The 288358-nt window shown below is 46.2% G+C and overlaps 6 protein-coding genes and 1 long non-coding RNA gene across 13 annotated transcripts in view; 2 read left to right on the top strand and 5 right to left on the bottom strand.

The window, feature by feature from the left end:
• The window catches only part of LOC126541764 (neurotrimin-like), a 175371-nt gene extending 155963 nt beyond the window's left edge, over window positions 1–19408 (bottom strand). For 2 of the 4 annotated variants that reach the window (XM_050188694.3, XM_050188696.3), the window contains exon 1: window positions 17749–19408. In XM_050188694.3, coding sequence (XP_050044651.1) covers window positions 17749–17887 — 139 coding nt within the window. In that variant the 5' untranslated portion in view covers window positions 17888–19408. The remainder of the gene's footprint in view (window positions 1–17748) is intronic. The other 2 variants (XM_055076897.2, XM_050188695.3) reach the window with 2 other exon arrangements.
• Window positions 19409–74662: 55254 nt separating this feature from the next.
• On the bottom strand, window positions 74663–77020 carry LOC129387674 (uncharacterized). The gene is made up of 3 exons (XR_008614864.1): window positions 76867–77020; window positions 75978–76176; window positions 74663–75900 (listed from the first exon to the last, which is right to left on the bottom strand). It is a non-coding gene; the product is annotated as an uncharacterized lncRNA (long non-coding RNA).
• Window positions 77021–99733: 22713 nt separating this feature from the next.
• On the bottom strand, window positions 99734–142213 carry LOC126541753 (zinc finger protein 532-like). 2 transcript variants are annotated; one of them, XM_050188682.2, is made up of 8 exons: window positions 141721–142213; window positions 139754–140083; window positions 133648–133782; window positions 126949–127158; window positions 119289–119394; window positions 108852–109240; window positions 104305–104523; window positions 99734–100215 (listed from the first exon to the last, which is right to left on the bottom strand). In XM_050188682.2, exons 1-8 carry the CDS (start codon window positions 141826–141828, stop codon window positions 99826–99828), a joined length of 1887 nt encoding a protein of 628 aa, XP_050044639.1. In that variant the 5' UTR covers window positions 141829–142213; the 3' UTR covers window positions 99734–99825. The 2 variants fall into 2 exon arrangements, with proteins under 2 accessions (XP_050044639.1, XP_054932873.1); XM_055076898.1 differs by having other exon boundaries at window positions 99734–100212.
• A 295-nt stretch (window positions 142214–142508) lies between these two features.
• On the top strand, window positions 142509–154460 carry Xpac (DNA repair protein complementing XP-A cells homolog Xpac). Of its 2 annotated transcripts, none has more exons than XM_055076902.1 (6): window positions 142509–142626; window positions 143943–144076; window positions 145105–145317; window positions 149849–150011; window positions 153233–153350; window positions 154270–154460. In XM_055076902.1, the coding sequence occupies exons 2-6, from the start codon at window positions 143946–143948 to the stop codon at window positions 154419–154421; spliced, it is 777 nt and encodes a 258-aa protein (XP_054932877.1). In that variant the 5' UTR covers window positions 142509–142626; window positions 143943–143945; the 3' UTR covers window positions 154422–154460. The 2 variants fall into 2 exon arrangements, with proteins under 2 accessions (XP_054932877.1, XP_054932876.1); XM_055076901.1 differs by lacking the exon at window positions 142509–142626 and adding an exon at window positions 142769–142859.
• Window positions 154461–158129: 3669 nt separating this feature from the next.
• On the bottom strand, window positions 158130–174301 carry LOC126541756 (polyubiquitin-C). The gene is given in 6 exon segments (XM_055076906.1): window positions 158130–158362; window positions 158364–158428; window positions 158431–158526; window positions 158529–159841; window positions 172009–173616; window positions 174192–174301. Coding segments are annotated over 5 exon segments (3177 nt in total). The 5' UTR covers window positions 173607–173616; window positions 174192–174301; the 3' UTR covers window positions 158130–158257.
• Window positions 174302–175857: 1556 nt separating this feature from the next.
• Window positions 175858–236996, top strand: LOC126541759 (major facilitator superfamily domain-containing protein 12-like). Of its 2 annotated transcripts, XM_055076899.2 has the most exons (14): window positions 175858–175962; window positions 177048–177212; window positions 188649–188804; window positions 190187–190335; window positions 203363–203604; window positions 209608–209815; window positions 210553–210688; window positions 213489–213665; window positions 218938–219030; window positions 221111–221203; window positions 222395–222577; window positions 225304–225398; window positions 228249–228403; window positions 230731–236996. In XM_055076899.2, the coding sequence occupies exons 4-14, from the start codon at window positions 190271–190273 to the stop codon at window positions 230853–230855; spliced, it is 1572 nt and encodes a 523-aa protein (XP_054932874.1). In that variant the 5' UTR covers window positions 175858–175962; window positions 177048–177212; window positions 188649–188804; window positions 190187–190270; the 3' UTR covers window positions 230856–236996. The 2 variants fall into 2 exon arrangements, with proteins under 2 accessions (XP_054932874.1, XP_054932875.1); XM_055076900.1 differs by lacking the exons at window positions 175858–175962; window positions 177048–177212 and adding an exon at window positions 187859–187930.
• LOC126541766 (uncharacterized) lies at window positions 182127–187762 on the bottom strand. Its single transcript, XM_050188698.3, has 4 exons — window positions 187228–187762; window positions 185739–186125; window positions 184871–185331; window positions 182127–182513 (listed from the first exon to the last, which is right to left on the bottom strand). Exons 1-3 carry the CDS (start codon window positions 187462–187464, stop codon window positions 184927–184929), a joined length of 1029 nt encoding a protein of 342 aa, XP_050044655.1. The 5' UTR covers window positions 187465–187762; the 3' UTR covers window positions 182127–182513; window positions 184871–184926.
• Window positions 236997–288358: the final 51362 nt, after the last annotated feature.

Here is a 288358-nt window from a genome sequence, read left to right as displayed (position 1 = left end):
GCTTTCTCTGACGGCGCAGCACGGCGCGCTTGTCTGTGCGCGCGTATTACGCGCCCTGCGCTCAAATGCGCGTCGTTCCCGTTAAGGGCCGCTTTCGCGATAACCTTATCTCGGCCGCTACTGCCGCTTGAGAGAGGCGCTATTAATTTCCCTCTTCGAAGGTAGCGGGCGACAAGTCGTGATTTCCGGTGCTGCCGCAGCAAGCTCGGCGGCGCTGCATTCGCATTTTCTGGTGCGCATTTTTTTGTTTCATTCTTTCTCTTCCTCCAGTGTTACTTCCGGTGTGACTCGCCGATCTTTCGGCGCATCAGAACTTGATTATAAGCGAAGGCTTTGAAAAGTGTTTCGCGCTGACTGAACTTCCTTTACATGTAATTCTACCTTATGGGCGAGCGAAAGCAAGCCCATTATTATGCCAATTCCAGCAATTTCTTTCTGCTCTACCACTTTCCGGAAGATGCTGAATGCGGATTTAATGAAGAGGAAACGTGAATACGCCTATCTCCGCGCACAAGCACACCGTATATTTTCTCATTTCCCCGTTGGCGAACCAGAGGAAACGGAATATGGGAACGCTGATTAAACGCAAGCTTTCCATATTGTCGAGGTGAAAGTGTGTACCATGTGCGCGGTTGTGGTTCCCCAGCAAAGGCAGTCGAAGCGCCTGCGGCAACACCAGAGGCATCCTCGCATAGACCGCGAGACAATAACTGCGTCATTCGTGTTCTGGTTGTTTGTCTTCCCCGATGCTGGGAAGTCCTCGCGCAATAAAGGTGTGTATTTCGTGATTCACTTTATCGAAGATCAGACATATACTTGCACTCGCATATTTCAGCGAGAGGAATAAGCCAGATTTCAACGTTCCCACATTTATGTTAGGCACCGTCGCAATGGGCAAAGGACAAAATCGCGGCATAGTAGCTTCGGTTGCGGGAACACTCAAATATTGTATTCGAAGCCAAGTAGAGCTACAGTTAAGACCGCGTCGTAGAGAGCGGAAGACACCATGGACGCCATGCCTTGCAGCTCATTTGCCGATTAACACCTCTTGCCGCACCAGAGCTGTTTGCTCCTGTCTACATACCTGTCGTCTACTCCCCCCCCCCCCCTATTTTTGGTGCTTCTAGTTTGTCCGTAGCATTGTTCGCCTGTGAAGTGTCCATGGAGAGGTGACCACAGCTGCAAAACTTATGTGCACGTTCTATCGGCTTGTGCCGGTACTCGCGATGGAGCATGGCGGGATGGTATCCATAAAATCAGATAACAAAATGTAAACAAGCGACAACATGCACGTGTCTTCACGCGCTTGCGCATGGGACAAAAAAAGAAATGCTACGCAAAAAAAGAAACGAAATCCGTTCCGAAAATTTTTTCAAGCCGCGTCTCAAATCTAATGTTTTCACCTTCCGACTGGTCTTTGCCTGCACCGTTCACCAGTCGCGAGCCACTACAGGCAAGTGCATACACCTTCCGGAGCGTAGATGACATGACTGTGGGCTTGCCGAGTTAAAGACCAATCACCTTTTACCCATCTAGCCGTCGTCGCGTCGCCTCGCGGCACATGGACCGTCATCGTCGTACGCGACTCACTGGTATACCGAAAGCGAATGAGGTTATTCCAATGGTTGCTGCTGGCGCTTACCACTCGATGACTACATGGGAAGAACTGACATCCGAGAAGAGTCAATAGCTTTGCGGCGGCACCGATGCGTCTGGACTTCGGTTCAAACGTGCAGAAACGCTTTGTACTGTTAGAAGCTTAGGATCACAGTCGGGAAGGGCATGGGACGATACTCAGCGCGTATACCCAATACAGGAAGCTTTCGCGCTGTATGGCAGAACCGCGCATGTCTCATGACCGGCGGCTGCCACGGTGTCTTGATGTCCTTCTCGCCCGCCGCTCCGTTCAGAGTGGAGGCAACCGCGGCGTCCACTACGGCGTTGGCCACGTGAATCGCGATACCGGCACTCGTGTGTCTTGAAAGCAATCTGGGACGTGGCCAAAGTGCGTGCCCGCGCGGGCCTCATTTTTAAAGCCATCTGCGATGTGTGCAGAGTGCACGTAGTGCCAGTAGCTTCGTATGCGCTGCGCTTTCGAGGTTTAGTTCGCGATGAAGCGACAGATGCACGTAGGTCAATTGGCTCGCGGCTGCTACCGCGATTCCTAACTCCAGCGTTTCCACGCACAGTTTCCGCTGTCATCGAGCGAGATGTCTTCATGTTTACCTGTGCGCGCGTGACACCGTGCTGGTTACTTTAGTTAAAACACGTTGACGGTCTGGTTTGTTTGAATCCATGATAGAATGGCCAAGCGCTACCGAACAAGGACGTAGAAAGAAGCAGACACGCAAAGACAGCACTGTTTCTGAGTGTCTGTTTCTTTCTAGGTCCTCGTTGAGTCACGCTTACACATTTTATCATTGATAACTTAGTAAGCGAATGTTTACAAGGGTTTAAATTTGATAAAACTACTATGCTTACTTCATACAGCTATCTACTGATTTGCTATCACAGTCGGTGCTTTGCCTTTCGGGCGGAACGACCTCGCTCTCTGTCGCGCAACGCCATAACCACTAAAATACTCCGGAGTGTACCCTGGTACTCGTATACCTTAATTTTATATTAGGCGTAAGCTGGACCTGACTCCACCTTCCTGAAACCCGAAGGCAGCTCCGGGCCATAATCGCTTTTCAAGTTGGTTCCTACTACCGACTGGTATGCAACGAATGCGAGAAAAAAAAAACGTTTTTGTTTAAATAATTTTTTAAAAAATGCGGTTTTCTTGGCATAAGCACAGAGATGAAAGCGCAACATCGCTTGTTAAGGGTGCATGTTGACGTTGCGTCCTGTCTTTTCACTTCAACTCGAAGCATCCGAAATGCACTTCAAGGGTGCACATGCTTTTCATCGTGTGTAACCACACGATTGTGTAGTTCAAATCAGCGTCAGTTTTCACGAATGCTGACCGCGGGGATATGCTTAAACCACTTCAGTACATTTCTGCAAGCATCCCACATGTTATGCGCGACGAATCGCTTCAGAGTTATTGTTGCAAAGGATTCACGGCAATATGCATCTTAACCTACAAAGAGCCGAGCAAGCTTATGCATTTATCCATCGCTGTATTTTGTTATCTCGACTCTACATACTCACATTAGCGTTCATGCCTAGCTTTGTGTCAAGGGCAAAAGAAAGCTAACCCCTTCTCAAAATGCCTTTGTTTTGCATCCCCAACAGGATGCGTCATATATACGCAAGGTGTCACAGGTGAGCGTACAGTACATAGGTAATGTATAGAAAGAACAAAAAAAGGAAAGGAAAACACTTCCCGAACCAATTGTTCCATCGTCGTTTTGTAATGCATCCCGCTAGGTGACACACGTATACGCGCAGCGCGGTGGAACGATTTATCAAGCGCGAATGGCAGGGGACTCGCGGTCTCGCCAGCCGGCCATAGCTCGCTGTCGACAAGTGCTGCTGCCTGCGCACAGCGAACCAACAGTTTTGCGAACGCATAGAACGCGCCGTCGGGCCGCTCCATCCAGTGGTCGTTAAGCGAGCGGGAGAAGCAAAAGGGGTCGCGCTGGCGTCGAGGCCCGTTTCACGCGCGAGTGGCGCCGCGATAACGACCTCCGAAAAACGTGAGCCCGCGGGTGGCCCGCGACGTCTAGCTATACGACGTCGTCCGCTGACCGCGCTGGGCTTCTCCTACGGGTCGCGCCGAAAAGGGCCCGCCCACGTTTTCGTGTCTCCGTTGTTGCCAGACAAGCGTGTGCGCGAGACGAGGGGGAGCCGGCCTCTGAAAATTAGCCGACGAGATGCCACTCGGCGATGCCGTTACTGCCCTCGCACGGTTTCGTGTTTCATGTTACTGTATAGAAATCTGTGGCTTTGTTATGTAAAGATCCATAAAATTATTTCATTTTCGGAGTTCGTCATTGGCTGGGACGTCACAGAGCGGCCGTTACCGTGTGGGGCTTAGAACCGCAGAAAGTTGAGCTAGTTGGCGGGGATTGATTGTGAAGGAAGGCAAGGCGTGCAGACACGGACGCAAGAAAAGTGGACCAGACAAAACACAGACGCCGGTGTCTGTGTTCTCTGGTTCTCTTCTGTCCGTGCCTGCACACCTTACATCTTTTCACAGTGTGGGGATCGGGCACTCGGCAACACGGCTGATAACGAAAAGAAATCGCGCGCTGTTGCCACTTCTGCCTGCTGTGTATAGAAACATTTTTGCCCCGTGTGCGACGCATTTATTGAGTTATCGCCGCTCGGTTTTCTAAGAACAAGGCCGGAAGACAACGACTGCTAATTGCGCATAAGAACGAATCGGATGTGAAAACGAAACGCCGCACGCTAATTGTGAGAAGGACAGCCGCCCTCTTTCTTCCGCGCGTGTCAAATGCGTGGCGATTTGCTACAGTGCGTTCGCATCTGGCGCAATGAAGGCCTCTTGTTCCGTTCGCTTTAACTCATTCAGAGGGGAGGGGCGTACCCCGTTACCCGCCGGCGCGTTTTATAAGACGCGCTACAAAGCGCGGCTGTTTGCTTTCTCGCGACGAAGAGGCGTCGACGTGGGTTGTTTCTGCCGCTTAATTACGGCGCCTCTCGTGGGCCCCCTCTTCAAAGTTCGTTTAAGAAAAAGCAGTTCCTTTTTGCAACCGGAGGCAATTAACAATTATTTTCCGCCTCCGGTGCTCCCGTAACCCCACAGCCCTCTTTTCGCCGTCCTTCTTTCAGCGGCCATCTCGCCTTTCGTCGCTGCTGTCGCTACATATAGTTGCGCTCTGTCGCATTGTGCCACGTTTTCTCTTAAGGAGAGGGGTGGGGAAGAGGCAGGGGGAGGTGGAGATCTTTTTTTTTCTCTACAGAATCGGTAAGAATAAAACCATCAGAGAAGCGATTCATTCACATCCTTTATTTAGGGAAGATAAAAGAACGAAAGAACTTCGTTGATCCGTGGCAAAGGAGAGAGAGAGAGAGAGAGAGAGATCACGCTTATAGAAAAACAGGGAGAACGGGAAGAGAGGTAGCGTGCCTGAGCATCCACGCTTCAGGCTGTCACGAAAACGCCTTCGGGACATAATTAGGGGAACAACAGGACCCGCAGTTCTCCGGAAACACCTCACCCCCCTGCGCCCCCCCCCCTTTCCTGTCCCCGAGCTACTTGCTGCTTTTGGTTTGAAAAAACATCATGAGTACGCTGCCGGCCATTGCGTATTGTAAAATGCGCGAAGGCGAAAAAGGATAACTGGAAACGTCCAGCCCGCCCTATGCTTCATTGTGTTTTTGTTTTGTGTCGTTGCTTGAGTGCCCACTTATTTTATTCTGTCTGTCATCTTTCATCAGGTTCATAAGCATACAATCAATGCACGCATGTGTCACTTTCGTTGCCTTTCTTTTTTTTTCCTTTTGTTCCGCTACGTTAACAAAAGCGGACAGTGAGGCTTGTGACGCTGTAATACTCTTGTTACAAACGCAGTCTGCACATTTGCGCATATATCTTGCTTGTACGCAGAGGTAAAAGCACGTTCTTTCTTGGCGCAAATATAACGCAGTGCAACGTTGATGCTAGTAGCTTTAACTGTTCAGCGCGGCATTACGGGCAAGCGAACAGGATCACTCACGCGTGCGCGAAAGGCGGTCTTGGGAGGGCACGACACAAGAGGTGCCATCGAGATTTGCTTCAGCAGTATATAGAGATAACCTTCCAGTCTTATAAAAGGCACGTATTTATCTTCCTACTCCTTCTCCCATGCAGAATAGCCAAGCGAAACTACCTCTGGTAAACCTCCCTGCCTTTGTATACAACCTCTCTCTCTCTCTCTCTCTCTGTCTTTCTACGAGCCCCCTGCGTCTCGCATTGAAGTTCTCAAGCTTTTTGAATGTACGCGTTTTATTGTCCCCTCCTATCGCACAAACCTAGGCAAGCTTTAAGACACCATGCATACATCCTTGCCGTTACACCGCACTGTCCTACGAGTGTTTAACGCATTTTGAACTTCCTTATGTCCGTCAAGTCCTGGGTACATTAAACCTGCATTAACTTAGGACCTTTAATGCTTTTCTGGATGTCTCGTCGTTTATAATAAACTCAAGAGCTATACTTGCGTTCTATAAATGCGTTCTACTCGTAGCTAGTTGTTTATCAGGTTTCAGGGTAGAAAATGACTAAAAATGTTCGCAGTTCCGCCCGAACTTCAAAGCATAGACAGTAATTGCGCCATACAGAGACCGGCCACTTGTACATACTTCCACTCGATTCGCGCCTGGTGCGAATAGGCGAGCACGCAGTGTTCGGGAGCGAATGGTCTCCCTCCGGGTGCAGTGCACTGACGATGAGTTTCACTGATACTTCACTCTGGTTGGCATACTGCCTTTCATCGGTGCTTTAAATAAAAATCACATAATATATTTATTAGCAGTAAATTATTACAAGGACAATTATATACAGTCATCACCCCTGACCTCGTTTCGAAGTCGTGTGACGCGCCCATGGATTAAGAAAAAGAAAAATGTCAGGGTATCACACACTACCACATAATAAGTGCAAAAATAAAATGGTCGTTGAAAGAGAACAGAATAAGAAATAACCGTTGCGAAAAACAGTGAAGAATCAATAAGCACTAAAAGCTTTAGATGACTCATCTTCATTAACAGCCTATTTTTATGTCTCCACCAGCACGAAGGCCTCTACCTGCGATTTCCAATTACCGTTGTCTTGCGCTGGTTGATTCCGCACAGGACCTTTGAAGACGTCGTATTCCCCGGAGGGCCCACAGCAATCAGGAAGAGAGTGCAACGACTGCTGATTGTCTTCATGCGAGACACGGCGCTCTTCGACACTTGGAGACACACCTCTGATCCTACTCACAGGAGGCTGAGGCAGAACGATTGCCGGATTTGAATTCCAGCCTAACCCCGCCTGCTGCAATACTGCCACCACCACCACCACCTAGCTGATCCCGATTAGCGCCGGCAAACTTACTCGTTTCATCACCTCACCTAGTTTTCTGCGGTCCTGGCCTGTGCTTCCTTTCCCCTTGGTAGCCATTTTGAAACACTAACGGTCCACCGATTACCTACCTTGCGCAGTCAGCGTCTGTGATCCGGACTGAGTGACCGAACGATAACCCCAGTGGACTTTCTCTTCTTCTTTTAATTTTTCCACCCCCTTTTCCCTTTCCCCAGTGTAGGGTAGCCAACCGGGCTCAGTACTGGTTAACCTCCATAGCTTTCATTTGTCACTTCTCTCTCTCTCTCTCTCTCTCTCTCTCTCTCTCTCTACCCTGCGCATTACGTGGCCTGCCCAGCTCCATTTTTTTCCCTCTCTTAATGTCGTCTAGAATAACGGCTATCCCCGTTTGCTCTGTGACTCACACGGCTCTCTTCCTGTCTGTTAACGCTAGGCTTAAAATTTTTCGTTCCGTCTCTCCTTGCGCGGTCCTTAACTTGTTCTCGAGCTTTTTTTGTTAAGCTCCAAATTCCTGTCCCTTATGTTAGCACCAGCAGAGTAAAATTATTGTACACTTCTCTTTTCAACGATAGTGGTAGGCTCCCAGTCTGGATTTCGTAATGCCTGCCGCACGCACTCCATTCCATCTTTATTTTTCTGTAAATTTCCTTCGCATGGTCAGAGTCCCCTGTGAGTAATTGACCTAGATAAACGTACTCCTGTACAGACTCTAGAGGCTGAGTGGCGATCACGAATTCATTTTTTCTTGCCAGGCTATTGAACATTACCTTTGTCTTCTGACAAAGTGCCAGTTGTACACATCACTGCCTTGGCCTCTCTGGAATATTATAAAGTTTCACCGGTTTCTGCTGGAAGACGCCGCTCTTTTTTTCGTCGATGGAAGTGGAATCGGTCGCGAACCGTCCGGACCTGCCAGCGTCTGCGGGAGCTACTTCAAGGAAGGGGAACTGCCCTCGGAGCGAAGCTGACAGCGATGACACCGAGCTGTACTCTCCCTCGAGCGTCGTCACTTCTGACGATGAAGGTTTCGAGGTCTACACACACCGGAAAGCGAAGAGACGAAGTGTCAGCGGGTGCTCCGCTACAAGTAACTCGACTGTGACTTCTACGCCAAGAGCTCAGGAGCATACAATTCTCTTTGTTCCCGAGACGGCCACGGACAATCTCAACCGACACAATAGACAGGCCATCCCTGTTTATCTGGAGGCTCTCTCTGCTGGGGACATAAAAGACGTCAGAATTAATAACCACAAGAATGTCCTCGCTATCGATGTTACTAACGGAAGCGCCTTGGATTCTTTGATGAAAATTACGCAGCTAGATGACATAAAAGTGCGCTGCGACATTCCACAGAACTTGGAAACCACTGCAGGCGTCGTTTAGGACATCGATGCCTCAATCTGTGACACTAACATGCCTATTTTGATCAAAGCATTGCCATAGTACAAGCTCGTCGTATAGGCAAATAAACTTGCGTGAAGCTCCTCTTCAAAGGTGATTGCCTTTCATCGCACGTGACGGTCGGCCATTCTCGTCATACTATGCGTCCTTTCGTGCCCAAGCCCCTACAGTGTCGGAATCGTCAGAGAATTGGACACGTGAGTGCTGTCTGTAGAAACCCAAGCATATGCTCACGCTGTTCCAAGTCACACAGATCTGACACTTTTCGTGCAGCGGGCTTCAAGTGCTCCAACTGCAAGGGTGCACACGATGTGACTTCGAAAGATTGCCCGTTCCATAAACATGAACGGAGGATCTTGAGGCAGATGGTTAGAGACCATTCGACACATAAAGAAGCCGCAACCGAAGTGAGACGCCGACGTTTCCGGCACCGCAAGTCAAGAAAACACACTGATAGTCCTTAGGCAGTGCACAATCCGGCGAAGACTTGTCGTCAACCACTGACGTCATGCGTTATCGGAGCAGACGAAAGAGGGACGCCCACCATCGCTCTGTCAAGGGAAGCATGGTCACCTCCACCGAAGCCACGCCAACTTGAAGAACCACGAGACACGACTCGTCCACCAACTACGATCGCCTCCGCAACAGTGCCACCCTTTTAAATATCTTTCCCTGCATCAAGGACAAGGTGAGATCGACGTTGCTGGGGACTTCTGCGCAAGGATTGCTGGCTTGCCGTCACTGCCTGTATCAACATCACATGATGTTGCGGCATCCCAGGACTCCCGCATGGATATCATGTTCTCTATGGAGGAGCTTGAAGCTGCGCTGGCGACTTGTAGGAAGGCATCATCTCCATGGCCCGACGGGATCACGTGCAAGACACTTGGAAACCTTGGCCAAGAAATCCGCAGCGTACTCTTGAAGAGATACAACGAATCCTGGTGCGAATCATTGATTCCTTGTGAGTGGAAGGTCAGTCGCCCAGTTCCTTTACTTAAATGTTCCAAATCTCCATTAGATTTGGCATCGCACCATCCCATCGCTCTTGCCAGTTGCGTTGGGAAACTACTGGAAAGAATGGTGTTGATGCGCCTTGAATGGTACTTAGAGCACAATGAGGCATATCTGAATGCAATGGCGGGCTTCCAGTGCGGTCGATCATCCATCGATAACGTGCTTGGTTTGGTAACATATATTCAACGTCAAAAGAGCATGAAACGATTAACGGTGGCGATGTTTCTTGATGTCAAACGATAATGTAGCACACTGTGCAATCATTGATGCTTTGACTGATGTGGGAATTGGTGGCCATGCACTGTGCTGAACTCACAGCTATTTGGAGGATAGATCCTTCGTGCTTACAGATGATGGAATGACATCCCGCCATCTAACCAGCAAAGGTGTGCCGCGAGGCGGAGTGTTAAGCTCCACGCTCTTCAACGTAGCACTGTTGGGCCTTGTTGGGTCGTGACCTAGGATGGCCCCGATAGCCATCTATGCAGAGGATATCTGCATCTGGGCGTCCGGCGTCACACGTCCGCAGATACCAGCGAGGCTGCAGAAGGCGGTCACACAAACGTCTTCTTACCTGCATACTAAAGGCCTAGAACTCTCCTCATAAAAGTGCCGATTAGTCGCATTTCAACGCAAAACAATGACTCCATATGTTGTACGTGTAGATGGACAAGTAATTGCTTCCGGAACAAAGCACTGTTTTCTTGGAGCCATCATCAAATGATTTGTTCAATATCAGAAACTGTTGAGTTTAGCCACGTTTCAGTAAGAAGAGCAAGTTTACGTCCAGTAGATTCAATAATGCTTCTAACTTGGTCGCGCTTGGCTATCACGCTCCTTACGTTTGTGTAGATGACGGAAATGGGGTTGGGATTCAACTGGGCGCTGACAGGACGGCAAGGTGATGGCTATCGCGGAGAAGAAACGACTTTTTGTGAGCAGTGATCGTACACATATGAGGCTTTATCGGTTGTTAATATGTTGGGACGTAGTCTAAACGGCTTGCTCTGAGCTCTTGCGAATTCGAAGAGCTTTTTTCCGCACAAGGCGTGTGTTCGGTGAAAAGTCTTCGCTAACGCGGAAGTTCGTTCCTTTTAGCTATCCCGCGTTTAACAAAATGGGCTTTTTGTCTTTGAAATGTGAAAAACTAACGATGATAGGTGTGGAGGTTTGCGTTAGGTTTGGACCGGCCTAGACGATGTGCTCTTCCGATTTTTTTAGGTTTGATTGGTACGTTCATGTATTCCTGACAAACGTCAATTACACTTTTTTTCTGAGTCTGCCCACGACTCAGTGACGCAGTCCTTTAGGCCGAAGAATAACAGATTTGATCGGCGAGCTCGATCTTCCGCATTGTCTATACTGGCCGTAAGCGAAGAGATTAGCTGTGAATATTGCGACGCTAATGCACGCAGGTTTCCTACTTCGCTTTGAAGCGGAATGAGAGTCGAGCGATCGGTTTCTATTTTAGTTAGCCTTCTTGTGATGTCATCTAAGGCTTTGTCGTTTTGACTTAGCTTATTATGCATAGACTTTAGTTCATTCAAAAGTGTCGCCTGGCCGGCTTGCAGTTCGTGTAGGACGGTTAAAATTTTTGGTGATGATTCGGCTGCTTCTGGGCTAGATCGAGTAGAAGGGCCAGTATTCTCAACATCGCTTGCGAGAAGCAATATCTCAAGTAGTACAGAGGGACAGTCGCGTAATATAGTAGCACAACAGCTAGTATAATGTTGGCATTCTTCCAGCTCTCTGGTATACTTGAAGTCGTGAGGCAATGCGTATAAAGGGCCGCAAGCTTTTCAAGCAGTAATATACCCTTCCTTTCCGGTCACTTTCCCCATGCACATGGTCAGTAATATTCTAAATAATATTCGGATTATTATTCAAGTGTCCGAAGAGCTTGCGTACGTGCAGCGATGTTATTCAGCTGACGCTGTATGGCAGTATTTATCAGTTGAACCAGCATAATTCCTGCGCTTAGTGTAAGTGACACGTGTAAGACACATCCTTTAAGCGCACACTATGATGCTTTTGGCGTGACTAGTCGTTATCCATGCGTGAGACTCACGTCAAGTTCTACAGCTTACCAACAAGGTGGTAGTTTTCCAGTAGGCACTCTACGTATACGTACGTATATACCGGTGCGAAATCATATAAATATTGTGCGCGTTATAACAAGCGCCGCCTACGCCTGTGGCGACTCCGGACAAGTTCAACCGATTCATAAGCTCATAACAATTACTGCTGTATAATTAAAGGAAGTGGCGGTCACCACTACCCAACGTCGCCGTTTCTCTCAGTGTCCGCCGGCCATTTGGACAACTTGTGCCGCTGCGATTGCTTTCAGAACGTCAGAAGTCGTGCTCTAAAATTTCTCGCCTGATCGCTCCGCCACTTCTTGTTTTCCAAACGGTTGTATCGACGTCACAGGAATGCGCTGTCTACCGGCGCCTATATATACGAAGGTGCCGACTTGCAGCGTTTCTGGGCAAAAAAAAAAAAGAAGTCGCAACATTTTCCTCGTCTTTCGCATCATTTGGCGTAAATGAAAAAAGAAAGGCAGAGAGAGAGAAAGAGAGAGAATGAATTAATGGATGTCCTGATGGTGACAGTAAAGCAGTCTTAGCAAGAAATACATGCGGCGAGAAGCTGAAAAGACGTCAGCGTAATGAGATGAAGTTTTGTGCGGTGTGCGCATGCGCCATCGTGCGGATCAGGTTACTGAGCTTTTGTTTACAAACATGGTGGCGGTATACAGACATTTTCTTTCTCATAGCACCGGACACAGCTGCTTTCTTAGACAGTGGCAGCCGCATGCCGGCGGCCCCGTACACCTTGCAGCTTATTTCCGTACAACTAGCCGGTACCTACGGCACTCCATTCTTCAACATGGCAACGCCAACGGAGCTTCTTGTTAAAAAGGTCTGTATGTATGGCCTCATTGTTTCTTTCGCGATTAGACGCAGTTTTTCAGCTTACAGGGCTCAGGAGTAGGAGTCATATACAACAAACAGACACAAGGTTAATCGGAATAAATTAGTGGCTTGTCCTGTTCGCCTTTCTTTCCCTTTTTTTCCTGCTTTGGTGATCATAAACGTCAACCAACTTGCCCAACCAAGTTTACATCTTATTGCGAATCGAAAATAGAAGCAGTCTTAGTATTCAGGCGTGTATCTTGTGCAGCTCTAGCAAACGAATAAGGGAGTGCGAGAAACCTGTATAAACGTCTTAGCTGCGGCGCTTTGTTGTCGTTCACTGAACGGCAGCGGCCGCTAATAGCACCCGATGAGCTCTCTCCCCTATTTGCCGCTACCTCCTTTCTTGGTAGCTGGCATGCGACGCCGTTTGTATCATTCTTCGAGCTGGATCTCAACTGTCTCCGTGTCTACCTGCCAACGCGTGCTTGGTCATCTGCTTCCGAAACAAGGGAAAGGTGTGCTCGGCACCGGGCAAACCCTGTGGGAGAAAGATGGCCGGCAAGGTGCCCCCATCCTTGCCGGGGAATCGCCTGGCCAGTAAGGTAGGCCAAGAGAGAAAAAAAAATGCTGAAAGTAGTGCATTCGCGATGAAACGTGCACGCAGTCCTGGAATTGAATTAGCGAGCAACCTTCTTCTTTTACTTCTTGTGCTTCTTGCGATGTTGCGCTAAGAAAAGGAAGAAACGCCCTCTATAAGAGGAGGTCCAGCCATTTGTCAGCCTGCAGACTGCTAAGACTTTCCTCCTTCCCTCAACCCCTGCTCTTCCTTTTTTTTCTCCTTTTTTTCTTTCGGCCCTCAACACACGGATTTCTTTCCTGCCCGCGGTCTGGCCCGGACAAATTAGCGCCCGTTGGGCTCTCTTGGGTGAACTCCACGTAAGTAAGAAAGGAAAAAGCATAAACACAAAAGGCAGAACTGAAGAGTGCAGGCAGTGCTTTCGTCTCGTATACACCGCGCCGCGTTCTTCTGGACGCGCATGCGCGTTGTTTTTTTTTTTTTTTTTTTTTTCTTGAAAGAACTGGGTTTTGCGAAAGCTTCAAGACAATACTATGGGATAGGTTCTTCAACGGAACGTGAAGCCGAGATGAAAAAGTTGCAGCAGTTTTGGCGAGGAAAGTACACGAAGGAATTACCCGTGAGAATGAGCCGCACGAAATGTAAAGAAAAGAAGCTAGATCAAGAAACGCCACGTGGGTTGAGCAATAGATCTGTGAAGAAAGAGATGAGAAAAAGAAAACTTGTGTCTGACTGAAAGTTTACCAAGAAAGCGCGAGTGTATTTTTCCAGAGATAGGCCAAAGGAAAACAGGAAACCCTTCCATGGAGTTTCGTTGGCTGGCGTAAGGCCACTGAAAGGCGGCCGCTGATCGCTCGGCGCAAAATTTCGGGTCAGAAACTTACTAACTTGAGCGTAAATTCAAAGAGCAAGTGACATCAGATGCAAATGAAAGGTGGACAGATTAACCAGTACTTGGGTTTCCTGCTCGAGACGAATATGGTAGAAGTGCTGAAACATGAATAAACCGACGGACACTAAAAGAAAAAGAAAAGGTAATCTTTAAGGCACACTCTCTCTGTCGTACGAAGTGAAACTTCAAACCTAAATGTCCCGTTAACTAGCGCAGACAAGACATTCGTGCATCTCGAAATGTCGGTAATTACTTAACGTCTTCCTCGTAAAGCGGCGAGTAAGCTGTTTATTCTTTGTAGTAAATAACTGACGACTTCGAGCAAATGCCGACAGCAGTCGGGAGCGCGCGGGTCAAGGTTCGTGCGCTGTTTCCCTCACCCCTTCACTAATTGCGTTTGCGCCGCTACGTAGCTGGCGATCGCAAGCGACCGCAACCATCGCGCGTTTTCCAAGCACATACTCCGAACCCGCCGCAGCATCTTAAACAGTTTTCCCTTCTTGCTTATCGCGCGTCTTCTTAATCTTTTTTTTTTTTTTTCTGAAACAGTCTAGCAAGCCGGAATAAGTGCAAGAATAAAAAGTCGCGAAAACGACGACGATGTCCGGACCAAATTAACCCAGAAGGGTTCCGCGCAATATAGCCAAACAAGAAAAATGGCCAGACGAGTGAGGCGAGGATTAGAACTGCGAAAAGAAAGAAACGAGACACAACAGTTTCAGAGCCAGCGCAAGAAGAAACACCAAAGAAAGAGAGAAAATCCTCGAATAAGAGTTGGACTGAATCTTAAAAGGCAAGAAGAAAAGGAGAACTCGGGGTGTAAGTCGGGGCCGGTGGGGAGGGGGCCGGGTACAGGGAAGGGGTGCAGGCGTCTTTAATCACAAGCTCCGCGGCTCCACAACTCATTTGCGTTGGGATCGCGCTCCTTCTGGCGAGAGACTGTGTCTCCCGTAGGTTGAAACAGAGGCGCAAGAAAGTGGACTAAAGCCAACACGAGACAGATAAAAAAGGGAGAAAAAGTAAGAAGAAAATAAAGGCGGACGCTCACGCAAATGAAGGAGGCTGACTGCTACTGGGGAAGCTCGTGGGAAAGGGTGTCGCAGTCAGGCGTGGAGAAGAATGAATAAACGCGGCAAGTCGCGAGAGGGTGAGAGGGATTTGGTGTAAAGGGAGTATTTCGACGAAGGGGCGAGACACGCTGGGTTGAAGCAGAGACGAGAAAGAGAGAGGTGGGAGGGAAGAGACTGTAGTAGTCAGTTTCATTAAGTGCGTTTACGTGTTTTTCGGGAGAAACGAGACACTTTTTTTTTTCATCCTCCTCTGCATTCCTTTCATTTTCCCGCTCCGCTTTGTTTACTGCGGCTTATACCGATATATTTGTTCTAAATTATTCGCTCTTGCGTTCTACCGCATCATTATTTGCCTTTTTTCCCGCTCTCTGTCCGCACTCAACCGCTCAGAATTCGTTAGAAGAGTGCACTTCGTAGCGCTGCTAGGACTTGTTTTACATTCCTCGCTTTTCTGTTTGCCAGTCTCTCGATTCTTCTCCTTGCTTTTCTTCACCTTCACGCATACTCTCATTGTCTGCACTTCTCCCTTCGTGCGCAGCCTCTGCACACTAGCGTCAGTAGTGTATATGTTGTGTCTGCCTGTCTCTCTGTCATTTTATCTATCTATCTATCTATCTATCTATCTATCTATCTATCTATCTATCTATCTATCTATCTATCTATCTATCTATCTATCTATCTATCTATCTATCTATCTATCTATCTATCTATCTATCTATCTATCTATCTATCTATCAGACAGATAGAAGTCCGTCCGTCCTTCTGTCTGTCTGTCTGTCTGTGTGTATGTATGTATGTATGTATGTATGTATGTATGTATGTATGTATGTATGTATGTATGTATGTATGTATGTATGTATGTATGTATGTATGTATGTATGTATGTATGTAAGCAACAAAGCACGAGCATGCGCGAGATGTCACAATTTCTGTCTCGTCTTTGTCCCTCTGCCATCGTCACTTACACTCCATTCCTCTGCTTCGAGCGCTCTCTTGCTTTTCTCGTATACCTACACGCTTTGTGACGTCAACTTATTCCCGCTTCACCCTCCCGACTTGCTTATCCCTTACTTTATTTTTTTTACCTCACTCTTCTTCCCTCTTCCATGTCTTTGTTTCGCGCTCACCAAGTTCCAGTTGAGATAAGCCCGACACGGCCAAGGTTGGGCGTGGCCTGGACACACGCACGGTCGCGCGCGAGCAGCCGCCGCAGAAAAGCGAAGTTAGTGGTGCTTGAGAGGGGGGGGGGGGGGGGGGTGCGATGGTAGCCAGCAAACAACGCGTCGCAGACACGCACGATACACTCTAGTTTGATTACTCTCATTTATTCGTTCTCTTCGCGATTCTCGCTTCGTGGGACACCGTCGTTGTCAAACATTCTGGCAGGTATCTTGTCGGGGTGGCCTGAAAGCTAGCTGTTTGCTTCCCTCCTTTTCACACGGCGTTAGCCACGGAGTGCGTGGACGCTACAGTTGCCTTGTCATGTCGCCTGCTTTTGCTGTTTTCTTTTACTGTTTGCGCTCTTTCTGAAGGGGTGCGTGAATCTACCTTTGTTTGTTTGCTTTTAGTGCAAGATGAAACTTCGCGCTTCTTACAGCAGCTTCCAGCCGCGCATGTTTTCAGGTGGGTGCGGTTTTCAAGTGTTACTGTAACACACTTCAGCCCGTTAAGGTAAGTGGTGTTTTACGTGGCCTCAAAGACTGTTGCCATTGTTTTATCCTGGAACACGTTTCCGGTGTATACATTTCTTGAAAACCAGCCGCAGACGATATTTTGTATTTTACTATAGCATACGTGGTTTGTTAAGAATTAGGCTTATTGATCACTACGTGTATTTCTAGTTGCGTTCTTATTAAAGAGGCCGTGATACGTTAGTTACGTACCGTCACATAACATAGATAATTTGGTACTGGTATTTTGAATAACAGTTGTTGCTTGCATTGCAAGATGTGTAGAAATTCGATTTCGTTAGATTTCGCGCTTTCGAGTGGAACCCATGCATATAGCATTCACGTCAATTAAACAGCAGTTTACTGTACTAGCTCAATGCTAGCATACAGTGAAGTATAGATTATCAGATGGCGCTCAACGCTGTTCTCATCCGCTTCAGATGAAAATGTGCCCACGAAATATTACTAACAGCCACAAAAACAATATTAGTGAGGATGCATCGCGCGTGAGCTTTCCGTTAGGCAACTGGTTTCAGATTGCAGCAGCTAATTAAATTTTGTTTTGCCAATGAGGTCTGCACATAAGTTTTTAGCAATGCAGTAAATTTCCAAGTTATGACCAAGTGTTGCCCGAGTGAAGGAGCATGTGAAGAATGTCAGGTCATGATGAACAACTCCTTATTGCAATGAAAGGCCACATTGTTCTGTCAGGCACAGCCTTGTAATTCTGATTACTTCGTCGTTCTGCTGCGGCATAAATCGTGCGATGCAGACCAGCGTTGATGTTTCTTCAATATAGGTGAACATTGAGGTTCATATTTACACAATTTTACTTAAATAAGCGCGTTTTCTCATTTCCCAGTGTTCTGTCGCCCACCACTCACGATTCTATGAGCGTGAGAGCGACACAATCGGCGCTACGATGACCAGTCCTGGATTGCACTTTCGTAAGGAAAGGTTTGTGAGTACGGGTCAAGTGCCTATGGTAGTAAACGCACGAACGAAGACGTTTATTCAAACAAACAACTTACCAGCGACTGGTATGACCACTTCACGATTAGAAAAGTAGAATACGGTGAGTAAAAGGTTTCATTTCGGCCCCATCGACTTCCGTGTCATTGTCTATAGATGAGAAGATTTCTCGAAATGTACCCATTCCCGGCAGTAGTGCACTTAAAAGCGAGGAACAGACAGAGAGACAGAAAGACAGAGAGAGAGCAGACTTACCGTAGACGGCGTGCGAAGCGGCTGCAATCCAGAGCGCGCCAAGAAGCCAACTTTCCCGGGGCGCGTCACACCGGCAACGACGGGAGGACGCCCCATAGCACCGCTGGACCGTCATTGTGCGCCGCGTGGTGTCAGGCATCGTGTCCACACCGTTTCATTCGTGCGCGTTCTCTAGAACTCAGTGGAATGCTTCACCGCAAGCACGCCGTTGTGAGAGAGTCGACGTGTGGCTTAGTCATCATTGCGATGCTCCAAATTGACCAGCGTCACCTCACTCGACGGTCACGTTTGCTGCAAGCTTCTGACACTGGCGCGTGTTCGTGTTTTAAAGAACAGCGGCAGCGTTGCAGTCTCTTGATTCTCTCCAAGTTTGTGGCAGTAGACCACTGGGCGTTCTAGGGTTGCACCAGTACTATTCCTGCGCCTAGGCGAGAAACAAAAGAAGGTTCAAATAAACCGTGAATCCTCTACAAGTTGAAATGGCCCTCTAACTTTATTAGTAAACTAGAGATGTGTCTTACAGCCGGTGCCGAATACAGCTGAAGACGCACGCGAGAAACTTCTGTAAACGCTTTTGCTTCATAAGCAAAACTAATAACCTTCTGGTTGTTCTCCAAAATATTCTACGTTTTGTTCATCCCGAGGCGTTTATACCCTAGGGGAAAGACGTAACATCTGAGCAGACTTAGATAAAATCTTGTTCAAAGCACTTCTCTTAGTAAGAAAGTTATATTAACAAAGAACCAGCTTCACGCGTTTGTAAACGGTTGACTCTTCGTTCTTTTAGCAGTTTTATGGAGTACCGACGAACTGTCCCATTGAGCGCATGGTGGTGTTGCCTTTGTTTCCAAGTCTGAGTAAAGTGTTAGGCTTACCACTTCAATAAAATGAATCGCTAGTGAGTTTCAGTGTCGCATCCAGCAATGACCAGCAAGCTATACTTGTCGTGCCAGCAAGCGTTCTTTCAGGAAGACTAAAACTTCGAGAAGCGGTCGAGCGTTTATGAGCAACAGTAGGCGCGCACAACACGTTGCCAAAATCGTTTACGGCCACGAAGACAGGTGGTTCCCGTGATGCCAACGTTACTAGTCAGTCGGAACGTTTCAAGGCAATATCATGTAGAGTGACAACATACGGAATGCTTCGTGGGACTGATCTTTGTCGAGAAGACGCGGAGACACCAAACGATACGCCACCGGAGAACACGTGCTGCCGGCTCTGAAGAGTGGAGACCAACAAGTTGCCCCACCGCAAGATCTCCTGGGGCGTGTCTGTGACACAATCGGCAATCACGCACTAGTTAGGAGGCCGTCCACGCAGCGCGGTTGAGCGAGCCTCGTCTAGCCGCCCCACGCAGCCAGACACCAGCAGAGAACGGCACAGAGAGCACGTGCGTCGACGTCCGGTGCCCACACAGCGTAGCAGTCAGCCCCGCCAATGCGCGTCGGCCACCGCTGGCATCGCTGGGCTCCTGCTTGGGAGCGGCGGCGGCGGAGGCGAACGTCCCGGTACGGGACTCCGGGAGGCGCGTGGGCGAAGGGGGGGAAGAAGAGAGGCGCGCACACACGGGCCAGTGGGCGAGAGGGTCGCAGCGCCCCAGCGGCGCACAAAACTCCCGCCGGAGAGAGCAGCGCTCGCTCGAGCGCCGGGGCTCGCTCCAAACGAGATTCTCGTTTCGGCTTTCCAGGGGCTCGGACATTTATTAGATTGTGGGAGGGGCGAACCGAGGAAACGATCGGAGCGCCACCGACGCCTCGCGTCGGGTCCCGGCCTCCTCCCTTTCCTCATTCCTCCTCCTCCTCATTCCCTAGACTCTTCCCCCTACGCTCTTCCTATGCACTCTACACTCCCCTTACCCTACGCGGACTCCCTCCTCTTCCCGATTCTCCTCCACTATCAGACATATCCCTCTTTTTTGCCCGCTTCCTAGACTGCGTCTGTTCCTTACTTTTCCTTTTTTTATTTCAATGAACGATTTATTTTTCTACAATTGTTTCTTCTGCTTTCCCTCTCTACATCAAAGTGTTTTTTCTACGCGAGGTCTCTGTTAAATCGCTGAGCTGACATTTCTGCTCGGGGGTCGGGGTGGGTTTTCGCTCCACGAGTTCGTTGTCTCCTTGATGCCTTGCTCTGAGGGGAAGACGAAGACGATGCCGCACTTTGCGGAACCGCCCACCAGCGCACATACGCGCGCAAGCAGACTGTTTCCTAATGTCACGGGTTGTTCCCTAGAGCACATCACACTTTTTGCACCGTACCCCGTATAAACTCGGCGAAGTAATTTCAAACTGACTCGTGCTATATTTAGCTACTCCCAGGGCCCAGCATCGAAAACGATTACGAATGCGCCACAATAACTTGATTTATGCAACCGCTGTGGCCTCCGCAAGTAACTTTATTTCTTTATTTCGCTGCATTTAATCACGTCAAGCGGCTGTGTGTAAAAGTATGCCTCCCCGTTGGTGCCTGAAAAGGAGAATCCTAGCGCGGTGCACAGCCATGGGCATAATTTTGATGCGATCAGAAGTAAGAACACAGGGCAAGGCCCATTTGCAAGATTCAGCATCACGCAGCTTGCCAAAGTGTCATAAATGAAGTGGTCATGTTTCGCCAAAACGAAAAAAAAAGGACAGGAAAAAACTCGCACGCATCTTTGACGAATTGCGGATAACGTGACTATCCGCCATCATCCGTGAAAGTGATGCGATTACTGTCCCTCCTTTAATACTGTCAATGAAATTTTACTATCACTCAAGTACTCGTTCAAAAGCGCCCTCTCGCATTCGATGAAACGTTGCCCAAGGATCCCCCGCTACGCCCCTTTGTTAAATAACGCGTTATTGTGTGAATTTCTCTCACTTTATTATTTTTTTTCGTCTATCACCTCTTATTCCATTTACCCCTTTCCTCAGCACAGGCTAGCCAGCCGGTACTTACACTGGCTAACCTCCCTGTCCTTGCTTCCCTTTTTTTTTCTCTCTCTCTCTTTGCATAACAACTATTTTGATTTCTTACAAGCAATTTTCGGGCTGCTGACGTTTGTACGAGTGCTGCCTTTGAACATCCGTTCACGAGCCGCTCCCTCTCCAGCTTTGATGACACGCGTGATTGAAACTTAATGACCAATCAGTCACCCTATTGACTATTTGTTCAGCATTTAGCTTGTTTTGTATCTCATCAGCAAAAGAAAGAGAAAGAGAGAAAAAACTTCATTGGGCAGGAAAGGTGGGTAGGGTGTCGGGGACAGTCCAGGGTGTCGCTTGCAGCGTTCTCGAGCGCGTCGCCGAGAACATTGTTATGAAAAGTCTGTGGTCAGCCACTCGGCCATGGATTTAGAGCTGAGAAATGTGGAGGCGGGTAGGGGCTTTAGTGTGAAAAAGCTGTACCACAACATGAGGGGCGTATTGGGGTAGCCGCCACAGCGGAGGAACAAGCGGTGTGTCTTCCCTGCGGACACCAGTTAAAAGATGCATCCAGGGATTGGGTAAAGAGTGCCGGTTTGTGCCTAGCAGATTAGCATGCCTCGTTGGACATTATCTGGATGCAGGTTGGAGTAGAGGTTGAAACAAGTGATAGGGAGACAACGTCATACTGTATGTCTACAAAGCTTCTGTCACCAACAAAGCCATGAAAATGCGGTCATGGTGATGGTGAACTTACAAGCAATGACACCAATCCACTGTAGGGGAATGGACAAGAATCGAGTAACACAAAGAGAATATTAGTTTATCAGGAAAAAAAACTTATGAACGACCACCTAAAAGTGCCAGTCAGAAGTAAGAACAATGGTAGCTGACTCGACGAAAAATAAAATGATTACGATGACAATGGCGTGTCAACTATGATGACTCGACGACGGCAAGATTGCCCACAGGTCTAAATGACGAGATTGTATCCTAAATGGGATATGGATGGATGGATGCAGAACTTTAATAAGGTCCAAATGGGATAAATTAAGCTTTATTTTCTGATGTGTTCTGTCATGCTGATATTGTCATAACAAGCACGACAATGGCACCTGCGGCAGACGATTCGGAACCTGAATGAAGTGCTAGCTATCAATGTAAAAACAAGCCGAATTTCTGTACAAGCAACCTAGCTTTGAATGTAGAATAATTCGTACTTAAGTCCTTCTCCACCTTTTAATTACAAGTTTTCGTCTTTCGCTTATTCTTTGGTTCCGTACAAACGGCGACGGCCGATTTTGGTTTCGTGTTAGTAAATCACAGCTTCCAAAATTTGCTGGTCTCCTAGAGTGAACGCTAGACGTAAGTTAGTTTTCCATTCAAGCGTACGCAGATACGGCATATACAATGATGGCCACTGCGGACAAAATATAATAAGACTGAGATCTGAGCGAGTTGTTGTGAATTGAATTAATGATCCTACTTTCTGCGCCGGGGTTGTTGTTTTTTTTTTCCTTGTGTTTAAAGCACGGGTCTTTTCCGGCGAGGTAGCGCCTTGACGTTCATGGTGAACAACACCGCTGAAATGATCGCGACTGTACTGTGACGCATTGATACCTTGGGCGTGGAAAAAGCATTCTTCGTAGATGTTAAAAAGTGGTCTTTGATGACGCCAAATCAGTGGTAAGCCTTTATTTTCTAATGTTCTTTTTTATTTGTCCTTAGCTACCGGTTGATCACCTATATGCGCCCACTGCAAGACGAGTAGCCCCGCTCGGCCACTTCCTTTTACACATGGTCCCTGACCTGCCTCAGCCAACTCTGTGCTATGCTTGGTGCTTGGGCACAACGCAAGACACAAGACGCACATAGACGCGGCCATCGCATCTATCTGTGTCCTGCGTTTTGCCTTTGCGTTCTAAGCAAGCATCATGGCCCCAAATGGCCCAGTCTGTCACGCTTCCATGTTGTACTTGCACGTTTCCTATGCTCATCGCTATACTCAATCCTCAATCCGACAGAAAAAAAAAACGTTTCAAACAGTAAAGTTAGAAAGTCGAGCCTTTCACCAGGTTTGTTTCTCGCGTAAAGCGAACACCCTCCTGGCGCAACACTTCTCGTAAGCGTTCATCGTATCCATGAACAAAGTTGACTGCTTCTTCATTATGCGTCACCATCCACGTCACGCTGAATACGGACGTTTCCAACAAATTGCGAAACTTAGAAGCATTGCGCTTAGTCACTACACAGCAGGCAAACCATATTGAAACTCTGTGAGCTAATGGCAGCCCTTCTGCAGCAAAACGGTTCATGAGTCCTCCTTGAAATATACAGTTATGGCCTTGTCGTTAGCCTCGCGCCACATAGTAATGTTCCACCATCCTCGTAGCTTTGACTTTGCACTATTTGGTGAATGCGAGACCATTTTCGTAGGTTTCGTAGACCTGTCTCGCATCGTTTCGGACCTATCTAATAATAAAAGATAATAGATAACAGTAAGTAAGATGATTGGCGCGTATGTCACGTCACAGTAGAACAAGCGAGATCACGTGCCCGGAAAGCACGTTCCCTTGAGTCAGTTCCCATTAGGCCACAGATTTACCAGTCGGTTTCAGGTACATCACGTCGCATAAAAGTTGCTTATAAAACCGAGAGCCCGCCGGTTCCTCCCAGTCTTCCGCCGGGGCAGCTAGCGCGTTGAGACGCTGTGTAAAAGAGTGCACCGCCTTCCGGAGCGGCTGACATTCTCCAGTCTTTTCTTCGTGGCTGGCAGCTAACGCTACGTAGACGTTGTGAGACATTGTGGCGCCTTCTGGATCGGCCTAGGTCGTAACAAAACGGATTACAAGCTTTTCTTCCCCACAGTACAAAAAAAAGATATGTCGTCATGCCGCCACTGTCACACTATGATTGTCGCCCCGTCGTCACCCATTCTGTCATCACACACACACACACACACACACACACACACACACACACACACACACACACACACACACACACACACACACACACACACACACACACACACACACACACACACACACACACGCACACGCGCGCGCACACACACACACACACACACACACACACACACACACACACACACACACACACACACACACACACACACACACACACACACACACACACACACACGCACACACACACACACACACAATTTCTCGCTTTACACAAACACGTTAGTGCATCTGGTAGCGCTTTTCGTAACCCCCAAACTACGCTGGATAGCCAGTTACCCGCAAAATGCTTCGCATAGCATCGATTACCACAGCAAGGGGGGGGGGGGGGGTGATCTGCGTTTATTTATTCCTTCTTTAAGCTATAGGTGTGTGTTCTGACACCGAAACGCTACCCTGCTCCTATAGCTATGCCTCTGCTGGTTTGCGTTTTTCAGCGAAGTGTTCTTCGCGTATACTTACGTAACATTGTTCTTCACCGAGAATGGGGATGCGTAGCTTTCATTACGGTAGGGTTACGCCCTGCGCCAGCGCGCGTCTACCACCCGAAGGTTTACTGGCCATAAAACAATTTAATCCAGAAAGTAATTTTGTCGTACGTGACAAAACTGTTTCCAGATTGAAGCTCAAGAAGAAGACTTTTATTGGCGACATGCCCAAGTCGAAAACTTTGGTGCGATTTTTCCGTGAAGACAACACCTCGTTTGCCCCTCAATACAGTCGAGACCACGCTCGCGTTTTCTCTCGGTGATTTCCGGAGCGCATAGTATATAAAGGGTGATTACTTTTAAGTGTTATGGAATTTTCAAAGATAGGCTATTGCAGATAACAATATTTCAGTCCTTGAGCTGGATTATTCAGAAAGGCGGGCATTACTTGCAGGAGAAATCGAAACACAAATTCAACAAACGCACTAATTATATCCTGAAATAATTAATTTACGGCACATATTGTAATTTACGAATTGCAGCCAGTGAGTTTTCAAGGTGTATCCACCTGGAATGAATTCCCAGAGTGATGCCAGCTTGGCGATACGCGCCATCAAACTTGCTGTAAAAAGGCCTTGTTGTTCCACTTGTTTACCAAAACGCCCTTTTATACACTGAAGCACAAAAGTAACTGGAACGCCCATATATGTTGTTCCACTCTCTGGGAAATAATGCCTCGATATATTAACCATATATTACCTGACGAGAAAGCCGGCCGTGAAAGAGCCTTTTTTGTGGAATTGTAGTACCAACTGTCGCACAATAATCTGCTGCATGCGAACGACCGATTAAGTAAAATCCCGAAGGAAGCAATAGTATGCAATAGGTGAACGGCGCCTTTCATGACAGTCGCGTCTATTTCTTTATTCTGCTTTTAGAGTTCAAGGCATTAATCCTCCTGCACACTGCATGGCTTTTGCTTGACTCCCATTTCCTCATTAACTTCCGTATTAACTTGCGCCAGAAAAACGCCACACATGCCAATGAAAACGTACTCTCGCTTTCAGCCGACTAGTTCTAGCTCATTAGAATATATATATATATATATATATATATATATATATATATATATATATATATATATATATATTACGCTTCTAGCAAGCAAAAACAACTTGCTGTATTTGAGCGAATGCAGACTAATGCATTTTACAGACACCGTAAGCTATATGCGAAGTCATTGTCGCTGTGAATAGGTGCTTTACTGTGTCAAAATAGCAGGCAACAGCATCTAATAACAAGAAGCATAAAACGCGGCTGAAGGTGTGGCACCACTCATTATAAATCACTTAAGACGAAAGAAAGTGTAAATAAAACTTGCAGTGAGTTTCAAGGAAACGAAGAGTGCGATGGTATGTGCCGTGAACCTCAGAAAGGCGACAAAAACAAAATTAACACTATTGAACATTGATCAACAGTGTCAGATACAATAGTGCAAAGCGCAACAATGCTTATGCTTTGAAACTGCTGCTTCGTGTTGGATCTGAGCAACGTGTCAGCCATGTTGTTCTTATTAGCAACGCATACTAGCAACCAGTGACACTGATTTCGTGACTTTTATCATCCTGCCCCCCCCCCCTACAACATATTTATTGTATACAAGCTTTGTTTATTTTGCTATCATTTTCGGTCATGTCATATTTTCTTCTTGTCGTGGGCCGAATTCACAAACCTTCTCGTAGAACTGCTTGTCATAAGAACTGCTTACCCCTGGTCGGCTGTCTTCACTAATTATATGATCTCTGTCTCAGTTGCCCGGCGCCTGTTTTTCTTTTTTTTTTCGAATGGCCTTGGCGTGCTAACTGTTTTGTAAATATGCGTCGTGAAGTTTTAAAAAATGTTTAAGGCTCCTGAAGGGACGGCACATTTATATACCATCTAACTGCTGCTGCTGTTGTTTCTTTCAACATAGGGCGTGTGCCCACGAAAGATTGGTCGAGGTTTCCAATGGAAACATAGTGCAACGCCTTGCTTCCCACAGACTTAATAATCTATTTCACCTATTTTTGAATAATAATAATAATAATAATAATAATAATAATAATAATAATAATAATAATCTAGCCCTCCACGTTGTACTTTTGCCTTTACTTTATCGGTCTTCCGGTCTTCCACCGTTCCACGAAATATAACTTAACACAGGAAGTCAACAACGAGCGATAACGCGTCACTGCTCAATCGCAAACTTAACGTCGTGCAACCAAGACCGCATTCGGCCGTATTTCTGTCGTTCCCTATAGCGCCCGAGCCGGGCTCGCGCGTTGGTCCAGACGGGCGCGCCTCGCTCGGCGCAAAAGTGGGATAGCGTCCCGAACTCCGCCACTTCGGGAAGAGCGCGGACGGGAAAGGGAAAAGACGGGAGGAACGGGAAGCGTCGGGTCGCGGCGCGCGGGAGAGGATCCCGCCATAAAAACGCGATTGTCTCTCTCGGCGCCCACTCTCCTCCCCCGCCTCGCTACTCACTTGTCTTGTCTCGTGTGCCTCGGAATCTGTTCCCTTTCCTCGCGCTTCGTTCCCAGTTTTCGCAGTCTCTTCCCTGCCGTCCCCGACTCGTCCCTCGTTTCGCCGGCCGCTGTGCTGGAGATGAGTCACGGGCTTGAATCGGAGGAGGATGGAAGGATGCGGGCCAAGAAGACGAAAAGGATGCGACTGAGAGAGAGCGAGAGAAAAAAATGTGGAGGAGTGGAACGGGAAAAGGAAGAGAGTTGGGCAGACGGGGAGCGAAGTGCATCGAAACAGCGCCGGCGAAGGATAAACGCGCGGCGAGATCGAGCTTGACGTCCTACCGGAGGCTTCGGAGGATAACTGAGAAATGAGGAATAACTCGACAAAAGAAAGGAAGAAAAGAAACGGACAGCGTAGGACGCGACTGGGTGGGCAGGGAGAACGAGAGCGAATTGTTTGCCGCCCCGAACCAGATGGGGAGAGGCGCCAGAAGAGACGCCGGGAGTTTACGCCATGGGGAACGACGCGAGTGACGTTAGTTCGGGGAACAGGGGTGCAAAGAGGGAGAGAGAACGCACGGAGAAGCACAATAATAAAAAATTGCGTTGGTAGAGCGAGGGGGACCCTGGAAGACACTACAGGCCAGAGCGACCAAGCCGGAAACGGCGCAAGGCAACTGTGATTTAGGGTTTTCATCGCGAAAGAGACCGAAAAGGAAGGAACAAGTGTAAGTGCGCGCGGGAAGCAATGAAAGAGTGGGGAATAGAAAGAAGGAATAGAGTAAGAACAAGAGTTAATAAAGAGAACAAGCAAAAGAAAAACAATTGGCGATAGTCTCTTCGGCTGGGATTGCCTATGGAGTCTGCGGGAGGAGGCCCGAGCAGAGCCCGTCGTCAACAGCGTCGACCGTACACAAAGACGGGGCTCGTCCTCTCAGGCGCAACAATGGGAGACGCTTCCCCGCCGCTGTCGCGCGCGCGAGACGGCAGAACAGCGCGAAGACCCGACCCGAGCGTGCGTGGCTGCGCCCAAGAGAGAGGAAGATCCGCTCCGGCGTGTGGCTCCCGACGGAGGAAACAGTGTCGCTCGCAGCTCGTCCGATGAGTCACGTTGCATGCGGCAAGCCCTCGCTCGTCGCCGACGAACTTGCCCCTCGAGCGGCGGCGCCCAACCTTGGCGCGCCTCTTTCTGCGCTGTTCTTTGACCGTCCGACAAGATTACCACGTTTCCTCGGGTATAGGCAACCAAGCAATGCTGAACCCCGTTCTTCTGAACGGTACTAAATAGTGCGTCAGGGGTGTCTTGGCTTGAGAATCCGCAGTCCGTAAAGCTAGCAGCGTCTACAGTTTTTATGTGTACCCACGTGTGAGAAGAAAGTGTGGAGTGCATCGATATCAGTCCTACATGTCGCACGTTAAATTCACTTTTATGTTTCCAGTCTCATGCGCACTTGATATGTCACCTCGAAACGCTTGAGATAAGTACCTGCAAATCTAGCTTGCTTGTGTTAAAAATCTGCGTTGACAACATTGCAGAACTACCATCTCTCTCTCTATCTCTCTCTCTCTCTCTATTTGCCTTACGACCATTAGTCATGTTCTTGTGGTAAGTAAGCACTGCAACGAGCCTCCTCAAGACCCACAGCGCCGCCGAGAGAAGGAAGGTTGTCTCATATAATCCAAGCGCAGCCAGAAAAAAAAAGAAAGAAAAATGGCAGCATGCCTTTTTTAGCGCTCCCTTTTTTTTTTTTTTTTTTCGCTCGGCTGTTTGTATGCTTGGCTTGGCGCCAACGGTTCGCAAAAATTGCTCCGGCTTTACGCGGAATGCAGAAACGCCAGAAGTTACGGCACGATGGCAAGTTATGTACACACGCGTCCCTGCTGTGACTCATTCTTTACCGCGTTGTTCCTTCCGGAACATATCCCTAACGGACCACCACGAGAAGAGTGGGACGCGTACGAGAGATTTGGCAGCGTGGAGAACATTGAAGTGCATTCTTTCTTTTTAACGCGATAACGTTAAAGAGCCCGTGTCGCAGAAAATCCGGTGTCGGCGTCCCGTGTAGGTGTCCATCGTCAAAGAATTATTTTCAAAATACCCATACCTAAAACCTCCATGTGACGCAAGTAATTGATTGAAATAATTGAATTTCTCAAGCTAAAATACGTGGAAAGATCATAAAACTACGACTTACACGCAACCTACAGGCATGATAGCTCTCGGATTGTAATTTGCTTATACGAGAAAACATAATTCTGTTACGCGAGAACTCAGAGAAACCTCTTCACACACACAGACCGACCGCGGCGTCCGCCATTTGTTCGCGCCGGCGCGATGGGTGTCCTGGGGGCCACGGAGCGGCGCGCCCGCTTCCTTGCAATACCTCCAGCTGGCGCTCGCCTCCGTCGCATCGCGGCCCACCAAGAGGCCGCGTTTCTACCACAAAGCCCGCCTTCGTGCATAGCGTTCGCGGCCGGCAACGTTTCCCGGAAAACATTACTAGAGACTTCTAGCTCAGCGGGTTTACGTTTCGCTCCGCTCGCGCTCTCCACCGTTGCGCCAGCGGAGCGGCTCGCGAAAAAGGAATTTTAGCCCGGCGGATCACTCACCCGCTCGATCGGGGTAAAGAACGGGGCGCTCTGCTGCCCCACCTAGTGGTCCGAATAGGAGTTACTGAGAAATGAATTTGGATTACGCTTGCTTTTATAATGCAAGAAATGTTAAATAAAGATATATTACATGTTCTCAGTACATTATTTATTAATAATGTACTGAGTACTAATGTACGGGTCAGCGCCGCAGTCGCCGTCGTCGATGCAGAACTGCCGGCGTTCATGTTCGCGGCTGCCATCTTGCATTTCCCTTACACGCCCGCGCGCGCTTACGCCCGCTCGCGCGCTGCGTATACCCTCCGCTGGGGAGTGCTTTCCAGCGGGCGTAAACGCTGCTCCGTAAAACCGCTGGCCGCCTCAGCGTTGTGCGCATGCGCAGTCGCGTCTCCGCTCACCCGCTCCGCTCCGCTGGCCGTAAACCGGCTGGGCTAAAACTCTCTACTGTTACATGCGCTCCAGTTGCCGAGAAGCGTGAGAAACAGTCAGAGATCTTTGAACGCTAGCTCAGGCCCAACTCTGACGCGACCTACTCAAATACATGTAAAACGCAAAAACGCTTTTCTGAGGTAATCCCTGGACAGACTTTAACGAAATTTGTGAAATCTAGTGACTGCTGAAACGGAATTTTGAGTTAAGGCTTGAGTTTTGTTTAAAGAATCTTTAGAAATTTCAAAGTCCGAAAAAAATAGAAGCACGAAGTTTACAAATTAGTAGCTCTGCTTCAAGAACAGATATCGCTATTCTGTAAACGGCATCCATTAGATCACTGCAAGCGGACAAATTCTAAATGTCAGTTTTTATCTTACGAGAATTTGTTACGTTGTGTACAAGGGTTCTGCAAAAATCTGTATTTCCATACTTCTACATTTTTTAAAGATTCATGTGTGACATATCAATTTTGTCCGCTTTAGAAGTGCTATTAGACGCAATTCACAGAATTGTGATCTCATTTTTCATGGTTGAGTTACATATTTATAAACTTGAGAATTTCGTTCTCTGAAAATTTTTGATATTTACAAATTTGTTTATAAAATATTGTGAATCTAAATCAAAAATTCGAAACCAACAGTCACTCGATGTTAAGTTTTTCTTTCAAATGCAACAAATCTCGTCAAATTTAGTGCAGTTGTTGCTGAGAAAGACGAATTCTCCTTTTACATGTATTTAGATAGGAGCACCCGAACTAATGCGTCATCCAATTTTTTGCTTTTCAAGTTTTGCACGCACACTAATTGAAACGGGCATGCGCGCTAGCGCATGCACGCATGGACACGTGAATGTGCGTCCACATTGTCGACGGCAACAAAAGCCCGTCAGCTGACTTGACTCGCATGTTATAAAACTCCATGACGTCACAAGAAAGCTCTGAAGCTACGTTCTTACGGTTATCTCAAAACTGTGCATCAAAACAATTTCCGAATAACAAAGTACCTTCTCGCCCTGACATAAGCTCCCTCAGCTCACCCGGCTCACCTACAAAACGGTAACGTGACGAGGTTATTTTCGTAACAAGGAATGCAAAGGGCTCAACATATGCCGCCGTGGCTTCTTTTTCGACTTTCCTTAATTTATTTGTGCTGTTCCCCACGAGAATGCGAGCAGCTCACTGCATGGCTGCAAGGCAGGACGTCAGAATGATGTCTGTCTGCGGAAGGCAAACCATTATGGCGATCACGTCCTTTTACTCATTGCACCTTTGCGAAAGGGGGGTATATGCGCTTGCTTCAGGCAGCATACGCCAGCATACGCTCTCATTCGCTCTTGGCAGCTAGCACGGTTCGCACCTTGAAACAACTGAAACACTCATTGACCCACACGAACGCGTCAAAACACTTCTATAAATCTTCCTCGACTCCCAGTGGTGAGTGGAAAACGGGAATCGCGGAATCGCTCTGACAGAGAAGCCATCGTGGAAAGCTGACGCCCCTTTTGAAAAGTATACCAGCGTTTGAATGTTCGCTCGCACACCCCACTGCAACAAGCCTAGAAATTTCCTGCCTACGTAGTGAGCTAGCGACGCACATGAAGCAACTCTAGGGACAGGCCGAAGTTTTGTGATTAGAATACACGCGCCTGTTATCTATAGAACTCAAGCTTTCATTGCAAAACCTACGTGTACATAAATTACTTAACCGTGATGATTATGACCTGTAGAGATACTGAAACATAAACCTATTGATTTGACAAATATAAGTGGCTTCCTTTAGTGGTGGCGTTTCCGCCTGACCAAGCGGCCATTTCGTCTCATTCTGCACTACGTTTCGATAGCGACATTTTACATTGTTACTTGAACTAGCTCAACGATAACAGAGCCTCAGCCAGAGCGAGCCAAGAGCTTCACATCGTCGATAAAGCTCGTGCTCAGTACTATTTGTTTTCCCTGTTTACCACAAACGTATTCTAAATAACTAAGTTCATTTAGTATGCGTGAATGAGCAACAAGGAAGCCAATTACTACAGCAATTCTTGAATAATTGGCAATTAGCATTCATTTCTTTTCTTTCCTGCATCGATATGCCCAAAAGCAAGCAGACCTTTTCTTACCAGTGTGTCGTCAGACAACTTTGGAACAGCTTACGGACTATTATGTACGTTTACCACAAGCAGTTTGCATAACGTTGCGGATTGCACGACTTGAATACTTTTATTTTAATGTATGAAAACACAAAAGGCAAAGACGCTATAAGCAGTCGTTGCTTCACCTGGTGCATGACATCAAACCTCTCTAAGGCAGGACAATGCATTAATGCAAACGTGTCGTTTTCTATGCCGACATGTCTCTTCAGATATGTACGAACGCCGGACTTGCTGAACGATCACAAGAAATCTATTCATTGGCGATCAACAATGTCGAGAGAGCGGCAGTTCACATACGAGTGGCAGCCAAGGATGCCGCCATGTTAGACGTCGCCATTTAAGTAAAGAGCATGCGCTGTCACTAGGCCGCTATTTATTCACATACTATCGGGAGCAATATGAAAGGGAACACGGGAGCGCATGTCAGATAGCCTCGGGCTTATCTTGGAGTGTTGCGCAACAGCCGCCGTCAAGAGCAAAGTGAATGTAAAGGCGCTATTATGCTCACCGAATGCACTCCCATCACACTTTTGATCCACAATGCAGGTAGCATCAAGCTGGCCTCTTAGAGACCCGATCATTACTGTCTCAATTCCTGTCTACGCTCTCATATATCGTTATGGGCAATGGCCGTTTCTACAGCAGTGATAGTTATCGCTACACTCGAGTGCATTGCCAATCTTTCTGAAATCTAAACGCGTCGTCATTGCGATTTGTCGACAAGGGTTGCGATCTTGTAGTGATGCCTTCCGCTCGTTTCTATGCAACTCTTATCATCCACCGTTCATGTCCGGCTGATACCACTGATAACGCGAGTGGAGCGTCACTATGAACACTACGAACTCGAAAAGGACTAACATAGGGGCATAGGAAAAGGCATCCCTACAATATAGCGGCCAAGATGTCCCCGTGTTCTAGAAATATAGACGGGGTGGTAGTGTTATTAGTTAACAGACCAGCACCTCCCTTTCCACTTTATTTTATTCGGGGAAATTGCCGCAGCGTGCATTGTTAAACTGGGGTTGAGGCAATCTGTCACGCGCTCCCATGTTACCTTTTCGTATTGCTCATGATAGTTTGCTCACGTACGTTATTCTAAAGATATTTTTTATTACGCTTAACTGGCTAATGAAAGTTCATAGATCTTTTTTATCGTATTTGTGTTATGAGCAAAGCGAAGTCTAGGAAAGGAGCTGCCATTTTACAACGAAAAGCGCTTGTTCCCGTTTCCTAACTAAGTCGTTCGTATTTACGCTGCAATATATATTCTCTTCGACGCAGGTGTTACTGCCTTCAGAACTTAGGGTAACTAGCCCCAAGCGACCCGTCATGCTAGCTTCTTCGTACAATAACTGTACATAAAGAAAACGTTACTCCGTTAAACCTGTGCTAACAACAGCCATTTTCACGGACTTGTGCTTACGATTCGTTATATTTACAACGTGAAGGCTTGTTGCAGTGGGCTGTGCGAGCGAACATTCGGGCGCTTCACTGTCTCCCTTTCTTCTGTCCCTTTTCAAGGAATGTATTTTGCGCCACAAAGTATACCTAGGAATACTTATTTTTACTGAAGTGGCGGCCTCTCGCAGACGGCGTTAATTGGTTGTCGCTTCCAGCACTTTAATTAAACAAGTTTGGGAAACATTCAGCAATTGAGAGACTGTAATGAAACAAGTTAATTAGCGTTTCCCACATTCTTTACGCTGCAACGAGTCGCTGTCGCGGGTTTTTTTTCCTTGTTCCTTTCTTTTTATTATTTTCTTCCTTCTGAAAGGCAAACAGGTCACTTCTCTCTCTTTGCCTTTCTTTTTCTTTTATTTGGGCGAAATCACTCCATTCATGCACGCAGGTGCAAAAACATGAGTGTTTCACGTTTGCCGTATCCACTCTACTTAAGCGGAGAGAAAGCGCTTCTCGCACATACGGGGCTGTGTAAACAACGCTGCATATCTATTTACAATTCGGCGAAAATGATCCCTACTGTGCCCTCACGTGCAACGTACGAGAAGACACCTGCTACACTGTGCTTTCGAAGCCCGATCGGGATCGGATTTATCGGATTTCTCGATCACGATTGCTTCCCTTGCGCAATCTGCTGAAGGGAGACAGTCGCGGTCGTTAAATTATATCCAGTCAAGCCAGATAACACTCGAAACTGTACCGTATGAATAGGATATAAATAAATCATGCGGCCGGTTCGCCCTCTGTGCATTGAATTTAAGCCGTTAACCACGGCCCTATGCTGAGGGAACCGCTAGGAAAGTGTATGGCAACGCTCTGTGCGATGCACGCTACGATGACGCCTGCCTTAACCAAACAGTGTGACTAGCTTCGAGAGTAAACGCTCGCATATACGCTGTTCAAATGAAGACGCCTTTTCTTGCGTGTATATATACATAATATATACATATACATATACATATATATATATATATATATATATATATATATATATATATATATATATATATATATATATATATATATATATATATATATATATATATATATATATATATATATATATATATATATATATATATATATCGTTTTTTAGTTCATGCAGCTTTTATTTGAAGATCGTTTCTTTCTGTGTGTCTCAACGTATATAACCTGCTGTTGTGAATGCTTCTCCTATAAAAATGCGGTAGCATTTATTACGCTAATTAGAGATGTTTTGTTTGCCACGATATCTCTGTGAAAGTAGTTGCGATACTTCTGCGAGAAAACCTGTGAGATCGCTTGCAGGGGAGGTATCAGTGTTGAGGCCGTGAAATGTACCATGCACTCACGACAACACATTCGAGCTGACGTGATATCTGCCGTAAAAACTACTTCACTGCAGTGGCGGCAAAGTTCAACTAATTAAATATTTCTCTAAGCCAGTTATAAGGTATCTCTCGCAACTAATTCCAGAACAGTAGAGTAAGTCACGGTAAATGAATTTTTATTCAATGGCAACAGAGAACACATTTCGTTCATATAATTGTATCATACCTTCGAATGGGCGTGGTCACGCGACCTTCGGTTTTCATCAATTTAAGGAGGACAAAATATAAAATTGAGGTGCAAGAGATCACTGTGGTGTTCGTTCATTTCTCAATTTTCTTTCACAGCTTGCAAAAAAAATACAGGAAGAGAGAGAGATAGAGTGAGCATTTCACTGTCATGACCGGCGAGTTGACGTACGATGATGCATACAACCGCGTGCGTGCGGAAGACTGAATTCACGCTGCCGCCAAGCATAAACCGAAAGCTTTGTCGCAATCCAAGCAATTCAGATAATATTGTGTCAAGGTAGTGATGTAAAAGACACTTAATAAATGCTAAGCACCCAAGCAGCGCCCCACAGTATAGCTTGTTTGGGTATGCAAACTTTGATATTTGATAAATTACTCGCAGTCATTTCGGCGACCGGTCCTAGAAAGGGAATTCAAAGTCGGTTTTACATAACGTCTAAGAAAGAAAGAAAGAAAGAAAGAAAGAAAGAAAGAAAGAAAGAAAGAAAGAAAGAAGCGACGTCGATTCATAGTAGCTGACAATGTGAACTCGGAGGCAGCGTCCAGAAGTAAGTCGAAGTTAAACCTGCATGTGAAGACAGAGACAACAAATAATGACGCAGCCGTATTAACCACTGCTTGTTAACAATACCAAGGTGACTAGCAGTTTTCTTCGTTTCCTTTCACTCAGGGCGGAACAGCTGCACTGCGCTGAGAAAAACGCTCAGTCGACGACACGACGCTCTCCCAATGCTTTCAACAAACACCACCACCGAAAATTGTGATCGCTTCTCCTCTAAACCAACCACATTGCAGCAAGGCACACTTTACAAAACAAACAACAAGCGTTACAGTATGTATTGCAGGAGGCCCAATCTTGCTAAAACGCCGAAAATCTAGGGGATGCCAATGACCGCCGCAACATGATTGTTTTACTCATCTACAGAAGTACCCCCCCAAAAAAAGGATGGAATGAGCACGCCATGTGTTCTTTGTCTGCAGTGTCAACAAAACCGTTAACGTTTTTCTTTTCAAGTTTCCTTCGTATTTGTATTCTAAGGAACCTTTAAAAAATCTTTTCTTTCTCAGGCAGCTTACGTAACGTGCACTTATCAACTGTCTGGACGTTGACACCATTTTATTGCTTTGTTTTATTTCTTTAAGTCATATGTCTTCGAAAGCAGCGCGAAACTGTAAGCTTAAATGGGAAAGTTTTGGTTGTCCTTGAAATCCGGCAATGAGCTTGATATCCTACTCTGCCGTTATGAAACAAAAGCAATCCTTTAATGCACATGCGCTCATGACACTGTGTGCCGCAGGCGTGCTTTAAAAACGTTACGGTATCTAAGTAAACGGAAAAACACCGCAGCGGCCGTTATAAAACGCTACATCTAACGTTGTGAATTGCGATCCAGAAGAACTAAAAGATACGATGGACTCGATATTGAAGCGAATAGCTTTCTGTGGACTTTTTCTTCCATGTCCGTGGTCGGTGGTTGGACTTTCAACACCGATACAAAGGCACCGATACAAAGGGCTCGTACTCTCGTCGACCGAATCCTGGAGCGCTTTCTTCAGTGAACGCTAACTATTATAGCTATTCGAGACGTACATGCCGTCTACCTATACTAACACTGCAGATGTACTGATTAACGGCGCTGTTTTCTACTGGGTATTATGCAACGAAACGACAAACGCTACCTTAATATCCTCAGTACAACGAATAACGCCGTTAAACGTACCACTGCTTTAATAAAGCGAATATCTTTCTAGAAGCTTTTGGCTATTCGTTCACATTCGCTCGTTGTCAATGACTTCCGCACAACTATTTCGAGCGCAGCTCTAAAGACCGCCCCACATTCGGCGTTTTTCCGGCGTTTTCCGGCGTTTCGTCACCCGGCGTCGCTCGGCGTAACCGCGCGAACGCGCTCGTGCCGTGGCTCGTGCGTTCGTCGTCGTCTTCTTCCACAGCTGGCCCCGATGGCGCTCATCGTGCCAGCGTTTCCATAGTACCCGCCCCTCTGTGAAAGCGCTGATGGCACTGGCCCACTGCCAGTCGGTGCGGTGACTTCAGTCTCAAGTTCTCTGCCTCAGTAAACCGCGAAATGAAAACACATATCGAGCCGCGTTCAAATTTCGCATTACTGAACATCGTAATCGTTGGACACTTGCCTTTTTTTTTCTTTTTTTTTTTCACAAGCATACGAATTAACCGACGCCGAATCCAACAAACGCGGACATAGAAAACCGTGGTGGCTTTCCCTCCTAAACTGTCATATTGCAGTGAAGCACGCTTTACAAAGAAACTAACGAGCCGTACAGTGTTTATTGCATGAGGCCCAATCTTGCGGTTAAACCATTAGAAAGTTTAGGTAGGGGCCCCAAAAATTTGGGGCCCCAAAGAGCTTTTCGGGTGTCAACGTTCAGGCTCGCAAAAGCGAAGAGTTTTAGAATAGGGCTTCGCGTTTGCGGATACTCTTTTGTGCTTGCAGCGCCACAACGGCGTCAAAGAAAAGCTATTACAATTATTTAAATAAAATATACCATTTTATGATAAGAGTAATTTTGACATTCGTGTTTCCTCGTTTAATTACAATTTAGAGGTTACTCTACTAACAGCAAGCAATTAGTTGCGCTTACTTTTGAGCAACCTATTTAACGTGCCTTCGCTCAACACTACCTTCACCAGCCAAGTTAAACCGTGTTAGGCTTACGAGCGATGAAATCGACAATAGAATTCGGAATGAGCGGTGACTAATGAATCAATATTTATAACCCACGCTAATTGAGAGAAAGCGATAACCGCAGCCACTTCTCCTAGCTTTTGAACCTCACGCGTTACCACGAATCGAGCCCAGTTTGGTGTTAGGTTAGAGCCGTCGCTTCGATGGGTGCCGCCATGTTTGTTGACGCAAAGCATTGGGGGCAGCTTTCGGAGCTCCTGCTAAATCAGTGAAATAGCGTGCCCGACGTAAAACCCAAATGTACTTTGCATCTTGCGCATTCGCACTGGCTTCGGCGCTATTTGGGGCCCCAAACGTTTGGAGCCTCTATTCTAAAACTCTCTATTAATTTTGCAGAGATTCTTATTGATTTCGGAATCATCTCAAGTGAACACATAGGATGGAATGGGAATAAACGTTATTTGCCCAACGGTTATTGCTGTTGGTGCCCGGGGCTAGGCTGCCAGGGGTCCATCGCCCGAGGAAACTCTTCCGAGATCCTCGCCAACGGCCCTGGCCCGACATAAGCTGCTTCCTTGATGAGCACATTCGGTGTTGCTACTCGTCTTTGTTTTACTTTTTGCCTGTTCCACCAAATTATCACTGTTATCAAGTTGTCGCTCGGAGCAAAACGCGCCCAGGCTATCCAAAATTACTTGGATGTCGTCGCCAATGCTACAGTGGAGAAAGCATGTCTAATCAAATTGCGTGAGCGTCACGAATAGTGTTGGACATTCTCGAATGTAAGCGAGCACGAGTAAGTAATCTTAAATGCATGGTGAGACATGTAGAAATAGCGACAAACTCAGTCTGTGAGATTAGATTCGATGACTGACGACTGTTCAATGACCACCATCGTTGTCATTTTAGTGTTCCTTATCTTCCTTCGCACAATTTTACCCAACAAACGATTGGATTCTTAACTCACATATGTAACAGTGCTTGGTTCTTCACCATCCCCGCGACGTGACAATACACATAATGGTACTTGGATGGTTTCAAGCGGACAGAGTACGACTGAAACGTGCCTGAGTGGTGGTACAAATTACGTTACAGATCCTGTCAGGTAGTTCGTGGAAGACGTAAAAAACTAACACAACTGTGTTAAATATGCCCACGCGCGCGTAGTTTTATTTCTGGCCGATGCTCGCTTTCAATTAGTTACCTTGTGACCTAATTGTTATTGCTTTAGCACAAAATTCGCTTGGTGTGTCCTAACAATGGTGAATGTTACCGCCAATTCGACAGCTAGACTGGTGAACCGTAAACAGGTCGTACGCAAGTCGCGAACTTTGCAGCACATTTTCGAACCGATGCGAGCACCACTGCCTTCTCTGTGATGTACCATGACGAATGTGCAACGAAGCAACCAGTAACAAGCGACAGGGTATGATTCGATGATCGCCAACTATATTCGACACTATCATGTCGTAGTTACAGAGAAATTGATTTGCCTCCGGGAGACAAGTTCACCCTCAATAAGCGATTACGTTGTTCTTATTCGCCACTTTTGGCTTGTGTGTTTGTCTATAACCATGAAAATATATCAAACACGCGAGGCCTCACTTAGAGAAACGGTAATTAAAAAGAAGTTTACGGGCATAAGAAAGATGTACATGAAAGGAAAGGAAACACAGGGTGGCACAAGGCTGGCAGAATTTTACCTAGCGTCACGCGGCAGATGCTGACGAACTCGTGCGGGACTGAAGATATCTTAATGTAATACCCCTTTCTCTACTTCTTTCTCGGCGATTACACTGTGTTCCAGCTATGACTCAAGTTGCGTTACATTGTCAGAGGAACATGGTAAAAATCGTGATAAAGGATTCTGGTTGAAAAATGACTGCTCATGGAAATTTAACACTGGGCCTGGCAGAATACGCTTAGCGTTCTTCAAGCAGAGTCAGAAACACTCATCAACCAAAATATCAGAGTCCCCTCTCTATTAATACTTCTCCAAACGTGTCGCCGGCACATTGCACGCTAACGATGCACGTCTGTTGCAGCCACAAGTCGCAGCCGCGCTAGAGCTGGCAGCCGAGTACTATACAATTTCCGGTTGAAGAAGATTCGCGCCACAGCGACTGCGTTTCCCTAATCCTCCGCTAAACATCGCAGGCTGTGACGCAATTCATTGCGCAATGAAAGAAAATGCACACAGCTGACCTTCTGCGCGTACCTTAAGCGTACAACTTAAAATTACTTGTACCATTTCTGAGTTTAGCTTCTTACGCGGAAATTAAGCCAAGAGATTTCCGGATCTCCAAGGAGAAGCAGCAGGACGGCGAAAGGTTCGAGGAGGGTAGGAGGGAGGGCAGCAGGGAAGTCAAGGGGCGGTGGTGAGCGTAGGGATCGCAACACAAATTGGAGCCACACGTGCATGAGACTTAACTCCCGGTCTCCTTCTCGCTTCTATCACAGCCGGCAGTAGGAAACAACCACAGTCGCCGAGCTCGATTGCTGGGGCAACGCTAACAATGGTAAACACCAACGCGTAGAAAGAGGGAAAGAGCGAATAGGGAGGAAGAGACGTCGCCAAGGACATCAGCCGATATCTTGCGAAATCCAGCGCAGGGGAGGAAAGGTTAGAGCCAGAGAGGGGTACCTATTCCGTGACCCGTGGTGCAGCAGCAGAAGGAAAAGGGCGCCCGGGCTGAACGCCCGGATAAGGCGACCAAAGCATCTGGAAAATGCCGCGCTCGGAACAAGAAGTTTTTCGGGGCTCCTTACCCAGCGGCGCGAAGAGCGGCGTTTCTGTCCAACTCGCGGTGCGCTGGAACGAACAGCGAACGCTTCGCTCGGTGCGGTCGGTGGGAGAGGGGGAGGAAGCTAGGAAGAGAAAGGCGAGTTCGGCAGGGCGAGCCCGAATAACGGATTTCCGACTCGGGATTATTGGGATTGCGACGGGGATTACGGCCGCTGCTCCGTGTGGTTCGTCTTCCTTGCCGGGGGGGGATATAAGGCGGCGGCGGCGCTCTCCTATACTCCGACGGTTGCTTCGTGCAACCCCTCCCCACCTCCCTGCGGCCTCCTCCTGTTATACCACACGCTGCGCCTTCCTCGAAGCTTCGAGTTCCATGCACGCTTCCTTTTTCCACCTTTTCCTCAGCAGCCCACAAATTCTCGCGCACAACCAACTGTTCCTGCTGCTTTCGATTCTGGGCCAACGCAACCGACTCCCTTTCCCCGCGCCAAGGCAACTCTTCCCCTCTCTGCTCCCGTGAAAATAGAGTCGTTACAATGGAGTTGGACTGCGGCTGTGAGGGGTAGCACCTCGGAAGGCTTAGCACGTAACTGCTTGTTATCGTGCGGAGCACACTGCGTCACTCCGGGAAAGCGTCACCGGGGAGAGCTCAGCTGAACTTCGCCGCAGCAACGGGACGCTGTTTGCTCGAGCCCGTACGAGCTCAGCGAGTTGCTTGGGAACAACACTCGCTCACCTGCGTGGATTGCTAGTTTAATAGTTGTTTATGTAGTACATAAACGTATGAGTAGTATCAAAATAAAAATAAATAGTAAATAGTTGTTTATGACGCTTTCCTGGAATATCAAAAGAAAGGCGCGAACAGAGGGCAACACTGGTGTGAAGAAGTACACACAAAGTACCGAGTGCAGGAGCAGACGACATTGCGGCCGGCCTCAACAAGAGGAAAAGAAAGACGAGGGAGGCTCGTGCAGCGCATGAAAAATGGGCTCGCGCAACGGGGATCGTTGGAACGCCGGCACGACTAGGGCCGCCGGGCCTACGGAACCCACATCTACCGGTGAGGTTCACCTGACCGAGCGTCCGTCTTCGGGACAGGGAACGCCTCGGGTCGTTGCACGGCACGAGACCCCGGAACGGCCTGCTGCAGCCTCGAACCCGCATCTACGCGCGAGGTTCGGGAGAGCGAGCGTCCGTCGTCGAGACGAGGAGCGCCTCGGGTCGTTGCCTTGCACGAGGCCTCAGGTCGGCCTGCCGGCATCGTGGAACCCGCTTCTACGCGCGAGGTTCGGGTGGCCGGGCGACCGAGTGGCCTGTTCTCGTCTACGGAGCTGTGGGCCGTCCACCTTTCCCTGCCCCGTGCTGCTGCGTCTGCTATTCCGCGCCGGTCATCACTCGACGAACAAGTGTTCCACCTCAAGGACTCTACGTGTCACCACACTCCGGACTTAACCGCAACCTCGTGAGACTACATTTTTTTTTTTCTATTTACGAACAACCTTGTATGTGTGGGTCTAGCTTAAGATATTTTACTTGTCTACGTGCCGTCTAATATAATTGTGTGTGTGCTCATCTTGCACCGTCGCCTCCATCTTCCTCCCGTCACACGCTTTGCAACGTGACGGTCCTAACAACATCACAACTGGAAAGGAGGCAAAAGTGTTGTTACTTTAAGCAATGTTCTCTTTAAAAAGAAATTATCACTAACTCTTTCAATTAATGGCGCTCTTCCTACTAGACGTTGCGTTACACGCCAAGCACGCCTGCGTGCATGTGTGTACTTGCGCTTGCACGACATAAATAATACATTATTCGAATAGCATTCTTAGCACCACTTTATTTGAAGTCCCTGAAGATAAACTTCCGCGTTAAATCGAAGCACAGCATTAAATTACTTTGAAAGCTTTCTCCGTTCGATGGGCTTCGCCACGAGTCTGAGGCGGAATTATTGGCTTATTGGCAAATTGTCTTAGCTTTACGCAAATTACCACCATCTATGTTATCAGCCATAATCTTAACTGATTGTCTCTCTTTCTGTTCTTTCTATTCTCTTCTTTTCTGCTTTCTATTCTCTTCTCCCAAGACACTTACGTCTCGTTCGTCTAGTGTGGGTGCCAGGCCGCAAAGTTCTAGCCTTAAACGAATATTCAGATACACTGGCAGCAGCATCCCACGATGTTCCTATAATCTCCATTTTACCTTAGTCAGCTTTCATCACTGCGGCGCGATTCAAAAACCATACTACTACAAGTAAGTTCGCCCAATCATCATTGGCAACATTTGATTTTCCGCATCTCAGTTTTCTTTGGAACAACAAATAGTGCTCCTCTAGAAAAATTGAAGTAACGATTACAAGACTACGGTGCTCAGTAGCCCCACTGAACGTTTACCTCCACAGGTTTGGTCTGGCTAGGTCGCCCTCATGCCCTTTATGCAATGAGAGTGAATCTTTGGAAGACTTCTTTTGACATGCTGTCGTTTCATTATTCAACGGATATATCTTTAGAAGAACCCTTGCAATAGCTTGGCTTGAATTTGACTCTTCCTGTAACTCTTTCTTTGGGGCTACCGTATTGGGTTACAGCCGCAGGAACGTTTGTGAAGCCCTCTGCATTTTTCTGCGTGAGACAAAACGAACTGCATGTTAGAATTCTTCTAACTACTTATAATGTTCACAAGATTCACTAGATATCTAGATAATTGATTATTCATACCTCTAATAGCAGAAACTTTGATTCCCATTTGCAAGATACTTACTTCATTTCACCCCAACTTATTCAAAAAAATGCGAACAGTTCCTTTACCGCCCGATTCATGGCCGATCCCTCAGAGCGGGTTGCGCCATTTCTCCAGGGAACAAGAACAAGTTTACCATTAATAATTCTGGGGTTTTACGTGCCAAAACCGCAATCCGATTATGAAGAACGCCGTAGTGGGAGGCTCCGGATTAATTTCGACCACCTGGGTTTTTGTTTTTTTTTAACACGCACCAAATACACGGTCCACGAGCGTTTTTGCATCCCGCCTCTATTGGAAGGCGGCCGCCGCAGCCGGGATTGAACCCGCGACCTTCGAGCTCAACAGTGCAACGCCATAGCCACTGGACTGCCGCGACGGGCTAATTTACAACTTTCAGGAAAGTGTTACAGGGCCCCTTTAATAAGGCCGAATCGCTGATCAAAAGAAAAGAAAATGGAGAGGTGGCGCGTGGCGTAGCTATGTTATAGGAATTGGGGACCAATCAGAAATATATCCAAGAGTTTAAAAAAAGAAACACGCACGCGGAGGAGGTATAACCACAACTGAACGACTAGGGGCACTCGACTTTACTCCGCATGACGTCAGATGCTGGGTGTCTCAGTCGACCTCAAAGCCTAACAGCACTTACGCTGCATAATTAAATGCAGTATTGTTCTTAAACGACCAGTCGTCTAGACTAGTTTGCGCTGGTGACCTCGTGTTCAAAGCAGCTGTGCTGGTCAGCGTGATAACACGTTTCGCTGAAACATTCAACATAAGCCCATCATTCTTATTGAGTAACATCCCAGAACGCTCCCCGACGCCACGGCAACGAAGAAAAGTCGTGGATTACTGAAGCGCCGAAGGCGGTGGGCAGGTGTTTTGCTGAGCTCCTTGAATATGGGCAGCGACGAATCTTGCGAGTTGCAGAAAGAAGTTACGTAAAGATAAGCACATGTGGATGCATAAGAGGAGAGGCAGGCGAACTTCGGGCATTCTGCATTCACGTGAAAACGTTTTGTGATGTCAAGCAATGCAGCTCAATTTCAAAAAAGCGCACATTATCACTTGTTGGCCGTGCAATAAAGCCGTGGAAGTCTCTCTCTCTCTCTCTCTCTCTCTCTCTCTCTCTCTCTCTCTCTCTCTCTCTCTCTATTGCTTTTGTTTTATCTCTGTTAGTACAACAATAAGATGAATAAATGTAAAAGGCAGCGTTTCTGGATAAGGAAACGAAAACAAAATCAATCAAGGCACTGGCCCGTGCGTGGCACACGCCACGTTTGCTCACGCCAGATTGCTTGGACCATTAGCTTCGTGGCGCTGTAACAACACGAGCTCACGCAGACCTGTACATATGTAGTCGAGAGCTCGACGAAAGTTCGTCTGGTCAGGTAACATGATGAAGTAGTTGCGGTCACTGACCAAACCAAGGTGAAAAAAAGCATGCAAAAGCGTTTCGGAACGCCACTGTGTGCCTTATTTCTCCTTGGGTTGGTCAGTGGTCTCAGCTTGCCCTTCAGACCCATATATAGCGGTCTACGCACATTGGCACGAAGCGTTGTCATCAGTTGTCGTATCGACTACTAGATGAGACTAGCGCGCAAATAAATCCAACGTTCAATCCCGCAAGCCTAATTATAATCACGTAATTCACGTATATATAGCTGGAGAATAGTTAAATCAAAATTGTGTGGTTTAATATCGTAACGCTGAGTGTGTGCTACGGGGGTGAAGAGCTCTAGATTAATTTAAATCAGCTGGGTTTCCTTAACGTGAACCTAAATCTAAGTATATCGGCGTTTTTGCATTTTGCACGAATACGACATTCAAGAGGGGCAACAATTACTATTATAAAAGCTAGATTAAAGATGTTCAAGTGATACGCGGCGACGGAACAGGCGAATTAAACGCGATGTCCCAAGTTACTAGGCAAGCTTCTCCAACGAACTCCCTAGTGAAATTGAATCAAATTACGAAATTTCAACTTCCCGAAAGAACATAGTTGGGTCATTAAGGACGCCGTATACTGAAGTGCTTCGGAATCGTCTTGACCACCTGGAGTTCTCTATGTGTACCCCGCATGCATATATATATATATATATATATATATATATATATATATATATATATATATATGTCTCATTCCTAACAAAACAAAGCCAGCTCTTGTATTGCTTGGCTAGTGAAAATGTCTTCGCAATATGTAGGCGCCGCTTCATGCGCTGACGAACGGTCTACAAATAAATTTTGGTAATAAATTAGCAACGTCGACATAGTAATATATACTAACTGTATTTAGTGCCTCGTGAATGAAGAAAAGTTTTCATGTTTACCAATTAACTGATGTTTGAAGTGTACGGCAGGGCGATTTTATTGTCCCCATTGAAACGTAAGTCCGCCATACGCGGTACATATACACCTCATACGGCGAGACAAATGACACACAAGACAAACCACTAACCCTGAACGTGATTCGCTCGCACACTCCGAATCTCTAAAGTGTTCAACCTTCATCACTGTCTAATTTTGCCTTCGGAGGCATCTCAATGTCAAATCGTATGCATCTCCTGCACGACGTCAGTGTGTCTTCAAGGAAAGCTTTCGGATGAGCGTCTGCGACAAGAGCGTATAGTATAAAGGAGCAGCTTCGCTGCCCGTGTCGCCATCTGATTTCGGGGAAGCTAACACGAGCTCAAAAGTCCGGCGCGTTTTACGAATCCCGAAGCGGGACGATAGGATCGAAAGCGGAGCGTGACGCAGCTAATTGCACCCGTTCTGTTCAAAATTGCTGTCGTTTGACCCCAAAGAATCAGTATTCATCGAGTATTCTGGTCGCTGTGCTTCGCTACTAAGAACAGGTAGACAGTGAGAAAGCAAACACGCAGGCGTACAAGAGAGGCGAGGTATTCAAACAGTGTCGACTCTACGTTCGTCCTTCGGCCACATATAATAGTTTCGAGTAAGAGTTTTGTTATCCACGCTTTTTGCACTTATACAAGCACAAAGCTTGCACAGAATACACCGTGCTAAGGGAGAGGCAAGAAAATAGTTTAAATAACATGCATAAACGTAACACGCAACGCGTTTTCTGTCGCAGTCAGTGGCTGCTGCGAGAGGGAACACGCATGGCGCGCTGAAATGCGCTTTCCAATGGCTGTCTGCTATCAATAAATCTTTCTCGCAAGCCTCTGCAAGGCATCCTTTTTATAGGTCGTCACGACTAATTCCGCGGAACATATACCCCATCAGAAGTTTTCCACTTTGAGCCCGTTGATGCGCTAAGTTTCAAAACAGTCTCCAGTTTGTAGAGCGAATTCAATCGATCAAACGCGACGGCCTCGTGCTTCCCGTGCGAGGCGACGGAGAAACCATGAAGCCCGTGACGCCGCTCGGTCGCGTCTTCTGGACGCTCACGACGGCGGCGTCGACTCGCGGACGCCGAGCTTCCGTGGAGATGGCGGACGCCGAGGCCACCAGGCCGGCGGTTTGGGCCTTTAATCCAGGGCGCCGCCACAGTGTCGTGATGACCACCAGGAGCACCAAGATGCTCATCGTCAAGCCCACCAGCGCCACGCACTCGGTATACGAGGGCCATCTGCTGTGACACAGTGAAGAACAGCCAGAGTTCATTTAGTATAAGTAAGGCTCGGAATGGCCAACTAATACCGGTGTGACACGGCCGCTTTCGATCGCGATTGAGCCTGATGCAGATCGAAATTCTCGACCGCGATTGGCTTCCCTCCCGCATGCCGCTCGCGCAAAGGAACCAATCGGGACCAAGAAATTCGATCCCGATCGGGCTCGATCGCGATCGAAGGTGTGCCGTGTGACACCAGTATAAGACGAGGGCACACGAAAGACGAAGACCAGGCATGCGGCGCGCTTGTGCATCTGGTGCTCGTCTTTGCGTCCTCGCAGAGTAAAGCAGTTCGCGTTATGCATTGACGCTCTTGCCCACTCTCTCTCTCTCTCTCTCGCTCGCTCGCTCATTCATATATTCACCTCACTCGGCTATCTTCGTGCTGTGTTCCGCAAGACGATGTTTCATCAGCTCCCCTATGCCGCTCTCAGTTCTGTTTTGGTGCTTCATTAACACGGAAAAAATTGTGTAATCGCGCATTTCGTCCCGATGATGTACAGCGGACAAATGCAGCAAATACCTAGGAGTATTTAGAACAGCGGACCCTTCAATACCACAATGTCCACCAACACAGCCCTTTAGCATAGAATCTAATGAGTATCAAAGGACTGCCGGTTCTCAGAGATGGCTGCGGCGGACCCTTGGATGACCGTCTAGTGATGATCGCATGGCAGGAAAGAGCTGATGAAGAAAAGAGCTGATAATAAATACCAGTGTTCCTTGTACTTTGCCTGAAAAAAACACGTAGCCGGCAAGACAGCCTTAAGTCGCAGTTTTCAATGTATTTTCGCGTGTTTGGGCCATTCCTGCGTGTCGAAGGTCAAAACCCGCCAGGTTTAGTCGCTGGTTTCTTTACTATGCAGTGCGAACTTTTCTTTACCAACAAAACGTTATTTAGTCCTAAACTCACGCTGTACAAATAAATGACGTCATGGGCATGCTAGTGCAAGAACTAGAAGGTGACGTGGCCATCCGTCCTTCCTTGTTGCTTCTTTTCTGAGTTACTAACTGTCTGAGGGCACTAAGATTGACGTTTTTGGTGTGAGAAGAGCAATTTGCGAATCTGGCTTACTTAGCGTTCCGCTTTAGCGTCCCTTAACATTGCCGAAAAAATCCAATGAGTCGCTGGTCCTACTTATGGCGAGTCAATCATTCAGCTTTCTGGCGCGAAAATTTTGAATTACAGTGCCGCTCAAAGTTAGGACGGCCAGAAACTTTGTGTTTTCGATCAAACAATATTATGTTTATAGACTAGCCTGAAAGCGTACAGTTTGTCTTTCAGTTTCAGTTTATTTTTCGTTACTGTACAGTCAATGCGTTACAATATACAGACGTAGGTCCAAACGTCAGAGACTACAACGGTACCCTCGGTTAATAATACAAATGTAGAGACATGTGAGAAGAGCAACAAGCAGGAAACAATAATAATATCATAACATTGCGACATTATTGATAACTTTCTCCTGTACTCTACTGAAGTGACTTCTATGTATTTGTATTCTTCTGTGCAAATGGCCGTTTCTTAAATGCGTTGTACAGTTTCTATGAACTATGTTATGTTGCAATGCTGCTGCGAATAATCATATTTCGTTGACGGGTTTCCACTAGCTTCTGCAATTGTCCCTACAATTGTTGTGTAAAAATAAATTGCTAACACTAGGAACTTCCTTGTTGCTTCTTTTCTGAGTTACTAACTGTCTGAGGGCACTAAGATTGACGTTTTTGGTGTGAGAAGAGCAATTTGCGAATCTGGCTTACTTAGCGTTCCGCTTTAGCGTCCCTTAACATTGCCGAAAAAATCCAATGAGTCGCTGGTCCTACTTATGGCGAGTCAATCATTCAGCTTTCTGGCGCGAAAATTTTGAATTACAGTGCCGCTCAAAGTTAGGACGGCCAGAAACTTTGTGTTTTCGATCAAACAATATTATGTTTATAGACTAGCCTGAAAGCGTACAGTTTGTCTTTCAGTTTCAGTTTATTTTTCGTTACTGTACAGTCAATGCGTTACAATATACAGACGTAGGTCCAAACGTCAGAGACTACAACGGTACCCTCGGTTAATAATACAAATGTAGAGACATGTGAGAAGAGCAACAAGCAGGAAACAATAATAATATCATAACATTGCGACATTATTGATAACTTTCTCCTGTACTCTACTGAAGTGACTTCTATGTATTTGTATTCTTCTGTGCAAATGGCCGTTTCTTAAATGCGTTGTACAGTTTCTATGAACTATGTTATGTTGCAATGCTGCTGCGAATAATCATATTTCGTTGACGGGTTTCCACTAGCTTCTGCAATTGTCCCTACAATTGTTGTGTAAAAATAAATTGCTAACACTAGGAATTGATTGATTGATTGATTGATTGATTGATTGATTGATTGATTGATTGATTGATTGATTGATTGATTGATTGATTGATTGATTGATTGATTGATTGATTGATTGATTGATTGATTGATTGATTGCAGCACCGCGAGTCCCCTGCGAAGCCAGCCTTCGAGACGTGCAGGCGTACCGCATGCGTGTCTGTCGAGCACTTTTTTCCCTCTTGTACACGGGCCTCAGCCGCGCGGCCAGGTTGCTGGCTTTGGTCTCACTGTAGTGGCGCAGGGGCACCGTAGAAGACAGGCTTACAGCTTCCGTGGTGGACAGCTGAAGCTGGTCGGCGACCCCGCCGCCAACTGCGCCCGACCTGAGGGGGGCGCCGAACAGTTGCCCCGCGACCGCCGGCGACCGCCGAAACCCGCTCGAAGGCAGCGGCACCCTCTCGTCTGCGCGAGCGGCCGAACAACAGCGCAACAATAAAGGGTAGATTGTTGCTTGGCTGTTTTGTGCTCCCTTGAACAAAAGTATACTGACCAGAGGTTCCGTGATAAAGCCGATTTTGTTCTGCGCCTGGGAATGGAACTTGAAATAGAGGACTGTAGTCCAAACCTGGCATAACGAGCCTTCCAATGCACTCGTCGATTTCGCCTTGTGCGTCTGAATCACAAAGCATTTAGCATTATCTGTGTGTCTGTGGTCCGTATACTTTTGCTCACGGGTGTATACGTATGTCTGTACAACAATTAGGCTTGTATGTGCGCTAAGTCACTAAACAAAACGAAGAATTGGCTGAAGGCTTAGCATGGTTAAGCCTGGAAGATTGCGAAAGCAATACCCTTGGCTGCGCCTTGATTCGGCTGATGGTGTGGACATGGTTGCCCTTTGTTAAAATTATGGCTATACATCATCCGACATAGCGCAAGGCAGCGCGCCGACCACTGCGAGGAGCCGAGCTGTAGCGCCATTTATCCTCCTAGCGTGACGTCACACCAGCGAGCGCCCTCTCTCGGTAGCGCCGCAGCAGCGGCGCGCAAGGCTTCGCCTCCACCATCGATGCCGCGAGCTGGGGCCCCGTCTCTCGGTCTGGCGTGACGTCACACCAGCGAGCGCCCTCTCTCGGTAGCGCCGCAGCAGCGGCCACGTAACGCGCAGCTGTGTAAGGAGGCGCCACGACCACCGATGGGCCTGAAAGTGCGAGCAGTATTGCTTTCGCAATAAAAATCAGCCAAGACAAACCTGTGTGTTCCTTTCGTGTGCACCGTCTTTCGACTCAGTGACTGGAAAGAGGGACAGCATATGGGCGGCGCGAAATCGTCCACCCTTCCATTGAAGAGGGCGTTTCCTCCTGTTGCCACAAAGGCTCGCACGGACAATCCTAGATAGGTCAACTGCGACTACATGAAAAGGCTGATGGGGGGACACTTGATTTATTCATTGAAGAAAAAGAAGTGGTTTCGGAGGATGGGGGAAGGGGCTATTTCCTGCCGCGGGAGTTATATTTGACCCGCTCAAGGCAGACACACATTACCTATTCCGTGGTTGGCACTCCAAATTAAATTGTGGGGTTTTACGTGCCAAAACCACTTTCTGATTATGAGGCACGCCGTAGTGGAGGACTCCGGAAATTTCGACCACCTGGGGTTCTTTAACATGCACCTAAATCTAAGCACATGGGTGTTTTCGCATTTCGCCCCCATCGAAATGCGGCCACCGTGGCCGGGATTCGATCCCGCGACCTCGTGCTCAGCAGCCCAACACCATAGCCACTAAGCAACCACAGCGGGTGATTGGCATTCCAGTGGGGAACAGCGGTGCTGTGCGACGCTGTACGTATCACACTTATCGCTTCAACGGACGCAACACTCTGCGCACATCTGATGACGTGCTGTTTTCTTGTTTCAATATCGTTACTATCACTGTAATAGTGCACCAGATAACTCATCACTATTTTCCCTTAAAGACCCCTTTCAGTGTACTACATGGGGGGGAGGGGGAGGGGGCAAATGCATCAATAAAGACTATGGTCCATATTATACAATGGTTAACTTAATTATACAACGGTGAACAAAACTTAGTACACATGCTAGAAGACGATGGGCGCGAAAAAGCAAAAACAGAACACACACACACACACACACGCGCGCGCGCGCGCACGCACGCACGCACGCACACGCACGCACGCACGCGCACACACACGCACACACACGCGCACGCACACACACACACACACACACACACACACACACACACACACATATATATATATATATATATATATATATATATATATATATATATATATATATATATCGCATCAACACGAATCGATACTTTGTATTCGATTTTGACCCCTAACTATTCGAACGTCTGTAATATAAAGATTTTGTCGAACAAATGTGCAAGCCAGTGTTCGACGGCTTCTGCTTACCACTGTTAGTGAGGTGCTTCAGAGACGCATCGTTGGACGGCATGTACTCGACGGGTTGAGCGCACGAATCCTTCCGTGCGGCATCCGGTTCTTGTTTCGTCTCGGCTGCGAGATACGAAGCAGTAGGACTGGCTGATTGATCGATGAATCTTCCCATTAATCGATGTAATGCTTCAACCACGTTTATACGCTTGAGGTCACGAGCGAAATAAGGCAAGTGTCGGCGACGACGCCTCTGCTTCACTTGCTAAACATCAGAGGAAGAGAACGGCAGATTCAGCTCCATTGTTCAGACTAAGGCGGCTCCAGTGATTTTTTTCAGGACAAAAGCCACCCAGGTGTGCTGTGCTTCCAGCCAGTGGAGGGAAAATCCAACGCCATGGGGACGCCATTTTACGCAGCTGATTACTGGCTATTATTGTCGTTCTATTGTGTTCTTGTTGTATGGCACTGTATTTCTCTGTTGTATTTCGTATACTTTTACTGTATTGAAGCGACAATGCTTTATTTTTTTTTTAATTAATTTCCGGAAGTGCTATTGTATAAATGTTATTGTTATGTAGTTATTTATTGATTTTTCTGTTCACCACTACTATCTAGGTCCAGTGTGGGACTGATAGTATCTTCAAATAAAAATGACCCTTTGCGAAACTTAATTGTTTGCCTTCGCACCAGAACCATCGATTTTGTCCGAGTGAACTTGCTACTTGATATGTTTGGTATATCCACTCACTCAAAGTGTCACTGATAGACAATTGCAAATTCGAATAGCACGGTTTGATTTTTCTGCAGTTTACATACATAAAGACAATAGAATAAGATTGTAGGTAATAGAATAGATAAGATTTGGACCTTCACAAAAATTTCTAAGGGCACAGGGACTAAAGGCGCTGCCTGAAGATGTCCCGGGCGCCTGAGACTATTTTGTTTACCTCTAGCTAACATACATAAACATAAATATGTTGAATTGATTAATTAATCGAATAAAGCACCCGATTAGTTGGGCTAAAGTTTTTTGTCGATACCCAACCCTGTTATGCAGTGTCGATCACACGCCTCGCTTCCACTGCGTTGCTTGCGATATTTACCAGAATACGCGCGCACCGCGCGAGTTTATCTGTACGCATCAACGCTACAACAGCTAAACTCGGAGGTGTGCCATCTCTGTGAAATACTTACTCAACTTGGAATAACCTTTCTGTGGAGATGCATCGGAGCAGCCTTGAAGTGAGGCACTCGAGCACCCGCGCGTACTTTTCGTGAGGCAGCGGCCTCCCGCCGTGGTGAGCAAGTTGGTCGGTTGGACCCAGTTATAGGGTGGCTAACCTAGTGGAACGTGATCGTACGAGCAGGAGGCGAACTAACGCAACCGCAAAGGAGTACATCGCATGGAATGCATGTCGAACTCGACAGACAGTGCTGGAATCGTTTCTCGACCGCATTTCTCTGCTTGAACAATAGTTTGGGACAATGGCTGTGCCCCCGCCCCACTCCACCCTTTTCTCTCTCTCTTTCTTTCTCTCTCTCTCTCTATCTATCTATCTATCTATCTATCTATCTATCTATCTATCTATCTATCTATCTATCTATCTATCTATCTATCTCTCTTCTGACTTCGGACTTGATCGGAGTAGCCACTCTGGGCAGTGCCTAATAACTTCCTACATTTGGCCGACTTACAAATTTATCATTTAGTCTACTTTAATTCGACAATGCGGCAGATGTTGACACTATACTGTCTGTGACAGCTTAAGAATGCAGTGACAAATAGACAGTCGTTCAACTAGGGGGGAAATTTGTATTGACGCGCCCGCCAATCACGTTCGCTCAAATACGGTGACGTCATGGCTTAGGCGCACTTTCTTTCAATACCGGCGTCTCTCAGGAACAGCGTTGTGAAGCGCGAATGCACACAGAGCAGGCGTAATGCGGTCTTGAGGGCGGTGCTTGTGTTGGATTCTTAGACTTTTACTGAGTATAGAGTAGTAGTAGTACGTGGCTTTCAAAGGGAGGAAATTGGAGAGAAACGTGCAGCACCGTAACCCTACCTCGCTGAGAGGACACCTCAACAGCACTGCACAGGGAAGCGAACCCACTATTGCCGAGATCGCATACGTGCGCGCACGGCTACTCACGGATGCCAGCGGCGTCCGCTCCCTGGGTTCCTGCGAGCGGTGACAGCGTCGGTGAGGACGAAGCATCGAGAGCGTCGCCCTTCTGCGGGAGCGTTTCGGCGCCGCCAATGGTGTCGGAGCGGGTGTCGTCGCTCGCTCTGTCGATGGTCACGAAGCTAGGCGAGCGAGTGAGGTTCGACAGGACAACGGTGTCGCTGCCCATGCTCAGGTAACGAGAGAATATCTTCCCCATGGCCCTCGGCGGCGATCTGACGAAGCGTGTAGTCTCTCTACTTCTGCTTCTTCTTTTCGTGCTCCCTGAAATGGCGCGTCTCCTTGACACTTATTACGTGGCACATTCACGCAGGCGGGCAAGTTCACCGAGAAATTTGATACCTGAGAGGGAAAATCGCCTTTGCAGTGGCCGTAATGTTTACCCGGCCAAAGATAGCTGCATTGGCGATGACTCTGACATATGGTGCGTCAACGATAAAACACTTCGCCGTGAATGTTTTCTTCAAGCAAGGGGCATAAAGGACAGAAAGAGAAAAAAAAAAGAAGAAGAAAATGCGGGGAGGTTAACTAGATTCTGTCCAGTTTGTTATACTCTACACGTGAGGAAGGGATGAGAGGAACAGTGTAAGAGTCAGTCAGGAACTCATCTCTGTCACTTTCAGGTACTGTAGAAGAGCTCTGGTGGCTCTCTGGGACGATGAGCTGTACGTGAGTCCAAGTTCCCAGGATCTTTGATTTGCATAGAGTGCATAAAATAGAGTGAAGTTTGAAAATTTGCATAGGGTACATAGAATGCATAAAAAACGAAGATCGCAACGCCATCATTTCGAAGAAGTAAACTTTTCCTTATCGTGTACACTGTAACTGTTTCTTAGAGCATCTGAAATGTTCCGTGGGAGAACTCGGCGTTCTCAGGAGGGCACGTGGCCAGTGGCGTAGCCAACAATGTTTCTCGGCGGGGGGTGGGGAGCTCGCATTTGACCAAGATAGGGGGGAAGGGGGCGGTGCAGGCGGATGGTCACTTTATTTCAGCACCAAGTGAGAAAGGCAACTACAAGGCTGATGCTGGGGGATGCAAGCAAGAAAGCCATCTCCGGCTTGACCCTCGTTTACAATGCAACAGCAGCACAAACAATATATCCCACACAGCATATATATAATACTAGTATTAAAATAAAATAATCTAAATAAAACAATAATAGCACATAATTTGAATGTGTTACGCAGTTTAGGGCCTGTGGAAGTGTTGCATCATTCGACGATCGTAATTAGTATGGCTAATGTGTATTGTATGTATGCACGTGTGTATGTAGTTAATTCACCTAGTTTCTCAAGGAAAGAAGCCATTTGCTTCGAAAAGTGACGACGCCACTTTCTGGACTATCCCTTCGTACAGCCAGCGCCCAGCGAATTCACCCCATAGCGGCGTGCACCGCTCGTTCTATGCGCCGTCGAATTAATCATAATTTCCTCATGTTCGAATGACCTCATCTTAGGCTGGGATTTTCTCTCCTCCCACAATACCGTGATTTATTGCGCACACCCCGAAATAGAACTCTCGCCGTTCTCAGACTTGATGCTGGCCGACAGTCCTTTGACATCGAACAAGCTGCCCGTCGAAGACGACACCACAGTCCCCCCGAACTCTTGAACGGTTGTGTCCGTCCATTGCAGCAGCCTGTCCAACGCCGCTGTACTACTTTCTCCATCCAACCGCTTTTGCACCCGAAGAGGTCTGCTGCTACCTTTTGCGACCGTAGAAGTCACTGAGGGATCCAGCGCTACCTTTGTTAGCAACCCGTCCCATTGTAATGGTTGGGGTCGGGCATGAAATAGATGGTAGCTGGCTCATGCCGTCGTCCTACTTATCCACACTGAGGACGTTGTTGAAGGGAAAGACTTGTTCTCATCGAAAACGAGGAATATGGGATTTATTTACAATATGTACATGAGAACGTTACAGTTCATCAGTCTAATATGACTGAAAGAGGAATGCACACTGAGGAGCCGCCAACGACTACTTAAATACACTCTGTCCTCCCTAGATCCCTAGGTGAGGGAAAACGGCCGTTCAACCTTCGACCAGGGGGAGCGTCCAAAGTCATCGTCGTCGACCCGCCTTTGAGGGGGAGGGTTTACACACTCACTTCTGCACAGGTTTCACTGAACACCCCGGGGTGAGAGGGTTTCTTGCAGACAGGGGTCTTGACCCGAGCAGGCGCCTCTTGATCCAAGAACTGACCCCGCAGTGAGTGGCCGCCGCGTCTGTCCATTGGCCGACGACTTCTGGCGACTGTGAGACCGCAGCTGCAAAATATCTCTTTCCAGGAATTCCCCGCTCCAAGCAACCCATCGCGGTCACGGCGAATCCACTAACAATACTTGGTCCGCCGACCTCGTTTAGTCATAGCGGTGCCGAGAGGTGTTGATGCGGCACATCGTCGTCCCTACAAAACTAGTCGCTGCAGCAGGTGGGGAAGAGTTCCAAGGTCGCTTCTGGGAAGCGCGCCACCCTCGCAGCTGCGGCTGGCTGGGGAAATTTTATGGGTCGCTATCCTTGCAGGTCGTTCGTAAGATCATGCACTGTTATGCTGCTGCGAGGGGAATGTCTTGGCAGCGTGGAAGCCATTGAAGCTGCGCTATGGACGGGCCTGATGAAACACACTGCGCAACTTACAACATGCTCAGTGCTATTTTTACGTCTGCTCAGTCACCCTACGATGTATTTGGTTCCTCCATCACTGATAACCTTACGCCGGTCCAACGTTCCCAGCTTGTGTGTATGTTAGAAGAATTTCGTTCTTTCGACGTCGGGCAACCTTCCCTGGGCCGGACGTCCACTGTTACGCATCGCATCGACACTGGCTTTCTACCGCCACTGCGGCAACGCCCATATCGCTTGTCTCCCACAGAACGCCGTGTAATTAACGTGGAAGCCGATGACATTCTTCGACGCAAAGCGATTCGATCTTCGAACAGTCATGGGCATCACCTGTCGTCCTTGTTGCGAAAAAAGACGGTTATGTGCGGTTCTGTGTGGACTTTCGGCGCCTCAAAAAGATTATTCGCGAGGACATTTACCCGATACCACGAATTGACGACGCCATTGACAGCCTGCAAGGAGCAGAATTCTTCTCTCGATCTACGTTTAAGGCAGGTACCCATGACAGACGACGATCGGCCGAAGACAGCTTTTATCACGCCCAACGGCTTGTACGAATTTAACGTCGTGCCATTTGGACTTTGTAATGCGCCCGCAACTTTTGAGCGCATGATGGATACCGTTCTGCGCAACTTTAGATGGCGTACATGCTTGTGCTACCTTGACGACGTCGTTGTTCTCGCTCCGGACTTCTCCACGCACCTTCCACGCCTACGGCGTGTTCTGACGTGCTTGCAAAACGCCGGCCTACAATTAAATTTAAAGAAGTGCCGATTTTCAGCGCGGCAACTGATCATACTCGTTTACATCGTCTCCAAGGATGGAATTCTCCCCGATCCAGCCAAACTTCGGGCCGTTGCCGAATTCCCTAAACCTACATCCGTCAAAGACCTGCACAGTCTTGTAAGTCTGTGTTCCTACTTTAGATGCTTCATCGAAAACTTCGCCGCCATTATATCGCCCCTGACAAGGCTCCTTGGAAGCAGCGGGCCCCTCACTTCCTGGTTGTCTGAGTGCGACGAGGCGTTCGCAATCCTGCGCCGTTTGCTGCCGTCACCTCCAATTTTGCGTCAATACAACCCGACGGCCCCTATAGAGGTGCACACTGATGCCAGCGGTGTTGGCCTCGGCGCAGTCCTTGCGCAGCGCAAACACGGGTTTTCTGAATACGTTGTGGCTTATGCAAGTCGCACGCTCACGAAAAAGAATGTTTGGCGATCATCTGGGCTCTTACTAAGTTCCGGCCATATTTGTATGGCCGCCCATTTGAAGTCATCCCGGACCACCACGTACTTTGTTCGTTGACACTGAAGGACGCCTCAGGCCGCCTTGCCCGTTGGGCACTTCGCCTGCAGGACTACGATATTCGCGTGCTCTGCCGTAGCGACCGCCAGCACTCTGACGCCCAGGCCCTCTCGCGTTCTCCCTTACCCGACGACAATGCCCGCTTCTCCGTATCCCAGCTTGCCGTTTCTTCCATCGAACTTCGCACTATCGCTTCCGAACAGCGCAAGGACCACTGGATCGCATCGCTGATAGACTTGCACTCTGATCCATCGGCACAACCAACCACTCGCGCGTTACGTCGTCAAGCCCACCATTTCGCCATTCGCGATGAACTAGTCCGCCGACGCAATTACACCACCGATGGCCGCCAATGGTTGCTAGTAGTACCCCGCAGTCTGCGTCCTCAAATATTCGCGTCATTCCACTCTGATCCACACAGTGTGCACACCCGGGAGTATTCAAAACTTACCAGCGCATTCGACAGTGACACTGCTGGCGCGGGATGTACAGCTATGTTCAGAAGTTCGTTCGCTCGTGCCCCGATTGTCAGCGCCGGAAATCTTCGCAGCGCCTCTCGCCAGCCAGTCTGCAGCCGGTCTGCAGCCGTTACCTTGCCCTACCCGGCCGTTCGGGCGCTCCGGCATCGATTTGTATGGGCCACTTCTCCTGACATCTGCTGGTAACCACTAGGCAATGGTGGCTGCTGACCACCTCACACGATACGCCGAAACTGCCGTCCTACCAGTGGCTACGGCGCGCGATGTTGGCTCATTTCTGCTTCGCCGATTCATACTGTGTCATGGTCCACCACAGGAGTTGCTCAGCGATCGCGCACGTGTCTTCTTGTCGGATATCGTCGAAGCCATTCTCGAAGAGTGCCACGTTGTGCACCGCACAACTATTGATTACCATCTGCAGACCAACGGCCTCACAAAACGCTTTAACCGTACGCTTGGCGACATGCTCGCAATGTTCGTAGCCTCCGACCACATAAATTGGGATACCATTCTGCCCTTCGCAAACTACGTCTACAATACCGCCACTCAGAGCACCACTGGCTTTTCACCCTTTTTCTTATTGTACGGCCGGCACCCGTCGCACACAATCGACATAATCCTTCCGTACAAGCCGGGCGCATATGAGTGTGCGCCTATTTCTGACACAGCCAGACATGCCGAAGAGTGTCGCGATCTCGCGCGGGCCTTTACTTCAAATGACCAAGAGCGCCAGAAGAGCGTTCGCGATGACACTACTTCTGCACCCACGTTCTTCCCCGGGGCGCTTGTGTGGCTCTCGGTCGCTTCTACTGCACCTGTTATCTTTAGATGAAGCTGTGACGCTACACTTAACCTTCTTAATCAATTTTGCACAAGCCACTGCTATCACCAGCTGTATTTAGTCTAACTACTACTCTGTTCTACTACTCTGTTCTACTCTGTTCAACGCTCTAAGCTACTGTGTGGGCGCAAGATTTCAGTAGAGCAGCACCAATGCTGGGCACAACAATGTCGTTTTCGACTGTTTTTAGTGACCTGAAGAAAAACCTCAGGGTGTTTCCATGGATCTGGGATGAAATAACCAGCAGGTGTGGGCCACTTCAAAACGCAGGTGAATATCCAAATATTGTAGCTCGTTCTCATGAGGGTGTTCAACAGTAAAGTTAAGTCCTAGCCCCAATCCCGATTTTTAAATAAACCTTCCGAGTGTCAAGAACCCGGTCCTCCAGCCCTCCTCTGTCCACAATAAACAGGTAGTTGCCCACATAGCGAAAAACGCGAACAGCTATTATATCCAAGTCGTCCCTATGGCCCTATCAACCTTTCACAGAAAGATGTCGCTAATGACGGGTGCTACACTGTAGCCAATACAGACCTCAGACTTCTCAATGAATAGCTGTTCTCGGCAAGAAACGTAGGTGGACGACAAATACATAGAGAGCAGTTCCAGGACCACAGTAGTGGTACGGTATTTACAGGGCAGTAACGGAGGAGGAGGGTGCAACGCGTTCATAATCGATGTTGAGGATTTGTTTTGTGCAATATCCCAGCCGGAACTTATGATTGCCGTAAAGGAGTACATTACGGAACGTGACGACGAACAGAAGTTTATTGTGCAGTGTGGTATCCCCATGGAAGCTTTTTTGAACTGTTCACTCACGGCCGCGAATACTCGCAAAGTGCCTCGAGCGGCCAGTCGCGCGAGTATCTTGCGTGTATTGGCGGGCTTCTTTCGCGCTCGGAAAAACACATGTATTACGTATTGAGCAACAAAGCTGTACTGGGAGTTTTTCATGCTGCTCTACAATTTTCTCATTGACACTTTTCATCTAAATTTATTAAGTAAGAAGTTGATTAATTATTAAAGACTAATTATCTAACTATAGGAAGAATGCAAAAAATAATCTGAGTATTTCCAAGCGACGGCAAACGTCACCTTGGTTCGGTCCAGCTAGGTGGCATTTGCATATATTTGAAGCTTGGCTCAAGTTACGTAGGACACCAAATGCACGTGCCCAATACACAATTAAGCTTCGGCAGGTGCCCTACGATAAGGAATTTCTTTCTCGCCTTTTTTTCATGCCATATAATATCGATGCAACTACATATAATATTTATGCCGAGTGAAGCCAATCACTCAAGAACGAGTGTCAGAGCGGTATTGCCGGTGAAGTGGAAACTGAAAGCGAACCACACGGCAGAAATTGCCATTGTGGAAGTGCGCGGAATGCGAGATGAGGAACATAAGCGAGACTTGGTTTGAAACACGTGCTCTACCGCTTGTCCTTCTTGAGCGAGATTTTGTTCTACTCAAAAGTTTGCATAATCAGGCAAAAGGAGCAATTAAGCGTGGCAATTTTGTTCAATTTGTCTATCGAGGTGTTTTTAACACATGGTCATTACTAGCGATCGATGTTTAACTGTACAATATTTTACACTCTTAGTAGGCTAGGACAGAATAGGTGGAGCTCGATCACTTCGCAAGTGATATGTACGCAGGCTTAATCGAAAAAAAAAAGATATTCCACTGAAAAAAAAAATGTGCGGAGTTATCGAGAATGTGCGAGTAAGAACAAATATCAGAGATAGCATATGTTACACAGCCCTTCAAGAATTTCTCTAAGATGCAAGACGTGCTTTTTGACACCTTATCTGAGGGAGTTACTTTGAGAACTGTTGTGCGCTACATCGCGCTAATGGGCAGTAACTAGTCTTTTTTTCGGCCACCCGATTCCTTCACCATTTTTACTCCAGCGCCGCGTAGCCGGTCGGTCTATACACTGGCTGCCTTTTCTGCTTTTTCCTACTTCCTCCCCTGAACAATTTTTGTAAAGATAAATCGCAACTGCACATTTGTGCGAGAAGCCGAAAAATTGAAATGCAGTTATCACCATCATTTTGAGAAAGAACTTACCCTTTCATTCTCTGTGCATTTCTACTTCCTCTTCCTACTTCCTACTTCCTACTTCCTATTTCCTCTTCTCAAACTTGTGAAAGCATGCACGAGACTGTAATACTATAATTTCCCAGTTCACTGCGAACGGGACTCCCATTCGTAATTTCCAGCTTTGTAACGTGACAGTGTTGTGCAATGTTAAGCGTAATATTTCTTTTTGCTCCCATTTCTGTTCCTGATTGTTAAGTACGAGGTCAGAATTTCGACTTAAGTGACTGCTTCAATGTTCTTCGCATACGTAACTACCAACGCACGTGCTGACGGCGATTTACGTGATAAGTAAACAAATAAACTCGGATTAGTTTTCTCGGGAAAATGAAAACGGCAAACTGCACAACAGACCCCCCCCCCCCCCTTTTTTTTTTTTTTTGCAGTGAAGTGACTGGATCTTGCTAAGCAGATTTTTTTCCGTCATACTAACCGGTCTGCACATATCCTTTAACTCACCTCGTCAAAGCATGCAATGGCCGTGGAGGTCAAATTTACGCCGAACTAACGCTTTTCAGTGAAGTGATTGGATCTGGCTGGTCCGACATTTTAATGGGCTATAGGCTTACCTTTTTTTCATTCCGTGATAACCAATCCACACATGCGCTGACGCCATGAATGTTCTAAAGAAGGGCTGGCCGACTGTGCTTTACTAACCCGTCCTTGAAACTCCCATTCAGTCGGTGTCGCGCGATCAGTTGCAGACAGGATGCATCCTTGTGGCTGGCTGGCCGACACGACACAGTCTTTGCACTAAATGCAGTTAGTGAGACGACGAACAGGAATAAGGTTTCCTTTTTTATTTTGACAGGTCTGTAAGGTGAAATTTATTGCAATGCATGTTCAGTACAATCAGCGGAAAACACGATCGTGAAGTAAACAAAACTGAAAGCGACTCAATTCCACGTGACTCGACTTCATCACCCGTGCTGCTGACAACAGTATACAGTGCATTGAATAACACACAGAGAATGAGAATACACACTTGTGCATTCGTATGCGAATAGCTATCGAATACATAGCGGGATTTACCTAGGACATAAAATTTATCAGCTTCAAGATACATTGACGTAAAAATCCTAGAACATACATATGTTTATCGTGCAACACAATAAAAGTGAGCATAACAGCATAACCCGAGGCACGAGTAATATCAGGCTTCCTGCAGCTTGATTTGTATGAATGAATGTATGAATGGTTTGAACCTTGAAGTTATTTGACCTATCTGAAATGAGTAAGCGCTGTACATGGACGCAAGGAGATGGAAAAGGCCTCCCACCCTGACGAACGGAGGGAACCAGCAGCAGCGAGGAAACAGGCCGCAGCAAAAGAAACCAAGATCTGCCCAAGAGCGCGGCAGCAAGGGAAGGTGGAATGCATTTGCTTCCGACAATGCTCCGCACTTGGGCAATAATAGCACAAACAACGGCAATAACTGCGCTCTTGAACAGAGGGACGCGGAGAAAGAGGCACTCAGGCGCGAACTAGAATTTGCCCCCGTCATGCAAAGCGAGCTAGAGCGCAGAATTGAAGAGCTCACGAACACAGTCCGAGAGCAGCAGCGAGAGCTTGAGGCCCCTTAGCCCTCCGTGACAGAACACGCCAAAATTTGACCCATCGCCGCAAATGAGCTAGGAGAAGAGTTCGAATCTCAAGCAAGCAATACAACAGCAAATGCAGCAGATAATGCGGCGAATGATGCAACAGATGATGCAGTGAATACACCAGACGCAAACGATTCTAGATACAGCTCATTGAAATCAAGAGCACCATACGAAAAAAGAAAAGAAACACCAAAAACATCCGGAAGATGGCGTACAACCGGGGGCCTGTGGTCGCCGAGGTGCGCGAACGTGTGTACATCGGGTCCGTCTTCTACAAATGATTTCGCAGCGATTTCAACCGTGTTTCACCGGCAATCTTTCACCAACGGATCCGTGAAGTCGAGAGGCATCGATGGATACCCGATTTTGAGGCGGACCACCATTCTTCGCAGAGATATCGAACTTTCTGCGCTCCGACGACGCCGTAGCCTCGCTAGGTCTATAATAGCCGGCGCAACAGCTGCGTGCCGCCCGACGGACGCGGTGCCAGGTGTACGGACTCTTTCCAATGAAGTGGCACAACCCGAAGAACGTGACTCAGGAATTAACGTGCAAGTGATGGGGGAAGACATTTCCACCGACGAAATTACCGAAGAAGCCGGATGGAAGACCGCCGGAGCGCGGCGTTCGAGACCCCGAGACCGCGGTGCGAACTCGACGCACGAAATCGATGCAAGAACGAACGCGCCCGGCACCGGCCACCAAGGTACGAAACCCAAGCATGTCAAAGGAAAGGTTATCAAGGAGGCACACGCATGCTCAAACTACCGCAGAAGGAAATCGTGGTTCGACCGCAGGGCGGCCTCGACATCGTTAAGGTCGCCGCCCCGACGGTCACCGCAGCAATCTTCGAGGCCGCCGGCATAACGGGAGAAGTGCGGAAGACATGGTCTGTCCGAACTCGCACCAGAACATTGCCGTCGTCAGCACTCCGAAACGAACGAGCGCGGACCGCTACACCAAAATGCGGCAAGTTCACATCCAAGTCAACGCACGAAGTCAACGCGTACGAGACAGCACCCGATAATACAACCAAGGGAGTGATTCGAAGCATCCCCATTGAGGACGGACCCCGAGCGCTGGACGAGAACATCGTAAGCCCGAGAAACCCACTGGCACGGGCGACCAAACGCATAGACACTACGTGGCCATTGCGTTCGACAGACTCAAGGTGCCCAACCTCGTCAGGTACGGCGCAACACTCGTCCCTTACACGTTGTATCGCAAAAAAAAAAATTTGACATCTGTTACCAGAGCGGACTCCTCGGCCACCGCATGGGCGTTTGTCCAAATCCCGCCAGCCGCATTTGTCGGGGTTGCGGCCTCCGCAACCCCGTCCAAGGACACCAATGCTCGTCTAAGTGTAACCTGTGCGGCGGCGCTCACATGACCACCGACAAGGCCTGTCAAGCAAGGTACAAGACTCCGTGTGTGATTCGCAGACGACGATGGGAGCGCCAAAACTCATAACCAACTGAGACAGCAAGACTTCCCCGCCCATCCAGCTGCCCAGACCCACATCCAGGTCGCGATAGCGTGGCCGGTCCCGGTCCCGCAGCCGGCAAAGGCACAGCCGCGCTCCGACGAGATCCAGATCCAGGACACCATCTCCCGGAGACAAGGTGAGCTGGGCGGACATTGTCCGGGGCACCGCGCGGGAGGGGTCGCAAAAGCACCTGAAGTCCCAGAGCAGAATCAAAAGGCCGATCATAGCATCTTAGAGGCGCTAAGGAAAGAACGCGGTGATGCGCGAACTAGTCCAATAGCTAATGCAAGAGATGCGAGAACTCAGACGCGAGCGCACCGTGGCGGAACAAAGCAAACAGAACAAAAGCCGATGCCGGCGAGCGTTCCTGACGCAGACGTGCCGGCCCCGAAAAAAAACGGGCGATACAACAACAGCACGAGGGCGGTTTCGAGAGCCAAGTACGAGCGGAAATTACAGACATCAAGAAAATGCTATGCACCATGCAAAGCACCATTGAGACCCTATACGCAACACTCCTCGGGCTCGCAAACAGGACCACTAACCTCGAAGAAAACATGCAGAGAATGAATCAGCCCGTGTTCACGCAACACGGACACGTACCGGCGAGCAGCGACGCGGGACCGAGCAACCATCAAGGGCAGCCGGGTAACTCACATCCGCATCAACATGGCCAACGATTATCAAGGGATAGTAATATGAGCGTGGAACTGCCGCGGCTTCGCCGGCAAAACGGCGGTTCTACAGCAACACATCAGGCACGCAATACGTAAACCGGACGTAATAATACTCCAAGAAGCACTCACCAACGCGGCTACCTTAACAGGCTACAAAACGCACGACAGCAAAATCGAGGGGAGGGGTGTATGCGCGCTCGTTAGGAAGCGCCTCACATTCGTTGACCACGAGCTAAGTGGCGTCCAGATGGAACACGCTCTCATCGAACTGATACCCACCAAACAGAGGAAACATAGCATATTCATACTGAACGTATACAGCAGCCCGTCGAAACACCGCCAACGCTTCCGGGTGCTGTTTCAGAAGACGCTCAGGATTGCCGGGTCCCGGACGCTGACTGCAGGGGGCGATTTCAACGCGGCAGACACGGCGTGGGGTTACGGGTACAGCACGGCCAAGGGAAGACAACTCGGGCAAGACGCGCAGGAACTAATTACGGATCCCGCGCACCCGACGAGAATCGGCAACTCCACCACCAGGGACACGACCCCGGACCTGACGTTCGTCAGAAATGCCGGGGCGACGGCCACCACGTAGAAAAACACGTCGACCGACCAAAGGAGCCACCACATGATAGTCAAAATACACGTCTCGACGCCGGACAAGGCGCAGGGTAGTAAGAGCTAATTCAAATGGACCGACTCGGAAGATTTTAAAAAGAAACGGGACCAACAACAGTCTTCAGGAGATACGATCACGGACATCGAAGCCTGGACCCGCTCGCTGGTCGCGGACGCCAAAGCGTCAACCAAGACCGTAGAAACCGCGGTCGAACGGACAAGATCTCATCGAGGCGAAGAACTCAGTCCTGGCCAGTTGGAACGGACAGACACTCAATCGGAGACAAAGAAAATAGCGGAGGTCAACCACAACATCGAGGAACACTGCCGAACGCTCAACCGCCAGCAATAGGACGGGTTAGGCAATGCAGTTGACAGGCAACTACACAACGGGAAATCGTGGAAGCTGCTCAGGTAGATTGGACTAAACGAAGACCAAGTCCCACCAAAGAAACTGCCTCGCACGACTGTTGCACAGGGAGCTCGATAAGCACGGTGAAGATGCAATGACCATCCGGTTACGACCGAACTACCTGCCGCACACTTCTACCGCACAACACGGCCCATATGAGGAGGATCCAAACGAAGAATTGGATATGGACTTTAGCGCAGAAGAGATCAGGACGGCGCTGTACGACCTCCACAGCAGATCGGCGCCGGGCCCCGACGGGGTGTCGAATCGCGCCCTGAAGAACCTCGACGACCGATCCGTGGAACAGTTGACGGCATTCAACAATGACGGCTGGCGGCGCGGCAGCCTCCCACAACAGTGGAAAACTGCGAGAACGGTACTAATCGGAAAACCCTGGAAAGAGCCGAGCCTCAACAACCCCACGTCGGCTCTCTTTCGCGAGTGATTCTTGGCGGAAAATCGCCGAATTCATCGGAAAACCCACCACGGATCGACGCAGCAAGTCACCGTGATCATGGGAGGACCGATTTTTGACCAAATTACGCCTGCACGGCAGCCGTCGGCGGCTTCGCCGACGACGGCTGCCGTGCAGGCGTCGGCAACGTGGCTTCCCGCGCGCTTAGCGGGCAGGAATTTTAGCAAGATGGAAGTTAAATTAAAATTAAATTATGGGCTTTTACGTGCCAAAACCACTTTCTGATTATGAGGCACGCCGTAGTGGAGGATTCCGGAAATTTTTACCACCTGGGGTTCTTTAGCGTGCACCTAAATCTAAGTAGACGGGTGTTTTCGCATTTCGCCCCCATCGAAATGCGGCAGCCGTGGCCGGGATTCGATCACGCGACCTCGTGCTCAGCAGCCCAACACCATAGCCACTGAGCAACCACGGCGGGTCAAGATGGAAGTATCGGTCGAAGGAGAAGACGTCACGCAGGAAGACTACGAGGATAGCACAGGCTGGCGTTCGGTTATACAACGTAAAGCCAAGGAATCAACGCCACAGCGACACCACGTGCCACCCCAGTCGACGGGACAACGCAAGAAACAGATAGAGCGGCGTATACGACAGGTCAGCAAGGCGAGCAGAATGCCCTATCTACCCAAGGAGGAATACAAGATAATAGTAAGGCCAAGAGGGGTTTTCGAGTCTCCGACTACACGAGCACCCATATTGTCCAAAGCATCGTCAAGGCGGCCAGCATAACCGAAGAGGCTCAAGAGCAAGACACGATATGTATCAACTATCAACAGAACATAATAGTGATCAGTACTCCTACAGAAGAACACGCCGACAAGTACAAGAAGATCGTCTGCATCAGGACAAATACACAGGAATATGAAGCCAGGCCCCGGACAATACATCCAAAGGAGGGATCCGAGGAATAGGACTGGAAGACAGCGCACAAGAGATCGCGAGAAAAGTAATACCTCCAAGAAATCCTGCAACAATCGCCGCCCAGAGAATAGGCAACGCAACAAACGTGATTGTACTGTTCGACGGGTAGAAGGTCCCAAGCTACGTGAGATACGGTGCGGCCTTGTTGCGGTGTATGCTATACAAGAAACAACTGGACATGTGCTACCAATGTGTACGATTAGGACACAGAGCGGACGTGTGTCCTAACCCCGACGACAATATTTGCCGAAGATTCGGTTTGGGGACGCTCCCGAACGCCATGAATGCAAGGCTCAGTGTCAGCTATGCTACATAGATCACCTTACAGCAGATCGAGAATGCAAGGCAAGATACAAGATCCCCTTCCTGGTGAAAAAACGTCGCTGGGAAAGAATTAAAGAGACAAAGAAGAAAAAAACTACACGACGCAAGATGAGCCGCATGGCCTAAGCGTCCTGAAGAGTCGGTCGGCACCCCCTTTGAAACCTTCGAAAGAAGGACGTAGCAGATCCAGGTCCAGGAGCAGAGGCAAATCGAGGTCCAGAGCCAGGTCGAGCAGATCCAGGCCTAGGAGCAGAGCCAGGTCCAAGGAGAAGTAACCCCTGAGTTCTGGAGGCACCACGCCAACACCTACGGTGAGCTGGGCAAGCGCGGTCAAGAGGAAGCGCGCCGAGGCGGACGCTGTAGCTAATCATAAATTAGAGGAAGAGCTGGCACAGATAAAACAAGTCGCTGCAGCAATGAAACAACAAATGGCAGTATTAAGTGAGAAGAATAAGATGAAAAGAAGAAGTTCACAAACACCATTGAAAAACGAAACAGAGCGAAGGTACAACAAACACAATGGAGAACGAGAATGAACATGGAAGAAAACAACGATACTCCACAACTTAAACGCAAGACTGCAGAGATTATTGAGGACAACGGGACCAAACCGAAGAAAACTAAAACCGCAAACATAACAAAGGAACGCCTAGAAGAATTTGAATCCAGACTTGAGAAAAAGAAGAGCTCATGAGCCAAATGGAAGAATCAATTAAGGCGGCCACGCTCAGCATAGTCGCACAACTACAACCCGTACAGAAACATCGTGAGAATATAAACGCAAGAATAACGAGGTTAGAAGAAATAATGGACGCTGTAGGCCCTGCAAAGGAAATAGAAAAAGTCCAGGCAACTCCCAAGTCTTCCTTACTGCTCAAGCCGTCGATACCAGACCCCACGGCCTCTAAAATCACACCATACTCATTGCCAGGCAAACAAAAAGATATACCATAAGGCAACGGAATTGCAGAAGTTACCGAAATAAAAAGTCGAATCTAACAATACCTAAAAACGAAAGACAAGCCAGACGTAATTCTACAAGAAACGGATGGTCTCGCCAGACTACCAGTGTACCAACCCATAGGCAACGCCGTAGGAGAAACCAAGGCCCTTTCCACTCTAGTCAGAAGAGACTATACGGTTGTACAGCATCATACACGAGTCAGACATAGATAACATACTAAGTGAAATTATACCATCGAGGAAGACAAATAATAGTATATTTATTCTAAACGTATACAGCAGTCCAAAGTTCAAGAGACAGATTCTGAACACTATTCAAACGCACGCTCAACATAGCAGGTGACCGGAAGGTGAGAATAGGTGGACACTTTAACGCCGCCCACACCACGTGGGGGTACAAGTACGTCCACACCAAAGGAAAAAATCTATGGCTCGACTCCCAAGAGGAAGGTCTAACCCTCGTCACGGACCCAGCAACGCCCAGAAGGCAAGGCAACATCATCTGTGACGACTCCACACCACACCTCACCTTCGCTAAGAATATACAATCCATAAGATGGTTAAATATACAAGAAGACCTGGGAAGCGACCACTCCATAATCGAAATCCAGCTCAATGGAGGCCCCGAGAAAGGCACGGGTAATTAACTCAAATTAGTTGATTGGGTGAAATTCAGGAAAATAACGCAAGAGAGGAACATATAAACCATTACAGACATTGACCAGTGGACAGCCAACCTAAAGGAAGACATCTCCAAATCAACGCAGCTGATCCCGCAGGAGGCTCAGCTAGAAGCGATAGACAGCAGGCTCTCGCACATGTGGTAGGCCTAACAAGGGCTCCAGAAATGATGGAAAACGCAGAAACCTAACAGGAGATTAAGGAAGAAGATAGCCTTACTAAACAAAGAAATACAACAATATGAACAACAGCTTTAAAGACGACAGTGTGAGGAACTATGCACGGAGATGGATCAGCAACTTAGCACGAGAAAAACGTGGAGGTTACTCAGATATCTCCTTAACCCAGAAGAAACAAAAACGGTGCACAGACAAAACATGCACAAGATCCTATACGCGTATAAAGGAACAGAGCAAGTCTTGAAAGAGGTTGAACTCAAATACATATCACAGGCATCGCCGTGTATTCATCCCGAATACGAGGGGGAACAGAACTCCGACCTCGATGAAGAGTTTAGCGAAGCAGAAATAACAGCAGTCCTGCACAAACTCAACACCAAATCGGCACCGGGCCCAGACGCCCTTACAAACAAGACGCTCAGAAACCTGGACGACGAGTACATTGGCAAACTAACAGAATCGTCAGAAAGTCGAGCCCGAAGATTAGGTCATGAGGGAAACTAGTCAGCACGGTGAACAGGACTGGAACTTGGCGGTCAGCAATTCCTATGCGAGCAGTGCACATACCCTGACGGCAACAGTGGCGCCATTGGCGACGCGTACGGCTCGAGAGATGGCAGGCGTAAGAACTTTTTTGAGGTGACGACATAGGGAGCGCTGATTATGGACACTTGGGCTCCAGTATCAATTAATGCCCTCAACGGAACACCATCTATGTCTACTTCAATTAGGTTCGTGTTGGTGAGGAGCGTCAATGGAGGATTTGAACAGGACGAACGTGATGCAGCACTATCAACGAGTGCTGAAAACAAGGAAAGATACCGCAGCAGTGGAAGACGGCACAAGTCATCTTAATACCAAAGTCTGGCAAACATCAACGCGGGAATCTAAGACCCATATATTTAACTTCCTGCGTGGGCAAAGTTTGGAGCATGCCTTCCTCGCGAGGCTCACCAACTACATAGAAGACAACGACTTACTCCCAAACACGATGATAGGATTCCGAAGAAACCTGTCTACACAAGACACCACGCTGCAACTGAAGCACCAAGTAATAGACGAACCAGAGAGATCGACTCGAGCCATCCTCGGGCTAGAACTCAAGAAGGCAGCCGACAATGTGGCACACCAAACAATACTGAACCAAATCAGCAACCTTGGCTTGGGCGAGCGGACGTACAACTATACACGAAACTTAACGGATCATCATCATCATCAACAGCCTGTTTTATGTCCACTGCAGGACATAAAACAGAAGCCAAAATCACGGTAGGAGATCTTACGTCCGAGAAGGTGCCTTTTGGAAGTGCAGGCACCCCGCAGGGATCGGTTATATCGCCTATGCTCTTTAAGCTGGCTCCGATTAGTATTCCTAAGAAATTACAAAGAATCGAAGGACTTAACCACACAATCTATGCAGACGACATAACGCTGTGGATAAACGATTACAGTGATGGATCGATTGAACAGAGACTACAAGAAGCAGTTGAAACGGTCGAGAAATACCTAGAAGGCACCGGTCTAACATGTTCGGCCGAAAAATCTGAGCTGTTGCTGCACAGCCCAACGCTGAAGGGGAGACCTCCCAAGAACCACACTACACAAACCTACAAAGACATACAACTCATGGCCCAAGATGTACAACCCGTACCCAAAGTCGAGAAGATAAAGGTGTTGGGAATGATCATAGAAGCCAAGGGCACCAACGGAGAAACAATTCGCAAAATCGAAGCCAACGTTTTTCAGACGACGCGATTGAGCAACAGAAACACCAACAGGCACGAGGGGATGAAAGACGCAAGCGTCACGAGGATCATCCAGGCGTTCGTCATAAGTCAGATCACGTATCGGGCTGGCACGAATACTAGGGGAAATTGGCGGCATACAACATCTAACTTATGCCGATGACATCACCATATGGACCAACACGGGCTCACTCGGCGAAAAAGAAGAGAAGCTATAGAAAGCGTCCACCTGTGTAGAAAACTACGTTAAAGAAAGGACAAGCGTGCTCGATCGAAAAATCAAAACTCGTACGAGTGTGGAGAGGAGAAAACCGAACGGTCCCGACCAATGATGAACTGCGGCTTAAAGTCTACCCGAAGGAACACGGACACCCGAAAGACAATCATACGAACCTTAGAGATGTGGCTACAGTCAAACCAGTGCTGTTCCCACACCTTTACGCTACTAAAGGCATCAACACTCCGAGTCACACACATGATCACGTGAGTCTCGAACAGACGTCATGGCTTGCGAGAAGACACATTCAAGCTAGTTAGAAGTCTGGTGGTCAGCCGAATGACATACAGCCTCCCGTACCACAGCCAGATTAAGACAGAAATCCAACAGGCGGATTCGATAATACGCAAAGCGTACGATAATCCGCTCCGACTACCCCAAAACACCTCAACCGAGAAGCTCCTAGCCCTGGGACTGCAGAACACGTTCGCAGAACTAAGAGAAGCACTAATCATGGCCCAAATGTGTTGACTACAGCAGACAGCCACAGGCCGACCTCTATTCCAGAGATTGTTACGTTGAGCAGATACGCGAAAGCTCGAGGACCGAAGCTATCCCCGACGAGTACCGCAGCACGCTTAAAATAGCACCACTCCCAAGGAACAAGGACCCCAACTTCCATAAAGGTCGCAGGGAGGCAAGGGCCGAACACCTCCAGAAAACTTACGCTCCCCCAAAAGACAACGATGCATGTGGACGCAGCCATATACACCATACAAAGGGGAACCACGAATGCAGTGGCAACGATGGTCGACCCTGCCCTACGAGAGAACCAGCGTTTCCCTACAAGACTGCACGGTAGTCGAGGCTGAAGTGGCCATTGCTCAAGCGGCAGCGGAAGACTACTGGCTCGGATAGTCGCTACCAATACTCTCGGACTCGTAAACAGCCTGCCACAATTACTTGCATGGCAGAATCACTCACCGAGCACTCCGCATACTCTGCTCAGTAGAATGAAACAACAAACAGGCATAAAACCACGTGAAGCGATTACATACAAGATCGTATGGGTACCGGGGAACACGGGAGTGGCAGGGAACCAAGAGGCGAACAGGACAGCTGGAGAATACACTAATTACCGAGCGTCCAACGTCGACAGCCTCAAGGAACCCACGCCTGTACCCCGAGAGTATTCGGCCATTTCACACAAAGCAGCAGCACGGAGCGGTACCTCCCGCCGCACAAGTCCCTTAGGGAAGAAGCTGTCGCATGGAAACTATAAACAGAGTCGTACCCTAACCTTAACGTGCTAAGTAAAATGCACCCCACAACTATATAAGGACAAATGCCCATAGTGTAATGAGAAACACATACCACATAACATGGGCATGTCAACAAACTGACGTAGTCCCAATCATATCACCCCGAAGTGCGGAGCAACGGGAGGAACTACTGTCCAGCGACCGCTCCGAAGACCAGCTAGGTCTAGCGCGGCGTGCATGACGGGAAACAGAAGCCAGCGGAGCCCTGGACCTAGGGCAGCCGACCATTGCGATAGAGGACGGACGAAGCAGCGGGTGAAGACCTCCGGGGAAGACACAAGGAGGAAGACTCCCCTGAATCCACCCCTGCCGCAGAAGAACACAATTACTAGAGCTCAATAAAGTTTTCACTCACTAACTCACTCACTCACTCACTCACTCACTCACTCACTCACTCACTCACTCACTCACTCACTCACTCACTCACTCACTCACTCACTCACCGATTTTTGTTTTCAGTAAACGAGAAAGGATGTAAATATTCGAACTTGCCTTGTTGGGTTGCGAAACGCCAAGAAGGGACAAAAGCACCTATTTCTACACGACGATGTTACATACCCCGTCAAAACGTGCCATATGGGCCTCCCAATGTGTGTTTATTTCGTATTTCGTGGCTGTCGTATTGTGAACTAGAGTACTCTGGTGGTGTGTCTTGTTCTTTCTCTGCGTCCATATACCAATACCGTTGCACAGAAAGAAAGAGTCTTCAAGATGACACACAGCAATAAGTCCAAATCTCCAAAGTGGTAGTATTGTAAACTGGTTGCGAATATTGTGACATAATTGCAGGACTGCCGTCGGAACTAAAGATGAAAGTAACCATTCCCTACGAAAAGGTTCCGTAGTGCTGTGTTCATGTTGGTGGTTAAGAAAATGCGTTTGACTTTTTGAACAGCATTTTTGAACAGCGAATGAAATCAGCGGAAAAAAGGCAGAGTAATGCGGTACAGGTAACCATTTACATACGACAGTGCTCACCTTTTATTGAGTTTTCAAGCAACGTGGAGACAAGGTTATTAAGGGTTATTGAGACCACTGAAAGTGATTGGTAATAACTCAAGGTTTGCGTCCTCATATCAATATTAGGACAACAGCGGAAGCATGAGCAAATTTAAACACCATTCAAAGCAAATGCATTCAAATGCATTTGAGGTGCAACACAAGGAAAAAGTACAAGATGAACTCTGGTAAACTAGTTTGTTCAACACAAAAGAATAACTAAAGCGCACATTCTCTTAAATTTCTATGCGCGTGCACTTCACATGTTTAGACGTGCTTACACATGATTGGGCACAAGGGGAATATAAGCAGCCCCTTTGAAGCAGCCGCTTTACAATGGCTCAAGCGGTGTACTTCAAGTGCGAAACTAGAAACTGTGCGTAATCTCAACTGCCGTCAGAAGGCAATGACGTCAGTGCCGCATCATGGGTTCCCTGTTTATGACCTTGCGCAGAACGTGATAATTATATATGCAAATTCCAATCAAGCCACCGCGCCAATGCGGCACAGTATACGCGGTGAGCAAGCGGTGACAGTGGGTAGCATTATCCGATGAACAAACGACGGGTAATGCAAAAGTTCCACCATGTAGAGATACATGCTGCTCTGCCTCGTCGTACAGCAGTACGCTGCTCTGATGGCTCCGTTTAGGATGACAAATTTCTGGCTGGTTCCACGGTCCACAGATCTTACGAACCGCAGTTTTGCGGGCCGTTAAGCAACTCAGACGACGTACGGCTTCAGAAAAACACTACTTCGAAGAGAACGCTCATATCTATATACAATCGCCCATCCATAAAAGCATTGAATGATTCAGGCCCATCCAAAAACTGGAAACTGCGAGCATGGCGACATTTACCAGCAACCAGTTTTACAAAGGACGTCGTTGCCATCATGAGCTGATCAGAAAATTTTTCTTGCCGAGAGTAGCAACCCTGCCCTTTTTTATTCATTCACATTGCGTGCTTTTGTAGTGGCATGTTGATATCTAGAGCCGCTGATGAGCGACGTGGAAGAACCGAGAATGTTGGAAACTAAGAATGTACACGAAGCCTTCGTTTCCGATACGAGAAAGACTATAAATTCAAACAGCGCTAAACGACAGGACCAGAATGAGGAGGAGACAAACACGGCGCTGATGCGCCGTGTTTGTCTCTTCCTCATTCTGGTCCTGTCGTTTAGCGCTGTTTGAATTTATAGTTACCATGCAACACCAACTCGCCCATTCCGCTGCCCTTCTGCACGAGAAAGACGCCTGAACAAATCAGCTGAATGCTGAAACGAGCACTGAGATCAACACACGGACGAAAACCGAAGAAACGAGTGGTTCAACCAATCCAAAAGCTGATACCTAGAAGATAGTAAACTGTCAAACCAAGCGCATTTCAACCGGGATGAACTAGGAAAAAAATGAACCGTTAGCGGGTTTTGCAGACGCAACGGTAACGCCGGAAATGTTACACAAAAAAAAAACGAATTCGAGGTGCAAGAACAGCAGCGAGGCTTGGTCATACATGTGTTCTCAACCAAAAAAGGAGCACAGAATAGGTATGTACACACTAAATCAACCAAAACGCGCGCATGGATGGATAACACACGCACAAACACTATTAATCTACTACTACGATAGTGCACAATGTGAATGAATGTATATTACTCTCGCCTCCAAATATATAAACTCATGCAGACATCAACAAACCTCATGAATAAGTGCGTTGTCTCCACGTAACTAGACATTTTTACTGCTCTGCTTCGTATTATCTTAACTGCTAGAATCGCCACTTATTCGCTGTGCAACGTAACACTCTTTCAAAGCAGAAAAGGCTGCTATACTAATCTTATACATTGTGCCTGCTTAAAAAGGCAACAGTGAAAAACTGTAGTGGTACATCCAATGGACGGTTGCGGGATGGCGATGACACGCAGTCCTTCAGAATTTAACACGCCGCTAACACACTGCAGGATACAGCCAAGACGTAGATGTACGACACATTTCACAGATCGGTAGGAGTGCGCTGAAAGAGTGAGGCCTGGCGATCGAGCTGAAGACAGTCACTTTTGAGGTCACGACAAGAAGGTTCTTCTAAATGATCATGTGGGAACATTTGGTGCTCTTGCCCCACACAATGGTGCTCTTGCCCTACAAGCGATACAAACACTGGCAATCTGAAATGACACAAGGCCTCTTGGTCAGTCGTAAACAGTCGCAGTACTGTCGTGTGCATGTCATACCAAAATTAAGTGCAAGAGCGCTAGGCGAAGTCCAATATACCAGCAGGACGCCATCAACGAGATGATGAAGTGATGACAGCCGCTTATGGAACGGGTGGTGCTCGCACTCAAAGTAATTTCTAGAGCGTAGACCAAAGAATCAGTGTGCAGGAGGTGGCTAGGTATCCTTCTAGGCCGCAATCGGGAACAGCAGTTCAGAACCTGGAACGACACATTGCTTATTTGTTAACCACTGGAGGACATAGCCGTAATACAAGTCGTCCGTACACTACACTTACCAGTACTGGTGCAGGGTGAGGAGGGACGTAGTCTGCCAGCAGGACGCCATCGGCGAGAGGATGTAGAAGTGATGACAGTCGCTCATAGAACGGGTGGTGTTCGCGCTCGAACTATCCCCTCTGGAGCGTAGATAGAGTCAATGTGTAGGAGGGGGCTAGGTATCCTTGCGGACCGCAATCGGAAACGGGGGTTCAGAACCTGGAATGAAAAAAGAACTTATTGCAGCGAAGCTGTTTATGCGGACCCTGTGTCGTCTTTGTCGGACTTCGCTAAAGAGGGGCCACGTGACCTAGCGGGAGAGGAAAAGAGCTCAACAGGGGGAAAAGGGTTGCAGCGACCCCTTTCCCCCTGTGAGAATGCTAGCTCACACGCGAATTTTATACGGTTGTCATACGGTAGCTTTTCGGTGATCGAGCCAGATCGGCATCGAATTTATCGACGATTGATTCCACCCTGCTGGCGGTTTGCGGCCAACGAACAGTGCCCAGCAATTCAAGCGCGTTACCAGGAGCGCGTGGCTGCCGGCACAATCGTCAAAACGATTGCACAGCCCACATCTCCAATGGTGCGCCTTGCGCCTAATATACGGAGCTTCGGATTAGTGGTTCCGCAAATTCCATTCCAGCTACCACTATGAAAAGGCCATGACTAGTGCGTACCCCTGAGGAAGGAGCTGCCTACCGCAAAAGCGAAAACGAGGTGAAAGAATGGTGAAACTAAACATTTGCAATATAGACAGCTTGCGAAATTTGACTTCCATGAAGCAACGCTCAGTGTAACCAACACAGCTGTTCAACCATCTTCACGGAATGGAAGGGGCGGTGATTTTTTTTTTAACCACTGGAAGACACTGCCGTATTACACGAGTCGCCTGTACACGACACTTACCAATAGCAGTGCAGGGTGAGGAGGAAAGTCCAGTCTGCCAGCAGGACCACAGTGGCGAGAAAATGCATATTAACACGGTGGACCATATGACAGTAAAGCTCAAATCCATCTGCAGCGTAGGCAGGAGGGTGGGTGTGTAGAAGTACGCCGTATATCCTTGTTGATGGCGCTGTGGAAACAAGAACACAGAAGATGAACAGCCTTCCTCAGAACAGCTCCATGTTCCTTTTATGTGGAACAATAAAAGGATCATTTTGACGTTTATTCGCAAACATTTTCTAATCTGAAAAAGAACATTTGCAACACCGTTACTACTTCTTTGATTAGATTTAAGAGTAAGTTAAATCGGAAAATGAAGTAGCAATCGGAAGACTATCCGAGGACTCCAGACAAATTCTGTTCCGGGAGAAAAGTACAACTGGGCAATGCAAGATATTTCATGCCTGTAATGAGAACGAACGCTGTCGGAAGAATGGACACGTTAAATAACATGCCACATCCCGCAATTCGAGAAGACCGACTAGCAACAACAAAAAAATAAGCATCGTATTTGACGCCACGTGGTCAACAGCAGGAATGTTCCGAATGGTAACCTTCAGACAGGAGTAAACTAATAGTGCAGATGTACCAATACTAATGAATTTTCTAAGACACTCAGTTGCGATGACAGTACACGTAATTAGATTTGGATTGACGAAGTTATGCTTGAATCAGAAGAAAACCAAGCAAAAAGCCTGTACATAGAAACAAGAAATTCCGCCGAGCTGCAATGAATTACGAAATGGACATCAAACAGTGAAGAAATTAGAATTTTAATCCGCATCAAGGTGCTGTTCCTACGGGATCAAGCGAGATCGCTATTCTAGGAATGAAATGGGACATGGCCGACGATATTCTGCTACACTATCAATATGGTGACTTGAGTGAAATACGAAACGCAGAGTACTTCAAGCCAGAGAAAAAATACTTGGTACGCTGTAATTTCTAGCGTCCTTCACTGTAACAGCTAGCATCGGTATTCGATGACTGAGAAAAACCGAAATATCTTGGGGCAACGCTCTTTCATACGAAGATACTACTACTACTACTACTAAATTATCTATGGATGAATGCATCGAGGAAGATAAAATCAGAATAAATTCCTTGAGAGTACATCGACAACAAGAAACGGAACGTAAGCACTGACACTTATTTTCTCATATGAAAACCTGGCGGTGTATGTAAGTGCAGCATTGATGGTACTGTTTACTCAGGAGGGTTTGGGTGCGAGCTAGTTGGTACGGATCATTCATATTTAAAACAGCGCCAAAAAACACGGACAAGGGATGACACAGGACAGCGCTCGTCCTGTGTCCTCCCTTGTCCGTGTTGTTTGGCGCTGTTTTAAATATGAATGGTAGTGTTATACGAGAGCGGAGACAGTGCTGATCCTGGCAAAGAACAGAGCAGCTCTAACGAAGACCGTCGTCATTCTCACAAAATTAGAACTAGCGAGCGACAATGTGTAATGTGGGGTGACATCAAGAATGATCTAAAACGAGAAAGCGATTAAGTTTTGGACCGCTGCTGCAATTGGCCTGCATTGGTGAAACGTCCGTTGAACACCGAAAGCAATAAATAAGCGACTAGTAAGTGGAAAACAATGGAGATACGTCAGTCCAGGAGATATAACCAGAAGTGTCACTGTAGGTTCAGATTTCCTCGTCAAAAATTTTGTGGAAGGGGTCCGAGTTGGTATACAGGCCAAAGAATAACCGTGCTACAACAAGCTAGGTAATTACGAAAGAACTGAAGGAGATGAATTACGTACTATATATATGCCGAGAAGGATAGCAAGAAGTATTGAAGTTGACAGATTAGGAAGTTACTTGAACATTTGCAGATGAACTGCGTGAATGTCGTTGCGCGCATTAAATTAGAAGACAAGGTCAACGGTTCACTAAAAGCAGAAGAAATAAATAGCGCTGAGGCCGGTATTTGAGTTAACCTGCATTTGGCTAGAAAAAATGTGGATATTGCAAAAGAATAAGAAATTTAGCAAGCAAGCAAATGTGCAGACAATACGAAAATGCCAGATGCTTTAGGGCAAAAAATAAAAAAGGCCCATTGCGCTTTCAAGGGCGCCTTGGGTAGGGCCCATATGAGGTGAGCAGCACCCCATCACGCTAGATGGAATTCTCCTGACATATACCGACACGTATATGGACAAAATTTTCACGGCCGAGTACGTAACACACTGGCTTGTATAATAACCAGATTTCGCGTAATCAGAGGACGAAAAGTGAAATAATACGACAGTGCGTTCCGTGGCGACGATACATTTCCAGACCGTTTTAAGAGGACGTACCTCTGCCTGACGATAGAGTAACGAAGGCCACCGTTGAAACGTAAGCCAGCTATTTCAAATGGTGTGCTTTGGGAGCTATTACAATAAAAGGAGACATTTTCAAACTTTATATAGCAACTTTTACATGTGCCGTGACAAGAGGTGTGCACTGGGAAACTGTTGGAGACGCTTCGCCTCGGTTTTCTACAATCTTTCCAGCGCTTCTCAGCTCCAAAATAAATGTTCTCAGCGACAACGCAATACTTTCAGGAAGACTAATAAGGAATCGACTGCGGTCAGGATATAATTACGTCGCCAAACAAGTCAGGATTTCATCGCCAATTACCAAGTGGAAACTCCTTCCGGAAAACGCACCGTGCTGGGGCGGTTTCTATGTAAACCGTAGTTTTCAAATCAACGGCGAAAAGCGATCGGCCGGTGTGTACTGCAATCGTTAACATAAATTTACGAAGGACCTGGAGAACCTACTCCTGTAACTCCTGCGGAGCTGATGGACGGAAACATTGAAGAATAGAACGGTAACCTTCGACAAAAGTGGAAGACTACGTGAAGTTACAAAAGCATGACGAAAAATACAGCACCCCGAGTAGACGAAAGAAATTAGGGGTGCGGAAACAAAATCGGGTAATTAAGAAACATCGCCAGAATCTGAAGAAATGCGACATCGTTTTACTTGGAGAACGACACTGAAGGGCCTTTCGGGAAATCTGCGTGGCCAAGGAGGTTTTCTCAAGCATAAACCAAACCTCCAGAGTCTGCGCTTTAAATACATCAGACAGCAAATTTCTTCGGAAGCCCAAAAAGTTGGTTTACTTGCGGAACCGGGAATATGTAGCAATAGCTAGGATAAAGGAGAAGAGCACCGAGCAAACACGAACAGCCGTCATTGCAGAAGTGCTATCTTCTGACAACGCTTTCAAAAGCAGCAGTTTGGAACCTGAAATGCCGTAGGGCTTATAAATCGCAAAAGAGCACATCCGTAGTATGATTGGCGTGTACATGGTACTTGCCAGGACTAGTGCCGAACGAGGACCAAAGTCCAGTCCACCAGCAAAGCTCCACCGGCGAAGGAATGCGGAGCTCACACGGTCGGTGACGGCACGAGTGATGTTCAAGGTCATCCTCTGCAACGCAAGGAGGAGAGTAAACACCAAAAAACGAACAGCTGCAATCGCAAAGAAATGGACCACTTACTGTAGCTGATGCACGGCCGAGCTACGCTCCAGACCGAAGGCGACGTATGGTCACCGCAATAGCTGAAGCTGGCGAGGTGATTTCCGAATGCCGTTTGCTTCCGCGATTCCACATTTCGCTCGATAGCACTGACGCGCCCGGGCTACCTTGTTACGAAATAGTGGGGTCGGGTCGCAAGGCAATTCGGAAGGGCCCATGTCCCTGACGCAGTCGAAAGAGGACGGCTATCAGCTAGCCTGCCTAGTGTGAGCTAAGCCTTGTGTCAGCTAAGCCTGAAGCTACGCACGCCGCCACCCCGCACACGCGGCCCGTCCTCTTCGATTCCGGCACGGCGAAGACCCATGTGACCGCAAGCCATGCCCACGAAACCTCGGGCTTACAGCTAAGCAACAAAACTAACGACGTAATTTTCTAATGAAGCTTTACAATCGTAGTGAGTGCTAACTATAGTTGAATTAAACAGTTAACTTCCCGAAGGCGTGCGCCACCCTTGCCAGCTTGGGAACCATCTACAAGGCTTTTATGGCTTGACAAGGCTGTGGACCTTGTCAAGCCATAAAAGGCTTTTTGTTCGCGGTCCTCAACATTGTGGTGTTGAAAATAAAGTGAATTTAATTGAATTGAATTGAATCTAGGAACTAACTTGGTGAGCGTTGACGCTCGATGCGTGGAAGCTCTCCGTGAAGAGGTGTTGCTGCGCAGGTCCTCCGTTAACAGTCACGGTCAGAGTTCCTCATCCATAGCTCATTGTCCAGGCGTCGCCGACGAGTCGGAGCGCGCACATACAAAAAGAGTACTCGGCAGGCACGACTTGCGACTTATATATGCGCTGCGCCGGCTCGACCGGAGTGTCGTTGGCGTATATTAACGTTGCATACGCCCCAAGGGGGAAAATGCCGGCTGGCCGTCACACAGACTCCGGGAGGGCGAGAAATTGCCGAGACGGAGACGGCAGGCGGGTCGGGTACCAAGTCTCTCGAAGCGCGCCTCACATTTTGCAGGCCCGGGGCATGAAGCCAATTCTTCCAGTGTCGGCCTAAAGCGGGAACACGCGTAGGATGCAACGTCCGCAAGCGCCGCCACTGTTAGCGCGTAATTAGGACCAGCAGGACCGCGGGTATATGGTGCGACGCAGAGGGCAGCCGAGACGAGGCACATCGAAGTAGATAGAAAATGCAAAATGGCGTCCCGCGACCGCAGATGCTATGTGCCCACGACGACCGCGATGTTAATTTGGCGCATGCGTTGATGAGCCCGGGCATTTCTTTTCTCGGATTGGTCTAACGTTGAACTACCTCACTAGTTCGCTAGCCGCCGCGCCACCATTATCACCGCCATCGGCGCGACTGGTGAAGTAAAACAAAAGAATAAAATGAAAAGAAAAAGAGAGGTCGTAGCCGGCATACAGTTGCCGAACTCGGAATGTTCTAGAAGCTTCCACATGCTTCCACTGTGTGCTTGGACAGCAATGACGTTAGCGTTGTCGCCGTCGTTTTATCGGTATAGGTACGAACCGCCGACGGAACCTTCGCGGTTCCGTGGCCGCCTTCGCATTCTCGTTGGGCTCCGGCCGCGAGCATGACTTGCAACCGACGAGCGCGCGTCGCAACACGTTTCTGTACACGTCGTCGGCTGCTCCTTCCGCACCGTTTCACTTCGAACAAAAATTTAAATTCCAAGCGCTTGCGCGCCAGAACCACGACCTGATTAGGAGAAACGCCGTAGCCTGGGACTTCGGGTTAATTTTGATCACCTGAGGTTCTTTAACGCGCATCTAAATACATGAACGTTTTTGCATTTCGGCCGTTATCGAAATGCGGCTGCCTCGGACGGGATCGAACCCCCGACCTGGAGCTCAGCAGTGGAACCCCACAGCCACTCGGCTGCTGCGGCAAGTTGCTTCAGACTGCTATAGTGACATGCATTTGCCGTCCATTAAATGAAACCGCATTCGAAACGCTTCGCTCTCTGTACGATTTGCGCCACTTGAGTTTTTCTCCGGATGTCGGTGTCCTGAAACGTTACTCTCTGAAAGCAGTTGTACCGTTTGGGGTGTATATTGTTACGTTTCGCCTACAACGCGCGGTAATGCCGGCGCGGATGCAACGGACGCCGGGGCTTCGTTCAAAGCGGCGGACATTTTGGCCCGTTCGACGCCGCCGCAACGCCTCCCCGCCAAGCGTGTCCAGGCGTGTTTCAGTGCCACGTGTCTTCGTATGTGCGTGTGTGTGTGTGTGCCCACGCTTGTCAAAGCGCGGCAGCCGGGGAGCGGAGCTCCCCAAGTGAGGAGCCAGCAGGTCTGTCCGTCGGCGGGTTGGCGATGCGTCACTACACTCGGCTCAACATGTCTCTCGGCTCGACCGTGCGCGCCGTCGTGGGCTCATGCTCCGCCGTCGCGTGGGCTCATCCCGTGACCTTCCTTCTGGCCCGCGACGCCGAGAGTATAAGAGCAGCTGCCCCCGGACGCCAGGAGAGAGGCTCCGATTTCTTCTGTTGAGTTACGTGCTCTCCCGTCTCTCCACTTCGGTCGACCTGACCGGCCGCTCTTTTGCTATGTTAGAATAAACAAGTTGTTCTGTTACCAGTCTTCTCTTGCTTTGCCGGGACCTTCGGATGCTTCCAGTGCCCCAGGCCGCCAGGCCAACGCTACCCTTGGGGCTTGCGACCCATTCGCAATAACGGGCGCCAGCACCGAGACCCCAACAACTGGTGGCAGCGGTGGGATCGCGACAACGGAGGCCAGCAGCGAAGAGATGCGGTTGAATGTATGCTGAGCAGCACAACGACCATCCGGGAGCAGTGCAACGAGCCCTGTGTGATGACTGGTTGCCTGCAGCGGAACGACTGCGCGGAATTCTTGGCTGCGAGGTTTGGTGAGTGCGGGACTTTCTTCTTCTGAGTTTTGCCAGGCTTTTGTTAGTGTCAGAAACAGAGCTGGTAATTGTGGTTGTCGTTGCTGCCGAGTTAGTTTGCGGCAAGACAATAGTAGGCAGTAGAGAAAGCAGCATTCAGAGCAGCCATGGATTTGAAGTCGTTGCGCAAACCGAAATTGCTGGAGCTTGCAAGAGAGTTGGGTCTGGATGTCTCAGACAAACTCAGAAAACCAGAACTGCTAAGGGCTATTCTTGAGTTAGAAGCTGAGGATGACGAGCTGTCGGAATGCCTTGAGACCATTGAGGAGAGGGAGACGGCAAAAAGACAGGAGCGCGAACTTAAAGAGCAAAAAGAGAAACAGGAGCGCGAACTTAAAGAGCAAAAAGAGAAACAGGAGCGCGAACTAAAAGAACAAAAAGAGAAAGAAAAAGAAGAGCGCGACCGTCAACACGCTTTGGAAATGAAGCGTCTCGAGCTAGAGATGGAACGCGCTCGTAATGGAAGTCAGGCACACGGTGCAGGAGAACGAGTATTGTTCAAAATGACTGACCTGATGCGGCCGTTTAAGCTTGGAGAGGACATTGGTTTGTTCCTGGTTAACTTTGAGCGAACGTGCGAGAAGCAGGGGTTCTCTCGGGAAACGTGGCCACAGCGCTTGCTCACTTTGCTACCCGGCGAGGCGGCCGACGTAGTCGCTCGCTTGGAGAGAGAGGAGGCAGAGGATTTCGACAAAGTGAAATCGAGTCTGCTAAAAAAGTACCGGCTGTCAGCGGAGGCGTTCCGTCGGAAGTTTCGGGAAAATGAGAAAGGCAAAAGTGAGTCATATACAGAGTTTGCGTACAGGCTTATGTCAAACATGCAGGAGTGGCTCAAAGAAGAGAAAGCGTTTGGTGACCACGAGAAAGTTCTGCAGTGTTTCGGGCTAGAACAGTTTTATAGTCGGTTACCTGAGAACGTGCGGTACTGGGTCTTGGATAGGCCAGACGTTAGTACGGTGGCTCGAGCCGCTGAGCTAGCCGAGGAGTTTGTGACGCGTCGGGCTCGCGGAGCTAAGGACGGTCAAAAGGGTGAATTTGGCTCCAAGTTTGAGAGGCCGAAGTTCACGCCCATGAGAAAGCGGTTCGAGACGAGGCGAGCGCGCGTGTGTTATACGTGCCAGAAGCCGGGTCACTTTTCGGCGCAGTGTCCGACCGAACGTGAGGAGACGGCGGCAGCCGAAGCCGAACGCAGAAAGCGGTTCGAGATGAGGCAAGTGCGCGTGTGTTATACGTGTCAGAAACCGGGTCACTTTTCGGCGCAGTGTCCAGAAACAAAACCAAAAGTCGTGTTTTTGTCATTATGCAGCACTGACGAGAACATCAAGCTTCTCGAGCCTTACATGCGAGACCTCCTCGTGAACGGGAAAGAGTGCCGAGTGCTTCGCGATACCGCAGCTACGATGGATGTAGTTCACCCCTCTTACGTAGAACCCGATATGTTCACAGGCGAGTGCGCATGGATCAAGCAAGCAGTGGAAGCTCATAGCGTGTGTCTGCCGGTAGCAAAAGTGCTTATTGAAGGACCTTTCGGAGCACTTGAGACGGAGGCCGCAGTGTCATCTATGCTGCCCCCCCCAGTACCCGTACCTATTTTCGAACAGGTCCGATCACCTCCTGCGCGAGAAGGGGCTTTTGTTTGGTGAGGCTAGCGTTCAGGCCTTAACCAGATCGAAGGTTCGGGAGCTCGCTGCAAAGGCGGTAGTTGCGGGGCCGACGTTGTTGAACGATGAAAAAGGGTCAGAGGCGCAGCAAGCTGGTATTCAGAGCACGCCCGAACTGCATAAAATTGAGCCTGTAGCGTTAAAGGCACCAGATACTGGAGAGGAAATTCCCGATGCGGGAAAGATAGAAGAGCTTCCGGTCGAGCTTCCGGGACTAGGCTCAGTGACGAACAGGAAAGACACCGATCAAGTCATTAGTGACTTAATAAGTAAAGCATCGCTGTCGCCTGAGCAGAAAACCGAACTACACCAGCTCTTACAAGAGTTTCAAGGTCTGTTCTCTGAGAGGCCTGGTAGGACTTCTGTCCTTACTCATGACATAGAACTTACCTCCCCAGAGCCAGTACGATCCAAGGCGTACCGGGTGTCACCCCGCCAGAGCGATATTATGGAGGCTGAGGTAAAGAAAATGCTACAGCTCGGTGTTATTGACGCAGGTGAGAGTGATTATACCTCCCCTTTGATTTTAGTTGAGGTACCGGGCGAGGAACCTCGTCCTTGCGTCGACTACCGCAGGCTTAATTCCATCACTAAGGATCAAATTTATCCGATCCCTAACATCGAGGAGCGCCTTGAGAGAGTGAGTAGCGCTCAGTTTATTTCCACCCTAGATCTTGTCAGGGGTTATTGGCAGGTTCCACTTACAGAAGAGGCTAGTAGGTATGCGGCGTTCATTTCACCAATGGGGACATTCCGTCCTAAAGTTTTGAGTTTTGGTTTGAAGAACGCGCCATACTGCTTTTCAAGCCTCATGGATAAAGTGTTGCGGGGACAGCAAGAATTCGCTTTACCGTATCTAGACGACGTAGCGATATTCTCCGCATCCTGGCCTGAGCATATGGCGCACTTGCGGGCAGTGCTAACCCGCCTGCGCGATGCGGGCTTGACAGTCAAGGCTCCCAAGTGCCAGTTAGCACAGGCCGAGGTTGTCTACCTCGGTCACGTGATTGGTCGGGGTCGTCGCCGCCCCTCGGAAATAAAGGTGGCCGCTGTGCGAGACTTCCCGCAACCGCGCACGAAGACCGATATTCGGTCGTTCTTAGGTGTCGCCGGCTACTATCAGAGGTACATCCCCAGGTACTCTGATATCGCGGCTCCCCTAACGGATGCTCTAAGAAAGACAGAGCCGCAAACAGTCGTCTGGGATGAGACAAAGGAAAGAGCTTTTAGCGCCCTAAAGAGCGCCCTAACAAGCCAGCCTGTGCTACGATCACCCGTCTACACAAAAGGGTTCGTTGTTCAGTGTGATGCTAGTGAGCGAGGCATGGGCGTTGTACTGTGCCAACGGGAAAATGGAGAAGTAGAACACCCCGTCCTGTATGCTAGTCGTAAGCTGACGAGTCGTGAGCAGGCGTACAGCGCCACCGAGAAAGAGTGTGCGTGTATCGTGTGGGCCGTTCAGAAATTGTCATGTTACCTAGCTGGCTCGAGGTTTATCATTGAGACGGATCACTGCCCTCTCCAATGGCTGCAGACCATCTCTCCCAAAAATGGCCGCCTCCTGCGCTGGAGCCTCGCTTTGCAACAATATTCCTTTGAGGTGCGTTACAAAAAGGGGAGTCTCAACGGTAACGCCGATGGCTTAAGTCGAAGCCCCTAACGTGGGAATCTGCCTCAAAATTGCTTGTTACTGATGTTTTTCTTCCTGAGGCAGGATTTTTAACCTATTGCTTTCGTGTAGTGTTTCAAAGTGATGATGTGCTTTCTAGTGCAATTTTCCGATTTGTGGACGCATTCTGAGTGCTGCTAAACTACTGTAAGGAACTAGGCAGCAGTATAAAAGGGGAAAGAGCCTGGCAGGGCTTAGTGAGGGTTGTGCCGTGCTTGCTGACTGAGCGGTTGACTTTCGGCGTAGTTCTAACGCTTGCCGGAAACGAGAACAAAAATGTCAACTCTCCCGAAGTCACTTTGCAGTGTCCTGTGTGCACCTGAACGTGAGAACGAGGCCTTCTCTGTGCGCTGCGCTCAAGAAACGCCAAAGGACGCCCGACTTCGGTTATGAGCATCATCGAGCGACATCCCTCCGGACAGCGGATGCAGTCCCCTGACCATCGGGATCTCCTTCCCCCGGCGGGGCGGTCTGTTACGTTTCGCCTACAACGCGCGGTAATGCCGGCGCGGATGCAACGGACGCCGGGGCTTCGTTCAAAGCGGCGGACATTTTGGCCCGTTCGACGCCGCCGCAACGCCTCCCCGCCAAGCGTGTCCAGGCGTGTTTCAGTGCCACGTGTCTTCGTATGTGCGTGTGTGTGTGTGTGCCCACGCTTGTCAAAGCGCGGCAGCCAGGGAGCGGAGCTCCCCAAGTGAGGAGCCAGCAGGTCTGTCCGTCGGCGGGTTGGCGATGCGTCACTACACTCGGCTCAACATGTCTCTCGGCTCGACCGTGCGCGCCGTCGTGGGCTCATGCTCCGCCGTCGCGTGGGCTCATCCCGTGACCTTCCTTCTGGCCCGCGACGCCGAGAGTATAAGAGCAGCTGCCCCCGGACGCCAGGAGAGAGGCTCCGATTTCTTCTGTTGAGTTACGTGCTCTCCCGTCTCTCCGCTTCGGTCGACCTGACCGGCCGCTCTTTTGCTATGTTAGAATAAACAAGTTGTTCTGTTACCAGTCTTCTCTTGCTTTGCCGGGACCTTCGGATGCTTCCAGTGCCCCAGGCCGCCAGGCCAACGCTACCCTTGGGGCTTGCGACCCATTCGCAATAACGGGCGCCAGCACCGAGACCCCAACAATATCTGTCCCAGAGGGATAATCGTCAACTGCCTTTCTTGCGCTTCCTTTCTAGAAAACGCCGCGCTCGCTAATTTCCAGTCGAGAGTGCTGGGTCTCGCTGATGAGGCACAAGCCGCTCGTGACTTGGAAGTACCGGGTTCGCCGCGTTAAAGGAAGGAAGTGCGGGCGAGACAGATGACGATTATTGTTGTGGGACAAAATACGACCCAAAGGGCGTAACCTTTTCTAAGAGTGTAGGTTGAAAACAATACGCCCGACAGTAAACATGCAGTTAATGAAGTAGCGGCGTGTTTATTAACAAAACATCTATAGCCATGACGATTTCAATGAATACAGCACGATTCCCCCAGAAATTGTGCACGCGCTTATTATTTTTTTCATACATCTCCGAAACGCCAAGGGACATCTTTACTTGTCTACTAAGAAAACAATTACACGCATGTCCAATAATCATTGAAGAGAGCAGAATTGCAAAGAAAATAAATTCAGGAGCCATTTCACTCTATGAAGGTGGATGACCATGCAGCGAAGCTGTAGCACATCACACAGGGTTAGACAAGGGTGCATGTATTTAGTTTCATCATTCCGTAAGGGTAGTGACTATAGCTTTGTGATTACAGTGATTTCAAATACTACAAATATTCCTGCGCTTTTTCTCACCAGCAGAGCGCTATCCGGTGTACGCTTGTCATAATGTAAAGCCAATGCGTGAATGCATGTATTTCCAGCAGTTCTTTAATTCGTTGATATTCTGATTATATTAATTATATGCATTTAAGTCACTGGCGAGGGCGTGAGGCTAATTCATTTCGTCCAGCATCTGCACAGCCGCTATCTCAATCATTTATCGGTAATGGGGTTCGCTTTTTATAGTAACTGTGAGGAAGTAGCAAATTTTATCAGAGATTGCACACGTGCTCTGGGAGTGTAGAAACGCTCCGCCCGACTCTACCTCGGACAAGTGGGAGAAGAGCCTACGAAACCCGCTACTCCCAAGACCAGCAATGGGGCCGTCCAGCAGGCGCGCGCAGCGGCCGCCAGTGTTACGTTTCGCCTCCGACGTGCGGTATAGCCGGAGCGGATGCAACGGACGCCGGGGCTTCGTTCACAGCGGCGGACATTTTGGCCAGTTCAGCGCTGCCGCAACGCTTCCTGCCAAGCGCGTCCAGGCATGTTTCAATGCCACGTGTCTTCGTGTGTGTGCATGTTGGTGCCCACGCTTGTCAAAGCGCGGCAGCCGGGTAGAGGAGCTCCCCAACTGTGAAGCGAGGAGGTCTGACCGGCGCCGGCCCGGCGGATACGTCACTTCTTGTCACAACGTGTCCGTGCGCCGCCGTCACGTGCGCCTCTTTCAAGCCGTTCCTTCTTGCCCTCGACTCCGAGAGTATAAAAGCAGCTGCCCCCGGACGCCAGGAGAGGCTTCGATTTCTTCCGTCGAGTAACGTGGTCTCCCGTTTCTCCACTTCGGTCGACCTGACCGGCTGCTCTTTTGCGATGCTAAAATAAACAAGTTGTTCTGTTAGCAGTCGACTCTTCCTTTGCCAGGACCTTCGGATGCTTCCAGCTGTGCCCCAGGCCGCCAGGCCAACGCTACCCTTGGGGCTTGCGACCCAGGTGCAACACCAGGTACTCCCTGTCGGTCCCTGCATCCGTGGGAGACGCCAAACTGCGCGCTGAGGTGCGTCCTGCAGGACCTTTAATAAAGTTTATCCAATCCAATTGCAATCTTATTATCTGGAGCAGTCTATGTGAAGTCTCTGTGCTCCCACCACTTTCCTTTTTTCGCTTCTGTCCTGTCATATTTGTCATCTCACATTCTACCCTGATAAACGCGATTAGCAACCGAATAATGACTTGCCCATCTTACATGCTTACAGCGTGAGGTTGCAAACCTAACCACTACTTTTGATAAAATGCATTTGCTTCTTCTTAGAGGAGTGAGCACTGCCGAGAAACCTAGGCATATTTTTTTCTGTTGTTTCTTTTTCGTCCACCCAGTCGTGACATCGCGTTGTCCAAAAGACAGCGCGTGAAATAATTTGCAAAGAACACGGATAAACCGTTGGTAAGAGAAAAACAAAAACAAAAGTCGCAGTGTCGCCCGAAAGGCGAACCATCGATTGCGATGGCAATTAGTAGACAGCTATACGAAGTAAGGATAGTAGCTTTATCGACCGTGTAAACTTGTGAACGTTCGCTCATTAACTAAATTAACAAGCAAGGTGTCACGCGCACACAAGCAAACATGAGCACATCTCACTCAATGACCGCAGAAGCTCCCTGTCAAAACGCTGGAGTGAGGAATCGCGGCAGCAGCAGCGAGCGAATTGACTTCTTATAATAAGGGGGGTACTGCGCTATAAACACACGGACAACAGAAGTAGAAGTGGACAGGACGCGCGGACTCGGCTGAATTTTGTTGGGTGAAAGATTACATATATACAATGATCAAAAACTCAGTGCTCTTCCACTCTATGAAGAAGGATGACCAGCAAAGCTAAGGATGTGGGCTCTTTAATGGCGAACTGCACCTCCACCGCGGGTTGGTCCGGCATTGCACTATCTTCGGGATCTGCCTACGTATAGAGAGTGCTTAATACCTGCTTCACCTCCGCCGCGTGTCGGCGCGGTATTGCACTATCTTCGGCATCGGCCGACCTATGGGGAGTGCTTAATGCCTTAATGCTTCACCTCCGCCTCGTGTCGGCCCGGTATTGCAGTATCTTCGGGGTCTGTCCACGTATGGGACGTGCTTAACACCTGCTTCACCTCCGCCGCGGGTTGGTCCGGCATTGCACTATTTTCGGGATATGTCCACGTATGGAGAGTGCTTAATGCCTGCTTCACCTCCGCCGCGTGTCAGCCCGGCATTGCACTATCTTCGGCATCGGCCCACCTATGGGGAGTGCTTAATGCCTTAATGCTTCACCTCCGCCTCGTGTCGGCCCGGTATTGCAGTATCTTCGGGATCTGTCCACGTATGGGACGTGCTTAACACCTGCTTCACCTCCGCCGCGGGTTGGTCCGGCATTGCACTATTTTCGGGATATGTCCACGTATGGAGAGTGCTTAATGCCTGCTTCACCTCCGCCGCGTGTCAGCCCGGCATTGCGCCATCTTCGGCATCGGCCCACGTATGGGAAGTGCTTAATGCATTAATGCTTCACCTCCGCCGCGTGTCGGCCCGGTATTGCACTATCTTCGGGATATGTCCCCGTATGGAAACTGCTTGATGTCTGCTTCACCTTCGCCGCGTGTCGTCCTGGCATTGCACTATCTTCGGGATCGGCCCACGTATGGGAAGTGCTTAATGCATTAATGCTTCACCTCCGCCGCGTGTCGGCCCGGTATTGCACTATCTTCGGGATATGTCCCGTATGGAAACTGCTTGATGTCTGCTTCACCTTCGCCGCGTGTCGTCCTGGCATTGCACTATCTTCGGGATCTGACCACGTATGGGGAGTGCTTAATGCCTTAATGCTTCACCTCCACCGCGTGTCGGCCCGGCATTGCACTATCTTCGGGATCTGTCCACGTATGGGGAGTGCTTAATGCCTGCTTCACCTCCGCCGCGTGTCAGCCCGGCATTGCACTATCTTCGGGATCGGCCCACGTATGGGAAGTGCTTAATGCATTAATGCTTCACCTCCGCCGCGTGTCGGCCCGGTATTACACTATCTTCGGAATCTGCCCACGTATGGAAACTGCTTGACGCCTGCTCCACCTCCGCCGCTTGTCGTCCTGGCATTGCACTATCTTCGGGATATGTCCACGTATGGAGAGTGCTTAATGCCTGCTTCACCTCCGCCGCGTGTCGTCCTGGCATTGCACTATCTTCGGGATATGTCCACGTATGGAGAGTGCTTAATGCCTGCTTCACCTCCGCCGCGTGTCAGCCCGGCATTGCACTATCTTCGGGATCGGCCCACGTATGGGGAGTGCTTAATGCCTGCTTCACCTCCGCCGCGTGTCGGCCCAGTATTGCACATCTTCGGGATCGGCCCATGTATGGAGGGTGTTAACGCCTGCTTCACATCCGCCACGGGTCGGCCTGGTATTGCACTATCTTCGAAATCGGCCCACGTATGTGGAGTGCTTAATGCCTGCTTCACCTCCGCCGCGTGTCGGCCCGGTATTGCACTACCTTTGGGATCGGCTCACGTATTGGACGTTTTGTGTCTACACACGAACACGATCCCGGGTGAACTAGCTCTTAACAGCTTCGGTGTAAAATTGGTTACGTCCTTGTGTTTCTTAATTAATTAAGTAATGACGACAACGAACGCGGAAGTAATGGCACGAGCGCGTTCACGCGGTAGCTCCAAGGGGCGCCAACGAGCCAGCCGTGGAAGACGACGACGACGCTGGAGTCAATCCTGATGATGATAGTTTGGTGCCTACACATGGACACGTTCCTGGGGGAAATAAACCTTAAAGGGACACTAAAGTGGAAAATGATTTCTTCTGCATCAGTAAATTACCTTTCTACAACACCAAAAACACCACTCTTACAACGATAAGATGTTTGGTAAGCCAGAAAAAGCGCAAGAATGAAATACGGGTGGCGACGCCTACTTGAGTTCTCGCACCTGCTGGCTGTGGCGTCTTGGATTTTGATGGAGTCTTCTAGCGCCTACTAACTATATATAGCGGTACAGATTGAGTACATTGTGTTCTAAAGGAACCAAATATTAAACATGGCAAGTTTCGGGAACCTATACTCAGCCAACGCGGCCCAAATGGGAAAACATACTTTGGAATCCCTGACGTCACGCTGACGTACCGGCGCTGGGGTATCGGTGCGAAATTCAAATACTGATACTTGGACCTTCATTTTCTCATCTAATAATCAAACTATTATTTTTCTTTAAATGACTGCCTGCAGAATTCTCAAACAATGCTTCATTAGACTAAACTGATTTATTGTTTCGCTTTAGTGTCCCTTTAACAGCTTCGCTATAAAAGACTTCATCATGCCTATAGGTCATCCAAAGCGCAGCCGTCCCAACCTTGCGTCCAGAAATTGCCCCTCACAATCAGTTATTACAACGGAAGGGTCGCTAACACCTACACGTGTTTTCTTCTTCGTAACATACGCCTCAAACAGCTCCAATGTACGACGGTCGATCCCTAGGACGCTATGAAATTTTAGTTTTTACCAGAAGCGGTAGGCCCACCTTTGTATATTTTTCACAAGCCCTGCAATGTTTCGCTACGTGGGGATACACATCAGATCACCAATCTTTAAAATTTTCCTTCGAACGAATATTAATGCAACGTCCGGTCTGACCGACATAAACACAGCCGCGGGAGAAAGGGAATGCATAAACCACAGCGCATGCGCAGGGAACAAACTGTGACCTGTGGCTTACATGGGAAACAAAAGGGCTATGGGTGTCTTCTCAATCTTTCTGAGGACCTGTCTGTGCACACAAACGGGCCACGTTTTAAAAGAGTAGAAAACACTACATTCACCTCCATAACGTTGCGCCGCGTTCTTTAAATTCTGACACCTTATGTTGGTAAGGGATCACAGGATTCACAGCATGTCTCTTAAGCTCTCTCGTCGAAACTACTGCCTAAGTATGAAGGCCCCTACCGTGTTGTCGAACGCACATCTTCGGTCAACTACATGATCGAGCCCATTGAACCGTCTTCGGACATGTGCCGTCGAGGACGAGACATTGTCGACGTCAACCGCTTCAAGACCTACCATGACTCACTCATAATGACAAGCTGTTAGGTCGCAGGGTGGCTCCCTTTCCGTTCCCGGCGGTAAATGCAGAGAATTAAGGATTGGAACGATATAGTGGGTCGTATTCCACAGCGCTTTCGCTCGTGAATGCTGCTCGCGCTCCATCTCTGCCTAGGCTGTCGCCACTGCGCTGCTCCTATAGTCCGGTCAAACAAACACTTTAGCAATTTTCAATAAAGTTTTTACTCACTCGCCGACAACGGGAGCGAGAAGCATTTCATGCTTAAAGTGCGGGAATGACTCCGACGGGCCTCTACTTGCTTCTACGATGATGATCATAGCGTGCTATTGGTTTTGATTTCACTTTTGCTAGCTGCGACGCATCGACGGAAGGAGGGATTCGCTCGTAGGCTTGCTTCGGCGCAGGCTCAGCACAATTTTCCAGTAAAGTGCCGTTTTCGCGCAGGATGCATGGCGCAAGGCGCCCGTCTCGGCTATATAAGGTCCCCGATTCAGGGACCTTAGTCTCGGAGCAGTTATGCGCAACTGGTGCAGCGGTTCCACCACTTTTGCTATGAGTGTGGACCTGGGCCGCTATCTTAATTGTATACACGTTCGAAAAGCCGACGTTCAATTTCGCGTCACGCGATTGGACCAGATTAGCCTAGGCCGCGATATCGGCGCAGCCTGGACAATCGCGCGTCACGAAACCGAACGTTGGCTTTTCGAACGTGTACAAGATAGCGGCCCTGCAGTCGGTTATTTCTACTCTTTGTTGGCGATAAGAAAGGAGGATAGTATAACATCAAGAAAATTTCCACGAAACTCATAAGGTTCTAGTTTTTTTTTACTAGTGTAATGTGGTTAATTGTATCAAAAGCCCTTGGCGTAATCAATAAAAATTCCAAGGGCATATAGTTCGCTTTCCGATGCTCCCAGAATAGCTTCTTTTTGCAAGAGAAAACTTTCTGATGAGCTTCTTTATTTTTTTTTTTGCGAAGCCAAATTGACAAGGCGTCATAATATTGTGCTTAGTAATAAATGACGGTATTCGCTTGTGTAATCATTTGTAAATTATTTTAGTTGATGTCAGGTATCCCTAGTACACAGAAATTTGGAACGAAAGGGGGGGAGGGCGAACACATGCATGATGTCACCCCCCACCCCCACCCTTCGCAGCTACGCTACTTCGAGTGGCCATGTACAGTCGCGTTCAATATAAGCTGCAACACGGTGCTCACCTGTCGTCGAAGGGACTACAGACTGCACTGCGGAACCGATACAGGAAAAACTCAAAAACTGAACACTGTTCCGATCACTTGTATTTATTCAACCACTTTTGCGTATGTCGACGCCGCCGTGCAGTCTTGGAGCCCCTTCGACCACGGTCACTGTGCTGGAGCTCATATTGAACGCGACTGTGCCAGTCGGTCCAACCGAATTTTGCTTAGCTTCGTTGATCTGACGAAAAACAATGGCTATGGCGGGTAGCTGGACGCACCGTTTATTCCACCTCTTTTGCCGCGAACAATAAATACATGCAGAAAGTTTCCAAATGACCAGGGGGAGAAATGGCATATATCTCCCCTTTTGCCCGCATCAGGGTTTCCTTCCTACACCCCGAACGCTCCCGATTTGATCGAATATGCTGAAACATAAGACCCGCCGTGGCACACTTTCTTGCTCCTCTCTGCCCCCGTCGGCAAGTTGGTGGGAGGCCAATCAGGTGCATAATGCAGTTAGCGCCTGTCTCGCGCACACACGATCTCTCTGCTAGCTCGCCTGCTTACGAGCGTTGCCGTTTAAGCGCACCCGAGATGTAGGTTGCTTTCTTTTTATTTATTTTTTTTATTTTCCCGCATTGTTGCTTTCGCATCAGGCTCTGTAGTGCGCAAGCGTGGCGGCGGCTTGGCGTTGTTTGAACCAGCAGCAGCGCGATCGAGCCGGGAGGAAGCATGTACAAAGACAACCGCCAGGTCGTGGGCTAAGATGGATGGCCTCGACGGCCTCCTCCCCCTCGAGCGTGCGACACGTGAACGTGACAGATGTTTGTTGGCCGCGCAGAGCCAACACAGGCCTGCTGCTGCTGCTGCTCTGCGTGCGTTTGCGTACACACTTTTAGCTCGCGGCATCGAGTTCTCGGATGCGAGCTTGCCGGCGACATGCGACGACGACGACGCCTTCTCGCCGCCAACCGCACGCGCCCTAGACAACCGCGCAATTTCTTGCCCGTGCAGTAGTACTCTTTCCCTTTTGTTTTCAAGTGGCAAACGGGGGCCGGTGGACGGGAACGCAAGCAGCCACGGTAATTCCCGGGTGTTCTAACCTGCAGACGAAATGAACTTATATAAGCTTAACAATAAAGCAGTCGAAACCAGGAGAAAGAACATTTGCGCGGAAACCGTCGACTATTATTGTCTCGACGATATTCGTTGCAGTGAGAATAACGAGGTAGCGTGTGTTCTTTCGTTGTGCGATTCCGCAGAGAATAGAGCCGTCAATCAGCACATCCTTGCGTTCGGCAAGCTACGCGCCATGCAGCGCGCGCGCGGGCGCCCTTGGCGTCGGCGCTGCTGTTCCAACCTCGCGCCAGCGCCATCCGGCCACTAACTGACCGCTAATCACCAACCGCGAAAATGGGAGAAAAAAAAGCTATTCGCTAAATAAAGCTATTTGCTAAACAACAACAAAAAAAAAAGAAGGAAGAAAACGGCGAATGAGGAGAGAAGGTAACATTCACGTTGCTGTTGGTTGTGTCCTCTGCGCACGCACACACACACAACCAGCGCTTAGTACCGACAACAAAAGCTGTAAGCTGGTATGCGGCCTTCCCATAGCTTCCATCCCCATGCCGTGCAGAAACTAAATCGTAACCCAGGGGTGTATTCTGCAAGTGTCCACCTAGTGGACATGTCCATTTCGTATCCTGTGAAGTGCTGATTGGCTGGGGAGGCCTGTCTCCTTCTGACACGTACCCCAGCCCAGCCAATCAGAACACCCCCTTGGACCTGTATTCCGCAAATATACTTTTCGTCCGATTCTATCCATTTTCCACTATCCGATTCGCCGAGTGGCTGATCCCGGCCACAGCAGGGGGCGCGGCTCTGTGCAAGTAAAAAATAATTTACAAAATACGGTCGGTCCGAATACGCAAATCGACAGCGTAGCGAGCTGCACACAGATCTGTCGGTCGCGTGTTTGTAGGCCATGCACCTCTCATGAGTGATGCAGGGCATCTGCTAAGAGGTAGCTTTAGCTAGGGCACCAACTCTGGTGCAGCCTATTCAAATACGTGTAAAACGCCTAAATTCTTTTGTCAGAAAGATCAATTCTAGCGACTATAGGAAGCCGAATTTTCAATTGAGGGCCTGGAATTTTTTACAATAATTTTTTTAAATTGCTACGTTAAAATAAATATATGGAAGGCCGGAGTTTGAAAATTCATGCCACTACATCAGAGACAGGTATTGCAGTTCTGTAAAGCGCATTCATTAGAACATCTGAAGTGGACAAATTTGGTATATAATTTTAAAGCTTACGTGAATTTGTTGCAAAGCTTACAAGGGCTTTGCAAAAGTCCTGCTACCAAATTATTAGCATACTTCAAAACGGTGTGTGATGCATCAATTTAATCCACTTTAGATGTATTACGAGGTGCAGCTTACAAAATTGTGATACTGTTTTTCATTGCCGAGTTAAAGAATTGTAAACTTTACAGTTTCATTTGCCATAATCTTGCAAACTTCAAAAACTTTTATTAAAATATTGACAGCCTAAACCTAAAATCCACTTCTCTCACAGTCGCTATATTTAAACTTTTTCTTTCAAGTGCATCATACCACATCAAAATTGATGTATCGGTTGCGGAGAAAAAAAGATTTCTCCGTTCCCATGCATTTAGATAGAAGTGCTCGTGGGCTAGCCCTGTATACGCACCCCATAAACACATGTGTGCGGAGGCTCCCTAATGTGCCTGTTATTACAGTCCGCACGAGTGTATACTGTGAACACATGTAGTACCTCCCTCTGAGTAGTGCCCAAAGGATGCGTTTCGCTTGTGATAGATGTCTCATTTCGTCGCCTCAGGGGGCCTAGCACAGGTGACACAGCAATTGTGAGCTGTTTGTGCCAATGATTACACCAGTGAATAGCCACCATCCACAGTAAACTTCATGTCACACAAGAAAAGTACCGCCTCTTGTCCTTTTGAAAATAGCCTACCACATAGATAGCGCTAGCCAATAACTGGCTATTCGGCTGGTGCTGTCCACTAGCCACGCACATAACACGCTTGCACACTCCAACTAAAAGCTGTTACACTAATAACGTGAGGACATCAGCCGTGTCCAGCAATAGCCCAAAGCTGTTGATGTACCCATGAAAGCAGAAGTTGTCATCTACTTACCGTAAGAACCCACGTATAATACGAACCAGCATATAGTACGTACGAGGTGAAATTTTTGGGACGTGAAATGGAAAAAACAAAGTTCTATCCACGTATAATACGAGTTAAGAGAACTCGAGGAAAACATATTTAAATTGCACTCCACACTTCAATCGCTGTCTTCCTCAGCTGCGCTCTCTTCGGATAGTTTCTTGTCGGACATATACTCCCAGAGGTACTCGTACTCTGTGCCATCGAGCGCGTTCGAGATGCCGCACTTTTTGAATGCGTGACACAAGGTCCTCTGGTATGCTGGCCCATGCATTCACAATCACACTTGCATAGAGCGGCTGGCGAAGCCCACTTCAGCCGCCCGGTTGGCGTCACTGCAGGCTCAGCTGAGTGCATCCAATCTGCGTAACACCACTTGACCGCGTCCTTGAACGGCTTGTTCACGCAAACATCTAAAGGCTGCAGCTGAGATGTCATCTCACCCGGGATAACGATGAGTTCAGTGCCGGATTTGCACAACAGCCTCTTCACTGAGTTGGCCAAATGGCAACGAAATGCGTCCAGCACGAGGATGGACAGGAACGACAACAGTGCGCCAGGCCGCCTACACCAGGCGGACTTTATCCAGTCGAGCACAAGATTCTCGTTCATCCAGCCTTTCTCATGGCATCTCACGACCACATTTTTTGGCAGCTCCTCACCTTTAGGCACTGTCTTGCGCCTGAACACAACATAGGGCGTCCGTCTGCAGTGCACGACAACATGACGATAACTCGCATTTTCTCGTTGCCAGTGGACCGGACATAAACTGTTTAGAGCCCTTTTCGTGCACGGTGAGGGGTGATGGCATGCCCAGATAAACCAGCATTTGGTCAGCATTGCCGATTTGCCCTAGCTGGAAGTTCTTGGACTTGCGCAGCGAAATAACGTGCCCTGGAGAGCCACATGCAGCTCTTCAAATAATTCGGGCAGCTTTTGCAAAATCGAAGTTCGGTGGCGTAAGGAAAATTCAGCACGGCACATGTAGCGATAAATCCAGTGCCTGCTTGCTTCAAAGGCGGAGCTCGGTAGCCCTTTTTCGCTTGCAAGCTCCTTAGCTTTTGCCTGCATAAGCTCCACGCTCACAGCTAGATGCACGGCTCGCTGTCGGCGTACGAACTCCGGCAGGGCGATTTCGATTTCCAGGAAAGTCCCACTCTTCGGGCCGCGAAAGCTTCTTTGTGTTCTGCTGCACGCGAAAAGGGCTTCCTTCTGTCAACGCCACCCGCGACTGCTTCCCTTGTTGACGCCAAACTGCTTCCCAGCCGCACTGTTGCCCATGTCCTGTGTGGCTAAAATAACCTTTTTCTTGAAAGCAGCCGAGTACTGTTTTCGTGGTCCGGACATCTTGGTCCTTCAATGCGGAATAAAAAAGATGCACTTCGCGAAGCGTGGTTTGCACGTGTGCTGCCAACGTGCGCACTCAACAATAAAGAAACGATGCTGTAGTCACGCAGCAATAACGAAACCAAGCTGTAGCCACGCAGCAAGAAGGAAGCCAAGCCGTAACCAAACAGCAATAATGAAGTCAAGCCACAGCCACGTAGCAATAACGAAACCAAAACTTCTAGCCCAAATTTCTGACTGAAATTTTCGTTCGGATCCGCATATAGTATGAGGCGAAAATTTGGGACACTAATAATGGGGAAAAAAAAACTCGTATTATACGTGAGTTTTTACGGTAATGCAAAGGAAATTCACAAAGTTTTTTGGAAGACCCCACTGCCACAGGGGGAAAAAAGGCTGTGCCATGCACTTGCATGTTCACTCTAATAGTGTATTTAGTCTCACTTTCACTTTACAGCTTATGAAAAATAGAGAGAAAGAAGCCAAGGTAAATGTAAAAACTTGCTTTTCAGTAATTTATTCACCCATCCTCATGCTCGAGGCACATAAAACACACATACGCACACATACATACCACAGATCAAATAGTGCCGTCTTTGGCCTTCACTTTCTTCAGGAATGCCATGCCATGGCTACGTGTATGGCTTTTAAGTTCTCGTTCCGTGTCGAAAGTTGCCAAACACACAGAGCAACGAAGCCCGCTGACGGTGGCACCATTCGGGCCTGTGCCCGTGAGCTTGTTGCTGGCTTGAGTTTCCTCCAACCGATGAACTCCTCGTAGGTGCTTCCTTAAAGAGGGCTCAACCACATAACACAGACCACACTCGAGGCACTGGAATGTTTCTTGGTTCAGTGGCCGGTGCACTTTGATGTGTTCCCGGAAAACAGACAAGTCACTGCTCTGGAAGTCACATTTGGCACACATGTGGGTGCTGTTTGGTGGCTTTTCATCCTGTCTGACAGTTGCCTGCTGATTGAAACCAAGCAGAGAGAGTGAAGTTTCACACCAAGTACTCAAACAAGACAATGTGGTTGAAGGAAAATGGAAAACTGAACTAATCAACTTTAAACGAATGATAAGAGAAGCAAGCTTCAGCCAAGAGCCAACATTTCGAAAAGGGGACTGGTCACCCTAAGGAAGACAAGTCCCCTTGCTGAAATTAATACGAGGGTGACAGGCACGTACCTCGGCCAAAATGTTGGCTCTGCTTCCCTTGTTCGCCCACTGTGCATCACGCCAAATATGTCACTTTGGGTCATGACAGCAAAGTCAAATCTGCTCACAATGATTTCACATATAACAATTTAGACTTGACGACCGAGAAATACACATCATAACAATCCATTTCGTTACTCTTTTTTTTTTCACCCTTTATCATAGGCTTGGACGATGACGCCCGACCATTATCAGCCACTGGGTACAATCGAAGATATGAAGAGAGGGAAATTAAATGAACTGCTACAAAATAGGACACCATATTTCAGTTATTGTGCAAATATGACACCCTACACAGCATAAGGTTGTGTGTTCAGAAGGTTGCGTGTTTGAATAATGTCTGGGTCACCAGTTGTGGTAAGGCATGAGGTGATCTGTTTCCCACATAGGTATTTACTTTACTTGTTGCTCAAGTGTAGGCAACCACAAGCTGGTGCGCTGGTGCCCAGATGCAATATGTTCTCCTCGTGGGCCACCTGGCTCGAGCGCGGAGCGCGTGCGGAAGTGCAACTTCATCTTCCTTAGTCTGCAGTTGCTGACTCGCCATAAGTGCATTGAAATTAGTGGGCATTTTTTAATGCCTATATAGACCAACAATTAAAACTACCCTGTTACAAGTAAAGAGGCTGGAGTGAATTGGAATAGGAAAAGCATGAGGAGCTTGCTCCGTAGCTCCAGAAACACTCATTCAGTTCAAGGTAATCTGCTTTATGGGTGTGTTTCACGGACATGCTTCCCTAAGTATGCATGTACTATGTAGTAAGAGCAAGTCAAAAGCTTGTTTCCCATGAGATTACAGAACAAGCGATATCAGAATGAAGGGCCATGAAATGTAGTTTGAATAAACACGGGAGAAGATACAAAGCAGGACACAGAAAAATTCTCTCTTGTGCGTGAAAATAGTGTGAACTGCTAGAGTTGTCATTCGATTGAACACCGGTTTGGTTAAGTATGAATGCTTGGGCAAGTTGGTAGTTCACTGCAGTGGTATCCACAATGGATACAGGTGTAGGAAAATATAGGACAAGTAGAGAATGTATGATTCGGTGCTCTTTCCACTCAATGCTCATTTGATCTCTGCCTGTCCCTTATTTTCTTAAACCATTCATGATCTGTCAATACCACTATATTGATTTGGATACCTTAGATAAAACACAAATTCTAGCCTTGAAATTAAGCAGAGGATTGTTGGTATATTAGCTTTAGATGCACATGACAGAATAACAAATGAAACAGTCTATGAAGACCTGGAGTGATCGATATTTAAAGTGGGAGAAGTGAACAGCAAGCTTCAGAATTCGGCTGAGGCAAATTTAATTAAATTATGGGGTTTTACGTGCCAAAACCACTTTCTGATTATGAGGCACGCCGTAGTGGAGGACTCCGGAAATTTTGACCACCTGAGGTTCTTTAACGTGCACGTAAATCTAAGTACACGGGTGTTTTCGCATTTCGTCCCCATCGAAATGCGGCCGCCGTGGCCGGGATCTGAGGCAAATTGAGGATAAGTGATGAGAGGCAAATTTTCAAGTAGCTGTATCACTACAGCCTAGAGACTGAATGAAGAATGCAGTGGCTTGCAACTGAATGCCAATCTCAAAGTAGAGCAGAATATATGCAAGTTACCTTGAAACAGAATGCAAGAAAGAGATAGAAGAATCACTGAAGATCTAGAATATGGTGTAACTGGGCATTAAGGTTCTACAGGCTTTTTAACAAGTGCAAGCTAAAGCGCTTTACTTCTTGGGAGTATGGCTTGGTGCTTGAGGAATAAATGCTGCAGGCATAAGTTTTCACAGTGTAGATGATATTTGCCACTGCTGTATGCAAGCAAGGGAAATAATGATGATTGATTGGCGCTCTTTGGCCATCAATGGCTCTTGCGCCATAAAACCCCACATATCATCATCATCAAATAATGGAGCGTATATTAATAAACTATAACCCCCTTTAAGCTACAAGTGGACAAGGCATGGTCAATTTTTTTTTAAATTCGATTAACGATTAATCATTCATCATATTAGCCTTTAATCAATTAATCACTTTCGATGCAGAGTTTTTCCTTGAGTAAATGATTAATCAAAATTTTTGCTGGGCACTTCAAAAGGTTGAAACACAGTTACCTACTTTTGTAGAACCCTATTTTAATGCTTGAGAGGTGGAACCAAGTTAGAAATACAAATGCATAAAGTTTCATAAAGAATAATCCTTAATTTGTTAAAGACTAAATAGAGATGGCACTAGTGGCATTTGAAAACAAACAATACATGTTCTAAGATGGCACTTAGAGCAGAATTAAACAAGATATAGGGGACTAGTGAATGCCTGTACAGCACAGTTAAACAAGAAATAAGAAAAATGGCAAGAGTGAAAGGTGAAATCCAACTGAAGTATGCATGAAATTGCAATATGCACAGGGGAAAGAAAATTACTGGTTTAGGATTTCAAACCACATGCTCTTTTCTAGAGAGCAGAGAAATGTCAATTGGCTGGGATGTTTGGTTGAAACTGACACCTTTTTTTAATAGCCACAGAACCAGCATGCAAGAACAGACGCCCGGAAGCTATAGATTTGCTGGAATCGACATTAACTCCAACGCTATGTCAAATACATGCCTCCAACCAGCGTGAATGCTGTGTCGCGCCTGTAGTGGACTGGGAATGACACGACAATCTACGACAGGGTTGCCATAGTATGCCTTGAATTGCGAGGACATTTCAAGCCTCCGGCTTTGGGCGGCGTGGCGGTGTGTGCGGTGTGGGGAAAGAGAGGGGTAGCGCTCAGCTCAGCATCACTCGGGACTCGCAAAAGCAGTCGACAGTTGCTCTACCATAGTAGCACAGCCACTGCTCGCCATTCTAGTACGATTTCAAAATTTTCACGCTACTCTTGTCAAACTTTCGAAAATTGTTAATTGAACATGTCTAATCGATTAAATCAATTAAATGAAAGGTAGACATCGCTGAAGATTATTAATCTTCTTGCAAGAGACTTTTGATCGATTAAGCATTCATCGATATTACAGACCCTAAAGTGGACAAGGCAAGCACAGAGACGCAAGAGGAACTGAGACTTAAACGCCACTACATTTGGGAATAGAACTTGTAACTTTGTGCCCGGCAGCAGATCTCAATGGCCACCAATATGGCTGCATTCCGGTGCAAGCAAAATGCTCAAAAGTACAGCGTTCAAATGGGAAGTAGAGTTACTGTGAGGTGGTCAAGAGTAATTCTACTCAAGCAACCCACCCATGCCATCATTGTTGAATTCACCTGCGCAGGTCTATGTGTTTATGAAGCAGAGAAATGTCTGAAATGTATGAAGCAGAGAAATTATTAGAGGCATTTCTCCTGAGACCATGGCAAAGAGACTGTTCCAAGGGTTCGCACGAAAAATTCCTCAAAAGGAAGTTTTTAGGAGGGATTACACAACCACTGCAAGCAGCCCAAGCCAACCGTCATGAAGACCCAGCTAATCACCACCCTATTAACTCTTTCAGCGTCGCTGACATACCGGTACGTTACGGCATTTCTGTCTCGCCGTGTTTCTTTTGACGTTCCTTCTGTCAGATAGGAATGTCAGGATCATAACAAGAACATGTTTGCCATTATTCATGTCGTTACTTCATTTCCGTACAACAAAAAAAAACGGTGCTTGTGCTCGTTTTAGAATATTCAAGAAAAAAAACCTGATGGTGGGGGTGTGTCACATACGAAAAAATGCAAAACTGAAAGGGTTAAACGAGCTGAGGTGCATCAACTGGGAAAAGTTCGCAACTATTCGTTATTTGCACAGCCCTAGTATCAGTCACTCTGCTACTTAATGAGCAGTTGGTGGCTTACCTGCTCACTTTCACTTGTAGGATGCGGATTAACTTTTTTAGGTGCACCTTGGTTCTCCTTTCGTGCTTGGTCAGAGGGTGCATTTGATGCAGGTGCTGGCTTTTCTGGGCTTCCTTTCTCCAACTTCTGTGCTTGTGGGGCAGAAGTGTCCATCACCTTGTCACCAGAATCAGGTGGCTCATCATCATCCAGGTTGATGACTTCGTTCGACACATCTGCCTGCAAGGACAGTCAATGAACAGGTAGAAAAGACTAAACCACTTGCTACAGCATAACCCACTTTCATTTTAACCTCCACACAACTAGAATTAATTTACATGAACAATATTTCAAGTGCACTTAAAATCATTAACAAAAGTGCAGTAAGCGCACAAGGTTACATTCACGCTGCTTGCTACCTCAAGGTGAAATTAGTGGGCTTGTCACAAAAAAGAAATCACAGTTTCGCCATAAGGGCAAAGCAATGAATACGATAGCAACATGTTGTAATATTACACAAAGTGTAACGCTCATAGCTGTAGTGGCAGTATGAATTGCAGCAAACATAAGGTGACTAAATAAACGCGTCTAGTGCCGCATGTGTACGCACACAAACAGAAAAACTTGATGACCCCTTGCAGCATCGGTTAGAACCACAGGGTCTCGTCGGCATTGTCGCCTTGTCATAACTTTGCATTCCCATACCACAGCATGCTCACGGCAGGCACGATCTGTGCGTCTGCCTTGCGCTTCAAACTGCAGGGTTTTGTCGATGTTGTCGCTTATCCTCGACCTCCTTTTCCTGCAGCGTCACATCTGGGTGCCTCTAGCATTGAGCTGCAGCATGCGTCGTGCACAAAGCAGCACATTGTTTCTGCATTTGAACTAATGGAGTGGTCTTCGCGCGTATACAGGCCTGTCTTGCTTCATTGCAATTAGCGTTTTGCTGGAGCTCCTCAGCCAACGTTCTGAAAACATGCAGAGGAGTGTTTATGCAAAGCGAAGAACGTAGTGCTTCGAAGATAGTGCAGCCTTAGAAGGGCAAAGCACCAACTGCAATGGCAAGGTTTAGCATTGCTTTAGAACTTCTTGGACATTGTTCTAACGTGGCCGCGATATACGTGGGCGCACCAAAATTTCTGGCACCATCAAAAGCATTAACACACCACGTAGGGCCTGTAATAACATCGTACAGGCACCACTAAACTGCCCGTAAGGAGCCACACCAGTAAAATTACGTCACTCTCAGGTTTGAGCGCTGCTATCATTTCACACTTTAATTATTTAACAATAGACTGAGACAATTTAAGATAAAAGGGATGCTCTGTGAGTATTATGTTTCATGACAATTGTTTGTGGGCTGCCATTCTCAAAATTCAGAGGAATAAATTGTGTAAGACTTGGTATGAGCAACTTTACTGACAGAATGGTGTAGTAATATAACCTGCATATACAGCATGGCATTTAGCATGGCATGGCATATAGTATACACACTATACCTAAATATATGTGGAGCCTCACGGTAATGCCAAGCGCGATGACGATAGTGGAAATTTGCTTGGAGTGTTCGTATCATAGTTATCGCAATAAAACTGACAGTGATATCTAACCTAATCTAACCCAACCCAATCTGTTATATCCTCATATTCCCTCGCTGAGTCTCTTTCAACTTGAAAATCAAGCCGCATCACATTCTGTGGCATCTTGTAAAACATTGGGCATTAGCCTTTAAAAGACATTTCATTTGAGATGCATGTTGGCAGGTTAGGAGATCGCATGCGTGGGTAAAAACTGCGGTGATGTCACCTGATGCACAAGTGACCACACCATGTGACTAAGCGAATAACGAGCAGGTTTTTACCCTTTTAAAGACATTTCATTTGATGTGCACGTCAGTAAGTTATGAGAGCACAGCTTGGGTAGGGCAGTGGTGACGTCGAGTGAGTCACTAATGACTTAATCATGTGACTCAATAATATTGAGCATGCAGTTACTCTCTCATTACTATTTCGTTTGACATGCATGTTGGGACCACAGGAGTGCATGCTAAGGTACAAGCTCAGTGACCTATCATGAGTTGCTTAGTGATAATGTCAAGTGGCTGAGTATTGAACAAGTTTTTGCGCTTGCAAACCATTTAGATCAATATGCATGACGATAGGGAAGGAAATTGAATGTCATGATACAACCCAAGTCGCGTAATAGGCATCACCATTGTGACTAACTTATGTATGTCACTCTTGTCACTTGGAAACGCGACTCAAGAAGAAGGAAATTAGCGATATACCCCACAGAAACGTTTGTGAAGCGGCCATGACGACGCTGGTAGTCTGGAAACTGTGCTTCTATAGTGCTTATACAGCCAACTCTAGTTACAACGAACCCCGATAATCTGCCAAAAAATGTCCGTTTCATCTGAAGTCCATAATATCCGAGACACCTCACGTCTGAAACTTTCGTCGCGATGTCTAACAACTTGTGAGTGACGAGCGTCCAAAGTAAAAAACAAGCAAAAAATGTCGTAGTTTCCCTCGAAAGGCAAAGCATCGATTGCGACAGCAAATTAAGCAAGATAAGTGCGGCAGCAGCAGCAAGCGAATTGACCTTCGTGCCGTCTCTCGTCTCAATGCGAACCAAATGTCGAAAGCACAGCACATACAAAGCTACCGGCACTGGGCGCACTTTTTCCACACCGCAGATCGCACTGAAGATGAGGCCTACGCGGGCGCGCGCTTTGTCCGCATCACAGATCGTTTTCAAGATACGGGGGCCACGCGGCCGCGCCGTTAGCAGCAGCTACCAGAGTGTAACTCCCTTCTTTTCCTTGCCTCTTACCCGCCCCCCCCCCCCCCCTCCCATGCCTCGCGCGCGAAAGAAGGAGCGCTTCCAGCCCGCTTTCCTTTCACCCTCGCATGCAAGGTAATGATCAGTGATCGTCAGCTGACCTTCGCAAGCCGGTTGCCAGCCCGGGTCGACAAGCAAAGGTCCGTTTTATACGCCCAATTTTGACAAAAATTGCCACTAATTTCGTCCGCTGTAGCTGATAGTTCACTTCAGTGCGGTCTGTTGCATTAATGAAATAGGTGGAACAAACTAAGGCTGAAATGTGGTCCGTTAGATCCGAAAGTCTGTTGTACGCAGGTCCGTTGTAACAAGCGTAGACGGTACCAATACGGTGATGATGTCAATGAATAGGTGGAGTTCATGACACCTGTTAAGACCTCTTGTTGCAATATTTCAATACGAATGCATTATATGCCCTGTTACACAAAAATCCGTCGTAGCTGGTGGCGCGGCTGAATGATGGTACCAAGAATGGTCAATGGCGCAAAGAGTAAGAACACAAAAAACATACTCGGATAGATGCCAAATTTTTCAGGGAGGTGTAAACAAAGTAAAGTAATGCCTTTTGAAAGAAAGTCTGGTAAATTTCGGTCTGGGTCAGAATCGAACTGAGGCCTCCGGGGTGCTAGACGAGCATGCCTCCCCAACGCCACAGCAGTTCTGCAGTTCTGGCTGACTAAAGGTGTGCCTAGCGCATTCGTCATTCCACACGTCACATTGCAGCCATCTGGCTGACTAATCGTGTGGCCTAGCGCGTGCATCGTTGGGCACGTGACGACGCAGCCAGTGGGGAGGAGGTGGCACTACACGTCATGAGTGCATAACACCTGTATAAAATAAAAAGCATTACTGTACAATGGAAAGCCGCTGAGCGGTCCTTCGAGTTATGAACTCCTCGCAGGAAAGCGACCGTGTTGAGATACTTTGCACATTTTCATTTGGCCTTGCCGAGGCGCAGTTAGAATGAGTGCGTTCATGATGTTCCAAAGTCTACAAACAGTAGAATCCTTTCGCATTCCCACACATAAGCATTCTTAAGTGTCTCTGCTGAATTTTTATTCGTTCCTCAATCAATTTCCAAGAGGATTAAGTTGACTGGCACTGGGATTAAAATGAATGGCACTTGGATTAAAGTGGCTGGCACAAGAATGAAATCAGTTGGCACATGGATTAATTCATATGGTGCTGGGATTAAATGTGGTGATGCCTGTATTAATTTATTGCCACTTGGATTAAAAATGCTGGTGCTCAGATTAAATTGGTTGGCACCTGGATTATCTTCAATGGCACTTGGATTAAACTGAGTGGGAAAACCTGTAGAACAATCTGCACCGTCAAGCATAAGGCAAAAAGCGATGGCAAATGTCTTATCTGCATCCAAAATGACAGATGTACTTTACTGCAATACACAAAATGTGTATTGCGTGCAATAAAAATGCTCGAACTTTCCCATTTTTATTTAGAAGCTTAGAAACAATACATAGTAAAACTGCGACGATCCGTTAGAACAAGTCATGGCAAGGCAAACATAAATGCTTACATACACATGATCAGGTAGCAGTAGCACATGCTACACAACTCCAGAATTTCTGCAAAACTCCATTTCCCATTTCATCTGTCCAAGGTACAAAACAACATAATTTTGCTAGTGTCTTGCAACCCTTTAACTGACTGTACATGTGTGTGAATACTGGTGAACATTCAAAAACTAGCTTGCACAATACCGTTTCTTTCTTTCCAGTGAGAAAAGCAAGAATTGGGTCCTCTTCTTTGCCCCACAGCGTTGCTTGGTGCATGTCGGGGTGGAGCTTCCGCACATGAGCCACCAGGTCCGTGCGTGTAGGATGAAGCGAGTCACACGTAGAGCACTTGAATAAAGAACGGCCGCACTGGTCCAAGTGGCTCGTCGTGTGATTGGTAAGCAGCTCGGCCGAGGCAAAGACGGCCTCGCACAGCGGGCACTTCAGGATCAGCCAGCACTGAGAGCGCAGCTTGGGATGCGCTGCCTGCCGGTGTATGTGGAAGCCTTCCAAATTTATGAAGGCCATCGGACACGCCTGGCATTTGTGCAGAGCACTGCTGTGCGTGTCCACAATGTGGCCAGCCAGTTCAGCTGCAGCGAAGGGAAACAAGGCAAACAAGCAGTTTCGCCCTAAGCGGAAAGCAGTAATGAGTGATACCTAGTGCAATACTGCCATGCGTACATTGCTCTTCTTTTGCCGGTGATCATTTTTCACCAAGTTATCACTTATCAAGTTATCGCTTATGAAGTTATCCCTTGGCATATGACGTGCCAACAGCACCCAAAATTTCTTGAATGTTGTTGTCAGTTCTACAGCAAGAGATTTGCCTAATCAATTGCACACACTGTCCAAATATAGTGTAGCACATTCTCGAATGCATACATTATTCTGCAATGTACGGTGAAACATGTATAAATATTAGAAGGATTTGAAACATAAGTTGAGATGGAACGACCTTCAACAGTGCTAGCCACTATCATTGTCGCTTAAGTATTCTTTTGCTTGGTCAGCACAAGGTTGTGCGAGTGAAGTGTTAAGATTCATGATTCACAATTTTTAGTGGCGTTTCCAGCTTCAACACCATCATTACATTGTGACAATGTCACTAGAATGTAACTTGAAATGAACATTCGTAGTGGCATGTCAACAAGCTGCACATACCTATTAAAGTCAGCCTATAAATGTATCCAGAATACCTAAAATGAAGGTGTTCTAGTTTGAGCCTAGCTGAAGCATGGCTCGAGCATGTGACAAATGAATGTTAGGTCACCACATAAAACAGTGCTCGCACCTAATATCAGGTTAATGCCAGCACAACTTTGTTGAGTTTGTTAATAAAGCAAACTACCATGTTGGTTACTTGTAGCAACATATTTCTCCCTTAGTAACTTTAGTGACATGTAGGCTGCTTATAACGTAAGTCATTAGTCACAAATATCTGCACTATAAGTGAAACCGCACTATAGCCAAAACAACATTTTTCAAAGGCTGCACACGTGCAAAAAAGGTAGACCAAGCAGCTGTGTGTGTCCAGTAAACAAAACATGTTACTGGATGTTTCTGCTTAAATTTACGAACGTTGATAGGTTAATGTCTGAGTACCTGTGGTTATCGCATGAAGACTGAAATTTCCTACACTGTAAAGTGTCTCGCTTGATTTTTCAGATCTATACGAGTGTGCAATGTCAAAAACATGGCGGTCATGAACAAAACTGTCACCACGGTTACCACCCGTGCCTTGTCATTGTAGAGGTGGTTTCTTTGCTTTTCCAGTGCCATATGGCCATTGCGAAGAGTTTTGTCAACTCAGCACCAAACAGCAACTTTGGTAATCAATTCCCGACAAAGTGGCACTGGTTAGGCCTAGTCGGCACAGGTTCGGATGGCAGCATGCATGAAGCCAAGTTTGGATTCATGAGCTATCACCTGGCAACTACCACGAACACCTACTAAATTTATATGTGCTCGTACTGGTAGAAATCGTGAAAGCTTCTCAGTGGACCTAAAGTGCCGAATCGAGTTAGTGGATCACAGTTGATACTGACAGCGTCAAGGAGTCAAAGTCACAGACATGATATTTACATGCATTGTGACAGGTGCATGTGAAATGCACCTGCAGCCTCCAACGTCACGAAATGTCAAATAGGTGTTGCAATAAAGTACAGCATGGGCAAAAAATCCTGTGACCAGTTTTTCCACTATTCTTTTTAACATTGAAATCTGTCTTATCGGCCTGCCAGATTATTTGGACGTTTTTGTGACCCCATCCGTGTCCTAAAAGATCAGTTGGCGACTGTATTAACTTTGCATACATACGAGTGGCCGAAGCGGAATGGCCAGATAATATAAAATAAGAAAAAGCATGCAAAGCGTCTTCCACATAACACACAGCACACTACCATCGCCCTTTCTTTATTTATTTTTATTTATTTATTTATTTATTTATTTATTTATTTATTTCGTTTCTTGTTCATTCGCCCCTCCTCCTCAGATTGCCTAAGCATTGCCCTCGTCAGTCTCACGTCGTTGAGAAGCACCCTCATGGCCTTGCTCGTCTCTGGCAGACGCATTATAACCGGTATGTACAAGACCAAGGCAGCTGTCAGACCAGTAACGCAGCGGAGGGTGCCAAGAATCTCTGGACCTGGACAGGCCGCCAATGGAAACTGACCCTTGCAACATTTAACACCTGAATGCTCTCAAGTGAAGCTAGCCTAGCAGGACTCTTTAAGAAACTATCAAGCATTGTTTGGGATATCATTGGCCTTAGTGAGGTTAGAAGAACTGGTGAGGCTCTTACAGTGCTATCAAATAGCCATGTATGTACTCTGCTATAGAGGACTACCAGATAAGAAGCAGTTTGGCATAGGATTCATAATCCATAAGGACATAGCGGGCAACACTGATGAATTCTACAGCTTTAATGAGAGGGTGGCAGTAATCATAATGAAGCATAGGAGGTATAGAATAAAGGTAGTACCAACCTAATCTCCCCTAATCTCCCACCTACAGTCACGATGATGAAGAAATAGAACAGTCTTATGAAGATGTTGACTTAGTGATGATAAAAGTGCAAACTCAGTATACTGTGGTCATGGGTGACTTCAATGCAAAAGTGGGGAAAAAGCAGGCTGGTGAACAAGCAATTGGCAACTATGGCGTCGATTCTAGGAACACTAGAGGAGAGATGCTGGTAGAATTCGCAGAAAGGAATAAGCTGCGAATAATGAACACCTTCTTCAGGAAGCGTAACAACAGAAAGTGGACCTGGAAAAGCCCTAATGGTGAAACAAGAAATTAAATTAATTTCATACTTTCTGCCGACCCCAGCATAGTGCAAGATGTAAAGGTGTTAGGTAGGGTAAAGTGCAATGATCATAGGTTAGTGAGGGCTAAGATTTACCTCAATTTGAAGAGAGAAAGAGTAAAATTGGTCAAGAAGAAACAGGCCAACCTAGACGCAGTAAGGGTAAAAGCAGACCAATTCAGGTTGGCTCTTGCAAACAAATATGCAGCATTAGAACAGAGAGATGAAGATGACATAGAGGCAATGAATGAAACAGTAACTAGGCTGGCTTAGAAGCAGCAACTGAAGTGGGAGGTAAGGCACCAAGGCAACTAGTAGGTAAGCTCTCCCAAGTAACAAAGGACCTAATAAAGAAACTACAAAGAATGAAAGCATCCAACTCAAGAGATCAGATAGAATTCGCGGAAATGTCAAAACTAACCAACAAGGAGAAAATAAGGGATATTCAAAATTATAACATGAGAAAGACTGAGGAAGCAGTAAAAAATGGACACAGTCTGAAATCAGTGAGAAAGAAACTTGGCATCGGACAAACCAAGATGTATGCACTGAAAGATGAGCAGGGTAATATCATCAGCAATCTCGATGATATAGTAAAAGCAGCAGAAGAATTCTATACTGGCCTGTACAGTACCCAAAGAAGCCAGTATACCTCCGTTCAAAGTAGTAGTGAACAGGTTACAGAGGCTCCTTCTATAACTAACAATGAAGTTAGAAAGGCCTTGCAAGATATAAAACTGAGAAAAGTGGCAGAAGATGGCCTACCAGTCGATTTAACCAAAGATGGAGGAGACATAATGCTTGAAAAACTAGCGGCCCTTTATACCAACTGTCTATAAACTTCAAGGGTCCCAGAGAACTGAAAGAATGCCAACATTATACTAATCCACAAAAAGGGAGATGTCAAAGAATTGAAAAATCATAGGCCCATTAGCTTACTTCCAGTATTACTATATAAAATACTCACCAAGATAATCTCCAATAATAAGGGCAACACTGGACTTTAGCCAACCAAGGGAACAGGCAGGTTTCAGGAAGGGATACCGTACGATGGATCACATCCATGTCATCAATCAGGTAATCGAGAAATCCGCAGAGTAAAATCTGCCTATATGGCTTTGATAGATTACGTAAAAGCATTTGATTCAGTAGAGATACCAGCAGTCATAGAGGCATTACGTAATCAAGGAGTACAGGACACTTACATAAATATCTTGGAAAGTATCTACAGAAATTCCACAGCTACCTTAATTCTCCACAAGAAAACTAGGAAGATACCTATAAAGAAAGGGGTCAGACAAGAAGACACAATCTCTCCAATGCTATTCACTGCGTGCTTGGAAGAAGTATTCAAGCTATTAAACTGGGATGCATTAGGAGTAAGGATCAACGGCAAATATCTCAGCAACCTTCGATTTGCAGATGACACTGTCCTGTTCAGCAACACTGTGGATGAGTTACAACAAATGATTGAGGACGTTAACAGAGAGAGTATAAGCGTCGGGTTGAAGATTAATATGCAGAAGACAAAGATAAACATCAACAGCCAGACAAGGGAACAAGAGTTCAGGGTCGCCAGTCAGCCTCTGGAGTCTGTGAAGGAGTACATTTACCTAGGTCAATTAATCACAGGAAACCCTGGTCGTGAGAAGGAAATTTAGAGAAGCATGAAAATGGGTTGGAGTGCGTTCGGCAGATATTGTGAGATCATGACTGGCTGCCATTATCACTAAAAAGAAAGGTGTACAATCAATGCATTCTACCAGTGCTGACATATTAGGCAGAAACTTGGAGACTAACAAATGCTCGAATGAATGAATGAATTCTTTTTTATTAAGAAAGGGGGGACCGAAGGTCGCTGGTAATGGAGGAGGGACATATGAAAGAGAGATAGACACCCACTAAATCGCACGAGCCAGGCCACTAGCAACACCAAAGTGGTCTAACTTTACTAGGTGATCGGGGTATTGGAGACTGTCATTCTGCAAAGCTTCAATATGGCAATGTAGAAAAATATTGCTGTCATCTCGGTAATTACTGAATGTGGGACAGTGTAAAATGAGATGCTGCAAGTTGGCTTCGCATATGGAGTGGCAGAAGGTGCACATTCGGGGGGCAGAGGCATCAATGCCCCTGCTTCGGTCAACCAATGTTTGCCACTTGTAAATTATATCAGGGGTAGTGGCTGTGTTGGCAAGTACTTTATTTATGAATATTTCCTGGGATCGGTTGAGAGTGAGGTCCTTAAACATGTGAGGAGGAGTGAAATGTTTGAGTCTCTCCCTGTTAGTGTACTTGAGGAAGTGGCGTATTCGTGTCATTTCGAAGTGAGAGTTTGGCGGTAAATCCTCATAGGGGTGGTCACCAAGATCGGGAGACCCGCTTAAAAGAGGTTGGGGACGATAAGGTAGTAAGGTAGAAATCCAGACTGTGAGGTGGCAAGACCATGCACCACCTCGTTACCTCCACCCTGGGCCCCCACGTGTCCCCGGCGTCCAGGCAACCCTAACATCAATACCATTATTCTGCATGTGCTGTAGAATCTGGTGGATGCATAAAGCAGTGACATCTTCCACACTAGGGTCTTCAATGTCTTTTAATGCTTGGAATGAGTCAATGTAGATGGTGCCTGGCACTGTATTGTCTTGAAAGGTGGTCCAGATGGCCAAAAGTTCTGCCTGCGAAGGTGTAGCATAGTTTAGTGTACAAATGTAGCGCCTGGCCTCACCAGTCGAAGGTTTGTACCAGGCCAGAGCCATGCGGTCGCCATTGAGTGCGGCTTCAGTAGCTACAGTAGACTCGCGATAATTCAAACTCTGATAATTCGTACTTTCGGTTAATTCAAACAAAAATCAAATTTTTGGTTGGTTCGCCATGTTTTCAATGTATTTTAAGGCCGCTTAATTCAAACACCGCAATTCGGTTAATTCGTACTTCTTGCTTGTCCATACCGGAAAATTATCGGCTATCGTTGCCACCACTGGTGAAAAATCTGACTTCTTATATCACCACAACAGTGGAAAATGTTAAAATAAGCGCACTATGGCCTAAAAAAATAAAAGAAAGCGAACAAGAGCCTAACAAACAAGCGTTCGAAACAAAAGCCTCCCGAAGGGCACATTGTTGCTCAACTTTCTGTGGCTTGCTAGCATGCTTGCTAGCCAGTTCAAAGCAGGAAGGTCGAAATTAAAACACATAACCCTCAAAACTTGTGGAAATGACGACTGTCCACCTGCGTTTGTCAAAACGCTCAAAACTGACGTAAAAACAAAGAGCACGAGAAAAGGAAAAAAAAAAAGGTGCGAAAGTGACGTGAGTAGCATCGGCCGATTCCGAATCACGTGACCGCTCGGGCTTTTCTTTCCCTGGTCGGTCGCCCGCATTGGTAGCATCATGTCTCCGCGGGCGAAGTACCGAACCCTTTCTGTGAAAGAAAAATTGGCAGCCATAGAAGAAGTTGAGGCTAGAGCGAAGAAGACTTCTGTGGCATTGAAGTATGGAATCACAAAAAGTACGCTGACAACGATTGTGAAAGCGAAAGACAAGCTGCGAAACAACACAGGCCATTTCACTCCCGACAGAAAAAGGCTTAGGGAGGCGCGCATCCGGAGCTTGAGAAGGCAGTTTTTCTTTGGCTGAAGCGCGCTCGGAGCTGCAGTCTACCAGTAAGTGGACCAATCCTGCGAGAGAAGGCCGAACAACTGTCTTTGCGCTTTGGAATTGAAGACTTCAAGTGTAGTGATGGATGGGTGTCGCGATTCAAGGAGCGACATGGCCTCACTTTCAACACAGTAAGTGGAGAAGCGGCAGCGGTCGATGAGGTGGTTACTACCGACTGGCAGCAGACGCGTCTTCAGAGCCTACTGCTTGAATACTCCCCGGCTGACATTTATAATGCTGACGAAATGGGACTGTTCTTCAAGTGCCTTCCTCAGCAAACATTGTGTCGCAAGGGGGAACGTTGCACCGGCGGAAAGCTGAGCAAGGAGCGGCTCACAGTCATGGTTTGTGCCAATATGGATGGTAGTCACAAGCCCGAACTTTTCGTTGTTGGCAAATCGAAGCGTCCGAGATGCTTTAAAGGCGTCCGAACTCTTCCCGTTTCTTATGCAGCAAATACACGTGCATGGATGACGCAATCTTTGTTTGAGGATTGGCTGCGGAAACTTGACGTGCGGTTTAAGCGCGATAAAAGAAAAGTGCTGATGATAGTGGATAATTGTCCCGCTCACGGTGACATGGAGGGGCTGGAGGCAATTCGTCTTGAATTCCTCTTGAATTCGTCTTGAATATGCATGGATAATTCCATGTCGTACAGCGTAACACTGCTGTCGTCTGTGGGAATGCTAGCTGACGCATGGAGTGCAGTAATATCGGCAACGATATGGAACTGCTTCCAGCATGCCTTCCGCATACCAGGCCACACCAGTGATACCTTGCCTGACTGCGCTCGAAATGAAGGTGAAGACTGCCTCCAAATGGAGAGCAATGAAGCAAGGCTAGTGCTTTCTGCACTCCAAGCACACAACATAGCTGCTGACCTCAGTGAATTTGCGGCTGCCGATGATAACCTCTGCGTGTGCAGGGAAGACACCCTGGACGACTTGGTGGCTGAGGTGCTGCCAGCACAGTACAGCAGCGAAAGTGAAGAGGAATCAGAAGAGCAATCCTCTGTGACAGCAGCACAGGCCTTCCATTACCTTTCCGAGGTCCGCAAATTTCTGACTGTAGAAGAAAATTCTCAAGAACAACTGGCTGCTCTTAATGGAATAGAGAACTTTGTTCTTAATGCACATGTAAAGAAAAAACAATCAACAATTCATGATTTCTTCAAACGGTCTAGTCAGCCATAGATTTCCATTAAACTTGTTCTGGATCCTTCACCTCTGCTCTGTTTTTACTGTGTAATTAAAGAGTGAAATGTTTAAAATATGATTTAAGTGGATAATTAATTGTAATGTGCGCTGTAATCTTGCTCAGAGTCATATATGCGAGAACTTCCGATAATTCAAACTTCCTGATAATTCAAACAAAATCCTGGGGTCCCTTCGAGTTTGAATTAACGAGAGTCTACTGTATTGCGTTGGAATTGTACTGATTGTGTCAGTGAGAGAGGCGCTGTCTGGCGTAGTGGCCCCTGTTGTGAGTGGCACGGACATCTTGGAGGGGTGAAAGGTAGTAAAAGCAAGGGTGGTGTCTTCGCCTGCAGTGTTCCGGGGTTCTATGCAGACACGTCGGGTGTCCCACAGCAGGGTGTCCTGGCCCTGTGTGGTGAGATGCAGTGAATTATTCAATGATGTCTGAACATGTTTCATAATGTCGTCGATGGGTGACAGAGGCGTGAAGTCTTGCAGTTTGCATATATTCATGAACTTAGGGAGACCTGTAATAGTTCGAAGGATTTGTTGGTAGAGAACTTGAATGGTTTTTCGGCTGTTTTTGATGGTGTTACAACTGTGCTTCCATAGGTGATTTTTACCAATTGCAAAGGATCTTATAAGGGTGGTGCAGGCTGTCTGCCGTGCCCCGCCGAATTTGTTGTGGACACGCTTTATAATGTGCAAGAGCCTAGGCCATTGCTTTTTAAGCTCAGTGGCCCAAAATTGTCCTGTATTGCAAATGTGGATGGAAATCCCAAGAATTTTAACGTGACCATGCGTGGCCCTGAGTTCATGTTGACCCAATGTCAACATTATTGCTTGCTGTGGCTAGAGGATGCTTCGTCTGCTATTGACACTTAGAAGTTGCGTTTTCTCAAGTGCTAAGGTAAGTCCCAGTTTAGGAAAGGTGTCTTCGAGTGTATTAAGGGCAGCTTCAAGTTCGATGGCCACGTGCTCAATGTTCCCGCCATAGCCTTGTGCTTCTGTCCGAAAACAAGTTAAGGACTGCGCAAACAGCAGTGGAACGAAGAAAGTTAGGCGTAACGCTAAGAGACAGGAAGAGAGTATATGGATCAGAGAGCAAACCAGGATAGCCAATATTCTAATTGACATTAAGAGAAAGAAGTGGAGCTGGGCAGGTCATGTAATGCATAGGTTAGATAACCAGTGAACCATTAGGGTTACAGAACGGGTGCCAAGAGAAGGGAAGCACAGTCGAGGACGGCAGTAGATTAGGTGGGGTGATGAAATTAAGACATTTGCGGGTGCTAGCTGAAATCAGTTAGCACAGGACAGGGGTAATTGGAGATCGTAGAGAGAGACCTTCGTCCTGCAGTCGACATAAAATAGGCTGATGGTGGTGATGATGATGTATACAGAGCGTTCTATGCGATGGTAAATGCAAGTTAGAAACGACCGCATTACCGTATTCCCTCAAAATAATGAATGCACACTTTTTACGGAATAATTTGCTCAAAGTTAGGGGGCAGACACGGTACGATTCGGCATCCGATACGACATCAGACGTGCCAGAACAGCAGTTGTACCAGGCATCCAATCCGGCGCTACAGCATTGCAAAACACCTCAGATCCAGCTGCCGTTCCAGCAGGTTAGACACCGTATCGGACGCCTATCGTACCGCGTGTCTTCTACTTTTTTTGCATGGCAGGCATCCAATTCGGCACTATGACATGTCAAAACGCCTTGGTGTCAGATGCTGTTCCAGAATGTCGGATACTGCATTGGACACCAAATAGTACCGTGTGCCTCCTGCTTTTGCTGCACGGTAGACATCCCATCTAGAGCTACGACATGGCAAAACGCCTCAGATCTGTCTACGTTCCTGGCACATCAGTTGCCGTATCGGATGCCGAATAATACTGTGTGTCTCTAACTTTTGTCACACACCAGGCATCCCATCTGGCACTAGGACACGACTGCCATCCTGGCGCATACGCTATATCAGACACCGAATCGTATCATGCGTCTTGCACTTCACGACAGCAAGTTCAAGTTCGCATTGCAACTATTATGCAAGGAAAAGAAAAAACATACTTTTTGGTTTGGAAAGTGTGGAGCGCGCTGATTACGTGAGTGCATATATTATGCCAGTAAATGCAGTATATCAAGTCCTGCACTTTAAGTGGACTGATTACATTATAAGTGATCTTAATTGCATTGGACACTATGCACCTAACTGCTAAACATCGATGGCAAAACATTTTTGAGCAGCTCTCTGGACTGAGCGAGAGGAGTGTGCATGCTTTGGAAGTCATCACTAAAGGTGTTATCTATGAACAGCAGGGTTTGGCACAGGGAACATTTATTCGTAAGAAGAGACCCTCAGATATAAGTAACAGAGTTCATGCCCACATCAACTGCAAGAGATGACAGACAGGAAACTGGATGTGACAACAAGAATGAGGAGAGGGCACAAAGTGAAGGTTCACCTTGATCAAGCAGCAGGGCAGGGCACAGCTGACAGTGGTAGCCCACAATTCGCTCAAAGTGATGGCAATGCTTGGTCACGTGCCGGTGGAACACAGCCCATTCATCCTGCAACAGAACAGCAAATGGCTTTGTACACACTGAACACCTCAGTATGAGCAATAAATCAGATCGCTGACCTTGCAGAAGTTGACGAAAGTTCTCTTTCTCGAAAAATAAATTTAAAGCTTTAAAGGTCAGAAACTTGTTAATAAGAAAGCACGGTAATTCGTAAGGTATCAGCCAGTCTGAGCGCAAATCAGTGTGCCAAAGTGGTTATCGAGAACGGCATTTAGAAATGACAGGCCTTTTGCTGTAAATTACTAAGTGATGCACCAATAAAAAAAGTCACAGTTTCACCCAAAAGGTGAAGCATTGATTGCAATAGCAACCTATTAGGCAGCTATATGAAGCAAGGTTAGTAGTTTTATTGGCCGTATGGACTGCTGCAAGCACTCGCTTACTAACCAAATTAACAAGCATGGTGTCACGCGCGTACAGGCAAACATGAACACATCTCACTCGATGACTGTGAGCACTAGCTGTCAGAATGATAGCATGATCAACAGCGGCAACAGCGACGAGCTAATTTCCCTTTGTGCTGTCTCACTTCAACGTGAACAAGGCGCGCTAGAACACAGTGCACACGACATCATCAGCTATTTTGTATCGGCTAGCCTTAGAACCCACAGCAGATTGCTTCCAAGATAGGATATGTGTGGCCAAGCCATGCGCTGCAATGGCCGGAGTCCAAGCGAAGATGCGTGCTCCCGTACCTACCCCTGTCTACGTACCAACCCGTACCACCTACCTCCCCTACCTACCTACCCGTACGTACCTACCCCCCCCCTCATTTTACACACCCCCTCGCTGCCTTCCTTCCTTCTTTGCAGTGTGAAAAGAATGCCACCGCACCAAGCCATCATCCTTCTCAAATTACCCTTACAACTACAGCATACAGAGCACAGCTGCGCTCTTATAGCACTTGGACTTTACATGGAACCTCACGGTGACATCGACAGCGGAATTCGCCTGGAGTGTCCCCATAGTTGCTATCGCAATAAAACAATGCTTGTAACATTCGAATAGCATAATGAACTGTCATACGTTACATTCTCTTTAGTCAAGATATCGATATTGTTGCATTGTAGTGATGGTAAAACCAGACAGTGCCAAAACTGCGAGTTAAGCATTAAATTCTTTACTTCCTGAATAAAAAAAAGATGTTGGATGTCCAGCTAGTAGCTACAACACTTCTAAGTTTCCCATACAGTTCTTTTTCAACCATGTTCGAGAGATATTGCCGATGCATTAAGGAAAAGGAAATGTAACATGCAGAAGGATACGAGCGCACTACCTTCTATTTCCACAATGTAGTCACATGCCTTCTATTTCTACGATGTAGTCACATTAAAATTAAAGCGCTGCCTACAGGTAGGCTAACACTTACTACACTTCCCAGTTTCATTTAATTTGGCCACTCTATCATGACATAAGTAGAAAAGAAGTTATGCAAAGACAATTGATTGTTCTCATATAAAGTTGCTCAATGAATGCATGACAATCCCATGCATAAGTTCAATAAGTACAATTTACGTACTTGGTCAGATGCATAAGTTCAGGCAAATCAGTTCTGCAGAAGCCCGCAAGGTGGAGGAACGTTCATGAAAGGAAAAACTGTTATCGAACCGACTTGTCATCCACCCAACTGGATCTTTCTGAGAAACCCGTATGGGTTCCCTTGTAGCTTCAGGGTACTAATCAGGTGGATGATAACTTTCCCTTTCATGAACTTTCCTCCACCATCAAGGCTTCCGCAGAACTGATCTACAATGTTCAGTATACCAGTGCTTTGAGTTGTTAACTCATTTGCCCTCGCTCTGCAATCTGCTAGCCTCCTGATTAGCTCAGATGGTAAAGCGACCACGCTGCAAGGGCGTTGACCCTGGGTTTGATTCTTGGACCAGGATTAATTTTTCTTCAAATGTGAAACTTTCTTTCTGAGAAACCCGTGTAGGTTTGATTTGTAGCTTCACGCAACAAGTCAGGTGGATGACAATTACCCCTTAAATGCCCAAGTTTAATAACAGCAATTTATGCACCTGGTGGCATCAAGATTTACTTGGGTATTCACATAAATGGGCCATATATAACCTCAGTAAGCCATATATTAGTTGTCTCATGAAATCCCAGAGCACAAAAACAAGAATTTCAATTTGGTATTTCATTCCTTCTGGAAATATATTGTGCTGCATATTTCTTAGCTTCAAAATATTCTACAGACCAGCTTATTGAACTTACACGGCTCTGAAATGTAGATCTAAAGGACAACACAAATCCTTGTAATAGTTATGAGAAAGAAGGAAACAATTATTGTAACTCTCAGTCTTTTGATCCCATGCCGAACACAACTGCCTCTAGCAGCACCCATGCTCGAGCATCACTGGTGCAATTAGATCCAGTTTAAAGCGCCCTGAAACACTATTTCAGAAATACTTTTCAGCAAAAAGTACTTCAGACATACAGCATAAGCAGAATTATCGGCAATCAAAGATCACCTTTGATCACCTACACAGCGCTCCAACTCCTTCTTCAATGCCTTGCACTGCAAAGGCTATGGCAGAGCAGGACGATGCCCACAGCACTCCACCTACAGAATGTCACCGTGGCGTGCAGTTCAAACTTTACTATGGGTGTTCACGTAGATGCCACTCCTTTCTATTTTGGCACCTACAATGTGCCAAACTAGGAGACCATTCCTCGACTTACAGTCAAGTTCACGGTGTTTCAACAGGTATCTCATGCCTTTCCTGAACTACAGTGTACGGGGTAGCTATGTATGGCTGTTTTTGCACACTGAGTAGCATGAGAAGCACATTTCCTTTCGCACTTATTTCTACAACAATCACAATTTCCAAAGGTCGAAAGAAACATCATCTTTATGTTCGCTTGTGCGAGCACGTCAGCAGCACACACGTCGTTTTAAGGGTGCGATGTCCGGTGTAGTGTGCATGCGTGCCACACACGACATAGTTACGCTACAATGTCGAAAATTCACCAGTATACACTCTAGTGTCTGATGCAGTCAGCATGACCAGCAGCGCTCGCAGTGCTTCGGTGCAGTTGGCGTGGGAATACGTACAAGGTGTCTTATCTCATGCCAGAGCCGCTAGACTAGAGTGCATCATGTTTTAGCTCGGCTCGCCAGCAGCATGCTGGCCTACAGTTCGAGTGCAATGAAGCAAGCATGCCGAGTTTGCGCCTTCACCAAACACAAAAGTGCTCGCTCGTCGCGCACGTGTGCACATGCATTGTGGCAACAGCTGACCATCGTGCTGCTGTGGGCCACATTTACGCATCGCTGGCATGACAAATCCGGCTTTGCCGGCTGCTACTTGGCATGCTGAAAATGCAGGACTATATCTGCACCTTAAAGGCCAACTGCAATGAAATTTCACTTGGAGTAAATTGGCTATAAATGCACAGTACATACCATGAAAGTAATCTTGGCAAAGCTGTAAGGTTGGTAATTGTCTAATTTTCTTATTGGCAGCTTTTAAATAGCACCTAAGCAGGCGACACACGCACCTGGCGGTGAGCGGTAGCAATGTGGATATGGCGAAAGTCCCAGAACCATACACAACTGCTGATCTCTCAGTTGCGCCAAGGCATCCAGGCACATCACTCACTCAACCTTTTCAAGTTGATGGGCGTCTCTCTCAACGCGCTTTCTCCTTGCGCATGTGATCTGAGCTGTTGCAAGAATGCTGACCGGTTGCGTGGCCATCAGCTGCTCGAACATGTGCTCAAACATGTACTCGAATATGAGCTATGGCTGTGCAGTACACAATGCTACACAGAGGAAGGCAGAACACTTCTCTTCTGTCCCAGCTTTCAGGACACAAGCGTGCGCCACACCACAGCAGGCAAGTGCAACGCAGACCAACCAACTCGCACAAAGCAAGTAAACTGCACAAGCTACATTTTGTGAGTACAGTCACTTAGCCGTGGAAGATGTGCTTGCCAAATGCTTTCTCTGGATTGCTATAAAAACTATAAGCCATGATGGTGCACTAAAAGCAAGTGTAAGTTGTATTCAGGGGCGACATTCTTGAGCTATCAGTTCCGGTGGTGCATCTCCTTCAAGACATTTTGCACGTCGCTACATCGGACATCGAAGTAGACAAACGAAAGCCGTTTGACACATTGCCAGAAACACTGTCAGCAGGAACAGCATGCTGCATTTGTCATAAAGGAAATTTCAAAGCAGCCGCCATGATGTAGACGCAGAGGCGAACAATGCTGGAATGCGAGCCTCAGCTACTTCTCATTCTTTACTACAGATGGCAGTAGTTGCCTGCTCGGTCAACTCAGTCTAAGGTAGCTAAAGCTAAAGGCAAAAATATAGTCCAGAATTTCCAGCATGTAAGGCAGGGACTGGTGAAGTCGGATACATCGTGCCGGTGACAATAAAGTTGCTAAATTTTGCCCTCTGTATAGTTCAGCACATTAAACATGGCCCGCAGCAGCGTGGCGGTCAGTTGTTGCCACAGTGCAAGCGCACAAGTGCACGACAAGCGAGGGCTTCATTGTTTGTCGAAGGCACAAACTCAACACACTCACTTCAGTGAACCCGTACTGTAGGCCAGTGTGCTGCTGGTCAGCCAAGCTAGCGCACGATGCACTCCACTTTAGTGGCTCCGGCATGAAATGGCCACATTCTATTCCCATGCCAGCCACACAAGTTTAAAACATCCAATCTTCGCCGACGCAGCATAACTGCGCCACGTGTGGATCGCTCTTCATCTCTGAGTGGAGAAATAATGCATCGAGGCTCTGCTCACTAAACGTAGACTACCACATACAGAAAACTGGCTTGACTCGGTGAAGAATGCTTTGCACTAAAAGAACATTGTGGACACACAACGGTGTTGGCATGGCACACGAAGAAGCTAGCAGAGTACACTAACTCTGTGGCTAGCAGACGTGTGGAAACTGTTCACTGATACACGCATGAAAGGTACAAGTAAGGGAAGCAGACGACACAGGTGCCGGTTCTCTACAATCGAAGTCGTACGTCAAGTTCGGCAAGTGGTAACGGTGACGTTTTTTTCTAGCTTCGGTCAGGAAAACATCTATCTTTGCGAGCGTTTTTTGACGCACCCACTCGCATTCCAAGCACAAAATTTTCCACAGAGGCTCCTGTATGTCTAAATTATCTAAACCTGAGCTTTTTATGCGGTCGAAAATTTTGTTGCAGTTGGCCTTTAAGCAATGAATGCCACCCTTTGGACTCGCATTGACAAGATTCCTAACATTATGAGCTTCAACTATGGTGGCGACACACCTCGAAGGTGTTCAACTCGGGAAACAGGCGACCTGTGCCAGTCAAATATTGGTGCTCAGGTCGGCTTGCCTCTCATCTGGTGCATGGAGTCATGTCTACTTGGAGCCGAGTCACCCACAGAAATCCTCAGCAAGCAGCAGCGAGCTCAGCCAGCAGGCTCGTCACGCTACCCTGTGGTGGACATGGTATCTAGGCTACGCACAAGGTGTAGCTACATACAACTGTAGTGGCCAACTGAACCGTAGCGCGTACGACAGGGCTGCAGTGCGCGCTCGCACTCACATGCTCCAGTATGGGTATGCTATATGGTGTAGACTGGCTTTGTCCTGCATCAGCTAGACTAGTAGCCAAATTCAAACTGCGCATTTTCAAGCATTATCAACAGCTCACAATGAAGCAATGTTTTCTGGGGCGTCTAGTCAGGATCAGCCAGGAGGGAGCGTGTGCTGGCAAGCGTGCATGTGGTCTGACCTTAAGTTTCGCATGGTTAGGGGCTAGTTGAGTGTTCAAAACTAATAGAAATTAGCAAGACCCAATGGCTACGATACTGATAAGCATTGTGGCCAAAGTTTCATTCTTATGTGAGCAGGCAAGGCCAAGCATGTGCAGACAATAATCGGCCTCTTCCAGAAGTACATAATTCTCATCGAAATTCGAGACTCATATTTTCGCTTACTTCAGCCTGTTAAGTAAACTTCATTAATATATACACACAATAACATCGAGAAGAAGCACACTAATCTAAGCGCTCTTCTTGACTGATATCAACTATCGGCCAAAGGCAGCATTTTATGGGAACCTGACCGCTGATGTCAAGGGGCAGCCGCCGGCTGCTCCAAAAGGGTGAGGAGAAGGCCTCTGTTGAAAAAAAGAGTGTTGGAGAAAAAGGCAACTTCACGCTACACTTGTGAGCACTATGCATGAGTGTGAAATTTGGCTGAGATGTTCACAGTAGCACATGTTATCCACAAAATATGTTTTTTCACCAAGCCTGAGGGGTGCTTTAAGGACCCTTTAATATGAAACCTAGGCATGCCCACACCTATGAACAAGTTGGGACACGAAATACAAAGCGCTCGCGAATAACCGCAGCGGCTCCAACCATAAATTCTTCATTTACCCTCCACCTCATGACGTCCACCCTCTCTCACACGTTCCCTCAGAGACATTCCGACGCTAATCCATTCTCACATTCTCACGCTCAATTCACTCACTCTGTGAGGGCAGATGAGGGTGAGGACGCCCTTATGAGGGTATCCATGTCTGCTTGTGACCCACTGCCAGAGTACTCTCCATATTATCTATCCTTAGTGCTTTTACTTTTTATGCACTGCTTGCCCAGAGTTGATGTGCCTAAATGTTCCTTTCTGGTTAAAACAATTGCATACAAGAGTACTTTTGAATGAGAGATATTGGCACTGTGAATTCTGGTAATTCCTTTGCATAAGCTGCTTGTGAAAACTGCGTCTGCAATGTATTTAACATTTCTTTCAATATAAGTGATCTGTGCATAATATAATATAAAATACTATGCTCTATTAGGGCTAACTCTAGTGTGCTGTAAATAAACAAATTAATGAATAAATACGCAAACTGTAGCAATGAAGACAGGCAAGTTGTCTACCCTCTGTCACTAAAAGAAGCCACTGGCTGCCATGTGCAGCTCGTTCAGAGTTGTGTATTCTGTCAACGCAGGTCGACAGCTTAGGGAAGTTTGAGGCCCCTGCTGGTTTCACTTATGATCTTGGAACACGCATTGACAAATAGCATCTACATGTGGCACTGGTCAAACAACAAAGATGAAGTCACCAGTCAAGGCAAAAATCTTTAAAGGCAACAAATATGTTAGCAATGAGGCACACTGGGCAATGTGCCTGAAACAGCAGGTCTATTCTGGATACATATGCTGTAAGCACTCTTTCCATCTAATTCCATTACTTTTGTATTAACTATGCTGATAACTGGTTGATCTCAGCTATAGCAGGCGCATGTCATCGTGCAAGGCAATGATGAAAGGAAAAAGAATAAAGAAAAAAAAGAGAAGAATTATTACAAGTTACAGTCCCTGGGTTGTTGATTAACAGAAGTCCCAACAACCTCCCTATATGTCCAACTGGCACTTTCCTGAGGGCAAACAGGAATGGTTGGAACTGCGTCTGCGTGCCCTAAAGCCAGTTTTGGCAGTGCCACAGAGACCAGCGTGCATCCTTGCAAGAGTCCTTTCGAAGTTCCAAAGACTCCTTTTTACTCACCAAACGCAACTGCATGCTTCTTACCTCGCAGCGCAGGCCGCACTCAGGGCAGACGAAGGGACGCCGCTGCGTGTGCAGCCTACGGTGTGCACGTAGTGCACACTCTGAAGTGCACAGCATTGGACAGTTGGTGCAGCGGATAAGGTTGCCTCGCGACGGGTGGAAGTGGTCCTCCCGATAGGCCTCATCTTCCAGGTTGACATAACACTCGGAGCAGACCACGCTTTGAAGGACCTGCACCACAAGAAGAAGGGGGGGGAAGAGGGCAGACTTCAGAGATTCCTTCATCTCTGAACTCATCTACTCTGACAACAACATTCTCCCACAGTGAAGGCTACCCTCTCGTTTTTACTTGCCTGCTTTCTCCTAGTGTAGCTGTGCTAATACACTACGAGAACATTGACAAGAAGGCAGCAGTTATAAGTTTGCTGCTTAAGAGGGGGAGGGAGGGGCTGCAGAATAACGTAATATCGTAAAATTCACAGCAAGCGCCCCCCTCCACTTTTCCAGTGATTTGGAATTGGCACCTCCTACCAATAAAGTGCCCCCTTCCTTTCCTCATGCTGGTCACCACTTAAGGCTCTGTTTTTATCATTGTCACGTTTTTATTAAATTTCAGAAAACAGTTTATTTGGTGACAAGAAATTTATTGTTTAGCTGGCACTTCTGCTGTGGCCCGGTAGTGGCCCCACTATGGCCAGGCATCTTTTTCGTCAGATGCATCATTGTGAGAGGTATCGGTCGCCAATGTAGATTTGGTGTGAAGTGTTTTGGTGTTGTGATGTGACAGCCAGGCAGAACACATTCCTATATAGTGAAAGAAAAAAGAAGGCATTCAGGTTGTGGAGTGGCATCGCAATTGAGAGAATTGCAGACTGCTGTTGGTCCTGTACAGCCAGAAGATTGTGGTCCCCTTCAGGTCGAGTGCATGGGCCCAATTTTCGCATCCATCTCAGAGGAATCATTTGACGGATTTGAGAGTGATGATGTAGAATAAAGGCAGTAAATTCACATTAGTAAAGCTTTTGAGTGAGAGAAAAACTCTGCTGTTTTCTTTTTTTGTAATTTTTTTCCCTACAGCTTTTCCACCACCAATCTGAATTTTGTCCAGGACCAAGAGAGGGCCCTCACCCAACCATTCTTCGATTATCTTTGGCCCTAGAGGGGATGCTTGCTTGGAATTTTACAGTAATTTAAGATAAGAATTTAAAAGAATGAAATATTTAAAACAAAAATTATAACTATAAGTTCTGTGATGTTAGAGAAAAAAAAAGATGTTGGTTGGATAAATTACATGTAACCGTATCTTCTTTGTAATACAAAACTGCCTTTCTGTGTGGTACAGTAATTGCACGTTGTGGAATTCGAAATACATGGAGAGAATTTAGCAATGTCAGACTCCACATGTCTGTTTCCTTACACAATTTTTGAATTTCCATGATTGCATAAATCCCTGATCATGCCCCCAATGATGAGACAGTTGTTTCAATTCAGGCTGAATGAGTCGCTTTGAAGGTCCCTGGCTGGAGATTAATCAACTCTCACACCAAAACAACTACAATTATACTTTCTCTCACAGGTAACTTGCACCACTGCCGAATGCACACGGTGTACACAAGTAATATCTTAGTGCAGCAGAATAGTTCTGGACGTAAGTGTCTGGTTGTTGGCAGGATTAAAGAGTTTTAGCTTTGCTTGGTGCACGACATGTTCTAACAATACATGATATATTATACTCTCTGCACATGCATGTCATGTACCGTGAATTATTGTGGCAGTTAACACAGGTATTCGCAATTACATAGCAACACGGCAGCACTTATACATCCCAGACCATCTGCTTCAATCAGAATTTGCGTTGCTTGCTAACTGCGCTCACAGCAAGAAACAAATAGTAAATTCAGCCATTACTTAGTCTCCTCTCATGTCGAGGGCAAAGCGTTAGGTATGTTTTGTCGTTATTACTGAGACTGTTTTAATGCTGCTAGGTCTACACAGGTGGCGCAAAGCCCTAAAGATGGTTTGATTTCCACTTATCAGATGGCGGCACAGCATCAGCGCTGGTGGTGCACTGACGATGTTCACTGCATCATCAATTTACTACTCTGCTCTTGTACAGTACGTGATCACGGCGGTGAGCAAATGCCAACTAGACACTAAGCAGGTGATGTGGCACGGGTGAACCTATATATAGGGCCGTCTGACCCATCTGCTGGCTGAGGAAACCGCAAAGAACTGCTAAGAAAGCCTATAGATTAGTCGAAGCCCCTTTCATGTAAATTCGGCTTATAGTTACAGCACCAGAACTTTTATTCTGTCAATGCACCCTTTGATTAGGGAAACGTGTCTTGGCAGGACAGCAAACAGATGCTGAGCAGACTATAAGGCGTGGATGAACACATTTTGAGGGGCTTTTGCCCTTCTTATAGACCTCAGACTCTGCCCAGGCGGCGCTGCGGAAAAACCCGTCACCAGCGCCCCCATCGCAGCCTTGGCGCTAACTGGGTAGTGCAAGAAAAGCTGTCCGCAAGCGAAGGTGCATAGACCACAATGGACCCTTCTCTTTCGTTTGTGTTGAGGCACGGTTTCCTAAAAATCAAGGACCTGGAAAACTTCTTCCGCCTATCCACGCTTCGGAAAGGAAGCTCAGCAGGGCGAAGTACGTGTACAATATAAAATAAAGTCTTAAGTGTTATTTCGGCGTGCTGCAACTCGCAAGTACGGAGAGCATCAGGTTTGTCTATAGGCATATCAGCATAAAAATCTAAGGATTTCAAATTGGTTCATGTTGAATATGTCCTGAACACAAGACTTAAGTATCTCCTATATTTTTATGTATTTTATTGTAGTGTTTTGTCTCGCAATTATTTACAGAGAGTAAATCTTTTAATAGCCTTTTCCAGGGCAGCAGACAGAAAACGGTTTCCAAGGCAGCGAACAGCTCTCATAACGAAAGTAAGCTTCCTACAGTGCCTACGCGCTGCATCTTTCTTTCTCGCAGGAGCTACAGCACCGCTCAGTACCTTAATTTGAACTTTTCGCAGACGCTTCGAGCAACAAGCGCGCACAAATAAATGTAAATAAACGCGACATTTTTTTTTCTTTACACACATGCGTTACCTCGCAATTACTCATCCAGTGCTCCTATACAGCAACTTTATTGCTCACATTTGAAAAACGCAGTCGAGCAGGCTCAGTACATTGCGAAGCGTGCTTGTTGTATCGGCGCAGGACATGCAAAATACCGAAAGTAGAAATGTACTCGCGATACGACGATGCTCTAGAACAGGATTTTGAATTCATAAACGAACCAAGATGTTTGGTTACGCTGACCTGCCAAATCTCCCCGTTCCACTTGTTGAGTCAAGCGGACGCGGACGTCTGTTAAAAGGTGGAGATATCGATGGTACATAAGCAGGATATTTTTTTGGTTCGCAACGTTGTTTTTTCTGTTACTAACGAAGTGGCGGCTGCAGATGCTTGAGTTTTCGTATGGTTACCACGGTCCTCCGTCAGGGCCACGCAACACAATTACAGAATAACAAAATTGTCGCACTTTCTCATGCGAGCCGCTGTGTTGTGGGGAATGCAAGTAATCCGATTAACCAACAGGTTGAACGGCCCGTATCCAGCGCTCTCGCCTTTCCCCTTCATACGATCGCAATGGAAATCGGTAAAACTGAACGTTGTTATCCTGCCCTTCACGTTCATGGCGATTTACAACACAACAGTAGCGTTGATTGCGGCGTTTCTTCGTAGCGCGCGGAGCTATCGTGGTTGCCGTCGCTTCCGCCATCAGTTTGAAGAGTGAGCCAGCAAGCGCTTTATGGCACTTTGGCGGCGCGTCCGACTAGCGTAGAAATTCATAGCTCTCTGTCTGGGTGTTAAATGCGCAAAACACTCGCAATATGGACCAAAATCTAGTTAAATCGTTGTTTCGCAGTTGCTATCTGCATAGGCAACTTAGCAAGGGAGTCGGGCTTCGCACTACTCAATTACTGCCTCTTCGCAACGGCAGGTGGCGCTACGTGTCTTGCAAAACTCCAGAGTCTGACGTCCATTGGCTAAAGTCTTGCAGCTTCTTCAGTGCTGCAAGAACTACTCAAATAGAGCATAATATCACGAGTGAGACGACACAGAGGCACCAAAAAACTTGAGCAAAAGTTGTTTTTTTTTCTGTTTTTCTGTTCTCTTATATTTTTTTTTCTGCCTTCTTCGTTTGCATAAATGCTATATCAGGCACCTGGCAGCTGCGAATCCTGTGAGCCACTGCAGTACAATGTACAAAACTAAGCGGTGTTATTGTTGGCATTGATGCCTTCGGTGCTTGGCTATGTTGCTGTCCACCACCTTTTTGATTCTTGGCACACCCTATATTGTGGACATTATGAGTATGTACCATATCTAATGTTGATCATCGTCATCATCATGTACATCTCTTTTGCACCACCGACACTGTTTTCAAGGGCACGAAGAAAAAGAATTACGCGCCAACACACCACCATCTTCTTAAGCGCTTGTCCTTGTCCGTCTTTCTAGTGTCCGTGGTTTTATTCGCGCTAAGCTACTACTTCAAATATGTTCTTAACCTTTTGAGAGTCGTTTTTCTTTTTTTTCCCAAATGCAACCCCTAAGGATCAATCCTTTTTATCGCAGATTTAAAATCTGCAGCACAACCTATTTCTTCTTTAATTTACAATTATCTTGTGTGTGCACATAAGAAAACTCGATGGTTGTGTGCCCATTGGAAAAACCAAATGACTGAGAAACTTGCAGCAATTCTTTGCCCCATCACTAATGACGGGAAATCAGTTTTCTCAAGTCTCAAGAAAGGAAAGCAGGCGCGGCAGCATCGTTCATAAATGGCAGCATCATTTTTATATACCAGTGCCTGCCTGTGATCAGATTTGCACCCCTGTGAACAATAAACAAGTGAGCATCTAGCAGTGACCCTTTGAGAGATTAGAAACCATATAGACATCAGGTTTTGCAAAGGCAACAAACAGAAACAGTCTGCAAGACGTAACTAAAGCTGACCGCTGTGCGGATGCGTGAGTGGTTGTTGACGCACAGGCATAAGCAAAGCCATGAAATGAAAACCATAATACTATGGGGTGAGAAAAAAAATTCCTTTTATTCACGCAAGATGGCAGCACTTGCTGGGCCAAGAGAGTTAAAAATATGTGAGCTTTTTCAAACATACAGACGGCACAGTGAATATACAGCATCAACTATTTGCAACAAGTTCACGGTGCCCTATATTTCCGTCTTTGACCCTCACAGGGTTAACCCCTTCTATGCAATGCACATGTCACCCTCATTCGCTACAGTGTTGCTTGTTCTGGCCTCAGAAATACGTGCACTGATGCCACCGTACTCAGTCCGTGTGGAGCACACACTTTGCATTGATTGTACACTGCTGATGTTGTAACAGTGCAGTGATTAGCGTGCCCGACTGCAAATGCACATCGCTCCGGTAACATGGGCTCGAATCCCAGTGGTGGCAGTATTCTATAAGTTTTCTTGTGGGCACAGTGGCAATGGCAAAGAATGGGATGATGAGGCAGCTTTACGATGACAATAATGTCGATAATGAAAAAGAACGCCAACAGTATGCTAGAATGGACGGATGGCAGGTCATATACACAGACATGGCAAGCCTTGTTTCGAGCATTTAGCTGCTATCGCAGTAAAAGAAATGAAAGAAAGAAGCATGTAGGTTAAAGCAGAATGCACAGATTCTTTATATCTGCGCCTTTCATCTGCTGGATTATTCAAGCAGATGTGCTCGCTAAGTCCAGTAAACAGTTCAATCAATGACATCAGAACTACCAGTGAACGGACTTCATAGATTTTCTACATGCTGTGGTTTTTTTTATTATTATTATTTTATTCTCTTAGTGCAGAATGCACAATTTTTTAGCAATAGCATAATACCCGGATTTTTATTAAAAAGCTATTTGTTTGGAATGACATGATGATCACATAACAGGCCTCTTAATCTAAAAATTTTCAGTTTCTACCTACCACCTGGAAACAGACCTTTTAGACGAGAGTGACTTGTCTTCTCTCACACCACTAAAGAAACCCACTAGGAATAACGTTTGGCTCATTTATATTTCAATATGATCCAGAATTTCTTAAGAGTTCCTAAATTTCAAGGCCACGAACCACATAACTACACCCTGTGCATGAATCTAGTATGTTGGACAGCCGGATATGAGAACAACTGACGGCATTAAAAATACAGATAACATTCTAGACTTTCACTTAAATGTAAAACAGCTAGTGAATTTTAACTCGGCAACTACTGTGTAGCAAGCAACGCCAGTCTATGGTGTGTCAAGAACGTGAAACGTGGTCTCTTGGACATGGCAGGGGTCAGCTTCGGAAGCTGTCCGACATTTCAGACAAGTCTCTCAAAGGGATAAAAATTCTTTCTATACCTTAAAGATGTGACAGTTTGCACTTGACTGAAGCTTAAGTAAGTAAGGATATGTTGGTGTGTAACTGCAACCTTTCTTGAATTATTTCACATTGCAATCCATGCGAATAAATAAGTTTTTAAAAATTTAGAGAACTTGACATTTTAATATTTTATATGAAATAAATGTGTATATTTGCTGTGTATGTTTGCATTTACGTGTGAATTTATGTGTGGGTATACATGCACATTTTTCCACAAGAAAAAAAGTCACCATAATGCCTTTACACTTCACTGACCTTTTCAAGAACAGTCATTGGCACATCAGTCTGCGAGGCTCCACTGTCGCCTTCCTCAGTGAGTTCCACAGGAACCAATGTCTCTCCAGGCGGCAGTGCTGACAGGGTGGCACTACTAGCAGCAATCCGACAACCCTGAGACAATAATCAATTGCTGCTCAGAAACACATGCTAAGGTGCTGCTGAAAGAATACAGGTGTGGCTAATCTTAAAAACTGTAAGAAATTATGCAGCTATTTTATATGTGGGGGCAACATCGTGAACAAGTCAAAACTGCTTCACAAAAGTAACACACAGCACTTGTATTCCTCTGATTACCAATGAGCGTGGATAATCAACCCAAAAAAGAACATGTGAAATAACCAGGCTAAGAATAAAAAGCCCAACTGCTATAACTCCTTTATAAGTGCCCATAGTTATACACAGTCAAAACAGAAGTGCTATTAATGGGAATAACAAGACAAGAAAGTTTAGTAAACCCTCTTCATAGAGCAAAGTTGCCCCCCCCCCCAAAAAAAAAGAAAGGTGAGACAAAGTACAAACAGTGGCTTTTAATTTCTGTGCTGTCTTGAAGACATCTCAATATTTCTCCATTTCTCTGCAGGTATGCGAAGTAAGCTTTTGCTTCCACTTTCTCATGCTTGCCAAAATGCACTCACTGATGCCCAGTATTCATGAACGGTGTTGGGCAGTATCAACGATACATCTATCTTAGATACTATCTTAGATACTATCTTAGATACTCTTTCAGTATCTTGTATCTTTATCGTGATTAAAATTATGGGATTTAACGTGCCAAAACCACTTTCGGATTATGAGGCACGCCGTAGTGGAGGACTCCGGAAATTTCTACCACCTGGTGTTCTTTAACATGCACCTAAATCTAAGTACACAGGTGTTTTCGCATTTCGCCCCCATCGAAATGCAGCCGCCGTGGCCGGGATTCGATCCCGCGACCTCGTGCTCAGCAGCCCAACACCATAGCCACTGAGCAACCACGGCGGGTATCTTTATCGTGATATGTCTTGGCAAGATCTGTATCAGTATATATATTTCCGATAAATTAAAGAATGTATTGTGTATCTTAATATACAAGATACTGCTATCGCAACATCACCGTGTGAAACTATGAACATTGGCTGAACTCCGCTTGTCAAGCTGATACTGCTGCCGTTTAAGCCACCTGAATTTCCACAGGCACTAAATTTTCTGTTGTCCGACTTTAACAGGCAAGTTGACAATGTTTTATGCCTAAATGTCATGGCTATCAGTGGTGCCGCCTGTATCGTGTTTCTGTGTATTCACTGTGATTGTGTGATACGAAACCGCCTTTCTACTTTACTTAGATATATCTTTCTTCTTTTAGCTCTCCCTTAAATTTCTTATTGTTACAAATCACCAGGTAATCAGAGCTTTAAGCGGCAGTAGTGTGTATCAAGGCAATATCCTGCGACGCTTCATGCCAATTCAATACATTTGAAACGTTCTTGGGCTGTACAAGTTTTCTTACAGAAAAGAAATCGTAAAAGGTCTGCATGTTATGAATATGTCACTAACGAACACTTTATGCCAGCAAACTAGTTGAGTATGAAATATCATTGCAGCTTTATGTGCACTCTACGTACACAATGCATCACAAAATATGGCGCTAGCAGTGTTGTTGCTGCTGTACATCTGTCCGGTGATCCGGCATTGTGTAAACAGTAGTGTGTTTACAGACAGGGTAAAACTCCACAGCAGTATGCAGAGGCTTCTTATTGACGTTCTTGTAATTAGATGTAGACTGGCTAGCTGATTGGCAAGCAGAGCAGCGACTCCCATAAATGACAAAATTGACAAGCAAAAACTGCTGACAGCCCAGCATATAAAGAGCGCTCATGTTAAGCAGCTAAAGCAACCCAAATAAACTGTTTCGGAAAGAAAATATACTTTGAGCAAGACAGACAAAAGTTTTGAGATACATTTCATTCAAGTGAAACAAGGTTGGTCAGAGTTACGAAATTTCCAAGCAAACATTTTTGTGCATATGCATTGTCTGCTACAGTATATAGATATATAATAAGAAATTTGCGAATGTATTGAAGTATACAAATGGAAAGTTTCGGATTGGATACAATAACTGCGATAGTACAGTTAAACCTCGATATAACAAAGTAAGTAAAATCGGCAATTTGCTTCGTTATATCGAAATTTCGTTAAATTGAAAATCAACCTTTTATGCAGGTAAGTACAGTCATCGATCGATTTTTCTTGGATGGAAAGGGACCGTAGAATTTCCGAGTTATCGGGCAATAAAAAAAAAAGGCAAATTTGAATTAGCAAAAAAAAAAAATTCATTTTGATGAATTTGGGAGTCGGCGACGAATGGTACGTTTTCATGCCACGTCGACGATATTTTCACACAGGCGGTACGAATTAAGCGAAGCCAGCCACGCTTTTGCGTGCACTCCGCCCCCGCGGCCGATAGCGTCGCCCGCAATAGGACGACGCAATCGTGAAAAGCACCGGCAGCGGGGACCGAATGCTTCGTCTGCCTCTTGCTCCAACGGGTCACCGAAACTCGAGACTATGCAACTTTCAATATTAAAAACGCGTGGGAAAACTGCTTACATGACGCCACGCCATCTCGGCACGCCCACTCTTTGCACACGCGGCAGATTAACTCTAAAGCAAGGTGCGCGGCTGCGTATGCACTCAGACGCGCTTACAGCCATGCGCAGCCACGGCCGAGACACGCGTCAGAAATAGCGACGCGCCAACTTACCCCTCCCCCTCCCCTCGCGCATGCTTATCGTGTTACTGCGAGCTCGCTCTCCTCCCTCTCTTTCCCTTTGCTTGTGCAGGGAGGCGGTACTCGTGCGTGAAACCACCATCTTTCTTTGTCACCCTCGCGCGCTTTCACTCGCACCTAAAGCATGTGCAGAGCGCGACAGGATCTTATCACACTTGGACTTTATAGGGAACATGATGGGGCTTCAGTTCGGGGGTCGCTCTTGTGGCACCGAGAGCGATTTAAGGTGCGTTTGCAAGCAGCCACCTGTAATTCAATCATTTGACCATCTGTGTCCACGGAAGTTTCTGTTTGTGACATTCCTTTGCTGCGAAAGCGAAATTTCGTTATACTGAAATCATATACAAACACACTTCGTCACATTGAGGTTCTAATTACATGATGTTCTATGGACAAAAGATTATGAAAAGTTAAATACTTCGTTATAACGATAATTTTGTTATATTAGAGTTCGTTATCTCGAGGTTTAACTGTATCCTGTGTCTGTATCTCAAATACTTCTTACCCGAGTAGGTATTTCAGATATCGTATCATGATGCCATTGCAAAGTATCTTTGACCAGCCCTGTTCATGAACCAACAACCAGCAAGCTCTTGCTGAAAATATGACTATGTATGCGTAACACAAGCTAGCACTGTATCCCACAGAACCTCAATCCTTATTACCAAAGGCAGCAGTAACTTGAAGCAAATGTAATAATAACATGATTTTTAACAAGCATGCAACATAGAACCAAAACATACTTTTTAGACAAGCTTGCGTGTTAAAGGGGTCTTGAACAGGCTTTAATGTTTTAAATAAGCAAGAGCAGCATGGTGAACACAGCTTTAATAAATAACTACTATAGATAACTAACCAGACAATATATAACAGATAACTTCATAATAGGTTTTGTTGTTGCACCTTACTCTTCATACTAAGTTTATCACCATGAGAGGTCCCAGTACAATTTTCAACTATGGGATCTTCTCCTGCATACGACGCCCATCCAAATATGTATAACTACCACACGAATAAAAATCTGAAATAATCTGAAATATGAATCAGTTTTACTTAGTTTTGCCAAATATTTCAGCATGCATGTGGCACAGAAAAGATTATACGCTCCGGCCAACAATGCTACCATTCTCCTTTACTACTGACATGACACCAGCGACACCTTCACAACGTGCGTCTTACAAATGCTAATTGGCCGATCATTACAATGTAGCTGTTGGGTAAAACTCAACCAAGCATACTGTTTCATTGAAGGTCTGCATTAAGTATATAGAAATAAATAAATATTAAAATTGATTAGAGATATTTGGAGTTTTCCCTAGCCTGGCGTAAGCTCCAGTGCTTGCTGTGATGAGTGCTGTGTGCAAAATCAAGTGCTGTGGATGGTGAGAAGAAAAGAGGACAGCAACGAGTGTGCACGCAGACGTGAATCCCATGCTAGGCATAAGACAACGATGTTGAAGAGCGTAAAGCACGAGAACAAGCGGAGCAAGTAAGAGATAAAGGGAAAATGAACCAATCTAGAAAATCCAAAATGCTTCCAAGTACCAATCATTGGAAAACACGGAGCTCTGACAATCACCAATCCTGGAGCGAAGCACAGGGTTGGAACGAGACGTAGAGAAACCACGGAAGGAGGCCAGCCAATGGACCGGCCGTTACAGACGTACTGTCGGGTTGCGGGCCCGAGCAGATCAAGCCTTCACCCAACTGGGGCGACCAGACCGTGAACCACAAGGCCTGTGGACTCCAGTGCTTGTGGGCAGAAAAGGCAAGCGGGGCTACAGGCTCATGCTAGCCTACAGCTGCATGGCTAGGACGTCACTAAAACCTGCCGAATCTTCTTCCCGACTGTGATGTGGTACCAGCGTCACCCCAACCGGCTGCATGCTACTCCAAGCCAGTTATCAGCGACCCGTCATTCAACTCCACCGTCTACTTCATTGCCTCGCCTGTCGTCATTCACTAGTGAACTCATTTCCCTTGACGACAGCGCATGGTCCCACTCGAGATGTGCTGTGCTGCCGCCTTGTTTGTTTTCAGATATGTGTTGCACTTGCCTCTTAACCTTAATATTCCATTAAATGCTTGTTATATTTTTTAAGCCTGGGTATACTAAATGTATTTGCATTTTCCTGAGATGAATGGCTTTATCCTTGATTGGGTACTCTGAGGTTCTGCCTCAGAAACCCATTTGAAACCTTAGAAAAAGAACCTGTATCGCATTTGTTCACTACACCAGAGCTTGGTGCAGTCAGGGTGACATTTAGACACTTATGGCATCCGCCTTTTTCTATTCTTTCAAATAAGCAATGTGGCCAAGTAGAAAGTAATCAAAATTTTTCGTCTCACTAATTCACCACAACTTAATTGCTATTAGGAAGGTATGGTTGCGCTCCTGAAAACAAGAATGAGCAAGGTCGAAAGAGAAATATTTGTAGAGAAATTTTGGCTATAAAAACAATTTCACCATGAAGAAAAAGGAAAGACCCTACAGACTTACTTCAAGAAGCTGTCGGTGAGTTGAGTGTTTAACAGAGCAGTAATGTTTAACAACAATGGGTCCTGCAGCTACATAATGACTGTGTACGCATTTATTTGAAATGGTCAAGGCAGCTTTAATGTCTCTCTGTGCCTTTTGTGTAGAAGTGACATTAGAACCTGCAGCAGTCTGAGGTACAGCTTGCCCTGTGAGCTTGCCATACTCGGCCCAGAGGTTTTTTATATCATGCATGCAATCTCATTTTGGCACAGTGCCTGGGGAAGGCGATTTCATCCCATCACTATAAAACACCACTGTATCAATACCACTTGTAACTATTGTTTCAACACTCTTTAAGAATTTTGCATCTCTGAAGTGCACTTTCGTCACAGAACAATAACTGCCATCATTCTTGGAGGCATTTCCTCTGCTCAGCACTGTGCACCAGGTGCTGTCTTGCAGACACAGATAACATTATTGCAATACACAGAGATGCATAATTAGTGACATCTACAGTCTAAGCATAAAAATGTAGAAGTAAGGTGCTTTCTATTTGATGACACTGTTGCGAGATGAACGTAAATACCAAAACATAAAACATTTCTCAAGCAAGGACTTAAACCACAACGATGCCTGGTGGCAGCATTACTGCTTAAGCAAAGTTGACAGGAAGACCCAAATAAAGCACCAACAAGAGAACCCCAAATGCAGAGGATAAGATGCATGGAATGACAAAAAAAGTCAATGGAGAGGAAAATGAACTCCATTACTCCTGCCACCTCTTGGTAAATGTTTAAATGTACCCTTTCAAGCTTGAATACAATGTTGCAACATACCTGTGCTCTCATTATTAGGGTGCAGCGGTTGAACGCCAGATGGCAAGACCCACACTTGCGGCAGGGCAGCCTTGCCAAGAATGAGCGACGGGACAGGTGTCGTCGAAGGCTACGCGAGGTCGTATACGAGTCGGCACAGATGGGACACTCAAAACTGCGCTCTTTGCTCCCATGGCCTGGATCGGCAGGTCCATTTTCTTCGCACTTTGTACCAGCATATCTCGGGTATGGGTCCACCGACCATTCGCGCAAGAATTCATCCAGTGTGACGTGAACGCCGCTTTCCAGAGAACCATCTCCATCGACCACAGAAGCCAGATGTACGGCCCTCTGAAATAAGATCAAATGGCAACTTGTAAATGCACAAGAAAACAGATCACAAAGCACGAGGCAACACAAACTTGTGTGTACATACAAAAACTCGAGCAAGTTTTTAAATAATCTGAAGAAACAAACTGGCTAATCACAAGTTTTGCATATTTAAGTAGCCCTAACATAACCTAACAATCCTGTTAGTTGAGTTGGCTCTCTGACACCATGTTAGACTTGATGCGGAAATTATACAAGCACACTGGACACACACACAAACACCTCATGTTTGGTGCTTTGTCACGTCTGTGAGTCCACTGCAGCACCCAATTTTCACGTCTGATCTACTACAGCTTTAACATAGGCCCAGATGAATGAAAACATCTACAGCAAATTCAGACAGGTTTGCTAGAGAAACCATTAGCAGCAGACGGAGGCACATATATAATTCAGATTAGCAGTGTGCAGATTCAGTGTGCAACATTAGCCTTGCAATACAAAACTATGGGATGCAGTCAACATGCCAGTATTGTGGAAGCAGGGAATCAACACTCCACAGTTCAAACAGCATTCCTTTCCAAATGCTCTGATTTAACTCAACGGCTTCGTACACAGCCTAGACGAGACCGTTACCCCAAAGCTGTGACTGTAGCCCTGAACTGCAGCTTCACTACTACATGTTTTTCTCATAAGTCCTAGCGACATGACAGGCCACAATTTCAGCCTCCACACTTTTATGAGAAGCGATGGAGTCATGTGAAATGCTTATCATGATGGCCAAAACAGATCAAGGACCAATACACTGATAGAAGTGACTAAAGCAGATAAAGGGCTCAGACCATGTTTTAATACAGATGTCTTTGGCTAGGTCTCCCATGGCGTTCTTTAGAATTGTGACTTGTGTCATTGCTGACACATATTTAAATTGCTATGGAGGACTTAAACAGGAACGGTGTGCCAAAAGCTCCAAGTTGTAAAAACAATCTCCCCTGCCATTCATGTGGTGCAGTTTTTGCAGTGTCGCCCTTGTACTTCTGCTTCGATTGTTTGTTCTCATGCTTCACACACCTATTGATTTCTTTCTCGTCATTTTTTTTCTCACTCCTCTTTTTTATACAAGGACGTTTTAGTGCGAAGTACCTGCGCAACTTCCTCTCAAAACATGCATGAACACGCACCACTACTGACGTACTACATAATCTTATATAACTTCAATTGTCTTATATAACTGCAATTGTCCTAAGAATGCTGATAGTTTTTATGTTCACCTACACATGTTTCTAATTCAAATACTTTTTTTTTTTTTTGCAAAAAGAGAATTGAAAGCTGCTGCTCCAACAACGGGCTGTGGTATCAGTAAGAAACCAGGACGCCGCGAACTGCCAAATGAATATACATTAAAAGACGCCGCTTTACGATGGCATTTTCCCGACCACTACGAAGCTTAACGAGGTGGCAGCTTCAGGATGCAACTGTCCAATCTGTTTCAGTGCACTACGGCGTCCGTTGTAATCATCTGTTCAATACTTTAGGGAATCTTTTAAATTATGTGGTCCGCTTCTACATGACAGCATGACATGTAGAAGGAAAGCGCCACTGTCACGCCATACCAGAAGGAAAAGAAGTAAAACGCAACAGGTGGCTAGTTTGCAACTAACCTTGCGCACGGGGTTAGTCAATCTGGAATTCAGCCTTGAGACAGTTGTAACTTTCGCGATGCTGTTATTTGTCTTGACTGCAACCGGAATTGTGCTCACTTTTTCCATAGCGATGGCTGCCACACGCTCGTGGATAGTGCCGATTAATCGACAACAGGTACTATGCGGAATTCATAAGAGAGGTGTCGCGTATGGTTGATTACCGAATGTAATCACAACAGCTGGTGCATCGAGTGTGACATAAGTTTAAAGAAACGAGCACGATCGGCAGGCCAACAACTTTGTTCTTGTCTACTGCTGCAGGAGCTGTGAGATGCTATGAGAGCATGCAGCGGTAGCGCGCACTACACTGATCGCGGAATTGTCATGTTGCAGCGAATACGTCCTGAAAAAAAGCGCCCAATTTACGGATCACTGCATGTGTATCGCGACAAAACTTCGCGCACTTCAAAACATGCCCACTGCTAGAGAACGCGCAAGCTGCCATGCGCGTTCCGCTAGTGAAAGCCTTGTAGTTTGGCTGAATACCTTGCCTCTTCCATAGGGAGCTAGGTGGTGCAACTAGTCGGTTGAATTAACGTTAGTTAATTTGACCTTGTAAATACGGCAAAACAAAAGTGGGCAATAACGTCAATTATTTTACATATTTAATAATACAGTGCACAAGCGCATACGTTGCTTATGTTTTTGCAGAAAGAACCGAACAAGCCAACATTATAACAACACCGATCGAAACGAGCACAGTCTGTAGTCATGAGCATTTTCCTCCTCTCTTTTAATGCCGCAAATGCACATGCGCACTACGGCGTGCTTGGACTTTCGTCGGCCATGCCCGTGGCCATAGATGCTGTGGCTGCTGTGGCTTTCCCAGCTGTAATCCTATCATTTGCCGCCGTTAATTCGTAGGTAACCTGCCTGTCCACTGTACTACCGCTTTTAAGTCGGCACTAATGCTTGACCAGCCAACCACGCCGTAATCGCTGGTGCGGTTAACGTTAGGAAATCCCGGTGTTCCGCGTATATACTTTCGTGTAGTGTAGTTAAAAGGCATGAAATAAACAAGTCACCGAAAAATGAGCAAACCTGTCCTTCCATTGTAGTTCCACGGGCGACTTCTCTAGTAGCTGCTTTGGAGGACGGTAAGGAATTTTCCGTTTCTCCAGTACCTCGAGGCCTTTTACTTGCTTCAAGGGGCTAGATGCAGATCAAGCATCATGCGTTACTGTAGCGACAGTACGTACACGTTCACGTTGCATCGTTTACCTTTTGCGGCGATTGCTCAGTTAGGTTGGCTTTAGCGTTCTGCTTCGTCTTCAGGAGCCTGCATTACCAAAGCAATGTCAGAAAGTAGAAATAAGTTCAGAAAAAAAAAAAAAAAACGAGACGCGCTACTACCTATTATACTTCTCTGCAGTCTTGCTGCTCACAACAGGGAAGATGGTAGGGATGTAATTGGCTTCCCGCGGATCTTCTCCTTTAACGTTACCAACGAAGTGCCTTGAGCAGACCTTGGAGTTTTTTGAGGGTGACCAAGCTCCTTTGACGTCTTTCCTGGAGAAATCATGATAAGCCCTTGCATCTTTACTCGCTTGTGGGCTACGCTAGTTATGACTGCGTACTTAATGCCAGTAAAGTTTTTTAAGGCTGTGCTTAGATCTTTACATAAAAGAAACTGCTCACCGGGCTAGTCTAATGTTGTCAATCCACTTGTTTCTGCGTTGAATATCGTGGGGTCTTGCGGGAAAGCCGAAGAAGCGGACTTTTTCGCCAGATTCATCGGTGCTTTGATAAGTGGCCGAACATCCGAGTACGCAGCACCTCACGCGACTCGCCTGTGACATCGGCGTTGAAAACGCTCGACAGAAAAGAACCGCCCAGCCAATGTGCCACGCGGTCACGCGCTCGGTCACATCACCGCTTCGTGCAGCAGCAACGATGCCCTACGAAAAGTACCCACCCATGCCGCCAGTCTGCGCGATCATCGCTTCTCGCCAGCGCGCTTTGTTTATTCATTATAACCTCTGAGCTGCGCAAGTAGCGTTTAGTAGCGGCGTCCTCCTCTAGGCTAGTATTCGGCCTTTAACGACGAGGCGCTTAATAAACACGTTTTTGTGCGCAATCCTCATTTCGTGTTTGTTTACAAACTCCGCATAGGGCACCCTGCATGGTCTGCAAGGATGACTGCTTTCTTTTTTTTTTTTTTCGGTGTTGACTTCACACAGAATATGGCCACTGCCAGCGGTGACACAACCGTGCCCGAACTTACAGAGGAGCAAAGGAAGGCAATAGCTGAAAAACGTGAGCGTGCCATTCAAATAAGGAAGGCCAAGTTGGCATTAAGGAGCATTACTGAAAGGTAAGGCTTTCTTTTGATACACAATGTATGAGACACTTTTGTTATTTAATTTCGTGTACTTGAAGCAACATCTGACTGGATATTGTGCAGATAAGTTTAAATCCCATATCACTTATCCTTTGATTTTGATCTATTTTGATTTATCCTTTGATATATATAAAGTGCTTGTGACTTCTGTGGGAAATGAGATGTGAAGACCTGCAAAATAGTGGTGTGGTTCCTCAAAACAAAAACTGGTGTGATAGTGTCACTGCAGTGGCAGTTTTCCATAGCTAGCTTTCACTCTAGTAGCATCCTCAAGCAAGAACTACAAAGGAATGTGCTCCTGCTCTTGTCTGACTGTAAGCGGTGTATATTTAAAGTATTTGAAGCAAGCTTATGGCAGAAACGTATGGGTTGCATGTTTGCAACCATTCAACATCCTCCTCAGAGATTTGTTACTGAATAAGCAAGTCTGTGCGAGTGCCCTTTCTGTTCAACTATGTTGTCATGTATCAAGAGATATGATCCATCATCTGGACCTGTACGCATATTGACATGGATGATGAGCAAAACAAGAACAAGGTAAAAGTGGGAGCCAACGTTTCAACAAGTGGACATGTTTTTTCAAGGCGACAATATGCTTTCCTCGGCACAGTAAATATTTGTTTTCCCTATTGACAGGGATGTAGCTTGTGTCTCTGTATTACATTACTTTTGTTATTTCCTTATCATTTTTTTGTTTACCTTCTTTCAGCCGAATGAAGCAGCAGGTCATAGACATATCCCACTTTTCTTTTTGCTGTTTGCAGCAGCTTCATACTGACATAAACGGAATCCAAAAGTGTCCATGTACTGAGTTCGAGGTGCCCATGAGAGGACATAGGATGGTCACAAATAATCTGAAGCACTCCACTATGGCTTCTTTCATAGCCCAGGTTTAACTATTCCAAATTAGACCTCATAATTATGACCTTTGTTTTCTGTTCTGTTCAATACTTCTCTTTCTTATGCACCCTTTTGAGAGTGTTCTTAATCTTTCTTTGCAGTGCTGGTGGCTCTCCAACCAAGCAGCAGCGAGTTGTTGACACAGGTGGTGGCTTTCTACTCGACAATGGTACTCCCACATCACAATTGGTACCACCACCACCAACAACAGTGGAGATGCCCTCAGAACACTCCACTTGTGGTGATTGCGGCAAGCAGTTCTTAATGTCGTTCCTGCTGGAGAAGTTTGCATTGGAAATATGTGATAATTGCAGGTAATCCCCATTCCAAAAGAAAGAAATGTTGTGCTGCCTCGCACTGGGAACCAGATCTTAAGTCTAAATACTTTGCAATGTTTTACAAAGGCAGATAAATGTTAGTTAAAAGGCAATTTATGTCTTCGGATAATTTGCTTCAGTTTATTCTTTTTTTTTTTTCTACCTATACCCGTCTGTGAAATTATTAAAGTCTGAAGGGCCCATAGGGAAGTTTTCTCACTATGGTGCCATCTTCCAACAGAATACCTTATAACAGGTTTAAAATTCTCTTGGGTTTGCTTTTACATTGTGGATACATGCACAAGTTCCCACGACATATAGAGTGCATTCATCAAGTTTAGCTCAAGTACCATTAGTGGAAACACTTTGGGCTTGTGGTTAATGAGAAAAAGCTTTACCAATGTCTTGAAAAACCTCGTGTGAATCTTGCTTAAAAAATAAATAAAAAATCATTACCCTCTGATAAAAAGCACTTGTGAGAAGGAAAATACTATTTAATACTGTTAAGCAACGATCAAACTGAGTGTCATTTTGTTTTGAGGCTGCCGTTTAACAAACAGAGGCATTACCTTTAAGATATCTGTATGTTATTAGTGTCGCAAATGTAGCATACAGAATGTGCCTAATGATTATGTAAATTCCAAGTTTATATACCGAGTTGTAAAAGTGCAATGAGTGTGTGCATCATGGACATCTCACCATAAATGCTGATCAGAGAGTAACAGGCAGATAGGAAACTTGATTGAAAATATAATGAAAAGAACAACTCCTGCACAAAAGGTGATATACATATAATGCATCGATGAAATTTTTATAATGTGATTTCACGGCAGTAAAAAAAAACTGATGACTATGACAATCAGAGAAGTGAAGTCACTGGGCGTGTGAATGGTGAGAAAAAGTAAAGCCCGACAGCTTTAGTAAATTGACTCCTCATTCAAGGGTTTGTTGCTATGTACGTAAGCATTCCAAGCTTAAAGCCACTTTTAGCTTCTGCATGAGCCCACATATGCAGACAGCAATTTGATTGCCTTGAAGAAGTGCCTGTACAACTTTGGCTGTGTCATTGCTGAATGTGACGCATTTAAATAAAAGATGCTGGCACATAACAAAAGCTGGTGTTCCTTTTACATGCAGCTGCCTTTTACATAGAGATAATATGCCTTAATTTGAATATCAGTTTAAATATAGCTATGTCTTGATCCAGCAATATCCTCCTACCAAATCGGCCTGCTGCTGCTGCTGATGTCCACAATCAGCATGGTTTATACATCATTAAACAGTCTACCTTATGTTGAAAGCTTAATTGCTTTTCTCAGAAATGCATCATTTTGTTGGCCTCGCGAGATATTTCACTATGCCACTTCCTTCTGATGTGCAATTAAGGTTTAGCAAACACACTAGGCATATTGCACCAGTAGCTGAATCAAAAGGCTATGAAGGGTCTCACCTTTAGCAAGCAGTGTGCTATTCCTAAACCCTATGTTCCCAAATATTCTGTCACTTAATATGTTGCCTTGACTTCTGACAGCAGAGGGCAGCACTGTCTTTTGACTGACGCAGTCTCTGCATTTCAGTAAAACTCCTCATTGATTCAGCAGCTAAGATTTTGGCATCTGAAGACGTCCTTCAAGTGGATCCTCACTGTAGGAGTTACTGAGAATCATGTTTAGAGCACACCAGCAGCATTTTGGGGTGGACTAACATTTAAATACATATAGAAGCCTTTGAGCTTGAGGGTTCAGGTTCTCATTATCAAGCCACTTTTAGCCTCTGCTTGAGGATTCTGAAGTCAAGGTTGTTCCTGAAGCAACCCCACACTGTTGAAATCGCTTTGATGCATTATTGAAGAACAGTGACAGCTTCACTCAAGGTAGCATAGTTCCATTCTGTGAACATGGCTGGGATCCAAAATGGCTTGTGCTATTTATTTTTGTTATAGCAATCAGCATTCCTTCTTTAATTTTGATGATGATTCATTCTGACCACACGAGATTTCATCAAACCCTTGACTTCAAGGCAGCATATTGAATAGAAGAACATTTAAAGATTACTGATGTGAGGCTTTAGGCTTAAAGGAGCCATGACATCCGCTTTTCAAGGTTGAATTATGCATTGCACGTTAAAAGCTATACATCCCACAGCAAGCTGACAAAATTTGAGCGCATTTGATGCAATAGAAAATTTGTATTCGAATTTTTCAATATTGCAGTGGAATCATATAGCAGTCTGGCAACACTGTCTCCTAAGGAGTAACAAAAGCCAATCACAAACACCATGCATTTGTGTACTGCAAACACCAGAAGTGTTTGTAGCAGCCAGAAATATGTCATGGTCATCATACATTATATTGTCTTCACTAGGGCTTTGGCATTTAGCCTGAAATAGCTTTTGCAGGCATTCTCTGATTTTTGCTGCTTTTATGGGGTTTGTAAAATATTTGCAGGCACAATTCAACAGCTACACCCTTGCCTACTGTTGGGTGCCAGAACGTGCAAAGCAAGACAGCCAATGATTTTCTCACTGTTTCAAAGCTGTCAACACAGCAGTGGCCCCATAGTTCTCGACGTCACATAACACGTACCAAAATGGCATTCGCTGTCAGTGGGAGGGGCGCAAAGGCAATGATTTCACATTGAAGTTTCCAGCTAAAATGTGTGCTGAGAGCCCAGTTCTTTTTGTGTGTGTGTGCTTATGTTGTTGTCACATTGGCTAACATATTGTCACCATATTGGCCCCTCTGCTGTCAGTTACAATCATAAAGTGAGAATAGTTGGAGGACCATGTCATGGCCCCTTTAAGGATGACTGTTTTGTATCAGCTGTATCAGCAGCTTTTCTTGAATGATTAATAAGAGCATAGAGTTTCACGGGATAATTATTAAAGGAAACTCTAGTGCTAGTATTACACTCTTAAAATGGTTGCACCCTTTGGGGTGTATATTTGTCCCGCAACAATAATGGTCATCTGCCTTGCTTGCGTTTCTTTTCTTGAAAACTCGGCACTCACTACTTTCCCGTCAAGAATGCTGTGTCACGCTGATAATGCGGAAGCTGTTCGTAACTTGGAAGTACCGGGCTCACAGCAATAAGGAAAGGAAATGCGAGCAAGGCAGATGACGATTATTGTTGTGAGACAAAATAAGCCTCAAAGGGTGTAAAAATTTTTTAGGAATGTATGGGGGCTACAAGTGGGAACATGGGAATGATGGGTAGTACATGAATTTACCTAAACTTTATCATTCTGGCTTTAAACGGGCTTTCATTTTCAGCAAAGTACTGTATAATAAATTATTAAATATACATTATTAAGATATTCTGATTGCAGGGATTCGAACACAGGACATCTAACACACGAAGGCGAATCAGAAAGTTTTTGCCCCTATTTTCTTTTAGCCAAATTATGGCTGTAAATGCGAAGTCAACCTATCAATTCCTATTGGTGGACCTTTCTTGGACCATCTCAGCCTTATCTGCGAGTAGCTGCGTGGCACGGCGCGGCTGTCAGTTGTTGAAGATGGCGCTTGTGCTTCACACGTCCACGACCTACGAGCAACGCAGTGTGATTCGTTTTCTGTTGAGAAAGGAATGAATACCCATCGAAATCCACAGGGAAATGCAGCCCATGTATGGGGAAAGGCGCCTCACTTTGAAAAGTGTGAGGTGGTGGTTTTGTGTGTTTGAAAGATGCCATGAAGACTTGCATGACAGTGAGCGTTCGGGGAGGCCGCATGCATCACTGACTGAGACAGGGGCATCACAAATTTAGGGCTGTGATGAGACAAATGTCTGAACCGGTGTGGAGACTATGTGGAAAAATAGTGTAAGGTGCATAGAATGGTACATATATTTGTGATTACCTGTATGTGCCTTATTTTGGCTAATAAAAAATAGCCGCAATGACTTTCTGATGTGGCCTCGTAGAAGCACAATATTGAAGCCATTATACCATGGATGCATGCATCAACAAGCAGTGTAGAATGCCCTTATGAATTTCTCACGGGCAAGCCAGCGTGTTGAGACGCTTGGTGCATTTCGATTTGATCACCTTGACAGGCTGAACCGTTGCAGTTAGTACTGGTTGTGCGTGTTTGCAGAGCCTTCTGCACTTAGAAAAGTACAGATTGCTCTCAAATTTAGGACAATGAAGGCAGATAAAGCATAATAAACAGAGCCACTAGAATATCTAAATCTGAAGCATGAAGATCAAACAAATCCATGTAGTACCATCCATCATTCTCATGGTGGCTGAGCAATTACAGCATTAGAGTTCCCCCTAGTAGTTATTGCAGGAAACTCTATGGATAAGAGTCTTCATTATCGATGTTGAAGAATCCCAGCTGGCATGGGAAAATCCGGAGTTCCACATTGCGACATCTTTGATACCCTTCATGGTGACCTGGCGTATTGAATCACAACTTGAACTTCGAATTTTATTTGAAAATGCCATTTTCTACAGTTATCCCTGCTGAGCTATCAGTGTCAGGAGAATTTGGAGCCTCAAGCATGCAATATTTCACCTTTTGCAGAGACAAGGAGGACAAGCACAAGCTTGTTACGCGAACAGACTGCAAGAATGAATACCTGCTGAAGGACTGTGACCTTGACTTACGGGAGCCACCGTTGAAGTATATCCTCAAGCCTAACCCACACCATGCTCATGGCAACATGAAGCTATACCTGAAGTGCCAGGTAATGCACAACATACCCAAATATATGAGAAAATTTGCATTTCAGTTAATTATCACCAGAGGGCTACAGAGAAAACCAGCTGCACTTCACATAAACAAAATGCATAGTACATCATAGCACAGTAGTCAAATTTACTGCTAGGCATGTACCTGTGTAACATGGGCTCTTTCAGCTTTCAAATTTCTACAGTTACTGATTTCAAAGGCACAGTTGCTTCATCCCAGTTTTGCAGGCAAGGTTAGAGAGTTGAAATGTGTAACTATGTTCATCAGTCACTTGAATAATTGGAGGCTCACAAATTTATTGATGTTAGTTCCAATGGCAGCACTCACCAAAGTAGTTTGTCCAAATGAGCTGATCCCTTGAGTGCATTGCTTGTAAAAGTGAAACTACTTGACGAGAATTAAATATGATTGTATGCCAAGAGTGATGCGATGGTTTGTTTAAATATGCACTTACAGAGGAATATTATATTATAGCCTGTAACGATTGTTTCATGGTCATTCTTATCCACATAACAAGTTTAAGAAATCACACTAGCCACTTATTCGCACAGAGTTCATTGTTGTTACGTTATAGTAAATGATGTTGGCAGTCCATAGCAGTAATCCTCGTCATTGTCCCGATATGTACTAAATCTAGGTTTGTGGTGTACAAGAAATGACATTAAAGGCAAACATTACGTGGATTAATGTTAGAGTGCATTTCTGAAGGCTCTGTGCTTTCTAAGGTAAAAGATAACTTAGCCATTCAAAAATTTGCTCTTGAAGTAGGGCACCTTTTTTTCCTCACTTTCCACTGGTTGTGAACTGAGGAACACATATGGCATTTGTGCGTCCTGCTCGCGACATGCTGGTGACATCTCCTTCTGCCCAGAGCTGCCAAAATTGCCAACCTAGAGCGGGAAGTCTGTGCTCTGTGGATACTCGTGGAGGTGATGCTCTGGCACTATTGAAAACAATCCCGAGGGTGCCATGGAGAGGGTGACACAGTTGATGAGGAGAAGGGTGCCAGTAAACAGTTACAACCACACGAGCTCAACGGACAGCAAAGCTGGGAAATGAAGTGTTCTCTTTAAATATACTAAAGAAAAGGGAAATGAAAGTGTCTGAAGAGACACCTGGTGGCCCAGATCTCCTAGTGCCAGCAGAATAGTGACAAAGTTAAAACGAATCAAGAAACCCTATACATAATAAAGGTTGTCGGACCAAGCAAAGGGTACACAACTCAGGAATGTTTCGCAGGACACGTGTGAGATCTAACGATAAGAGTTGTGCTGGGCAAGCTAGAAACATAGTAAAGCTGTAAAGTTGAAAAGTCCACATCATAAAATGTTAGGAAATGAAAAAAAAGGAAAGTTGCAGAACCCATCTCGCGATGACTGTCAATGATAATGGGTTAACACCGAATCAGTACAGCAGCACGTCGTATTACCACCTTCGAAACTAGTTATGTATGAGGCCTGTACTGCAGTGGGGCCCCTCTTTCGCGCTTTCCTAAGAACACTTGGCACCATCTAACACAGCCACCACGAAGCCTGCATGTGGCCTTCTAAATACATGGCACACCAATGCATGCGAACGCTGAGAACTGCGTCATGCAGCAACCAGACTCCTTTCTCGCGCTTCTTTCCGGACTCGCCCGCACCATCTAGTGGCATTGCCAAGAAGTTTTCATTGAAGAGCGGCCCATATCCAGTGCATTCATGACGCAGCCTGCTAATGTGTCGGGTTTCTGTGCTTGAGGAACCTTGGTGACGTGGATTTGATTCTGGTCAACATCGGAGAAATTTAGATCTTTTTTTGTCATTGTAGAGTGGCACATTCGCAGTGGCACCTACCTAGTTACCCAAGTTAGCATACACACCTGCCGGCACGTACCTAGTGACCCAAGTTTTCATCAAAGAGGTTCATTGAGACCAGCAGAGACTGAACGGCACATACGCAGTGCTCCAAGTCGGCAGCAAAAGTTTTCTTCGAACAGCGGTACATCCCACATGTACAGTGACCCGTGTCAGCAAGAAAGGTTTGTAGGATATTTGTAGGACAGTGGCATGTATGTACACAGTGACACATACTCAGTAACCCTAGTTGGTGGGATGGCTGGTTTCGAACCTTGTTCCCTCAGCTCAGCATCCTGATGCGCAACCCATTAGTGGGAAAAACAGTTAGACACAAACATACAAGGCACATTCTAAAAGTAAGCTTCATCATTTATTTGCACGCAGAAACATTATTGCCAAAAAAATATGTACACCATGGCATCACGAAGTACGTATACATCTTGCTCTATTTTTCCACATAGTTGCCACCGAAATTGAGAAATTTGTCATAGCGTGCAATCAGTTTGAAAACTTGGTGCCCTATGATGCAAGGAATCGTCGCACAGCCTGCTCCATCTCGGCATTGTTTTGGAAGTGACGTCCCGAGAGGGCGGCTTTCAATGCAGGGAACACATGCCCATTCATACCGGAAAACGGCACACACTTCCATTGGCGACTACATCGTGATTTGTACTCGAATAACCTCAGGCATGCCAACCTGCTGCTACTCTCTCTTCTTTGGCGCTCTGCGCATATGTCATTCCTCCTCTGCTGATGCTCCTTCCATCGTTGAACCAGCAAAAAACATGGATTCTTATGGCGATTATTTGTTTCACCTGGTTTACCATCTTTAAAAAAATGACAAAGCTTACTTTCGGAACGTCCCTCGTAGATAAATGAGAACACACATGGTTACATAGATAGTCCACGGAAAGTGTGTGAAGTACCCTAAGAATGCTATTGCATTAATAAAGCTTTCATGCTCATACAGTCTTTAATCTTTCATGTCTCATCATTTTCTTATGCAGAGTTCTTTCCTTTATTTCTGCTTTCTTGGTCCAGGTGCCCCACTGCATTGGTGCAAGACGGGCCAGTTTAGTGTATGTGGCATTGAACTAAAACCTTTTGAGTGACAGTGTCCTGGTCCATTGTGCCTTTACCCTTCTGAATGTCAGCTGAACATTACCTGCTTTTGCAGTTTTACATTCTTTCAAGTTAACTGCTTTTACTCAAAGTGCATGATTGTCTTCTTGTGTAAGATTTTCTGCTACCTTTGACTAGCCACCTGCTGGCATAAACTCATGCCCTTAGTGAAGTTTTATCGATTAAAAGCATGTGATAAGCAAGCTGTATATGCCTCATGCTCTACTTGAGTAATCTTGTGCTTGTGACTTCTCAGGTTGAAGAGCGGGCAATAGTGGTCTGGGGATCCCTGGAAGCCCTAGATGAGCAGCTAGAGAAAAGGGATGAAGAGAGATCCAAGAGAAAACGAAAAGCATTTAATAAACGTGTCAAAGGTAGGCAGCATCCTACGCTATTTTTAGAAACCCTGTGTCTAACTTTGTGCATATTGGAACTTTTCTACCTGCACTCGAACCTTTGCATTGTAGTGATGTGTAGAATGTTTTTCAGTTGCATCAAAAGTGTAAATAATGAAGCAAGGACGGGACGAATTCGGAGACGCAGACATTTCATGCAATGAGAGCCATGGCCTTTTAACCCCTTAACGATACCCCCCCCCCCCCCTTTTTTTTTTCTTTTCCGAAAAAACTGCAATAATGGCCCATTTCTCCTACATGATATCCCTAATAACATGATCATCTTGAATTTCCATCTCTCGCATTCCCAGTGTTTTGCTTGGATTCCTATTAACATGGTTAGAGCACAGAAATATGTCTACAAATATTGGAAAAAATCTAACTTAATAAAAGCGATGGTGATGGAATGTCTACGTAATGACATCCGTGTTGTGAGGAGGGCTTGTCATTGGCAAGAAAGTGACTAGCTCCAAAGCTACAAGTGGTACATCAGTGCAGTACAAGTCAGCGACAAGCCTTGAGAAGTTCGTGTAGTGAACTTTATGACTGTGATCGAGCCGGACGTGTAGAACGTGTTCTGGATGCTCCCACTGAGTGTAGCAGAGAAGACCCAGAGGCCCTTAAGTGCAGTTTCAAAGATTGCAACAGTTAATCGTGTATACTAAAGGTACCAGTTTAACCAAATGACACAGAAAGGAGGGGAACGTTTTGATGAATTTATCATGACTGCCCGGCCTGTGCAGTCATGACATACGAAACTGTGCAACAAATGCAGGTAAATTATAGGGGATTCCAGCAAGTAGAATGTGGGGGTTCCAGCAAGAAAATGTAGAACGTGGTGCATATATGGCATTTTCTTTGTTTTTATTTATTTATTTTTCATTTCCTTACATTGCAGAGCTGAGGATGACCGTAAGAAGCAGTTTGTACCGTCCACTTGGGCAGAACCACGAACACACCTATGGACCCGAGTCTCATGACTCGGACATAGATGAATACTTCAAAATTTGCACCAGCTGTGGCCACCGAATGAACTATGAGAAGATGTGACTTTTTTATGCAATAAACTTAATGTACATACTGCCAAAACATGGTAGTCATGATGTCGCTTCCAGCACAGCTTTCAACATTGGCTATCATGCGAAGGAGGTGCTACGGAAAGTATGGTGTGCCTATCATCTATCGCAAGGTGCTGTGCACTTGAGTTGCTCTTAACTGTATTAAAAATGACGGTTTCTTCATCTACCCCCACAGCCTTTCATGTGGCAGTTACTAGTGTGGTCGGTATCTTACTTGATGCTCCGACTTGTAAAGCACGAAATTTTGGTCGACAAAGCAGTACTAGTAAAACATAATTTCCGTGAAAAGGACGCACACTAACCACAAGCACACAAAAGAAAATGTCAGGATGGCAACATCTCTTCTTGTTTTCTATGTGTCCTTTTAGCGGCAGTTATGTATCAGAGGAAGTCCTAACTAGGTCAACAAGTTCTGCAGCGCAAGTGAGCATGCCTCTGTTTGGTGCAAACAAATTACGAAACCTGTACACATATTGTGCACTCACGGTCATCCGTTAATGCATACAGACCTCTTAACAGAATACCGCATGATATTCAAAGCTTGTTTGAGTTTATTAACACTTCCAATATTTGGGTTATCCCAGTTTTGGGCCACTAGGTGTGTCCCCCATGCTGGGCAAATACCCCAGAAACACTATGTGCCATTGAGCCTTAAATGTATTTAGAGTATTACTTATTAGCACATGCACATCTCATCGCCATTCTTCCCTCTGAAAGTATAAAACGTGTGTCCTCGAGGCATTGCTACATCAACTAGATGGGTGTTGGCAGTGGCGTAGCAACGGGGGGGCATGGGCCCCGGGTGCAAGGGGCCAGTGGTGGGAGGGGAAATTGCCGGAAATTGTCGATATCCTTGCCTTCCTTGACTACACCCGGAGGGGGGGTGACAGAAGACCTATGGGCCCCGGGTGGCGGACGACCTAGCTACGCCACTGGGTGTTGGAACTGCACATTTTTTTCACTGCACATTAAACAAGCAGTTGCACTTGTGAGGCCAGGCTGTCAGCATATGTCTTACATAGAGAAATAATGGTTCATAATAATAATAATGGTTCAGAAAGGTGGTTCATGTGCCCCAACTTGTGGAAAAAAATTCACCGACGATTACGATGCTCCCTAGTGCAAAATTTGAGAGCAGCTCTATGTGCGTTTTCATTTTGCTATACGTATATTGTCTGGTGCGGACAATCTGTCTCGTGCAGCACGTTGCAAACGAAGCGAAGTGTGGTATGACTGCCTTGCTAATCGGGAGATCGCGAGAGGCAGCACATGGGTGACACATGGGCGCAATTCACAGCAGTCGCCACAGACAGACCTCCGCTCATGCAGCGCTTTGTTTTCATACAGACGATGCAAGCTACTCTGGCGTCATTCGTAGCCATCATCGCCGCAGAGCCTGTCTTGCGCGACACTACGCTTTTCTTCTCACACTTCCACCATGCCCTCCTTCTCTGCTTTCGGCCTCATGGTTCCACTGCACCCTCCTTGTGCTCTCTGCATTCGCTGTTTCATCCTTTGCTGTGCTCGTTCGCTCGGTTACAAAGGACCTTGACTCACACCGCAGGAATGGGCGCCCAAGAGCTGCGCTCTAAAGAAATGCACCTGAATTACCCTGACACACTTTCTAGCACTTGCCTGCATCACCCGTGCAACAGATTTTGCATTGCAGCCTTACTAGATAGTGTAATCATATGTGGTAGCTGGGAATACTCTTGCAACACATTTATATTCTAGCAACATTATCAGCATTAATCTTGCCTTTCATATCAGTACTAGGTAATGTTGTGCAAATAACAGCACAGCATGAATCCACAAAGTCGCAAAACCCAGCTTGCTTAACACGCGAGCGACAGCAGTATCAAAGGTCAAGTGGAACAACCACTTGACCTTTCGGTGCTGATCTTAGTGCAACTAAAAAGCTGATTTGGTTCAACTATAAGCAGTTCTGACCAATACTTTAAAAGGAAGCAAGGACTTAATATTATTTTTCCATTGCAAACCATGGCCAATCCCCCTTAGTGGTACGTGCCATAAGTTGAAGGTGACAACAATGAAACATGGTTTTACGGCACAAATTTAGACAGGACACAGCAAGATACACAGGAGAAGCGATGAACTTCTGATTTTTACTCTGAGATATGGAAACAGCAGTTCTTCGCGGGGTTGACAGAAAACCACTGCCATTGCACACATTATCTAACACGTTCACACATTTCACTCTTGCAAACTATATTTTCTACAGATAAAGCTTTTCCTTTTTGACAAGTTAATGGACACAGTGCTCAAACAAAATATGTTTTTTCTTTATGCATTAAGCCTCGTACAATTCCCTTGGATTCTGCATTCCTAAGGGTCCCAAGAATACATGTATTAGTAAGTGTTGCGGTACACCGACAACTCTTATGTCAGCTAGGTGCCTCCCCCACTACAAAAGCCTGCACCGATGCGCGATGCTCCCTCAAATGGTCATTGACGCACCTGCTAGTTTGGCCAACTTAGCACTTGCCACAGGAAAGCAGGATGCAGTACAGCGAGCAGGAAGCCAAGTTCACTCTCATGAAAACAATGCAAAGAGACCTCACCATGAAGACCTGCTAGTGCTTGCTGCCGAAAATGGAGCTCCTATGGAGCCGCACCTCCAGCTTACACTGCAAGCATTTAAGTTAACTCATGGCACAGGCTTGACGCAACTTTCCACTAAAATGCAGTTGTGGAACAGCATGACGTGGCCTTAACTTTCCATTCACCATCTTGTTAAACATGAAAGCAAAGTTAAAAGGAAGCTTTAGCTCAGGTGCTCCTATCTGAATATATGTGAAAGGAGAATTCGTTGTTCTCAGCAACCACTGCACCAAACTTGACAAGGTTCATTGTATTTAAAAGAAAAACTTCAAATGTAGTGACTGCTTGGTTCGAACTTTTTATTGAGGTCATCAATATTTTACTAATAATATTGGCAAAACTGCAAATTTTCAGAGAACGAAATTGTGAAGTTTAGAACTTAATGTATACAGGGTTCTAGCAAGTACAGATGCAAGCACAACCTGTAACTCTGCTACTGTAACGCAGCAGTGAAAAATAATATCACAATGATGTGAACTGCATCTAATAGTACATCTAAAGTGGGCAAAATTGATGTTACACTTTTCTAAAAAAATTTAGTAATATGTAAATACAGCTTTTGCAGAACCCTTGAACACAACGCAACAAATTCATGCAAGACAAATTGACATATCAAATTTATCCACTTTGAATGATCCAATAGATGCCAAGTACAGAACCACGATACCCGTTCCTGATGCAGAGCTATTAATTTGTAAATGTTGCGCTTCTATTTCTTTCGAACTTTTGAAAATTCTTTTAACAAAATTCAGGCCCTAAATCGAAATTCCTCTTCCAACAGTCACTAGAATTTGACGCTCTCCCAAATGCAACAATTTTCGTTAAAGTCAGTCCAAGGATTATCTCAGAAGAGCTTCTGCGTTTTACATGTATCTGAATAGGCAGTGTCAGAGTTGGACCCGAATTAAAGCTTCCTCCCAACATGTGATAGAGCCTTCGAGTGCCATGACTGACAACGCATCTTAAAAGTGGAAAAACTAATAACTACATGCCATAGCTCAAGCTGCACTGTACACGGTTCAGTGAACTTGACAGTAACAGTAAGAATAGGCAAACAACCAGCACGGATTTTTTTTATTGGAGACTTGCATGTCCCATTCATGTGGAGTGTCCAGTAGCTGGTAATCATTAAACCAATAAAAAACGTCACTGGACCATTGCAGCTAGAAGTAACAAAAAAATGTCCTACTGGTCATCAAGGAGCAGCATAACAAGGTGCAGGGTAGACACCTCCTGAATATTGTCTGAAAGAGTGTACCCGTCCTCCAGCTGCTTGCCTGCAATGATCAAGACCCTGCTGGTCCGGTGGGTTACCTTCCTTGTCCTGAATTTTAGCCTCCACATTGTCAATGGTGTAAGGTGGATAATTTTGCCAGCGAGTGTTTTCACGAAAATTTGCATGCCTCTACAGGGCCGCAAGACAAAGTGAAGGGTGGGCTCTTTTTGAATGTTTAGTCCAAGAGTGTACGGCCCTCCTCGAGCTGTTTGCTGGCAAAAACGAGACGCTGCTGGTGCGGAGAAATGCCTTCTTTGTCCTGAATTTCGGCCTTCACGTTTTCAATTGTGTCACTCAGCTCGACCTCAACTGTGATTGTCATGCCAGTGAGCATTTTCACAAATATTTGCATACCTCCACGGAGTCGTAGCACAAGGTGAAGGGTTGATTCTTTTTGTATGTTGTAGTCTGAGAGAGTGCGGCCATCTTCGAGCTGTTTGCCAGCGAAGATAAGACGCTGTTGATCGGGTGGGATCCCCTCCTTGTCCTGGATTTTTGCCTTCACATTTTCGATTGTGTCACTTGGCTCTACCTCCAGAGTGATTGTTTTTCCAGTGAGCGTCTTGACAAAGATCTGCATGCCTCCGCGGAGTCGCAAGACGAGGTGAAGGGTGGACTCTTTTTGAATGTTGTAGTCCGAGAGAGTGCGGCCGTCCTCAAGCTGTTTGCCGGCGAAGATGAGACGCTGCTGGTCTGGAGGAATGCCTTCCTTGTCCTGGATCTTGGCCTTCACGTTTTCTATCGTATCACTCGGCTCGACCTCAAGTGTGATTGTCTTGCCAGTGAGCGTTTTCACAAATATTTGCATACCTCCACGGAGTCGCAGAACAAGGTGAAGGGTCGACTCTTTCTGAATGTTGTAGTCCGAGAGTGTGCGGCCGTCCTCGAGCTGCTTGCCAGCGAAGATGAGACGCTGCTGATCGGGTGGGATCCCCTCCTTGTCCTGGATTTTCGCCTTAACATTTTCGATTGTGTCACTTGGCTCTACCTCCAGAGTGATTGTTTTTCCGGTGAGCGTCTTGACAAAGATCTGCATGCCTCCACGGAGTCGCAAGACGAGGTGAAGGGTGGACTCTTTCTGAATGTTGTAGTCCGAGAGTGTGCGGCCATCTTCGAGCTGCTTGCCGGCGAAGATTAGACGCTGCTGGTCAGGCGGGATTCCCTCCTTGTCCTGGATTTTCGCCTTGACATTTTCAATGGTGTCACTTGGCTCTACCTCCAGAGTGATTGTTTTCCCGGTAAGCGTCTTGACAAAGATTTGCATTCCTCCGCGTAGTCGCAAGACGAGGTGAAGGGTGGACTCTTTCTGAATGTTGTAGTCCGAGAGTGTGCGGCCATCTTCGAGCTGCTTGCCGGCGAAGATTAGACGCTGCTGGTCAGGCGGGATTCCCTCCTTATCCTGAATTTTTGCCTTGACATTTTCAATGGTGTCGCTCGGTTCAACTTCGAGCGTGATGGTCTTTCCGGTGAGCGTCTTCACGAAGATCTGCATGCTGGCTAATCTGTAAAAGAAATTAAGCACAGTAGGAAATTAATGGTACAGAATGGTCTTGGCACATCGGCAAAGATGGTGCCTACATTAGCAAAAATGGCGCCTAGGCCTAGCCAGCCCGCTTTCGAACAAGCTTCGCTAGGTTCTTAAAGAGGCATAATTAAACAAACATTCCGTATAATACCGGCCACTACAAGCCCAACCGGCTTATTTACACCGGCGACTTGAGGAATACGCACGACAGACGAAAAAAAGCGACCGATGTTCACACCGGCAAGTGCGACCGGCCATATCCGCCACACCTAAATATCGCGCGATGGATGCAATGCCATTGCCACGTAAAATAAGCATCAGTGTACACATACGCAAGAGCATGGCGTCTGAAAAATTGAGCAGTGAGCAACTGAAGCAAAACAGACGCTCTTCCAACAAAGCGGGCGACGGACTTGGTTGCGCGACCTCTGCGAGTTATGCGTCGCAATAGGCCTAAAACTAAGAGCGACAGACGCGCCGGCTCATCACATAGCTACTCCGCGAATCATAAAGACGCGAAAGAAATCCAAATAAATCGAAATAAAGAAAGGTTTTTAAATCTACAACGAGGTCTGCCTACCACCAGCTAGCACACCAGCCTGCGATCGACCCGTACCTGCTGCTGGTCCAGTAAAATTTAGAACGCTCGCACTGGCGGCACGCACAACGAGTCTCGAGACCTTACTCTGCGTCAACTTCGTCGCTGCAGAAAACGCGCTAAAAGAGCTGCCTTACCTTCTGCCAGCATGTACACGAGCGCTGCAAGTGCAGACAATGCAAATGTTAGCTTTCTGCGGGCAACCACAACCACAAATCAAGCAAGCACAAAATTCATTCTGGCGGAGGGAGAAAACGTCGCAGCCTACGATTAGTAAGACGAGGGACGGTCATTTCAGGAATCGCCCGATGTTTGTGCGCAGGCGCGAGTACGTACTAGGGGTCAGTTTCCCACAATAATGTATTGTATGAAAGTCTATGCTAGGGGTGCGAGAGCGAAGATTTGGGGGCTTTTGCTCATAACGATGTTCGCTTTTCTTAGATCCGTTGCGACGGAAACCCCAGCAAACTCGCCTCGTGCGGTCCTAGGGAAAACCGAGCAAGGAATGTTGATTTGTTGTCACCTTCATAACGACCCAGGTGGTCCCGAACCCCCTCTCTCTCTCTCTCTCTCTCTCTCTCTCTCTCTCTCTCTCTCTCTCTCTCTCTATATATATATATATATATATATATATATATATATATATATATATATATATATATATATATATATATATATATATATATATATATATGTATGTATGTATGTGTGTGTGTGTGTGTGTTTGTGTGTGTAAAGAGAGAGAGAGAGGCAACGGAAGGGAAAGCATGGTAGTTGTCTGTGGAACCCTTCCCACCTCGAAAATAAATTTCTGCTTACGCCACTGGCATATAAAGTATGGCAGAAAAAATAGACAAAAATGTCAATTTATTGTTTACAAACTTAACAATATGTGCCATCCAAATCCAGCGTCCAGTGATCGCTTCTTTGGAGAAAAAGAAACAAATCTGCAATGTTACTTGCGTGGTTTGTAAGGAGCAATGTTGAATTTGCCTGCATTGAACTCTATGAACACGACAAAGCATGACCAGCATGGCCTTCAAATTCTTTGCTCAAGGGTGCATCCGAAAGACAGAGATGAAGGACACTTGATATTTTGAACACTAGGTCTTCCTTATATGATGAGGATGGTGAGTTACCGGCACTTTTTCATATTTTGTATTTACTTTCAACCTGTTTCTAGCCTATTTCACGGGCCAATCCCAAAGATAGTGCAGTCAAAATATGTGCCACTGGGAATGTGCCCCACATACCCATATGTGCCCCATAAACCCGGTAACCCTAGGGTTACTGGGCATATATCTGCTGTGCTTGCATATACTGGGTATGTGCAACTGGGGTCACTGGGTATGTGGTACATGTATGACTATGATGATAATTGCAGTGATGATAACTCATGACAAAACTTTCTAATGCGATTAAACCTCTAGTTGACGTCGATCAAACCGTAGAGTTTCTTGTCAAACGTTGTCACTCCAGTGCATGTGGCTCTCACAATAAACCATATTGTTCATACACCTCATTCGATCTCACCCCCAACTCACCCATGAAGATGCTTTCATCGAAAAATTCAACTAGACATTATATCGCTTTCCAACTTTTTTATCAAGAACTTGGCAAGTAATATTACCAAGTGCTACATTGAACTATCCAGGCAATAAAATGCAATCTTGCTGTGAAATTTGAGCAAGAACAGAGTAGTATGTGGCAGTTGCACCCAAAATCGTTTTTGTACCACTTCAAGAGAAATACACACATCCCTGTATATAAGGCACAGGTGATTTGTTGTCATAGAAATAACCAAACAAGCAAGCCAATACTAGAACAATACTGACTGAGATGAGCGTATTCACGCAGTCATGATAGAGTGTACTAGAACAATTGTAGGCCCCTTTAGTCGTGAGCATTTCTCTCCTATGTTGCAAATGCATGCGCATGCACATTTAGGAGCTTTGCCAACTCTCAAGCTGCCTGCTGCAACTTTGCCAAAGGAAGGACTTTCATCCTAGCCCACCGCATCCGTGATAGTGCTTCGTCAATTCCTCCTGAAGTAGAAATTGTTTGGGCCCCTAAGGGGGGGAGGGGGCTGTCCATGAAAATCTTCACGGAAACCAGCAAGCTAACGCTGTCACCTGAGCATACACCACCCTGGGAGAGAGAGACTGTGATGATGAAGAGGTGCTATTTTCTGCAATGAACACTCTAACCTACAGATTGACCCCATACCTCCCCAGTCCAACATTACTGCCTCTATCCCCTTCCACACAAAGGTACCTTCCCTGTCACGGCAACAGGTAGGGAGATAATAAAGTTTATTGGAAATATTATAAAGAGGATGGACACTGGACAATATACGATATACATATAATGCTAACATCAGCTGCTTCTGGGGCACTTATTTAATGTGATTTTATTGCAGGGAAAAAAAATCTGATGATTATTACAATCGGAGAAGCATAGTCACTAGTGTGTAAGTGACGAGAAAAAGTAAAGTTGAACTGCTTTAATAAATTGGTTCATCTTTTAACGGTGCAAACATAATTATAAGCATTTCAACTTTAAAGCCACTCTACTGGTGTCACACTGCCACTTTCAATTGTAATCGAGCCTGATCCGCATCGAAATTTTCGGATGTGATTGGCTCCCTTTCACAGTTTGCACAAAGGAGCCAATTTCGACCTAGAAATTCAATCTGGATTGGACTCAATCGCAACCAGATTGCACCATGTGACACCCGTCTTAGCATCAGCACAAGCCCGCAGCTGCAGGCACTGAGTTCATTGCCTTGAAGAAGTACCTGTACAAGGTACACTTGATTGTGCTGCGAAATACATTTAGAGAACTATTATTTAAATTACTATTTCTGAACCTTGTGTTCCTGAACATTCTTCCACTTGACTTCTTACAGCACAGTGCAGCACTGTCCTTTGACTAAAGCAGATGGAGGGCTGTCATAAAAAGTGTATCATAAAGTAACTGTCTCTTTTGAACATGTGCGTTCAGACTACGAACTTTAGGGGATTAGATTTCTTACTGCCTGGTTGCGCTGCGTTTACAGTGGTTAATATGTACTTCCCGAATGGAGTCAAGTGCACTTATCACCTGTGGACTCGCTGTCCCGAACTTGTTCAAATGAAATGCTACTGGCAGGAGATCTTAATTCTTAGCACACTTCTTAGGAAATTAAAAAGGGATGTTTGTGGAAAGAGGTTGTGGAATTGGGTGAATGATAACAATTTTCAATGTCACAATTCAGCTTGAATTACTCCTATACGTGAGCGGTTCTTGTCTATTTATGTCTGGCTCAATGAATTCACTTCTTCCTCGGGTATTCTGTGCTCTAGACAAATAGGATTTAGGCCTCAATGTTCCATATGGTCAGCTCACGTTGATTTAGAAAGCCATATTCGACTCACAGGGCTATCAGGAGATGTATCAGCTTTGGTAACTTCAGATATTGCAAAAGCATATGACAGTGTGAAGCATGGAATGTTATTTTTTGATTAGCGAGCTGTGCTGTTCTGCAGCCTGCAGGACAGTGCTGCACTCTGCTGCAAGAAGTTTTTTTGTTCATCTTGTTCAACAAATATAGAATTTATAGCCAACCCAATTTTTCGGTGAATGATTTTGGAGACTTTTCCACATTGCTTTTCTTTGGCTATAAGCCAGTGTACATGGCTCATTCCGCCAAGATGAGTTTGATGGTGAGCTGGCCTGGATAGAAGAGTTCCTTTCTGATAGACAATTCTTTTGTTTCAAGGATGGGGTTACATCAGGCACATATAAACAAATGAGAGGTGTACCACAAGGATCAGTTCTTACTCTGCTTTTGTTTATAGTTTGTTATCTTGTGTCCTAGTTCAGCAGGATGTGAAACTCTATCTCTATGCTGATGACATTGTTTTTTTCTCCTTATCACATGATATCAATATGTTACACCAAAGTATGCAATCTTACTTGTCTGCACTTGAGTCCTGGCTGTACGGAAAAAAAAGGAAGTTAGGCAAAGTTAAGGGAAAAGGACAGATGTCTTTTTTCCCTTAACATGAAGAAATGCTTGTTACTTGTGTTTCCATTGTCAAATCCCATTTTCATTTCTCTTCATTATCGAAATGAAATGATACTGCAAGTTGCAGCTTTGAAGTACTTAGGAATAACATATAATGGCAAGCTAAACTGGCAGCAGCAAATTGAAACAAATGCTAGTAAAGGAGAAGGTGCAATGGTATTGTTGTGCCATTTCAGTAATAATAAAACAGGTATGCATAGGGCTGCGTTGCTGACGATTTATAAACTTCATGCCTCTCCCATTCTCAAATTTGGCTGTGTCCTTGTTTCAGGATGTGCAAAATACAAGCCATGACCTTTAATATTAATAGAAAGGCGAGTGCTGCATCTTTGTCTTGGGTTGGCAAGTGTTGTGGCTAATGACGTGCTTTATCTGGAGGCTGGAATGCTCCTGCTTGAATACAAATTTAAGCATCTTACTGTCCTGACTTTACTGAGGCTTTACAATGCATCCTTCTCTCATTCTTAATCTGTTTTCATCAATTCTCCCGATTCGTTTTTCAGAGCAGGTCAGCGGTGTTAGCGACAACCACAAGTTGTTTTTGTTCAGACGCTGTTACCAAAACTTCCTGTTCAGCTACCATGCCTGATTTCTCCAAAAACAAATTCATTAAAGGTGAAACTGATTTTTGATGATATTGAGAACTTCTAATAATCGGTCACACCTGCTGAGTATATTTTTGTCTCTTGACAAAGACAATTTCTCAGAAGTCCGTTTTGTCTGGGTCCTCTGTCACAGTGGAATCTTTTTAAATGAATCAACTGGCTCACTCGCATCATAATCACTAAATGGCCCAGTTCTAAATATTCTTCCTGCTTTCGCTTTTACAACAGGAGCTAGATTTAAATGCCTTTTATTTCTAAATTGTTATGAATCATGCCTACTTTCTGCAGATGATTTTCGACATCTGAATTTCCAGTGGAACACGAGCAAATGTCTTTCACAACAATGCTAAGTGACCTTAGCAAGCTTCCATTGTAGGGTTGCCCGCCCAAATTTTTATCTTCATAGATCTGGTCTGTCCATAACTAACCATTGCTCCTCTTAATTGTAATGAACTGGAAACTATGGAACATTTCTTTCTTCCTTAATTGCCGCTTCTTCTCCTCCCTCTGCAGAATGTTCCTCATATTTCCAACTAGAAAGCTGGGAGTAGCGCTTACTACACCAAACATTTTGTCCTTCGGTGCCCGTCAACTATGCACAAGCCATGAGTCAATGATTACTGCTATACGCAAGTTCACTAAAGCATCTCGCCAATTTTGCTGCTAGGGCACCGACAGTGGCTCACTTTATTTTCATTATATCCTAAATTTATGTATAGGCCCTCTAGAAATTGCTATTAGCTTTTACTAGCCTAATGGTTCATGTTGAATTTTTGCCTTCACCCCTTTTGATATTTTGTTAGATGCTTTTTTCAATCAACCTAGTGTGGCCAATCCCCCATGAGGGTACAAGCCATGTTTTGAGGCAACAGCAACAAAAGCAAAGCAGTCACTGGACTTTGGTAATGCTACTCTCTAATTCAGCAACTTTGATTTTGCTACCATTTTAGCATCTGAAAATGTTGCAGTAGACATGTGTCCTTCAAACTGTCCCTCATTGTTGGAATCACTGAGATGCATTATTGAAGCACAGTGGCAGCATTTTGGGATAGAGTAACATTTAAAAATGCAGAAGTTCACCTTTGAGCTTGACGGTGCAGTTTTTTGTTGTCAGGTCACTTCCAGCATGTGCTTGAAGATTCCGAAGTTAACAGAACCAATTCCATTCTGCAGCCAAATGGTGGTATGTAGTGAAACACAGTAGCAAAGTTATTAACAGGTGGCATTACCCATAGAGGACACTGGAACAAATCATTGTGCAAATCAGAGTGCTGCATCAGGTTTACTCTGCTGGACCTGAAGAAAGGTTTCTGACAAATGAAAGTGTCAGAATGTATAACAAAGTATCTAGCCTTCTGTACACCACCCAGAAGATAGAATTACTGCTTCAAGATAGTCCCTTTTGGCAACACAACAGCACCAGACGTTTTCCAACAAGTCTCCAGCAAAATTCTGGAAGAATTCTCAGCAACATTAGCTCAATAGATGACATCTTGATGTATTCATAAACGAGTGAGCAGCTCGAGAATTACAACCACAGAAGTAACTATGGCCCTGAAGAATGCTGGAGAATAACTGAACAAAGACGAGCAAGTTCACTCCTTCCAAAAGGGTGTGCAGTTTTTGCAAAAGCTTTCATAAGTTAAGGGAATGTTCATCATATGGGAACCAGTGCAACAAATGTAAAAAAAATTTGGGCACATTGTAAGATGTGCCATTCCAACCGCCAAAGAGAGCTGAACGAAGTTAACACCATTGACGACAAACAGGAAAACGTAAAAACTGTAGGTTTTGGAGCTAAAAAAATTATCCAGTGCACATGTTGGAATCAGTTTGTAGCAAAGCTCTCATGAAGCAGTAACTTAAATGCTATAAAACTAAATCCAATGCATACAGTCATCTTCAGTGTCATCTATGCAACATGTAATATTATGCAATGTTTATGCACCATACCAGTCACAAATTTAATGTGCTCCAATGTTTATGTGCTACACCATTCACAATCTAAGGTGAGATGCAAACAGCAGTTCATGCGAATGTGCACTGATACATCAACGCAGTGATGCCACAAGGATGAAGGTGATTTTTTTCAATGGAAGAATGGTGAGGACAGATGTATGCTAAGAGAACTACAGTGTGAGAGACAATGCTAAGATTGACCATTGTTTTTCGTATTTTATTCCTGCATCCATGGTGTAATGAAAACTGGCTTGTGCAGAGGGCTTACGTGACGTGAAGCATGCCTCTATCTCGCAAGACAGCAGCCACATTCAGGAAACTGTGGGAGAGTTCACTGAGAAAGCTTGGCTTTAAAACAAGGAGCAGCAATGCAATGCATTGTGCCTGGATGAACTACAGCCCAGTAGTGGGACCAAGGTTACAATGAAACTTGGACACAGGAACACAACGCCATGTTCTCCCATAAGAATGTCCAAGCCATGGGTCTGTGCACATTTTTTCGTCACCAGTGTAAGGATTTTCCACATACAGCAACCACAACATTCGCATTCTTGGTGAAGTGAGGGACATGTGTAAAGGAATCCACTATTATCTATGAAATTGGCATTAGCTCCCTGAAGTTGTGATCATGCATTAGAGTATCTAATTCAGGATCTCAGTTTCACACCTATTGTGTTTTTACAGTGAAGCTGTATATGGCTGGCAGATACGTCCGTCTGTCGTTCGCCTGTACACCAAAAACTCTTCTGGCACAACCCCATGTGCATGCATGAAAAAGAGAAAGAGAGACATGCAATTAGCCAACATCACCTAGATAGCACAAGGCCTCTTTACTCTGACTCATGGCAGCTTGCTACCTGGCCCAAAATTTCCTTTGACAAGGCTGGCATGATGAAAGCGGTGACATCAAAATCACTGTTGCCTACTTGGGAGCATCCTCACTGGATTCTGTGGCAGTAGGGTCAGGTAACATGACATCATGGATCGAAGTGAAAAGGCCTTGTGTTGTCTAGGTGGTGTTGCTTTAGCTGCACCAGTAGGGATGTCATTGCTCTCTGTCGTAGCCAAGCACGTGCGCAGCAGTTTCTCTCCGGCTCCGAAATGGGTAGGCCATGCGTCGTACGTACTCCCGAGCAGCAGGCAGCTTTCGATCAGCAAAGCCACGAGCAGAAGCGGGAACGAGCTCGTCTACCCGTGCCAATGCTGCAGCCCGGGCACAGGAACAGGCTTGTGCAGCCGAGCGCAAGCAGCAACTGCATACCGAGGATCCGACAGCTTACCAAGCCGTCGTTTAATGAATTGTTGGGATTAACCCAGTCATAAACACTGGGGCCACACATTTCAGCTTCGTTGGCTAACCATCTGTACGGAGTGCCTGGGCGGTGATTTTTTTGTTTGGTGCAGCGATTAAATGTGAGCTGAAGCGCAGATTACAGCATTAATTTCCATGTGAAAAAAATTCCGCAGAAATGATTTAGAATTACTTGTAGGAAGGGAAAGAGAGTACATATGATGTAATGCATATGGCTCCATGGGTTGTGTGGTAAATAGTGCTCGTCTTAAAAAATAAAAAGGACAAGTGACATGAGACAAGCTTCTGTGCAAGAAGCCTACAAGACTTGTCATGTTGTACTTCCATTCACTTAGGGATGCAGTGTCATTCTTTCTTTAATAATGAATAATAATACAAGTGTCATGCAGATATGTTGCCACAACTAGGCATCATGGAGAGCTGTGGCGGCATTTCAAGGAAGCATTTCAGGGTAGCATTTCAAGGTAACATATGTACATTCTGGCAGATGAAGCCCATTTTTTCGTACCTCAAAAGCATGATGTGCCAGTTTAGTCTGGCTTAGTATTTTCTTCCAAGTCCCTCTAACGTAGAACTATTTCCCAATGGACTCGCTCATTGTGTGTTTTCTTGCATCAAAGAACCAAAAAACGAAAGTTTGAACGCCCTGAAACAGCACGGTGGTGATGCCATAGTGGAGTGTGCCAAGTTAATTTTGGCCATCTGAGGTACGTGGCGGTGCTGATAAATTCTTGGCTTTTCCCCCTTACAGATGAAATAGAAAAAACGAGTATGGTGTTATATGTAAGCCTAACATCATAATATATAAACTGTGCAAATATCAGATGTTTTTTCTCTTAGTGAGAAGCTGTGACAACAGGGGCTGTTTCACGTCATTGGGGTAACGGGCCACCATGAAGTTTCTGTGAAGCCACGGAAACCCGGCAAAAGACATTCATGCCGATATGTCACAAACACTGGGGGAGAATTGTCCTACTTACAGCACTGTCAAAACCTGAATATCTCATTTCAAGACTAGAAATTTCACCATTGATGATGAGCCCTGCGGCGGACACCCCCACCAAGGTCAACTGGCCCGGTAACCTGTGATACTGCCCATGAGCTCATTATTGAGGAGTGGCGATTATTCACAAAAAGATAGCCCAAATACTGGATGTCTCACAGGAGAATGTTGGGTTAGTTATCTCCAGTACCCTAGACATGTGCAAGCTGTCAGCGAAGTGCGTTCCAAAATGGTTGGACAGTGATCAGAAGAAGGAACAACTTGAAGCATCTGTAGCCATTTTGGCCTGGTTCGAAGGTGCACAGGACCTTTTACATGAAACCTAGCTCCACATGTATGATCCTGAAACAAAGAAACGGTCAAGGGAGTGGTGTCACAGTGGGCCCCCGCGAGCAACATTCTGCACGCAGAAATCGACCAAGAAAGCATTGGCATCTGTTCTTTGGGATAAAGAGAGTATGGACTACGAGTATGGAAAGAGAGTTGGTGGACTACCTGCCTCAGCGCTCTAGTATTACCAGACAGTATTATGCTAACTTGGTAGACCAGCTGAAGGAGGCAATTAAGAAGAAACATCGTGCAAAGTTGACCAAAGGCATCCTCCTTTTTTTTCACGACAATGCACCTGTACACACGTCCAACACCGTGGCATCCAAATTGAACGCCCCGAGTTTCCAATTGGTTCGCCATCCAATCTGCTCGCCTTACCTGGTCATTTCGGACTATCACTTGTTCTCAAACTTGAAGAAATATCTGAAGGAGCAAGGTTTTGAGGACATTTCTGACATCAAACATGCTGTTGACAAAACAAATTTATTTGAACGGTTTAGAAAAGCTGCAACTGGGCGGTACCAAGTGCATCAGGTCACACAGGCAGGGGCAGCACTAAGAAAACAAAAGCTTTTTTGAACGCATACGAGAAATGGAGCACAGAAAGAATGCAGTGTGGATGCATGGAGTTTGCTTTACATGTTTCTTTCATTGCTGAGCTGAGGATTACTAAGAAGCAGTTTGCATTGTCCCCTTAGGCAGAACCACACACACAACTATGGACCCGAGTCTCACCACTCAGTACATCAACGAATACTTCAAAATTTACACCAGCTGTGGGCACTAAAGCTACAAGATGAGACATTTTTATGTAATTATCTTTGTGTACTTAAAGCATGGTGGCTACAATAGCACTTCCAGCACCTGCACTATGCAAAAGCATGGCATGCAAGATTGGTTTTTACTACTCGGAGGGAGCCAGTGATGGGAAGTACAATGTTCACATCACATATTACAAGGTACTGCATGCTTAAGTTGCCTTTAATGCTTTTAATTAAAAGCAAAGCTTTCTTTGCCTACCCCCAGAGTATGCCACGTGGCAGCTGCTTGTTTGGTCAGCACCTTATCGTTATTCTGCCTTATATAGCACAGAATGTTGATAGACAAATTAGTGCAAGTGAGCACAGCTGTAATTAAGGCAAAAATCTTGGATGGCTCGTGGGTCAAAAAACTGACTGTCCGGCATTATGGCACCAAAATTCAAGTGTATGTGCCAATATTTCTTTATCAAAAAAAAAAAAGCTTGATTATCTGTTCACACAGTCACCGTTCTAAATAATCAGCGTGCCCACAATTGTCGGCTTGTGGATTTCCCAGTTTTGTTCTTTACCAAGCAATGCACACATCTTACATTTTGAGTAGTACAAGTACAGCAGCAAGAACTGAAAACCTTTTGTTGAAAGTTGGCACTGTGTGTTTGTATAATCTGCCTTTATGTGTCCCTCGTACTCTGCTCGCACAAGTAGTAGGCACCATACATACAAGCCCATGTAGCTACCCCCTCAATCAAAGCATAAAACAAGCATAAGTAGTAGGCAACGTACATCCAAGCCCATGTAGCTACCCCCCCCCCCCAATTAAAGCATAAAACAAAGTAAATTCTGTGACCTACATCTTAGTGGCCCTCAAACCTGCCACTAAGATTATAATGTGCCATTAACCATGCAGAACCAATGGCAATGTCTACACAACCAAAAAGAAAATATGAAGCAACATTAAAATAAAATTAAAGCACTTGGGCGAGATCACATGCTTCAAAGGGAGAAGGAATGCAGCATAATGTGACCTATTCATTTCAACTGATCATAACAATTTGCTTATGCCTGCACCAAACATGAAATGCAACTATTACTGCTTTCACAACATATGCGCTGCAGTGGATCACCTCCAACACAAAATTACTGCGACAACTGCACTAGCTAAACCAAACGACTGCAACACCAGAACATACATAAACTTGCCATTCTGCACTTTGTTGCCAGAAAGAAAGCTACTTGTGGCTGGGGTCTGAAACAAGTGCCCGAAGAGATTAGCTCGGAAAGCTAACTACATGCCATTGCTCAAGCTGCACCGTCACAGCGCAGCGAACTTGGCAAAAAACAATGATACGATGCAAATCTCAGGCAAAAGAAATTTTTATTGGCAGACTCATGCCCTGTTCACGTGGACGCTGGCCGGCACGGAACCACCAATGGATTAAAAAAAAAAAGTCACCGGACCATTCCAGCTATAGGAAAAAAGAAAAAAAAACAGTTCTACTGGCCACCACGGAGCCGCAGGACAAGGTGCAGGGTAGATTCCTTCTGAATATTGTAGTCGGAGAGAGTGCGCCCGTCCTCCAACTGCTTGCCTGCAAAAATAAGACGTTGCTGGTCTGGTGGAATACCCTCTTTGTCCTGAATTTTAGCCTTCACGTTTTCAATGGTATCGCTAGGCTCCACTTCAAGGGTGATGGTTTTTCCAGTCAGTGTCTTGACGAAAATCTGCATACCTCCGCGCAACCGAAGGACAAGGTGAAGGGTCGACTCCTTTTGAATGTTGTAGTCTGAGAGGGTTCGGCCGTCTTCGAGTTGCTTGCCAGCGAAGATGAGACGCTGCTGGTCCGGAGGAATGCCTTCTTTGTCTTGGATTTTGGCCTTCACGTTCTCTATCGTGTCGCTCGGCTCAACCTCGAGTGTGATGGTCTTGCCAGTGAGCGTTTTCACGAAGATTTGCATGCCTCCACGGAGTCGCAAGACGAGGTGAAGGGTGGACTCTTTTTGGATGTTGTAGTCCGAGAGTGTGCGGCCGTCCTCGAGCTGTTTGCCGGCGAAGATGAGACGCTGCTGATCGGGCGGGATCCCTTCTTTGTCCTGGATTTTCGCCTTGACGTTTTCGATGGTGTCACTGGGCTCGACCTCCAGAGTGATTGTTTTGCCGGTGAGCGTCTTGACAAAGATTTGCATGCCCCCGCGGAGTCGCAAGACGAGATGAAGGGTGGACTCTTTTTGGATGTTGTAGTCAGAGAGTGTGCGACCGTCCTCGAGCTGTTTGCCGGCGAAGATGAGACGCTGCTGATCGGGCGGGATCCCTTCTTTGTCCTGGATTTTCGCCTTGACGTTTTCGATGGTGTCACTGGGCTCGACCTCCAGAGTGATTGTTTTGCCGGTGAGCGTCTTGACAAAGATTTGCATGCCTCCGCGGAGTCGCAAGACGAGATGAAGGGTGGACTCTTTTTGGATGTTGTAGTCCGAGAGTGTGCGGCCGTCCTCGAGCTGTTTGCCGGCGAAGATGAGACGCTGCTGATCGGGCGGGATCCCTTCTTTGTCCTGGATTTTCGCCTTGACGTTTTCGATGGTGTCACTGGGCTCGACCTCCAGAGTGATTGTTTTTCCGGTGAGCGTCTTGACGAAGATTTGCATGCCTCCGCGGAGTCTCAAGACGAGGTGAAGGGTGGACTCTTTCTGGATGTTGTAGTCAGAGAGTGTGCGGCCGTCTTCGAGCTGCTTGCCGGCGAAGATAAGTCGCTGTTGGTCAGGCGGGATTCCCTCCTTGTCCTGAATTTTCGCCTTGACATTTTCAATGGTGTCGCTCGGCTCAACTTCGAGCGTGATGGTCTTGCCGGTAAGAGTCTTCACGAATATCTGCATGCCACCACGGAGTCGCAGCACCAGGTGGAGCGTAGACTCTTTCTGAATGTTGTAATCGGACAACGTTCGCCCGTCTTCGAGCTGCTTGCCGGCGAAAATCAGACGCTGCTGGTCAGGCGGGATGCCCTCCTTATCCTGAATTTTCGCCTTCACATTTTCAATAGTGTCGCTCGGTTCAACTTCGAGCGTGATGGTTTTCCCGGTGAGAGTTTTCACGAAGATCTGCATAATGGCTGATCTGCAAAATAAATTGAAGAGGTAGTCAGGAAAGAAACGCAACAATGGGGTGTCGGCACTCAGCAAAGATGGCGCGTAGGCCTAATCAGCTCGCATTCGAACAGGCTGTGCTGTATACTTAGACGCACAACTAAAGAAAACTTCGACAATATACAAGCTATAACAGCATTCAGTAACACCCAAATTATCATTTGTAGAAGCCAAGAACGCGCAGATGTGCCGGAACTACATACTCCAAGACAACCGCACCCTGAAGCTGTAACAGCGCAATAGGCCTAACGAAAAACTGCCACTACACTGACAGACACGTCGTAGCCTCATCGAGCAGTACTCCGTGAATTATCGAGACACAAGGACATTCAAGTAAGTCGAACTGATGAGATTTCGAAGCTACCACGAGAGCGGCGTCCAATTAGCATATGGCTAACCACAACATCGGTCTAGTCTCGATCCTTACCTGCATGTAAATTTCAAACGCTCGCACTGACAGCTCGCACTACAAGCCTCAAGATCGCACTCTGCGTCAATTTCGTCGCTGCAGGAAAACGCGCTCAGACAAAGAAAGCGTTGACTTACCACTTTGCAGCAGCACACAAGAGTACACACGGGCGCAGTCTCAATGCAAAATGTCGGCTTCCTGAGGGCACAAAGGCTAAATAGGCCGAGGCAGAATACGTCGCAGCCTGCGATTGGTCAGACTGGGCCAGCAACAACGCGGTTTCGCCAACACCCACCAATCAGAGGACGGAGCTGACGCAAGTTTGTCCGCGTGATCGTTTTCGAGAAAGATCCAGCAACTTCAATGACGTCAGTTTGTGGTTTGCGCGCCATCTCTTAAGCAGAGGCGAGAAATTTCTACACATTGTTCTTGCAAGTTTTAAAGACCAAAAAGCTACTTTAGCGCTTCTATTTGGCAAAGTTAGCTGACTTAATGTAATTGACAATTTATTTTACCAGATACAATGCGCACTTTACATTTAAAAAGTTGTATCCAAACGCAGGGAGCGCTGGTGGCGCTGTTGCTGTTTACTTTTGGGAGGCGTTTCCGCGGTTTCCCCATCACGGGCCTCTTTAACCGTTCGTTCAAATTCATGAAGTCAAATCATGATGTTTCTCAATAGAGGAGGTGTGTGATCAGCGCTTCTTGATTGCGGAATCCGTGTCAAGTTTATGGACTTGTTGCTGAGATATAAATTTGGTAGCAAGCTTGTTCGCCAGTTTATTTTATCCAGCGGCCGTGGTTAAGTGAGAACAAACGCTGCCTGCGATGAATCACCTCTGCCGTCACTGTTGAGTGTTGCAGCGTTTGCACCGACTAGGGCGCTGATGGGTTGCGCAAGTCGTAGAGTAAAAGAGCCAATGGCACAAGCGGCCGTTTCTGTCATTCTACGAAGAAATAAATTGGAAGCCCCGTTTCGTTGAAACAATACGAAGCGACAGTGACCTCACGCGGGTAGGAGTGCGTCTTCGCAATTTGCTCGGGACAGTAGCGAGTTTCTTGCTACAGAAAATATGAACATTAGACTGGAGTGCGCCCCCACAGAGCGAGACAAAGAAGTATAGTAACCTGCCTGATAGGAATCGTGGGACTACGTAGTTTTGTTGTGCGATAGTGGATATCGGGTGTTCTTGGTTTTACGGAGACTATAACATTGTGTTAACGGAAAAGGACACGCACAAGTTTTGCTGTGGCCTTTGTTATGTCGTCCTCAGCGCCCGTGTTTTCTTCTGCTTGCGTCCCCGAAAATAAATTTAATATTTTACTCGTTTTAAACACAATTACAAACACTCGAAAGTGCATTCCATTGTGTTCATGCCTCCGCGACACAGTGCTGTGCACAGGCTAAATACAATTGTTCATCTGGAACGCCGGACAATAGGCGTTCGAGCGCAACAGAAACGTTACGGGGGTCCTGCGCCACGCTAGAGTGTAGTCGGTGTCGCCACGCCAGTGTGGTTCAATCACATGCCGAACAGAGAGAAATAAATTATGTGACGAAGTGGCAGTGGCCGAATATCGGGCAAGGTCTTGGATCGGTCCATTAATCGGGCGGTGATTGACTAATTATGCGTCCTCTGCTTTTGTATCGGAAAGTAAATTCTATCCTACAAATTTAGCAAGTACTAGACGCATAGGCTTTCTCAAAACAATCATGTGAGAAGCTATATGACTACACGTACTTGACAACGCAAATATTTATGTTCCCGAAACCGAAACTGTATTGAAGCTTCAGAACAGCGCTTTGGACGGCGTCATGGACGGCGTTAAACGTCACGATTCCACATGCATGCACTTTTCCGCCCCTGTCACCCTTTCTATCAAATCGTCTGCTATACCTTTGAATGAGTAAGTTCCCTCAACGAAAAATTTTTGCACACTGTTAGTATGCCTTGGTAAAGTGTTCTGCGCGTGGTTATTTAGGCCTGTGTAAGTGACAACGTCGCATCTCCATAATACCATTTTAACCTGACACGTTGAAGCCTAAAAAATACTCGCTCAGTACCTTGCTCAGAGTTGCACGGAAATTGGCAAGCACAAGCGTATGTCCTTGCGCTTTTTGCATTGTGTGGCTGCAAAGGGTTCGCACCGATATAAGCTTACAGGTAAACGTTGCCACAGGTCTCTACGTAGGGACGTCCGCGATGACAAATTGTGACGCAGCGATGAGCCGGCGTTTCATTAGTAGAGTCAGTTTGGCGAGAATGCTTCCAATAAAGATAGAAGTTACACAAGCAGCACTCTGCATGGTTACGCCTTCTTAGTGCAACTGTTAGTGGCACATTCATATCGCTTAAGACAATTGCGTTGTGCAATTTCATTCGTGCTGCTTCTGCTGCCGCTGATAAGGTTACAGCGCTAACGTTTGTTGGGCGTTTGGGCTGCTGTCTCTTGTCAAAGAACAAGTCTGGTAGTGCAGATAGCACACAGGGTACTTTCGATTGCGATTGAGCCTTATCGGGATCGAATTCCTCGACCTCGATAGGTTCCTTTGCACAAACTGCGGAAGATACCCAATTGAGATCGAGAACTTGGATCGGGTTCGATCGCGATCGAAAGTGCCCCGTATGACAGGAGTATAGTTCTCGGAATGACGCAAGATGTTTTCGTGCTTGCGAGCACTCTTCTTGTTTTTATCTGAACTGACGTCCGCATTCCGTCGCTTTTCATTCAGTAGAACCGTTCCTAGCTGCAAGGACCTCCATGCTTGCTGCAGGCGCTGTCGCGTGGTTTTGAGCGCTAGCTTTTGCTCGCGTGGCTTCGGTATCGGCGCGCATTTTTTCTCCATCTGCTGCGCTGCGATCCTTGGAAAGCGCGTATCGTACCGTGTCGCGTCACGTGCGCGCGGCGCTTTATGGCGAATATCTCGACAAACTATGTGCCTTTGTCTTTTCCGCGAGATCGATTGTCACCGGCAGCGCTCGCCTCCTCAGATTGCAGAAAGTCTGCGGCCACGATAACGATTGGTGATAGGAGGACGCGTCACCAGTCATGTGCATGGAGCTCGCCTGTGCACATGGACCATTCATCCACGTAGTGCCTGGAACCGCAAGGAGCTGCACAATTTTGAATGCTTGCGAAGACTGCATGCAACTGTGGTGAGTGTATCTTTCTTTCTTTAAATTAGCACATCCTATATCAGGTGCTGAATTAAGCTTTGTGTGTCTAAAACGTGCACCGATAGGTTGGCCGCTAAGCAGTCATAATTACCGTATCACTCATTCAGACGAAATGGTGGAAACTTGTTAGATGAATACGAGTGTATACTGCCAGTCGTGATCCAATGTATATTTTAAGGGATAGAGATAGAAAATTTATCTAACAGCGAATGGTTAATGAGGTTGGATTGAGCACAAGGTATAGACTCCTCAGCTTGCTACTTTTCTGTACTGGGGATGCGAAGGAGATATGAGGTGTGATGATGATGACGGGCAGCATATGACGGGAAGTAGAGAGCACTGGTCAGTCACTCGGGCAGTGTGTAGATTGTTCTGTGACTTAAATAACAGCCTTGCCAATGTCTCGATGGGACGGCTTCACTCACTCTTGAAGCAAGCAATGCCTATAGCGCTCATGCACATGCATATTGGAGTTAAACACAAAAAAATATGATGAGCAGTTTTGGCTTTGTCACAAACATAACAGCCTGGAAGGTACGTACATTGGATGTAATGCAGAGGACATTTTGCAAAAGGTCTTGCTTAATCCTAATTCATGTACGAGGTGTGCATGACTGTGCTGAATGCCACACAGCAAACCAGCCGCAAGTCAGGATCTTACAAGCCACTTACAGAATAGCATAAATTGTCGACAGTGCGCCACGGTTCTTGGAGGACATAAGAACATAATCAGAAGCAAGAATAGCCATCATGCAGGAAATGAGTAATCATAGAAATTGCACTGTGAGAACTGCATGCTAATATGCAAACATTCTCCATCAGGTGTGATTGATTATCAAGACCGCTTGCATTTCTGACTTGAGCTTGTCGGTGCTCTTGATCAGCTTCTGGTACTACTGCTGTGGCCAAGACAGACAGGTTCTAAGAACACTTTTCGTGCCGTCTCATAGACTGACTGGCTGTGAAAATTCAGAAAGGAAGCTGGTATAAAAGAGCCTGGTGCCAAAAATGCCAAATTGGGAGAAGCTTGACTAAAAAACTGTGCCAGTGCATATTTGGAAAACAAAAGTAATTGACATCCAACTGTACGTGCATTGCACACTCAATGGTCAATGAACTCCGTACCCGCTGTGGTTGCTTAGTGGTGATGGTATTGAGCTGCTAAGCACGAGGTCACGGGATCGAATCCCGGCCACAGCGGCCGCATTTTAATGGGGGCGAAATGCGAAAACATAAGTGTACTTAGCTTTAGGTGCATGTTAAAGAACCCCAGGTGGTCGAAATTTCCGCAGTCCTCCACTACAGCGTGCACCTTACAATCAGAAAGTGGTTTGGCATGTAACACCCCATAATTTAATTTTTAAAATAATTTTTCGTGATTTCCTTATTTGCCGGAAAAAGCTAATACACGATGTGCACCTTGCAAGAAACACCTCATTTTGATGTGTCTTACGATTATCTACAACTGCCTAATTGACATCTGGACAACTATAAGAGCAATTAAATAGTTTGATAGTTACATTGAACTAAATAATTAGATGTCAGGCACTAAAAATTCACTGGCGATCTCTCAACAAGACTCTGAACAACATACACATGGTCTTATTTGCATGGCATAATTCATGTTTAATATTTAAAGCTTGGCACATGATAGTTGGAACACCCTCTATATTGGACAAGAAGCACACTTAAATACAACTGATGAAAGCAGAATGTGTTTGCATGACTCTACTTACTTTCTTGTTGTGTGTTGCTCTGACACCAGGAAGTGCAGTGTGACTGGTTTCTTAATTATAACGGTTGAGTGCCATCCAAACATATGTTTCAGGATTGCGTTTCTGATAGAACAACAATGGTCACTTAATCTTTACATACAATTGTGTTCAGCCTTGCAATGATAGAAGTATGCTCTAAGATAAATCATTGGAGTGCGTATGCATGCTTGCTCACCACTGCAGCTCACTGGCTATTTCATATCACTGTGCAGCAATGATGATGATTTGATGATGATTTTATTCTCACATTTATGGATTAGACATAGAAAATGAATTCTGGAGGGGTCAAGGACACACAAATATACTCATGTGGTAACATTTTGATGTACATGTAGTTAATTTACTACAGACAGATAGACAAACAAACAAACAAACAAACAAACAAGAAATTGTCTAATCAGTTTAAGTTTCACTTTTACAATTCCTGCACAGCTCAAAGACGCTGAACTTGACCTGTTAGGCAATAGTGGCAGATACATTTGTGTACTATTTGATCCAAGCTTGGCCAAAATGACAGCTGTGAGGATGCAGCTGGTGCGAAGGCCTTGAGAAGAGTCCACCACACAAGATGAAGGCACATCATTTTGCTTGTATATGAGTTTGCAGTACTTTCTAGCTCAATGCAGACTGCTAGAAAAACATGGTACAGACTCTTGTTGTTGTTGCTGCTGCTCAAGTGTCAAGCTGCCATTTCTCTCACTTTTTTTCTTCCTTCTGCACATGTACAGAAAGCACATTGCGGAAATGCGAGGCCCTTGTTTGTGTGTGCCTTGCACAACGTTATCTCAGTCTCATATCTTGGCTTTTGTCACACGAAAACTGGCAGTAACTGAAGTGGACTGGAGTGTTTGGTGACCAATCAAATAACTGCCACGTATTTGGCTGTCAGTACTTTTTGGTGCCAATCTGCTGCATCACGTGCAGTTTAATGTGGCACTGGAACACTTTTTGTATGCATTAAGAAATAGCTTTTGATGAATGCTGCTATGAACATGCCAACCCAATATTACTCCACTGTATCCAACAGGAAGCTCACAACCTTGCATAAGAGATCCCACTCTGTCCTTCTGCTTTCCAAACCATAGTTCTTTTTTCCGCGTTTTAAGCTTCGTCAGCAAGGACATTTCATGAAGCACAATGGCCCATAGATGCCAACCATTGAACACATGCATGCTCGTTAATATGAAAAGGGGCAAGTGGCAGTTAATGCATCCTGCTCATATTGTCACCATCTCTATGGTGCTCCTGTGCGCCTTTGTCAGGCATAAACCTTTGAAGGTTACCGCAAGTACAACACAGGAAGAAGAAGAGAAAAAAAGTAGGGTATCACTCTTGATGTGCCGCCCCAGTTGTGAGGAGCAGATGACGGGAAACAGGGAAAAGTAAACATTGCACTTGTACCTATGTTCATATTAGGTCCTTTCCCAATTTTTTTTTTTTTCAGGAATATATTCCTTGAAAGGCATCACACTAAATCCTGCATGTAGTTTGGCTTTAAGAAAGGTTATTTCGGTCTCCTTTAATGTCGTTGACTATCTAGATTATTCCTCAGATATTGTAATTGTGAGTAGTTGTATAAATGCAGTTGTTGGCAAACTCATACTTAGCAGACCTGAAAAGACGCCACTTTTAGCTGCTGCTGAGCACAAGATTAAAGGTTAGATTCCTGGACTTGGTGGCAGCATTCCAATGTAGCTAAAGTGCAGAAACACTTGTGCACTTGGATTTAAGTGCATGTCAAGCTACTCCTGGTGGTCATAGCTATCCCGGAGCCCTTCACTATGGTGTCTGTCATAGCCCACTAGGCAAGTGTAGGAGGTAAAACACAGATTTTGGTGATGGAGCAAGTTGCTGTTCCTTGCAGATATGAGGCTACCATCCTAGTGCAGTGTATCAATGCGAGAGCTGTACACTGAGAGCTACTATCAACAAGATAGCAAGCAGAAATGCATCAGCATCTCATTAATGTGGAACTTGCTGGTCATGTCATATTATACATAAAACATATAGTTGCTACAGTTACAATATGCGTATCCTTCCTTTCCTCTGTCACGCCTCAGCATGGTTGCCACTTAACACTCCATGGTTTAGCCTGGATTGAACCTGCATAAGATTATTCGGCTGCACGCTCTAGTGTTTACTAAGTGCTATCCTCACTTGTGCATTTTGTACCTGAGAGAAAATAAAGACTTCAATCATCTTGAGCTGCCCATGTCAGCGGCCCGTTGGCTGGTGTCCTTTGCAGCTGAGCACAAGACTTTGGGTTTGATTCCTGGCAGCATTGACCACATTCTGACACGGGCAGGATGCAGAACTCTTCTTATATTCAAACTTAAATGCACGTTTGAGAACCCTAGGAGGTCGAAATTAGTTCAGAGCCCTCCATTACCTCATAGTCCAGTATGTGGCTTTGTGATGTAAAACCCATAAATTCGAGTGATAAGGAGGAGCTTCAAAGGGTACTCTTTCACAATAGTACCAGTATGTTCAAGCCTTGATCTCCCCTTAATATAGCTGCATCTTAAAGGCATACCTACAGGATGTATTAGACTTTCTTTTTGCATTAAATGAAGGTCTACTCTCTCTAAACTGACAAAAAATAAGTACTGACAAGCATCAGAGCACCCTAAATAATTTACTGTAGTAATGCTTCATACAAACCAGTTCTGGTACCCAGAGGAGGTGGATGCGACGTGACATCTTGATACATTGGCCTACTCTGTTCCTGTGGTTGTGCCACGTTTGAGCACAGCCAGAAGAAGCAAGTGCTGCACTCCTGTTAATTTTATAATGAGCAGTGTCATCATACTTAGCCTTAATGCTACACATCACCAAATTTTTATCTGTGTCATGATGTCACGTGGTAGAAGTGTGTGGCAAAATAACTTAGAATATATAGGTCAGTACGTCTTAAAGGGCATCAAAAGAGAGAAGGGAAGAAGGAAAGGCAGAGAGGTTAACAAGACTTTGTCCAGTTTGCATCAATCAATGCACAAAGATGTATTACCTCGCATGAACTGCGGTTTTGCCTCACCTTAACACCTTTCTCAAGGATTTAGGCACACCAATTCTCTCTGGGACCTTGCTCAGACTAGAGCCAGTGGGCAAACCACACATGTGAACTCGAAAGTAACTTTATTTACACACATTATTCATCACTGACAGCGGGATGCCAGCTCTTGGCTGGCAGGGTCATCATGTACACGTGCAGCAGAGAGAGTCCGTGGTGCGCGGCAGTGTCCATTGCGTACTAAAGGAATATGCGCAGAAGGAGTCGCACCACGGCCACTTGCGAATAAAATGCTGGCTGATCGGTGATGACCCTGCACAGTTTCTCCTCTTGTCGCTTCATTTCTCTTTTCTTTTCTTTATGTTTACAAAACAAAAACTTTTTGGCAGTGGTAAACCAGGTCTTGCCGCTGCCTTTGCTTTTTTTTCTTCTCTTTTTTCTTTCTTTTCTTTTTTCTTTTTTTCTTTTTTTGGAGGTGAGGGCTGCAGCAGGTACCTGTGTAGAACAATTGCAGTGAAAATTTTGAAAAGTCTTAATTCGTAGCTGCACACATGGGAGTACAAGTCTGGGAGTAAAAAAAAGATGGCAGTTGCAAATGAACACAGACAGCACAGCACCCATGTTAACAGTCTTTCTGTGGTGCTTTAGCAAGTGCCATTCCTTCAGAACATCTATGCTCAACCAACTAGCGAACACTGCACTTCTGTATAGCATTTTTTTTCTACACTGTACACCTCCTTTCACAACAACCACATCTGTTTCTCTCTGGTCCTGCAGCTAATGCCGTTCTTTAGAGTGTTGTAAAATGAGCCATCTACACAGCTCTTCTGATTATATACAAAAATGACTAAAGTCTGGTGCTGCAAATTTCCTCAGGACTGCTCTAATCTCTTCGTAACTGTACCAGTAACAGACCTGGTAACTATTATCGAGCCACTGGAAGTGTATCGATTGGAACCGACTTGGCTAATATGCTCTTTAGCCCTTCTAGTGTGACCACACACTGGTCATGTGTTTTTCTACAGCAGAATTCTAAAGGCGTGACTGTTTTGAGCACGTAAAGCAGATTAGTAGCTTGATGCCACTAGTCATAATTAGAGAAAAGACGGGGAATTCAGGAGATGGAAATTCAAGACGATGAGCAAAATGTGAACAAGGTGAATGCAGGAGCCAACGTTTCGACAAGTGGACTTCTCTTCTTCAAGGCCTTGAAGAAGACCAGTCCACTTGTCAAAACGTTGGCTCCTGCATTCACCTTGTTCACGTTTTGCTCATAGTCAGAATTAGTGATTTGTGCCACATTGTCATCATTCTACATAATAAAGGGACTCAATATTTATTTTAGACATTACATATTGCCTTGGCCCTCTATGCCAGCAGGCTATGACAGCCTTGAAAACTTATATGACTAATTACTCGAATAGTAGCAACAAATTATATTCCACTCGGTTAAATGATGACATTTTGGTTGTAATTTTGTAGCAATTCCTTCTGCTCAATTCTGAGCCACTCTTATTATCCACCATTCAAGGCTGGCTGATCCCAGTGATTATTTAGTGTGTCACTCTGACCACTGACGAAGCATGGAAGAGAGTAACACTGGAAAAGGCATCGCTACAAAATTGTGGCCCTGGGGAGGTATTCTGTAAGAGTCCACCTAGTGGACATGACATTTTGTCCGCTGTTGAAGTTCTGATTGGCTGGATTGCGCTGCATGTCCACAGCTGCCAGGCACCACAGCCAATCAGCACTTCAGCAGCAGACGAAATGGACATGTCCACTAGGTGGACTCTTACAGAATACCTCCCCTGAAGTTCATTCTATTAATACCATTTCTCATCACCACTGTGCTGACTTAACTAACACTTTCACAGCTCCTGCAGTTGCAGATACCAGATTTTTGCATAGAACAGCTGTTTTGTGCTTTTTATAGTAATCAAAGACACCCTTGCACCTTTCTGTGTCCTGATGTCTACCAATCGTGTTGTATCTAAGCACTATGGAAAGTTACCACCTAGACAAATTTGTAATACTTTTTACTAAAGCCTTCCCTCTACAATGCGTAAAATTATTATATCTGGACTTTGTAAATAAAGCTTATCCTTAATGTCAAGTGATGAAGAAAACGCTCATTCAGATAGCCATGAAGAAAAGAAGTATTTGTATGAATCTTGGAGACTGCACCCTCCTTTTAAGCAACAGGTAGAAGCAATGGATGTTGCACTTAGGCTATGTAAAATCAAGGACAAGATATTAAACAGCAGCATGTCGGCCTTGGCTCCTGGGAGTGAAGGACAGTATGGCTTCCTTGGCTGGGGTAGTCATTGTTTCGCTAAGATGTTTCTGTTCAGTTACCTGAGTGTGCTCAAGTGGGAGGAAGCTCTTCAATCAACTCCTTATCAGAGAAATTGCTGAGGAGCATTATTGTGTTGCATGAATATTTCAGAACTAAGTGGAGGGATATGTAAGAATGCGGGAGGCATTGCAGTGCACTCTCTATTGCAGGTCACTGCTTTCAATGTTGCTGCAAAGTAATAAGGTGGCATCCAATCCAGATTTTCTTTCCTGTACATTCTTTTTCCCTCCATGTCTGTGCAACAGCACTTCTGTCTGCTTCTTTGTTGCACTTTTTGTAATTTTGAGGCATTTGATAAACGTTCTTGACTGACACAGAAACCGCATAGGCAAAGCTTCATTAGAAGGTATAAGGTGCCAATAGATGCAAGACCATGGCCAAGTAGTTTAGAGCACTGAATGCCTGGCTGCAGACATGGAGGCCAGAAGTTTAATTTCTAGAAATGGGACAACATATAACTATCTTTCCCTCTGCAATCATAGTTTAACGCACTCACTTGATGATGAGGATGACAGATGTGAACAAGATGAGAGGGAAGGAGGTTGGGCTGCATCATCGCACCGCCGAGGAAGGCCACTCCTGGATGAGGCGTGACACTTCCTCACGGATCTCGCTGATGCGGAGCCCAGTGAGGCCACCGTTTTGTGAGCGCAGTGTCTCCAGGCAGGCGACCAGCCGCTCCTCAGGCACCTCTGGCATGCGCTTGTGCAGCGTGCGTGCAAGACGCAGGTAGCCAGACTTGCGCACCGTGCCGAAGCAGTTGGTGTTGTTCACAGAGCTGCCACTGCCGCCTCCACCGCCATTGCCACTGCCACCACCGCAGAGAGTGCTTGCCGGAGACAGGTTGCTGGCACAGCGCAGGTACTCGAAGTCAGCCACACTCTCCGACCGCGAGATGGGAGAGGACAGGCGCAGCCGCACCAAGTCCAGGATGCGGTCAAAGCCGTAGTCGGGCTCCTGTTGGCCATGGTGGTTGTGGTCAAAGAAGGCAAATCAAGCGATATGGAAGATGAGAGAATAAAGGACAATGGACATGTCCGCTATCAAGACTTTGTCGAAATGAAGCAAGGCACAACAAAGCATGGTACTTAGTGGTTCCTTTCATTGCTGCAAGTGTTGCTAACCAAAATGCAAACGTCAGATGCAAGCAACCTGCTCTTGTGTAAGTCTTTATTTGTGCACTATGTTCTGAGAATCTCTGCTGCAAAAATATCCTAAAATACAGAGCATCTGCTAAGCAACTGCGTGTGCAATAACCTCTAATAACTAACAGTCAAGCTTATTTTAAAGAAGCCAGTCTAACAAGCCACAGTAACTGTCCACTAGGCAACCCTGGCTGCATGCAGTGAAACAAGAAGACATACCCATGTGAGCTGAAAGCCTGCAGAGGCTGGCAGTTCTTCAACTTCTATCTTCTTGTGGCGGCTTGCCCTTTCAAGGCAGTGCGTGAAGACACGGTCTGTGCGGTCCCGCTGCACGGCCAGCAGTTCAGCCCATCGCCTCCAGGGATCAGTGAGTTCACTGAGCAGCTGAACATTGCCATTGGTCTCACCAAATACTTCAAAGTACAGCTTTGACACTGCAGCATTGCGCCTCTCGGCAAGTTCAATGGCACTGGAAAGGTTTTCAAGTACTGTGGAGCGACAAAAGTGGAGAAGCTTCATTGCCTCTTCATGATTGTGTGCACATACTTCCAGTTCGTGGGATGCATCTTCAAGGTCAGAACGGTGTTTGTCAAGATCTACGTACATCTGAAATGGAAGAAAACAACATAAAAACAGCTTGACATTGCTTGTTACACCACTCGATGCATACAATGTGCAAGAAGCTTTATTTGTGGCATGCAACCAAAGCTGTTTGAATACACAGGATTAGGTTGAGTGTTAACCTGCGGTAGCAATGGCTCGGTCACTACCTATGTGTTCTTGTGTGCTTTCACCACATTTATGTAGCTTTGAAGCATGTAAAACATATATGCTGCATACAGCTTGCTTGCTCATAAAAGCAAGAAGCAACTGAACCGGCACATTACAAGTTGTTGCACAGCAGTCACATGCCAACACATGCATTGCTGAAGGTAAAGAATGCTATGATAATAAGAAAATGTGACAGGAAGTGCATGTGCACCCCAATTATGAAATGAGGCTACATGAGGCTACAATGAGGCTACAAATTAGGTTACATAGCCAGGGGGCGGCACACCAAGCAAGTGTCCCACCCTCCCCAAAATTTGTTAGTATGTGGCCTTCCAAACCGCCCTCCCCCCACCCTTCCTCCCCCTTCCCGTCCCCAGTCGAATGGGTGCCCTTCCCCCGAAAAATTTCTGGCTACACCACTGGGTCCAGTGCTTTCACTGCTGTGGGATTAGTTTTACTTCAATGCTCCTTCTGGCCCTTTGCAACAAGCTAAAGATGAATGCTAATTGTTGCTGTTAAGCATATACTGAAGCTGCAAGCAAATGCATAGAGGACAAGTGAGCATTAGCAGGGCTACGATATTGTTAACCATGCTGCCAAGCTTTTCCTTGGAGGACGAAGCCATGGTTCCCTAGGAATTCATTGTCAATTGATCCTGTGTGGAGCAGCTATAGCCATGTGGAATGTAGTAGCACAAACTCCAGTGGTGAGACTGGCGAGACCTTTCTATTTTTGCTTGCTCCACCAGAATTCCACTTGAAAAATTTGCATTGACTTCAGTGGGCATAGGTAACAGGAAGATAAGATAGCGTTAAAGAACTAGAGTAGCTGTATGTTATGGGGCTAGCTGGGGCCTGAACCCTATCCCAACCTACCATAGCCCTATGATAGCTCAAGCCTGATGCCGTGGGCTCAGCTGCAAGTGGTCGCTGCTCACCTGCGCATGGCCCTCGCGCGTCGCCGACGTGTCCTCGAGCAGCCTGGTATCGCTCTTGCTCGCCCGCGCCCTGAAGTCGGCCAGCTGTCGCTTCAGCTTGCGCTTCTGGTTCTCCAGACTGTTGAGCTTGCGCTCGAGCTGTTCGACTACGCCGAGTTCAGCCACCGGAGCGGCTCGCCGCAGCACCACGCCGATCAGGAGCGCCAGCAGGAACAGAACGATCTCGTAACTGGCCATCGTCGCGTTCTCGACAAGGGGGTAGTGCTTACGGGGTTCGCGGTGCGGTACTTCCGACTAGTGCGTAGCGAAGTGGGGGTCTGTCGTGTAGCGTCGCTGCTGGTCCGCCGGGACAATTACGGTAGTCGCAGCGTTTTAAATACTAATATTACAATCGAGGAAACGCCACGACATCGCGCGACGGCTCTTGTTAACCGCGCTTCGGAAGAACTCTGGCGAGGCGCTTCTTCTTTTTGCTTGGCAAGAGCACGGCACGCTGGCGTTCGGCCGTCGCGCGGGTGAGATTGGAACCGGAGCTCGAGCCACGCGCGCGGCTGGTGGCGCACTGCATTATGTGCGCAGCGCCGGTTTCGACTATATACAGTCGTCTTTGCTTCGGCGTTGCGACTGGCGAACCGTGTAGAACCGGCCTGAAGACAAAGTTCCTGCAGCAGAAGCGACCAAACCGAAAGACTACGCTGTCGAGGTTGGAAAACACGACTGACACAAAATAATTAACGTGTTGCGCTTACTTCTGGCCGACATCACTATGGAATGGGTTTGATCATTTGGCACGACAAGCGGTCGCTGACTCGGCTAGTTAAAACTTTCGTATCCCACTGCCTGAAAAAAAAGTGTACGATACCCGTGATGTTCGACTGTTGGGAATCTGAGCTGTCGTGCTGGATGACACCGGCGGTCATGTATCCCCGGACAGCGCCTAGGCTATAGCTGCCCTCTCGGCGCTCGCATCTCAAACATCTCAAACGTTTGTAGACGCAGTCTCATCAGCAGCTGTACGCAATCTGTTCCTCGGCGTTTGGAGCCTCGCATAGCGAAGCACTACGTCTGAGTCGTGCCCTTTTGAAGTGTTCCGTTTCTGTCCTCATGACCGGCTGTTTGAACATTTGTGATAGTCGCATTAACGCACGCGCGCCGTACAGTTCTGATCGTAATTTCGTATCGGACATGTCTACGTGTTCCGGCTCGGTTGCACACTCGTAAAGGTTCGAATGTATACATATGTATACATATAAATATATAGTTCAGTCACAGTGAATGTAGTACGCGCTGATCGTTTGTGTGCGCAGCTGTTCGTGAATAGCCTTTTCGCACAAGCAGACCGCACATAATTTTGTCGCGCCAGGTGTGCTTGTCTGGTCGTCTTCATTTGCGTTCGTGTTCCCTTCCCATTTGTGACACAGAAAGAAGTACTGCTGCGCGGAGATCTACTGCATCATGGTGGAAGTGTTGAGTCGTCTTTCCCGCACGACGCGAACGTCGCAACTGGAGCCTACTGTCGTCGGCGGTCGGTCCAGCTACGTTTGATCGACGGACCACTTTGCTTCCTTCATTTCTAGGTTCGAGTTGTTCTTCGTATGCTTCAGTTTTTTTCCCCGAAATTCGCACTAATTAAGAGGTGACTTGAAAGCGATCATGAGTAATGGAAAAATATACGACGTCACAATAGTAGTATTGGTACCATTGACCACGTCACAGCCTTTTGCTGCTGACTGAAGGAAGTATGCGTTTTAGGAAATTAGCTCTATAAATTATGCACGAGATTGTGCTAGCTGTGCATTAGTTTATGGCTTACATAAAATGGTTTACTTTGCTCATTTGAATCTTGCATGTCGTACTCACAGAACTGTTGTATAATAATCAGCCCACAATATAGATACAGTTTACAGCAGTTAAGATATCGTTTTCTATATCGATTTGTTAACTTGCGACAACCTGAACTAATTAATATATAAGGGTATATATCTTTTTAAAGTTTTCTGCTTTTGGCAATTTTAACAATTAAGAGAGAGAAAAAAGAATATTGAGTGCCCAACTGCCCAACAGCATGCTCCCAGCAGTCATTTGAATGTATTATTTCTTTGCTTTTAAGTACAACATATGTATTCAGAATGGTGTAGGGCTCTTCCCTATTTTTCACTGAGAGTGTGCCATGCAAAATTTAAGCCATTGAGTGAAGCTGAAGAAAGAGAACATTCCTTTCATATATGAAATGAGCCAACATGCTGCCAATAGTATCTTTATATCATCTGATGTTAAATACAATATGGTAAGACCTCCCTTTCCTATAGGCCCTTTAAGCTCCAGTAGTTTCACTTAATTGGCAAAACTAGGCTCAAAAGCGTGAACTGAATGAGTCAAGCACAAAAGTGTGGCTCCCTTCGCACTTGTCAGGAGCGTGCAAACAACATGCTACAGCTGACAAGGCATTAACATCTGGCCATAGATATTGTGTTTTTCAGACAAGGTATGTGTTTCTGTCTGGCTTGTCGTTTGTACATGGAGCAGCATTTGTGCGCAATTATTTAATCTTGAACTTATCAACTGTGGCACATTGTAAGCTAATAAAATGATAAAGCAAATGCATAGTTACGATTGACCTTATGATATCCTTGTATTGGCTTTCTATTCCTTAGCTTGGCAGAAATTCTGAAGGCCTTTGTTGACATCATGACAGGTGGTGTGGTACTGTATTAGCTGTCATCTTTTTCTCTGCTGTTCAGGCATTGACACAGCAGCTGCATTCTCACAATTGCCATTTTTATGGTTGTAATGCTAGTTACTGCAACACTGCATGTATTTTTTCTTGCTCACCATGAATAATTTCTGTTGCTTAGTATGGCATCAACTGGCAACTGTATGCATACAAGGTGTAGAGGTCTATGTTACCCGAGATTGTGAGTATCTAAATTTGCATACTTTTTTTTTTCTGGTGTTTCAGGCTGTATTTACTGGTGCCACTTCCTGAACCAAGGGGTTGAGGGAAAGTGAAGCACGCAGTGAAGTGCAGTTTCACCTTTGAAGCATGGGGGACCAAGTGGTTGCTAGCTCTGGGGGCCCCATGCCACGAACCCACCTGCTGCCTCTTCGGTAAATCTTCTTTAGCTTCATTATGGATAACAGCTGCTTGAAAACATTGCATTGGTTTCATGTCTTCTCAGCATGAATCCAAACGTGAACAAGTTGAAAATTACTAGAATCCATTGTGTATCCAGGTTCATGTACGTTTGTAATTGTGGCGTAATTGAGGTTCTGAAATATACATTTGGGATTATACTGTTATGAGATGTATTTGCATGAAAATGCTGACAATGCAGCAGTACTTTGTAGCATGAAGAAGACGAGAGAGAAACAAATGCTATGCAAGCTGTTGAACGGCCATATTGTATTGAGAGCCTTGTATATGTTGTAAAATATACTCTCTTATTGTGTCGCCGTACCTGTGATCCCTGTGACAATGTGGTGGACGTTTGGGGGTATTGATCCCCATACCTCCTGTATGCTTAAAGATCGGCCAAAGGGGATTGCACTTCACACTCTGGTGTATTTATGCATGACAGGCATTCTGATAAGTTTTTTCCTGTTTGTGCTTCAATTTATGCTGTTGGTAACACCATCTTAAGCAGATTTGAAGGAGTATTCTGAGACATTGAGGAAGGGGTGAAATAGTAATTGTTTTAACAACTCATTATTAGCAGCAGTATTGGACATCAGAAACTGCACATGCATCAAATCAATTTGTCTAATAAGTGCACCCTAATTATCATCCTTATTAGTGGCTTTAGTGCACCTCTTGGTGGCTTTAGTGCACATCTTGCCGTCATGGAATTGAGGGTAGTCTGCATCCAGTAAGTGCCCATTTTCTAGGAATCTTGAGGTTAGTAGTAGTTTCTAGAAAAGGCTAGAAAAGAAGGCAATTAGTGGTTCAGCAACAATGAAGATGGTACAGTTACGCACAATGCACTTGAAAAGGCAAGTTTGGTCAAAGTGGGGACACAGAAGACAGTTTGCACTACAAACAGAAGCACTGTAGTAGTTTGAAAAGCAGTAAGGAGAGAAATCACCTTCATATCTCATGTAACGAATTTCTTTGCCGACTGTTACATGAGCAACCTCCAGTTAGCGCCACCACACCTTGGTGCAACCCCTTCTCTACGACCCGTGCCCAGGCTCCTCGTCAAGTAGACTAAACCTCGCGGCCCCTGAAGCAAGGCACTTATGGCGGCATAACCTCAATAAATGTGTCTCTTTGAAATCCTGTGTCCTTCATACAAATAATCAACATGGTGTCAGAAGTGGGGTGACTAAAACCGCTGACGCGAGCAGTGAGCGAAGCAACCAAGCAGCATGGACAGGCTACCGCCACCATTTAAATTCAAAGCCGATGGCAATGCCACAGAACAATGGCGCACATTTAAACAAGTCTTCATGCTCTACCTGAAAGTGACCGATGCTGCTGACACATGCTTGGAAAGGCAAGTTGCTCTTCTTCTCAAGGTCGGGGAATGAAATCTCCCCGATGTGTACAACACACTCAGCTTCGGAGAACCAACTGTGGTGCAAGCCAACCCAGAATTTTGCTTCAAGCATGTGGCAGGACTGTTTGACATGCATTTCTTGCCGAGGCAAAACGAAGTCTATTCCCGTTATGTCTTCTGCGACCGAGTATAATTTTCTTATGAATACTTCGACAGTTTCCTGATGGATCTAAAGCTGAAGACCAGAGAGTGCAACTTTGAGTCAGGAAAGGAGAAGATGATATGTGACCAGATTGTCTGTGGAACAAAAGATCGTGCTGAAATTTTGAAGCTGGAAGACCCCTCACTGGAGAAAGTTATCAAGGTGTGCCTCATGCATGAAGCAACAAAGCAACATATGAAGGTATTCAGAGGCAGCCGCGTCCACCAAAGATATGCACCCTGTCACAAAGAATAAAAGCCGCTTCTCAACTGCAGACGTCAACAAAGGAAAGCAGCCAGCAGCAAGGACAACAGTGCGAACATGCAATTATGGTGGAGGAAGTCGTGAAACCACAAGGAACGCATGTCCAGCATGGGAGCAAACATGTAACAGCTGCAGAAAGCTCAACCACTTCGCAAGTGTATGCAGAAGCAGTAAGACCATCGCCAACTTGAAACCTCTAGATAATGCTTCTATTGTTATATTTCTGGTTCGAAATGACACATCAGACCCATTGTTCATGATATTAGATGTCAATGGAAGAAAAGTGAAGTTTCAGGATGACAGTGAAGCTGCAGTTAATGTCATCACGCAGAAGAATGTCCCATTACATCAGATAAGCTGACACAGATAAGTCTACACATGTGGAATGGGGCAAAAGTGATACCAATAGGCAAGACCAACTTGAGTGTGATCGCTCCAGATGGATATGAACGTGCTGCAGAGTTCATTGTTGTGCGAGATGACCTCACACCACTTATTGGACGGAAGAAAGCTGAAGCCATGAAACTCATTACTGTCATTGCCAGTGTCTGTGAGGAACACACAAAAGGCTCGATGAATTGCACCTTCACAAGCATCCGGATGTCTTTGAACTGTCCTTAGGCTTGCTGCCTGGGAAAGTGCATCTTGTAACCAAACAGTCAGTTTGTCAAAAAGCAGTCACAAACTTCCGCATCCCTGTCAGCATCAAGCCACAACTCGAAAAGACACCAAGACACATGAAGCAACGTGAAATAATCGAGTGTCAGTGAACCTACTTCATGGGTCAGCTGGATGGTCGTCGCTGCAAAGAAAAATGGTTAGATGAGGACCTCCATGCATCCAAAAGTCCTGAATAATGCTCTGGAATGCAAATGACACCCGCTACCTGTCCTGGATGACATTTTGCCAGAGGTTGCAAAGGCCAAGATCTTCTCAAAGTTTGACCTATGTGATGGGCACTGGCAGTGTATCCTGCATGAACAATCTAATATCCTAACTACATTCCAGACACCCATCGGATTTTTCAAATGGCTTCGCCTCCCTTTCAATTTGGCAGTCAGTAGTGAATTTGTCGTGAACTGAGAGGTTGCGGCGGAGTGCCAAGACGAGAGGACCAGTGTAGCAGGTTTTTTTAATGGACTAGCGCATGCTGTGCTTGTGCCCTGAAGCAAGGTTTGGGTACGGGCTAGTTGGTATTATTCCATGGTATCAAATGTCACTTACTGCGCATACATAGACAAGGGACGAAAAGGACGACGAAGACAAGCCCTGTCTTCGTCGTCCTTTTGGTCCCTTGTCTATGTATGCGCTGTAAGTGACGTTTGATACCTTGCGCCCTGAGCATGCGCCGCCCAACTTTATTTCCGTCATCTCAATGTAGGCAAGTACAGCCGGGAGTCCATGTGTTACCTCGGCAATGAATCTTTGGAACGTTTGAGCTGCTTTGTGTATCCCAAAGGGCATGCGCACTACTCAAGCAGGCCGAAGGGTATAGTAATGGCCGTCTTTGGGATATCGGCAGGCTCAACGGGGATTTGGTGATAGGCCTTAACAAAGTCCACTTTACTAAAGCTTTTGCATCATTACAAGTGGCCTGTGAAATCTTGAATGTGTGAAAGGGGATAGCTATCATGGACCATGTTAGCGTTGAGTACCCAGTAGTTGCTGCACGGATGCCAATCATCCGGTTCGTTCTTGGGCACCAGATGAAGTGGGGAGGCCCAGCTGCTGGATGAAGGGTGATTAATACCCAGCTGAAGCACGTGCTCAAATTCCCATTCAGCAATGGACAGACGCTCGCTGAAGAGGCGGTGTGGACAAGCTGCGATGGGTGGACCATGCATGACAGGGTGGTGGGTCATGCTGTGCTTATGTGTCTGATTTAAACTTCAGGGACTTGTCACCTCAGGGGAGTCTTCAAGTATGTGAGCGTATGGGCATGGTGGAATCAGCGTGCGGATGCCAGTAGGAGCGACAGCCGACAGAACTCCAGGGATGGAAAGTTGCGTCTTGCTGTCAGTCAGGCGGTGGCAGCGCATGCTGATGTCGAGGTCGAAATGGATCAAGAAGTCAGAGCCAAGGATAGGCTGATTGACATTAACAACGATGAAGACCCACCGGAACATGAGCCACAGGCCAAGGTCAAGAGTGAGGGACCGTAGATCATATGTGGCGATGGAGGTTCGCCGCGCGGAGCATAGGGCCAGGTGACTTAGAAGTGCGGTCACACTTGAAGAACAACAGTACGCTGACCTTGGCACTCTTGTCTACAAGGAAGCGCAGGCTGTAAATGCGATCCGTGATGATAGAAAGGTGGCCGGGTTGTAAGGCGAGGTCACAGGCTGCCGTCAGTGATATTGTAGTGCATTTGCGGACCGCTGGCATGGGGACTTACAATGGTGGGAGAGAGAGAGAGAAGTTTAATGATACGAAATGCTGAGAGGTCGGCCTGAGGTATATTCCTCTAGCCAGCTACTCGGCATTGGGGGAAGGGGAAGAGGGAAAGAAAGAGGGAAGATGTGCATGATGGGTGACGATGACGATAGAAGGAAGATGTAGAACATATCGCAAGCAATTTGGCATGCTCAAAGTCTGCAATCCAGGCCCGTAGTTTTTAAAAAGTTCAGTAATGCCTGAATGGCCTTGAAACTCGATTGAGCATCTGGCCAAGGGCCTAAAATAACGTCCACCGACAACGGTGCGCTATCGAGATGCGTAAGGTCGTTGTCCAACCTTTCACGCTCTTCCACGTACTTAGGGCAGTCACAAAGCACATGACCTATAGTCTCAGTCACATTGCACACCTCACAGTGTGGAGACTCGGTGCGTCGCATGAGGTGCACGTATCCACGCGTAAACGCTACCCCCAGCCTTAGTCTGTGCAGAAGACTGGCACAGCTTCGTTGAATTTTCGGTGGTAGCCTAAAATTCATGGCAGGGTCCAATCTCTGGAGTCGTCTGGGGCGATTATCCGGATTGTCCCAGTGCTTTGCTGTCAATTTTCGGATGACACTGGAGAGGAGACAGTTGGCGTCCGCTCTTGAAAAAGGAATTGAAAGCAGTGACTCTCGTTCTTCGAGTGCTTTCTTCGCTTCCGCGTCGGCCAGTTCGTTGCCCTGTATACCACAGTGACTGGGAATCCACTGAAATGTGATGTGGTGGCCGTTTTCTTGCGCTAAAGTGTAGAGCTCGGCAGTTTGAAGAGCCAACACTCTGTAAGCGCTTTCTTTCAATACCACTCTAAGTAGTTGAAGAGCCGATTTTGCGTCGCTGAAGACTGTCCATATTTGAGGAGGCTGTCGCGAAATATATTGAACGGCCTCTCTGATTGCCACTAGTTCCGTAGATGTTGAAGTCGTCTTGTTATGCAGATGAAACCGTCGAATGACTTGATGCGCAGGCACGACGAAAGCTGCACCAGACGCATACGACGATACCGATCCGTCTGTATACACACTCACCGAGGAGTCATATTCTTTCGATATATATTCAAGTGTTAAATGTCTGAGGCCGACGGTAGGTATTCGTGATTTTTTAGAAATTCTCGGAATAGATAGACGTACCGGTATTTTGGACATTACCCATGGGGGCATATGTGGAAGGTCAGCCGGGGCAAAGTATGCTGGTATGGCAGGTTCTTGCCATTTAACGGCTCTTGAAAAAGTGGAGTCCGGCCGTATATCGGGTAATGTCGATAAGGGATGGCGTCCATGACGACAAAGAGGTTCGCATCGTAGATAGACAGGTAAAGGGGTTACGCGAGCCTCCTCAATTGTTCCGTGGGTTGAGGTGCAACGTGGAACACCGAGACATGTTTTCAGTATCTGTGCCTGGGCACTTTCCAGCGTGCGTAAACATGACGGGCTCATACCTGATAAAACTGGCAGGCTATACCGAATGTATCCGACGTAGAGAGCCTGGTACAGCCGGAGTAGCGAACGCTCAGATGGACCCCACTTCATACCGGCCAGAAAGCGAAAAACTTGAGCAAGCCCAGTTAATTTTTTCTTTAACATTGCCACATGTTTCGACAATGAAACACCGCGGTCAATGACAACGCCGAGGTACGTGTGGTGGGCGACATATGGGATGGCATTTCCATTGATCATAATTGGATACCAACACATAAGCTTCCGTGTGAACGCTATCGCAGCGCACTTGTCTGGGGCCAGTTGCAGTCCTTGGCACTGCAGGTACTGAGACGTTAAAGAAACAGCTCGCTGCAATCCGGCATGAATTTGCGGTCGCGTGACTGCGGATGCCCATATGCATATGTCGTCTGCGTATGTACTGATGCGTACTGTATCAGGAATTATTTCCGCAAGGCCAATAAGGGCAACATTGAAAAGAGTCGGGCTGAGAACTCCTCCTTGAGGCACTCCACGGACCACAGCGTGTCTTGTCGTTTCGCCATCATTCGTGGACATGAAGACTGTACGACCATCTAGGTAATTATCAATCCACATGCAGAGACGGCCGCCGATGCCTAAATTACTGAGGGCATCAAGAATGGCTTCGTGCAGTACATTGTCATAAGCTCCTTTTATGTCTAAGAAAACTGCTCCTGCAAGTCGGTGTCGCTTTTTTTCGTGTTTGATTGTGGACACGAGATCAATGACCCCATCTATTGCAGACCGGCCACGTCTAAATCCGGTCATCATTTCAGGATAAAGCTCATTCTTTTCCATGAACCATTCTAATCTAGTGAGCACCATCCGTTCCATCACCTTACCGACACAGCTAGCTAAAGCTACTGGCCGGTAAGATGACATTTCGTAAGGCGATTTTCCTGGCTTTAGGAGGGCGACCAAACGGCTGGTTTTCCACTGCTTCAGGACTGTACTGGATGACCACGTGGCGTTATAGTATGACAGCAGGACTTTCCGACCTTCCATCCCAAGGTAGCACAGAGCAGTATATGAAATACGCAGCAAGTGCAGCTTCCAATTCCGGCATCGTGAAAGGAAGGTCAAGACGATCATCTTTAGGAGGTAGCACGGGTCGATCCAATGTTGGACATGCTGAAGCATCGGTACGGGTGACTCTCTTACAGAAGTCTTCGGCAACCTGCACTTCCGTCAGAGATTCGTGAAGTGCTAGAGCACGGAAAGGATGTTTTTGCTGAGGAGAGGCACGAAGGCTTCGTACTATCTGCCAGATCCTAGAAAGTGGCTTTCGAGGATCTAGAGACGAACAGAAGGTCCTCCACCGTTGTTTTCCCATTTTTTGAAGGTGACGCCGTATTTTTCGTTGAGCTCGTCGACATAAAGCAAGGTCTAATGACGATTGAGTTCGCCTAACCTTCCTTTCCGCTCTCCGACGGATCGCTCGGAGCCGTTCATATTCAATATCAATCGCCGTTCTGGATGTAGGTGCACTGATGAACTTAGTTGTCTTCTGCACTGATGATACAATAATGTCTTCTATATCAGATGGTGAAGTGATGTCTCCACAGTACTCTTCGACAGATGTAGTGAATGTGGACCAATCAGTGCAGCGTACAGCAGATGCAGTTGATTGCACAAACCACTTCATCTGCACATATGTTGGTATATGATCGCTCCCATGCGTTTCTATGTCCAAGCACCAGTTGACCAAGGGCAGGAGGCTCTGAGATACAATAGTGAGGTCTAAGCAACTTCCGTAGGTAGTGCCACGGATGTAAGTTGGAGATCCATCGTTGATGACAGCCAGACCTTCAGTGTCTATGAAGTCCATCAAGTTCCTACCCCGACAGTTCATTGCGGCACTTCCCCAGTAAGGATGATGAGCGTTGAAGTCTCCAATAACAACATGAGGGCCTGGGGAACTTTGTAATACAGTGGATAGATAAGAAAGTTCAAGTCTTTGTCTAGGAGGTATGTAGGCGCCGATGATCGAAAACACATGTAGTTTATGTTTTAGTGTCACACACATATATTCATTGCTGTCATGTGGAGCGATCGTGTTCCGCACAAACGTCATGTCACTGTGTATACACATTAACACTTTGCTCTTGTGTCCATCTTCACGTGACCAGAGCTTAACGTATCCAGAAAGGCGAAATTCCGACGTGAGATTTGGCTCGCATATCACGATCACTGGGAAGTGGTATTTGAAGACTCGTTGCCTAAAGTCAGACATGCGGCCGCATAAACCTCGAGCATTCCATTGCATTATAACAGAATGATGCATCTTTTGTTCCAATGTCCAGTGTTTTATCGTGAGAGCCATGATTAACACCCTTATTTTAGAGCTGCTAATAGCGGCTCCATAGCATCTAACGCCTTCACGACCGATAGTGCAGTTGTCGTTGCCATTCCGGAGAGTAATATACGCATAGTGTTTACTAGCTGTTTAAGCATGTCTATCACCTTTTAATTTCCAAGCCTTTCATTACCCTCCCGGCACTTGGGGAGCGCCGAAGGAGTATCTCCTCCCGAAGCCCTTAGTGGTAGCGAAGGCCACTCAATAGCCGAAGAGGTTGGACGCACGTAGGATGACGCCTCATTCCTTGACGGGCGCGGAGGTACTGGGGGAGGCGCATCTTGTGTGTGTACAATGGTGGGCGCAGTGCTGGTAAGTGTGGTGGTACCAGCAAATAGGTCAGCTTTGAGGACTGCGCGAGTGGGGACTCCTCGAGGTAAAGGGATGGCGGATGGGGCATGAGGAGGGACCACGCTGGTCACGAGAGGACGTTCGAAGGGCGTTGATGGAGACGGCGAGCTGGTCGATTCGGGACTCTAAACGGGCCATGATAGAGGACTCTGGTGTTGAAAAGAGAGCGGTGACAGAAAGAGAAGTCATGTCGTGGACTCAGTCAGCGAGCTGGGAGAGGCAGTCGCGGGTCAAGTCTCCTGCAGCAGCCAAGACAATGCGGATGGACTGTGGCAAGCGCTGCAGGAAGAGCTCCTTCAATAAAGCACCATTCGCATCAATGTTGCTCGAGCCCAGGAGCTGTTGCATGCTGTTGAGCAGCTGGGAAGGGTGGCGATCTCCAAGCTCCTCAGAGGTGAGCAGGTGTTGGAGGCGCGCGCTCTCAGACGCCATGGTGCAGTCCAAAGTACCCTGCTTCAGTTGCTGGTACAGGGCATCACCCAAAGGTGCAGCGATGACGTTCGCCACCTCGTGAGCAACCTTAGGAGACAGTTTGGCAAGTGGCGATACTGAGAAGTCTCTGAGGTGATGTGGCGTAGATCACAGAAGGCTTCAACCTGGGTGAACCAGACCTGTGGGTCCTTGCACTAGAATGTAGCCGGGTGAAGCTGTAGAGCTGCGACATTCTGTGGGTGCGAGGTAGCATCAGGTGGAAGGTTGCCTGATGGCAGTAGGTTGCTGGGGTCGGTCACCTCATAGGCCGGAGTAATCAAATGTCGCGAACTGAAAGGTTGCAGCGAAACGCCATGACTAGAGGACCAGAATAGCAGGCTCTTAGACCGGACTAGCGCATGCCGTGCTTGTGCCGCGAGCACGCGCTAACCACCTTCTTTTATCTTTTTGCATTGCCAACCGAGAGCGCCAACCTTTAACATCCGCGCTTAGCGGTGTCGGTGGACGCAACGAAATCTTTCAGAAAAGGCTTCAAACAGCCCTCAAGGGACTCAAAGGTGTGCAGTGCGTAGCCAACGACGTACTAGTTTTCAGTGTCAGTGAAACTTAAAAGGAAGTGCTACATGATCGTGACCTGAAGCTCAAGAGCTTGCTTGACAGGTGTCACAAGATCTTTGTGCATTTGAACAAGGAAAAAACTGAATTCCACCGTACAAGCATAACATTTCTTGGACACTTGCTCACAAGTGATGGACTAAGTGTCGACCCTGAAAAATCCAAAGCCATACGAGAAATGCCGCTGTCCAATGATGTCTACAGCATTGAATGTTTCTGTGGTATGGTCAACTACCTCGCTACCTCTCAAGGTGTTAAGCACAATGCAGCGAACGTTCGAACTAAGAAAATCATTTATGCGGCATGAACAAAAGGAAAATATATCAATCTACAAGGTACATGCACTACAAACAAAATAGCAAAACGTACCAAACAGCAAGCTATATACAGAGCAAGTTAATTGAACATTTTCTGTGAAGTCCTCCCACACTATGGGTTAGAAAGTTCAAAATATTTACATTGCCTCCATCGATGTGCCCATGTTCTCTCATCATCACTGCTTCCGACGCCATGTCGATAGACCCAACAATGTATCGAGGATCCGATGTCGCTGTGTCCAATGTTCAGCCCACGGTTGACCTGGTGGTCAATTGTGGACAGGGCAGTGGGGTGACCAAGGCACCTGGATTGCCCGACTGACTCCACTAGCCTGCAGATTGTAGCTGCAGGGAGACTTGGGGACGGTGGCATCAGCCAGTAGGTGCAGCCTCCTGTGTTGCAGCCACTCAGTTCACGGCGTGCAGCCGCAGCAGCTGAAGCGCAGCTTCCACTAGGTTGTCGCTGTCTCCACGATCCCTCTCCTCTGTTCAGCCTCCAGCTCCTTCTGTTCCCCATCGTCCCAGAGCGTAGCTGGGCTGCTCTCTCTTCTGCTATGTCTTTTTTGCCCGTTGACCACGTAGCTCTGTGCGCATTTTTGTGCTTCTTCTTTCAAATATTCCATTCTTTATATTCGGACACTTTTTATTTCTCACTTCTTTTTTCTTTATTTGTTCTGCAGCCTCCTTGTGCTTTCTTGTCCTCTTCATATCTTCTGCTTTTTCTTCTTCTCCCTTTATTTCCTGACTCATGACACTCGCACATGTCTTACCTTGAATCTCAGAAGTAACTGAGCTGCTCAGGAAGCTAAGAGTCAAAGGTCAAGCGTGGGACTGGAAAGATGAACACGCCAAGGCATTTCAAGTGTCCAAGGACCCTGTTGCTGGAGCACCACTATTGGCATACTATGATCCCCAGAAACCACATGTGGTGCAGTGCGATGCCAGTGAGCGTGGTTTAGGAGTTTCACTCCTACAAGAGGATCAGCCCGCAGCATTTGCAAGCAGCGCATTCACTCCTACTGAAGCGCTATATACGTAGGTAGAAAAATAGATGCTTGCTAGTGTATTCTCACTATGCCACAGTTCCATCAGTATACCTTTGGGAGACAGGCAACAGTGCTGACTGACCACATACTACGGCAAAGAGTCATGGGGAAACAGCTTGATCAAGTGCTGAAAAGATTGCAAGGGATGATTTTGCAAATGTGGCGTTACAACATTGACATACAGTATCGATCAGGCAAGGAGCTTCTTCTGGCTGACACCATGTCTTGAGTTTTCCTATCATATGAATGCTGCCAAGAACATAGGGAGTACATAAATGTCATACAGTGATTACCAGTTCGTAAAGATACAGTTGAAAATATACGTGCTGAAACCCTGATGGATGACTCTGCAGAAACTTAAGACTGTTATTCTGTCTGGATGGCCACAAACCAAACATAAAGTGCCTCTAGAAGCCAAAGCCTACTTTCCATTCAGAGATGAGCTTGTAGTGCACGACAGCCTCACATACAAAGTGCAACGTCTAGTGATCCACAGAGTTCTCTGACCTGACTTGAAGTAGGAGAAGGTATATGTAACGCACATGGGCATTGAGAGCACACTATGACGTGCACGAGAGTGCATATACTGGCCTGCTATAAACGCTGAAATCAAAGATCACATTGAATCATAAGAAGTGGGCCAAAAAAAGCATGTACCAGCACAACAAAAAGAGACACTAAACCCTCATCCATGACTGAAATCTCCCCTTGAAGCGCGGGGGTTGCGACATAATGGAGCATAAGGGCAAGAACTTTCTGGTGACTGCGGACTATTATAGCAACTTCTGAGAGGTTGACCACCTGGCAATTTGAAGGCACATTTTGCTAGACATGGTGTGCCAGCAGTTCTTATAATGGATAATGACCCTCAATTCTCCTGTGAAGCGTTCAGTAACTTTGCCACAGAGTGGAACTTTGAGCGCTCGACATCAAGTTCAGGCTACCCAAGGTCAAATGGCATGGCTGAATCAGCAGTGAAGAATTTCAAGGTGCTTTGCAAAAAGGCGGAGGAGTGTGGCAGTGATGTGTAACTTGCATTTCTCAACCACCGCAACACACCCCTGCAACATATTAATGCCAGTCTGGCGTAACTCCTCATGGGCAGAAGAATGCAGGTACTCCTTGCCACGACAAGCACACTGCTGGAGCCAAATGTTATAAATGCCAAGCCTCTCTTGGATTGCAAGAAACACGCCATGACACTCCACCATGACAAGCTTGCAAAAGATCTCTACCCATTGAGAAAAGGACAAAATGTTGCAGTCTCTCCCGATGCTAATGTAACGTGGTCAAAGGGCACCGCGGTGGAACAGTGTGGTATTCGATCATACAAGGTGCAAGTAGGCAACAGTACTCTAAGACACAACAGAGTGCACATTTAAGAAGTGCTTCAACCATGCCTTTGTGGTAATGCACCCACTAGTCCACACAACTGTAGTCAACAGCCCGAGACTTCTGAACCACCCAAGGCCAGAAATCCAGATTGTGTGGAGAAAGCTACTAATGTGACCACACTGCTTACGGAAATGCACAAGTTCCAACAGCAGGCAAACCCAGCATCAACTCTTTGCGTCCAAGGTGGGTCACCATTCTACCAAAGAGGTTCAGTGACTTCATAGTCTATGACACCAAATTTCAACCAGAGGAGGATGTTATCTGAGCAACCTCCAGATGGCGCCACCACACTGTAGTGCAACCCCTTTTCTACAACCCGCTCCTGGACGTCAAGCAGGCTAGGCCTTGCAGCCCCTGAACCAACACGCTTATGGTGGCATAACCTCAATAAACATGTCTCTTTGAGATCCTGTGTCTTCCATACAAACACTCAACACCGACCACTATAGGAGTGTGCCAAAAAGATACATAATGGAAGGCAGACTGGCCCAGTTAATTTTTTCGTAGAAGTGGACATAGCAATTCAGAGTGAACAGGCCCCTTGCCTCCCATCAGGGTTAGGAGGTTCACAGCACTACAGTGTCTTAGGAAGTCAAACGAGGGGCTGTGGACAGTAAGAAGGAAATGGAGGGAGTAAGCCACTGAGGCACTTGGCTAGCACAGGTGTACCTATTGCCTTTGATAGACATTTGCCACTGCCATTCTTGACCTGTCACTGAATGTAGGAATTTGCTTAAACCTCACTTTCCCTTGTCCTTGCTCAATCTGCAGGGTTCGAATAGCCTACAGTGTTGGCCATGTGCTCAATGACCTATGCGCCTCCATGTGGTTCACCTATCTGCTGGTGTACCTGACGTTCGTGCGACAGCTGCGTCCAACGCTGGCTGGTGCACTACTGCTGGTTGGCCAGGTGGCGGATGCTGTGGCCACCCCATTTGTTGGCATCGAGTCGGATAGAGATGATGACTTCTGGCTCTGTCATTATGGCCGCCGGAAAACGTGGCATCTTATAGGTATGTCTGCACATCTCAGTACCATTTCTTTTATCATCTGCTTTTTTTTTTAGTAAGTGTACAAATGCACATAAATGAAAGAGGATTGTCTACAGAATCCCAAGCTTTAATGACACTGAAGTGCCATAAGATCCGGATTCAAAGCCAGCTACGATTGCTGCATTGTGGTGCATTTCCCTCATGGAACCACTGCGGTTTTATCCAAAGAAGATGTGCACAACGTGTTATAAAACAGATGCTGGTGGTGCTGACTCTAGAAATTTCCGGGATAGTGGAACCCACATCAACTGGGGCTGCAAGGAATTATTTTCCTATGGCACTAATGCAGCCTGCAAATGTAACACATTAATGGTTGTCACTACATACAGTTAAGCCTCTATATAATGAACTTCAATACAACAAAATTCTCGATATAATGAAGTATTTAACTTTTTGTAACTTCTTTTCCCTAGAACACCATGTGTTTTGCACCTCAATATAACGAAGTATGTTCATACAGGATTTCAGTGTAATGTTACTGCAAGCGAGCAATAACATGATCAAGTACCCCTCTCTTTCTCTAGCATGACCATGGCTGTGCATGGCTGTAAGTGCATTCTATTTTGGCAGTAAGCTTCGGCAGGTACAAAGCTTGAGTGAGCTGAAATGGTTGTGGTTTTATGTGTGCTGTCTTCATGTTTAGTGCTGGAGGTCGCGCAATCTAAAGTTTTGGAGGTGCATTGAAGTGAGAAGCAGCCAAAGTGTAAGCTCCCCTCAGCATCATCCCACATTGGGAGACACTAGTGGCGGTGCTGGCGAATTGGACACAAACTTCCCAGACCTCACTTCATACCACCAATGTGAAGATATTGTCGACATGGCATAAAACCATATCCTTGCCACTCAGGTTCAACAAAATGAAAATTTATCTAATTGAAATTCGTTTCCAATTGCCCAATAATTCGGAAAATTTTACGGCCCCTTCCATGGAGCGGGGGAGAGGGTTAAAAATTACGCTAATGACTGTACTTAGCACAAAATATCGAATTTCAGTATGACATAATTTCAGTGATATAACAAACCAATGATATAACGAACCTTTATATAGCAAACTTCAGTACAGTAGACTTCCGGTAATTTGACTCCAATTAATTCAATTTTTTTGGTTAATTCGACCCTGACAGAAAGCCCCAGCCACCACCCACACATTTCTATGGGCCCATACTTCTGGTATTTCAATCTCAATATTAGCCCTTGCTGGATAATTCAAACTTAACTGGTCAGCTTCGCGCAGTACAGCTGTGTTATGCGCTGAAGCGTACTAAGAATGGAAAGGGGCCACTATCACGGGCCATATAATATGTGGTTCTTAATTATACAGGAGTGCGTGCGCCACCTCCGGTTGCAGTACAAGCATCTATAGATGCCTAATAATGGTGGCAGATCCAGGGAGGCGGGACGGTTAGGCGATTGCCCCCTCCAAAGCCACTGACTAATCCACCCCCCTCACCCCCTTCCACTTCTCTCGACAGTGATTTTTCAACACATGGAATGTTTTAGGCAGCTGCGGCAAAGAAAGCACCCCTCACTTCTATCTTCTTATTAGGCACAAAACTGGCTAACGCAACTGCCACCTTTGTGGTAGCGAGCTAATCGCTTCCTCTCCACCTCCATTTTTGCCCCTTCAGAAAGTAAAAGATTGTTTAAGTAAGCGGGACCATCAGGGTGGCCACAAAGAGGGAGCCTTCCTTTCTCCCTCCTTTACTCAGAGACATGTGCTCCCTTACTCTGCACTGCTATGCTAGAACGTACTGGTGCAAGTCACCTATCAATATTGATAGACCTAGAAACTGTTCAGTGTCATTCAAGCTCGTGCCCTTCATCGCACAGAGTGCGCTTTACTCATGCTCCAATAGGGGGCAGCACAAGTTACCTTCAGCGGCCGATATAAAGCAAACAAATTGGCGGTTACCAACTCGCGCAGCATGCGGCGACCAAGGCGTAGGTTTTTCAAGTTTTCACAATTATTATTTCTTTTATACGGAATACTGTGGGTAACATTTATGGCACTGTCCTTTGTGAATGACTTAACAAAGTTTCAGTGCACTGAAAGCCAAAATTTGCATTTGTCAGACATGTTGAAAGCGCGTCCACGTTTGTGGACAGAAATTGTGGGTGTGGAGATTTGCTGCATCTTTTTTCATGTTTTGCAGCATGTTATCACAAGGATTTTATTTTAACCTCCCCAGATGGGTTAGTGCTTGATTTCTTTTATATACACTGGGAAAGATACAGTCCTCTCTGATGACATGAAAGCTAGTGGCCTAGCCAGAGCAGTCTTAATATAGCTTGTGGAAACAACTGAGCAGCAGTCACATATTTTCACAAATAAGTATTTTACTGCATTGAAAATGTTTAATCGCTTATTTCACGAGAAAAATTTCATGCCTGGAAGAGTAAATCGAAACCGTACTGAGGGTGCTGCTGTAAACCTTCCCAATGACAGCAAAGTAAGCAATGGAGAATCAACCTCCCTCGTATGTGAGAACAAAAGTATGTGTCTGGTCAAATGGAAAGATAACAAAGGCATAAATTCCTTTTCCAGTGCTGTCGGAATAAACCCTATGTCCTCATGCAAGTGCTCGTCGAAGGATGAAATGAAAAAAGATTAGTACCACACCTGGGATATTGTATTAGAATATAACCAATTGAAGAGGGGAGTGGACCTCGTTGACAGGTATATTTGACATGCTAGGATGAAAGTGAGATGCCAGAAAAGGGCCGTTAGGATGCTCATACATTGTCTCGACATTGTTGTCTACAATGCATGGGTTGAATACTGTCGCGATGCGACAGCTTTGCACCTACAACAAAAAGAGGTGCGGTCTCTCCTGTCTTTCAAGCAGCATGTAGCCAAAATATTTGCCAGATCTGTCCCAAATTCAAATGGTGCCTGGGAATAAAGGTACGAAAGTAGACCAGAAGCTCCAGAGACCAGACCAGCCTAGCTGCCTGACGGTGATGCGAGAAAATGGTTTTGACCGCTTCCCAGAATATTGTAAAATTGAAAATGCTATACGATGCTGCAACAGAGATTGCAAAGCAAAGTTGAGAGTTTGGTGCATGAAATGCAATGTTTCCTTGAGCTTACAAGTGTAAAATTGTTTTTTATTTTTACCATGCTCCCGACTAATGTCCCGTTTGGGGACACCCATTTGTACTGTTTCATAATGAAATCTTTTTTGCAATTTCTTTCTTCGCATTTCTGAAGCTGTTTCAAACGAAATGTTGAAAACATTTCTGTTTTTCTTGTCTACATTTTTTTTGGTAGTGAAAAGGTTAAGTGCGATTTTCACCTCCCTTTTCTGTCTCTTTACAGTGTTTAGTTTTTACTACTACTACAAGGTTTGACCATGCCCAGCGATGTCAATAAATTGTTTTCGAACTGGTCACATGTTTGTGTACAAGATGTTGATGAAAAATGCACTAAGGGATGCAACTGAGAATGAATCATGACCATTTGGTTACAGACGTCTAGTTAGTTGCACAATCCACTCCCCCCCCCCCCCCCCCTAAAGTAGGCACCTGGATCTCCCCCTGCCTGAAAAGCACACTGGCAGCCATTCAGAGCAGTTTCTGGTGTTGCTGTGGTGCTCAGTAGGCGATAAAAAATTATGGTTGCTGAGTGAAAACAAGGAAAGATAGATGGGGACAAGCGGAGTGCCAGCCTGTTGTGCCTGTTGTGATTTGAGCCCTGGTTAGGCCGCCTTGTGTGTCTCCTATATGAGACCGTTAACAAGGCCTAGTACGTGTTCCTTAATTATGCACATGTGCATGTACTGTCCACCAAGAAACGGAGAAAAGCCATCTACATTTTGGGAAAGCTAGTGAAAACGGAGGCAATAAAATTTCTTTTTTTATATCGTGATGTCGAGAGGATGTTTAATGCCAACAAAAGACAAAAGAGCGGTGGTCTATCTAAAGCTCTGAAAGTCTGCCAGTAAACTTACTAGGCGTCTCGGTGCTAGTACTGCGACCGGAGACGGCGTATGTGCGGTTGTAAATTTAGGAATACATGCTATATCCCCTAAAAGTGGCACCTTTCCCCACTTGGTGTGCTTCACCGTATAAAACGACTGTAATCCGGCAAGGCTGACCTTAAAGGCAATACTGCCGAGTGAATCAACGACATGTTTCGTCATTATTTTTTTCAGCCTTTTGTTTGATTCGACCTGCTGGATAATTTGACCAGTTTCATCAGTCTCGTCAAGATTGAATTAAAGGAAGTCAACTGTGTAAAGAAATGTTCAATATAACGAAGTAGTTAACTTATTATTGTTGTTTCTGTTTTTATAACTTCTTGGCCATAAGACGCCATGAACTTTGAGTGTCAATATAACGAAGTGTGTTTATACACGATTTCAATATAATGAAACTTCACTGCTGCCGTGAAGGAATACCTAGACAATAAATGGTAACTCACCATAGTGGTGCGTATATCCTTTTCTAGCGCAGACGTGGCTGCTTATTGCTATCAGCACGGCTGAGTCCATATGCAGCCCGCGTGCCCTGTTTTAGAGGTAACCTGCTGCTTGTGCGAAGACTGGGCGAGTTCAGACAGTGTGGCATCATGTGCTGTCTTCCCGCATGTTTTGTACTGGAGGCTGTGCCTTCTCAAGTTTTGGAAACTTGTTGAAACGAGAAGTAGACAAAGCATTGGCTCCTTGTTGCTGGTGTTTGTCATGATAGCGTCGTCCCACCGCAGGTGACACTATTAGCCGCGAGGGCGGGGTGGATGTGAAAGTGTGGCTGGCTTCACATCATATCGCTGAGGTGAAGATATCGTTGACACGGCATCAAACTGTATCTTTCATGAACGAATCTCAACCAAATAGTTTTTTTCTCATTCAGATTTGCTTTTTCCGATTGCCCAATAATTCGTAAAATATTGCAGCCCCTTCTCTGTAAGAAAAATCTATCAGCGACTGTACTTACTTGCATAACAGATCAAATATCAATACGACGAAATTTTCAATGTAACGAAGCAAATTGCCTATCTTACTGAATTCAATATATTGAAGATTAACTGTATAATGAAGTAAAGTGCCGATTTTACGAACCTCGTTAGATCAAGGTTTTTCTGTATTAGCAATACGTTTCTCGCCTCTATCTGTATTAACCATTTGTCACTTGGCACTGGGGCTGCATCATGTCTGGCATGCTGCACAAGCTGTGTTATTTGGTTCACCAAATTCTCTGTCATGTTGTTGAAAGCTGTCTTATCTGGCACATCTAGTAACAGTTGGGAGAAGAGGCCATAGCCTGTATTTGGTCCCTAATCTTGCACGTCTGGTGGTGTCTGAGCATGGCCACATACCATGTTATTATAATTTACCATCAAAGCTAAAAACTGGTAAATCCCGATGTTATATGTGCCTGGCGGGAGGAAAACAGAGCCAATGCTGCTTCTAAAATGTTTGTGGTGTGTTATGTCTGCATTTGTTACTGTAAGCGTGAAAGTTGTATTACTTTGACAGACAGGTGAACATGGTGGCACTGCCAAGGTATAGACAAGTTAGTTACCCAGTGTGGTGTCACTGAGATGAGGCTGGGCTGCTGTTCCTTTGAGCGCAAACATGTAAACAAAGGATGTGCCTGTGCTCATTTAAAGACTTGCACAAATGAGGTTCCAATGGTAATTAGCCCAGTTGAGACAAACTCTACCGGTGCGAGTTGTCTTGCAACACTAGGTTAAGAAGCGCCGCTCATCAGAATTTTTATTCAGAATGGAACATGGTGAATAAGGTGTTGGGAGCCAATACATTCACCTCTCCTGCTTTCCTAGAATGTTAAGATAGCTAACTAGGCACATTTTCTACACCATGTGTGGCAGTGGCCCCTTTGTTTGGTTGAATGTGCAGCTTGTCTGTTACCTGTTTGCCTCACTTGCTGGCTGTGACAGCTCAGGAATTTTCGGGCGTGCCAGTCAGAAACAGAAAACTTAGCCATCTCTTTGTAATGCAGGCACGCTGTGTGTGGTTGGAAGCTTCCCGTTCCTGTTCTCGAAGCCCTTGGGCAGCCACCCGAGCAGCCAGGAGGCAGAGTTTGTTTACTATGCAGCCTTCATCATCATCTTCCAGTTTGGCTGGGCATCCACCCAAATCTCCCACCTGTCTCTCATCCCAGACATCACGCCCATCCCTCATGAGAGGGTCGAGCTCAATGCGATGCGGTGAGGACACTTATTGCGTACCGTGCAATGACAAGGCTGTTGCTAATTCACGTTGCCTAATTCTTTCTCCCCTCAAAGGGTGACAGAATGGAAACACTTGCCAGAAGATCTGGTCAGTGATGCATTCTTTTCTCAGTTGTGATATGAATTTTTCAGTTAAAGCTGCTGCTTTAATTGAAATTCAACATGCTTCTCTTCATTACGCTTACTGTATATTTCCTTTATATCATTGCTATGTATTGCTTTAGTATCTTGTGTGTGTACATATGCCTAGTTGTGCAATGGATGTGGGTACCTTTCTATATAAGTGTACAACATATATTTTCTTCTGCTTTTAGAATGAGTGTCGTTGTGCACCAGTTTTAGGTATTGCTTGTCCCCCTAGCAGTGCCCTTGAGGCCGTGTAGGTACATATTGTGCAAATAACTAAATAAGGTAAGCACTATGTTATGGGTTCGGTTTCTGACACCAACCGGGAGATCGGGCTTGTCATATTCTGATGACGACAAAATGCAAGAACATGTGTGGAAATTAAATGACCCTGGGCAGTTAAAGTTAATCTAGAGTGCTACACCCCACAGTGGCTCTCATGGTCTTCTTTCAGGACATTAAGTCCAATTGGTTGCTCATGTTCACAATGTGGGTTTGTTGCATGATGGTGTTCTGCTGTATCTGCTAGTCATGTGTTCACTTTATCTTTATTCTCACCAAAGTCACTGTTTTCTTTTGGTCTGCAGCTACGCTTGGACAGTGGCGAGCAACATAATTGTGTACACAGTTACCTGGGCAGCCCTGGGCATATCAGGTGCAGACCACGAAGCACAAGTGGGGCCTCCCGATGGCTACGTTTTCCGAGATATTGTCCTCATAGTGGTCAGTGCTCACCTTTTGATTTTGGGCACATTCATGTTATCTCTGCTTTGTGGTATTATAGATGCACTATTAAAGGGGCATTCATATAAGGAATAGATTAGACTGTTTTCTCCTACAGGTGAACATGTACAACCATATCATACATAGCAGACCATGCTGTAGAAGCTAGAGCAATTGTTCACACTATCTGCATGCGCAACCAAAAAATAGTGCATGCTACATGGCAGCACGAAATTGCAATGTGCTACATAATTTAGCATAAGGCTAACTTCATATGTTGCAGTCACAATATAAGAATCAATTGTCACATAAAAAACATTGCCCCAGCAAGAATACCACCCCAGCTGCATATTCAGTGCACCATGTTGTGTGACATGTGCTGCTTGAACACAACGGACTTGTTCACATCGCAGTGTGCTAGCTGTGGCCTTCAAACGCATTGCCGTTTTGCCAATTTCACACCCGGTAGGTACTGGAAGTGAAAGGCCATCATCTTGGAACAGAAGCAGGGTATCGTAAAGGCTGTTGCATCTGGTGCCAAAAATATGCATGTTGCACACGCTGGAGATTCATTTGCTGTTGTTTCGTGAAAATTTTATTACCACATACGTAGCCACATAGCAATTTGGCAGGCTGCGGAACTGTAGTCTTCTTTGTATGTTGTGCAGGCCATTGGGCATATACTGCAGTAAAGGGCAGTAATCTATATAACGAAGTAATGGATATAATGAAATAACGTCAGCTAACCCTTCAGCTTCATTATGAGTTTCCAGTGCAGTTCTTATACGTCAAGAATTTATGTCAAAGTCAAGTACTATGTCAAAAATGTATGCCAGAATGATACATTTCTGTGACTATGCTATTTATGTAGCCTCTGCAGTATTACTGTACCTGCTATACATGAAGTGGAGTAGTATATACATACTATGTCAAAAATGTATGCCAGAATGATACATTTCTGTGACTATGCTATTTATGTAGCCTCTGCAGTATTACTGTACCTGCTATACATGAAGTGTAGTATACCAGAGGCAGATTACACAGATGTCTGTCTTGGCGATGATATGTTTTGCTGGGCCATTCTAAACCTTCCGAACGCATGCAGCAGAAGGGCCAGATCTAGGGCCATGTCACGATGTTGCACACATGGCTCAGATTAACTAGCACGCGTGACACACGCATGACACACGCATGTGGCTATTTTTCATTAGCACAGTAGGCATCTCATGTGAACATGGATAACTTGGTTTTGGAATGCATTATGTGACCACACAAACGACAACGGACGAAGAAGGAAACGCACAGGACAAGCGTGGAACTTCAACTCAGATTTACTCCAGGAAAGCCACACATTTATACATGTATCATAATCACACTTGATAATCATCGGACAAGCATCACTCGACATTGGCATGCTCGACATTGGCACTGGCAACATGGTGCAGGGAAGGAAGAGAAGAAATGAATGCAGTATCAAGCACGTTGACAGATTCGTCCCATGCAGAATAGGGGTAGTGTACCAGATACCCATCTCCTGTGGCAACAGCCACATAGAGAAGATGGGACGGTGTTTAAAAATCAGACTGCAGGAGCACTGCGCAGGGGTAGAAGGATTAGCGGGGGGTGGCAAACTGGCTGATCATTGTCGCCACTGTCGTAATTGCACGCCTAGGTTCCGCGACACAAAAGTCTTGAAGATGTTTGCGTCACAACTAAGCCGAGAAATCTATGAAGCTTACTGTATAAAAATGCAATCTGGCAGCTGCGTAAGCAGCTCTTCAGTGTCACTGAGTGAAAAAGAGTTAAATTATTTACATAGAAATTTGTGCCACTCATACCCGCATGTCCAGGGATGGTTGTCCAATGATTACCAAGTGTGATTATGATACATGTATAAGTTTGTGGCTTTCCTGGTGTAAATCTGAGTTGAAGTTCCGCGCTTGTCCTGTGTATTTCCTTCTTCGTCCGTTGTCGTTTGCGTGGTTACATAATGCATTCCAATATCGACTACCAACTAGCCCGCCTCTCCCTGTTAAATAATTTGGTTTATCAGCATAGTGGCTTATTTAACAGCCTGTGTGGCAGCTATTGAATGCTTGCATATTTATATTCTCATTCTGCTAAATTTAGCGTGCAGCAAGGAAATCCTTCAAAGATTTCAGCCATGTATCACAAGTTCGTCAGATTTTTCTTTTGGAGCAGTGGAGGAACAGTTGACGTTATGCATGCTCATCAGAGAAATTTGTTTATCTTTTACTTATTTCAGTACTCCAGAAAGGAATTCAACTACGGACTCCACAACTGAAGTTCTTTTTATTGTTTTTTATTGTTGCTGTGCAGAACTTTGAAAAATTTAGGCTTGAAGGCAGACATATAGATACCAGTACCTTCAAATACTTAAATATTTGTCAGAGAAAATGAAAGGGTTTGTTATATGGCAGGTGAGATTTAAGCCCCCCTAAGACTTGCCATCCTTTGTAATAAATTGCTCTAAAGCCACTTTTGATAGTAGTTTAGGGTGAACGCTTTCTTAGAATAAGCCATGGTGCCTTTAATGTGTGTGTTGCTGTTACAATGGAACCCTTTCTTAATCTTGTGCTTGATCAACAGCTAAAAAAAAGAGAAAACGCAGGAGCAGACCTGCTAGTTAGAATGAAAAATGGAGTTTGAATTGTGATTGAGACTTCTCTTACTTGAGCATGTAGCCATGCAGTTTGATATCGTCACAGCGGGGGCATTTGCATGCAAGTTATTGGTGACATTCAAGAATTCAAGAAAATGCCTTTGTCTCTGACTGCAGGTTGCCATTGGGGCCTTCTTCTCACTCATCTTCCATTTGGTTGTTCGTGATCCATCGCGAGGCGGACGCCGAGAAAGCCGCTCTCGTCATACGGACGAGTACATCCGGTCATTGGTGCTTGACCGCTCCCACCACTTTGTGTGGAAAGACTGGTTCAGGGAGAAAGGCTTTTACCTGGTGTGTACTTGTCTGGCCCTTTTACTTATTTGGTTATTTCCTCGTGTGTAACTGCATTTAGCTTAGGGAGAATGCCTGTTAAGGAGTCTCTATAACCAAGTAACAACCGTGACATCCTATGGATATCCTGTGGACATCTGCTGCCAGGACATGGATATCCTAGGAACGCGTCAAATACGTCCTGCGGTCATGCCTCAAATGACCGTTCAGATTTACTTTGTATTCTGCGGACATTGCTTGCATGTCCGCGAGGGATATCATGGGGACATGATGTGTACATTTTACGAACATATAGAACACGGTCTTTTACAGTGTTTACCATAATGTTGGTTGCAACACATACTGTGTGACAGATGCGATGGGTAGAGCATCCATGCATCAAGAACAGATACTTTATGTGCTTATGTTATGTGCGCATCACATGTGCAGGAGTGCAGTACTGCTCATTCTTCTAGGCCTTCCGCCAAGTGCAAGTAGCTTATTGAACTTATTCAAATTTTCAGAGTAAATTGCATCAGAAAATTTGTAGAGTATGGTGTATACACGAGCTGCAGACATAAGAGCTTCGGATTGTAATTTGAACATGCGAGAAAACATAATTCTGTTATGAGGAAACTCAAAGACAAAGCCTCATAGTGAATTCCAAAGGCAGATTCGGAGTGGCTGACGAACTCTGCGCCAGGGCACTCCGCTACGGCGGAGGGCATCAGAATGAAATCTGTGATTGAAACACGGGCACTACCGCCAGAGCAATTGGCAAGGGGCACTAGCACACATCCACTTTCAAATGTGCCCAGCATTGCTCTCATTTTTTGTCGTCTTCGGCCTTTTCAGCTTGAACTCGCACGCGTGTGTTTCGTGTTTCGCATTTCTTTTTAGCCTCCTGCGTTCTAACGGAAGCCGCACTGCATGTAAGTCTGCTTCTCTCGTCTGTGGTGATTGTGTGTTGGGGACATTGGAGAGATATCGAACCCCACGATCAGTTAAGTGGCAACACATCAAGGCAGCCTGAAGTGCCTTCGGAACTGCATTTCATCAACGAAAGTAAAGGCTGTTAAAATGTGAACTTCCGGAAAGGAGCTGTTGTTACCTCTTCATCTGAATACTGGGTAGCGATGTCGTTGACGAAACGCGCTACTTTCGGTCCCTACGTTGGTGCTCAAAACATGATGTCGAAAGCTTGCTTGAATACACTAGCTTCTGAAGCTTCTTTGTTGCTTGAATCCCCGTTGTTCGATTTGTAACTTAGGCAAGATGAATCATTGCTCTCAATAAGCAGTAAAAGTACGCGAAGCACCACTCATTGCTTCCAACAGACCGCGATTTGTGTTCATGGGCGTGCGTACCATAGCGGTACCACAGCATTACGTTGGCTGTGGGTGGCCTGACATAACGCAACTTCCGGTCGACCATCAATTTTTGCGGAGTAAAGAGCGCTGCTCCGTGGACTGGATCTAGTGGTGTAGCTGCTCCCAATCCACCATTGAAAGATACCGGAGGCACTCTCAATCTCCCAATAGAATAGACTTTCTCTGCAAGGAGCAGAAAAACTACTACCGGAAGTACTCCGAATCTGTGATTGGAATTCACCATCAGTTGGAGGACAAATATTCACGTGTATGTAAAAAAAAAGCCCATGTGGGAGCACCTTGAGAAATCCGTGGTAGGATATCTGAAACAAGTCCATGTGCGATATCCTTAGGACATTCGTGCTAGGATATCCAATTGTCTGGCGTATAATATCCATTATAATATCCAGACATATAATATCCATTATATGTCTGGCGGATGTCCTGCCTGTCTCCGAAATTTGTGCTTGGACATTGGGACATGATTCGGATATGCTATGGATGAAGTGTTTTCACTGGGAAATGGCCTTAATGCTTTTGGCTGTGTAGTAAGGTAGGGTATGTAATGAGACAAAGATATCATTGAACTTATGCTTATTAAGGCAAAAGCCTTAAAGGGCCCCTCACCATGTCTGGCCATTTTGAGCTGTCAAGCGCAGAGCATACAATGCATGATAACGAACGTGTCTGCAAAGTATTGCATCACTACATGCCACAGAAAGATCTGAATTTTCAAACCAAACGCCGTTTTCTCTTCTCCTCGCGGCCGCCGCACTCCAAGCCTGTGGATGACGTACACATGCTAGTGCGCCTACGTACACATGTTCGTGCTGTGACGTTGCTTGTGGTGACACCTGACTTTGAGAATTATTCAAGGCAACAGCTGTTATTTTTGTAATATGTTGCTTGAATAGGCGAAGTAAAGCTTAGAGAAATAATAAAACACACAAACCAAATGGCTGCATGTTTCTGTTTTACTTCGCACCGTAGCAAGAGAGATGTACTTCCGTTTCGTCTGCTTGTTCCCACATCATGCAGTCGCACCCGCAGGTGCCAAAACTATGTCATTTTCTACTGTGTTCCAGCGTGGATCATGCTCTGTGATCTGCTTGTGTCTGCCTCAGTATTCGTGTAGCACTGACTTACACCGCTAGTCAGGTGTTCTTGTGCACAGCACGCAAGATCGTGCGCTGCGTGAAACACGACAGTCTTAACAGCTCGTGCGCGACGCTGGCGGCAGAAGTGCGCCGCGCCGTAAAAATGCGAGGAGAAAAAAAAGACGAAGGCAGGACTCGTGGCGTATGCGTCACGTGATCCTCCAGGTCTGGTATGGGAGAACGCAGGGAAGCACTTTCGCTTGCAGAGGTTAGACCGGACAAGTGGAGAGAGTGTTTCGCTTGACAGTGGGGCTAATGAGCCAATTTGAAAAAATTTTGTGGCAGAACGCTTCCTAGAGGACACGTAACAACTTCCAGCATATAACCAAAATTTAATATGGGGCCTGGTGAGAGGTGCTTTAAGTGGCTCATGCCCCCAATCATCTGGAAAACACAGCGTGTGGTACAGAAAATCATGTGAGCACACCTCGTGCAAACCACACGCTCATGCCACCGCTTGCGTGTTCATTGTCGTCTGTTTCCAGAGCTGGCTCCGATGCCACTCATCATGCTAGCATTTCCATATTGCCCCTCGCACTCGTGCCACTGGTCTTGCGTTCGCCGTCATCTTCTTCCACAGCTGGTTCTGATTCCGCTCATCATTCCAAAAAAAGAAAGGCAAAGTTAATTAAGATAGAGTTAATTCAGGCACTTGAACACTTGAGCTTATGTGAAAGTCGAACCCACCACCTTTGGTGTTAAGACAGCTAATGCACAGTTAATTATTATATAGTTAAGGCACTCAAACCCTCGACCTTTGATGGGACTCAAACCCACAACCTTTGTTGTTAATTTGGGTGAGGTTAATTAAGGCATATTTAATTAAGGTAGTGTAAATTAAGGTACTCAAACCCATGACCTTTGGTGGGAAAACAACAATAAGAAGTAACAACGCATTTGAATGAGAATGTCCAGTAATTTAATTAATGCCTTTTGAGCGCGCAAACTCTTGCCTTCACCCTCTTTGGCGTATGCTAAAGTGACTATAAATTTTTTTGAAGAACCCCGCAAAGTTTGCTTTTATAAGATTAGTATTCTCAGACTTTGCATTATAATCACTTGCATTAAATGCCAGTAACGAAAACAGTTTTATTTAACAACCTGGTTTCATGTTCCTAAAAATTATGTGGGCGTTAAGGTTTTAAGCTCATATATGTGCTGAGTAGAAGAAAACTGTGCTGTGTAGTACAGTGGAACCTCGTTGATACGATTCCATTACGTACGTTTTCCCAGCGCTAGTGTTTGCAATCGAGAACACAAAAAATTACCCAATTGAATTATGCTTATTCTTTACCGGTTCATACATTCCCAAGAATAATGATCTTTCAGTTCCAACGTTCAGTATATCGGCAAACCGCGATCGTACGATACTTTTTTCAGGCCTCTAGATTGCATGTAAACAAGACAATGCGAGAGGCGCGTGCAATCAAGTATAGCAGCCGCCTGTTGCGGTATTTTCACCGCAATACTCGCCTGCCTGTCTCATATGAGCATACTCAGTTTCTTATTCTGGTACTAGCAAATCTCCTGGGCTGTCACACCCCACCTCAGCTGTCGCCACCAACTCTATTTCAATAATCATCTTCACTTATCTGTTTCACAGTGCATGCCATTGGAAGCTTTTAATAGGTGATAATCCAAACGCGCCACCTTTCCCTGCTGCAGACTGCAATCGTATGTTAAATTTTCCGGCTGCTAGATCTCGTGCAAGCAAGAAAAAGCGCGAGGCGCATGCAATCAAGAACCGTAGTTGCCTGCTGCATCAGCTTTCCCGCGATACTCGCCCCGCCTGTCTCACATGAAAATGCCGGCGCCTTCAGCTTCTTATTCCGGTACCAGCAAATCTCCTCCTACATTGTCACACACCTCACAGCTATCGATGCCAACCCTATTGTGGTAAGCATCTTCACTTATTTGTTTTGCACCGTGTGGGGGCATAGTGCTACTGGAAGCGTAGGCGATAAACCAAATGTGCTACTGTTCTCGCAGCAGGCAGCACGATGTCAGCATCCCGTTCTGCTCCAGTGGCATCCAGCGTCGCCCACCAGCTTGATATTGTTTTGGTTTCCCATCGCCATCTTAATATACTACGCAACAGGAAAACAACAAAACGTGTCTTAGGCTGCTGAAGCCCCACCAGCTCAACGGGCGTCTGCGTCTCGTGCCTCGTGCCGCAACGATTCGCACAACGCTTTGCATTACGTAGATGTCAACTACAGTTGAGTGTCAAATATTTTAGTTACTTAGAATCGTACGTTTTCCCAGTTAGTACAGTAGAACCATGTTGACACAGTCCCATTACGTACAATTTCTTGGCACCAACGCTGACGCGATAGAGCTGGTGTGGCTTCGGTGACCCGAGACACATTTTGTTTTCTCATGTTTTTTTCCATAACATATGGACGAGGTTGTACTGTGTGTAACCCTTAGTCTCATTAAACAGAAACTTCAGAAAATTGTACTAATAGTGACTGATCATTCACATGCTGTCTTTTGCATAATCTTTATAAACCAGATATTCAGGAGGTTCATAACCTCCTTGTATATAACATATGCACTGGTTGCTTGCCTTTCCCCTTGGGCAGTTCACGTCTGAGCCTGAAGAGATAGTACAAGTGACGTACTGCGCAAAATATGACGAGAATGAGATAGGACAGAGTGCAGGCTGGCAATTTTCTTGCACATAAGGCCTAAGAAGCCAGGAGTATAAAGGTGCACTTTATATTTGGAGACTGAACGTTACCTAATTTGGGGCTGTTGTTTCAGGTTGCCCTCCTGTACATGTTCACTCGTCTATATGTCAACCTGAATCAGGTGTACATCTCCATCTACATTCAGGACACACTTTTGCTACGAAGGGTGAGTGTAACATATTGGTTTACAATTGCGTTCAATATGAGCTGAAATGCGATGTGCATGATTGAAGGGGAACCAAGACTGCATGGAAATGCCGACGCATGAAAAAATTGGAGAACTAAACGATATTCTATTTACTGGCATTTATTCAATTGACTCTCAGACAACTAACCTACTTATATATTTTCTTATTTTCAAGAAAAATCTAGTTGCCTGTGTAATTGCAACCCATAATGAGTTTTTCTTTATCCGATGTAGTCAACGCAATCTGCACATTTTCTGTGTTGCTCTGTATCCTTGAGGTCGAGTAATTTTGCATTCAACCACCTGAGCAGTTGTGCTGTCATGGTAGAAGGCAGCACGCTAAATTTTACTGATGGCCTGGCAGTTTTGTTAGTTGCTCCCATGGAGTAAGATAGACACGAGTGCCGACTCGCTTATGGTAATCCAGCTTATGTCCTGCCAATTTTAGTTTCGCCGAGCAGCACATGTATGACAATAAAATGTAAAACTCCATCTCAAAACGCCGACAACACTGCAGGCTCTCATTTGCGGCTGTTGGCCCTATTGTGCTCTTTTTTTTCTGTAAATGAGGGGAGAAGAACACACTGCAGTTATGCAAATTTTATAGAAGGCTCTCGTCTATACAGGACCTGACACTGTTCCTTCTTGCACACTTACTTGTTGTTTTTACTTCCTGCCCTGTCCTCACAACAGTATGCACATTCGACAGTAACAGGTAGTGAAGAAAGAAAGGGGAGAGAGCATGTTACAAAGGCACATGGAAACGAGGAGGCCGGTGGGAGAAGAGAGCACCGTGGATAGCTAGGTGCAATGCGCTGCTGAGAAATTAATTGAATGCACCACATGCATTGCAAGATACGCAAGTCAGTGTCCCTGTGTGTCTCCTGGTTTCTCCTTTGTTAATGCTTTCAGATGCCAATGAGTTCTGTTGATTGAAAACTTTAGTTTCAACACACTTCTTGCATATTCAGTATCATAAAAGGCATACAGCTGCAAAATAGATTAAGAATTACCTGCCGTGGTTGTTAAGTGGCTATGGGGTTTGGCTGCCAAGCACGAATTCGCGGGGTCAAATCCGGCGGCTGCATTCTGGTGGGGGCGAAATGCGAACACACCCATGTACCTAGATTTAGGTGCACGTTAAAGAACCCCAGGTATTCCACATTTCCGGAGTCCCTCGTTATGACGTGCCTCATAATCAGATCGGGGGTTTGACACATGAAACCCCATAATTAATTTTTTTTTTAGATTAAGAATTTTCACTTCTTTAGTGAGTTTTGTCAAATTTACAAAATATGGACTCTGTGCAAAAACTAATTACAGGAGAAGCTTGATGTGGGCGAGTTGGCTTTGCATACTTGAAGAAAAGAGTGCTACGAAGACATGGACGGACAAGGCGCTTACAACAAGGAGCGTCTTGTTCGTCGTACATGTTCCTCTTTTAGTCCGCGTCTTCGTAGCGCTCTTTTCTTCATTGCAGGAACATCATATATGAGAACATCAACTTTTCCATCTCTGGCAGGCTTGAAAAGCGCCTATCCAGGCACTTGAAAATTATGCCTGGTGCAACACAATGTGAAAAACCATGAAACGAGTGAACCCACTTCATACAACGCGATAATTGCACCAAGCAACTACACACCACTGTCTGCCTTCGTACTCGTTTTACTAAAGCATTTTAAACCCACTATTCAAACTTGCAACATCATTCAAATCAGAACAGTTTCAAGATGCATGCGACAGATTTACATGTCATTACTTTCATCAATGCTTTTTTTGTTGCTTACTTCCTTGGCATACACAATTGTGTACACAGCGTCTTATAGGGTTATACTTTTGGCAATGCTCTCATCGTGGCTTGTCAAAGATGCCTAACTGACAGAATGTCTCAGTGCTGTTGAAGGGATTGTTGATGTGCTGCAACTATTTTTTCCTCCACCTTACCTTTCTTTTTTCCAAGGTTCAGTACAAATGTAAGTGATGCCGAATTGTTTCTGTTCATCCTTGAAATAATGTTACTTGGTTCCCATAGTTATATTAATCACACTTGTGTTTGCAGGAAAGCATAGCAATCATTCCGCTTGTCATGTATGTGAGTGGCCTAGTGTCATCGCTGCCCATAAAGCTTGCAGCAAAGCACATAGGAACAAAGGTAAGCAGTCATGTGGTTACACATTAATAATTTTTTTGAATGTTATGTACTTGCAGTAGCAACTTTAAAAAACTAAATTTTGTCTTCAAGGTTGATGCGAAAAGTGCTGTTTTGAAAATGCAGCATGCAAGTTTGAGAAGCCAGTGTTTTCTTTAACATAAAATGTTGCCTAGGTTTAAGCAAACACCCTATTTACTGCAGTTTGCAAAAATAGTGCACTCAAAGAGAAAGCTGCTTGTAAAGCTGAAAAAACATCATTTCCTTACTTGTTTTCTTGCTTTCAGCAGCCGTTGCCATCTTCATTAACTTTGATTTAACTGGCTACTGCCCCCCCTCTTTTGTTATTTTTTTCACTAATGAGCTGATAACCATGATGATAATATCATTAGTCAAAATTTGTTCCTGTGATAAGATTTGATTAAACCTAAGTGGAGATAACTGTGATAATTCATCTGTTTGCTCTGTTGGCACCACTATGCCAGTAATGGTGAGCAACTGTGAAGTAATGTGAGATTTATGGGAGAGTCCATTTATTGAGCATATGTCATCTTAACAATATAACAAAGATAAGTGACCATTCTTCTTTTGTTAGACAAGTCTTTTCTGATGGTACACTGAACGTGCAGCCTTAGTGATGAAATCCGTAAGCTGCATGCATGCAAGCTACTAACTAGGCCATTTGAATTATGTGAAGGCTTGAGAAAAATTGTGACACTCATTGCAGTACCTCACAAATGAAGGGATGGACAGTAAACTTGGGGAATAGCATTGACATCCATAGATGTTGTAACTATTCATTAATACAGATTTCAAAAAGCTGCACTGTCTCCATCTCGCAGCAAGCAGGTTGTACCTGATATGATCAGGGCACTTGGCTGTGGTGGCATGTTGGTTTTTGCTGCAGCATTACAGCTATGGATGATCCCATTGAGCAACTTTGGTGCTCTTAGCAGAGGGTTGCATGCAGGCCTGTAATAGTTGCGGTTATTATCTTTGGCAGTGTTTTTGTAGCCATTGCAGTGTTATTGGTATGCTCATAGGCACCATTGACAATTGTCATCTTGATGGAAAGGAAAGGGTATTAAAATGCAAGCTTATTGCCTGAAGAAGGAAAAAAAAAGAGAGAAAAGAAGGACAACTGTCCTTAATTTACTAACAATTAGCTCTGTCTTTACTATTTTTCTCGCATAGAATATGCACCTTCTTGGCGGTGCACTGGGTATCAGTGGTTCCTTGTGGATCCTTTTTGGCCAGGCATTGCCTACATACAGAGATTACCAGATATATGGTGTTGCCGCCGTTGTGGGTGCTGCGAGCACGACCATGCTGCTTGCCAGTCTTGCCATCACAAATGAACTCATTGGCGGTCACACGGTGAGCATTGCACATCCTTCTGGGCCCACGAGCTGTGATAAGGTTTGATTTGTGCTGCCTTTGATTGCCTTTGCCGTGTTGCATGATGGTGGATAAACACCTGTTTACCTGTGGTTCACTGTCGCATACCTCTGAGTTACACTCGTGCCTAGTAGAGCCTTGGCTTGGTTAGCCAAAAGGAAAATAAGAAGGGTGTTGATAAATTTTCTGTTAGCGGCATTATAAATTTGGAGAAGGGGTGCATGCTAGGTATCCAGATGAGTGCACATCTCTCTAGTTATAGTGGAATACAAAAATAGGGTTGTATATAGTGCTGAAGAACGGTACTAATGGTACTGGTTTTCAGTGTGATCAAAAAAGCCTGGACAACACAGAATGGAGTGGCCAACTGTCACTCGATGATGAACCACAAATTGATGCACAAGTGGAGACTCTAGTGCTTGCTGACTGGCAGATAATGCTTGAACAAATGGCGCAGCAGGTTAATGTCATTGTGGACTCTCTGAATAAACTCCAGCCGGAGTCTCATTGCTTAATCTCTGTTCTTTCTTGACAATAGTATGAACTTTATCAATCTCCCTCATATGATATCCTTAGTAATTTCTGAGGGGTGTGATGTGTTCTTCCCTTCTTCTTGGACGTAGCTTTGGTAATATACTGAGCATGCCTTATTTATGCAGTCTTGAAAAGTGAATACAATCAATTGCCCATTTAATTACGTTACATTTGGCACAAAAGTATTTCTGTTATAAATTATAGCTGATATTCGTTTAACCATAAGTTTGTTACATGCTGATATCAGCAAGAAACATTTGAGATTTTCCTTGCAAGAACATTTGAGATTTTCCTTGCTATAGTATCTGACAATATTTTACATCTATGTGTAATATGTTGAGGTTTGACTGTACATAGTTCAATGAAGTGAATTCTGAAAGTCACAGGCGATTCATAGGAAGTCAGTGTGACTCCCAGGAAAGCTGAAATTCGATGTGAATAAGTGAGTTCAATGATTATTCAGCATAAGTAATTTATTTGCCCCTCGCCACGGTAAGAGAGGATGCTGAGCAGCGGTGCTTGAGCCCAGGCCACAATGCCTAGGTGCAGCTGATAGCCTGACATGTTAACCAGACAGTTACTGCCCAATCGCGTACAGGGATGGTTGATGTGCGATGCGGAGAGTGCGGGGATGCAGCCCCAGTGAAGTGCACTGTGCTTGCATGAATATCAGAACCATAATAACGTAACAAGGCTTTTTGCAGGGCTAATTGGTTAAGTAATCTGAAGGAAAGATGTAGCGCAACATAAACTAAGGTAAAAATGTGCTTCAATTGATAGCTTTTGACAGAAACAGAACAGCTGAAAGCTTGTGCCACCCATGTCTGCCCTTCGTCCTTCCTCGTCTATGTTGTGCTGCATCTTTCTTTTAGCATTTCCTAGGCTGTGAGCAAATATAGTGAACATTCATGTACAAAAGCAGTGTTCTGGGTGCCATAAAATGGGAGTCACAGATTCGAAGTAAAATGAAAAAAAAAAAAAAAAAACGTAAGGAATGTGCGACGATCTCACTGCACTGTCAACCAAGAAGTAATTGCTTGTGTAAACACCAACAATGATTTGTTTACTGGTCTGGCCAGAAAGATATGTCTGCAACTTGTTTCTGCTAATGATAATGCCTTATTGTTTGGTCACTGAGACTGACGTGCCATGACTACTCTGCAGGACATATACGGCTGCAGTGCTAGCTGTCTGCTGCTGTTCTGCCATGTATATGTGAAGTAGCCCTCATTACAAGGGCCATGGCTCAATGTCTATGGCATTCCATTGATGAGCGCTTTATTGGGGGTTTGATTCCTGGTTGCCATGACCTCATTTTGATGCAAACAGAACAAAATATTGTGAGCTTATGTTTATGTGCAAATTAAAGAACTGAATAAGAATGGAGTACTGGGCTGGCATAACGTAAAACTATCCCTGTCTGTATTTATTTGAAGTCTGCCATTAACACTCTGCAGCTTGGCTCATACGTGCGGGCGCCACGCCCAGACGGGCTGGGCCCAAGCCATCTTGACCTACCGTAGAGAGCTAGTGGAATAAAAGCATTCGGAGAGTTTTGTGTTATCTTTTTCCTGGGCGAGTTGAAACAAATTCACAATCTACAGTGCAAAAAGACTGAGATACGGAAAAAGTAGGAACACAGGGCTTGTGCCCTTCCCCCCCCCTCGAAATTTCAGTGTACAAGGATGCCACTTGCTCAACTCCCCTCCACTCTAATCCCCCCCCCCCCCACCAATATCCGATCGTGTGCGTGCTCCCTCCACCCTAAAAGATTTCTGGACACGTCGCTGGTCAAGTGCCATGCAAAAAGTGAACTCGTGCGCACATCTTCATGGTAAAAAAAAATGTTGAGGACAAGCTCTGCTCCTTGTATGGTGTGTTGTAAAATAGAAATAGTTTCAGGGAGTTAGAATTTGACCCTCATGTATTTTTGCCTGTTTGTGAACAAACAGCAGCAGATTACTAGGGGGCCAATGCTAAAATTTCAAGGAAAATGGTATGCAGCACTCTTAAAAGCAAAACTAAGGAGCAAAATAATTGACACATAATGCTGCTTGGTGTGTATACAGTAAAATGGTGAGATGTGGGAAGACTACAGACTTGCACTTAGTAAATGTTTGAAGCTTGCCTTTAGTAGTGACAAGGTCTTCCTCCATTGGTTTTATTCTCAGACAAGTGGTGCATTTGTCTTTGGAGCTATGAGCTTCATGGACAAGATGGCCAATGGCATCGCTGTGATCATTATCCAGGATATACACAAATGCAAGTAAGTAGCACTAGCGCCTTATTACTGTTACAGCGGTTAAGAGCTTAAAACTAAATTTGCTCTACCTGTCCTTGCCGTTACACCATCAGTAAAGTTTTTCAAAGGGGGCTTTGTGGTTTTCTTTGACCATTCTTCTCTGTTGTTTTCCTTCTCCTGCTCTCGTCCTTGGCTTCAGCTATTAATTTTAGTCAAGTCAGCTGATCGCTAAACAAAGAGATGATTTAATTTCTGATGGGAATACAGGAACAGTGAAGAAAAATAAAAGAAGCAAGTAATGCCAATCACAGAAAAGCACAACTGAATCGTGGGATGGTCTATTGTCCCACATTTTTAGGCAGTCTGTCACCTAGCGTATGGAAGGCCTCCGCCTCTGACTTTTCAGTTGCATACTTTTTCTATGCACGCCTGTCAAAGGGTTAACAAAACAACAACAGCAGTGAAAAGTGCAGTGGATACAAAAAAAGGAGCATCCTGCAACTGCCCCAGGTTCAGGGACCAATATCATAATGACTGCCCCTATCGTAGGTGACATTCATCATCATCATCATCATTATCATCATCATCATCATTATCATCATGGCTATGCCCACTGCAGGGAAAAGGCCTCTCCCATACTTCAACTACCCCGGTCATGTGCTAATTGGGGCCATGTTGTGGGTCACACACAATTAGAGTATATACAGTAGCTCTAGCAAACAGAAGATGCTTGTGCCCAGACTTGTCCACATTACAGAAAAAAAATAACCAATTACAATGACTTCATTTAAAATGTGATTGATTACTGTTACCAATTACTGCACCTCAAAAGTATTTGAGGGATTACTCAGTAGTAATCGATTACTTCTGTGTTACTTTCCTCCAAACCTATTTTAGCATTTCATGGATTCAGTAAGCAGAGTGAGCTGGCCTGGCCCTTTCAGTTTGTTCTCGCCAGCCCTTCATAAATTGCTTGTCTACACAACAATTGCTCTTAAAGAATTTCTTTGGTCATTGCCCTTTATTTTTATTGTGAAGACATCAGCAGCAACACTGAACATTTTCTTGAGGAGAAAAGAAGAGAGAGAAAGGCAGGGAGGGCTAGCCAGTTTGCTGGATGTGTGCTCTAGGTGGGAGGGTGGTGCTGTAACATATATAGATCTTGTGCACGATATTCTGGTTACTTAACATCTAGGTCCTCTATGAAACACAGCGCTTTGTTGCTGGGACTTGGAAAATACACTCCCGGTTGGGCCAGTGAAAAGCTGTAAATATAGTCCATATGTGATTTACTGACATTACCAGTGGCCTTCACTATCGAGACATACCAGCACCTGTTCAATTTATCGGCAAACATCTGGTGGAGCATTAAGATAAGGAAACAAATACTGAGCCCCTAGGTTTGTCTGTCTGAACATGCGCATGCGCGAAGTTGCTGTGTGGCACGATCTAGGGCATTCTACTGTAGTTTTTTCCAAGTTAAGGTTCCGGTAGCTGCATTGCTTGTTACAGCTTGTCTCAGGAATAAAGTAACTGATTGCACGTAATTGGTTATTGGAAACTTAAGTGAATTACTGGGAGGGATACCGAGTAAACAAAGCAATCGATAAGTTACAAAATGACAAAAATATGTAATTGATGTTACTAGTAATTAATTACATGTAATTAGTTTCGTACAAGTCTGCTTGAGCCCCTCTGTGTTGGGACTCAACACTTAAGGAGGACATAAATCTGCCCTGTGATTGTTGAAACAAGAGGTGTGTTAATGTAAATTGTCACTTGGGCCTTGAGTACCCAGGTGTTCTAAGTAGGGATGTCACCTGGCACAGGCATGCGCATACAAGAAGAAACACTAAAACACTTTGAGGACCATACACTATTGTTGTATTGTCGCCATCACTGTACCATCTTCTCATGCTCACCACCACTTCACCCACAGCCCCACCATAATCATAGTTATCAATTTATGTCTACTGAAGGACGAAGACCTTTCCCAGTGATCTACAGCTACTCCTGTTCTTCTGTCAGTCAACTTTATCCTGTGCCTGTAAATTTTCTTATTTCATCACGCCATCTTTTACTGCATTTCCCTTCCCTCACACCCATTCTGTCATATATAATAGACCACCACTTATCTTCTTTATGCCATTATATGGCCTGCCCAACTCCATTTCTTCTTCTTAATCACAGCTATAATGTCCTAGTTGAATAGAACCACAACTAGAATAGAGCATCTATGTTCTCTCTAACCTACAACATTGTCGTCCTACCTGGTATCATTATGCTGATCATTTTTGATGGGAAAGCGTCAAATGGCCCATTGCACAATAAAGCCGGCTGCAAACAGGTCACGTCATGGGTGCTGGCTCACGCTTGTTGGCTTGGGCCTCGATGGAGCGTAGTGGGCGAAAGGGAACACCTGCTGCCGCGGTATTGCGCAATGGGAGAGGGCATTGCCATGACACAGTGTCACCCTCACTCTCGGAAGCCTGTGTTATCCGTGCATTCCTTGTCCACACAAGCTCTTGCCTGCATTCTAACTGTGCCTTGGTAAGGCCAAATGAAAATGTGCCAAGTGTCTCAATACGCTCACTGGCCCACTAGGACTTCAAAACAAGGACCGCTCAGTGGCGTTCAATTGGGCATTAATGCTTTTGCATTCACAACTCACAAGAAGGTGCTTAGGTGTCCTCAGATCTCTTTTTTTTTTCGCAGATCATTGTGTGCTCCTTAGAATCTTCTCAGGCTTGTTTGTTAACCTCCAACTTTCTGCCTCAAATGTTACTGCTGGTAGAATGCGTGTACACTTCTTTTTTACACCTTGGTTTACGCTTAAATAACCAGGTTCTGTTCCCATGTTTTCTTTTCTTCTAGTTCATGCATTGGTGTGCGAGACAACTACTACCAGAATGTAATGGTGTACATCTGCGGTGGAGCTGCCGTGGGTGGAATCCTCTTTGCTCTTTCGCTATTCGTAGTCAACCATGACAGCTCAATAAACACCAGCAATGGTGGTGAAGGTGGTGGGGGTAAGTACAGTTGCCATTCCATTAAAATAGCTATGGCTCAGTCATTTAATATATCTGGCTAGCTGAGGCAGCTTTGAGGCTTAAGAAGAAGCTTTAGCTTGAGGTCAACTGCCTACTTCCCTATTCAAATACATGTAAAACACAGAAATGCTTTTATGAGACAACCGCTGAACCAATTTGGACGAAATGTGTTGCACTTAAGAGAGAAAGATAAACTCTCGAAAGCGTAATTTTGATTTAGGGTCTCACATTTTTTTTTTACAAGAATTGCTGTAAATCAGTAAGTAAATAAAAAAAAAAAGAATAGAAGCACGAAGTAACTCTGCAGGAAAAGCAGATGTCGCGGTTCTGTAAACTGTAATCTTAATAGTTGTTATGTAATTGTAACCTGTTAGAGGATCTCGATAGGACAAATTCAATATATAATTCTTTAGCAAACAGCGCGAATGACGGGACACAGAAAAGAGGCACACGACACAGGCGCTGACTTCCAACACGTATGTTTATTGCGCGAGCACAGAGTATACAGGCAGAGAAAGTAATAGTAGAAACGTAAATGGTGTGAACATAAAAACATAAGATGGCATTTTAAGACATAGATAAAAACATAAAAACATAAAGGTGTTTTCACACCATTTATGTTTTTACCATTACTTCTCTGCCTATATATCCTGCGGTCACTCAATAAACATACTTGTTGGAAGTCAGCACCTGTGTTGTGTGCCTCTTTTCTGTGTCCCATTACACGCACTGTTTGCTTAAGAATGTGCTTGTACCAACAAGCCCAGCTAGCCACTATTCTGAAGTCCATCAATACACAAATTTACAACTCGCATGAAATTGTGGTAGTGTTTATGACGGTCTCGCAAAAGTCTGTCGTTTGTTTACCAGTTTGCAGAATTGTGATATTGTGTTTCATTGTTGAGTTGCAGAGTTGTAAACTAGATAGACAGCCTTCTTTTAAATTTTGCAATTTGAAAAAGATTTTCTCATAAATATTTGTGCCCTAAATAAAAAATCTGCTTCCCACAGTCACTAGATTATAATTTTTTTTTATAATACCCGCAGCGCGCTGAGTCGCGTACCTCAGGACCTTATTAAAGTTCTGCATCCATCCATCCATATAGTGCTACAAGCCTTATCAAGTTCAGTTCAGTGGTTGCCGAGAAATATGATTTCTTCATTCCTATTCATTTAGATAGGAGCTCCCGAACTAAATCTTTCTCCTAAGTACTCCCAGTCAAATGAAAATGGACAATATATAAGAATGCAGCATGATTCTATGTTCAGTATTTTAGAAGCAGTATCTTTAGAATAAAAGTTAGCTCAAATGAGCACCAATGGACAACTGCGTAATGCAATAGGGCCCAAAAGTGATTTCGATAGAAGTGAATCCTCGCGTCTTTGTTGTAAACTATGTGACTATACTAGAGGGTACTGGAAGGACAGGCTATACTACATACAGGTACTCTTTAAAGCTAGTTTGGGGCCGGTATAACATAAAACTGTTCCAATTTGTTTTTATTCCATATCCACCATTAGCCCTCCAGATAGGTCAGAATGGTTTGGGTCCAGCCTATATGGGCAGGTGCCATGTTCAAATGGACCTTTTAGACCTAGCCATTTGGATCTGTCACGGAGGGCTAACGGCCGACTTGTAATAAAAACATATTGGAGCAGTTTTATGTTATTCCGGATTTGGTCACCCAAGCAGAACCTTGGTTTGGACGTGCTGTTACTCCTGCAAAAGGAGTCACTGATACTCCTTTTGCCAATACTCCCTTCAGTTGATAATATACACTCTTAAGAAAAGTTTGCACCCTTTGAGGCTTACCTTGTCTCCAAACAATATTGGCATCTGTCTTGCGTGCCTTTCCTTACTTTAATGCTGTGCGCTCAGTACTTCCAGGTCATTTTCCAGGTCATTTTCCAGGTCATTTTTTTAACAGGAAAGCAGTGAGTGCACAGTTTTCAAGAAAGGAAACTCAAGCTAGGCAGTTTGTGGACGACATATGCAATGAAAGGGTGTAAATATTTTTTTTTTAGACTGTAGCGCTTACCATGGTTGCAAGTGTGGCACTAATGTGAAAAAGTGTGAGGACTGAAGGTCTCTGTTTCTTTTTCTATTTCGGATGCATCCAGGATTGACCCAGTCAGTGCTTTACAAAAGTGCAGTGTTATGAATTGCAGACAAACAGCACAAATTAGCTAGCTCACACAAAGCTGTCAGGTGGCTTTGAGTTTAATGGTCACGTTAATACTATTATGGTGCACTAAAATGCCCTGTTGTGCAACTGACCCCCGTGTTCTCTTTTTTCACTTTCCAGTGTCAACGAACACTCGGCCGGGTGACGTCATTGACGTTCGGTCTTCTAGTCCAGCGGAGTATGAAGAGAGCATTGGCAACTTCTTGCCCACATCGCCACTTTTAGGATCAAATTCAAGTGCATAGGTCCAGTGAGTGTGTGACTTACGCCGTGCACATGTGACGTTTGCTCATCCAAGGAGGCACGTGTGTGCGTGTGGAGCATTCCTACAAGCGCATTCCTAGAGACACTTTACTCATTGTCTTCCGTCACTGCGCTTCAAGGACATCTGTTGTGCGCAAAGGGTTGTAAACCCAAGATAGAATATGATAGAGCCAAGAAATGGGGTTTTAACAGGGTTACTGAAAAAAAAGCATGAAGCTGCTTGTATTGCCACTTCATTTCTCTCCTTTCTTTATTTTTCCAGGCTGGTTTCAATTCATGACAACACATGTTCAACCAGTTGGGTTTTCAAAGGGTTGCAGTTGTGTTTCGGTACAACTGCACACATTATGCATGTCACTTTATTCTATGTATAAATTTCTTATGTTTCTCTGCATTCATGAAGAAAAAAGTTACTCTATTTTTATTTTTGCTGCAGTACATTTGTTAATTTTTTTTGCTTTTCTTACCCCTCTATTTCACTTCTTAAAAATCTGTTGTCATGGAGGACTTCGGCATCTTTAATGCCTTCATTTATTACGTTTGATAGGCTTATTAACTTCAATGCCTACGTTCAAAGCAGCAAGCATACCTCGGTGTCTGTGCAATTTCTTTAGGTAGAGTTACATAGTAATATAAGTGTTTAATGAACCTTCATTGTTTTTTTATTGCAAGAAACAAAAATAGCAGTGAGCTTTATCTGTTGCCGTTACTTTAGCTTTTGTGTGTACTGTCACCCGCCTATTTGTTCGCGAAAATGAAACTAAATACATGTTTTGCTGATGTTAAAATGGGTTCTTCTTGTGATGGTCATCATCAACATGACTTCTGCTTCAGGTCATATTTTCATCGTTCAGTCTATATAATTTTCTCTCACCAACTGTTGCCAAGCAAAAGAAAAAAAGAAAAAGGAAAAGCACAAATGCTTCTTCCCACTGTAAATTTTTTTCTTGTATTCTGCTAAAGTAATATTTGGAACCTGCTTGAATACTTAAAGTATTCTCCTCAGTCCACTAAAAGTCTGCCAATAGTATTGGATGGCTATTTTACATAGTGACAGCGTCAACTGATGACAATGCTGCAAATCTTAAAAGTCATGTAACACATAAATTTCTATTACATGATACTTTTTTACATTGGCAGAGAGGCACTTATTTATTGCCTTTTCAAAAATGCACATTTTATGAAGAGAAATATGCCGTAAGGGTTGCGTGAACAAACACTTAGTCATAATGTCTATGTTGTCAGAAATGCCTGCTGCAAATTAGTGCTTTCAGCTATGGGTGTGTGAATACTCGAATATCACCGAATTGAATTGAATAGTGAATGTTCGAATAATTTGGTTTGTGACTAGACTGTCAACTATTTGATTTTTCGATATATTCTATTTGGGTACTCATGTCGTGCCATATGTCATTTGTGTCACGGTGCCCCTCATGCTCGGTGCCGCCCAAGCGAGAGTTTTTTTTGGGAGCAAAAATTTGGAGGACGCTTAAGCTTCACCTTTAAGAGTGGAACGCGATAGCATTAAAAGATCCCTGACTGCTTTTCATGCTTCCCAGCAGCGTATGTGACTGTAATATTTACCGGGAAACGCTCGTGGCGAACGCTATGCACAAAGGTGGGCTTTCTGCCAGAAACGCGGCTTCTTGCATGGGCCGTGATGCGGCGGAGACGAGTGCCATCTGGAAGTGTTCCAAGGAAGCGGGTGCGCTGCTCTGTGGACTCCGAGATATGTACGTGCTGGTGTGCACAAATAGTGAATGCCGTCTCTGGTTTATGCGTTGTAGAATCGCTAGAAAAGGGGTTTGTTTGAGTTTTTGCAGAACAGAATTATGTTTTCTCGTATATTCAAATTACAATCCGAGAGCTATCATGTCTGTAGGCTGTGTGTAAGTCGTAGTTTACGATTTTTCCACGTATTTCAGCTTGAGAAATTAATTTAGTTCAGTCAATTCCTTGCATCATATGGAAGGCCTCGGTGTATGGGGTTCAAAAATCTTTTTGCTGAAACAGCGTTAGAAGCTGGATACCGATGCGGGATGCCAACGCCGGATTGCCAAACGCGCCATAGATGGGCCGTCCCGGCTAAGACTGTAGCGTAGCTTGTCACTGCGAGCACTCCCCTATGTTGGCACATCACACAGCGCCCGAACGCTGCGATTCACAGAACAGCGTTGCGTCGGCCGGGTCCACCTCTGTCTAAGCGGACGATGCTTGCTCTTCACCGACGGTGCCAGCTACGCGCTTGATTGTGTTCAACAGAAATTCTATTAACATGATAGCATTAAGGAGCCCTTGTCACAGAAAATCCGGCGTCCCGCATCTGGTGTTGGACGTTGTCTCAGGCAAAAAGAATTTCGGATCAAATTCTAAACCACACATACCCAACCACTTCTCTACCAGCAAAGTTGCTCATACCTTGTCTTTCATCCTTTACATCCTTGGAATTTTGAGAATGGCAGCCCACAAACAAGTGTTCTGGAAAAAAACATCGACAGCGCATGTCCTTATGTTAGCTCTTCTCAGACTGAAATATTAAAAGCGTGAAACAATAACAGGAGATTGACCCACGCAAAAGGCCGTGTTTCTACCAGAAAGCTCGCCTTCATGCATAGTGTTTGCAGCCAGCGTTTCCCGGTAAACGTTATGGTTACATAAGCTGCAGTTGCCGGGAAGCAAGAAAAGCAGTAAGGGTCTTTGAACGCTATCACATTCCACTTGTAAAGGCAAAGCTTAAGCGTCCTCCGAATTTTTGATAAAGCATTTTTTCCCCAGACCTTCATATACTAGAACTTCGCTGTAAACAGTGCTGGCAGACTGATTTGGTGTCCCCTTTAGTAAAAGTAGACCATACTGGATATCTTGATTTCTATGTACCGAAGTTACTGATCGCTTGCTACATTCCTGTTAGGAACTGCTAGGAGATTACCTTACCGAGCGTGTGCAACACTGTCTTTTCTTGCCCAAAATTTGAAAGTATTAAATGTTTGTGAAAAATTTTCTGTTATTTGATCCACTGTTTGGATTTTTTTCTTGATTCAGTTTGATTTGAAATCTGCCGTTCGGTATTTGCACGCCCCTGCTTCCGCCTTTTTTGCAAAGATTACACATTCAAATTCCGCGAAATATTTTTCTGAATCTGCTAATAAGATGTCGAGGTGTAAATGTGGTAAAAGTCTATTGTCCAGTTGAAGCACATATTTCCTACTAAAACCAGACTGAATATTTTAGGCACAGCAGAAAATATGCCAAAAAGGCAATGATGGTGGCTGCCACATGGCTGTCAGCCTCTAGTTTATGTAATACACAAATGCAGTCTGTTGGCAGTTGTGCTTATTGACTCGCAAAATCATATTTGAAGACACCACCAGCACTTCATCTTACATCTACATATTGGCAGAAATGGGCCCTTCTCATGGCAATCCATCTTTTTTATCATCATGGCCAGACGCGCTGCTTAAGGCATAACAAAGGACAGGTTAGAGGCTTTTTTTCTACAGGAGGTTTTTTTCTTCTCTATTTCACCTGATAAAACATGCATCAAGCAATGTTCGGCACTCAAGCAACGTGCGGGTGACCTCCTGTCAAGACATAATCTAGATAGGATTGTCTCTAACGTCAAGAAAGCAAAATCGCTCATCTTAGAACTGTTTTTCTCGGCGAAGACTCGTAAGCGAGAGACTCCTTTTCGTGCTATAGTGTCAGAGAAAGGGACATGGCAGGTTTGTGTGGCTAGTTACCTACAGAACTGCTTAGCTTCACTAGTTTTTTCTGACCCTTTTTGCTGGCGTAACTCTCGGGCACTACTTCAGTTTTTGACAGCCGAAAATCCTGGTGATTGTACAGCTTTTAGTATGGATATCGAAGACCTGTATTACTCCTTGCAGCATGACAGGTTGTTAAATTCTGTAAATGAGTGCATTAAAGAACAAGTACAAGAGTCGGCATTTATAGACAGATGCGGTGTTTCCACGGGTGCTTTTCTTGAAATTCTTTCAATGCACTTAAAGTCTGCATTGGTTCGGTGGAGAGGTGGTGCATTTCTGCAGAAATCAGGAATTTGTATTGGTTCAAATATTGCCCCTGTTCTTAGCTATATTGACAGCTGCTTAGAGAAGGCCTAGGCAATTGTGTTGTTAAGGTTTTTCGTTACACTGATGATTACGTGATTTTCTGCAATAGGGACAAATTTGATTGCGTTGCTATCTCAGTAAGTGAAAAATTTAAACTTAATGGAGGAGGATTAAAGTTTACGGAGGAACTGCCTCAGAGACACATGATACAGTTTCTAGACATTTCCTTGGTCTTAGAACAAAATCACGTGTGTTAGCAGTACTCCCCTAGATCTTCGAAGCCATTGGTAAACTTTCAATCCAAGCATTCCAAAGTAGTGAAAAACGGAATTGCCATGTCGTGCCTTAAGTCTTCTCTCACCAGATCCTGCATGCACAAAATGAGCGCCGGTTTTAATGCGCAGGTCCGGCGCCTATTAGAAGCAGGTTATCCTTGTGTAGCAGTGGCCACTGTGGCTGAACGCCTAAAGAAGTTTATTTCGAGGGGAACCGGTGTGATTACAGAAAGCAGTAATAGCAAGAAGAGAGTAGTGGCTATTCCCTACAATCATTCAGTATTGCACAGGCTCTAAAAAGTTGCAAGTAGATATGGTGTTAATGTTGTTTTCACTGCTCCCAATAAGCTAGGTAAGATATGCGCTGCCTTGTAGAGGAAAAAGGAGCAGGTGAAAGGCAAAAAACAACAGATATTTGTCCAGTGAAGCACATCAAGAACAACAATTTTACTGACTGTTGTATGAGTGTGGTATATAATGTTCCCTTTAGCTGTAGCCATTTCTACGTAGGGCAAACGGGATGGTGTATCAATCAGAGGCTAATGGAACATTAAGGGTCGTTAACTGGTGGATCGCTTTCTAATCTTTAATTACATTGCCAAGACTGTCAAGACTGTAACTGCACACATGAATTAGATGAACGCACGATATTGTACAGGCATAGGAATGAAGATAGGCATATTATGGTTGAGGCATGGCATATCAATAAAGGTGGAAGTGCGTGCTCGAGTCAGCCTTCGATTACCTTACATAGGAAGAGATCAATTGCTTTAACAGTTATCTCTCACATAAACCGGCATGTGTACCCAATTGACACGTGGTGCTACCATTCCAGAGCATGCGCAGATGAGTTTTGTGTCTTCTTTCTTTTTTCTCCTCAGTGCTCCCTTCAGTTGATAGTCAGCATTCATGTTGTCCACTTCTCTTGTGTCCATGTCTGCACGCCTTACCCCTTTTTTGCATTATGAATCCTTACCAACTAGCTCAGCTTTCTGTCGTTCTTAAAAAAACATGCATACAGTACACTTGGCAAGTAATATTGTGGGCTCTGGTATTCAGGATTCTTTTTTAGTCCGAATTCATCCTTCGCAAGCTTGATTTTAAACTAAACGTAATCTCTTAGCAATGTGAACGTTAGCCTTGTCTGCACAACTGCAAGCCATGACATGCTTTTTCATGTCACGTCCTGAAGTGCCTGCGAGAACTGTGCAATATGTGCTTGGTTTATGTGTGGCAAACTCATGAAACAGGTCTTTATTTACCATACTACCTGCCTTTCTTTTTTGATTAATGATGTCTAAGTTATCCAGACATTCAATCCATATTTTAGCTCTCTATTTATGGAATTAGTGTGCTAGATATGAAACTAGTTCTTTTACCGACAGCAAATGAGATTATTGAGCCTCTTACTGCATAATGATCCAGAAAATGACAAGTACGAAGGTTGTTTTATAATTTTCCAGGCATTATGTGTTGCATGCTTTTTTATCCTGAGTTGTGTTGGTGGTCCTCATTTTCCTGTTACATTGTCCCATATTTTTTATTTTTTTTTTCTAAAAGGGGCCTTTGATTCTATTTGCTGGCTTATTTTCTCTTTAGGCACACCATTGTTTAGGGTGCGAAGTATCTTTACTGTTTCTAGCTGAGTATGTGATAATCTCTGTATATTTATAAAGTGTACTTATATGAATAGTATATATGTTGATATGTATATGTACATATATATACATATTATTTACCCAAAAATGTGATTAATAAATGTAAGTGCTGCTCATGGTTTCTGTTACTTGTTTTGCCATCTCACTTTAGCCAACCAAGGGAACAAGCTGGCTTCAGGAAGGGATACGCTACAATGGATCATATCCATGTCATTAATCAGGTAATCGAGAAATCCGCAGAGTACAATCAGCCTCTCTATATGGCTTTCATAGATTACGAAATATCATAAGAAGCCAACGAACACTGACACCAAGGACAACATAGGGGAAATTACTTGTGCATAATAAATGGAATAAAGAAAAGATAAATTAATGGAAATGAAAGTGGATGAAAAAACTTGCCGCAGGTGGGGAATGATCCCACGACCTTCGCATTTCGCGTGCGATGCTCTACCAATTGAGCTACCGCAGCGCCGTTTCCTCATCAACTTTCTTGGGTGTTTATGTTTCCTAGTAGAACCCTGGGAGTGTTAGCCAGCACCACCACTCACAGACCTTGGCGGCGGACGTGGAACATCCTTTCTGCCGCAGGCGTCACGAGAACGTGATCTTTTTAGGTGAAGGCAACCGGTCAATAAGCCCACACATTCTACCTGAAGGCATCAGTGTTGCCGGATTCGAGACCCTTGTTGTGTAATAAACGAGAGCGAAGGCTGTAGGATTGTTCCCCACCTGCGGCAAGTTGTTTTTTTCATCCACTTTCATATCCCTTAATTTATCGTTTCTTTATTTCATTTATTAAGCACAAATAATTTCCCCTACATTGTCCTCGGTGTCAGTGTTTGTTGGCTTCTTATGATATGACTAATAAAAATTGGGCCCCTCGGTTAACTCCCTTTCTTCTCATAGATTACGAAAACGCATTTGATTCAGTAGAAATACCAGCAGTCATAGAGGCATTACGTAGTCAAGTAGTGCAGACCGCTTACGTAAATATTTTCAAAAATATCTACAGAGATTCCACAGCTACTTTAATGCTCTGCACAAGAACAGTAGGAAGATAGCTATAAAGAAAGGGGTCAGACAAGGAGACGCAATCTCTCCAATGCTATTCACTGCGTGCTTGGAAGAAGTATTCAATCTATTAAACTGGGAAGGCTTAGGAGTAAGGATCCATCGCGAATATCTCGGCAACCTGTGGTTTGCCGATGACATTGTTCTAATCAGCAATACTGCAGACGAGTTACAACAAATGGTTCAGGACCTTAACAGAGAGAGTGCAAGAATGGAGTGGAAGATTAATACGCAGAAGACAAAAATAATGAATAGTCGGGCAAGGGAAAAAGAGTTCGGGATCGCCAGTCAGCCTCTAGAGTCTGTGAAGGAGTACGTTTACCTAGGTCAATTAATCACAGGGAGCCCCGATCATGAGAAGGAAATTCATAGATGAATAAAAATGGGTGGAATCGCATACGGCAGACATTGTCAGCTTCTGACTGGAAGCTTACCATTATCATTGAAAAGGAAGGTGTACAATCGGTGCATTTTACCGATGCTGACTTATGGGTCAGAGACTTGGAGACTGACAAAGAAGCTTGAGAACAAGTTAAGGACCACGCAAAGAGTGATGGAATGAAGAATGCTAGGCATAGCATTGAGACAGAAAGAGAGCAGTTTGGATCAGAGAGCAAATGGGTATAGCCTATATTCTAATCGACATCAAGAGGAAAAATAGAGCTGGGCAGGTCATGTGATGCGCAGGTTAGATAACCGCTGGACCATTAGGGTTACAGAATGGGTACCAAGAGAAGGGAAGCGCGATCGAGGATGGCAGAAGACTAGATAGGCGATGAAATTGGGAAATTTGTGGGTGCTAGTTGGAATCGGCTGGGGCAGGGCAAGAGCAATTGGAGATCGCAGGGAGAGGCCTTCGTCCTGCAGTGGACGTGAAATGGGCAGATGATGATGATGATGATGATGATGCACTGAACTCTGATGTGACCACCAAATTATTGCTTTGGAAGACCTGCAGTTTTTCGGACTCGCAGGAACTATGTGATAGTGGCTCATCCGCATGTAACGTGCATTTAGATGTAAGGGCGCATTAGCATCACAAGCTTTGTGTTATCCAAGTGCATTTTTTATTAAAACAATTCCTGCGTATACATGGGGTGTCACCTTGAGGCCATACGTGTGCTTGTAGATTTCTAGGCTTTGCAATGTTGCATTTTGTCCTGCTTATTCAGTGATGCTCAGCATTGTTAAGGCCCCACATCTCTCTTCTAGATCTACACTATATTGATTAAATGACACGGCAGCCATACCAAAAACTCCAGTTCAAGTTGTGACACTGTTCAGTCCCTCAGTACTTGACCTCACCAACCTGGTGGTCTCAGTTTCGTGGCATACTAGTTCAGAGCTCATAAATTGGAATTGGGTACTTAAGGAGCGAATGCCTGATTCTGATGTCATTTTTAGTTGTCCAATAATAAGGCGCCGTTTTTCCCGCAAGACGAAACATCGCCTCCCGCAAGCCTTCTCGCGAGCGTAGTGTTGGAGGTCGCGTAAACAAGTTTCGGAGACGCGTGCGTTGAAGCCAGAGGCAGCAGGACGCGTCGCTACCCTTCATTTCCATTCTTCACTCCAGCATTTTTACAGCGAGCATTCGCAGTCATCGAATGAGATATCTGCTCATGTATGCTTGTGCGTGTGTGACATCATGCTTGGTAATTTAATTAGCGAATGCTTACTGCACTTTATACGGCCGATAAAACTACGAGTCTTCATATGTGTAGTTATGTAATACATTGTTATCGCTATACAAGCTTCGCCTTTCAGACGAAACTGCAACTTTAAACAATAATAAAAAAATATTTGTGTAAGCTTCTCATCGGTCGTTCAGTTCTGAGCGGCATTACGTGTATCAGTTGATGTAAATGAGCCTTTTCCTTCCTTTTTACCTAACGGGCACTGCTCAAAGTTCGTATTTCATTTCGGGAATGGGGCTCACTTCGCCCTCTCATATTTCTTGTATAAAAACCCTGGTTTGATTTGCCCTATTGAGAAAACAAGGGGGAGAGGGAGAGGGGAGCTGCCTCCTGTGCTACAAAAGCTTCCGGGGCACGTGTAAATGCAATGCATGCAAATGCAGTGGCAGCTGAAAGCTTTCAAATTGTGGCTTGTCATCGTGGTGCTGTCATGCACTCTAATACTTCGTGGGCAAGAGACTACCATGGAACAGAACAAGCGCACAGGCAGACATAAACAGAAGTCGCCATATGAACGTGAGCACTCTCTGTCACAACGCTGGTGTGATGACCGCAAACAGAGGGGAGCGAACGCTTCGTGCAGCCTCGATTCAACGCGTATCCTAAACTTGAGATTACACGCCCTTCAGCACTAGGCGCGCCGGATGACAGCACACATGAATCCAGCAGCCATCTCGGCTCATCCAACCTTTGTAACCGCCCCAGATTACCTTCAAGACAGGGCGCTGGTGGTGTACGCGCTCAACTGCGCGGACCGCCATGCGCAGCCACGCTCCGGGTGGGCGGAGGGTAGCAAGGAGAGGAGGCGTCATGCCAGTAGCGCTGTGCGAGTGGGCGCGGGGGAGAGCGCGCACATGCGCGTTGGGGGGCTCGCACATCGGCGACAAACCTTGTAGCCATATGGCTGTGACTGCATCCCACGCTCGCGGCCACGGCAGCGTCCGTTTCTCAGAACAGTTCAGGCAACAGCAACAGAGGCAGTCATAGATAGGCTTTCGCTTATCGCAGTTTACGTTAGCAAAGTGCCCATAGATTTTTCATATGACCACCAACGCTGGGCACTGTTACGATCGGCCTGCAGGAGTACCGACCTGCAAAATTTTCCCGACTCACTTTGTAAAGACAGCAATGCGCGTCCTCAAGAGCCCAACAGCACCGGCATGTCCAGCCACGTTCGGCTGAACGAGTATTGTTAGTCGATTCGCTGTCGCCTTCACGGTTTGGTTGGAGCAAGAGAACTCCTGGAAAAGGATGTTTTACGGTGCTTTCTCACGGGCCCCAGAAGTCGTCACAGTCAATGGACAGACATGGCGGCTACTGACTGCGGTGTCAGCTCTGGGATCAAGAGGCGCCTGCTTGAGACAAGACCCCTGTCTACGAGAATCCTCTCACCTCGGTGTGTTCAGTGAAACCAAAGTGCGGGAGTGAGTGTGTGAACCCTCCCTCTCAAAGGCGAGTTGACTACCATGACTTTGGACGCTCCCATTGGTCGAAGGTTGAGCGGCAGTTTTCCCTCACCTAGGGATCTAGGGAAGGAAGGAAGGAAGGAAAACTTTATGTGGTCCTGCAAGTAGTGATAATTAATCACTAAGCGGGCGGACAGAGTGTTTTTAAGCAGCCGTTGTAGGCTGTTCGGTGTGCATTTTCTTTCAGTCATGCTAGACTGATGAACTGTAACGTTCTCCACCCTTCATGTAGATATTGTAAATAAATCCCATATTCCTCGTTCTCGATAAGAACAAGTCCCTCCCTTCAACAACGTCCTCAGCGTGGATGAGTCGGACGACGGCATGGGCCAGCTACCATTTATTTCATGCCCGACGCCAACTCTTACAGCACGCATGAAGCCACCATCCGTCTCGGTTCACCACCGCAAGCGTTTCAGCGCACCTACAACATACGACACGTGGGCACGTTATGACCTTATCGCGTTCGGGCTTAATACGGAACATCACGGTGACGGCAAAAAAAAAAAAAGTCGCCTTGGGTGTCCCTACAATTACTGTCGCAATGGCAGAGAAAGAGCATCGGGGGAAAAAGTTATCAGGTAGGCTGCATCGGGGGAGCAGATGCAGTTGGGTACGTGATGTATCGTGCGTACTGCTGAGGGCGTATGAGCGTTATGGTACATAAACGACGTAACTACACAAGAGTGTAATTTATTCATGCATTACAAATCTTACATGCTTGATTTAATATCGAGCTCGCTCTTATATGTAGTGGGCCCGCCGTGGTCGAAGATGGCGGGCATGAATTGGCATCTGTCTTGCTATCCGAGTCTCTTACGCCGTTTCTGGACCCTATATGTCGATTTTGGGGGCCGCCGTGGCCGAGAAAGTGTAAAGTTTCTACAACAAATTGGCACCCTTGTAAGCCTAGCTTATAATTCTCGTTGGGCACAGGTTTGATTTTGATAGATTACATACCTAGTATGACAGAGTGAGCTCTCTCAAATGCAACCACTCCTGCTCGGATTGGCATAATGTACAGTTACGTACTACTGTTTGTTCCATGGATGGGTAGATGGATGCACCAAGCTCCTGTTCTATTTTGCCTAATGCCCTACCTATCTTTAACACACAAAAATAATTCCCAGCGTCAAACTTTCTTAGCCACTATTGGGAACTAACTTTGTCTTTGTACACCTCCGTCTGTGGTCTCTCTGCTTTTCTGCCACCAAAACTCCGATCGCCTTTTATCTCACAAGCTGGTTAAAGCACTGTGGAAGCATTGGATGGAGTACAATCGGTATAATCTCTATTGATAGCATGTTTACATCCCCCCCGCTATCCCCAAACTCAAGGGCTTCAAGGAGGCCAGAGGAGTGTAAGCGGACAGCTGGGTAGATATCTTCATATTCTAATAAAACATGTTCCATCGTCTCCCTAGCTTTACCGCAGCAAGCATATGCTTCTTCCTTGGTGTACCTCGCTTTATAGCTATACGTATTCTCAGGCATCCTCTCGCTTCTAAAAGTAAAAAGCTTTCTTTTAGTTACCATAAATTGTTTCTTTCCTGGTTTCGTTTTTTCCTCTTAGGTAGTTACTCATAGCAGGTTTCTTTGCCATCCCCACCATTCATCAGATTATCTCAGCCTCTGTGACTTTGCATTTGACGTTCTTTGTTGCCATATTGCTTACTATCCGCCTCGTGTGCTGTAGGGAGTCTTCATACACACGCCTCCGTCTGGGCGGAGGCGTGTATGTATGAAGGCTCCCTAGTGGGGATGGATGGATGTTATGAGCGCCCCTTTGGAACGGAGCGGGGGTTTGCGCCACCAAGCTCTTGCTATTATGCTGCCTAATGTCCTACCTAGGTTAAAAAAAGAAACCGCGATGAATTCCCATAGCGAAATTTTCTGACCCCCTATTGTGAACTTTGTTTTTGTGCGTCTCCGTTTTTTGTCGTTTCCCTACTTCCACCAATCTTCCAATCGCCTATTACTAATCTCTATTCCGAACATGTTTACTTTCCCCCTGCTCTCGATGAACCCAAGTGCTTCAAGGAGGCCAGTGGTGCCTAAGTTGACCGCTGGGCAGATCTCTTCATATTCTAATAAAACATACTCCATCGTTTCCCTAGCTTTACCGCAGCAAACACATGCTTCCTCTTCCGTCTTATATCTTGCTTTATAGGTGCGTGTTCTAAGGCATCCTGATCTCGCTTCGAAAGGTAATGAGCTTCCCTTTGAGTTATCATAAATTGTTTCTTTCCTGACTTCGTTTTTTTCCTCTTATGTAGTTGCTCATGGCAGGTTTCTTTTCCATTGCCGCCACCCATGAGATTATTTCAGCCTCTCTGACTTTCCGTTTGACGTTCTTTGTGGCTGTGTTGCTCGCCCTACAGGCCGCATACTTGCTGGTAAGCTTCCTAGTTCTTTTCCTCTACTGTGAATCAATGTTTTTTTCCTGTACAAATACCTCAACACTCTCCCATCCCATTTACTTTCTTCCATATTCCACAGTCGCTCTTTATAATCAATTTTACTGTGAGCTTCCCTCACTTCAAAACTTGTCCAGCCCATATCACCCTGCACAGCTCCATTTGTAGGCTTCCCATGAGCGCCCAATGCGAGGCGTCCGACTGGCCTTTGGTTGCCATCGAGTCCTGATTGCACCCCTGATTTCAAGCAAACAACCGCATTTCGAAAAGTAAGTCCTGGAACCATTACACCTTTCCACATACCCTGGAGCACCTCGTACCTATTGTATCCCCGTAGCGCTCTGTGTTTCATTATGGCTTGATTTCTCTTCCCCTTTACTGTTATTGTAATTTTTCTTGTTTCCATATATCTATTGCTTTCGTTTATCCATATACCAAGGTATTTATATTCTTTTACCCGAGGTATTTTCCTGACCCTGTATGGCCACTGTCTGTTCACTGTTTTCATTGAACACCATAACCCCTGCTTTTCTAACGCTAAATTTCAAACCTAAATTCTCGCCTTCCTGTCCACAGATATTAGCCAGACGTTGCAAATCACTTTGCTTGTATCACTTTGCGCTGACACCCTTGCGCTGGTACTACAGCGCTACCACGAGTCCTTTGCGCTGGTACCTTTGCGCTGGTACATTTGTGCTGGTAAATTTGCGCTGGTACTCCTATAGCGCCACCACGAGGCCTAGCGGAAAAGCTTCCGCTTGTTCTCAAGCAGGCGCTACCATTTCAGTTATTCCGACGCTTCCTCGGCAACGAAAACAACTAGCGCTATCCTTCAACTATGCGTGACAACAACGTCTCTCTCTCACAACGCTCTTGACGGTGTCGCAGCCTTCTTAGAGAGACTGTATGCTTTTGAATTTTTTCGGCTACCGCCACCTACCACGGAGAGCAATGGCACAACAGGCGGTAATCGCTCTGCGTCGTGCGTGGCTTCGATCGATTACCTCGGAGAGTCGGACGTTTTGGCGAAAAGCGAGGTCTACAACCGACAGTCTTGTCCTCCTCGAGTCGTATATACGTGACGCATTTGTACACAGCCAATACTGTCTATCTGTATTCTTTGACCTTGAGAAGGCACATGATGCTGCCTGACGATACGGTATTCTGCAAGACCTGTCGTCGTATGGAATTTGCGGTAGTATGCTGAACACTTTGCAAACTTACTGATCTGAAAGGAAGTTCCGCGTAAGAATTGGCAGTGTATTATCGTGCACTTTTGCCCAAGAAAACGGTCTACTACAAGAATTGCTAAGCTGCACACTTCTCATAATTAAAATGAACTCTCTTTGTTCTGTTATACCACCTGCGGTATCTTATTCTGTCTCTGTGGTCGACATCCAAATCAGCTTCATATCTTGCAACATGTATATATGTGAACGCCAGGTACAGTTAAATGTTAATCGTCTTGTGAAATGGGCAGACGAAAACGGGTTCATATTCAATGCAGAAAAAACTACTTGTGCTCTGTCTTCCAGAAGAAGAGGGGTATGCCCTAACCAATGCATTTCGATGAATGGGAAAAGCCTGGTCATAACGAAAGAACAAAAATGTTTGGGTGTAATCTTTGATGCTATAAGCTAACCTTCATCCAGCATATAAAACAGTTGAAGCTGAGATGTCCTAAAACTATGAACCTTTTACAGATTTTACCTCATTAATCGTGAGGAACAGATAGGCATTGTCTCCTATTTCTGTTTAAAATGTTTTGTTGTCACGCATAGACTATGGATGTATTGTCTACCAGTGTCCTTCAAAGACAACACTTAAGCTACTTGATCCTGTCTACCACTTAGGTGTCTGCCTTCCACTTGGTGCATTTCGCACCAGCCCTGTCCAAAGCCTTTATGCCGAGTTGGTTAAGTGGCCACTGGATTGTCAGCGTACATATCTTGGAGTCACCTATGCAATAAGGACCATGCCCTAAAACAACATCCTTGCAAATCACTTATAAGTGATGTGTCCACAAAACAGTTGTATTTAAACCGGCCTTCGCATGCCCCACCGTTCCCATTAGCAGTAAAATCTGTTGCGAAAAAGTTTGCAATGGCTTTCACAGATCTGCAGTAAAGTGACTACTCTGGACCCATTCCGCCTTGGGTGCAACGTCCAGTCACCTCTGACTTGTCCTTAAAAGAGCTTAAGAAAAATTGTCCAAATTCCATCATTCAGCAAAATTTCTTGGCCCTTGAAGACAATATAGATCTGTGACTTTTTTCATGATGCTTCAAAGTCTGCAACTTCGGTATCATGTGCAGCCTATGGCCCAAACTTCTCCAACTCTAAAACCTTTCATAGCCATAGCATCATCTTTACAGCGGAAGCTTACGGTGTTCTGATCACTGTTGAGCACATAGTACAACACAAGATACAAAAGTCTATAGCTGATACAGATCCCTCAAGCGTTGTCACAGCCCTGTCCTGTGGCAAAGATAGCCGAAATCCTCTTTTAAACAAGCTCCTTAAACACATTCACACATCGTGTAAACTAAACATTGCTATCGTTGCATGCTGGGTGTCAGGCCACTCAGGCATCGCAAGCAATGAAACGGCGGGAAAAAAAAATGCTGGAGAAGCGGCTCATCGGGATACAATTGATGTAGGCTGGATACCTGGCATAGACATGAAACCTGTTGTGCGTAAGGTGCTCCGCAATCGCTGGCAAGCTCAATGGAACAAGGTGGTTGAAAATAAGCTGCATATGCTTAAACCGCAATTAACAAAATCCCTCCCAGTGAAGCTTGATAGGCTCACCGATGTCACCCTGGCACGGCTCACAATAAGACACACTTACGGCACACATAAATACCTTTTGCCTGCAACTGATCCACCGATATTTGCACACTGTGGAGAGAGCCTAACCATTATGCATGTCCTCATTGAATGTCCTGAACTTCACTGAGAGCGAGTGGTTCATTTTTGGGAATTTTACTCGCACCATATACCTCCTCATCCCTCGTTATTATCATCAGAGGATCCATTTTTTTAACTTTAAGAGAGCGCTTGCAGAAGTTAATTTTTTTTGTGTCCTTCCATCCTAACCGTCATGTTCTACCTCACAGGTGAGACACAATTCGGTGCGCAAAAATATGTGTGAGCCTTCCCACTTCTCGCATAGACAACAATTATACAGTGAGGGACTGACTTTCCATATTGGTTTAACATGTGAGCCTGTACTCAATGCATTTAAAGTCTTATATTTATTTTTGTATTATTTTTTAATGGACACTAATCCATATAGATCTGTCTTACGTGTAGGCCTCTTGCAGCCTCTATTTTAAATCGCTGTTTTAACCTATAATTCTGGAAAATCATAAGACATGTCCTGACGCTCTTTTTCTTTGGATGCCCTTTCGTCAATAAAATGTCAAAAGCATCAATATGCACAACGACGTCTTGCTCAGGCTCGGCAGGACCCAGTTCAAGGCTACGCCACATCGATCTATCAGATCAGGTGCTATCGGAACAGCTTCGCTGGCCAACTGCGTAGATTGGAGCCTCCCCCCCCCCCCCCCCCCTTCCTTTTTGTGCCTGCTGCACTTTATGAGCCATTGTAAGCTGGTATAATTTTGGCCATAAAATATGCACTACCTGCACATAGCGCCGAGCAAATATATTAAGGGTGTTGGCTGCAGTATGCGGACAGGCGAAAGAGTGGCCTTTCGTGTGCCTAAAAATGGTCTGTGAAGCGATGGCTTGCACAATATGGTTGCTGCCTTTCACACTTTACAAGTGAACGCTAGGTCAGTTTCTTAGCATGAAAACGGGCTGCACGCATTCAATACATAAAACAGGCCGCGGTTTGCGCGAGGTTTATAGTGCCGGTTGCGGCCCCTATCATGCCTAAAATGAAACTCCAAGTGCCTGTTTTAGGAGCCTAAAATCAAGATTTTTTAGTGCCTACAAATTCGGCCTCTGCTGACAAGCTGCAAAGATTACCTGATAAGTTCAAGCAGGCTAGGTGACTATATTTCACCGCCCCGTTTCGAAGGGGATACTAATAAATCATCGTCATCATCATGGAGTTAGTGAAAACAATTGGGTTAATGGGGCTTTTTTTTTCTAGGCTGAAGCATAATTAAGTGGAAGAGGAGACAGTTTGTGTAAGTTGTCTTGAATAATGAATGAATGAATGAACAATAAGAGACAAATTGGACAGAGCGCAAACTCTAACTTGAAGTTGGAACTTAATGCAATTTTCTTCTTGCAAATACTATACAGGTTACAGTTATGGTTCTGCGTTGTCTGATTAATCCGACAGAACCTGAAAAAAAAATGAAGGCACTTACTGGCAAAAAAAAAAAAGGACGAGTCGGATTTATTCGAAAAAACTTTAAATTTCGGGGCCCCTCAGTTGTGATCACGTTGACCGTGCCGTGACTACGCTTGTGGGGAAAGTGGGAGAAGCTAAAGGCGTTCGTCGTGACAAACTCCTCGCACAACCTGCTTGTCAAGCTGAGGTTCCCCGAAAAATTCGAACGTACTCTAAAGGAACCAGAAGCTGAGTCTATTCTTTTGCAAGCTTGTGTGCTGTGTGCATGCCATGCACTTGCAGGCGCCGCTAGTTAAATATATGAAATGACGCAATTGCGACGACATTTGTGCGGTTGTCGACTGCATGATTAACATTGTAGGCGAGGGGAACCGCTGTGAAGTCATTAACAAATGCTGAGAGCACTGCGCTTTTGTTGCAGAAAAGTAGATACGTGCCGTGCAGCGAAACATTCCGCACTACTTGAAGTGCACCAGCGAGTCATTCTGAAACCGCGGCCCTGTGGATCGAGAGCCCGAGCATGAAGGCAGAAGTGCCGGCAGCGTTCGACACGTATGAGAAGGATTTTCCTGCCGTTTTACCACCGTGGCATCACCTTGCTTGGCAAAAGAGTTCTCAGAATCTTAGGTGTACGTTGCTGAAAAAAATCATAGATGGTTTTCTGGGAAATCCCAGACCAGTCCTCTCGCTTACCTCACTGGATGTGCAGGCATTTCCTGAATCCAGTGCGAACATTGAAAGAGCGTTCTGAATGCTTCGTTCCGTAAATTGGAAAGAGCGGGGCACAGTCACCGATTCTAACATTAGTAGTTATGTGCATTTATATATTGCTATAAATTGTAATAGCGGTAAACCCTATTGTATATGTTGACAGTAAATTGACTGTTTACAGCGTCTACATGGCCTTATTTTCTTTCTTTTTTTTTTGCAATCAAGGCTGTTGCAAAAAAAAAAAATCCGAATTTCATCGCGCCGTAAAAGAAAGCTCCAATAAGCTCCAGGCTTTGGAAGCGCACGCCAAGTTATCTGGAACTGCTGGAGAGTGTGTCAGCGCTCTTACTATCAGCTTGACAAGCCAAAAAGTGGATTTTGTGAGCGGCATGCTGGAAATCATAGTTATGTAGCCCACATTTAGAACTGCTTTTTCATTGGTCTCTTTTTTGTTTTTGTCTTCTCCTAGGCGTATTCAAACTATAAGCGCCACCTCATAGTTTGCGCTTCACCTCTACAGTCCCGCTTCTTTGCGTTCTTCCTTGCCCGAGTTGTTCCTTCACGATAGCCCCCAAAAGATAGAACTACACCAACTAGCCCAATTTTAAGCTTTGCTGAAGCACGTGCGGCGAGGGTATCAGACGGTGCCGCCTTGCGCGCGCTCGGCGAATAACTGGAGTCTGGTATTGCAAGCGCTGGAGCGCATTTGACTTCAAGCTTGTAGCAAATTTTTTTCTTGCGAGTGATTAGACTTCAAGCCCCAAGTCGTTTAAAGCTAGAAAGACGGCGTTTAGGCAAATACATGAACTAACCATCGTTCCCTTGGTAGCTGAACCGCCACAATTAAAGCTCCCGTAGGCACTAGCGCCAGAGTTCCGTCTGGTGATTTTTGTAGGAAACTCAATTTTCCGCTCCACCGGCGTTTGAATTGAGCTGCTCATGCTGCCTGCTAGGTTAACGGGCTCATGAGCTACTTGTGGAAAAAATATTGAACTAAAGAAATGCTTTAGAAGCAAAGGAGAACTCATTAAAAGCCTTGATGCAGAGGACTACCTAATCAGGCATGTCTTCCGACTACATGCGAGCTGCATGCTTCTGGGGCCGCTTAGCGGGTTGTCCAGGAGCTTCAAAATTTTTTTCAAGTGACGCTGGCGTTATCTCTAGGTCTTCCAGGAGCACCGGAAGATTCTTTTGGAGATAACGTGAAAGTGTCAAGTAGATAAGAGGACTCGGAGATCCTCTTTTCTGCTGTCAGTAAATCAAATAATAATTGGTGTGCCTTTTCTTGAGTGATTTAAACACGATGCGCATGTAGTCATCTGTGCACTCATCTTATGTAAGCGCACTGTTTGTTAAAGTGATTGTAAATCACCTTCTTTCGTAAAGAGGGCTCTATAGCAGCATGCATATATTAACGGCAGAGCACGCTTTACAGGAGAAATAAAATTTGTTGAGGGATCGAAAGCCAAGCAGCTGGCAGTTTCGTCGGATATCTCGATACTGTAACAAAGCGGATGACTACAAGATATAGTGAGCGATGTCTTGAATAAGCTTAGAGGGAACTAATTCTCACAGCTTTCAAGTCGATATGTTTTTTTTTTCTTTTTAGGAACTGCGCAGTAGGGAGCTTCACGTGTTGCAGCACAAGCTGCGTAAATTATTTTTCACCGTACCTTTCTTGATTACATGTATTCGAACGTTTCTGTTAGTTACGATTAATCATAACTTATTAATATATAGGTTTCAGTGAAGTGGACTTCAACAATGACGCACTAGTTTCATGTTATTTAGGAGCATCATGTTTCTAGCTCCGATCTCGCCTGCAGCTTTGGTCCCCCCGCATGTTTAGTTTAATGAAAAATTGGCTGACGGTACGCTATAATCCACATCATTATTGTGATATAACACTTGTTCTTCTTATGTGTGGAACCACATGTATTTAATCTGCGTTAATGCCAGTACTAATCTAAGAAAGATTAATGTTCATGTAGAAGACAATGGGTGGTGCAATGCTTTTGACAACGTCACTGTACCCCTCGCTCTGCCTACGAGCATTTGTGAGACTCAATAAAATTACTTAATCCATGTTTCGGGACGCATAACGAGATTCCAGTTCATTTCCCAAGCGAAATTGCAGGAAACGAAACGAAAACGAACATCTCGAAGAATTAAGCCCCTTGCAACCAACACAATTTGTTCCTGTGTTCGCCATCATTATACGCGCATGAAAATTTATTTTTCTCTGTCTTTCCCGCCTCGCATATATATTTTTTTCGTCTCTCCAGCGATGAAGAGGAAATTACTCTGCTCCCTTCTCCAGTCGATTCAATGAGGGCGAGATTTGCTTTCTTCTACGAGCTTTCTCGAACTTCTGGATTCGTTGCTTCTTATTCAAAAGGGTGAAATCAGGGGTTATTTTATTCACTTCACTGCGCATCGCCGTGTATGTATCGCTTTTAAGCGCACTGGTTGTTTGATAGGTAGATGCTTAAGACTCGTCGGGGCGTCTCTTCCTCGCAAGAAAACGCTCCCGCCGAGCGCACTGACGAAGTAAGCAGCAACAGCAGAGTTTTCTATCCCTCCTTTCATCCAGTTCGCCAAGTTTAGCGGAGAACCAAAATTGGAGTCTAATGAGACGGCAGGGGCTCCCCCTCCTTTCCTTTCCCCTCCTGGGGCGCCCTAATTGAACCAATCACAGGCCACCTAGGCCGTCGTCTGCGTCTGACGTTTTCCTTGCAGCAGTGTTCTCTCCCGGCGCGGGGCAAAAGTGGTCTTGCCGTCGCCCTCCCCCAATTCAATGTACCCAGACCCTAATTATACCGGTATTCAGTCTGATTTTTATCGTTGTTATGCTCGGGAAATTACGCCGTTCAGCCCGCCGCTAGCCTGCCTTTGCCGAGCACACACTGTGCGCCAAGAAGCAGTCTCGTTAGCGAGTTTGCCCCGTCACCCGTTCTTCGTAATTGAAAGGTTGCCCGTGCTCTCGACAGGTGGCGACTCCGGCGCGGAGGAAGCTGTCGTCTGTTCTCGACGCGCGCTCCTTTCTCTATCTCCGCCTGTGTGTACGCCCCATGTATGCTTCGTGCTCTTGCCGTCTGCCGCTAGCCGAGTCGGCGCCTCCAATTAAGACCTCTTGTTGGGCGCACTTGTGCTTGTTAGTACTCGCCGGAGACCTATGACTTTGGCTCGGGCGCATTCAGACTCGCGGTTCGCAAGATCGGCACTCTGTTGATTCGCGCACTCGCGCGGGTCGTTCCTGTCCTTTACTCTCGCGGCAGCTGCGGTGCAGCCCCCGGCGTCGTCCTTTCATTTGGAGCACCGCTGGGGAAGCGCGGTCGACGTCGCAAACGTAGCTTTACCGGGTGTGTTTATCGCTTTTAGGCAGAACCTCGTCTTAGACTTACGAACGCAGGTTGTTCCGCACGCGGTGCAATGAACATTTGTTCAAATATTGTGTTCCATAAGCGCCGTCAAGAGCTGCAACTGTCAACACAGCGTGTTCAGAATGGAGTTTACACACTTGCGCGTCTGGCGCGACGTGATTTTATTGGCCATACGCCTCTTGTTATCCAGCCAATTTGATCGCTCGGCAGCAGGTGGCGCCACGGTGGGCTCGAAAGTAAATCTTCTTGATAAAGGGGCTTTACTCGAAAGTACGGACATTCACCCAGGGGTGCTACGCAGGACACCCGCAAATTTGGCCGTATTGCCAAATTCGCCATCCTGTCAGGTCTGATTGGCATAGAGGGCTGATACGGCCCCTCTGATTGGCTAAGAGGAAGCTTTAGCTCGGCCGCAATTCCGACACCGCCTATTCAAATACATGTAAAACGCAGAAATGCTTTTTCTAGGTAACCCCTGTGCCGACTTTAATAAAACCTATTGCATTTGAGAGAGAACGTTAAATTCTAGTGATTGTTGAAAGCAAAATTTCGATTTAGGGCCTGAATGTTTTAATGAAATTTTCAAAAAGTGGTAGGTTAAAAAAATAGAGGCACAAAGTTTTATATTCGTAGCTTTGCACCTAGAATAGATATCGCAGTTCTGTAAACTGCACCCATTAGAGCATCCAAAGCGGACAAACTTGATATGTCAATTTATATTTTACGTGAATTTGTTACATTGTGTACAAGGGTTTTGCAAAAGATTTACTCGCAACTTGGTGGTCTTCTTGAAAACCATGAATAATGTATCAATTTTGTCCACTTAAAATGTACTGTCAGGAGCCATTAACAGAATTGTGAAATCATTTTTCATTGCTGAGTTGTAAACTTCGTAGTTTCGTTTTCTGAAAATGTGCGATTTTTACCGTATTTTATTAAAATTTCGCGACCTCAGTAAAAATTCGCAACCAATAGTATCTAGATTTGAACTTTTTCACTTAAATGCGACAAACCTCACCAAATTTGGTGCTGTGGTTGCCGAGAAAAACGACTTATCATTTCCCATGTATTTAGATATGAGTCCCGGAGCTAAATCTTCCTCTCAAAATGCCGCCATTATAGTATTCGACAATATGGCGAAATTTGCGGGTGTCCAGGTCACCAGGTCCCCAGGTCTCCAAAGCAGGAGGCATTCTGGGCATCTTAATTATTTGAAGATACTATCATTCCAACATTGGACCTAGATAGGAGTGGTGAACAGAACTAACAAATCAGGACATCACTAGATTGAAGCCTATGGGTTAGTTAACGTCCCAAAGTGATAAAAAACGACTCGGGGACGTTAATAGAACCAAAAGAAAACATTGTCGCTGTAGTACAGTAACGCTATGCAATAATACAAGAGAACAACACAGTACAATACAACAAGAACACAGTAGCACATCAATGTACTAAAACAATCCGAATGCTATCCTTACAAGCAGTGTGAAACAGTTTCAGCATTTACAACGTGACCAGGAAGATGGTTAGATTTGTGCGCAACCAACTAAAAAAGAAAAGAAGTATTTGAAGCAGTTCTTTGCGAACAGTGGTTCCCTCACGTGCTTGTTATGCTTATTGCGGGTAATTCCCGTCATTTCTTCATCAACGTAGATACTCTTGTCTACCAATACTAATTCATTCAAAATTCTACAAAACAGGATGTCTTTTTTCTTTCCTTCTTTTAACTAAATCTTTTATGTTCTTGTCGAAGCACATTACCACGTTGACATAACGACTAGAACGCCTGGCGCGTCGATTTGTCGCGCTCGCGGAATTTGCCCGGTCCGCCTCAAGCACTCTGTGTTCCAGCTATATTACGAAATTTTAGATGGCTGCACGTGATACAATCAACCAAACGTATCAAATGCGAGTAATTTATGCTTACACTGATTAGAAAGCCTGTAGGCGCGGATGCTGCGTAGACAAGCCAGAGAGCACCACGTTGCCCTTTTACTCATGACGTTGCTTAAAATGCCCGCAATCTCCGACGCCTCACTCGATGCCAACGTCATTTTTGTGCCGTGGCTGCCTACCGTACATTTGGACAGCAGCTATTCAAGCAGCTATCAGATATCACGAATAATTTATTTTCACTTTGTTTTGTCCATGCTTTCCGCTGACACCTTATTGGACGATGTTAAAACTCCTGGATACAGGACTAGCATAATTCGCGGATTCATATAATTGGCGCAATCCATAAGGTCATAGCGGGCAACATTGACGAATTCTACAGCAATAATTAGCGGGTGGCAATATTCGTAATAAAACTTAATAAGAGGTACAGAATAAAGGTAGTACAAGCCTACGCTCCAACCTCCAGTAGCGATGATTATGAAATAGGTCACTTTCATGATGATGTTGAATTACCTACGAGAAAAGTGCAAACTCAGTATACTGTAGTCATGGGTGACATCAATGCAAAAGTGGGGGAAAAGCAGGCTGGTGAACGAGAAACTGGCTGCTGCGGCGTCAATTCTAGGAACGCTAGAGGAGAGATGCTGGTAGAATGCGCGGAAAGGAATAAGCTGCGAATAATGAACACCTTCTTCAGGAAGCGTAACAGCCGAAAGTGGACCTCGAAAAGCCCTAATGGTGAAACAAAAATGGAATTGATTTCATACTTTCTGCCGATCCCAGCATAGTGCAGGATGTATACAGAAGTGTTAGGTAGGGTAAAGTGCAGTTATCATAGGTTAGTGAGGTCTAGGATTCACCTCACTTTGAAGAGAGAAATAGTAAAATAGGTCAGGAAGAAACAGGCCAACCTAGACGCAGTAAGGGTAAAAGCAGACCAATTTAGGCTGGTACTTGCGAGCAAATATGCAGCCTTAGATAGAGGTAAGGAATGAAACCATAACTAGGCTGGCTTCAGAAGCCGCAATTGAAGTGGGAGCTAAGGGACCAAGGCAAACAGTAACAAAGAACGTAATAAAGAAACGACAAAGAATGAGAGTGTCTAACTCAAGAGAATAGATAGAATTCGCGGATCAAACCTGATTAACAAGGAGAAAATAAGGGATATTCGAAATTATAACGTGAGAACGACTGAGGAAGCAGTAAAAAATGCACTCAGCCGGAAATCAGCGAGGAGGAAGCTTAGCATAGGACAAACCATTATCTATGCACTCAAAGATAAGCAGGGTAATACCATCAGGAATTTCGAAGATATAGTAAAAGCAGCGGAAGAATTCTATACTGGCTTGTACAGTACCCAGAGCAGCCACCATACCTCCATTCGAAGTAGTAATGAACAGGTCACAGAGGCGCCTTCTATACCCACGATGAAATTAAAAGGGCTTTGTGAGACATGAAACGGGGAAAAGCAACAGGAGAAGATGGAATACCAGTTGATTTAATCAAAGATGGAGGAGACATAGTACTTGGAAAACTGGCGGCCCTTTATACGAACTGTCTCGCGACTTCAAGGTCCCCAGAGAACTGGAAGAATGCCAACATTATACTAACCTACAAAAACGGACACTTTAACGAAATAAAAAATTATAGGCCCGTTAGCTTACTTCCAGTATTATATAAAATATTCACAAAAATAATTTTCAATAGAATAAGGGCAACACTGGACTTCAGTCAACCGAGGGAACAGGCTGGCTTCAGGAAGGGATACTCTACAATGGATCACATCCATGTCATGAATCAGGTAATCGAGAAATCCGCAGACTACAATCAGCCTCTTTATATGGCCTTCGTATATTATGAAAAGGCATTTGATTAATTAGAGATACCAGAAGTCATAGATGCATTACGTAATCAAGGAGTACAGTGGGCTTACGTAAATATATTGGAAAATATCTACAGAAATTCCACAGCTACTTTAATCATTCACAAGAAAAGTAGGAAGATAGTTATAAAGAAAGGGGTCAGGCAACGAGACACAATCTCTCCAATGTTAAAAAAATAATAATAATGGGGTTTTACGTGCTAAAACCACTTTCTGATTATGAGGCATGCCGTAGTGGAGGACTGCGGAAATTTCGACTACCATGGGGTTCTTTAACGTGCACCTAAATCTAAGTACACGAAGCAGGGTTTGGGTACGGTCTAGTTGGTAATCCATTGCAAACATCACTTACAGCGCGTGCGTAGACAGACAGACCACAAGAATGACTAAAGACAAGTGCTGACTTCCAATTGATATTTATGTTGAGTAACACGCATATATACCAAGACGCCCAAGACAAAAGCGCCCCCCCTTCCCCCCACCAAAGGACAAAACCGGCATGAGTACGCGTCCCAAACTTCAAAGGTACCATGACCACCTCTTTAGGATGGACGAGCGCGCACGTGCGACCTCAGGAAAGCAAGTTATTTATCTGTTAATGCAATCAACGGCTTACTAACCGAGTCACCTTCAGCGATCGCTGCTGCTTCAATGATAAGTCTAGTGTTTTCATTAGGATGCCTAGCTAAGATACTGGTTCTTTTTTTTTTCAGACAGCCGAATACAGCCGCAAATTGTGCGCAATGAACACCTGGAAACCCTTCCCGCCCCTTGCGCACTTTATTGCTATGTTCTTGCAATCTAACATTTAGACATCTACCTGTCTGTCCTATTTAAGACCGACCCCACCACACACACACGCACACACACGCCCGCACACACGCACACGCACGCACGCACGCACACGCACACACACACACACACGCATATATATATATATATATTTGCGGTACCTACGTGACGCAGTGCACCACGTTCTTCGTGTTTGCGATCTAATTTTAAAGAGCGTTCCAATACCAAATGCTGGCTGCTTCCTCGGACGACAGGACAATGTGCCGTGGTAACTGAATACGTCAGCCATTGGAACATTAGCCAAGGTCTAACTTAACTTCTGCAGCCAGTAGTGAATTACTTGGATTCCAGTGGGGAGCAATGGTGCCTCCAAATTTTATGCACGTGCTCGTCCCCGCTTTATCTGTGTGTGGAAATTGTTTGGAATAAGGTAGAGGCGCGTCATGAGTGGAGCCGCAATGTTCTGTGCATGGGAGAGGGGATCGCCCCCATGAGAACCCCTCGCCCCTTTCGGACCGCCATTAACCCTAGCATTGCTTTCACATTCAAACTTCCCTTTCATCCATGTCGCTCTTTCGGAGCCCATCTCCTGAAACTTTCTGTTCCGTGGGACAGGAGGCACGTGATTAAAATGGGAAGGGGGGAGGGATTCGTCGGAAATCTTCGGGGGGAGGGAGGCACCCATCTGGCTACGCCAATGCCCGCCCCGTTACCGTAAGAACTGTTCCGTCCACCAATACAGAAGTTTCTGTGACTTCGACTCAGACCCATGCCGACACAGTAAATAAGGATAACTTTTTAAGAACGCTGCGCGCAGAGATACACACTTGACCGAGCTAGTATTCATGTTACCGCTACCAGCGCTATCCCGACGCGGACGAGCTCGCCGCCGCTAGAGGCGTTTGCGTGCGTAGAATTAGGCGTACAGGGGGCCTATAGCTAACAGGATGCCGTTCTTTCTACCTAGTAGGTGCTGTCCTGCATGCTACGTCGCGCCAACATGTCGCATTCGCGTATATTTAGAACGCCGTCCGAGGATTCAAGAGCAACGCTAAACCTTGCTTTCGCTGTCAGTGGTCAAGCTGCGCGAAACTACCACTTTTTTTTCCCCAGTACAGTATGACCACGTGCATCGTCAGCAGGTGCCCTGCGAAAGGAATTTTGTACGGAATCTCTACGTTCTCACGAAAGAAAAAAAAATTCGGCAGAGACACTTAAGACTGCTTACGTGTGGTAACGCGAAAGCATTATAGTCCCTTTGGTGAAACGTTTCTTTCCGCACGTTGCTTGTCCGCGCAAGCTCTCGCCTGCGTTTTAAATGCGCCTCGGTAAGGCCAAATCAAAACGCTCCAAGCATCTCAACGCGCTCGCTTACCCACGAAGAGGATATAATTTGAAGGACCACTATGCGCCGTTCCGTTGGACCTTCATGCTTTTTATTTTAACACGATAGCGTTAAGGACACCATGTCTCCCCAAATAATCCGGTATCGGACGTCGTTTCGCGCAACATTGTTCCGAACCACAACCACGCGGACGCTACGCTTGGCGCAGAGGAGTTAATAAACTAATTTAATTCCTCAAAGCAAAACGCGTAAAAAAATAGTAAAGTACGACCTAAACACAACCTACAGAGATGATAGCGTCGAATTGTAATTTGAATGTACCAGAAAACATAATTCTGTTACGCGGGAACTCAAACACAAACCCCTTTTCCAGCGTTTCCACCATTTATAGAGCGGCGCGGCCCGCTCGGTTCCTTGCAACAACACCATCCAGATGGCGCTCGCCTCCGCGCATCCGCAAGAAAGCCGCGGTTGCCGGGAGGCGTGACAAGCAAGCACGGTTCTTTGAGTGCTATTGGTTTCAATCTTAAAGGCGAAGCTTGAGCATCCTCCACATTTTATACGCTCATTTTATACACTCATGACGTGGTGCCACCTCCTCCCCATCGGTTGCACAGTCACGTGTGCGATGACACACCTTGAGTCAACGAGAACAGCGCAGCCGCCTTGGCGTCGGTAAAGCGTGGCCGTCTCGTACCCCGGAGGCCTGAGCTCGATTTCCACCCAGACCAAATTTACCAAATTTCCTTTTCAAAGCCATTAATTTGCTCTGTTCACAGGAACCACCCTGAGAAGTTCGACGCCAATCAGAGCATATTGTGACGTTTTACACTTTGCGCCGTCGGCCATTTTTGGTATCATCTTTCGGTCACGCCGACAAGGCCGAAACATTTTCGCGTAATGAGGCATAATGCTTTCGCATTCAAACAGAAAGCCCACGAGTCCTGCTCAAAGTTAGGGTGCCTCGATAGTACCGATGTATGGTTTCATACCTTGCGAAAACCTTAACATGCCTTGTAAATCCCATAGATAACCGTCATAATAACAATCGGTGACCTTAAAGAGACACTAAAGGGAAATACTAAGTTAAACTAAAGTGATAGATTAGTGGTCGAGAATCTCTAAGGCGTCAATATTATCGCGAACAGGGCCGTAATAATAAAGAAATCGAGGTAAATGCAGGACATGATTGCAGACTCCCCCGGGACATTCAAGCACTTGCCCGATGACTAAAGCACTCCTCAGTTAAATTCTGTCACTAGTACTCAACTACTCGTTTCAAAAAAAAAAAAAACATCCTCGTATTGTATTATAAAATGAAATAAAATGCTACTTGTCCAGTTTCATTTCATGTTTATATAAAAAAGAACTCATTGAAATTACCGCTGACAATGACGCGGTGGTCGAAAGGTTTCGTTTTCACTCGACTCTGCGCCGTCCACGCTTTCGCGTTTCGCTGGTTTTGTTTGCTCGCGAAACTCGCACAAACTGCAAGTAGCAGAGAGTTCAACTTCAATGTGACGTCGCGGGATGCCGCAACGATCTACGGCAATTGACCAAAAAGAAGCTGCAGCGGCGAATCCATCGCTCTGTCTTGGCTCGGTGCCGCCGTCTGTCGGGCGCCGTTTTACTCACCGACGGCAGAAAAGGGCAGTGATGGCATATGCAACGTCACCACTCCCCGGTTGGGTGGCGGGAGATTTGAATTTCGAAAAAGGTATTTGGAACCTTCAGATGCAATTTCTCGTAAACTAAGTATTTTCTTGGCACAAAACGAGCGTTGAGAGGTTTCTGGAACGCTATTTAAACAGTCCACGTCAACTTAGTATTTGCCTTTAGTGTCCCTTTAAGCAGCATCTCAGGCAATATAGCTGTCTCCCTTTAAAATATTTTTAGGAGAACACAAGGGAGTACCTAGTAGCAGGATTTAAAGACGCCATCAGCGTCGTCGGATATCAGCCAAGTGCTAGCAAAGCGTTATCTTGGCAGTCGCAACCCCCGTTATCTCAATCTCTAGACCAGAGCTACAACCAACTGCACCCCTCGCGAAGTCAGCTATATAGAGCGCTACATGCCCTGCAGCTTCTACTCACTCCCGTCTTCAAAAGAAGACAGGAAATGACATCATTCAATTGTTTCCCGTCGCATGCCATCCTTCCACCTCTCCACATCTCAACCGTCCTCGCAGGCGGCGCCCGAGGGCAACAGCGGTTGGCGCGCGCTGTTCGGACCCCGCTAATCACGCCTAATCCCCGCGCGTAAATCTCGCTGCAAACAGGCGCGGCAAACAGCGCTCACGCGCGTCACACGCTCCCGCGCAGTCCAGTATAGTCGCGAGCGCTTGCGAGCGAGCGCGTAGGCGCCAATCGAGCCGCTAATAAAACGCGGGCACCGCAATCGTCGCGGAGAAAAGAGCGCGCTTTACCGACCGGTGGCGCGCGCGCGGCTCTCAAACAGTGGCTGTTTCGGCATCGGCAGCAACTCTACGAGCCGCTCGTCCTTCTCTCGGCCGCGGCCTGCCTGCCTCAGCCACTTGTGCGCACGTGTTGTCTTCTTCGGCAGCGCCCCACCCCCACCCCGCCGCGGCGCCTCTCTTCTACCCCACGGCGTCGACGGCGACCCGGCTGAGTTGGGCAATAGTGGCGGAAGGACCGCGCCGTCCAAAAACCCTCCGAAATTATGTTTACACAGTGCATTCGCCGCCGCCGCTCAACGCCGTCGCCGCGGTGCGGGGAAGCAAGAGAGGAGCGAGGAGGGGGGAGGGGGGGGCTGCGCACGCCGCCGCCAACCCCGAGTGCATAGTGGGGGGATCACAATGCTCGAGGGGAACTCGGCGAGAACGCTGCCAAACAGCGGCGACCGGCTGAAAAGAAGGAGAGGGAGGGGAAAGCTGGGAGGAAGTGCACTAAAGCCGGTTTGAGAAGGCCAATTTCAATATCTGCAGCCCTTTTTGGCTATACCACCGCACACGTACTCGTGTGCTGCGCAAGCGAGGCAGTGCGGCACCACAGCAGTAGATAAGGCGCGCTACTGCAGCGCACATACACGGCCGTCCTTTTCGCCTGAAGCCTCGACTCGGGCTTGGCTCAGCTCCAGCGTTAAAGGAGGGCGGGGGGGGGGGGGGAAGAAGCGCTATACGGCCATTTTTATTAGGCGATTGACCGGTTAGGTACACAAATGCGCGCAGGTTAGGAGGTGCTTGGAGCGGAGCTGCGCGCGAAAGCAGCCCGGGCCGTTGCCTGCCTCCCCAAGTGCGGAAGGGACGGGAGTCGCGGCCGGCCCGGATTGAGATACGTTGCCCTCGGGGGGTTTGTTCGCTGCCGCGACGCCAGGGCTATTTGGCGCTGGCGCGCGCTGAAAGCCCGGCGCAACACCTCCCCTTTCTTCCTCCCTCTCTTGCGAGACCGAATTGACGGGAGAGGAAGCGCTTATACAGAGCGGGCGCCGCGCGGGGGTGTCTCTTTGTTTTGCTCAATATAGTCAACTGTGGAGAGATTGAAGCAGTGTTTACTTCGGGCATGTTGCTGTTTAGGTCTCGCATCTTTCGCTGCGGTGGCTTGGCGGTTGTGACGTTGCACACCCGAGCAAGAGGTTGCTGGTTCGATGCCCGGCAACGGTGGCCTTCCGGTGGGGCAAAATCTGAAAAGCATACACGCTTTTATAATTTTTAAAGCCAAAGCTTTACTAACCTCGTCGAGTCGGGTTTCGCCGTCGCCGCGAGTTTGACCTTCATTTGACCGCAGCTGCGCCGTAGCCTTGGCAAAGCATCACATGACTCGCCGTGCTGAGCTCCGGCGCCGCCACGTGCCCTAGCCGCCGCCTGGCCACGTGACCAAGCTCGCCCAGTCACTGCGAGCTTGGCCATAGATGAGAGCGAGGCCGGGCCGCCTTCTCTGAGCGTTGCGCGGGAGCGGGAGGCTTTGAGCCGTCGTCGTCGGACCACCACGCGGATATCGCTCGGCGAGTTGCTTCACTGGAGAGGGTCCGGAATGCAACAGGCGTCGCACTGTTGAGATCAATGTAACGACCGCGTTCCCGCCCTGTCGGTTTGTGCTTCGGCGCTACGCATGTTCGCGGCGTCTCTTTGCATGTCTAGCACTTGCGCTTTCCCTGCGGCACAACAGGCGTTGCACCGTCGAACAATGCGTGTCTACCCAAGCCTAATCAGAGTAATGTCTAGCCACCGACCTAGGCACAGCTGTCATACCTGACTTAATGATGATTGTATGCCTAAGTATAATAATTACAGCTAAATCAAAGGTTAACCAAGTGAAACCATAAGATAGAGATAATTCAGGTCCTCGAACTCATGACCTTTGATGGGAGTCGCTCCCTGGACCTTTGGTGGGAGTCTAGCCCACGACCTTTGGTGTTAATAAGGCCAAAATAATTAAGGCACAGTTAGTTAAGGTGATGTCAATTAAGTCACTGAAACGCACGACCTTTGGTGTGAGAAAACAAGTAATAAGAATTAACAACGCATTCGAATGATAAAGTCAAGTAACTTAATGAATGTCTCTTGAGCGCGTATGCTTTCGCCTTCACCCTCTGTGGCGTATGATAAAGTGACTGTCATTTTTTTTAATCAGCGCTATATTAGGATAACCAAATATGCCAGTACCCCTGTTGACTAATGATATCACCCACACTATCATCCTTCGCGTTAACGTGTTCAGTACTGGGCGCTACTGCAGGTAGTGCGTTGAAGAACATCAGTGCATACGAGCTTGACATTCTGTGCGTAGAAAGCCATGTGGTGTATGAACAAGTAAGAAGGGAGCTCAGCCATATGACGGTCATTATTATCGGTACCATTGCAGTTGACAGGAAACGCGTTGAAGAGGAATTTGTGAGACATTGCGCTCTGTATATCTTCTTTACATCTAGGCCCTTTTTTTAAATTTCTATAGGAACATATATTCATTGAAAGGCATCGCACTCTCTCCGCTATTTTCTCAGTTTTGAAGAAAATGCGATAAGGAGGGGAGGCAGGGTTAATTTATAGATTATATATACTCTTTATACTCGTTATGCAATGCGTAAAAGCCGTCTCTAACCCTTCTTTTCAACCCGCAAGACGCACAGGAAGATAACATGCAGTCAATGGACGAGTCCGTTCTTTTGGTGCTCGCTTTCAACGCGACAGCGTTACGGACCCGGTGTCGCAGAAAATCCGGCGTCGGCGTCCAGCGTCGACCGCCCTTTTGGCAAAAGTCATGCGCACCCATCCACGCAGGCCCTTCATGTAGTGCAAGAAAGTTATTGAACTAACTGAATTTCTCAAGGTAAAATATATAAGAAAATCGTAAAGTACGACTTATACACAACCTACAGACATGATAGCGTCGGATTGTAATTTGAATATACGAGAAAACATAATTTTGTTATGCGGAGACTAAAACCACAAACCCCTTTCGCAAATCTCAAAGGCCATAAAGCGGCGCACCCGGTTCCTTGCAAAAGCTCCAGATGGCGCTCGCCTCCACCGCATCGCGGCCCATGCAAGAGGCCGCGTTTCTACCAGAAAGCTCGCCTTTGTGGATAGCGTTCGCCGCCAGCGTTTCCCGGTAAACATTACGCTTACATAAGCTGCAGTTGCCGGGAAGCGTGAGAAGCCAGTCATGGATCATCGAATGCTATCGCGTTCCACTCTTAACGGCGAAGCTTAAAGGGGTTGGGACACCAAATTTTGAGGCTATAAAGAGCATGTTGTAGGCTGCTTCCGTATGCAAGGACACCCAGAATGAGGTATTGGACGCTGCAAACATTTCAAAATAATTTTAATTCAGCTCCAAATAGTCATTAAAAACTCCTTCTCGTGGTCGAGACACATCGCTATCGCGGCAGTTATGACGTCACAGAGGAGGAACGAAAATGTTGACGTCATAGCACGTGCACTAGCACAAAAACGTGACGTATGATGAGTAGCGATGAAATGCCGATTACGGAGCCTGTTTAGCCGAGCGATCGAGCACAGCCTCCACTATGACCGAGCTACAGGCATATAGAAATCCTTTCTTAATGCAAAGAAGGGGTAAGGCGTGCAGACACGGACACAAGAGGAGAGAAGTGGACAACACGAACGCCGCACGGCGGCCCGCGAACGGCAAACTGCGTGTAACACTAGCCGGCCGAAGCGAAAGGGACCAGATATGCGGCGTTCGTGTTGTCCGCTTCTCTCCTCTCATAGTCGCATAGTTCGGCCGTTCGGAGCGGTCTCTCGTTCGCTCGGCCTTTCTCAATGTGAGGGCCCGTCCACGTTACCGGCACGGAGACTCGCCGCACGCCGTTTGCCGTTCGCCGTTCGCGGGCCCCCGTGCGACGGCGGTTTAGCTCGCGAACGGCGAGATTTCCGTGCCGTAGAGAGGACGGGCCCGGGACCCATTTGTGCGGCAGCCGTACGGCGAAGCGGCCAATCAGCGACCGAGGAGTGGTCACTCTTGCACCGACGGCAGCCTCACCGCCTCTGATCGTTCGGCGCCGCCGATATCGTCGCTAGGCCTTTTCCGGTTCACTTCAAAGCTAAAGCTTACGGCGCTTCGGAATGAATCACCGACTCTCACAAGCCGCAATATATTCTTACCGTTGTTGTCGCTCTTCGCAATAATTATAATAATCGCGACATGCACTTCGAATCGCCAGTTGTTTACCTCTGCTGGGAGAGCAAGCGTACGCGCGAGCAGACGATGCAGCATCGTTTTACGTCACTATTTCTTGTGGCCCACGTGACCAAGCCATGTTGCGTTTCCTCCTCTGTGACGTCATAGCATCCCCCGGAGCCCAGAAACCGAAACCGAAATCGCTCGGTATAATAATGCTATTATTAAATTATTTATCGGATATATATGAATCCCGCTGTGTGTATCGTGCTCCCTGAAGCATGACGCAACGTTTGAATAAAGAAACGCATGAACGAAAATTTTGATGTCTCCACCCCTTTAAGCGTCTTCCAAACTTTTGTTCGGCTGACGCATTCCATAGCTTTCACCACACTACACGCAATTTATGAGACGGCCCACACAACTTGCACTGCTAATTAAGGAATATGGACTGATTGGACTCAAGTGTACGACCCTTGACCATTGCCTGTTTCCGAGAGGGAGTGCTGCTCAACGCGACCAGGCCCATAGAGCCTTGCTAACTTTCATGCAGAAAACTGATTTGGCCTCCCGTTTACACACATTTTTTCCGTGTTCCTACTTTCTTTTTTCCGTGTCTCTGTCATTTGTTTATTTCCTATTTTCTTTCTTATTTCTTTGTTTCCTATCTTGCCCTCTTCTCATTCTCTCCTCCCGAAAGGGTAGACAGGCGTTGTACCCCTCTCAGTGGCAGTTGTCAGCTTGCTCCCTTCCTGTTCCCTTTGTGTTCTTGTATGTTTTCATATGTAATAATAATAATAATAATAATAATAATAATAATAATAATAATAATAATAATAATAATAATAATAATAATAATAATAATAATAATATAATAATACACTTTTCGCTTCACTTTGATGAGTGCTTGAAGCCTGCTTCACGCATCTAAAATCCTAATATTGAAAATGACACAGGGCTGTGTGGAGATGAGAAAGTGACCCAATGCTTACGTGTACTTAGACAACTAACTGCCAGAGCAGTTTCTGCGTGATTTCCTTTTTTTCTTTGATTCGATCCCGCCAGCTCTTGCTTAGCAGCCCAACACCATAGCTACTAAGCAACCGCGGCGGGTGTAAAAACCCCTATCAACCCTCATCAGTCGTTACGGCACTCGAACCCACGACCATTGGTGTTACTCATGGTGAAGTTAATCAGCCACAGTTAATTAAGATATATTAAACTAAGGCACTAGAGCCCTCGACCTCTGGTGGGAATCGAACACACGACCTTTGATATTAATTAAGGTTAATTGAGGTGAATTAGCACTAGCAATTGTAAAGTCGCTTCCCGGTGACGCTGCAGGGTATTGCGTGCTTGTATTTCTCGCGCTTGTTCTGTGCTGCAGCCTTCCCTGAACCGTCGTTGTCGGGCGGTAGGGGCATGGCGTCTTTCCTCTTGATGTGTTGTGCCCGTGAGCGTCTTGCTGTAGTTCCCCGCTCTGTGCAGAGTCGTTTCTGGCATAATCTGTATTGACGCTGACACTCTGCATTTCTGCGTTTCCGTTCTTCTTCAGTAAGCGGCTGCGGTCATCTTGTCGCCGTTACGGTAAATGGGACAGCGCCGCGGCGACACGAACAGCTGCGGCACGACACTTGCTCATGTCCATCCAGCCCGGTGTCATTGTCAACCTTATCGAACATGATCCGACCCTTATACATGATGCAATGGTTCCTTCTTGGTTCGGATGCTTGTTTAGAGCTTGTTCCTTATTCAAGCGTCTGCAGTTGTGTGTGTTGTATGGTTGATTTGAATGAATTTGCCTGCTTGCGGGGCTATGAGCCATTGCATTCGTCTTACGGGACGGACAGGTTTCTCGTTGAGTAGGCATGGAAATGCTTGCGCATTTAAAAACCTCCTTGGTTAGCTTGACGTTTAGTGCCTGCTCCGCTCAAGAGCAGCGCATACACGCGTCAGCTCGGCAACACTATACCCGTACCTCATCCGTACCTTACTCGCCGACAGACATATATTTTTCCGACACCCCTTTTCTACTCCTACCTCTACCCCTCCGGTGGTCCCGCTGAATGACCGCACTGCGGTGACCGCCCCACCCTACTGCATGGGCTCTGCCTTTGCCAAGACGTTCCCCAACGTCACTACCGTTCCGAACCCCACCCTCACCTCTTGAAAGCAGCGGCTGACCAACACGACGGCGACTGGCCATCAATGGTTGGTCGACCGCGCTGAGGCGGTGGCTGCTACCCATAGGCGCCGATCACGGGGGAGGCTCGGGAGGGGGGGGGAGAGAGCGGCTGAGCCCCCCTCCCCGCCCCCCGGAACTTCCCTTGTAGTAAGCAGGCTTCAAGCACTCAGGATTACACCACCGAGAGGACTCGGGCTGTGAAATTGAACTGTCTCCTACCATGAGGTCTTGTATATACTATCATACATTCTATCAGGAACTATCAGACATTGTTTAGGGATATCATCGGCCTTAGTGAGATTAGAAGAACTGGTGAGGCTTATACATTGCTGAATAACGGACATGTCCTCTGCTATAGAGGTCTCCTAGATAAGAAGCAACACGGGGTAGGATTCCTAATCCATAAGGACATAGCGGGCAGCATTGACGAATTTTACAGCATTAATGAGAGGGTAGCTGTAGTCGAAATCAAACTTAATAAGAGGTATAGATTAAAGGTAGTACAAGTTACGCTCCAACATTCAGTCACGATGATGAGAAAGTAGATCAGTTTTATGAAGATGTTGAATTAGCGATGAGAAAAGTGCAAACTCAGTGTACTGTAGTAATGGGCGACTTCAATGCAAAAGGCTGGTAAACAAGCAATTGGCAATTAGAGCATCGATTCTAGGAAGGCTAGAGGTGAAATGCTGGTAGTATTCGCAGAAAGGAATAATCTTAGAATAATGAACACTTTTTCAGGAAGCGTAGCAACAGAAAGTGGACCTGGAAAAGCCCTAATGCTGAAACAATAAATAAAATTGACTTCATACCTTCTGCTGATCCCAGCATAGTGCAGGATGTAGAAGTGATAGGTAGGGTAAAGTGCAGTGATCTTAGGTTAGTGAGGGCTAGGATTCACCTCAATTTGAAGAGAGAAAGAGCAAAATTGGTCAAGACGAAACAGGTCAGGCTAGAGGGAGTAAGGGTAAAAACAAATTCCTGCTGGTACTTGCAAACAAATTTGCAGCCTTGGAACAGAGGGACGATGATGACACAGAGCTAATGAATGAAACCGCAACTAGGTTGGCTTCAGAGGCAGCAAGTGAAGTTGGAGGCAAGGCACCAAGGCAACCAGTAGGCAAGATAGAGAGAGAGAGAGAGAGAGAGAGAGAAGAATACTGGAAGGCAGGGATGTTAACCAGTCAATAGTCTGGTTGGCTACCCTACACTGGGGGATGGGAGAAGGGGAAGAGTAGGCAAGCTCTCCCAAGTAACAAAGGACCTAATAAAGAAACTACAAAGAATGAAAGCATCCAACTCGAGATCAGATAGAATTCGCGGAACTGTCAAGACTGATCAACAAGGCGAAAATAAGGGATATTTGAAACTATAACGTGAGAAAGACTGAAGTAGCCGTAAACAATGGAAGCAGCCTGAAATCAGTGAGAAAGAAACTTGGCATAGGACAAACCAAGATGTATGCACTGAAAGATAAGCAGGGTAATATCATCAGCAATCTCGAAGATATAGTAAAAGCAGCGGAAGAATTCTATACTGACCTGTACAGTACCCAAAGGAGTCAGGATACCTCAATTAAAAACAGTAATGAACAGGATGCAGAAACTCCTCGTATAAGTAGCGATGAGGTCAGAAGGGCCTTGCAAGACATGAAACGAGGAAGAGCGGCAGGAGAAGATGGAATAGCAGTCGATTTAATCAAAGATGGAGGAGACATAATGCTTGGAACACTGGCAGCTCATTATACAAAGTGCCTATCGACTGCAAGGGTCCCATAAAACTGGAGGAATGAAAACATTATATTAATTCACAAAAAGGGAGACGTTAAAGAATTGAAAAATTATAGGCCCATGAGCTTACTGCCAGTTTTATATAAACTATTTACCAAAATAATCTCCAATGGAATAAGGGAAACACTGGACTTTAGTCAACCAAGGGAAAAGGCTGTTTCGAGGAAGCGATACTCTACAATGGATCATATCCATGTCATTAATCAGGTTATCAAGAAATCCGCAGAGTATAATAAGCCTCTCTATATGGCTTTCATAGATTACGAAAAGGCATTTGATTCAGTGGCGATACCAACAGTCATAGCGGCATTACGTAATCAAGGAGTACAGAACGCTGACGTAAATAACTTCGAAGATATCTACAGAGGTTCTACAGCTACTTTAATTCTACACAAGGAAGGCAGGAAGACGCCTATAATGAAAGGGGTCGGACCGGGAGACACAATCTCTCCAATGCTATTCACTGCGTGGTGGTGGTGGTGGTGGTGGTGAATTGTAGCAACAGGCGGGTTTAGCCTGGCGAACAAGGCCGGCAATTGCTCCGCCCGAGCGTCTCGCACAATACCGCTGAAGGGTTTCACCATATGTCCATCAAACCAGTCTCTCTTAAGAATTCGATGAGGAGACGTGAAGTTTCTTTGCGGGCTATAACTGATCCCTCGGGAAATATAAGGTGTTGCAGGAGCGCATGCGGAAGGTCCTTGTTTTGCAGATTGTTCAGGAGAGTGTCTCTTTCATCTTGGAATTGCTGGCAGGACCACAAAATGTGCTCAATGCCTCCTGTCTCATTGCATGCCGTACAGTTCGGAGAATTGATTCGCCCCGTTTTAAATAACCAGGCCGGTGTATTAGCAGATCCTGTCCTTATTCGATATAGAAGTGAGGCTTCCTCTCGGTGCAATCTCTTGGTTACGCAGGGCATATGCGGTGGAACCCAAAGCGGCGCAAAGTGATTTCGAATGTCAGATTTTTGAACTTGATTACTCTTTGGAGCCTTGATTTTGGGAGGATGATAGAGCGCTGCGTATGCAAGCGCATCAGCTTTATCGTTTCCTGAGATACCAATGTGGGAGGGAATCCACTGAAACTTTACTGTGAAGCCTTTGTTGTTGAGTTCTTTCACGATGGCTAGTGATTTGCGTGGGAACTTGAGGGATGGCAAACCACGGTATACTTGTTGTAATGCGGCCTTTGAGTCCGTAAGGACAACCACATTCTGCGGAGGCAAAGTCTTTAATTTGCACAGAGCAGAAGCTATTGCTACGCCTTCCACAACTGTCGACGAGGCTATACAGTCCAGATGGCCAGACCACGTATATCTTAGAGAGGGAATATAGAATGCAGCTGCACAGCGGTCTTCGTCTGCCTTGACAGAACCATCTGTGTATACTTGTAGGTGATTCGGGTAAGTCGTGTTCAGGTGTTCCAGGACTAATGACTTGGCTTCTGCAGATGGAATGCAGCTCTTTGATTGCCATCGTGGTACACTTAAGTTGCATGTGATGTCCTCAAATGTCCAGGGTGGTTCTATACTTTCTCTCTGTCTCGAGCAGCGCAATCCTAATACGCGAAGCGTGTTCAATGCTGCATAAAAATGTGAAAAATGTGCTGCGTGCTTGGAAGAAGTATTCAAGCTATTAAACTGGGAAGGCTTAGGAGTAAAGATCGACGGCGAATATTTCAGCAACCTTCGGTTTGCCGATGACATTGTGCTATTCTGAAATCATGCAGACGACTTACAACAAATGATTGAGGATTTTAACTGAGAGAGTGTAAGAGTGGGGTTGAAGATTAATGTGCAGAAGACAAAGATAATGATAAATGGCCGGGCAAAGGAACAAGATTTAAGGATCGCCAGTCGTCCTCTAGAGTCTGTGAAGGAGTACGTTTACCTAGGTCAATTAATCACAGGGAACCCTGATCATGAGAAGGAAATTCACAGAAGAATAAAAATGGGTTGGATCGCATACGGCAGGCATTGCCAGCTGCTGACTTGAAGCTTACCATTAGCATTGAAAAAGGAAGGTGTAGAATCAGTGCATTTTACCAGTGCTGACATATGGGGCAGAGACTTGGAGACTGGCAAAGGAGCTTGGGAATAAGTTAAGGACCGCGCAAAGAGCAATGGAACGAAGATTGCTAGGCATAACGTTAAGAGACAGAAAGAGAGTGGTTTGGATCAGAGAGCAAACGGGTATAGACGATATTCTAATTGACATCAACAGAAAAAAATGGAGCTGGGTAGGTCGTGTAATGCGCCGGTTAGATAACCGTTCGACCATTAGGGGTACAGAATGGGTACGAACGGCCTGCGGGGGCTGGCGAACTAGAGGAGAAGCGACCAACGAAACGTGCCCTTCCCGCTGCGATGACTCGCTTTGGGAAAACAACAATGCGCCGAGTCAACAGGCCACCGGCGCCACCATGTCTACTGCGGCGACTAGCTTCGTAAGGACGACAATACGACAGTCCCCAACCGAACGGTGCCGGGATGTCTATGGCGACGACTCGCTTTGTAAGGACGACAATACGATAGTCCCCAACCGAACGGCGCCGGGATGTATACACGCAGTCGGCGGACCAAGTATTGTTAGTGGATTCGCCGTCACCGTCACGGTTTGTTTGAAGCGGTGGAACTCCTGGGACAAGGTGTTTTGCGGCGCCGTATCACGGGTCTTAGAAGTCGTCAGTCAATGAACAGACGCGGCGGCCACTGTCTGCGGGGTCAACTCTGGGACCAAGAGGCGCCTGCTCAGGGCAAGACCCATGTCTGCGAAAACCCTCTCACATTGGTGTGGTCAGTGAAACCTGTGCGGAAGTGAGTGTACAAACCCTCCCCTTCAAAGGTGGGTCGGCTACAATGACTTTGGACGATCCGAATTGGTCGGCGGTTGAACGGCCGTTCTCCCTCACCTAGGGATCTAGGGAGGACAGAGTGTTTATAAGCAGCCGTGGCGTGGGTGCTGGGTGTGCATTACTCTTTCAGTCATGCTAGACTGATGAACTGTAACGTTCTCATGTAGATACTGTAAATAAATCCGATGTTCCTCATTCTCGATGAGAACAAGTATCTCCCTTCAACAACGTCCTCAGCGTGGATGAGTTGGACGACGGCATGGGCCAGCTATCATCTATCTCATGCCCGACCCCAACCATTACAGCACCAATAGAAGGGAAACGCAATCGAGGGCGACAGAATACTAGGTGCAGGGATGAAATTAGGAAATTTGCGGGTGCTAGTAGGAATCGGTTGGTGCAGGAAATGGGTAATTGGAGATCGCAGGGAGAGGCCTTCGTCCTGCAGTGGACAAAAACGGGCTGATGATGATGGTGATGATGATGATGATGATATACTCATATATAGTATAACGCCGTCACTTCAGAGCTCAATTCTTCTAGGTAGGCCACACGAAGTTTCTTCAAGTGCAAGCATATATATATATATATATATATATATATATAGTTGAATAAACGAAGGAGCACACTTACGAAAATTGCATGTGTAATGTTTTAACGGTTCGGCCGTGGCACGGCCTTCGTCAGAATAAATCATATATATATATATATATATATATATATATATATATATATATATATATATATATATATATATATATATATATATATATATATACGTCGAACCGCTACAATACAGGACAGCTATAGTTATCGAATGGCGAGGAGTCACGGCTCAGACACAGAAGGATTTTAACAGACAAGGTGGAGTATTATTTCGTGGTGCAATTGGTTAACAGCACATATAGTTCTGATATGACATTCTTTACTTGTCATTCTTTTATTGCGTTAAATGAAGGTACAGGCCCTCTAAACGTTCGAAAAATAAATGCCGACAAGTCAGAGCGCGCAAATTAATTTACTCGATAGTTGTTCCCAGGAAACAGTTTCAGCTTCGGTATTGTGGAGGTGAATGCGTCTTGACGTCATCGTAAACTGGCTCGCTTTTTTCCAGCAATCGCTGCGTCTGCCGGACGCAGTTTATTATTATTTGGCAAAGTAAGCAACGTCGTCATACCTAGCCTTCTTGCTACATGACGTTAACGAATTTCGCTCTCTGTCATGACGTCAATATAAGGTCGATGACGCCGCATCCAGCATTTAGCGATCACCTTTAGTACCCAATAGTGTTTCCGATGGTTCATGTTCGTTACAATAATCACGCATCGTTCTAAGTGCGAGAAGCAGGTCGGAGAGTTTGCGCAACTTGGCAATATGCGTCGATGCTTCTTTTTCTTTAAAAAAATGAAAGATGACATCATGTAAGAAGAGACGGTACAGACAGTATACACACACGGCGCTGGGGTGTTTGGTCTTGTGTCGTCCCTTCTTTCGCCGCTGAATCATAAGCGTTCAATTCGGATGCCAAACGAAGAGGCAGACGGCCGAGCTGGCAAGAAGAGAGTGGCAAATGTCGATACCGAATGCGAAGCAAGCGACGCGTTATTACAATAGTGCGCTGGTTCGTCCGCAGTACTTCGTGGAATCGTTCGAGACTTGCGTCACCGAAGAACTGGAATGGAGGTTACGTCATAATAGCCTTTGGTATACGTGCGAAATGTGTGCGACCGCTCGCAGTTTCACCAACATGTAGCCCTTTGTCTTCGTAGAAAAGTCTGTACTTCAGTTTGTTGGTGCATACGCCTTCGTGACGGAAAAACAGCTATAAATATAGAATAAGATAGAGGGGACATCACTTTAGAGGCGCATACTTTGTCATTGCATCGTCGCGATGGAGTCGTCGTCATACACTCACCTTCATGCCGTCGCAATTGTTTCATTTTCGTCATTGAGTGAGGCGGTTCCCAGTGAAAAATGTGTCCCACTGGGTCCAGTGGTCTCTATACTTGCAAATGGTCGCTAAGCAGGATAAAGAGTTCTTCACAAACACCAATGAAAGCTTCTCTTTAAACCGATTCCCACAGCACGTGGGATCTGCACAACTTTTTCCGTCTTGGAAGTTATTACAATGAATACCGGTATGCGTGTTAGTGATTGATGTCGAACCGGCTGCGGGCGATGGTCGCAGTAGAAAATAGCAAAGAAAATTAAATTATGGGGTTTTACGTGCCAAAACCACTTTCTGATTATGAGGCACGCCGTAGTGAGGGACTCCGGAAATTCCGACCGCCTGGGGTTCTTTAACGTGCACCTAAATCTAAGTACACGGGTGTTTTCGCATTTCGCCCCCCATCGAAATGCGGTCGCCGTGACCGGGATTCGATCCCGCGACCTCGTGCTCAGCAGCCTAACACCATAGCCACTGAGCAACCACGGCGGGTAGACAATAGCACGGCGGTGGGGAAGCCGAGAGCGTAAACACACTTCGAGTGCCCGTATGTATGATTGTTGCACGAAACGGTTACATTGTCATCGCGAGGAGCACGCTAAACATTCCAACACCTTTATGGGTGCATAAAGGCCGCTTGGTTGCACAATCTATATCAGCCTCGCGTTTAAGGGGAAAGATCGAGTTGTTCTCGGGGACAAACGAAGTTTTTCTGCTTGCCGACATCTTGTGGCAAGTAAAAATTGCGATAGCTGCATGCAACAGACAACGCGAAAAGTGCATTAAGAAATCTTTCATAGGTATCGCTGTCGAATTCTCATGGTAGACATGTCCTTGCGCCACGCGGTGGCAGAAGTAGTAAATGGTTTTCAACTACGCCTTTTCTCATCGCACGTGCAGATAGAGCTCGCTGCAATGTGCAATATATACGTTATAGCCCTAATGGTAACGGTGTTAGGCATGGGCCAGCCCAACAACCTTAACGGTGTAAACATTTTTAGGGTTTATGGAAATAACAGCAGAGTCGCAGGAAGTTACGTAGATATCGGCTGACACCATAATCGTCCTTACCAGAGAGTTCTTCACTGATTTTCTTTTCTAGAAATGAAATAAATTGAGCAAACGTACCTGCGAGATTGACTTGAGCAGTCACGAAATCACGTTCTACTTAAGAGGCATGTCGCGTAGTTTTATGAGCGCAGGCTAACAGGAGTCACGGTTCAGAGTTCTCAGTGGGCTGTCCCGGCCACCGTGACCGCATTTCGATGGGGGCGAATTGCGAAAACACCGGTGTACTTAGATTTAGGTGCACGTTAAAGAACCCCAGGTGGTCGAAATTTCCGGAGTCCTCCACTACGGCGTGCCTTATAATCAGAAAGTGGTTTTGACACGTAAAACACCAAAATTTAATTTAATTTTCAGTGCAGTGCACACTTCAGGCTTCGTCGTGCGCCAGAGCATTGGGAACTCTGAACCGCACTCCGTTTCATTATCGGCGGACGAACTGCCGCGCATATTCAGTGCGCTCTCATATACATGCGGATCGGCAACTTCATGTAGCGTTTCATAAATATATAATAAAATTCGATGTATCCGAGTTACCCGATATATCTCAGTCTGCTATATCAGTATACTATACTTAAATATATCCCAGAGTACATGCTAGGACCTTAATTTCAAAGCTCGCGAATCACCGATGTCACCCTCAATACTGTCGCCCCCCATTATGTTACGTTTTTTTTCTTCTTTCTTTCTTTCTTTCTTTCTTTTCTTTAAAGAAATTCTTACTTCCTTTTTCATTTGTAGTGGAAGCTCAATATCGACACCCATACGAGTCTTTAATTGCCGGTTGAGTATGTCTAGATGTCGTCAGCTACAAATTCCTTCCTGCTAATACAGCGAGAGCTGTCCCTAACGAGACTCTAGGGAAGGAATCTTCCTTTCCCCGAGGTCGTTTTTAACACCTCGTTATCTCCGAGTTTTTCCATTGCAACAACATCGCCAAACGCGCACTCTTTCATCTCACATTGCATTCACCCAAGCTATTTGCTTTGTCTTCTCAGTGAGTAGAAAAAAGGAAAAGTAATAAAGAAAAGTAAGTTGAAAAACGAAACAAGAGCGACGAAAGAGGAGAGGAAATCGCTCGTAACAGACTCGAAAGGAAACAGCATCGAAAAGCGGTACAACTCCCGCTGCCAGGTGGAATAACGTCCGAGCCGGGGAAACAACACCAAAGTTTCTCCCTTTCTCTCTATCAGAGCAAGAAGGACGAAATGAAAAGGAACAAGTAACTAAACGGAACAGATGAAAGCTGCCTCCGAGCTCGTGCGTGCGACTACGTGTGTGCGTCTGCCGTCGTCTGTCCGGAGAAATTTCTCCTTGCCTTTCGGCACTGCTGCCTGCCCGATCTCGTTAACCAAATCCCCTCTCCCTCTTTCCCTCCCGTCCGTCGCCGCGTTCCGCTGTGGCGGCCGACGGGGAAAGCCACCCACCCCACATTGGAGGGCACGCCCCCTCGGAGCCGGGATCCGACCAATGAGAGGCGAGATGGCCAGCCCTTCTCCTCCGCTCGCTGTTTTCTTGAGAGAGGACGCGACTTCCCTCTTTCTCTCTGCGATACCAGGAGCGACGACCATGGCCATCTTTCTTTTGGGGGAGTGCAGCTTCTCACCTGTGCTCGTAAGAATACAACGTAAGAATAAATCGAAACAACGAGCAGTCCGATCTGCGGTTCAGCGGAGTGGAGTCGCTGTCGCATTCACCGCGAGCATTCGCGGATCGCACACCTTAGCGGAGTCATTTGAATAGCCTAATGAATAAGCAAACACCACGAAGAAAGACGGGGGTTCAAGGAGCGAGGAACACACGCATGAGGGTCAGGCGCCAGCTGTTTATTGGTAGCGTCAATACGACAAATGTATAAGTTTTAGCCGTATGAAACATGCTAAAGGTGGGAATCGTTAATAGGTACTGTTCGCGACAGAACCACAATTTTCTGTTCACGTTCAGCTACGTGAGCAGCCAGTATGGGTCCACTACATAATGCAAGGATACCTTTCGTTCGGTTCTATTCCTTTTTTATTGTTCACCGATGACGGTTGGCAGATATCGGTGATAGCTTGGGCGTTGCGGAGCTCTGACCACTGACTAAGCGCGAGAAGAATAACATTCGAAGAGAATCTTTATGTGCGAAGCAAAGAAAAAAAAAGCCATAAATGTAAACACATTTACTAGAGCAATGGTGTTGCTAGCCCAAACCAAAATTTTAACCCTTTGAATACGTTTTCCGGTTGATTAAGTTAGCACCATGTAGTGGTCGTGTTTTGTAACTATTATTTCTTTTTTGTCCTTCGTCATTGGCTCTCTCGAAGCTGAGCCCTGTTGCTGTGGGATCGACCACTTGGCAGGACGGATGATAAGAAACGAATAGATTCAGATAAAAATAATTTCCTAAGGGAAACAGCTCCAGTGTTGACACCCCTCTTTAGCAAATATCCCTACAGAAAATGAGCCATAATTAAGTTCAGGTTACCTGAACTGACTTGCCGCACAGGGTAAATAGAACGAGAGAAAGCATTTATTGAAAGGCAGCTAGGCAGTGGCGTAGCAACAGAGGGGGCCGGGGGGCCGTGGGCCCCGGGTGCAAGGGGCCAGTGGAGGGGGAGGGGGTGTCATATACGTGTGAAAACACCCCTCTTTCCGCCGGCTACACCCTGGGGGGGGGGGTGACAAAAGACCTATGGGCCCCGGGTGCCAGACGACCTAGCTACGCCACTGCAGCTAGGACAACCAGTGACATGGCTATGGTTGGATACCCTGCGGGGTGAGAATGGGGTAAGGAAATAGAAAAAAAAAGAGGGAGGCAGGGAGGGAGGGAGCGCGGGAAGAGCACAACAGAAGTAAACCACGTGAACAATTCAGCGCTCGCAGGTGTCGTTCTGAAAGCGTGTTATGTATATAAGCCCGTACACTTCAGTAATTTCAGTAGAGCACACTTAGCTTTAAGCATTCGGTTCCTTTACGAACGAGCCTTTTGTTCCCCTTCCCACCTACCGCAACGCCGAGTAGCAGGCTAGAACTCGGCATATAGCTCAAGCCGACCTCTCACCTTTTCTCTTGTAACAAATCTGTCCCCTTTGGGGAGTACTGACATAGAACTCTCTGTTCTGATAGTGGGTGACTTTCCCGCTCGTCAAGCCTTTCAGACATCCCTTTCTTATCGGCACGTTACAGGTGCTTTGCGCGAGCTGGGTTGTTTACCATACATATGCACTATAAAAGATTATTCAGAGAATAAACTTTTTTATTCGGTGAATGAAGCTTTGGAGAGGCGTCCTCATTCCAGGATGCCTTGAGCTCGGGCCGCGTCCTGGGCCCTCGCAATCAGCCGTTGCTGATCCTCGAGGTCGGAGCTGGCCAAGGCTCTCTCCCAAAGCTCGTTAGTAGGGTAAGGGTCCGGAGGATTTAATGGAGCCGCTCTGCAACCCCCTACTATGTGCCTGAGGGACCCGGGCTCTGCGCAGAAGCGGCATTGCGGAGAGAATTTTGTAGGGTCTATGAGGTGATTTCTGGTTGGGTGGGGGAATGTATTAACCTGTAGAGCTCGGAGGCATCGCTCCTGCTCTCTAGGTAGTGACTTGTGTGGGGGTGCGTATGTTCTGCGGGTGAGCTTGTAGTGTTGTGTGATGTCTTGGTAAGAGACTAGAGGGTGCATGCGCTCGGGTTCAGATTCCTCGGCGTCGGCTCGGTGGGTCAGATCTCGAGCCACGTGGTTGGCGACCTCGTTGCCAGGAATGCCTTGATGAGCTGGCGCCCAGATGATCATGACTGATCTCGTTGGCGGCTTTTGATTGATGATCCGGAGCGTAGTGGTATGAATTCTGCCGCTAGCAAAGTTGCGGCACGCCTGTTGGGAGTCGGTCACTATGACTTCAACCTCTGTTTGGGAGAGCGCGAGGGCTATGGCCGCTTCCTCGGCTTGGAGGGGAGTGTTTCGTGTGAGTGAAATGCTGCTCCGATGTTCTTTGTTGACGACTACGGTGGCTGTTGTGGCTGCGTGTCTGGAGTAAGAAGCCGCGTCCGTGTAGGCTGTAGAGGGTAAAGTCCCGTATCGCTTGTGTATGGCCAGGGCGCGGGCCTCCCTTCGCTCTGCGTGGTGCACTGGGTGCATATTGCGAGGTAGAGGACGTACGGTGATGTTTCTCCGGATGGCATGGGGTAAGCTCACAGTCTCAGGCGGCGGATGGCTCAGAGGGGCAGAGAGCCCCAGGCGTAAGAGAATGGACCTCCCTGCTTCTGTAACCGCCAGCCTTGTTCGTTGACTGGATAAATGTGCCTCGATCAGCTCCTCGGCCATGTTGTGCACACCTAGTCGTAGTAGGCGTTCTGTGGAAGTACTGGTTGGCAGGCCCATCGCCTGCTTATATGCCTTTCTGATCATTGTGTTGATTTTCTTCAGTTCCGTCTCGTTGAGTAGTGCGTATGGAATAGCGTAAGTTATTCGAGACACGACGAAGGCTTGGACAAGCCGAAGCGTGTCCGCCTCCCCCATGCCTCTTGTCTTGGTTGTTATTCGCCGGATCATGTGCGTAACTTGGGCTGTTGTATTCTTAAGCTTTTGAATTAATATTGTATTGGTGCGATCCGACTGGAAAACCATTCCCAATATCTTTACGCTCTGAGACGGAACGATGGTGTGTCCCTCCAGTTGTATGTTGATAGTGGGCGAGTCGGATGTGTGCTTCTTTCGAGGTGAGACCAGGAGTAGCTCCGACTTTTGGGGGGCGCAGCTGAGCCCGCATGACTTAGCATAGTCGCTCACCACGTCTGCAGCTTCCTGCAAGCGGTTCTCCATTTCCCCTATGGACCCTGTGGACGACCAGATGGTAATGTCGTCGGCATACAGGCCATGCCGGATCCCTGGGATGTTATCGAGGAGCGGCGGTAGGCCTATTAGGGCGATATTGAAAAGGAGAGGGGATAACACTGCGCCCTGTGGTGTGCCGCGCCCGCCAGTAGGAAGGGGTTTGTGGCTTTGTCCCCGACCTTTAGGATGGCTTTTCTATCTGAGAGGAAATCTCTGATATAGGAGTACGTCCTGGCCCCACAGCCCAGCGCGTTTAGCCTCTGTAAGATTGCTGTGTGCTTGACGTTATCGAACGCCCCTTTAAGATCTAAGGCGAGGATAGCCGTGGGGGAGTTGCGTGTCGCTGGTACAATCACCTCCTCTTTCAGCTGAAGTAGGATGTCTTGAGTTGAGAGGTGTGGACGGAATCCTATCATCGTTGTTGGAAGTTTCCCCGAATCCTCCAGGAATGGCTGTAGCCGGTTGAGAACGATGTGCTCTAGGAGCTTTCCTACACATGAAGTGAGGGAGATCGGTCGTAGGTTCTCAATGGCTGGTGGCTTGCCTGGCTTCGGTATCAGACGAACCTCGGCTATTTTCCAGTCCTCGGGAAGGTTTCCTGTCCTCCATACTTCGTTAAGATGAGCGGTAAGCTCTACTAGCGAGGGGCTGTCAAGATTTACAAGTGCCTTATTGGTAATTTGGTCCATTCCCGGGGCTGTGTGGCGTCTCAAGCCCATTATCGCCGCTGTTACCTCATGTAGATGAATGTCCACATCTAGGAGCTCGTTAGGGGTGCCGGTGTAGGGTGGCAGAGGCTCCGATGTCTGTGTGGGGAAGTACTGGGCTTTGAGAGTCAAAAGGAGGTCCGCCTCGTTTCCAGGAAATTGGTGAATTACTCGAGCCATATTGTGGTGGGATTCCGTTTTGCTGCTGGCCGGGTTGATTAAATACCTCAATAACTTCCACGTCTTGGAAGTACTCAGTCTTCCTCTCAAGCTGTCGCAGAGGGATAGCCAATTCTCTCGGCATAGCGTGGTAGCGTATTCCGCAGCCTCTTGTGTGAGTAGTGCTATTCGCCTCTTGAGCTTGCGATTTAATCTTTGCCTTTTCCAACGCTTCAGCAGGCTACGCCGGGCTTCCCACATGTGGAGCAAGCGAGCGTCGATGCTTGGAGTGGTGGTGGATGTTTCAAGCATTTTGGTGTGCGCCTTCACATCCTGGTGAAGCTGAGTGATCCACTCCTTAATTGACTGAAGCTGTTGGCTCTGGTTGTTCGCAGCTCTTTCTTCTCTTATCTCCCGCAGCTTGGTCCAATCCGTGAGGCGAGCCGTGCCTATCCTGGCTTTGTATTCGAGACCATGGAGAGTGGTGGCTAGCAGCGCGTGGTCGCTGCCTAGGTATTCCTCCAGATTGGTCCAGCAAGCTTGGGGGATACTTCTGGTGAGGGTTAAGTCGGGGTTCGTGTCTCTTTGCACACTTGTGCCGAGCCTCGTGCTATTCCTTGGATCGTTGACGAGCGTGAGATCCAGGTCCTCAATAACTTTGTGAAGCATGTTTCCCCTGGGGTTGGTGTACGTATAACCCCAGAGGGGGTGGGCTGCATTAAAGTCGCCCACAATTAGAAGCGGATGGTTGCCTGCTGCGTGCGTGGCTTGCTCTAAAACCAGTTTGAGGACCGATGGCGCGCGTTTCGGCCGACAGTAGACGTTTAGAACAAACATGGGACCCTTTTTCTTTGTTGCCTGTGGGATAATTTCGAGCAGAATGGCAAGCGGTTCGGATTGCTGGAGGTGGTGTTGAACGGCCACTAGCTTCTTACTGACCAGGGTGTGAAGGCTGCTCCCTGTATCGGTGCCATAAGTGACGTATCCGGGTAGGCGGACGTGTGTGTTCGTTTCTTGCAGTGCGATGATTTCAGGTGGTCTTGTTGATGTAGCAATGTATTGTATCAGTGATCCATACTTGTTCTTGTAGCCCCGGGCAATTCCACTGCCACACCGTGGTTTCGCCTGGGGAGCCCCCGCGCTTACTGCATATATGTTGGGGCGGAGCCATCTTGGTTATCAAGGGGTGGTGATGCGTGCACAAGATGGGGTTCTGGGGAGCCCAGAGAATCTGGCAATTCTGGTAGGGTCTGATGAGCTGTTTTCTTAGGGCGCCGGCTTTGACGAGCTTCCAGTGCTAGTATGCGTTCCTCTAGTCTCATGATGCGTTCCGCCAACTGAGTGTTAGAGTGTTGTTGTTGAGTTGCGAATTGTTGTTGTTGTGCCGCTGACTGTTGTATAGCTGTGAGTTGTTGCTGCATAGTAGCTTGTAGGGATGCCTGAAGGCTCTGAATAGCTTTTGCTACTACCTCTTCTACCTTCTGGAGAGTGGCATATTGGACGGGTATGACTCCCTGCAGTGCAGTGGGCTGCGCGGTTGCTCATTGCGGTGTCGGATTTGAAGTGACTGTGTGAGCTGGCTGCTCTTCCCGTTTCCGCTTCTCCGGGGGTGGGGTTGAAGTGTTTTGTGTAGGGGTAGTGCTATTTCTTCCAAGCAATTCATCTTTAAGTGCTACGAATTCTGCGTGTACGCTAGTGATTTCTGATTTGAGTTTTGCGTTTTCTTCAGTGAGACGCCTAATCTGGGCATGTGCCTGTGCCAGTTCAGTGTCAAGAGTGGGGGGACGAGCTTTGGGAGAAACAACCTGTGCCCAGCTCACCTGCTGCGTGACCTGCGCTGCTCCCTTGCTTCCCCTCCTGCCGCTTGCGGAACGACCACGGCTCGAGGTCCTGCCATGGGATGGCGTCCGTCGTCGCGATGAGGTCCTTCGCCTGGAACCGGAACCGGAACGCGGCCTGGAACTGCTCCTCCCCTGGACAGCTCCGCGTCGTTTCGGGGACCGCGACTTGCGGGATGCTGAGTGCTCGCCACGTGGCCTCGGAGACGAGGAGCCTGCTCTCGGGGTCTGCTGCGGTTTCCGGCGGTTGACGGGCGGCAGGAACCTGTTGGGGCAGGTTTTCGCTGCTGTCGGGTGATTCCCGCTGCACAGAGAGCACCGAGGGTGGCACTCGTGCTGCTCCGTTGCTAGCGAAGTGCCGCACTCTCTGCACTTGGGTGTGGCGGGGGGCCGCGGGCAGACGTCCTCTCTGTGGCCTGTCTCGTTGCAGGTTTGGCAATGCGGCACGGTTCTCTTGTAGAGGTAGCACCGCAGAAGAAGGCCGGAAAATTCGATGTAATATGGTACTGTTTTTCCCAAGAATGTGATCACCATGGTGGTTGTGTTTCCCAGTCTTCTACATGTTACACTCTAAGCCAAAAAGGACTAAAACGGGTATGGCTGTTAGTCTCTTGGGGGACTAAATGACCTGCCACAGATTTTGAACCAATTTTGGACTAACTGCGGGAGCAAATGCCGCGGCCTAACTGGGGGAGCAACTACTGCAGACTAAAAGTGAGGGCAACTTTTAGACCCTCCCAGTTAGTCCCTAGAGGATCAACGGTTAGTCTGTTAAAGTTAGTCTACAGGAGTAACTGCAGGAGCAACTTTTAGTCCCTCCCAGTTGGTCCCTAGAGGACCATTAGTTAGTCTGTTATGGTAAGTCCACAGGGAGTAACTGCAGGAGCAACTTTTAGTCCTTCCCAGTTAGTCCCTAGAGGACCAACGGTTAGTCTGTTCAGGTTAGTCCACAGGGAGTAACTGCAGGAGCAACTTTTAGTCCTTCCCAGTTAGTCCCTAGAGGACCAACGGTTAGTCTGTTCAGGTTAGTCCACAGGGAGTAACTGCAGGAGCAACTTTTAAGCCAGGGAGGACCAATGGTTGGGCTGGTTAAATTAGCCCAGAGACTATCTGTTCGCCCTTCTCCGGAGAAATGTTCTTCCTTTCAAGTACTTCCACTAAACCAACAGTTGTTCCCCCAAGATTAAATGTTGCCCACCATAAAGGTAATGGTTATACCACCTTAATGTTCTTCTAAAGGCTAATGGTTCAAACAGGAATGATTAACATTCAATCCGAAACAATGTGTTTCTGATTGAATATATTGTTTGGAATAAATCATACTTTTCAGTCATGCACCGAAATCACTTTTCCAATGATTCCAGGTTGCCATAGCTTTTCAAGCAAAAACAATGATCGAACTCAAGTAACCCATGTTTATTTTTGATTACATATTGCCACCATCATCTTGAGCCACAATTAACAAAACAAAAAAAGGAATACTAGCATACAAATGCCAAGTCCTTGGTATACAGTAATGACATATAAATACAGGAGATAAAAAAAATGACTGAAAATATGCAGCAGTTCAAACAAAATAAAACAACTCCAAAGTATACAGCAGATGAAATGTGTCATAGCCAGAGTAAAATCATGAAAATGAAATTAAGTCAGGAGCAGTCACAGTCAAATATAAGTTAGAAGCACTTAACCCCCGAATGCAGAGATCTAACTTGGCTCGAACTTGACATCTGGCAGTCTCAAGACAGCTTCGCCGCGCGTCGTAAATCGTACTTGATCTTGAGGACGACTTGGGAACGACTTGGCTGCGTCGAAGTCCGCTCAAGTTTGAAGTCTGCTCCCGGGCTAGCTTGAAACTGACTTCGTGTGTTATTCCAACATGGCAGCCTCCCGAACGGACGTCGCGCGGAGGTTAGCTGCTTTCGAGTTTGCTTGCTACGCCATGGATACAGCATTTTCAGAGGCGCAGCCCTTGCCGAAAATTCCGCGACCTACCCTACGTGACCGAGGGAATTCGATGGAGCTGTACGACGACGAACAATTCCTCGGTCGCTACAGATTCACGAAGAACGCCGTGCGACTTCTCGCTACGTTGCCTATCCGGGTAAGCGGGGACAATAGAGGACCGACTGTGTGCCTCCCATGCTGCAGTTGCTGATGGCTGTGATGTTTTACGACGCTGGCACGTTCCAAACAGTCACCGGAGGTCCGGTCCGCATTCCTCAGTCAACAGTGTGCCGCGCAGTAGGAAAGGTGACTCTGCTCATCGCGAAGCACCCGCGCCCGATGCTGGTGCGCTTCCGCAGTCGCGGAAAGATTGATTGCGAGCGTATTTTCTCATCTCCTGTGACTACACATAATAAAAAGTAGCCCAAATAAGTCAGTCATGCAGAACATGTGCGCTTACCAGTTTTGTGGCGCTTTCCCTTTTCTTCCGCAGCTTCCTCATTCCGCTTTTGCTTCAGGTTGGTCCAGCATTTTTTCAGTTGCAGGTGATCACGCCGCGTAATCCTATGGTTGGCATTCAAATGTTTTGCTATTTCTTTCCATGTCTGATTCTTCTTGGTCAACGACGCGACGCCAGTTTTCTTGCATTCCACAATATGCTTGTAGCCGTTCAGGAGTGTCGTCGGCAGGCTCTTTTCGTCTTCTTTAAAACGGGCTGCCGTCTTACGTTGCGGTGCATTCTCTTGGGAGGAGACCGTACGTGAGTGCGACATTTCAGCGTCAAAGCCTGTTGACAGAACAGCAATTTCGTACCAAATGCGGCGCGCGGCCGTCGCGCGAGCCCCACAACTTGTTTTCCTAACAGACGACACTTTCCTAGCAGACGACACGCACTGCCAATTTGCGATGTCTACGACGGTGCCGCACTCTCCCGCTCGTTGTTCTCGACAAACCCTCCATGCGAAGCAGACAAATCGTTTGCACGTGTCATTTTATTTATTTATTTTGTTTTTTATCGGGTGTTGTCACCCATATGGGTCCGGGCAGGGGACTCAACGGCGCTCGGTACTCTTCGTTCGCAGCACATGTTGCAGTTTTTTTCTTGTTTGTGACTCCGGCCTAGTGCGTTCGAATAGGTTGGTTTTTTCTTCAAAGGGCCACGTAGCCCGAGCAGAACACGGGCCGTCGCCTTCCTTCTGGAATGCCTATAGGCGAAAAGGGAGCGAGCTCCCTCAGAAACCGACCGTATGCCTCGTCTCGGCCTCTTGTATCCGGTTGCCGGCCCAGACGGCGCATGAACGCCTTGCGGCAATCGAGAACAAAAGCCGTTTAAAGACCACCATACGAACCAACCATTTCGTTCTCTTCTCTACGGCAACAAACATGCAACAAGGCCTCTGAGTTAAAGATAAACTAAAACCAAAATATATGTGACGATAAAATTGATTTGCACTCAAATACACTGTCGCCTAAAAGTGTAGCGGCGACTTGAAAAGATGGTGAAACCTGCAACTCAATAAGCGCGCCAAAACACCGAAACTTGAAGACCACTTAAATCCGCCGGGAACGCGCGCTTTCCGCAAGCAACACTACCCATCGCAGCGGCGGACGTAGCCAGATAGAATAAGTTTACGCAAACTATACTTCAGCACTTATGCCCTGGTGGAAATTTGGAAAGATATACACTTTTTTGCTGTACAACGAGCCTTACGCTAATAAATTTATTGTTAACCTCGAACACAGACGAGCAACCTGCTTTTGTATTGAAGCACAGTCTTGACTTGACGAAGCAAGTCAGCTTGAGCGTCTATCAAACGCGAAAGCCGACTTGGGCGTTTCGAAGTCCGCCTTTTGCTTCGGGCCGACTTCGTCAAGTCAAGTCCAAGCCCGATCCAAGTTAGATCTCTGCATTCGGGGATTAGTGTCTCTTTAATATCCTGGTCAGATGGGCAAACTTAGGGCACCTTGAGTGAATTTAATTTACTTCGTTGAGTGTCACTTCAGCAGCAGGGTGCTAGGTGGCAAACCAAAGTGCTATTCAGGAATACTGAAAATGATGCTACAGTGAAATCTTAATATAGTAAACTTCAGGGGACTACAATAAATTGTTCGTTAATATGAAAGGTCATTATAGCAAAAGCCCCGGAATTAACAATTCCGTGCATCAAGCCATAAGTGTGTAAGTTTTGACTGTGTGAGCCATCCACAAAAATTTTATAGTTGGCCCTCTGCCTATTCTGTTGCTATTTTCCATTGACTCGGCCACCATATACCACCAAAGCACCGCGGCGCACATGAAAGAGACGCTGTCGACAAAACCACAGACAAGCTCCCAGACGCCTCCAAAGCACAATGTTCTTTTTTCTTCTTTTCTTTTTTGTCACTTTCATTGCCGCATGCGGTCGCAAAACCTATTATGTCGTCACCTCCAGAAAGAACAGAAGAAAAATTTGTGGTCTCCTCGCTACGCTCACGGCGCGCACGCTCCGATTCCGCGCGCGCCGGACGACCACCGCGGGTTCGAGCACTCCGAGGCGCCATGCGTGCAGGGCACCGCGTCCGCGCCTGCTCCGGCCCGCTCCGTGTACTGACGCGCAGCTGCGCGCGTACGCGCCCCGCCGGCCCCAGCTTAGGGGGAAGGCGAGACCGCGCGCGCAGCAAGGGAGACCCTAGGCAAAGCTCTCGAGAAGCCAGAAAGTACATTTATTAAAGTGGAAGTCAATACAAACATCAATTTTAACGTCCCGTCCGAATCTGAAGCTAGTTACACAAAACATGGCCGAATGGTCGCCGGTGGCCACTATCGGCGCACCGCGACAGAGAGAGAACAAAGAAACGAGGAACAAAGAAAAAAGAACCCCAGCAGTAAGAAGTTGCCTATCCTTCGGTGAGCGCCTGCCATCGCGCGCCCCACAGTAGAGAAAAGGGAAATAGAAAGAAACGACAGACGAACAGACGGGGGCACGATCGGCAGACGCTGCCTCAGGACATCGAGACGACGGAAGAGTGCGCGTGCGCCCGCCGAGGCCGGGACCCCGACGAGCCGAAGTAACCATCGGCCGGCGGCGGACAAAGGGGGCCGCCGCCGGCAGAGAGGAACACGTACGCACCTTCAGACGCCCCGATGTGGTCTCCCCGGGACCCGACTTGCGCGCGCTTACCCGGAGTGCACGCAAGCAGGGCCCGAATCCCGCCAAAATGTTAGCCAATGGCGAAAGCCTGTTGACCTTAGTGTGGGCGGGATGACAGCAGAGCGACAGTGTTTTATGACCCGCTGCCACCCCGTCCAGGCAGGGAGGAGAGGGACACGGAGCCCCCCTCTCTAAAGGGACTAAAGTCAAAGGACTAAATTGTGCCGTTGATCCTCACCGTCGACCGTTACCTTGCAAGGACGAACATTTAGTCCCACAAATTTGCGCACGACACTTCGCCTCTTCACACGGCACGCACGGTGGATTAACCGTTGATCCAAAGGTCCAACGGCTGCCGTTAGTCCCCTTTTCCCCGTTTTCGGCTTAGAGTGTAGCGCCTCGTATCCGGGAGATTCAATGCGTTTAAGTAACATTTCGGGCGTGGTGTCGTGATCGATGTTGTATATTACCCCTTTGCAAGAGTTATCGGGGGAAATTCCGTATGATGCAATATCATATGTTGTTGCATCAATTGTGATTTTTTGCATCTTGCTTAGTGCTGAGGCCGTAGCTTCTGAGGCAGTGCTCAGAACAAGGATGTTTTGGTCTTCGTCGATGCGCATTTTGAATCCGGTGGCGCCGATTTGTAGCTTTGCCTCATTTGTAACGGCGTCTACTAACTTCCCTGGGCTCACCTTGTTGAGCTGCAGGCCGTTCCGTGGACGAACCGCCAACTTGTAATCATCGGCAGGAAGGGGGGGTTGTCGGGGCTTGCGCATCGCCGGTCGGCTGTGGCGGAGAACGGGCTTCGGTGGCGTTCGGGAAAGTTGGGGCGTGGTCGAGCGTGTCTGCAGCCGACGGCGACGGGCACGACTGGTAACATTGATCCAAGGCTCACTGTCTTCTTCGTTCTCCTCAGCAGCCCGAAGAAGTCCTTGGGATTCGCGAATTTCCATGTCCTCGTCCTCCGGGGCCCCGGTAGACGATTGGTGGGCTTTGTCGGCGTCGGCATTGAGCAGCGCGTTCGCCATCTGCAGCGGTGCGGCGGCCGAAGCCTTTGCTAGGCCTCGCCACTAGCGAAGTAGGTTTAGCGGGGCGGCCCCGCGTCGAAACTTGATGTGGCCGTAAAATGCAAAATATAGCACTTACACCCTCAAGTTTGGTGTTGACGTGCTCTGGCTGACTTCAGGCACACGATGATGACGTAGAATCTGGATGCGGAGGTGATTTCGCCGAAAATGTAGCTTCTGTGCGGAGCAGATGTAGAGCCCATCCGACATGCTTCCTGTGAAGTGTATAATGGTCAGAGGGCCCGAAATTTACACTGCCTCAAAACATATACGTTTATGAGAGCGTGCGGGCTGTCAATAACAAAGCGTTACCATGTGCTGATATTAGGCGCGAAACGATACCATCGAAATGCACAGTACTAATTTAGGTGCAAGGTAAACTAATTTTCACAT

The sequence above is a fragment of the Dermacentor andersoni genome, chromosome 2 (assembly GCF_023375885.2).
Source record: "Dermacentor andersoni chromosome 2, qqDerAnde1_hic_scaffold, whole genome shotgun sequence".
In the NCBI taxonomy this organism is placed as follows: Eukaryota; Metazoa; Arthropoda; class Arachnida; order Ixodida; family Ixodidae; genus Dermacentor; species Dermacentor andersoni.
This window is presented reverse-complemented; position numbering and strand designations above follow the sequence as displayed.

Bases quoted from the DNA above. Each gene is read 5' to 3' on its own strand.
- LOC126541766 (XM_050188698.3), bottom strand. From the start codon at position 187,464: ATGGCCAGTTACGAGATCGTTCTGTTCCTGCTGGCGCTCCTGATCGGC. The intron at 186,126-187,227 runs GTGAGCAGCGAC...CTTCCATTTCAG, and splicing joins CGCGCGAGGGCCATGCGCAG to ATGTACGTAGATCTTGACAA. The intron at 185,332-185,738 runs GTATGTCTTCTT...CATGGCCAACAG, and splicing joins CAGGCTTTCAGCTCACATGG to GAGCCCGACTACGGCTTTGA.
- LOC126541753 (XM_050188682.2), bottom strand. From the start codon at position 141,828: ATGGAAAAAGTGAGCACAATTCCGGTTGCAGTCAAGACAAATAACAGC. The intron at 127,159-133,647 runs GTCAGTGAAGTG...CTTGTGGTGCAG, and splicing joins CAATGACTGTTCTTGAAAAG to GTCCTTCAAAGCGTGGTCTG. The intron at 109,241-119,288 runs GTGAACCTTCAC...CCTTCGCTGCAG, and splicing joins TGCCCTGCTGCTTGATCAAG to CTGAACTGGCTGGCCACATT.
- LOC126541759 (XM_055076899.2), top strand. From the start codon at position 190,271: ATGGGGGACCAAGTGGTTGCTAGCTCTGGGGGCCCCATGCCACGAACC. The intron at 213,666-218,937 runs GTGTGTACTTGT...CTGTTGTTTCAG, and splicing joins GGGAGAAAGGCTTTTACCTG to GTTGCCCTCCTGTACATGTT. The intron at 225,399-228,248 runs GTAAGTAGCACT...CTTTTCTTCTAG, and splicing joins CAGGATATACACAAATGCAA to TTCATGCATTGGTGTGCGAG.
- Xpac (XM_055076902.1), top strand. From the start codon at position 143,946: ATGGCCACTGCCAGCGGTGACACAACCGTGCCCGAACTTACAGAGGAG. The intron at 145,318-149,848 runs GTAATCCCCATT...CACCTTTTGCAG, and splicing joins GAAATATGTGATAATTGCAG to AGACAAGGAGGACAAGCACA. The intron at 150,012-153,232 runs GTAATGCACAAC...GTGACTTCTCAG, and splicing joins AGCTATACCTGAAGTGCCAG to GTTGAAGAGCGGGCAATAGT.